The sequence below is a fragment of the Oncorhynchus kisutch genome, linkage group LG8 (genome assembly GCF_002021735.2).
Source record: "Oncorhynchus kisutch isolate 150728-3 linkage group LG8, Okis_V2, whole genome shotgun sequence".
NCBI classification, from domain to species: domain Eukaryota; kingdom Metazoa; phylum Chordata; class Actinopteri; order Salmoniformes; family Salmonidae; genus Oncorhynchus; species Oncorhynchus kisutch.
Genome location: NC_034181.2, coordinates 38,651,534 through 38,939,891, shown reverse-complemented (window position 1 = coordinate 38,939,891; position 288,358 = coordinate 38,651,534). Strand labels below are relative to the sequence as shown.

At 42.0% G+C, this 288,358-nt stretch overlaps 1 protein-coding gene across 2 annotated transcripts; it reads left to right on the top strand.

Moving 5' to 3' along the window:
- Nucleotides 1-63,630: 63,630 nt before the first annotated feature.
- On the top strand, nucleotides 63,631-275,213 carry trpm3 (transient receptor potential cation channel, subfamily M, member 3). Of its 2 annotated transcripts, none has more exons than XM_031830291.1 (25): nucleotides 63,631-63,926; nucleotides 168,299-168,378; nucleotides 173,690-173,891; nucleotides 174,338-174,551; nucleotides 175,607-175,731; nucleotides 176,191-176,362; nucleotides 196,883-197,057; nucleotides 198,972-199,095; nucleotides 208,413-208,485; nucleotides 209,864-209,964; nucleotides 210,128-210,262; nucleotides 210,626-210,676; nucleotides 216,355-216,495; nucleotides 221,692-221,721; nucleotides 229,328-229,620; nucleotides 236,293-236,521; nucleotides 237,995-238,159; nucleotides 248,230-248,370; nucleotides 249,901-250,029; nucleotides 250,410-250,661; nucleotides 252,555-252,729; nucleotides 257,486-257,636; nucleotides 258,753-258,946; nucleotides 267,052-267,184; nucleotides 268,305-275,213. In XM_031830291.1, the coding sequence occupies exons 1-25, from the start codon at nucleotides 63,834-63,836 to the stop codon at nucleotides 269,845-269,847; spliced, it is 5,121 nt and encodes a 1,706-aa protein (XP_031686151.1). In that variant the 5' UTR covers nucleotides 63,631-63,833; the 3' UTR covers nucleotides 269,848-275,213. The 2 variants fall into 2 exon arrangements, with proteins under 2 accessions (XP_031686151.1, XP_031686153.1); XM_031830293.1 differs by having other exon boundaries at nucleotides 237,995-238,195.
- The last annotated feature ends 13,145 nt before the right edge of the window (nucleotides 275,214-288,358 follow it).

The following is a 288,358-nucleotide window of genomic DNA, read 5'->3' as shown; positions in this document are numbered from 1 at the left end:
GTCTTCTGTGATGTATATAACATGTAATATTGAGATGCAAACTCAAAATGCACTACATTTCAACTCTATAGCTGTCTTCTTTTGTTTAAGCCCTTAACCATGTGTGTGAGGTGTATACTTTTGTTTCCAAGTAGACTTGTTTAAGAAACACTGTTACCCTGATTTAGCCCACTGCAGGAAAAGGTTAAACAGCAACAACCGCCACTGGAGCCCGCCCTCCCCAATTAAGGTGCCACCAACCTGCTGTGGCACACACAATCTCTGAGTTCAGAATGATTTACTGTGTCATCAGCTTGCTGTAATTTGTGATCTTGTCAAACAGAGACGGACTCTTACAAGGTAATGCTGAGGAATGAGTGAGGATAGTGTCTGCTGGCTCCTCACAACAGGGTGCCATGTATGTCTCACATCAACTAGTGCACTGTGACAGCGAGTTAGCTTCCAGTTCAGTGCTCTAGTTCATCGACTGAAACTCTTCCTTCTATTGTGAAGTACATCAGAGGAACTTTCGAAAGTTACTTCAGAGAAATGGCATAACCAATAGATGCAGGGGAGAGGGAGAGAAATCTATACCTCAATACCATCTTGTTGGACAAAGAGAAGGGGTTTCTCGATATGTGGTGTTTTGGAAGCATTTGAAACAGGGGTGTTGCATGATTGCCTTTAGTTTCACCTTTAAACTTGAAATTAATGATGACTCTGCCGCTAAAAGTCCTTGACTTCGAACTTCAATATTTACTTAGCACACACACACACACACAGAAGAAAGTCCAGAATTTTTTCTACCCTTTCAGGACATTTGTGTGAATTGTTATCCTTGTGTAAATGAATGTCCTGGTACTGAAGACAACTCTCTGACACACACACACACACACACACACACACACACACACACACACACACACACATACACACACACACACACACACACACTTTATTTCTGTGAAATTTCGGGACTTTTTGGGAGTGTAAAAACGTTTGACCATGAAAAATTATATTTTCACCTAACTCCTAACCCTAAACCTACCTATTGCATTTTTCTCTCTTCCTAAACTCTACCTGATAGGGATGAGGAGATTTGACAATGATAGTTATCATTCTACACATGACCTGTTTTTTTTCCTGGATTTCGAGGAGGATAGTGGGAGAGGGAGGGATAGGATAAAATCAAGTGAGGGATAGAGCAAGTGGGGGTAATAGTCAGACAAGGTGAGTAGCCACAAGAATGAAGAAAGGTGAAAGGGAATAAAATAGGCAGCATGAGAAAAGGCCCACGTTAATGAAATAGATAAAGCCACTTAACACAATGCATTAGTTTGTCAAACAGAACATGCCTCTGAATGAATTAAACAGGTATGAGCATGTAGTAATCTCCATCTCCCTTCCTCAGTGGAATACCAGAGCATTTGGGTGAGGGGCAGAGCATTAATTGTTTGGTTATAAGACACTTTAAGCCAAGGAAGGGAGATAACGCTTAGGGGCAAAGGACGGATAATATAACAAAAGAGGGAAGACCTAGGAAAAAGAAATTGGGAAAGAGGAAGTCGATATGAGAATGTTATAAAAATACATACAATTGTTGGGCCTACTTCAATTGGAAGGGACTGTTGACTCCCAAATCAAAGTTTCTCCAATCTTCAAGACATTCCAGATCATCTTTTGTGTGGATTTGGCACAGTCCTGATTTGTATTCGGTTCTATTTTTTTTTCAATCCTTTTGGGGCTGAGGCATATATCTGGATCTGTACAACTAATCTCATGTGACATGGATTTGTCATGACATTAGACTACTTTTGAGGTATGCAAATGTTTGACTGACTTTTATTTTGGTGTGAACTGTCACTTTAAGTAGAAATGAATCATAGCAACAACAAAAAATCATCACTTCTAAACATTGGACTGACTGAATGATGGCACTGGAACACTCGATTGGTGTATACTTTTTTTAATGATCATGTACTGCAAACGTCCACCTGTCTGACCTGTCCCTTTCCATTCAAACAAGTGGACGAGTTAGTATTGTCGTATTGGCTCCTGTCCGCTTCCTTTCCCCTATTCCTCATTTCCATATCTCTACTTTTCCCTCTTTTTTCCCCTCTCCCCTTACCTCCTATCTGTCTTCATCCCTGTTTCATGCTCTCTCTCTCTTTCCCATCTCCTGTCCCTCCTTCTCGCTTCCTCCCTCATGCTCTTTCTCTCTCTCTTGTTCTCTCTCTCTTTTTCTATATGTGGGCGTGCCTCATGAATACTGAGGTCAGAAGACCAGAGAGAAGAGTGGTTGCGTGGACAACCTCTTCCACCAGACCTCCATTACCTCTTTGTCAGCCCAAGTGTCAGAGATATAACCTCTTGAGCTGTCAATAAAGCCGGAAAGGGATAGCCAAGTATACGTAATGGAATCAACGATACAATAAAGTCCATTCAGTGTCATCATCAAGTCAAGTTAGGTTTAGATCAGTTTCAGGTCAAGTGAGGTTATTTATTTGTATTTATTTTAATTGTATTAGGATCCCCCCAATCAGCTGTTGCAAAAGCAGCAGTTACTCTTTCTTCCTGGGGTCCAGACAAAACACAAATACAAATTATAATAGGCAACAGCTCAAGGACAGAACTACTGTACCTAAATGTAAACTAATAATATAGAAACAAGGTCAAGTGAGGTAGGCTTCATTGTAAAAGTTCACAAACATGATTGGAATGGCCATAAACTCATGTGCACAAATGTATGCCCATTCATTCGTTCTCCTTAGAATGCAATCACGATGCCAGACATTTTGTAATGGTACAGAAGTTTTGCAGTTGTCTAATAAATTGTATATGATCTGGTTCTTTTTTGTGTGTGTGTGTCTGTGTCAATTTAGGTTTTACTCAAATGCTATGTTTAGTTTAGAACATAAAATGGTTAACCTCTAATGCTAGTGGCTCGGATAATCCCCTGTGATGCACAGCGGCATTTAGACAGATTATGAGATTCCATAGACTGACAGTTCACACTTTCCCAATCTGCAATTTCAACAGTCTGACTCTTTGTTTTGTAATCAGAGGGAGCCTCTGTGAATTAATCAAATATAAACACTCATATCAAGACATACAGAGTTTAGGTAGTGCAACTGTAGTCACTGTAAATTGATTCTGCCAACTTGAGTCGTCAACATGAGGGACTTGAGATATGGAAGGGGGTAGTATAGCGCAAATCCTGATTGGGACTATTACCTGAATTTACTTCAATGTCATTATTTGTAATGACCATCAGAATATGAAATACCGTGGCTTTAAAGGCTACTGTAATTACTCTCTCCTCTCCATTGGAAAACTCAGAGGAAAAATTGCCTTCTGAGTTAAATAAGCATGAATGAGTCGTGCTGTGGAGTAAAGTTTTCGTTTCAGAGCCAGAACTTTTTACCCACATTTTTCAAATAAAAGTTCTGATTGTTGACTTGAGTGTGGTCTGTCTACTGAATACTAGTCTTTTCTCGCTCTCTATCATTGTGTCTTTAGGCACATTCACACTGCACCTTAGCCCAGGGCCAAGTGCCTGGGGCTAAGCGAGTGTTCACACTTGCACATTCTAAAGTGGGCTAACGCCAACCTTAGCCCAGGGCTAGCTGGCTCTGCTACCAACTTTTCGGGATTAAACCCGAGAAACAACGGGGCCAAAAGAGCCCGTGTGAAACGGAGTTAAGAAGACACCTTGACTTTTAAATTGAGATGTTGTGTCACTAGCCAACACACAATACCCCATAATGTCAAAGTGGAATAATGTTTTTAGAAATGTTTACAAATGAATAAAAAATGATAAACTGAATTGTCTTCAGTCAGTAAGTATTCAACCCCTTTTTGATTGCAAGCCTAAATAAGTTTAGGAGTAAAAATGTGCTTAACAAGTCACATAAATTGTATAGACTCAATCTGTGCAAAAAATGTGACCGACCGGCTTGATTCTGTCTTATGTAGAAACTTTTGAAATGTTTTTTTAAACATTTGGATAAAAGTAGAGACTCAGAGCTAGAAAATTGTATATCATGTACTACAGTTGAGGAACAATGGGAAAGTAATTATGCTTTGACAGTTAATAAACTTGTGAGAAAATGAATAGTTTGGTACACCTACTGGAGTGCTTGTTTGTCTACACCCATTCAGCATCGTTCACACCCTCTTAAAACCTCTTAGGGATCCCTTAACGCGCCAATCCCGTTAGCGGGATAGATTTGACAACATGTGAAATGTTGAGCACCAAATATAAGTGTAATACATCAAAATAAAGATTAACTTCTTGTTAATCCAGCCACTGTGTCAGATTTCAAAAAGGCTTAATGGCGAAAGCACACCATGCGATTATCTGAGGACAGCGCCCCGTATACAAACACTTGAAAATAATTTTAAAACCAGGCAGGTGCGACACAAAAGTCAGAAATAAAGATATTATAAATGCCTTACCTTTGAAGATCTTCTTCTTTTTGCAATCCCAAATGTCTCAGTGACACAATGAATGGTCGTTTTGATTGATAAATTCCTTCTTTATATCCCCAGAATGTCCATTAATTTGGTGTGTTTGATTCAGAAATACACCGGTTCCAACTCGCCCAACATGACTACAAAGTATCTAATAAGTTACCTGTAAACTTGGTCCAAACATTTCAAACAACGTTCCTAATCCAACCTCAGGTATCTTAAAATGTAAATAATCGATAACATTTAAGATGGGATCATCTGTTTCCAATACCGAAGAAAAATAACACGGAGCGCGCTCCTGTTCATGCGCACCAAAATACCAGAGACCTTCAGAGTGACACGTACAAAGAACAGCACTACTTCTTCATTTCTCAAAAGAAAAACATCGACCAATTTCTAAAGACAGGTGACATCTAGTGGAAGCCATAGGAACTGCAATCTGGGCCCTAATAAATCAGGGTTCCCATAGAAAAGAATGGGAAAACACAATGACCTCAAAAATGTTTCCCTAGATGGATTGTGCTCGGGGTTTCGCCTGCCAAATTAGTTCTGTTATACTCATAGACATTATTCTAACAGTTTTAGAGTGTTTTCTATCCAAATCTTCTAATTATATGCATATCCTAGCTTCTGGGCCTGAGTAACAGGCAGTTTACTTTGGGCACGCTTTTCATCCGGACGTGAAAATACTGCCCCCTATCCCTAATCAAGCCCCACACAATTCTTTATGGGTTCACATTTGAGGCAATGTACTAAACAACCAAAGATTTCAAGACTAAAGGCGGGTTTATACTACGTCTAACGACAGTTGTCGCAGTGACATCATGAACATTCTATTGTTGTCCGTCATCAAACTTGTCATTGTCGTTATGAAAAAGTATAAACACAAAAACTACAGGCTACATGACATCAGCAGCCGGGGGGTCCAAAATAGCATAACTGGTGTATTTTAACTCTAATAAACCCACCCGTTTGAAAAATGTATTTAGTATATGTCAATCTAGCAAACCAGGCAAATAAAATAAACTTTCTAAACAATGTTTTGTTTTGTTTCTAGCTTGTTAGCTAGATAGCTAATGTTAAGTTAGCAGGCTAGTCAGTTCAAATAATGACCATATCATATTGCTGACAACGTCTTCACTTTAGCTCATTTGTCTTCATTATTATATTAAAATGGCAAGCCAATTACAGAAAATAGCTTACGGTTGTGAGTTCGATGAAATAAAAGCAGGACATTCTACTGGAGAATTTTAGAACTTGGATACTCTCTTGTTGGCCTTATATCCTAATTTGACTTTGGTGCAGGTCATGTTTTTCACATTATCGTCTCTGGTAAACACATACTATATTTATTTGTGTATTTGTCACATGCACAGAATACAGAAGGTGTAGTAAAATATATTTGCATAGGGGAGTCTTTTGTTTAGACATAGTTAGTTAGCTAGCTAGCTAAACAATGAACCATAATCCTAATTTATAACGTTACCACCCTGCATGAATCTGCAGGTAGCTATAACAAGCAATGTAAATGGCTCTGAGATATGAACAATATTACTACACAGATCATACACATAACATTAGCTAGCAACCAGCCAGCTAAAAGTACGCTTTAACTTGAAATGAAAATGACTTTATGAGTAGATTAGAAGTATAATATCTGAAAATGTAGCTAGCTAGACCATCTTATCCATTTACATGGATGGATGTTTCTCCCTCACTTCACAAATGCCAGGGATACAGCCTTCTGTGTGTTCTCTTTTTGACCCTCTGCATATTTGCAATCAAATGGCAGAATTTTCTCCATCTCCTTAGCTATCATACTCTAATTCCACCGGGCATTCCAGTGATTTCAAAACTCGGTCCTCCAGAAAGTGGAGAGCAAAAAGTTTGAGTTCAAATGGCTCTCCTGTGAAGTAGTGAATTTCAAACACAGATTTAACCACAAAGACTAGGGAGGTTTTCCAATGCCTTGCAAAGAAGGACACCTATTGGTAGATGGGTAAAACATAAAAAAAGGCAGTCACTGAATATTCCTTTGAGCATGGTGAAGTTATTCATTACACTTTGGATGGTGTATCAATACACCCAATCACTACAAAGATGTGTTGGCTGCATCATGTTATGGGTATTGTTGTCATCGGCAAGGACTATGGGGTTAAAAAAAGGAATAGAGCTAAGCAAAGGCTAAATCCTAGAGGAAAGCCTGGTTTAGTCTGCCTTCCAACAGACATTGGGATACACATTTACCTTTCAGCAGGACAATAACCTAAAACACCAAAGGCCAAATATACACTGGAGTTGCTTATGCCAAGACGACATTGAATGTTCCTCAGTGACCTAGTTATAGTTTTGACTAAAATTGTCTTGAAAATCTACAGCAAGACTTGAAAATGTCTGTCTAGCAATGATCAACAACCAACTTGACAGAGATTGAATAATTATTTAAAGAAAAATGTGCAAATATTGTACAATCCAGGTGTGCAAAGCTCTTAGACTTAACCTAAACGACTCACAGCTGTAATCACTGCTAAAAGGTGATTCTTAGACGTATTGACTCAGGGGTGTGAATACATGTGTAAATGAGCTATTTATGCATTTAATTTTCAATACATTTGCAAACATTTCAAAAAAAAAAATACTAAAAAACTTTCACTATGGGGTGTTATGTGTATTTTTTTAATATGTTTTTAATTCTGGCTGTAACACAACAAAAAAGGGTAAAGGGTATGAATACTTCCTGGAGGCAGGGTATGCCATGATGCCTGTAAAGCATTCTGCTCATTATTTTGAGTAAATACATTCATACTATTTAATCCTTTCATCTGAGGACAAAAAAATATATATTTTAAATTCGGAAAAACTTTAGTTGCTTGCTATGCCTAACAAAAATGGTTGCTAAGCAGGCTGGCTGACATCTTCTCACTTAGACAACTAAAGCTACAAACTCTTCAACTGGAAGGGCATCAAATGCTAAATTTTCCTCTGTTTTCATAACTTTTCAATTGACATTTATTTGGATATATCCATGATAAAATGATTGTTGTCTGATTTCGCCTGGATCAGAAAAGGCGATGTCTCGTTCGCTCACAGGGTTCTGTACAAGGGCGAGATTGAATTTAAAAAGTGCAACATTGTTTCTGAGGTCCGACATGCAGACAGCAAGGTTTATAAAAACCATCACTGAAGGAAATCAAATCCTAGGCTAAGAAGCAAAAGGAAAGTGTTAATAAACGTGTTATTGCACATTGAGATAGAATGTTGGTCGCATGTTGTGTTTGTCCTTTAGCCCAGGGCTTTGGAAGACAAGTGTGAATCTTTAGCCAAGGGCTAAAACTTAGCCCAGGGTTAACAAATGATTGTGTGAACACAGGCTAAGCTAGCCCAGGACCAGTCTATCCTGGGACTAAGATACCCAGGGTTAAGAACAATGTAGTGTGAAAAGGCCTTTTAAGTATATGAAGTCAAGTTTCGAAAGAATTGAAGAGATCAACATGGTCAGAGTTTTTCAGAGAAGGGCTATTTTTAAACCGCTTTTTAAAACAACAGATTTTTTTTGAACCGCCATATAGAAAACTGGCGAGGGAAAACTGCCAAATGTTCGACAGCTGATGATTCACTGCTAGTTTCTTTAGACACAGATGCTTGTAAATGGTCAGAGTTTTTCAGAGAAGGGCTATTTTTAAACCGCTTTTTAAAACCACAGATTCTTTTTGAACCGCCATATAGAAAACTGCCGAGGGAAAACTGCCAAATGTTCGACAGCTGATGATTCACTGCTAGTTTCTTTAGACACAGATGCTTGTAAATGCAGTAATGTATATGGCAACTCTAACTTCTGTTTATATCTATTGTTGTCTTTCAGAGGATCATGACGAGGAAAGCCCACAACAGAAGAGTTCTGACACCACTGTGCGCAGAGATGAAGGTAGGAACACACTTTTCTTATGGGCCATCTCTGGCTTGAGGTATGACTTTATGTCACATCCACCTTAGCAGGCAAGGTCAGGTCTTTACATGATGAAGATCGGGTTTAGGTATGGCAACCAGATCTGGTGTATTACTACCATACACCATAAATCCAAGTTGTAGCTGGGCCAAGTGGTAAGCGGTTACTTTGTAGATGTGGTCTGGATTTGGACCATAATCATTTGGATGTCAGGGAGGATCTGGTTATAAGTCGCATTGTGATACATTATTAACACGTACAAGTTGTGTTGAATGTCTTTGACTACATTAAACCAAAACAGGATCATTTCTTATAATTGGTCATTTATTGGCACCTGCAGATTCCCAAGGAGTACAAGGTATAGTATTTGCAGCCTCAAAGCCACAAAGTTATAAACACAAGGTGTTTATTATTCCGGAGGTTAAATGACCCGCTACAGTCTGAGAGGAGATGCAGAATGTGTTTTGGATTGCACGTTTTGGAGATACCAAGAAGGAACATACTGTACATTAATAGTTTAAGACATACTTGCAAATTCGTGGGGAAAGTTATCAGTTTAGACATTACAGATTTAGATGGTGTGTGTGACATGACTGCTGCTTGTTCTTTCCTGTTTCAGGTTCCCGAGTCATCTAGTTGTTGATTTTGGTCGCAAAGGCGGACCTGTGTGATAGTAGCGTAGCACTTTACATAACATGATGCGTTAAAGTAGTTGCAAAGATACCCCTTAATTTCAGTCAAATTCTGTGCTGTAATGTAAAGTGCACACGAAGGACAATACTGTACGTCATTGGATTGTTAATGGATATCGTAAATGTTATGTCGTTTCATGTTGCTGACGACATGAATAGATGCTTGTTATTAAGTGAATCCACAATACTCAATATGTCCCCCAAAATAATGATATCAGTGTTTTATTGAAAAGCATTAAAGACATTTTCAGAAGTTTTTTGTTAAGCTGCCAGCAAATAGTTACTCATGATAGGCTACATGTTTCTTCTTCTCTCAGAATCTCATTTAGATTTCATGCTGAGGAAGTAATCATGGCCCTGGAAACAGTATCTTAATAATCAGGGAGCCAATGTATTCTGGGGGGAAGAAATATACTCATTAATGGAATGAGATAAATGCAATCTAAATGGAATCTACAGTTGCTTCAATGCAAGACAGAAGAGACGAGATTTCCATTGACTGAGACTTTGTTGAGATGTTGATAAAGAATTACAGACTCAAAACAATTCATAACAACTCAAACCTTTCTTATCCTAAAGTAAGTACACATTTCTTTTAGATTTACAGATTCACAGTACAGTGGTCTCCTGAAGCCTTTGAAGAGAAGATGAAAGTTCCTCTAGTCGACAGGTGTGTGGTATGACACATTATGAGTCACTTAGTTCTGAGGATATTTCCTGTACATGCATGATGGATACCAAGGCAGTATAGTGATATGATGCACATATTTCCTTATTCCAAAATATATCTTACTTGCTGTATTCCTCTTAGAGTAGCGGTATGATGAGTACACAGTGTGTGTGTTGGTGTGTGTTCTTCAGTGGTGGGTTAATGTGAAGCATTGATGTAAGATAAAAGTTTTCTTGGCAGAAACCATGGCAACTACATGGCCTTGAGTGGGCGGATCCTAAACGGGGGCACATCGGAGTGATAAGGGGAGAGGGCCGCATGGGAACACAGGGGAAGGGTTGAGAGGAGGGATGGGAGGGGGGGGGGGGGGGGGGTGGACGGTGGACGGTGGATTTCATCAAATGTGTAACCCAGGAAAACCTAGCATTCATGAAGCACAAAATAAATTGTGCGTGTGTAGAAGTCGCTATGACCATTGTGTATGCAATGGCTGTTTGGTTGTTAGCCAATGTCAACGCTCTCTCGCTCTCTCTCTCTTTAAAGTTGATTCAATTAAATTCAAACTGCTTTATTGGTATGACATAGTGACATAAGTTCATATTTGTATTGCCAAAGCCAAATGTTGAACAATTTAAGACATGGCATATGGGGTTATAGTGAGATTGGAGAGTGCTCACAAAAATCAGAAAAGCGATTAAATTAATCACCGACCTTTGATGATCTTCATCAGATGACACACATAGGACTGCAGAGTGCTCACAAAAACCAGAAAAGCGATTAAATTAATCACTGACCTTTGATGATCTTCATCAGATGACACTCATAGGACTTCATGTTACACAATACATGTATGTTTTGTTCGATAAAGTTCATATTTAAATCCAAAAATCTCAGTTTACATTGGCGCGTTATGTTCAGTAGTTCCAAAACATCCAATGATTTTGCAGAGAGACACATCAATTTACAGAAATACTCATAATAAACATTGTGTAACAAGTGTTATGCATGGAATTTTAGATCCACTTCTCCTTCATACAACCGCTGTGTCAGATTTTTTAAAAACCTGGAATTTTTTTCTCAGGTTTTTGCCAGCCATATGAGTTCTGTTATACTCACAGACATCATTCAAAGAGTTTTAGAAACTTCAGCGTGTTTTCCATCCAAATCTACTAATTATATGCATATTCTAGCTTTTAGGCATGAGTAGCAGGCAGTTTACTCTGGGCACCTTTTTATCCAAGCTACTCAATACTGCCCCCCAGTCCCAAAGAAGTTTTAAGGAATGCCTTCGGGGGGGAATTGGTATTACCGAAAATAAATACAAAAACTTTGGCAGCAATGCCATTCTAAAGAGGTTTATTCTACCTGTAAGATTATGGGAAGTTTATTCCATTTAATGAAATCTGTTTTCATATGGTTGAGTAATGGAATAAAGTTATCTTTATATACTTGTTGTTTGTAGTCACTTATTAAGCATCCTAAGTATTTTTTCTTCAATTGATATTTTCTTCAAGTTAATTTTATATTCTGAGATTTGAGTATTTGGAAAATATTTTTTAAAAAGGGGCATTGAGTTTTCAATATTAGTCAGGTATATATGGAGATCATCTGCATATAAGTTTAGTTTTAGTTTTTTATGTCAATTATTATATACAATTCTTGCCACCAACAGAATGCTATACATATGGCGCATGCAACAATCTCATCTCTGTAGATTTTGCTGTGAAGAGACAGAATCAATAATATAAATTGTTCTGGTCACAGGTCACAACTTGCACTTCAAATTAACCTAACAAATAGCAGTGTTGGGCGATTTGGAAAGCCATAGTCAGTCAATAAATAATAGAATAATTACTCGTAGGAAAGGTTTTCATCTTAGCTCACAATCTGTGGATACTATACAATTAGGAAGGTAAAAAAATGTATGTAAAACATCACAGCACAATTGAAAAATATATGGCACATGGAAACCAAACGAATGTGGTCTATGATGATTGGTGGGATGGGCTGAGAGTGGCTGAGGGTTTGTGATTAAAGAGCTTATGTTTGGTAAAGTATTCTTGTTATGTGACTGCTTTATATAGAAGTACCATGTATGCAAACTGTGTATGTAAAATGTGTATGCAAAATATGTATGTAAAATGTAGCAGAAAAGCTGTAAAAAAACAAAAATATATTTGTCCTTCGAAGAGGGGTGGTGGTGTAGGGGTTCATAAAAATAAAACGTTTAGTTTGTATTCATGTTTACCAATTGTGATACCTGTTACGTTTAGGTCCTGACTAATTATTTCTCCAAGCGGTTCAATTGCCAGTGCAAACAGGAAGGAGGAGGGGGGACATCCCTGTCTTGTGCCCCTTTCTAAAGCTATTTCAACTGATAATGTATTTGTGTATATTTTAGCTTTAGGACATTTATACAACATTTTATTAAATGTATTATTTCAGCTGAAAAGTTGAAAGCTTCCAAAGTTTTGAACAGAAAAGGCCTTTCAAGATGATCGAAGGCCTTTTCAGCATCACCAGCCATTATTGACCAAACTATATATATCTTTTTTTTGGATGTTGTATTCAACTAAAACATGTTCTTGTATTTGTTTGTAAGTGTCTATTTATATGTATGTTTGATTGATATGCATCAAGTCCAGTAAAGACTTTGACATTCTATTGATTAAAAGCTTTGTTATTATGTTATTGTCACAATTTATGAACCTTATGGGTCTATAATCAGCAGGGCTCTCCAGATATTCCTGGTTGTAACAAAAATAAATAACTGTTTGATACTCGGAACTAGGAAGTACTGAATTGAGTGAATTGTGTTGTAATTTGTTAAAGTAGGGGGCTACTTTGTCCCAAAATGTTGAATAGAATTCTATGGGGAAGCCATCCAATCCTGGGGTTTTTCTCAGTGCACATGTTTTAACAGTATCTAATACTTCTTTTTGGATGATCTCTGTTTTTAGAGATATGTTTTTGTCTGCTGATAATTGCTTCAGATTTGTTGAGTCTAAGAAGGCTATAGGATCTTGTTTCACCGAGTCGTGGCAGAATGACGACATGAATAACATACAGCTGGCGGGTTTTAAGCTTTTTCAACAGGATAGAACAGCGGCCTCTGGTAAGACAAGGGGTCGCAAATGTATATTTGAAAATCGCAAATGTATATTTGTAAAAAAACAGCTGGTGCACAAAATCTAAGGAAGTCTCAATGTTTTGCTTGCCTCAGGTAGAGTATCTCATAATAAGCTGTAGACCACACTGTTACCAATATAGTTTATCTATATTCTTCGTCGCTGTCTATTTACCACCACAAACCGATGCTGGCACTAAGACTGCACTCAATGAGCTGTATACAGCCAAAAGCAAACAGGAAAAAGGCGGCTGGTGCCCGGGGACTTTAACTTCATATGGCTGCAGGGGCAGTATTGAGTAGCTTGGATGAAAAGGTGCCCATTGTAAACAGCCAGCTCCTCAGTCTCAGTTGCTAATATATGCATATTATTATTAGTATTGGATAGAAAACACTCTAACGTTTCCAAAACTGTCAAAATATTGTCTGTGAGTATAACAGAACTGATATTGCAGGCGAAACCCTGAGGAAAATCTAAACAGGAAGTGGAACTCCATGCTCCATGTTCCATAGCCTCCCTTTGCTGGATTTAAAGGGATATGAACCAGATTCCTTTTCCTATCGCTTCCTCAAGGTGTCAACAGTCTTCAGACATAGTTTCAGGTTTTTCATTTTGAAAAATTAGCCAGAATGATAACATCGCGTCAAGTGGTCGCGTGAGTTTTGCTTGCGCAACAGAATTCGGACAGCCATTTCCTTTCCCTCTCCTACTGTGAAAGACATTTGCGGTTGAGATATTATCGATTATATATTTTAAAAACAACCTGAGGATTGATTATAAAAAACATTTGACATGTTTCTGTGGACATAATGGAAACTATTTGGAATTTTCGTCTGCGTTGTCGTGATCGCTCTTTCCTGTGGATTTCTGAACATAATGCGACAAACAAACAGAGATATTTTGAATATAAAAATCATCTTTAAGGAACAAACAGAACATTTGTTGTGTAACTGGGAGTCTCGTGAGTGAAAACATCTGAAGATCATCAAAGGTAAACTATTAACCTGTTGCGTGTAGCCTCAAGCTCATTACCATAACGCAACGTTAACTATTCATGAAAATCGCAAATGAAATGAAATAAATATATTTGCTCTCAAGCTTAGCCTTTTGTTAACAACACTGTCATCTCAGATTTTCAAAATATGCTTTTGAACCATAGCTAAACAAGCGTTTGTGTAAGAGTATTGATAGCCTAGCATAGGATTAAGCCTAGCATTCAGCATGCAACATTTTCACAAAAACAAGAAAAGCATTCAAATAAAATCATTTACCTTTGAAGAACTTCAGATGTTTTCAATGAGAAGACTCTCAGTTAGATAGCAAATGTTCAGTTTTTCCAAAAAGATTATTTGTGTAGGACAAATCGCTCCGTTTTGTTCATCACATTGGCTACGAAAAAAACCTGCATCCAGGAGTTTAATTATCCCCGCAAGCTCATTAGCATAACACAACGTTAACTATTCATGAAAATCGCAAATGAAATGAAATAAATATATTAGCTCTCAAGCTTAGCCTTTTGTTAACAACACTGTCATCTCAGATTTTCAAAATATGCTTTTGAACCATAGCTAAACAAGCATTTGTGTAAGAGTATTGATAGCCTAGCATAGCATTTAACCTTAGCATTCAGCATGCAACGTTTTCACAAAAACAAGAAAAGCATTCAAATTAAATCATTTACCTTTGAAGAACTTCAGATGTTTTCAATGAGGAGACTCTCAGTTAGATAGCAAATGTTCAGTTTTTCCAAAAGGATTATTTGTGTAGGACAAATCGCTCCGTTTTGTTCATCACGTTTGGGTAAGAAAAAACCCGAAAATTAAATCATTACAACGCAAACTTTTTTCCAAATTAACTCCATAATATCGACAGAAACATGGCAAACGTTTTTTAGAATCAATCCTCAAGGTGTTTTTCACATATCTATCGATGATAAATCATTCGTGGCAGTTTGGTTTCTCCTCTGAAGAAAATGGAACGCGCATGGACCTGAAGATTACGCAATAATTTTGACGGAGGACACCGGGCGGACACCTGGTAAATGTCGTCTCTTATGGTCAATCTTCCAATGATATGCCTACAAATACGTCACAATGCTGCAGACACCTTGGGGAAACGACAGAAAGTGCAGGCTCATTCCTGGCGCATTCACAGCCATATAAGGAGACATTGGAACACAGGTCATTAAAAATCTGGACCATTTCCTGTATGAAATGTCATCTTGGTTTCACCTGTAGCATTAGTTCTAGTTCTCACAGATAATATCTTTGCAGTTTTGGAAAAGTCAGAGTTTTTTCTTTCCAAAGCTGTCAATTACATGCATAGTCGAGCATCGTTTCGTGACAAAATACAGTGCCTTGCGAAAGTATTCGGCCCCCTTGAACTTTGCGACCTTTTGCCACATTTCAGGCTTCAAACATAAATATATAAAACTGTATTTTTTTGTGAAGAATCAACAACAAGTGGGACACAATCATGAAGTGGAATGACATTTATTGGATATTTCAAACTTTTTTAACAAATCAAAAACTGAAAAATTGGGCGTGCAAAATTATTTATACCCAACACTGATCTCTATTTCTCCAGACCTTTGTCCCTGACCTGTTTGGAGAGCTCCTTGGTCTTCATGGTGCTGCCTGCTTGGTGGTGCCCCTTTCTTAGTGGTGTTGCAGATTCTGGGGCCTTTCAGAACAGGTGTATATATACTGATATCATGTGAGACTTAGATTGCACACAGGTGGACTTTATTTAACTAATTATGTAACTTCTGAAGGTTCCTGCTTAAGTTCGGAAATTTTATTTTCTGGGCCTTTTTAAGATATTGTTTTTTTCTCTTTAATTTAAATGTCTAAATCTGATTTAACTTTTGCCGAGTTTGAGATCCCCCCCTAATGTACACCTTAAATGCAATTTTATATCGGGGGTTTGCTTTTCTTTGTCCTCTATGTATACATTTGTAAGGTTAAAGGTTTAACATTTTTCTTTGACGTATTTAATACATTTTGTGTCCAGAAGACGATTTCTATTCATTCTCCAAACTCTGTCGATAAGTGTATTTTCTGTTGGTATAATTAAACATGGTACCGGAGAATGATCCGATACCACTATATCGTAATTTTTTATTTATCCAGTAAATTCAGTGCATTTAAAAAAAAAAGTAGTCTTTTGTAGTTGGGAATCTCCAGGTGTCCTGTAAATAATTTGTGGAGATAAAAATGTTCAGCCTCTATGGAGGCTCCCTAAATTTGCCTTTTAAGGTCTGTCGATCTTATCTAATGTATAATTGTGACCATCCGACTCAAATCGGTGTAGCGCTTGAAATTGTGTTCACTAAAAGTAGTATGGTGTACAGGATAACATGGTCAGGTCAGATTTTACATTTACGCAGCATCAGCATGGACGAAGTGATAACTCAATTCGTCCAGGCCCAACAAGCACAGCAAGCGGTTGACAAACCCGTGTCTATGGGTCCGGAGTCGGAGTAAGAGGGGGAGCCAGAACCCGACCCCCTAGGTGAACAACCAGAGGAGAAGCCCATCCTTCCCCTCATCGTTTTCGAGGGACCAGCCGAGACACCCGCTATGGGCCAACTGAGGGGACCGTTTGGGACTGCCCAGTGGGAGGATCCAAACTTGAAAGCCACAGCAGCCCAAGTCATAGCGATGGATGGCCAGTTACTTCCGGTGATGAGTGACTGGCGATACTCCCATTTCCAAATCAAGAATAGCCTTTTGTATCAGGTGTTTCAACTTCGAGAGGTACTGTTGCTGCTCTGATGGTACGTGGGAACCATTCTTCAGCTGGCCCACACCCATCTGTAGGGGGCACACATGGGAATGGAGATGACCTGGGAATGGATCGCCGTCCGGTTCCACTGGCCTGGGATGAGGAGGGCCGTAGAAGACTATTGTCGCAGCTGCCAGGAGTGTCAAATCACTGCCCCAAAAGCACATTTCCAAAACCTGCTGGTCCCCCTACCAATCATCTGGGTGCCCTTTGAACGCATCGCCGTGGACATAGTTGGATCCCTGGTAAAAATGGCACAAGGATGCCAGTACATCCTGGTAATAGTAGATTATGCCACCAGATGGCCCGAGGCCATTCACCTACCAGCAGCTGTCTTCAAGGGAATCACCCAGGAGCTGTTCTACCACTTTAGCAGGGCGGTCATCCTGAACGAGATCCTGCCTGACCAAGGTACCGAGTTCATGTCCCGCCTAATGAAAGATTTGTGTGCTCTCCTGCAGATCAAGCAGATCCGGATTTCTGTCTTTCACCTGCAGACGAATAGACGTGCTGGTCTTAATCCCCACTGCCGAAAGTAAGTTCCTGGCAACATGGCACGGGCCGTACGAGGTGATAGAGAAGATAGAGAAGCTGGCCCAGCTTGTCGATCAGAATATGGCGGTGTTCTTCAGGGAAACGGGATCAGACATATGAGGGTGGTGGGCCTTCAGTGGGAAGATCGTAGTATAAATACATAGTTGTTGTATAAATTACATATAGTGTATGTGAGCTGATCAGACATTTAACAAAAAACATAACATAAAGCAAATTAGGTCTTTGTACTATGCCTTTTTAAGGCTTTTTAGCCCCAACTCCTCTCCTAATTTAAGATTTAAAAAAGGCTGTGGATTCATACATTGTACATACATTTGAAAAAAGACTACCAATTAAGTACTGTGGTTGATTTGTATGACCTAATAATGAAAGTGGCTGGTGGGGGTCTACCTGGGGTCAGTGGGCCCTCGAAGAGAATGAAATGTGATGACTGTAAATATAATTAATCCAATTTCTTCTCTCTCTCCCAAGCCAAATCCATCACTCTGCACCACACCCTCCCTGTTCTTCCCCCTTTACCCCACCCAAGCCAAGCGTATCCCCACCTCCCATCTATACTCCCTCTTGTCCGCCCAAGCCAAGCTTGTCCCACCCTTGCCCCTCCAAGCTAAGCTTATCACCAACTCCCCTCCTTGCCCTCCCTTACCCACCCAGACCCAGTTTATCCCAACCTCTGTCATTTCCCTTCTCCCTTCTTCTTAAACACATTCACACCCCTCTATACATCTACTTACTCATCCATTCACCTTCATTCACACACAACAAATACCCTATGCCTCCGCACACCCATTCTCTCCCACCCTCATACACATATTCATATTCACCCTCCTTCACGCTCCCATTCATATGCACAGACACATACCCACACATACATATAACAATTCTTGACAGACATGCTATATTTCCTCTTGTCTGTAGATTTTTCAGTGTCCATGTATGTCATTGACATTGGCTAATTCTATCATTACTTCCTAGAGAAGAACAGTTACCTGGGGACAATAGAGTCTAGATTGTATTAGGGGGGAGGGAAGGAATATGGTCTCAACTTATGATAAGCTGGTCTTGGGCATCATTGTATGAAGCCTAGTGTGATTATCTGTTTTTTCCACTTCTGCCTCTCCTCAGGGCACTGGGCTCTCTTTCAGCCTGTTCAGGGCTTCATCGGCGCTTGTGAATGTAGCCCTTTCCTGCAGCTGAATGACCAAAAGCGCCTTTTAGTGGCCTCATAGGTGGAATATTGTTAATCTTTTTCATTATTTATCAGCATGATAAAAAAAAAATGCAGAAGATCCGGTGTTTCTATGTCAAACGGTTTGTTATATTTCATTCTTCTGTGATGTATATAAAGTGTAATATTAGGATGCAAACTCAAAATGTAATATATTTCAACTGTATATCTGACATGGTACAGGTGTCTTATTTTTTTAAAGCACATAACTATGTATGTGAGGTGTATACTTTTGTTTCAAAATACAGTTTTTAAAGAATACCAAGAAGCACTCTAAGTGACCCTAATTTGGCCCACTGCAGTTCAAACTATGTTCTCTGATTTCTACATATAATTACAGTTTTGACAGTACAAAATGGAGCTACTATCTCCCCATTTGTCCTATCGGTATGCGCATGTGCCTCTGGCTAATTAGATGAATTAAATCAAAAGGTTGGATAAAGAAATAAACAAGAGACTGTCTGTCTAGTAGGCCCTCAGTCTCAGTTGCAGGTGTGGTGGCTGGTAACACTATTATCGACCTCTGCCCTCTGTCTCTCCTCTGTAGGGTGTGGGCAGACTGTTCCAAAGTCTTGGTAGTGATGGGCATGCTGTTCCAAAGTCTTGGTAGTGATGGGCAGACTGTTCCAGGCTGGCAGAGGACGATAGGTAGACAGACAGACAGGCTGGCAGAGAGAGCTAGGTAGACAGACAGACAGACAGGCTGGCAGAGAGAGATAGGTAGACAGCCATGCAGGCAGGCAGGCAGGCAGGCAGAGAGAGATAGGTAGAGATAGGTAGACAGACAGGCAGACAGGCTGGCAGAGAGAGATAGGTAGACAGACAGGCTGGCAGAGAGAGATAGGTAGACAGACAGACAGGCTGGCAGAGAGAGATAGGTAGACAGACAGGCAAATCAAATCAAATCAAATCCAATCAAATTTTATTTGTCACATACACATGGTTAGCAGATGTTAATGCGAGTGTAGCGAAATGCTTGTGCTTCTAGTTCCGACAATGCAGTAATAACGAACAAGTAATCTAACTAACAATTCCAAAAAAACTACTGTCTTATACACAGTGTAAGGGGATAAAGAATATGTACATAAGGATATATGAATGAGTGATGGTACAGAGCAGCATAGGCAAGATACAGTAGATGATATCGAGTACAGTATAACATATGAGATGAGTATGTAAACAAAGTGGCATAGTTAAAGTGGCTAGTGATACATGTATTACATAAGGATGCAGTCGATGATATAGAGTACAGTATATACGTATGCATATGAGATTAATAATGTAGGGTAAGTAACATTATATAAGGTAGCATTGTTTAAAGTGGCTAGTGATATATTTACATCATTTCCCATCAATTCCCATTATTAAAGTGGCTGGAGTTGAGTCAGTGTCATTGACAGTGTGTTGGCAGCAGCCACTCAATGTTAGTGGTGGCTGTTTAAGGCAGGCTGGCAGAGGGCGATAGGTAGACAGACAGACAGGCTGGCAGAGAGAGATAGGTAGACAGACAGGCTGGCAGAGAGAGATAGGTAGACAGACAGACAGGCTGGCAGAGAGAGATAGGTAGACAGCCATGCAGGCAGGCAGGCAGGCAGAGAGAGATAGGTAGAGATAGGTAGACAGACAGGCAGACAGGCTGGCAGAGAGAGATAGGTAGACAGACAGACAGGCTGGCAGAGAGAGATAGGTAGACAGACAGGCAGGCTGGCAGAGGGCGATAGTTAGACAGACAGGCTGGCTGGCAGAGAGAGAGGTAGACAGACAGACAGACAGACAGACAGGCTGGCAGAGAGAGATAGGTAGACAGACAGACAAGACAGACAGACAGACAGACAGACAGGCTGGCTGGCAGAGAGAGAGGTAGACAGACAGACAGGCTGGCTGGCAGAGAGAGCTAGGTAGACAGACAGACAGACAGTCTGGCTGGCAGAGAGAGAGGTAGACAGACAGACAGTCTGGCTGGCAGAGAGAGAGATAGGTAGACAGACAGACAGACAGGCTGGCAGAGAGAGATAGGTAGACAGACAGACAGACAGGCTGGCAGAGAGAGATAGGTAGACAGACAGGCAGGCTGGCAGAGAGAGATAGGTAGACAGACAGACACAGACAGACAGGCTGGCAGAGAGAGATAGGTAGACAGACAGGCAGGCAGAGAGAGATAGGTAGACAGACAGACAGACAGGCTGGCAGAGAGAGATAGGTAGACAGACAGGCAGGCTGGCAGAGAGAGATAGGTAGAGATAGGTAGACAGACAGGCAGGCTGGCAGAGAGAGATAGGTAGAGATAGGTAGACAGACAGGCAGAGACGGACAGATAGAGCCATTACATGGGTTTACACGTCTGTCTGCACTGGATTCTCCTGTCATGAGTTTGCTTTAATCTATTTGTACTGCAGTTAAAGGAGTAGCAGCTTTAGGCTCTCACTGTCCCCTGCGCTTTTGAATAGTTTTTGATGAATAGAGTATAGAAAGTAGGAAATGGAGATGGGGAGGAAAGTCATTTTGACAAACAAAAATGCGATAGAGCTTCAGCTCAGCTGAAAAACAAGGCAGTAAAGGAGAGGGGAGCTAGTAAGGACTGTGGAGCGAAGGAGGGAGGGGGAGTGTGTAAATGGGAGAACATGGAGGGGAGGGGGTGCCGCGTTCAGAGCAAGAGATTGACTTAATGAAAACAACATTTGTCTTTCTGCCTCTCTATCACAAGAATCAGTGCAGTGCTCCATTCAACAGGAGGAGCCACGCGCCGACAGAAGCCTCACCATTTTAGAAAGCTGTCTCTATCCCTGCCTCTCTCTCCCACTCTTTCCCTCCATTCTCTCTGTCTCTACCTCCCCGGTAGGAGAAACAGCAACAACAACAGAGGTAGCAGCATCACATGCAACAGTGGGCAGACAGCGTCCTTTGTCATTCCTCAAGAGAAGAGAAGAAGGAGTTGAGAAGATAACAGAAGGGAGATGACCTGACACCTGTAGCAGGTTGCAGAGCTGTGTGCGCTGAGTAGCTAACTGTCTCAGACTCTCTCATAGCTATTGTGGCCGTAGCTTCTTCTGGGCTTTGGTTGCTCTTTCTCTGGCTTTTACATGGCTTCTAAGAAGAAATTGGGTGATATTCGCAGAGAGGGCATTCGCAGGGACCGTGCGTGCTCCACGCGGGAGAAGTCGTCAGAGGGACCGGGACGTCCCACCACCAGAGGGCGTTTCTCTGAGTCCTGGAAGAGGCTTAGCTCCAGGGGGGGCTCCACCAAGAGGGGTGCGCTCAACTCCCAGCAGCCACCGGTAAGACTTGGAGAGGACTTACTGAGCCCTCCCCCCCTCCAGGCTCGAACAATACCACGGGCCCTGAGAGTGGAGGTGGTTAGGCCTAGGTTGGGGGAAAGTAGGGGATAGTGAATTTGGTTGTATGGGTACAGGTGGAGGAGGGGCCAGTTTGAGAAGTCATACAGCGGTGAGGCAGGTTTGTTGAGGAGATTAGAAAGTGAGAAGTGGCAAAGGTGGTATTGGGAATAATAGAGAAGACACTTTTAGTAGAGTACATTCTGGTTTTGGAAGTATTCATGAGATGGTTCCAAGCGTAGAAGAATGGGAACTTGTTTTGGGAGACTGGAATATGGAAAGAGGAGATGAGTGTATTTTTGGGAATGCTGAGTAGCCCATGAGCTGGTTAGTTTGGAGTTGCTATAGAGTTGGGCCTGGTTCAGAGAAAGAGAGCAACTTGTGACGAGGATATGGGTTAACCCCACCACGCTTCTTTTCCTCCTGTGGTATCTTCTCCAAGGCTTCAGAGTGTGTGCTTAAAGTTTCAGAAGTGTTTGGCCAGGCATGTATGACTGAAGAGAGTTTCTCCACGGTGGGTCTGGGAGCAGTCAGCCACCACTCTGGATTGATCTGGTTCGGGGCCAATCCTCCGTTCTATTTTCGAAATGTAGAACTTTATTGATGTTTCTGGATTGAGGTCAACAAGAAGAATGCTAGGGACTATGAAAACCCATCAGACATCTGACAACAGTATGATCCTAAATGCAGAGCATTTATGGAGAGATCAGGGGCTGTTGCTCTCGTTTTGATCCTGGGTCTAGCAACGGTCATCAAAATTGTTAAAAGGTTTTAAAAACTATTTTAATAAATGCAACAGCTGGACAATGAATGAAGATACTCAGACTTTTAAAATCAATTAGATATTAACTGAAGTATAGCACATAAAACATTGTACTGACACAGACAAGTAATGAATGGAGTTCAGGCATTTAGGTGGAAATTCAGGTATTACATTTATTGTATAATTGAACTTTTTTTCTTAATGCACTCGTATACCTTTTCTTAGTAGAAAATAAAGAAAACGATACGTGTATTTGCATCCGTGAATAAAATAACATAAAGGGTTGGAACAAGGCAGCAACCACCAACAGCTTGCTCTGTCACTATGTGGACCTGCAGTCACCCGCAAGTTGTCACATTCTCTTGCATAATTCAACTGTTGTGTCAAGAGAAGGACAACCGTGTAATTGAACAATTTTAAATAAAAATGCTTGGCTCTAGATTAGACCTATCTATACATACTTTACATCGTAACTTTTTTCAATACACAAAAAAAATCAACACCCACAAACGGAAAACCAATGTGGTCCATTGAGCCTATTTCAGCCACGACTGGAGTGTGTTTGACAGGTCATTCCAAACGTTTCCGTGGTCATTACGTTAACGGGAACAACCTAATGGCACAAGCAAGAGTGGGAAAGAGTCACCAGAGTAAAATGAAAGCAATCAAGCATGATTTAAGTGACTAAGTGGATTTTGCACATCTCAAACACAGGAAATAGATATACTCACGTGGGGCGGGGCATGTGTGTTGCTATTGAATTAGGTCCATCCTGTCCATGTAATCTTATTCATTATGACCTAGAAGTAAAAACTAGATCCTAGATCAGCACTCCTGCTCTGAGACATTTTATGACTAATGTCCTAGAACTACAGCTAATAATACAATACCATGTCCAAAGAAATGACACATGCTGAAACAATAACTGCTGTTTTACCAGCAACGATTGCGATGAGTTGAGTCAGTGTACACAGAAGCTTAGAAAGACGAGAATAGGAGAGGTGACAATAGAACGTGTATGTGAGAGATAATACTGTAGGTGCATTAGCCCCATAGGGATTTGTTGGCTGAGAGTGTGATGAGTGAGGATCTCAAAGCTTCGATGCTCCAGCTAGGTGACCCTTCATCATTATGATCTATTATGATCATGAGTGTCTGAGTGATTCTGTGTGTGAATGTGTGTGCTTCCGTGTATGTTTGTGGTGCGTGTGTGTCTGCCATCTCATTGAGAATTCCCTGCAGGCTATACAGCCATCTGGTGTGGCGCGGTTGCCTTCCGCTCAGCACATTTAGGTCAAAACTATACCCTCTCAACTTTCTACGTAAAAACACTAGCGGGTGCTCATTATTGTTTTGTTTTTGTGTATGTGGGTTCGTGCATTTATATCGGTGGGATGTGTTGTAGTGGTGTAACTGTTAGTGATCATAATGTCTGATTCCTTGTCAGCAGCACATTCATTTTCTCTGATGGTGCTTGACTAAAATGAGCATAATTTAATCTCACAGTGGGATTATGTTAATTGTGGTGGTGGATGAAAATAATCCCCCACACACACAACACCCCCGACAACCCCATCCCTTCATCATTCCCACATTGCTGATACCAAGTCACAACCAATACCAGAAGGACAACCGACTCTGCAGTACATCACCAATCAGGTGGCCAGACGGAAGCCACTCCTCAGGAAAAGGCACATAACAGCCCACTTGGAGTATGCCAAAAAGCACCTAAAGGAACCAAGATTGAACTCTTTGACCTGAATGCCAAGCGTCATGTCTGGTGGAAACCAAGCACCGCTTATCACCTGGCCAATACCATCACTACGGTGAAGCACGGTGGTGGCAGCATCATGCTGTTGGGATGTTTTTCAGTGGCAGGGAATGGGAGACTAGTCAGGATCGAGGGAAAGATGAACAGAGCAAAGTACAGAGAGATCCTTGATGAAAACCTGCTCCAGAGCACTCAGGACCTTTGACTGCAGCAACGACCCTAAGCCCACAGCCAAGACAACACAGGAGTGGCTTCCTGACAAGTTTCTGCATGTCCTTGAGCGGCCCAGCCAGAGCCCGGACTTGAACCCAATCTAACATCTCTAGAAAAACCTGATAATAGCTGTGCAGCGACGTTCCTCATCCAACCTGACAGAGCTTGAGAGGATCTGCAGAGAAGAATGGGAGAAACTTCCCAAATACAGGTGTGCCAAGCTTTTAGCATCATACCAAAGTAGACTCAAGGCTGTAATCACAGCCAAAGGTGCTTCAACAGATTAAAGGATCTGAATACTTATGTAAATGTGATTTTTCTGTTAATTAAAAAAAATGTTTTTGCTAAAATAAATAAAATGTGTTTTTGCTTTGTCATTATGGGTTGTATGTAGATTGATGAGTGGGAAAAAAACACATTTAATCAATTTTAGAATAAGTCTGTAATGTTACAAATTGTGGAAAAAGTCAAGTGGTCTGAATACTTTCTGAATGCACTGTATCACTATCGTCAACAGACGTTTTGATGGGATTTTTGTATTATGTTCACTTGATTTTCAGGGGGCACGACAATTTTTGGCTAAGGGTTAACAAGGGAGTAAAACAATGTTATATTTTAGATTATGATGGGGTTAAGATTAACAAAATTTGAGGTATTCAGAATCATAAGTGCATAAGTGCTTCATATAGCACTCATTTGCATTATCAAAACTGTCAAATAGGGCCTTTTAAGAAACTGTATGAGACAGATTTGAATTCAGTAGTATTTCACTGTGGACTAAGATTAGCCCATTTGTAAATCATTAGCCTCAAGGAACGCTTCTCTCTAATTAAAGGGAAAATGGCTAGTTCGATGCATGAAACTGAGAGAGCCATCTAAGAGACAGATCACTGGGTGCCTAAAGACACCGATCCCCAACCATCCTCTGACTACAAATGAGGCAAAGCAACAACAACAAAAAACACAATTTATATTGGGTCAAACTGAACGAAATGATTTTTTTATGAAATACACAGCTTTCTTTGAACAAGCTTTTTCCCCAGATATGATGATAGGTGGCTCTTTCAAAAATGTATGCACTGAGCACAGCACTGCACCACTAGGATTGGAACACAGATACTGTATGTTCTAATTAACATCTTCCTCGCTTACACCACACATGCTTTTAGAACATGGTGCTGGAATGGTAGTGCTTGGATTGGAAGGTGGGGGGTTGTCCATGGACACCCTTGGCAACAGTAACTTGGAAACAGAAGAAGTTATTTATCCATGAGGGTTTGTTTTAGCATTAATGCTTGTTGGTAAGTTTTATCTGGTGGGAGAACTTGCTGAGAAGACATCATGCCTTATTGGAGTGAAGGAAGTCAGAATGTGTTGAATAAATCCATAATTACGGTAATGATATGGGGCATGGTTCTGAATGGAGCTCACTCTGAGGGGTTGGATACACTTTTAAAAAAAGGGTTCCAAAATAGTTATTTGGCTGTCCCTATAGAATAACCCTTTTTGGTTCCAGGTATAACCTTTTTAGTTCCAGGTTGAACCCTTTTGGGTACCATGTAGAACCCTCTGTAGAAAGGGTTCTACATGAACCCAAAAGGAAAGTTCTACATGGAACCCAAAAGGGTTCTACCTAGGGCTGTTAGTGACCAAGGACATCAACCACCCTGCTATCATCCAGATGGCGAGGTCAGTACAGGTGCATCAAAGCTGGGACCGAGAGACTGAAAAACAGCTTCTATCTCATGGCCATCAGGCTGTTAAGCAGCCATCACTAGCACATTAGAGGCTGCTGCCTATAGGCATAGACTAGAAATCACTGGCCACTTTAAGAAATGGAACACTAGTCACTTTAATAATGTTTACATATCAGGCATTACTCATTTCATATGTATATACTGTTTTCTAAACTATTCTACTGTATCTTAGTCCGTTCCACTCTGACATCACTCTTCCATATGCATACAGTCTTAATGAATTCCTACTTAGATTTGTGTGTATTGGGTATATGTTGTGTAATTTGCTAGATATTACTTGTTAGATATTACTGCACTGTCGGAGCTAGAAGCACAAGCATTTCACTACACCCGAAATAATGTCTGCTAATCAAGTGATGTGACCAATAAAATTTGATTTGATTTGTATTACTGCTTCACCGGCAGTCACGGTAATTAGGCTTCTCCAAACTTCTACCAAACTTGCTAAATGCCTGCTACTCAGCACTCTACTGTCCCTCTAATCAATATTAAATCAAGAATAGTCTGATGAGTGACAATATTGGCCTATCACTTGTGAATGATATATTATCACTTGTGAATGATGCCCAGTTTGAGTGCAGTAAGGCAAGAAATAGTACATGCCTTTTTCAAATCATAGTTGCAAACCTAATGTAGCCTAGCCCATATGTTTTGATCTGGTTTGTATCACAACTAAAGTGGCCAAATTAACTTCTTAAAATTAAGCACATTAACCACTTTACAATGGGTGTAGAGCCTACAGTGCCTTGCGAAAGTATTCGGCCCCCTTGAACTTTGCGACCTTTTGCCACATTTCAGGCTTCAAACATAAAGATATAAAACTGTATTTTTTTGTGAAGAATCAACAACAAGTGGGACACAATCATGAAGTGGAACGACATTTATTGGATATTTCAAACTTTTTTAACAAATCAAAAACTGAAAAATTGGGCGTGCAAAATTATTCAGCCCCTTTACTTTCAGTGCAGCAAACTCTCTCCAGAAGTTCAGTGAGGATCTCTGAATGATCCAATGTTGACCTAAATGACTAATGATGATAAATACAATCCACCTGTGTGTAATCATGTCTCCGTATAAATGCACCTGCACTGTGATAGTCTCAGAGGTCCGTTAAAAGCGCAGAGAGCATCATGAAGAACAAGGAACACACCAGGCAGGTCCGAGATACTGTTGTGAAGAAGTTTAAAGCCGGATTTGGATACAAAAAGATTTCCCAAGCTTTAAACATCCCAAGGAGCACTGTGCAAGCGAAGAATATTGAAATGGAAGGAGTATCAGACCACTGCAAATCTACCAAGACCTGGCCGTCCCTCTAAACTTTCAGCTCATACAAGGAGAAGACTGATCAGAGATGCAGCCAAGAGGCCCATGATCACTCTGGATGAACTGCAGAGATCTACAGCTGAGGTGGGAGACTCTGTCCATAGGACAACAATCAGTCGTATATTGCACAAATCTGGCCTTTATGGAAGAGTGGCAAGAAGAAAGCCATTTCTTAAAGATATCCATAAAAAGTGTAGTTTAAAGTTTGCCACAAGCCACCTGGGAGACACACCAAACATGTGGAAGAAGGTGCTCTGGTCAGATGAAACCAAAATTAAACTTTTTGGCAACAATGGAAAACGTTATGTTTGGCGTAAAAGCAACACAGCTCATCACCCTGAACACACTATCCCCACTGTCAAACATGGTGGTGGCAGCATCATGGTTTGGGCCTGCTTTTCTTCAGCAGGGACAGGGAAGATGGTTAAAATTGATGGGAAGATGGATGGAGCCAAATACAGGACCATTCTGGAAGAAAACCTGATGGAGTCTGCAAAAGACCTGAGACTGGGATGGAGTTTTGTCTTCCAACAAGACAATGATCCAAAACATAAAGCAAAATCTACAATGGAATGGTTCAAAAATAAACATATCCAGGTGTTAGAATGGCCAAGTCAAAGTCCAGACCTGAATCCAATCGAGAATCTGTGGAAAGAACTGAAAACTGCTGTTCACAAATGCTCTCCATCCAACCTCACTGAGCTCGAGCTGTTTTGCAAGGAGGAATGGGAAAACATTTCAGTCTCTCGATGTGCAAAACTGATAGAGACATACCCCAAGCGACTTACAGCTGTAATCGCAGCAAAAGGTGGCGCTACAAAGTATTAACTTAAGGGGGCTGAATAATTTTGCACGCCCAATTTTTCAGTTTTTGATTTGTTAAAAAAGTTTGAAATATCCAATAAATGTCGTTCCACTTAATGATTGTGTCCCACTTGTTGTTGATTCTTCACAAAAAATACAGTTTTATATCTTTATGTTTGAAGCCTGAAATGTGGCAAAAGGTCGCAAAGTTCAAGGGGGCCGAATACTTTCGCAAGGCACTGTATCTGGAATACATATGCAGCGCGTGAATTTCAAATTTGGGGAAGACAATTTTCACCATTAAAATGCACTTTTATAATAAAAGCATTACATGCATTATGGCATTTGAGGTCACTTTTGAGAATGGTATTTTACAGCTAATTGATTGCTTATAGCCTACTGCTGTGTGTGCATTGCGGCACTTATAATGTAATAGTTTATAAACATTTTAAGTTAAACGTTCTGATCTGTTGTGTCAGCTTCATTGCTTAAAACAGTTTTTTTATGTTAATGTTTGTAATATTTGGGATCTATCCTATCCCACAAGTGTCTCAGACTATGTTTGGAATATTTATTTCTCACACAGAATAGAATAGTTTGGGCCTCCCGAGTGGCGCAGCAGTCTGAGGCACTGCATCACAATGCTCGATGTGTCACTACAAATCCGGGTTTGATCCCGGGCTGTGTCGCAGCCGGCCGCGACCTGGAGACCCATGAGGCGGCACACAATTGGCTCAGCGTCGTCTGGGTTAGGGGAGGGTTTGGCCGGCAGGGATGTCTTTGTGCCATCGCGCACTAGAGACTCCTGTTGGATATCATGAAATTGGGGAGAAAAGGGTTAAAAAAAATTGAATACAATAGGTCAACTTTTGTACGATGGGGGATAGTAGATTGACATAAGGTGGTGCTTTTGCGGTTCGTTAGGCCTACTCATCTTGTTGGCTGACGAAAAATATATGTGGACAAATCTTCCAATATCTTCAATATGCACCTCGTAATTGGATAAGGGCATCCCGAGTGGCACAGTGGTCTAAGGCACTGCATGGCAGTGCTATCTGTGCCACTAGTGATTCTGGGTTCTAGTCCAGGCTCTGTCGCAGCCAGCCGAGACCGGGAGACCAATGGGGCAGCGCACAATTGGCCCAGCGTCGTCCGGGTTAGGGGAGGGTTTGGCCAGCAGGGATGTCCTTGTCCTATCGCGCACTAGCAACTCCTGTGGCGGGCCGGGTGCAGTACACACTGACACGGTCGCCAGGTGCATGGTGTTTCCTCTGACACATTGGTGTGGCTGGCTTCCGGGTTAAGTGGGAATTGTGTCAAGAAGCAGTGCTGCCTGGTTTGGGTTGTGTTTCGGAAGACACACGGCTCTTGACCTTCGCATCTCCTGAGTCCGTATGGGAGTTGCAGTGAGGTCTCTTATGACCTGAAATAACTTTGGAACATCACAAAAGCGATTACTCAACGCAGACTGGAAGAAACTGTTTCCATTAACGAGTCGGACGAGAAGGATATCCAGCGTTCACTGGAACAAGCTCAGATCCACGCCTTTTGCGTGAAGAAAAGACGGACGCTGGGGACGAGATCGGGGATCCTTCTGAGTAGCCGGAGGTGAGCCAGTGAATGCCCAATGCCTTCCATTCTCCTTGCTAATATGCAATCATTACAAAATAAAATTGATGACCTACTATTAAGATTATCCTACCAACAAGACATTAAAAACTCTAACATCTTGTGGCTGAACAAAGAAACGGACAATATACTGTAGAGCTGGCATGATTTTCCATGTACCGGCAGAACAGAGACGCTACCTCTGGTATGACGAAGGGTGGGGGTGTGTGTCTTTTTGTCAATAACAGCTGGTGCGCGATGTCTAATATTAAAGAAGTCTCGAGGTATTGCTCGCCTGAGGTAGAGTACCTTATGATAAGCAGTCGACCACACTATCTACCAAGAGAGTTCTCATCTGTATTATTTGTAGCCGTCTATTTACCACCACAAAGTGAAGCTGGCACTAAGACCGCTCTCAACCAACTCTATAAGGACATAATCAAAGACGAAAATGCTCACTCAGAAGCGGCGTTGCTAGTGGCTGGGGACTTTAATGCAGGCAAACTTAAATCAGTTTAACCAAATTTTTACCAGAGTTTCACATGTGCAACCAGGGAAAAACAATCTTAGGCCACCTTTACTCCACACACAGGGACGCGCACAAAGCTCTCCCCCGCCCTTCTTGGCAAATCTGACCACAATTCTATCCTCCTGATTCCTGCCTACAAGAAAAAACTAAAGCAGGAAGTACCATTGACTCTCTCATTATGGAAGTGGTCAGATGACACGGATGCTACAATACAGGACTGTGTTGCTAGCACAGACTGGAATATGTTCCGCGATTAATCCAATGGCATTGAGGAATACACCACCATCGGCTTCATCAATAAGTGGATTGATGACGTTGTCCCCACAGTGACTGTACGTACATAACCCCACCAGAAGCCATGGATTACAGGCAACATCTGCATCGAGCTAAAGGCTAGAGCTGCCGCTTTCAAGGAGCGGAAGACTAATCCGGACACTTATAAGAAATCCCACTATGCCCTCAGACAAACCATCAAACAAGCAAAGCGTCAATACAGGATTAAGATTGAATCCTACTACACCTGCTCTGACGCTCGTCGGCTGTAGCAGGGCTTGAAAACTATTACGGACTACAAAGGGAAACCCAGACACAAGCTGTCCTGTGACGCGAGCTTACCAGATGAGCTAAATACATTTTATGCTTGCTTCGAGGCAAGCAACGCTGAAGCATGCACGAGAGCACCAACTGTTCTGGACCAGACATATTACCAGGACGTACACTCAAAGCATGCGCGGACCAACTGTCTTCACTGACATTTTCAACCTCTCCCTGACCGAGTATGTAATACCTACATGTTTCAAGCAGACTAGCATAGTCCCTGTGCCGAAGGAAGCAAAAGTAACCTGCCTAAATGATTACCGCCCCGTGGCACTCACGTCGTTAGCCATGAAATGCTTTGAAAGACTGGTCATGGCTCACATCAACAGTATCCTCCTGGATACTCTAGACCCACTCACCGCCCCAACAGATCCACAGATGACGCAATCTCAATCACACTCCACACCACCCTTTCTCACCTGGACAAAAGGAACACCTATGTGAGAATGCTGTTCATTGACTACAGCTCAGTGTTCAATAACATAGTGCCCAGGAAGCTCATCACTAAGATAAGGACACTAAACACCTCCCTCTGTACCTGGATCCTGAACTTCCTGACGGGCCGCCCCCAGGTGGTGAGAGTAGGCAACAACAAGTCTGCCACGCTGATCCTTAACACTGGGGCCTCTCAGGGGTGTGTACTTAGTCCCCTCCTGTATTCCCTGTTCACTCACGACTGCGTGGCCAAACACGACTCCAACACCATCATTAAGTTAGCTGACGACACAACAGTGGTAGGCCTGTTGATCACTGACAACGATGAGACGGCCTATAGAGAGGAGGTCAGAGAACTGGCAGCGAGGTGCCAGGACAACAACCTCTCCCTCAATGTGAGCAAGACAAAGGAGCTCATCGTGAACTACAGGAAAAGGCGGGCCGAACAGGCCCCCATTAAAGTCAACAGGGCTGGAGCGGGTCGAGAGTTTCAAGTTCCTTGGTGTCCACATCACCAACGAACTATCATGGTCCAAACATACCTAGAGAGTCATGAAGAGGGCATGACAAAACCTTTTCCCCCTCAGGAGACTGAAAAGATTTGGCATGGGCCCCCAGATCCTCAAAAGGTTCTAGAGCTGCACCATCGAGAGCATCCTGACCGGTTGCATCACCACCTGATATGGCAACTGCTCAGCAGTAAGGCGCTACAGGGGGTAGTAGGAACGGCCCAGTACATCACTGGGGCCAAGCTTCCTGTCATCCATGACCTATATAATAGCTGGTGTCAGAGGAAACCCCATACAATTGTCAGAGACTCCAGTCACCCAAGTTATAGACTGTTGTCTCTGCTACCGCACGGAAAGCAGTACTGGAGTGCCAAGTCTAGGACCAAAAGGCTCCTCAACTGCTTCTACCCCCAAGCCATTAGACTGCTGAACAATTCATAAAAATCGCCACCGGACAATTTACATTGATCCCCCCCCCCCTTGTACACTGCTGCTACTCGCTGTTTGTTTGTTACCTATGCATAATCACTTCACCCCACCTACATGTACAGATCACCTCAACTAACCTGTACCCCTGCACACTGACCTGGTAACGGTGCCCCCAGTATATAGCCCCGTTATTGTTATTCTTATTGTGTTACTTTTTATTATGACTTTTTATTTGATCCTACTTGGTAAATATTTTCTTCTACTTGAACTGCGCTGTTGGATAAGGGCTTGTAAGTAAGCATTTCACGGTGAAGTCTACACTTGTTGTATTCGGCGCGTGTGGCAAATAAAGCCTGATTTGAGTATGCTATTCTGTTCTTCTGAAATATACTACATTTTCTTCATTTCATGTTTCTTTGGACCTGTCTAAAATAAATAATGGACTTGTTGTGATGGTGTAGGCTATATTACATGGATTTATTAGACTTTTTAAAAATGTAGTAGTTCCAAAGGTCTGCATCAGTGGCTTGTAGGCTATGCGTGGAAGCCAGGAGATGCCAAATGAGTTTATGTTAATTAACGGTCATTCACTGTGATACTGGCAGTTATTTGCTTGACAATCACCGGCTGACATAATTTCATGACTGCCACAGGGCTAGTTCCACCTCGAAATAAAAAGGGTTCTTGAGAGTGGACAGCCAAAGAACCCTTTAAGGTTATGGATAGCATTTATTTTTGAAGAGAGTGGTGTAGGCATGAGGAGTTGACAAGTGATATGGCTTACTTCTGTTGTCATAACATCCACTGCTCAACCCACCCACTACCGTTCTACGTATTGAGCTGATAACAACTACCAGGGTGTTTTGTTCCAACAGTTGTGTTTGTTGGACTATTTTTGTCCATGTATTTGTCCTTTATTTATCCAGGTGACTGGGGCAACATTACAGTCAATCAAGGTGTGAGTAATATACCTTGTATGTACCTCCACTGTGTGTCCGTGTCGTGGGAGTTTTAAGTGAGCGGTAAAAATGGAAAGGCCATTGTGAACATCTCCAGGGACCGGTTGCACCAGTTGGGCATAACAAAGTTGGTCTTAAATGTTAGGTGGGCTGTAGCTACATCCCACTTTGGGATCAGAATTAACACCTGTTGCGTCAACCCAAAAAAAAGCTAGGCCCAGCGTAAGCAATGCATGTTCATGAGATCTGATGCTTCATAATGGTGTTTTCTAGGCAGCGGCCGTTACCAGGCTGTTATTTTCCTTGTGGCAGAGGCATTTCACTTCGCCAATCACTTGGCAAAGCCCACCACTATTCATGTTTGTTTTAATAACCACAACTGGATGGATCAATCGTCACATTCTGACCATCGTTCGTATGTGTTTTCCTTGTTTTAGTGTTGGTCAGGACGTGAGCTGGGTGGGCATTCTATGTTGTGTGTCTGGATTGTCTATTTATATGTTTGGCCTGATATGGTTCTCAATCAGAGGCAGGTGTTAGTCATTGTCTCTGATTGGGAACCATATTTAGGTAGCCTGGGTTTCACTGTGTGTTTGTGGGTGATTGTTCCTGTCTTTGTGTTTGCACCAGATAGGACTGTTTTAGGTTTTCTCACGCTTGTTGTTTTTGTTAGTTATCTCATGTGTAGTGTCTTTATAAATTAAAGAACATGAATAACCACGACGCTGCATTTTGGTCCGCCTCTCTTTCACCAGAAGAAAACCGTTACAGAGTCACCCACCACAACAGGACCAAGCGGCGTGGTAACGGGCAACAGCAGGAGAGGCAGCAATGTCTGGACCATACTACTTGGGAGGAAATAGACAGGTGGGCGGTCGACCCAGGAGGAGTGCCGGAACCTGCCTGGGATTCGCTGGAGCAGTGCGAAGAGGGGTATAGAAGAATGGAGTTGGCGAAGCTAGCACGGCAGAGTGGATGGAAGCCCGAGAGTCAGCCCCAAAAATTTATTGGGGGGGGGGGCACAGGGGGAGTGTGGCAGAGTCAGGAGTCAGACCTGAGCCAACTCCCCCCATTTATCGTGAGGAGCCAAGGAGGAGCTCAGAACCAGAGCTGGTGTTGGAGGTGAGCGAAGCAGAGACTGTGAAGGAGTTAATGGGGAAATTGGAGGAGAGAGATGTGAGGGAGTTGCTGTGTTGGTGCATGAGACACGGAATTCGCTCGACGGAGCGTGTCCGGGATTTGATGACACCTGGGTCAGCTCTCCATACTCGTCCTGAGGTGCGTGCTAGTTGTCTGGTGATGACTGTGCCAGCCTCACGCACCAGGCCTCCTGTGCATCTCCCTAGCCTTGCACGTCCTGTGCCATCTCAGCACTACAGTGCTCCTAGCAGTGCTAACCGTGGCGAGCGTGGTGCTGGTCAGGCACCGTGTTATGCGGTGGTTCCCAGTACGCGTGCTTAGCCCGGTGCGCTACATCCCAGCTTCCCACATCTGCCGGGCTAGGGTGAAGATCCAGCCAGGGAGGTTAGTGCCAGCCCTGCTCTCAAGATCTCCAGTACGCCTTCACGGTCCGCTGCCACCTCCACACACCAGCCCTCCGGTGGCAGCTCCCCGCACCAGGCTTCCTGTGCGTGTCCTCGGCCCAGTACCACCAGTGCCAGCACCATGCATCAGGCCTACAGTGCGTCCCGCCTGTCCAGCGCTGCCGGAGCCTTCCTCCTCTCCAGCGCAGCCGGAGTCTCCCGCCAGTCTGCCCAGCGCCGCCAGTGCCGCCAGTCTGCCCAGTGCCGCCAGTCTGCCCAGCGCAGCCAGTCTGCCCAGCGCCGCCAGTGCCGCCAGTCTGCCCAGCGCTGCCAGTGTGCCCAGCGCCACCAGTGCCGCCAGTCTGCCCAGCGCCGCCAGTCTGCCCAGCGCCGCCAGTGCCTCCAGTCTGCCCAGTGCCGCAAGTGCCGCCAGTCTGCCAGGATCAGTTAGATCCGCCAGTCAGCCAGGATCCGACAGTCTGCCAGGATCCGCCAGGATCTGCCAGAACTGCCAGTCAGCCAGGATCCGCCAGTCAGCCAGGGTCTGCCAGGATCCGCCATTCAGCCAGGATCTGCCAGTCAGCCAGGATCTGCCGGAACCAACAGCCAGCCAGGATCTGCTAGATCCATCAACCTGCCTGAGCTTCCCCTCAGTCCCGAGCTTCCCCTCAGTCCCGAGCTTCCCCTCAGTACCGAGCTACCCCTCATTCCTGAGCTACCTCAGTCCGGAGCTGCCCCTCAGTCCAGTGGGGCCCGTTGTTAGGTTTCCTAGGCCAAGGTTAGCGGCGAGGGTCGCCACTCAAGGGACGCTAAGGAGGTGGACTAAGACAATTATGGAGTGGGGTCCACGTCCAGCGCCAGAGCCGCCACCGCGGACAGATGCCCACCCAGACCCTCCCCTATAGGTTTAGGTTGTGCGTTCGGAGTCCGCACCTTGGGGGGGGGGGGGTTCTGTCACGTTCTGACCATCGTTCGTATGTGTTTTCGTTGTTTTAGTGTTGGTCAGGACGTGAGCTGGGTGGGCATTCTATGTTGTGTGTCTGGTTTGTCTATTTCTATGTTTGGCCTGATATGGTTCTCAATCAGAGGCAGGTGTTAGTCATTGTCTCTGATTGGGAACCATATTTAGGTAGCCTGTTTTGTGTTGGGTTTTGTGGGTGATTGTTCCTGTCTCTGTGTTTTGCACCAGATAGGGCTGTTTTTGGATTTCCACATTTATTGTTTTTGTTAGTTTTATTCATGTCTAGTGTCTTTATTAAAAAGCATGAATAACCACCACGCTGCATTTTGGTCCGCCTCTCTTTCACCAGAAGAAAACCATTACATCAATAAATAATTGCTGTGAGAATGAATGACGATAATATTGGAATAAAGTAGGCTAATGCCATTGAAGGCATGCATCAAGTTGTTGCTTACTGAAACTCCCAAAGTCATCCAACCGTTTAAAATCATTTAAAGCAATAATTTAAAGAAATGTGTGGTCAACCTTAATTTAAGCACAGTTTTGATGGGCTTGGGGATTCGTCTTGAAAAATCAATCACTGTCAGATTTTTGTTTTCACTGAATCGCCATTTGGATATTTGATTACAATTAGACTGGGAAAATGTTAGCTATATAGTGCTGATGATGATAATCTTTAGTCTGTCTAGTTTGCTCATGTATTAGCACTGATCAGAACATTTTGCTACATGTTATGTAGCCTAGTATAACAAGTGGATTATTTTGCTCTTTAGTAGCCTAGTATATATCCCAACCAAAAGCCCTCGACTTGTCTGATAATCAATCAATGATGATTCTGAGTGGAAGGGATCAACTGAAATCACTCCACCTGAAATCTCACAGGACTGTGGGATTAAACCACCTCGTCTCCAGAGGCCCATCCACTCTACAGCTTCAGGATCATAAAGGATTAGAACACACACACACACACACTCCTGGATTTGTCATTCATGTCTCTGGATTAATGAATGCAATGCAAAAAGTATATTTTAATATATTACCAGTATACTAAAGTACATTTAAATATACTACATATTCAAATAATATACTTCAAATATGAGATGTTCTTTTCTAGTATATCTTAAGCATACTATAAATATACTATCATCACACTTCAATGCACTTATTAAAAGTGTACTTTCAATATTTTAATATACTATAAATATACTATCATAAACTGCCAATACACTTCTTAAAAGTGTACTTTAAATTAATTGTTTTTTATTCTTTATGTATACTATAAATATACTATCATCAACCTTCAATACATTTATTAAACATGTACTTTAAATGCATTGTTTTACATTTTTTTGTTCACTATTATTATGCTTAAACACACTCATTAAAAGTGTACTTCAATGTCATGCTTTAATTGTAATTTAGTATATTCATTCAAAATACACTTGGAGTTGTTTTTTGGTTGAAGCAACTATATTATTATATGAAACTCTGCTTGTGATTGATCAAGCACACTATAAGTATAATTTCAGTGTCAATAAGGTGTTTAAAAGTACTTTCTGAAATCCACATAAGGGAACATCCACACCTGAGGAACATGCTTCCTGAGAGTATACTCAAGAAAATATACTTAAAATATACTTTTTTGAAAGAATGCTTAACTTAAATGTGATGAGTCCAAATGTGAGATTTTTGGTTCCAACCATCATGTCTTTGTGAGACGCAGAGTAGGTGAATGAATGATCTCCGCATGTGTGGTTCCCACCGTGAAGCATGGAAGAGGAGGTGTGATGGTGCTTTGCTGGTGACACCGTCTGTGATTTATTTAGAATTCAAGGCACACTTAACCAGCATGGCTACCACAGCCAGGATTTAACAGGATTTCCTGTTAATGGGACTATCATTTGTTTTTCAACAGGACAATGACCCAATACACCTCCAGGCTGAGTAAGGGATATTTGACAAAGAACCTAAAATATAAAAAATATTTTGATTTGTTTAACACTTTTTTTGGTTCTACATGATTCCATTCGTTTTATTTCATAGTTTCGATGTCTTCACTATTATTCTACAATGTGGAAAATAGTACAAATAAAGAAAAACCCTGGAATGAGTAGGTGTGTCCAAACTTTTGACTGGTACTATATTTCACCTATTTTGAACATTCTGTCATAAAGAGCACATGTTCAACTTCATAAAAATGTAATATAAATTGTCAAAAGGACGCAAAACTTTTCATGGAAAGACCCAGGGATGTCCTGTCTTAGGTAATGTTCAATAGGGAACACAGCAGCAAAATGTTTCAAAACATTGTGCAACAGATCCCCAAAAATTGGACGAGTTCAGATTGTACCTCAAGCCCTTTCAGTCCGTTGTGCCAAATGAACACAACCCCGGTGTGCTAGAAACACACCTGCCGCACGCTCTGCTTCAGGCTGCTGGCTGCATGTAGCGAAGCACGTCCAGGTGCGATGGCCGGGAAGTACATGCTGTCATAAAGGCGATTACCTTAGCTACCTGCCTCAGGGTTCACTTTTATTACACCCATTCCTATTAAATGCTAAATACACTGTCGCCCTGACAACGCCGTGGTCTCGACGACTAATGCAGAATTTATGTCAGGCGAGCGTGGCATTTTGTTTTTATCCAGAGTGCGGTAGGCTAGCGATATTGATGGGGCACAGGGATGAGAGTGGGAGTGATGACAGAGAAAATAGATCCATTTGCTCTGTCCCAGGGGTTTTATCATGGTAACCATTCGTTTCACCTGACTGGCTGAGTTCATCCAGATCAGTGGGCAGGAGCTGCCCCGGAGGCAGCAAGGCCTAAACTAAACATTAAAAAGCAATCATCCCACCAGGCAGAATCAGACTGAGCCAAGGTGAACCAGACTTGACCAGCTTGACCCTATGGAGTTTGGGTTGAAAAAGCATTCAATACCAGATTTCGTAAAGTGCTTGTCAAAATTCCATTGTCACAGAAGGCTCAGCCAAAATATCTGTGGTCTAAATCCTTTCACCAAGTAAGCTATTATAAGAATATTTTGAAGATAAATACACAACGCAGAGGACAAGAGGACTAAAAACTAGCGAATTGTAAATAGGAGTTGGGTTTCAGTTCAACATCTTGTTAGAATCTGTGGAATGTCACTCCTGAACTCAGAGCGACGTGTGCTACGTGTGCCACGTGTGCCCAGTCGGGAGCAGGATACTGGTTATTTGGCCATTGGCCAAGTTGTACTGCAAAGACTTCTGATTGGTCAACCCCAGGCTAGGGTGGGGGGTTATAAATGGCATCCTGTTCCTTTGTTCGGTGGGGAAAAGCTGAGGACAGGGGAGACTGGACATCTAACATATACCACCCAGCATAACATCTTGATTTGTCCTCTCTGAATAAACTGTGTTTATTTGTGTTTGTGTTACTGATGAATAACATAAATTGATAACACATTGATTTGACAGGATAGAGGAAAACTATGTAAGGTTTAACCAATCTTTTACCAGGCATGTAAGAGTTGCCAGAAAGAATTTGACTTCAAATTATACAGTAGTTGTTATGCATTATTACAGTAGCCACTCACTTTGCATTACTGTAGCTTTAGTGTTAAAGAGCCACTCTATGCCACTGTAACTTCAGTGTTATACTGAATGACTTTTCATGACTGGATCCTTGATGTAGAGCTATATCTGGACATAGTTTGTCGACTCCAGGGATTAAATCATCCTTAGCTGAAAAGCTAATCTGCCATTTATGGATCTATTCCCTGTGTTTTTATGAGTTCCATTTGGTGACAGGGGATATAGCTTAGCACTGGTGTAACGGATGTGAAACGGCTAGCTTAGTTAGCGGTGGTGCGCGCTAAATAGCGTTTCAATCGGTGAAGTCACTTGCTCTGAGACCTTGAAGTAGTAGTTCCCCTTGCTCTGCAAGGGCCGCGGCTTTTGTGGAGCGATGGGTAACGATGCCTCGTGGGTGACTGTTGTTGACGTGTGCAGAGGGTCCCTGGTTCGCGCCCGGGTCTTGGCTAGAGGACGGTCTAAAGTTATACTGTTACACTGGCACTGCCAGATGGGCACATCACTGATCCACCTCCCTGGGGAAAGGAATGGTGACATCCTGACGCAAGGTACTAGCCACCTGCTTCCGTCTCCTCCACCACACCTCACTGCTGAATGTTGCAGTCCCCCCCCACACACACACATGGGCTATTTAAAACAAAGGCCCTATATCCAGCAAACTGTCAAAACAGTTAAATATCTGTCACGCCCTGACCTTAGAGAGCTTTTTATGTCTCTATGTTGGTTTGGTCAGGGTGTGATTTGGGTGGGCATTCTATGTTCTATTTTCTATGGTTTTGTATTTCTTTGTTTTGGCCGGGTATGGTTCTCAATCAGGGACAGCTGTCATTCGTTGTCTCTGATTGGGAATCATACTTAGGTAGCCTTTTTCCCTTTGTTATTTGTGGGAAATTTACTTTGTTAGTGGCACTATAGCCCTCTTAAGCTTCACGGTCGTTTCTACTTGTGGGTAGAAGCTGTTCAGGGTCCTGTTGGCTCCAGACTTGGTGCATCGGTAACACTTGCCCTGGAGGTAGCAGAGAGAACAGTCTATGACTTGGGTCTTTGACAATTTTTAGGGCCTTCCTTTGACACTGCCTGGTATAGAGGCCCTGGAAGGCATGGAGCTCGGCCTCAGTGATGGACTGGGCTGTGCGCATTCTCCTCTGTAACACCTTGTAGTCGGATGGCAAGCAGTGATGCAGCCAGTTAAGATGCTCTCAATGGTGCAGCTGTAGATGTTTTTGAGGATCTGAGGGCCCATGCCAAATCTTTTCAGCCTCCTGAGAGGGAAGAGGCTATGTCGTGCCTTCGTCATGACTGTTGGTGTGTGTGGTCCATAATAATACAGCCCAGTTGATGTGAATGGGCGCATGCTCAGCCCTCCGTTTCCTGTAGTCCACCATCAGCTCCTTTGTCTTGCTGACTTTGAGGGAGAGGTTGTTGTCCTGGCACTACACTGCCAGGTCACTTACCTCCTCCCTATAGGCCAGGGATGGACTATAGGGAGGAGTCCATCCTTGGCGGTGACCATCGGATCAATCCCTCCTCCTTCTGGAAGGTTCTCCCATCTCCACAGAGGAACCCTGGAGCTCTGTCAGAGTGACCATCGGGTTCTTGGTCACCTCCTTGGCCAAGCCCCTTCTCCTCCGATTGCTCAGTTTGGCTGGGCGGCCAGCTCAAGGAAGAGTCTTGGTGGTTCCAAACTTCTTCAATTTAAGAATGATGGAGGCTACTGTGTTATTGGGGACCTTCAATGTATTGGTACCCTTCCCCAGATCTGTGCCTCGACACAATTCTGTCTCGGAGCTTTATGAACAATTCCTTCGACCTCATGGCTTGGTTTTTGCTCTAACATGCACTGTCAACTGTGGGACATTTATATAAACAGGTGTGTACCTTTCCAAATCATGTTCAATCAAGTTGTAGAAACATGTCAAGGATGATCAATGGAAACAGGGTGCACCTGAGCTCAATTTCGAGTCTCATAGCAAAGGGTCTGAATACTTATGTAAAATAGGTATTTCTGTTTTTATTTTATTTTATTATTTGCAAAAAAAATATCTGTTTTTGCTTTGCATTATGGGGTATTGTGTAGATTTATTTAATCATTTTTATTTAATAATTTTTCTCTCTGCATTGTTGTGCAGTTAGTTTACACCTGCATATGATAAAACATATGATAAATAAAATTTGATTTGATTTCACACACACACACACACACACACGCACACACACACGCACATGCACTCGCGCACACATGCTTTTCTCATGGTTCTATTTAGAGTAATGTTCTCACATTGTTCTGAGAACGTTAAGAAACAACTTTCTTCTTTGGGAATTTCAGTACTTCAGCATTACGTTTACTACAGGTTCTCATGATTCTATTTAAAGTTTTTTTTTTTAATGTTCAGAGAATGTTAAGAAAAACACCACAAAAATGTTGTAACATTCTAAGAATCCATTCCGTTCTCAGCATCAACAAAACTCTCTCTATCCTCTCTCTGTTAAGTGTGTTCAGGTATGCTGGCTGAGCCCACTAATTGGCCACACCTGATCTTAATCATGCTTGTTTCTTCTGAAATGGTGTCTGTTTGACTAGACAAATAATGTGTGCATACATTGCACATTATGGTATCACGCTGAATATGCTTGACAGGGAGAGATTCTCAACCTCTTCAAAACAGATTTAGTGTCGCCTTCTGCCAGTGAATTGTGTTATGATGATATAATACAGTATGTGTATACCCAGTAATTAAATTGTATTGACTATTCCAAAACGCTTCCTATGCAGAAGCACATGCCTCCCAGGCGGTAGTTCGGTTAGACCCTCTTCAGTGATTGAGATTCCACATAACTATGATTGCATGTGGATGTCATGAAATAGGTCAGAAAATAAACATCTAAGCACTTTATAAAGGCACTAGCGGCACTCAGTGCCATTTAATATGAGGGAGGACGATTTTTTTTTCTTCTAATGAGCATGGCCTAATTTCTATAACAGCATATTGGATGACTGTCATTTATATTCCATTCAACCAGTTCAATGTAACATTGACAGATTTAGATTACTACATGATACTGTTATTTCCCCTATACCCATCATGAGGTTGCTACAACCTAGCCTATGAATGAAAGTTTACAAAGTAGGTGCACACAGGTCGAGAGGTGACAGAGAGTTACACATGGACAGACAATGACATATTCAATACCACCTTGCACATTCTTGCCTGCAACTAGATGTTCTAGGGTGTAATCATTCCAACAGTTGCAAACAATAGTTTCTATTGGATAAGTACAGGTATGTTGATCCTCATTTAGTTCAGCTTGCTTATATTTTTCAGAAACATTTTGCAACAGAATCGGAGGAATGAATACATCCCTGATCACAGGTAAACACAGTTCACTTTCTTAGCAGCCACATTGTACTCCTTCTTGCTTCTATGCACTCCCCTCCTCTGACCTTTTCCCTTCGCTTGTGGACTTCAATGCACAACACATCAGCTGCAAGTGACCAGGCAAAAAAAAACTTGCCAACCCATATCATAACCGCTGCACACAGCCTACATTGTTGTCACCATATTAGCTAAAGTAACTTCATAGTCAACATAGCTAATAGAAATAACACGTTAGTATACCCGCTACAAACATGCAGTAACATTACAGTGTACAGTCAGTAAGCAGATCAAAAATAAGTTTATCAGTTACAACGGCGGGCCCCGGTGGCAATAAATTTGTAAAACCAAAAGCTTACCTTGACGAGTAAGAGTTACAGTGTTGTGTTGGATAGTCATAGCCAGCTAGCTAACATAGCTTCCCTGTTTATTAGTTTACTTCAATTGGGGGATCGGCAGTAGGGTTTGCTGGGAATAATAATAAAGGTATATTCTTGAAAAAGTATGTCTGTCTATATAGGTATGTGTATGTATATATGTGTATATATATATATATATATATATATGCATGCGTGTATGGATATATATATATTTACCAAAATATTATGGGGGATTGGCAATGATGCAGACAATTACATTGGAAGCAACATTCTTTCCGCAATATTAAGCTGATCCACCCTCTAAAAAAAAATATATATATATATATATATATTTTTTTTTTAAACATAGCTTCCCTCTGTTTGAGCTGGGTGTTTGAGTAGGCTAAACTAGCTTCGAGCAATGGCGAAATATAGCTCTCTCTCTTGCTTCTCCTTAATTTTTTAAGAAATTAATTTGTTCAAAACTGTTCAACTATTGTCTTTCTCTCTCTTTGAGTCAACTATTCACCACATTTATGCACTGCAGTGCTAGCTAGCTGTAGCTCGCAATACTAGATTCATTCTCGCTAGCTGTCCTCCGGCTACACCATAGTGTTACCCTCAGAGTGTTGTTGAGGCTACTGTAGACCTTCATTGCAAAACATTGGGTTTTAATCAATTATTAACTCGAATGAACTTATCCTCTGCAGCAGAGGTAACTCTGGGTCTCCCCTTCCTGTGCCGGTCCTCACGAGAGCCAGTTTCATCATAGCGCTTGATTCTTTTGCAACTGCACTTGAAGAAACTTTCAAAGTTCTTGACATTTACCGCATTGACTGACCTTCATGTCTTAAGTAATGATGCACTGTTGTTTCTCTTTGCTTATTTGAGCTGTTCTTGCCATAATATGGACTTGGTGTTTTAGAAAATAGGGCTATCTTCTGTATACCACCCCTACCTTGTCACAATACAACTGATTGGCTCAAACGCATTAAGAAGTAAATAAATTCCACAAATGAACTTTTAACAAGGCACACCTGTTAATTGAAATGCATTCCAGGTGACTACCTCATGAAACTGGTTGAGAGAATGCCAAGAGTGTGCAAAGCTGTCATCAGTTCAAAGTGGCTACTTTGAATAATTTAAAATATAAAATATATTCTGATTTGTTTAACAGTTTTTGGGTCACTATATGATTCCATATACGTTATTTCATAGTTTTAGTGTCTTCACTATTATTCTACAATGTAGAAAATAGTAAAATAAAGAAAAACCCTTGAATAAGTAGTTGTGTCCAAATGTTTGACTGATACTTTACATCGCATATGTCATAATGTCATTTATTCCATATTGGAGACTCAATTAAAAGGACCGTTTTAAATATGTCACTGGGCAAAAAGGGTCCATATCAGGATATGTTTACATGACAAATTTTTGATATTCTACAGAACACATTCCATTTCGAATGCATATTTTGAGTTTTGTGCATGTGCACCATATCCTGACAAATTCTGAATCCAAATGTCATGATGTTGGAATTACTCTGAATATCATACATGGACATACATTTCCTATGGCCAGATAAGGACTCATTTAATATCCTGAGATATGGAACATCCTATTTTCTCTCTTCATGTTGACAAATACCAACTGTATACATTGCAAATATGTGTTATAGATATGCATATACAGTGCCTTGCGAAAGTATTCGACCCCCTTGAACTTTCAAGGGGGCCGAATACTTCAAGGGGGCCGAATACTTTCGCAAGGCACTGTAGATATGCTTCTCTTGACATACTTTTTGATATGCTGAAAATAAGGATGATTTCAGATGCATTTCTGAGGTTTCAGCACATGCCCAATAATTTAAGAAACATGAAATCCATATTTTTCTGTAATGCACTAATCATTTTTGGAATCCCTCCAGATATCATACATGGTGTGGCCAGGTATTGACTCATTAGATATCCTGAGATCTGGGTGCCACACATGAGTGTGTAAATGATGTCTGGTCGAACTGATAACTGGAGAAACTAAGAACTGAGTAGCTGTTCAGAAAATACCTTTAAAAAGTTTTCGCCATAGTGAGTAGCTAATTTGATTAGTTTAATTTATCCTCAGTAACTAGAATCAAGAGCATTAGCTAATTTGGCCAGCAGTCAGTAGGGCTGTAAAAGATAACTGGTAGCCTAGCTAGCTAACATTTAACAGAATTGCCTTCAAGGATTATTTTTTGCTCCCCCCCCCTCCAATGTGACAGCTAACGTTTAAAAAATGTTTAGGTATATTTTTCTATTACTGGTTAATATAAACTAGCCAGCTAACCAACTAACCAACCAGCTAGCTAGCTAACTAGAAACTTGTCTAGCTAGCTAGCTTGTTCCAGCTAGTTTTCTTGTCATGAATGAAGCAGGTAGGGAAGCTTCCTTGTGGTATGGTTATGTTAAATAACAATATTTTCTTGCAATGTTGACATCATTTGATTTCTGCATTGACAGTTTAGAGTGGATCACAGACCAACACTACCATCACGTTGGGTCTGGACTGCGATGGACAGCCGCTGACGACCCAATCCGCACCCATACAACTCTTATTAAAATATATCAAATACATTTTTAACAAAGATTGGCCTACTTAGCATCTTTACAGAAAACAGGTGTTGTGATTGGCACTCTACATTTTCTATGCTGCATGTTTTAAAACAGAAATAGCAGAGATGTGCTTTGGAAACAGCAACTTGGATTAAATATGACGATGTTTGCCTTACCGATCTTTGTTTAGCCTACAACTGAATTTGGTACAAATGTATGCTCAGATATGTCACCTTCGAGTGAAGTAGCGCGTGAACAGGTAAAATAATTTGGGCGCTGGACATTTAGTGAGTTGGATTTAGCCCATTTTCGATCAGATATACGAGGATGAATATTACATATCATGTAAGGATATCTATTGAAATGATTTTTCTTGTTATATACAGATACATAAATTATCAGGTAATGATACATTTCTGAAACTACAGTTGAAGTCAGAAGTTTACATACACTTAGGTTGTTTATCAACCACTCCACAAATTTCTTGTAAACAAACTATAGTTTTGACAAGTCGGTTAGGACATCTACTGTGTGCATGACACAAGTAATTTTTCCAACAATTGTTTACAGGCAGAGTATTTCACTTATAATTCACTGTATCACAATCCCAGTGGGTCAGAAGTTTACATAGTTGACTGTGCCTTTAAGCAGCTTGGAAATGTCCAGAAAATGATGTCATGGCTTTAGAAGCTTCTGACAGGCCAATTGACACAATTTGAGTCCATTGGAGGTGTACCTGTGGATGTATTTCAAGACCTACCTTCAAACTCAGTGCCTCTTTGCTTGAAATCAAGGGAAAATCAAAATAAATCTGCCAAGACCTCAGAAAAACATTGTAGACCTCCACAAGTCTGGTTCATCTTTGGGAGCAATTTCCAAAAGCCTGAAGGTGCCACGTTCATCTGTACAAACAATAGTACGCAAGTATAAACACCATGGGACAACGCAGCTGTAATACCGCTCAGGAAGGAGACATGTTCTGTTTCCTAGAGATGAACAATCCCAGAACAACAGCAAAGGACCTTGTGAAGATGCTGGAGGAAACAGGTACACAATTATCTATATCCACAGTAAAAATGAATCCTATATCGACATAATCTGAAAGGCGGCTCAGCAAGGAAGAAGCCACTGCTCCAAAACCGCCATAAAAAAGCCAGACTACGGTTTGCAACTGCACATGGGGACAAAGATCATACTTTTGGAGAAATGTCCTCTGGTCTGATGAAACAAAAATAGAACTGTTTGGAGGAAAAAAGTGAAGGCTTGCAACCCGAAGAACACCATCCCATGGCAGCATCATGTTGTGGGAGTGCTTTGCTGCAGGAGGGATTGGTGCACTTCACAAAATACATGGCATCATGAGGAAGGACAATTATGTGGATATATTGAAGCAACATCTAAAGACATCAGTCAGGAAGTTAAAGCTTGGTCGCAAATGGGTCTTCCAAATGGACAATGACCCCAAGCATACTTCCAAAGTTGTGGCAAAATGGCTTAAGGACAACAAAGTCAAGGTATTGGAGTGGCCATCCCAAAGCCCTGACCTCAACCCTATAGAAAATGTGTGGGCAGAACTGAAAAAGCATGTGCGAGCAAGGAGGCCTACAAACCTGACTCAGTTACACCAGCTCTGTCAGGAGGAGTGGGCCAACTTTCACCCAACATATTGTGGGAAGCTTGTGGAAGGCTACCCGAAACGTTTGACCCAAGTTAAACTATTTAAAGGCAATGCTACCAAATACTAATTGAGTGTATGCAAACTTTTGACCCACTGGGAATGTGATGAAAGAAAGAAATAAAATAAAAGCTGTAATAATTACCTCTACTATTATTTTGACATTTCACATTCTTAAAATAAAGTGGTGATCCTAACTGACCTAAGACAGGGAATGGATTAAATGTCGGGAATTGTGAATAACTGTGTTTAAATGTATTTGGCTAAGGTGTATGTGAATTTCTGACTTCAACTGTATGTCGATTAGTTCATACCTAAGTATAAAGGCTTAGATACACTACCGTTCAAAAGTTTGGGGTCACTTAGAAATGTCCTTGTTTTGAAAGAAAAGCAATTTTTTTGTCCATTAAAATAACATCAAATTGATCAGAAATACAGTGTAGACATTGTTAATGTTGTAAATGACTATTGTGGCTGGAATTGACTGATTTGTTAAATTTAATATCGACATAGGCTTACAGAAGCCCATTATCAGTAACCATCACTCCTATGTTCCAATGGTACGTTGTGTTAGCTAATCCACTTTTATCATTTTAAAAGGCTAATTGATTATTAGAAAACCCTTTTGCAATTACGTTAGCACAGCTGACTAAAGTAGCAATAAAACTGGTCTTCTTTAGACTAGTTGAGTATCTGGAGCATCAGCATTTGTGGGTTTGATTACAGGCTCAAAATTGCCAGAAACAAATAACTTCCTTCTGAAACTCGTCAGTCTATTCTTGTTCTGAGAAATTAAGGCTATTCAATACGAGAAATTGCCAAGAAACTGAAGATCTCATACAACGCTGTGTACTACTCCCTTCACAGAACAGCACAAACTGGCTCTAACCAGAATAGAAAGAGGAGTAGGAGGCCCCGGTGCACAACTGAGCATGAGGACAAGTACATTAGAGTACTTCATAGTACCCGCAAAACACCCGTCTCAACATCAACAGTGAAGAGGTGACTCTGGGATGCTGGCCTTCTTGGCAGAGTTCCTCTGTCCAGTGTCTGTGTTATTTTGCCCATCTTAATCCTTTCTTCTTATTGGCCAGTCTGAGATATGTATTTTTCTTTGCAACTCTGCAGTTTCAACTATTTTTCTTTGCCTATATATGCATTAACCGACCGGCATAGGCAAGATGCAATACATAGTATCAAATAAAATACAGTATATACATATGGGATGAGTAATGCAAGATATGTAAACATCAATATTAAAGTGGAATTAATAAAGTGACTAGTGATCCATTGTTAGAGTGACCAATGATTTCAAGTATGTACTGTATGTAGGCAGCAGACTCTCTGTGTTAGTGATGGCTGTTTAACAGTCTGATGGCCTTGAGATAGAAGCTATTTTTCAGTCTCCCGGTCCCAGTTTTGATGTATTCAGACCATTTATTCAGTACATTGTAGAAGCACATTTGGCAGTGATTACAGCCTCATTTCTTGGCACACCTGTATTTTTTGAGAGTTTCTCCCATTCTTCTCTGCAGATCCTCTCAAGCTCTATAAGGTTGGATGGGGAGCGTCGCAGCACAGCTATTTTCAGGCCTCTCCAGAGATGTTCAAGTCCGAGCTCTGACTGGGCAACTTGAGGACATTCAGAGACTTGTCCTGAAGCCACTCCTGTGTTGTCTTGGGTGTGTGTTTAGGGTCGTTGTCCTGTTGGAAGGTGAACCTTCGCCCCAGTCTGAGGTCCTGAGCGCTCTGTAGCAGGTTTTCATCAAGAATCTCTCTGTACTCTACTCTGTTCATCTTTCCCTCGATCCTGACTAGTCTCCCAGCCTCTGCTGCTGAAAAACAATAAATGATGCTGCCACTACCATGCTTCACTGTAGGGACGGTGCCATGTTTCCTCTAGGCATGACGCCTTGCATTCAGGCCAAAGAGTTAAATCTTGGTTTCATCAGACCAGAGAATCTCGTTTCTCATGGTCTGAGAGTCCTTTAGGTGCCTTTTGGCAAAACTACAAGCGGGCTGTCATGTGCTTTTTACTGGGGAGTGACTTCAATCTGGCCACTCTACCATAAAGGCCTGATTGGTGGAGTGCTGCATAGATGGTTGTCCTTCTGGAAGGTTCTCCTATCTCCACAGAGAAACTCTGGACCTCTGTCAGAGTGACCATTGAGTTCTTGGTCACCTCCCTGACCAAGGCCCTTCTCCACTGATTGCTCAGTTTGGCCAGGCGGACAGCTCTATGTAGAGTCTTGGTGTTTCCAATTTTCTTCCATTTAAGAATGATGGAGGGCACTGTGTTCTTGGCGACCTTCAATGTTGCATAAATGTTTTGGTACCCTTCCCCAGATCTGTGCCACCACACAATCCTGTCTCGGAGCTCTACAGACAACTCCTTTGACCTCATGTGGGACCTTATAGAGACAAGTGTGAGCCTTTCCACATCATCTCCAATCAACTGATTTGATTGGAGGTGGAGTCCACAGGTGGAGTCCAATCAAGTTGTCAAAACATCTCAAGGATGATCAATGGAAACAGGATGCACCTCAGCTCAATTTCGAGTCTCATCGCAAAGGGTCTGAATACTCATGTAAATAGGGTATATTTCTGTTTTTGTTTTTTATACATTTGCAAAAATGTCTAAAACCTGTTTTTGCTTTGTCATAATGGGGTATTGTGTGTAGATTGATGAGGGAAACATGTTATTTAATCCATTTTAGAATAAGGCTGTTATGAAACAAAATTTGGAAAAATGATGGATATTATATCAAAATTTGCGCTTCGACCAACATTTTTCATATAATTCATTTTACCGACACAGAAACATCCCACCTTGTCTAGCGTATTTCGTTTTGTCGACATTTGTAAAGTTTACTGAGAGTTTTTTTGGTCCCTGGCAATTTTATTATTCCTTGCTTGCTGCTAGCTAGCCAGCCAACTAGCTATGGCTACACAGTCACAACCTCTGCAGCCAGAATAACTGCAAAGTTTATTCTGTTGCGTTTGTTTAAGCTGTTTATCTTGTTTATACCACAGTTGCCGAAGACAACAATACTATAAGCAAACATTTAACTGTAGAAATACATTTGTTTCATTTTTTTATTTTGAATTATATTAGAAAATTCATACTCTCTCATCTTTTGGTTTCTAGAGACACGACCCAGTCATTCGTTCGATTAGTTCGTTCTTTGTCTTCCATTACAATGCTCGCTGGCAATGTTCATATCCTATGCTTGGCTACACTGTGTAGCTATGGCTACACTGTTACGACCTTTGCAGCCAGAATAACAGCAAAGTAACTGTTTTCTATTGACATTCGTTTGGATACATCCATAATAATGAGCTGATAATGCCCAATTTTGCCTGGCATAGCTAGAAAAGTTTGCCTTCTTGTCAGGACACTCGACACTGCTCATTACAAGGAGATCGCATTGCAAATCAAACAATAGGCTAGAAGCTAGCTAAATAGTTTGTTGCTAGAATACCTGCCAATATGACAAGCGAATTAAAACATACCAGTTGCTGAAAACAACTTTTAAATATATTTTATGTCCATAACATAGATATTGATGTAATTATACAACATTAGTCCATTGAGTTTGCTGACAAAGTATTTGAAACAGTCCCTTAATTGAGTATTTAATATGCGATAAATGCCATTATCGCGTATGCGATATAAATAGGCTTGGAGGGGTGCATTTTCAACATGTTAATTGGTAGAACTATTTGGTTGTCATTTTCTCATGTTAAGCATTACATTTCACGAAGCTATACACGGTGTCGCAAGGCTGCCATTGAGACTTCTGGCTGGCATCAACAATGTAATTAAAGTTGGAAATTCAAACATAGCAGATTCTAAAATCTATTTTTCGATACAACAGCATACTAATCAGCAACTAGTATATTTATATATATTTATACAGTACCAGTCAAAAGTTTGGACATGAAATAACACATATGGAATAATGTAGTAACCAAAAAAAGTGTTAAACAAATCAAAATATATTTTATGTTTGATATTCTTCAAAGTATCCACCCTTTGCCTTGATGACAGCTTGGCAAACGCTTGGCATTCTATCAACCACCTTCATGAGGTAGTCACCTGGAATGAATTTCAATTAACAGGTGTGCCTTGTAAAAAGTTTATTTGTGGAATTTATTTCCTTCTTAATGCGTTTGAGCCAATCAGTTGTGTTGTGACAAGGTAGGGCTGGTATACAGAAGATAGCCCTATTTGATAAAAGACCAAGTCCATATTATGGCAAGAACAGCTCAAATAAGCAACAAGAAATGACAGTCCATCATACTTTAAGACATGAAGGTCAGTCAATCCAGAAAATGTCAAGAACTTTGAAAGTTTCTTCAAGTGCAGTCGCAAAAACCATCAAGCTCTATGATGAAACTCGCTCTCATGAGGACCGCTATAGGAAAGGAAGACCCAGAGTTACATCTGCTGCAGAGGATAAGTTCATTAGAGTTATCAGCCTCAGATTGCAGCCCACATAAATGCTTCACAGAGTTCAAATAACAGACACATCTCAACATCAACTGTTCAGAGGAGACTGCGTGAATCAGGCCTTCATGGTCAAATTGCTGCAAAGAAAACACTACTAAAGGACACCAATAAGAAGAAGAGATTTGCTTGGGCCAAGAAACACAAGCAATGGACATTAGACAGGTGGAAATCCGTCCTTTGGTCAAAATCAAATCAAATTTTATTTGTCACATACACATGGTTAGCAGATGTTAATGCGAGTGGAGCGAAATGCTTGTGCTTCTAGATCCGACAATGCAGTAATAACCTAAGAGTAATCTAACCTAACAATTTCCTGAAGTCCATGATCATCTCCTTTGTTTTGTTGACGTTGAGTGTGAGGTTAGTTTCCTGACACCACACTCCGAGGGCCCTCACCTCCTCCCTGTAGGCCGTCTCGTCGTTGTTGGTAATCACTGTAGTGTCGTCTGCAAACTTGATGATTGAGTTGGAGGCGTGCATGGCCACGCAGTCGTGGGTGAACAGTGAGTACAGGAGAGGGCTCAGAACGCACCCTTGTGGGGCCCCAGTGTTGATCTATGGTGTTAAATGCTGAGCTGTAGTCGTTGAACAGCATTATCTTTTTATTTTTTTAAAATTTTACCCCCTTTTTCTCCCCAATTTCGTGGTATCCAATTGTTAGTAGCTACTATCTTGTCTCATCACTACAACTCCCATATGGGCTCGGGAGAGAGGTTGAAAGTCATGCGTCCTCCGATACACAACCCAACCAAGCCGCACTGCTTCTTAACACAGCGCGCATCCAACCCGGAAGCCAGCTGCATCAATGTGTCGGAGGAAACACTGTGCACCTGGCAACCTTGGTTAGCGTGCACTGCGCCCGGCCCGCCACAGGAGTCGCTGGTGCGCGATGAGACAAGGATATCCCTACTGGCCAAACCCTCCCTAACCTGGACGACGCTATGCCAATTGTGCGACGCCCCACGGACCTCCAGGTCGCGGACGGTTACGACAGACTTAACCAGCATGATTACCACAGTATTCTGCAGTGATACGCCATCCCATCTGGTTTGCGCTTAGTGGGACTCTCATTTGTTTTTCAACAGGACAATGACCCAAAACACACCTCCAGGGTTTGTATGGGCTATTTGACTAAGGAGAGTGATGGAGTGCTGCATCAGATGACCTAGCCTCTACAATCACCCAACCTCAACCCAATTGAGATGGTTTGGGATGAGTTGGACCGCAGAGTGAAGAAAAAGCAGCCAACAAGTGCACAGCATATGTGGGAACTCCTTCAAGACTGTTGGAAAAGCATTAGACTCTCACGGACAAGTATGTTAACAAGCCTAATTAGAACTCAGTGGACAATACCAGGCACTAAACCAGACTGTTGGGAAAATAACATTGTCATTGATGGTGCTCTTTTCTACACATAAGACCATACAAAATGATAAACTTTCTTTCTGATACATTTCAGTCACTTCAAACCATACTTCCTTCATATTGAAATACTTTTCACAAGTACTGTCAGACTGATTTGTAATAGACTGTCATAGCCCCAATTAAAAAAGTTAACATTGGATGTTTATTACATCACCTTTTTTACATGGTGGGGTCGCAAAATCTTTTGATATCAAAACATGGTCACAGGCAAAAAAGGTTTGGGAAGCCCTACAGTAAAGGTTGATTCAGTCCAAACATCAACAGGAGTCGTGTTATCAAAGATCACTGAGCCTTGTTGTGCCAACCCTGCTGTTTGAGGAATGAGGCCTGCCAACAATCACTATAGCCATGCTTTGATGAGTTCCTTGATAGACATTTACTGTGGGAGATGGCTACTGGCAAGGAATGACAAGTCTAACAATCATTCATTTCAGGAACAGAGAGGAGGGAAAGTGGTGATCTCTGGAGGTAGAGTAGGGGATTAAATTAGATGGGGAGTGGTGAACATGTCATGATGACCTTCAAATATATTTTCCCTCACTTGTTTGATGTGGATGCTGTCTCAGGCTTAAGTGCAACGTTTTTATTCTTACCGATATTTAGAGGAGGGAAAATGGTAATGGCCTGTTGCCATGGTGACCAGGTTCTCATTTAACACTTGCCAGAAGATACCGACCCTACTGTTACGCTTGTTTACACTGAGCTGCACTGGGGCCGGAAGGTCGGAAAACGTACCTCAATGCAGGGTTGGAATATGCCACTATACTCCAAATGTGACCTCTATCCTCACTGCTCCATCGAGAAGATTGAAATACTGCTCCTTTTCCCAGAAAACTGCCCTTTTTGTCCTTATGCTAGCAACAGTAGCTACAGCAAGCCATTTTGGAATGGCACATGGTGTTGAACAACAAAGGAGCTAATTGGCTGATACTGCCATTGCATAATGGTTGCTAGCTAGCACGAGGACAAAATGGGCAGTTTTCCAGGAAAACAAGCATTATTTCAATCTTCTCAATAGAGCAGTGTGGATAATGGTCAAATTTGGAGTACTTTGCATATCCCATTCCTGCATTGAGGTATTTTTTCTGACCCATATCTCGCGCCGGCTCCACAGTGTCTTAATGTTCCAACCCCAGTGCAGCTCAGTGTAAACAAGTATAACTTTAGGGTCAATATCTTCTGGCAAATTTAACACACCACTGGCAATGACCATTATCTGTATGTTTTTGAGTAAGTATGTTTGTCTTTGAGTTTATTTGTGTTCATGTCATTGAATGCATGCGTGAGAGAAAGTCAAAGAGAGATTGTGGGAGATTAAGGACAGTTTAGATTGATGGTTGTGTAACTGCGTTCTTCCTTTGTTGAGAGAGAGTCGGACCGAAATGCAGCGTGGTGGTTACTCATGTTCTTTAATTAAGAAAAAGTGACGATACATGAAATAACTTAAATAAATACAAAAAACAACAAACGGAACGTGAAACCTAATTACAGCCTATCTGGTGAACACAACACAGAGACAGGAACAATCACCCACGAAAACAAAGCGAACTCAGGCTACCTAAATACGGTTCCCAATCAGAGGCAACGAGAAGCACCTGACTCCTGATTGAGAACCGCCTCAGGCAGCCAAGCCTATACAACACCCCTAATCAGCCGCGATCCCAAATACTACAAACCCCAATACGAAAATACAATAACATAAACCCCTGTCACACCCTGGCCTGACCAAATATATAACGAAAACACAAAAATTCAATGACCAAGGTGTGACAGGTTGGTCTGCATGCTTGTGATGATTATATGAATGGCAGTGGGATTCCCACTCTCTCTTTTCTATGCTAAGGCAGCACTGGAAACATAAGTGGGAAGATGGTGTGGATGCAGGAATTGAACCCCGGTCTTTGGGGTTGTAATATATGCGCTTGGAGCCAGTCCTGTTGCCACTCAACCACAGGCTCTTGCTGATTTTTATGGCTTTGTGATAGTAGGATGTGTGATAGGAGCTCTGCCCTGGGGGCTAATCACACCATCTCCAGATGGAGAAAGCCCAGCCCAGCATAGGTCTTCCTGCCTCAGGGTGAGAGATGCGGGTTCTGGGATGTGGAGGAAGGGGGGCTTGGAGGGCTGAAAGAGAGGGGTGATGCTAGCGTATTAAGCTATGTTCACACAGCACCTCCAGGAATAGAGCAGCTCAGAGTGCAGAGACAGTCTGTCCCCTAACTCTGTTTGGTTCACAGAGAAGATGCAGATTTTTAATTCGTGTAATTAGGTATTTGAGGGATGTATTAGCACAATCTCTTCCTAGTGAGTGACAGGTGGAAAATGTTTTCATATTCATGCCTGTCACTTTGCAAATAGGGCTTGTCAGGTTGGGTCTAACTGTGCAGGGATGTTCCAGAGCAGAGATACAGTACAAGACTATAACACACAAACACACACAGTGGCGGTTCTAGCTTGTATGGCTCCCTGGGCGAACCCAAAAGCACCATTCTGCACTAACTGTAATTTTTATTCAGACATTTGGAACACACATAAATAATCATAACATTTAAAACTACATAAATATAAAAATATATACAGAAATAAGACTCATAAATATTAAAAAGAAGTAACAAAGAGAAATAGAAACAAATGTGTGTTGATTTGGCACTCGAGCATCAATACATTACCCATTCCACAACTCTGTCAACCAAGAGTTAAGACGAAACCAATTCACCTTGGTGGTGTGCAGATGGGTTTTATATTATTCTTAACTATTTCGCACAAACCAGAAAAAAAATGCAACAATATGTCTGTGAAACTATATATTCCCAGTATTATGAATGAATTGTGGTTTATTTGGTAGCATTTCGTAGTGTGTCTGATTTTACTAATTGCATTAGTACTGTACAAAGTTAGAGGGGTGCTATTTGATAAATTCTTCCGCTCCCCCTAGCTCTGGCTTCCAGTGGGGAGAACTGAGGTCAACCTACCCCCGCCCCCTCTCCATCTCGTACTTCTGAGTGGGAGACCTTCCCAGGCCTGCCTAGCTCACAAACTAGAATCAGGGTGCCCACTCCGACAAGGTTAATTGACTCACATTCTCACACGGTAACATGATATCATTGACGTGACGTACTAATGAGCGATAGAAAACCGATCACGCAAATGTCACCATTACGCTAGTTATTTTGTGCGGGCGCCCCATGCTGCACTGGCAAGATGCCACCTATAACTAAATCCGCCACTGCACACACACACACACACACACACACACACACACACACACACACACACAGGGATACCATGCTGCATAAATCTGCTGTGTTACCATTTACCCCTCACACACATCTTTAATGGGTTTGTCAGATGATGTGCTGGATACTGAACGGGTTATATTCTCCTAGACAAAAGTAGACCTAGAATTTAGTATGACTATGAAGAATGTTTGGGGAATGGGGTTAGAAATAGCACTGAAAGGTGAACATTAGGCTAGCCTCTGTTTCACTCCCGGAGAAGGCAGAACGTGTTGAAAGCGGGTTGCAGCAGAGAACTAAAATGGTTTGTCTAAATCAGGCCATTTCGATTTGATGGTGGGCTCCAGACCAGTGATCACGTTAGGAGAATGTGGCGCCAAACATCTGGCCGAAAAAAAAATCATTTACCGGACATTTGAGAAATGTGCCGTATCCATATGCATTTTGTGCGTAAACCTGATTAGGGCGTCCACGCATGATGCTCAGAATGACATACATCGCATCTAGAACATGGTAATTCATATTAACAACACATGCAAGTCGGAGTTGCAACGATGTGTGGTCCTTCTTACCTAATTCAGATGTCCACTTTGAACACGTTAGAATAACTGTCCACATGAACTTTTCCTCAGACAACAAGACGAGTAATGAACAGCAAAATCACTATCCTATGTCAATCTACTATACTATAAACTTTTAGGATACCTTTTCTATTATCAGCTTGTCGACAAATAAATAGCCTATTCCAAACAGACTCTGGGACAGTTGTTAAACGATAGATCCCAAATTCATACAACCACTAGAACTAGGCTACATAAAAAAAAGGTTAAAAGGCAATGAGTCTGACGCAACAGATCAGAACGCTTAAAATGTTGATAAACTATTACTTATTTACATTATAAGTGCAGCAATATGCACATGGCAGAAGGCTACGCGCAAATGTTCGTTCCATAAAACAATTAAACGGGAAAGCACCATTGTCAAAAAGGCACTGCATATGGGAGCGGTATCATGTGACAGAGACGAAAATATCCATTAGAAATTTAGAAAGAGAGGAGATCTAATAGGCTACTTTGAAGGTAAGCCATGCCTCATAATATGTATTAAAACATTCAAGTTTCAAACAATTAAGTATGTTTTCAAAATGCATACTGCCTCCAGCTCATTGCAAAGTGGTGTGTGACGCGCTGATGAAGCCTGCCTTACGTTGCCGTTTGATGTCGCGTTCAAAACAACTGGGATCTCGAAAATCTTAGACTTCAAGTGCGTTCATGACAACTGGGAAAAAACCAGCTCCGACGGTGAAAACTTGGTTTGAACGGTCAACGAACTCAGAATTCCAATTTATGAACGCAGGCTTTCTTTTAGAGCTCAAATTTTTCGACATGAAGATAACTGAAGTCGTATTTGTCAGTTCCCAGTTGTCGTGAAAGCAGCTCTTGCGCTGTCTGTCAGATTTTCCACTGTTTGTGTGAGATGAACCAGACAATAGGCTTACATTTTCCAATGGGATTTTTGAAATCTGTTCCTGGACAATTGGCCAGTGCCAATTTAATTGATCAGCTTTTTTTTAATGGACAATAGCAAGCTATTACGTGCTAATTGAAAAATCTGTCGCAGACATCACACAATATACAACAAATTTTTGGATTAGCCATTGCATTCAGATATTTTGTACAGATTTGCTATCAAATGTCTGATCTTGTACAAAGACCAATTTCCATCCCTACCCTTTTCACCTTAGAGGGACAGTAAAAAAGTGATACAGGTGACTGGCATTCATTGTGATGTTTGCACTTGCACTGCTCAATACTAAAACACTTCAGTCATTCACTGTAAATTGCCTCACTGATTTCCTCCCTAAGCCATACTCAAGATTCCTTTAGGGAAAATAATCAGATGGTCAGATGGTAAAATCCGGCCTGTCCGGTCTTGTTCGCTCTGTCTTTTTAATGTCTTCTGAGTGCAGTGATAATTGGATTGTCGATTGGGCTTCGCCCTTCTTACTTACATGAAGCAGAAAACAGAATACAACATATTGCGCTCCATAGTAGTGGACAAATGGTATGTTGGACTGAGGCCCTCTGGTGGCAAACGTGTGTGCTCAAATTGGATTTAGACAAGCCTGTGGGAGAATGTGTTGCTGACACAACCCACTTATCCCATGGGAAACCTTCTGACAGCAACATCTTCCTCCGGAAGTCAATTTGTTCTCTGGAGCTCAGGGATGAGGATTGTGAAGTGATCACTGAAAAACTTCTCAAAACATAATTATAATGAAGTAGTGGGGCTGGAGCTGGAACTAGTGATCTGCATTAGAGGGTTGCCATCTAGTGCTTGTACAGGGGCAGTGCAGGACAGTGACTCCAGTCTGCTGTGTGTGAGGTGAACGCCAACAGGACTGCCGAGCCAAGAGCTGGAGAAGCAACAGGATCACAATCAGGAATGAAGGAGTGATCAAGGGGAGGGAGAAGAGGAAAGGGAGGATGAGAGAGAGAGAGTCGGACGCTTCTCTGTTGGTGGTTCCATTGCCGTGCAGCACACAGACACACACACCCGAAAACACACGAGGTGCATTCAGTTCGCTTGAACATTTGCTGCGTTGAAGAAAGGTTTGTACTGAACGACACGTTTCCCCAAAACGTTCTTGTACATTCTTGAACAGACCTTGAGGTTCGTTTGCTCCCATTTGGTTGGTGTGGTGAGGTGTGGCTTGAAGTAATGAGTGACATATTTAAAGGCCAGTGGCCATGCTGACAGCATTCCCCAACCCAACCCCTACCTGCTTTTCAACTGGTTGTTCACTACAGCACTGAACGCAGCTATGGACACACACGGACATCGACACTGTGTATATAACACTGTGATGTTGGATCATAGAGGTCTGTCATTCAATATCCAAACTAGATTTGATTTGACATCTGAGAGATTGGCTAAGGTGACTTACTCTGGCTGACAGCAGAGTAACTCGAAGTCCTTCAGAGTCTGGAAAGGCTGTTTTGATGTTGTCTGCACGATGTGTTGATAATGAGTGGGCTGGACCTTTACTGGTTGGTTCTCCTCTGTGTCTTTGTCACTCAAACACCCACAGGCACAGCCACACACAGCCCCTGAACGCAGCTCCCTTCCATTACAACTGTTGCATTTTCAAATCCAAACAACGAGAGGTCTCAATCCGATAGGAAAAAAAACCTTTGCGTGAACCAATCAATGTGTCCACTCAGTTTCTGAGCAAATACGGCATTAAAAACAGCCTCTTTTCCAGACCAGTGAGTCACAGCTCTTCCTCGCTGTATTGTCACTTTGGTCACGTCAGCCAGGATAGAGATGACTGGGGTTAGAGTATGTCAGAGTGTTGGCCTCAAAGGACAATTCCACCATTTTATAACCCATTATTATGCTGTTAGTATACATGCACTATTGTAAGATTTGATACACATTTTGATGTTTTATCATTTTTGTTAGTCATACCGCACGATTCCTCGGTTTTGTCATTGTTTAAGCTTCTGCCTTGCCCCTGACTACAGTATACTACAATCCCCAAGGTGCATTTCACCTCCCAGGATCCAATGCTCCACCCAGTCTGCAGTTAGCTTAGATGGCTAGCAAGCCCAGACGAAGCTTATGTCACAACCCAAAAGTAATGTAAAATACACTCATAACTTATAATCATATTATGATGCTTGCATGAATATATGTTCATGCCATTGTCAACAATCAACTGCAATACACAACAAATATACAATTTAGATGCTAACCATAAATTACTGTATGTGATGGTTAGCTAGCATGCCAACTGCTAAATATAATTTTATAGGTTTTTGAGTCTATTACAAATATTTACAGGTGTTATTAGACCAAGACAACCAGAGCAACATATAGCAGTGAGTTCCAATATGATCAGAAAACTACTTAAGGGAGTAGATCGCTGAAAATGACTGCCCATAATGAATTTTTATTAGTCATATCAGGGATCCTCCTTGAAAATGTCATACATTTCCCGATTGTGCTCATCAATTAACAGTCAATAGACATGAAATCATAAAATTATACTAAACTGTGTAGGACATCACTAAATACTTCATAATAACAACCCAAATGTTAAAAGTGGCAGAGTTGACCTTTAACATTTTCTCTTGTTAGAATGAATGTTGAATTCAGTTCAGTCATTGTCTTTGTTCAGTTTTTTTTTTTTTTTACGTGTTTGTGGCTGCCGTGAACTTGTGGGCACACAGTACTGAGTGTGTGGTGTGTTATTGTACTGGTGTAACTGGGGAGTGTTCTTGTGTGTGTGTGGTGTGTGTTTGTACTGGTGGAACCCAGGAGTGAATCTGAGCCGGTACAGAGAACCAGTAAAATAGATAGTGGCGGTACGCCATACCGGTAAAAGATTAGCCGATCACAATAATAGCACCCCCTGGTTTGCTCACCGTTTGAAGTTCAGATGGGAACAGAAATAGTTGGAATAGTAACTGAAGTCTGGACACTGACTGAAGGCCTCATATGTAGCCTATTATAATATTTACTCCTGCAGAATTAAGTGTTTCTTGCAGTAAAATGACAGGCCAAATTATTTTTTTAAGGGGTTAGATCAGCTATGAAATTAGCAGATATAATTTAAGTCTATCAAATATAGACATCAATCAAGTTGACACAGCTCTTTCGCTTAGAGTTGATCAGTCTATTGATTGTGGCCTTTGGAATGTTGTCCCACTTCTCTTCAATGGCTGTGCAAAGTTGCTGGATATTGGCAGGAACTGGAGCACGTCAATCAAGAGCATCCCAAATATGCTCATGTCTGGTGAGTATTGCAGGTCATGGAAGAACCGGGACATTTTTACCATCCAGGAATTGTGTACAGATCCTTGCGATATGGGGCCATGCATTATCATGCTGAAACATGAGGTGATGGCAGCGGATGATTGGCACGATAATGGGCTTCAGGATCTCGTCACAATATCTCTGATATCTCTCGTCACGATCATGCTGTTTAATCAGTTTCTTGATATGCCACACCTGCCAGGTGTATGGTTTATCTTGGCAAGTTTTAACCCTCCAAACTCATGTTCGTTATATAAGTATGCCCATTGAACTTTATCTGGTTTGCCATTCCAAATAAAATGAAATTTCTTGCATGGTTTGAAAAATGATTCTCCTGGAGTCAGTAGAACCATGAACAATTATGATTTGTTTCAGCATCTTTAGCGAATGCAAATGTATGCTTAGGGACTGTCTTATGTACTCTAAACGTGCAATTTCTTTCACCGACATAAAAGTTGACAGTATTTCATTTTCAACCACAGAAAATAGTCTGATGCATCCAAGACTTAACTGAAATACAATCTATCAGAAACATGTTGGATTGTTGTCACACATTTTCATTTCCTTAAAACCGGTCAAAATGATTTTGTATGGAAAATCCCTGGGTCTCTAAATGTCCTCGCTCCAGGAGAGAAGCAGACATTAAAAGAGTATTGTAACTTCAAATTGTTGATGATACATTCATTCTATAGATTTACGTCTTTATTCTGGGGAACAAGGCTTTATTTATTATTCTAAAGCATTAATTAATGACAGAAGAGAAACTTTGTGTAGCCTAACATATAGCCTACCAAATGTTGTAAATTATAATCAGAAAAATATCTAAATGATGAGTAAAAACATATTTTTTTCCACACCCACTGTCAATAAAAAAATTTTTTTATTGAATGACTGCTTATTGAATCGGTCTGTACCAGTCTGAACTTGTGAAGTTTGCCACTGAGGAGATCATCACATTAGCATCACATTTTTTTATGAAGGCTTGTATGATTGGCTTATGAGAGTTTTCCCAGCTTGTCCCTGTGGGCAAGGTATTGTTGTGGTTATGTTGGTGTAAATCAATAGCATTCACTAGGGAGGGGCTATTAAAGTCTTCTCCAACGTGAAGAGGATGTTGATTAAAGAATCCCTTTGAGCCGTGGTGGAGAAGGTTAGAGAGGAATCAATACCAGAGCAAGGTAAGAGAGTTCTCTAAGTCTTCTCAGAGATAGAAAGCGATAGATCGAGAGAGAGCGGTCTACAATATGGACATTTTTCCTTAGTATTTGCTACAACCTATTTTTAGGAGGATTCAATTTGACTTTTAAAAAAGTGCTTGCTTTAGTCATTCTGATGATTTTATCAAGATAGATGATTACTGATGTATTCAGTATTGAAATTATACTGATTTGAATGTTCTATTTTTTTCCTATATTCTATTCAACTCCATTCCAAATGAAGGGAGGTGTATCTGTGACACTCACTCCTCTCGCTGTATCTTTCTTACACGCCATACCTCTCTCCATCAATCCCCCCTCTCTCTTGCTTGCTATCCTCGCTCTCCTTTCTCTTCTCTAATCTCCTTTTCTCTCTCTCCTTCTCTTTCTGCTTGTGCTCAAGCTCTGCTCTCCCTTTTACGCTCTCTTTACCTCATTTATTTATTTTCTCTCAGCCTATTTTCTCTCAGCCTTGTCCATTCTCTTTCTTTCTCTCTCTCTTTTTCTCCCCCTATCACTCTCTCTCTCTCTCTCTCTCTCTCTCTCTCTCTCTCTCTCTCTTTTCGTCTTGGAGACGGTGCTGTGCAGCTCCCTGTCACTCTGCTCGGTTTACGTGCTATGCTCTGAGCTGCCGTGCTGTGCTGCGCTCCTCCTCTCCTTCTTGCTTCTCTCGACTCTCTTTCTCCGTCACCTTCTGTTTGTTCTTTACTCTGTTCTGCTCTGCTAGTTTGGAACGTATGCACCGGGTCGACTGGGATACTGGGATACTGGGATACTGGGATACTGGGATACTGCATGTGGAGAGAGGGCTGGATGCTTCAGGTGCTCGGAACTCGGCCGTCGGACCCCGTGGATCTGTGGGGTGGGAAGGGAGGGGAGGGGTGGGGGAGAGAGAGAGAGAGGGGAGGAAGGGCACCCAGGTGAAGGAAGGGCTGACCTGCCGTGGAACAAGGATGAAGGTGGTGGTCTGGTGTTGTGGGTCATGCTCTGCCGGGATCTGAGTTGTTCTTTTTGGCTGGAGACCCCGTTGCTTTGCCCCCTCGGAGGGGCTCTTTTCCTGGAAAAGCTGGGAAAAGCCAGGCGGGAGGAGCGGGAACCATGAACCAGCAGCTGGATCCTCCGCGGCCAATCAACTGGACCATCAGGAAACTGTGCGCCGCAGCCTTCCTACCATCCGTACGCCTGCTCAAGGTATGGGTACCAGAGGGGACTGGGGAGTGGAGGAGGAGAAGTGGAGTAGGAGAGAAGGTTGTGTAGGAGGAGAGGGACGATTAATGTAGGGGGTGAGGGGGGGGGGCAGGTGGGGGAGTTTGAGATTGACATAAGAGGGTGGTTAAGAAAAACCTAAAAGTACATTTACACAGGAATATGCTTCTCCCAGATCTGTTTATTCTGTCTTACCTACTCCTATTTGGTTATTGGCAAGACAACTCAAACAGACCAGGCGGGGACCAAAGTGTCACAGGAGGAGGTTACAAGGAAGAATAGCCATTATACTGTGTACAATGACTGTTTGGTGAAGATATCTGAGCAATTAGGTTCAAATAGTGTTATATCCAATCTACACTGCCCTGTTTTCTGTTTGGCATTTTTTGCTACAGTGTTAGGAGCTAGTAACACAAGCATTTTTCTGCACCCGCTATATCTTCCAAACTGTGTACACGACCAATAAACTTTGATTTGATTTGTTTGATTTGATTAGATATGTGATTCATTCTTGATGTGCCTTCCTCGAGGTTTTGCTTAGCTGGGTGAAAGTGACCCCGCTGTAACAAATGTTCTCTGGTGGTGGGTGCCGTTTATGATTAGGGAGGACGATTATTATTTTAAGAAATTATGATCATGGCGTTATTTCTATTACAGCATAATAGAGCTCAATATAATGAAATCACCTGCACACACAGTTCACTTTCACAGCATCATCACATCTACTGCTCTCCTCCTCTGATATCTTCACTTCGCTTGTGGACTTCAGTGCACAACACAACTGTCTGGGACCAGGCGAAAAAACCTATAACTATAACTAACCAATGATGTACTGTATATAACGCCTGGATGACTGACATGGGGCGTTGTATTGAAGCCACCTCCCAGCCATCTTGGTACTCATCCTCCATTGTAAAAACTGATTTTGGAAGCTATATAAATGCATTTATTGGTGTGTACATTCATTTTTGACACATTTATTCTGCATACTTTTCAATTATATTGTGTTAGCTAAAATTAAGTATATTGTTTGAAAATACTAATGTTACTGTCCACACTAAAACAAAAAAGTACATAAATACATGTACTTTTGTCAGTTAAACATTGAATTGAAATACTGTAGAATTCAATTCATTCCTATGGAGGACTGCTCCTACTGGGGAGTACCAATATGGCTGAATGCTCCTACTGGGGAGTACCAATATGGCTGAATGCTCCTACTGGGGAGTACCAATATGGCTGAATGCTCCTACTGGGGAGTACCAATATGGCTGAATGCTCCTACTGGGGAGTACCAATATGGCTGAATGCTCCTACTGGGGAGTACCAATATGGCTGAATGCTCCTACTGGGGAGTACCAATATGGCTGAATGCTCCTACTGGGGAGTACCAATATGGCTTACCGGTGGCTTCAAAGCCTCTCAATAGCCAAAACATAGCATCAGCAAACCAGAGTTTATAAACATCATTGGAACTAACCCACAGTCCAATCCATGTGTATAGCAGTTTAATAGTTACCCGGTGGCAATAATTTAATTTAACCGAAAGCTTACCTTGACTTGCATCAAAGCTGGGACCGAGAGACTGAAAAACAGCTTCTATCTCAAGGCCATCAGACTGTTAAACAGCCATAACTAACATTGAGTGGCTGCTGCCAACATACTGACTCATCTCTAGCCACTTTAATCATAAAACATTGGATGTAATAAATGCATCACTAGTCACTATAAACAATGCCACTTTATGTTTACATACCCTACATTACTCATCTCATATGTATATACTGTACTCTATACCATCTACTGCATCTTGCCTATGCCGTTTGGCCATCGCTCATCCATATATTTTTATGTTTATGATTCTCTGATCCTTTGATTGGATGGACAACATGTTAGTTCATGCTGCAAGAGCTCTGATAGGTTGGAGGACATCCTACGAAAGTTGTCGTAATTACTGTGCAAGTCTATGGAAGGGGTTGAGAATCATGAGCCTTCTAGGTTTTGTATTGAAGTCAATATACACCGAGGAGGAAGGAAGCTAGCTGTCCTCCGGCTACCCTACAGAGTGCTGTTGAGGCTACTGTAAACCTTCATTGCAAAACAATGTGTTTTTAATGTTTCACTATTTTTATAGTGAATGGTTCTCCTCTTCCTCCTCCTCTGAGGAGCCTCCACTGGTTTGGTTGTGTGCCTGTGTTCTCTGTATTTGCACATTGTATGAGAGGGAGTGATAAATGAGATTAACATATGAGGCAAATTTTTGGCTTTCACAAGATATTTATAGACCTGGTTATAAACTGTCTTTATTCATTGGCTAGTGTGAACATGTTAAAGGCTGTTTATAACCATGCGTTTTGATACACATTATTATAGAGCTCTTGTCTGTGTTCTCCCCAGTCTTCTTTTGATCTCTCAGCATCAAAGTCTCACAGCAAGTACTGTATCTCTATGATGTTAAACCAGGCCAGTTGAATGTGTGTGTGTGTGTGTGTGGACGTGTTTGTATTTGCATGTGTATAGCTCAGTCAGATGAATCCTATTGTAATCACTGATGGGGTCTGTGTGCATGAGTGTATAAGTCATTAACAGAGAGATGGGAAACGTGTGTGCATTGATGTGAGTGGCTTTCTAATCACTGATGGGTCTAGATAGTGTGTCTGGTCCATCTCAGGAGATGTCAGAATGGCAGTGTAAGTTCAGCCTAATAAGCCTATCGTTATCATGTGTGCACATTTATGCACCTCAAGCCCTTTCCCAGTCTCCCGTAGATTTGACCTAATTACCTGGCTACCATGTAAAGCATGGTCTAGTGTGTGTGTGTGTGTGTGTGTTTGCGTTCGTGTGGCTGTTAGGCAAAAGGTACAATCACTGAAAGCACACCCATATTCGCATTTGCTCGACATACTGAAATAAATACATCTTACCGTATTACTCCACTCCTTTTTACGAGACCAAAAATAACATTTGGTGTGTCATTGAACTGCGAGAAATACTTAATTCTGCAGGAGTTAATTTCATATAAGGTTACATGAGAGATGTTACAGGCCTGTCAGTGTTCATATTTCAGTTAGAATTCCATTTAACCCATCTAAAGTTCAAAGGTATGGTTTTAGCCCTTTCATTTCAGCGCTCTCATTTGATGGCAAAGTAAACATGTTATAATGTGACGTATTAGTATCTCACAATATCAGGATATTTCACCATAAACAAGTCATTCACAACAATATTCAAATTAGGCATAGTAAGAGAGACATTAGTCTTTCACAGTGTCAAATATTTAAGTAATATCCATACATACAGTAATGGCAGTGTAGTAGAATACATGGAATACTTGTACAGTTGTGCAATAAGAGGCAACAGAGTCATCTTGTGACAAGAGCATGGAGAGAGTAGATACTTTATTGTCAATCGGTTAGAACAGAAATGTGTCTTCTGCTTTGCCCAACATCCTGCAGTGCAGCAACACCTGGTGGAGAGCAATTGTGCCTTAGTCAAGGACACAATGTCAGGAGACGGTACACGGAGACGGTACATCCAGCTACCAGTTCAGTTCCATATCCATTTTTGTTACATCCTGGGCATGAACCATTGTAGCCATGGCACCGCACTCATTCATTGCTCCTGTAGTAGCCTAGTGCTGTAGTAGCCTAGCCCTGTAGTAGCCTAGCCCTGTAGTAGCCTAGCTTAGCAGTGTTTCCTGATCCTGGTCCTAGGGACCCAATGGGGGGCACATTTTTGGTTTTGCCTTAGCACTACACATCTGATTCAAAACAAAGCTTGATACGTTGATCATTCGAATCAGCTGTGTAGTGTTCAGACAAAAATAAGATTTTGCACCCCTTTAGTTTCCCACGACCAGGATTGAGAAACAGAGGCTGGAGAGGCAGACCAGCAGCTGGAAGGTTGCTGGTTTAAGCCCCGGGCCGTGCAACACAGACATGGGAATGCAACTGAACTGGCAGCTGCAGGGCTGTTGGTCATTGATCCCATGTACCATCTCCTGCCTTTGTACCCTTGAGCAAGGCACCTAACCCCCTACAATTGCTCTCCATCAGGGGGCTCTGCACTGCTACTCAACCTGTGTCAACGTGTGTGTGTTTGTTGGTGTTGGGAAAGGGAGAATACACATTTTCCATTCTAACCAATGGATTCTAAAGTTGTATTAAATTCCTCTTTGGAGTCATCCATGTCTTTATCCAGCATATTGTCCATCTAGACAGGGATAGACAGCCCCGACAACACAAACTGGCTCCCCATGTAGTCTACTCCATCGAGCATTATTGACGGAAAAAAGGACAACACATTAGACTCCTCTCCACAGGCATTTGTTGAAGTATATTAGCACAATATTGATTGGAGACATTTTACTTTGATTATAACCCACCCCAGTGGGAATACGACGTGATAAAGACATATTTTACTGGTTGAAATCTGGTCAGGGTGTCTTATAACCAGGTCACAACCAGATTTAGTCGTCTTCTTCCTGACGTCTTTTTGGTTTCGTGAAAAATACATCTTATTTTGGTTGATATCTGTTTTTTGGTTGAAATCTGATTGAACTACTGATCAGTTATCTAAATGCTACTAAATTAATAGACTCCAATCTATATAAACATGTGCATAGTGTTTGTGGGCCATGCGCCCATTGCATATAAGACACTAGAACCATTACCATTATACACATTTGAGTAATGTTCTTTTTTTAGCAGGGACTTGGGGGTGACTTGGGGGACTCAGCATGGACTCGGACTCTGGGGGCTTCATGTGGGCCATGCTTTTCAGAGACAGGCATAATCATATTTCTCTGGGCTCTGGCTAATGGTACTCGGGCATAATCAACTTCAGCCTATCCGGCCTGATATTTTTTTTTTCAGGAGTAGGGCCATTTGAGGTTTTTATTTTCACAGGCATTCCCATGATAGTACGAACTGGCGGCAGGTTCCAGAATCTCCAGCGTAGCGACCGGGGGAGGTAAGCGGGGTTCTCGGGACACTGGGGTAGGCTGTGAAGAAAAGCTGCTGATAGCGGGGTTGCTGAGAGTCTGGGGGATTACTGGTGTAGCCCGCTGCCTAGGAGGGAATCTGCGGAATTTCTCCAGCAATGTATCAAAGTCCTCGTGTCTTCCAATGGGGGCTCCTTGCTGGGAGTCTTGAGAAAAGGAAGACTTGAGAAAAAGGAAGACGGGAAAGCATGCTGGTAAGACCTGACAAGACTAACTGGCAACAGACAAAGAGTGAACACAGGTACAAATGCACTGGGGATAATGGGGAAGATGTGCGACACCTGTAGGGGTGCTTGCTCAGTGCATTGCTTGAGCATTCCATATAGCACATGAGACAACTACACCACCACACAACAATACCACCACTTGGAAACAACAAAAGCCTCTCAATTTAAAAGATTTGACTGCTAAGTTTTCTTAATTAGGCGATGGTTTGTTAGGAGAGAGAAGGAGAGAGAGAGAGAGAGCAGTGGTCTAAGGCTGTGCCACTGGAGATCCTGGTTCGAGTCCAGACTGTCACAGCTGGCCCTGACCGGGTGACCCGTGGGGCGGTGAACAATTGGCCCAGCATCGTCTGGGTTAGGGGATGTGGCGGGCCAGGCGCATGCACGCTGACATGGTTGCCAGGTGTACAGTGTTTCCTCTGACACATCGGTGTGGCTGGCTTCCAGGTTAAATGTGCATTGTGTCTAGAAGCAGTGTGGGCGGCTTGGTTGGGTCGTGTTTCGGGGTACGCACGGCTCCCGTCCCTCGCCTCTCCTGAGTCCGTACGGGACTTGCAGCAATGAGACAAGACTGTAACTACCATTTGAATACCACGAAATTGGGAAGAAAAAGGGGTCAAAAAAGATACAAAAAAAAAGGTGTGTATGTGTTCGAGAGAGAAGGGGGAGAGAGAGATTATGATCACAATAACTTATAGAAAAGATTATCATCATGTCAACACTGTCATTCTACCTGTGAGTGTGTGTGAAAGAGTGAGCGATACTTTTTCCAGTCGGCAATAAGCTGGAGTCAGGTGGTCATTACCAGCTTATGATGAGGTCTTAACTATGACCAGTAGGCTACATACAGTGGTGTAAAGTAAAATTACTTTAAACTACCACTTAAGTAGATTTTTGGGGTATCTGTACTTTACTATATATATTTATGACAACTTTTACGTTGCTACATTACTATATACAGTGGGTAGAACAAGTATTTGATACACTGCCGATTTTGCAGGTGTTCCTACTTACAAAGCATGTAGAGGTCTACACTTCAACTGTGAGAGACGGAATCTAAAACAAAAATCCAGACAATCACATTGTATGATTTTTAAGTAATTCATTTGCATTTTATTGCATGACATAAGTATTTGATACATCAGAAAAGCAGAACTTAATATTTCCTACAAAAACTTTGTTTGCAATTACAGAGATCATACGTTTCCTGTAGTTATTGACCAAGTTTGCACACACTGCAGCAGGGATTTTGGCCCACTCCTCCATACAGACCTTCTCCAGATCCTTCAGGTTTCGGGGCTGTCGCTGGGCAATAAGGACTTTCAGCTCCCTCCAAAGATTTTCTATTGGGTTCAGGTCTGGAGACTGGCTAGGCCACTCCAGGACCTTGAGATGCTTCTTACGGAGCCACTCCTTAGTTGCCCTGGCTGTGTGTTTCGGGTCGTTGTCATGCTGGAAGACCCAGCCACGACCCATCTTCAATGTTCTTACTGAGGGAAGGAGGTTGTTGGCCAAGATCTCGCGATACACGGCCCCATCCATCCTCCCCTCAATAAGGTGCAGTCGTCCTGTCCCCTTTGCAGAAAAGCATCCCCAAAGAATGATGTTCTGGGCTGATCCCTAGTTCTGGGCTGATCCCTCACCTTCCTCATGATCATTGATGCCCCACGAGGTGAGATCTTGCATGGAGCCCCAGACCGAGGGTGATTGACTGTCATCTTGAACTTCTTCCACTTTCTAATAATTGCGCCAACAGTTGTTGCCTTCTCACCAAGCTTCTTGCCTATTGTCCTGTAGCCCATCCCAGCCTTGTGCAAGTCTACAATTTTATCCCTGATGTCCTTACACAGCTTTCTAGTCTTGTCCATTGTGGAGAGGTTGGAGTCTGTTTGATTGAGTGTGTGGACAGCTGTCTTTTATACAGGTAACGAGTTCAAACAGGTGCAGTTAATAGGTAATGAGTGGAGAGCAGGAGGGCTTCTTAAAGAAAAACTAACTGGTCTGTGAGAGCCGGAATTCTTACTGGTTGGTAGGTGATCAAATACTTATGTCATGCAATAAAATGCAAATGAATTACTTAAAAATCATACAATGTGATTTTCTGGATTTTTGTTTTAGATTCCGTCTCTCAAAGTTTAAGTGTATCTATGATAAACATTACAGACCTCTTCATGCTTTGTAAGTAGGAAAACCTGCAAAATCAGCAGTGTATCAAATACTTGTTCTCCACACTGTATGTAGTATAAAAAAAAAATTGCTATTCATATTTGAAAATATATTTACTCTTTTCCCTCAAACTTTCCCTCAAACACAAACTTCCTTCTTTCATTCCTTCATTCCCTCCCTTCCTCACTCACTCACTCAATCACGCACACCTGCACGCTCACACACACTCACTCACTCACTCACTCACCATACAAGGTCAAATGGGGAGTGCCAGGGCACACTGGACCTACCTAAAGGATTTGGTGTCAAATTAGCTCTGGAGGCAACAACAGAACATAATGGAAAATAAAATGAATGTGCAAACCCCCCTGAAATAGAGAAGGGGCTATAGATGTTGCATTAGATTGATAAATTCTGTATTTGTTTTGTAGGCTGCCACCACCGCCATCCTGGTTAAGCAAAGCTTGCATAGCATCACCTCTCCTGTGCTTGAAGGAGAACTGGTCACAGACTCCTCTGTCTAAATTGTTTTTAACACACATCACGTTGCATCTCAAACTAAATAAAGTTAGCTCTGAGGTGCTCTCGCAAACTTTACATGACATTATGATCTACTATTATGGATAGCCTACAAAATTGTACTCTGTAACGGATAGATTTGAAACAGTACTTAATAACAATACTTCATTCTAAACATACTTAAGTAAAAGTAAAATTACTCACTTTCAGTACTAGGAAAAGCTACTCAATTATAGTAATGAGAGTATTTGTGTGTGTGTGTGTTTGTGTGTCTCAGCCACCAGATCTCAACCCAATTTACAGTGCCTTCAGAAAGTATTCATACCCTTGACTCATTCCAGCATTTTGTTGTGTTATAGCTTGAATTTTTTCTCTCACTCATCTATAACAATACCCAATAATGACAAAGTGAAAACATGCTTTAATAAATGTTTGCAAATTTAATGAACATGAAATTCAGAAATACAATATCTTATTTACATAAATATTCACACCCCTGAGTCAATACATGTTAGAATCACATTTGACAGCGATTACAGCTGTAAGTCTTTCTGGGCAAGTCTCGAAGTGCTTCGCATGCCTGGATTGTACAATATTTGCACAGTATTATTTTTAAAATTCTTCAAGCTCTGTCAAATTGATTGTGATCATTGCTAGAGAGCCATTTTCAAGTCTTGCCATAGATTATCAAGCCGATTTATGTCAAAACTTTATATAGGCCACTCAGGAACATTCAATGTCGTATTGGTAAGCAACACCAGTTCATATTTGGCCTTATGTTTTAGCTTATTGTCCTGCTGAAATTCCCTTGGTATCTTCTAACCAGCCTCCTTGCCCACATTGATTTAAAGGCAATTCAGAATAATGATAATGATGGGCCTCCCAAGTGGCGCAGTGGTCTAAGGCAGTGCATCTCATTGCTAAAGGTATCACTGCAGACCCTGGTTCGATTCCAGGCTGTATCACACCTGGCCATGATTGGGTGTCCCATGGTGCACAATTGGCCCAGCGTCGTCCGGGTTTGGCTGGGGTGGGACGTCATTGTAAATAAGAAATTGTTCTTAATTGACTTGCCTGGTTAAATATATATATTTTTTAAACGGATGTCTGTCAGGGTGGGTGTGAACAGTGAAAATAAAGATGAGATTTAGAGATAGCCAAAAGTGTTGGATGCTCATGGGTCCAGTGTGCGATGGTAATTCAATAAGTCTGTGCCATGATTAATTCCGATCCTAACTGGTAATTAATCAAGTTCTCTGACGTTTTCAACCAGTAATTAAATCCCCCATTAAAAGAGTTTTCCCTTCGACCTTCAACCTTTTACTGCAATGGGCTAAATCAGAGTCACAGTATACACCTCACACTGTTATGGGCTTTAAAAAAAGAAGACACCTGTACCATGTCAGATGTTGAACTGTATTACATTTTGAGTTTGCATCACAATATTACACTTTATATACATCACAGAAGAGTGAAATATAACAAAACCGTTTGAAATAGAAACACCAGATTTTTGCCGGGTTTTTGAAATAATGTTCATTAATTATGAAATTCTAAAAAAGGTGACCGACAGCCTCGATTCGGTCTTATGTAGCAAAATTTGAAATGGTGTTTTTTTTTACATTGGATAAAAGTAGAGACACAGAGCTAGAATATGGTATGTCATACACTGTAGTTGAGGAACAATGGGAAAGTAATTCTGCTTTGAAAGTTGATAATCCCATAACCCCACTTTTGAGAAAATGGCCCTTGAATGTTCTGGTACAACTGCTGGAGAGCTGTTCTTTGTCTACACCCATTCAGAATCGTTCACACCCTCTTAAGCCTTTGCCCCATCCATCTCTTTAAGGAATCATATGTGAGGACATGTGGTAAACACACGCTATAAGAAAATCAAAGTTATTTGTAACATGCACAGGATATAGAAAACAGTGAAGTGGTTACTTGCATTGTAGCAATATCAACAACAGAAAGTGTCCAGATCAAAATATTGAATCAATATCTTATCATTATTAGATGACCCTTATTGATGGGTCACGTGAAGGAAATGATATAACACCCCACATCTAGCTAAGTGGATGGGTAAATATTGTCTAGACATGAAATACAATATCAAATCAAATCAAATTGAATTTGTCACATACACCAAATACAACAGGTGTAGACCTTACAGTGAAATGCTTACTTACAAGCCCTTAACCAACAATGCAGTTTTAAGAAAATACCCCCCAAAAAGTAAGAGATAAGAATAACAAATGATTAAAGAGCAGCAGTAAATAACAATAGCCTAGCTGGGGGCAATGCAAATAGTCTCGGTAGCCATTTGATTAGCTATTCAAGAGTCTTATGGCTTGGGGGTAAAAGCTAATTAGGAGCCTCTTGGACCTAGACTCGGCGCTCCGATACCGCTTTCCGTGCGGTAGCAGAGAGAACAGTCTATGGCTAGGGTGCCTGGAGTCTTTGCCAATTTTTAGGGCCTTCCTCTGACCCTACCTGGTGTAGAGGTCCTGGATGGCAGGAAGCTTGGCCCCAGTGATGTACTGGGCCGTACGCACTACCCTCTGTAGTGCCTTGCGGTCGGAGGCCGAGCAATTGCCGTACCAGGCAGGCAGTGATGCAACCAGTCAGAATGCTCTCGATGGTGCAGCTGTAAAACCTTTTGAGGATCTGAGGACCCATGCCAAATATTTTCAGTCTCCTGAGGGGGAATAGGTTTTGTCATGCCCTCTTCATGACTGTCTTGGTGTGCTTGGACCATGTTAGTTTGTTGGTGATGTGGACGCCAATGAACTTGAAGCACTCAACCTGTCAAAGTACAGCCCCGTCGATGAGAATGGGGGCAAGCTCGGTCCTTTTCCTGTAGTCCACAATCATATCCTTTGTCTTGATCACATTGGTTGTTGTCCTTGCACCACACGTTCAGGTCTCTGGCCTCCTTATAGGCTGTCTCATCATTGTCGGTGATCAGGCCTGTCACTGTTGTGTAACCAGCAAACTTAATGATGGTGTTGGTGTCGTGCCAGGCTGTGCACTCATGAGTGAACAGGGAGTACCAAGGGGGCCCTCAGGGGTGTGTGCTTAGTCCCCTCCTGTACTCCCTGTTCACCAACGACTGCGTGGCTGTGCACGACTCCAACACCATCATTAAGTTTGCCGACGACATGACAGTGGTAGTCCTGATCACAGACGACAATGATACAGCCTATAGGTAGGAGGTCAGAGACCTGACAGTGAGGTGCCATTACAACAGCATCTCCCTCAACGCCAGCAATACAAAGGTCTGATCGTGGACTATCGTAGGCCCTAGCACGCCCCCATTCACATCGACGGGGCTGTAGTGGGGCGGGTCAAGAGCTTCAAGTTCCTTGCTGTCCACATCACTAAGGATCTAATTACAGTATTTAGTCAGCCACCAATTTATGCAAGTTCTCCCACTTAAAAAGATGAGAGAGGCCTGTAATTTTCATCACAGGTACACTTCAACTATGACAGACAAAATTAGAGAAAGAAATTCCAGAAAATCACATTGTATGATTTTAATGAATTTATTTGCAAATTATGGTGGAAAATAAGTATTTGGTCAATAACAAAAGTTTATCGGCCCTCGCTGTCCTCTTTCAATCTCACCACACGGATATTACTACGTCTACTCTGGTTCTCCATCTGATCTACCTTGTTTTTGAGGTAGGCATGGTCCTTTTGCAGTTGTATCAACACCTGGTCATGTCTAGCGATGGTATCTTCAACTGTGCTAATGCGCAACTCTGCCTCAGTCATTCTCAAAAGGAGATGATTCATGGAGGATTTCAGGTCGTCAATGGAAGAATGGAGTTCAGCCGATTTCTTATAAATTTTCAGAGAAAGACCTCTGTTACCATCCTGAATTTCCCAGAGGAGAGTAGCCAGCATGTTGGCAGGCTCGCAAGAGGCTGCTGAGAGCAACAGTCTGGAACTGTCATCTGAGTTATGAGGGCTAATTCTAATCTTGCTAGCTGTAGCGTTATCGTTATCTTGGGAATCAACGACGTTTTGGTCGTCCTTCTTGCCTCTCGGTCGGAGGTCCATGGCTCTTTGGGAAGGTAAGTACTTGACAATTTAAAGTTATTTAGGTAAAAATAGAATAACTTTGAAGAGCTCGGTTTGTCAACGTCTGCTCAGCTCCGCGGCATCACGTGCTCCCACCACATTGTAGGATTTTTAATGAATTTATTTGCAAATTATGGTGGAAAATAAGTATTTGGTCAATAACAAAAGTGTATCTCGATACTTTGTTATATACCCTTTGTTGGCGATGACAGAGGTCAAACATTTTCTGTAAGCCTTCACAAGATTTTCACACACTGTTGCTGGTATTTTGGCCCGTTCCTTCATGCAGATCTCCTCTAGAGCAGTGATGTTTTGGGGCTGTTGCTGGGCAACACAGACTTTCAACTCCCTCCAAAGATTTTCTATGGGGTTTAGATCTGGAGACTGGCTAGGCCACTTCAGGACCTTGAAATGCTTCTTACGAAGCCACTCCTTCGTTGCCCGGGCGGTGTGTTTGGGATCATTGTCATGCTGAAAGACCCAGCCACGTTTCATCTTCAATGCCCTTGCTGATGGAAGGAGGTTTTCACTCAAAATCTCACGATACATGGCCCCATTCATTCTTTCCTTTACACGGATAAGTCGTCCTGGTCCCTTTGCAGAAAAACAGCCCCAAAGCATGATGTTTCCACCCCATGCTTCACAGTAGGTATGGTGTTCTTTGGATGCAACTCAGCATTCCTTGTCCTCCAAACACAACGAGTTGAGTTTTTACCAAAAAGTTCATCTGACCATATGACATTAACCCCAATCTTCTTCTGGATCATCCAAATGCTCTCTAGCAAAATTCAGACGGACCTGGACATGTACTGGCTTAAGCAGGGGGACACGGCTGGCACTGCAGGATTTGAGTCCCTGGCGGCGTAGTGTGTTACTGATGGTAGGCTTTGTTACTTTGGTCCCAGCTCTCTGCAGGTCATTCACTAGGTCCCCCCGTGTGGTTCTGGGATTTTTGCTCACCGTTCTTGTGATCATTTTGACCCCACGTGGTGAGATCTTGCGTGGAGCCCCAGATCGAGGGAGATTATCAGTGGTCTTGTATGTCTTCCATTTCCTAATAATTGCTCCCACAGTTGATTTCTTCAAACCAAGCTGCTTACCTTTTGCAGATTCAGTCTTCCCAGCCTGGTGCAGGTCTACAATTTTGTTTCTGGTGTCCTTTGACAGCTCTTTGGTCTTGGCCATAGTGGAGTTTGGAGTGTGACTGTTTGAGGTTGTGGACAGGAGTCTTTTATACTGATAACAAGTTCAAACAGGTGCCATTAATACAGGTAACGAGTGGAGGACAGAGGAGCCTCTTAAAGAAGAAGTTACAGGTCTGTGAGAGCCAGAAATCTTGCTTGTTTGTAGGTGACCAAAAACTTATTTTCCACCATAATTTGCAAATAAATTCATTAAAAATCCTACAATGTGATTTTCTGGATTTTTTTCTCTAATTTTGTCTGTCATGGTTGAAGTGTACCTATGATGAAAATTACAGGCCTCTCTCATCTATTTAAGTGGGAGAACTTGCACAATTGGTGGCTGACTAAATACTTTTTTGCCCCACTATATGTGTGCGTGTGTATCCATCTTTGGCTTGGTTGATCACTGGCCCATGGTCCCAGAAGTAATCGCCTCCTGTCCTGACTCTCTTATGCACTCTACACACACATTCATTCCGGCTTCCATGTATTTCAGAATGAGTTGAGCTGGCTGCTTGATGACAGTAAAAGGTTTTTGGTTAGGTGCACTTAACATTATTAAATCAGTCTGATCAATTATTATAAGTGCTACCTTCTTCCTGTGTGCTTAGAGTGTGGAGTGAGACACTTCCATCTGGGTGTAAGTAGTTGTGAATGTATGCCTCTGTGTGTGTGTGTGTGTGTGTGTGTGTGTGTGTGTGTGTGTGTGTGTGTGTGTGTGTGTGTGTGTGTGTGTGTGTGTGTGTGTGTGTGTGTGCGCATGAGAGAGACAGTGATAGATGCATGTGTGAGGTTGCACGTGTGTATGTGTAGTGTATCTGTGTCAATATGGGTATGTAACTTCCTTTGGTGTGTGTGTGTGTGCGTGTGTGTCTTCTAAGGTGTGTTTATTCTTGAGTATTTAAATGTTGTTGGTATTCTACATGCCTGTTAGTTTGTGCGTTCCTTGTGGGGTAATTGATAGATGTCCAATTGACCAAAGGTGAATCAATACATACATTTCTCAATACACTTCTGTTTGATGATGTATCTATGTTTATGGGGTATATTACACTCAAGGCTGTTAGAGTAATGAAGATGTAAATTAAGAGAAGTAAGTAGGATACGTAGGTACATTTCCACTTGTTCAGACTTTTGGCTTGTACCAAACGGGTTTGGTTATAAAACACCAAGAGTGAAGCCAAGCTGTATTGTGAATCTAGTCCCAGATTAAGACTATAATGTGGTCTAATGAGATGAAGCCATTAACTGCTTTGTAAGGAGTATTACCATTGTAGAATGTGCCCATACATTTCAATATACACTGCTCAAAAAAATAAAGGGAACACTTAAGCAACACAATGTAAACCTAAGTCAATCACACTTCTGTGAAATCAAACTGTCCACTTAGGAAGCAACACTGATAGACAATACATTTCACATGCTGTTGTGCAAATGGAATATACAACAGGTGGAAATTATAGGCAATTAGCAAGACACCCCCAATAAAGGAGTGGTTCTACAGGTGGTAACCACAGACCACTTCTCAGTTCCTATGCTTCCTGGCTGATGTTTTGGTCACTTTTGAATGCTGGCGGTGCTTTCACTCTAGTGGTAGCATGAGACGGAGTCTACAACCCACACAAGTGTCTCAGGTAGTGCAGCTCATCCATGATGGCACATCAATGCGAGCTGTGGCAAGAAGGTTAGCTGTGTCTGTCAGCGTAGTGTCCAGAGCATGGAGGCGCTACCAGGAGACAGGCCAGTACATCAGGAGACGTGGAGGAGGCCATAGGAGGGCAACAACCCAGCAGCAGGACCGCTTTTGTGCAAGGAGGAGCAGGAGGAGCTCTGCCAGAGCCCTGCAAAATGACCTCCAGCAGACCATTGTGTCTGCGCAAACAGAAACAGACCCCATGAGGGTGGTATGAGGGCCCGACGTCCACAGGTGGGAGTTGTGCTTACAGCCCAACACCGTGCAGGACGTTTGGCATTTGACAGAGAACATCAAGATTGGCAAATTCGTCACTGGTGCCCTGTGCTCTTCACAGATGAAATCAGGTTCACACTGAGCACATGTGACAGACGTGACAGTCTGGAGACGCCGTGGAGAACATTCTACTGCCTGCAACATCCTCCAGCATGACCGGTTTGGCGGTGGGTCAGTCATGGTGTGGGGTGGCATTTCTTTGGGGGGCCGCACAGCCCTCCATGTGCTCGCCAGAGGTAGCCTGACTGCCTTTAGGTACCGAGATGAGATCCTCAGACCCCTTGTGAGACCATATGCTGGTGCGGTTGGCCCTGGGTTCCTCCTAATGCAAGACAATGCTAGACCTCATGTGGCTGGAGTGTGTCAGCAGTTCCTGCAAGAGGAAGGCATTGATGCTATGGACTGGCCCGCCTGTTCCCCAGACCTGAATCCAATTGAGCACATCTGGGACATCATGTCTCGCTCCATCCACCAGCGCCACGTTGCACCACAGACTGTCCAGGAGTTGGCGGATGCTTTAGTCCTGGGAGGAGATCCCTCAGGAGACCATCTGCCACCTCATCAGGAGCATGCCCAGGCATTGTAGGGAGGTCAGACAGGCACGTGGAGGCCACACGCACTACTGAGCCTCATTTTGACTTATTTTAAGGACATTACATCAAAGTTGGATCAGCCTGTAGTGTGGTTTTCCACTTTAATTTTGAGTGTGACTCCAAATCCAGACCTCCATGGGTTGATACATTTGATTTCCATTGATAATTCTTGTGTGATTTTGTTGTCAGCACATTCAACTATGTAAAGAAAAAAGTATTTCATTCATTCAGATCTAGTATGTGTTATTTTAGTGTTCCCTTTATTTTTTTAAGCAGTGTATTTACCATCACCTAAAATGTACACTACATGACTAAAGGGACACCTTCTTGTTGAATATATCATTCTAAAATCATGGGCATTAATATGGAGTTGGTCCCCCCTCTGCTACTAAAACAGTCTCCACTCTTCTGGGAAGGCCTCCACTAGATGTTGGAACATTGGAGCATTAGTGAGGTTGGGCACTGATGTTGGGCGATTAGGCATGGCTCACAGTCCAATTCATCCCTAAGGTGTTCGATGGGGTTGTGGAGGTCAAGGCTCTGTGCAGGTCAGTCAAGTTCTTCCACACCAACCTCGATAAACCATTTCTGTATGGACCTTGATTTGTGCACGGGGGCATTGTCATGCTGAACAGGAAAGGGCCTTCCCCAAACTGTTGCCACAAAGTTGGAAGGGCAGAATCATCTAGCATGTCATTGTATGCTGTTGCATTAAGATTCCCCTTTGCTGGAACTAACGTGCCTAGCGCGAACCGTGAAAACAGCCCCAGTCCATTATTCCTCCTCCACCAGACTTTACAGTTGGCACTATGCATTCAGGCAGATAGCGTTCTCCAAACCCAGATTTGTCTGTCGGACTGCCAGATGGGAAAGCGTGATTCATCACTCCAGGGAATGCATTTCCACTGCTCCAGAGTCCAATGGCGGTGAGCTTTACACCACTCCAGCCAACAGTTGGCATTGCATATGGTGAGCTAAGGCTTGTATGCATGCGGCTGCTCGGCCATGGACACCAATTTAATGAAGCTCCCGAAAAAAAGTTATTTTGCTGACGTTGCTTCCAGAGGTCTTTTGGAACTTGATAGTGAGTGTTGCAACTGAGGACAGCACTTGGTAGTCCCATTCTGTGAGCTTGTGTGGCCTACCACTTCGCGACTGAGCCATTGTTGCTCTTAGATCTTTCTGCTTCACTATAACAACACTTACAGTTGACCGGGGCAGCTCTAGGAGGGCAGAATTTTGATGAACTGACTTGTTGGAAAGGTGGCATCCTATGGCGTTGCCACATTGAAAGTCACTGAGCTCTTCAGTATGGCTAATCTACTGCCAATGTTTTTCTATGGAGATTACATGGCTGTGTGCTCGATTTTATACACCTGTCAGCAACGGTGTGGCTGAAATAGCCGAATCCACTCATTTGAAGGGGTGCTCCATACTTTTGTATATATAGTGTACTTCAAATACATGTACATACATGTGCATCTTTGCTAAAATGCATGTAAATGCATGACAATTTTCCCTGAAATGCATGACTATGCATAGCCTACATGGTTGCCAAAGTGGTTCCTAATTTGGCTTCTTCAATTACTCTTTACCTATTGATCAATAAAAATATATTTTAAAAAGCCCTAGGCTGTTTTTATTGAGTTGAACAAAAACTATACACCGTACAACACTCCACAATATGTCAAAGGGTAGGTATAGGTCTTGTGCTTCCAATGAGTTAGTGGTGTTATGGTGTGTTTGTAAACCAAATGGGAAGTGGGAATTTTACAACTGGTAATTACTAGTTAAATCAAACACGAATCTCCTTGTGAAAGGGGGAATGGAAGCTTGGGCCAAATGTTTACTTTCAGCACTCTGGACAGCATACAGTATGGTAGTGGTAGCCTTTAGGTGGAATGATGAGACAACGATGAGACAGCCTATAGGGAGGTCAGAGACCTGGTCGTGTGATGCAACTGCTCGCACTACAGAGGGTAATGCATACGGCCCAGTACATCACTGTGGCCAAGCTTTCTGCCATCCAGGACCTCTATATCAGGCGGTGTCGGAGGAAGGCCCTAAAAATTGTGAAAGACTCCAGCCACCCTAGTCATAGACTGTTCTCTCTGCTACCGCACAGCAATCGGTACCGGAGCGCCAAGTCGTGGTCCAAACGGCTTCTTAACAGCTTCTACCCCCAAGCCATAAGACTCCTGAACAGCTAATCAAAGGGCTACTCAGACCACTCTTTTACGATGCTGCTACTCTCTGTTTGTAATCTATGCATAGTCACTTTAACTCTACCTACATGTACAAATTACCTCAATTACCTCAGCTAACCGGTGCCCCCGCACATTGACTCTGTACCAGTACCCCCTGTATATAGCCTAGCTTGTTAATTTTAGCGCTGCTGTTTAATTATGTTACTTTTATTTTCTATTTTCTATTTTTTACTTAACACTTATTTATTAGTTTTTTCTTAACTTCTTAAAGCATTGTTGGTTAAGGGCTTGTAAGTAAGCATTTCACTGTAAGGTTGTACCTGTTGTATTCGGCGTATGTGACAAATGCAATTTGATCGATTTGATTGACGGAATAGCCCGGGTACTCTACGACAGTCTGGCCTGATGGAATCAATGTTAATGATGGAGTGTTCTTTGATAAGCTCAGTATGAAACAGTTAAGTTAATGTCATTATCTGACTGGACTCAAATTAAAAGGCTTGGAAACAAAAAGGGAAATGCTGGCTTCGCTTCTTGACGCAGTTTAACACTGTGGCTCAACTGTGGGGGTAAGAGCTCGACTCCACGTAGAGAGCATCATGCATCTATCATTTTAGGTGCCAGAAAGTTTTTTTTCAGTGACGTGACTCTCTCTCTCTCTGACATTAAACCAGCAAGACACGCTAATAACATCACCATTGACATTCAGTACCAGTCAAAAGTTTTGACATACCTACTCATGACCCAATACACCTCCAGGTGGTGTAAGAACTATTTGACCAAGAAGGAGAGTGATAACCTGGCCTCCACATTCACCTGACATCAACCCAATTGAGATGATTTTGGATGAGTTGGACGGCAGATTGAAGGAAAAGCAGACAATGCGTGTTTAGCATATGTGGGAACTCCTTCAAGTCCGTTGGAAAAGCATTCCAGGTGAAAATGGTTGAGAGAATGCCAAGAGTGTGCAAAGCTGTCATCAAAGCAAAGGGTGGCTACTTTGAAGAATCTCAAATATAACATTTGTTTAACACTTTTTTGGTTACTACGTGATTCCATATGTGTTATTTCACAGTTCTGATAACTTCACTATTATTCTACAATGTAGAAAATAGTAAAATAAAGAAAAACCCTTGAATGAGTAGGTCTGTCCAAACTTTTGACTGGTATTGTAGGTCTTTGTGACATATGTCTTTGTACCTGTACATATCTAGCACATTCGGTCCATTCTGATTGCTAATGATATGAGAATGTTTCACCATGGCATCTATGCAGATCTTCTATACGGTTTCTGTCCTCACTAGTATATTCAGGTTAGACCTTTTCGGACATTTTGACATAGACAAGTGTCAAACACTGAATTAGAATTCTATTGATATCTAGAAATCTAAATTTACGGTGTCCAGTCTCCCTGAGTCATGTGCATCTTTTCATAGATTATTTCAGTTGTCATTGCTCAACTCAGACAGTGTTTTGGTCTCTATAACGCTTCGGAGAGATTGTTTTTCATCCGTTTTTCTCTTAATGAAACTCTTTTTGGGGATCCAATACCATGGCTTTGTTTGGTCCCAAGCTTGTAGAATACCTGAATCACTTGCTCTGAATAGGAGTTGGGTTTTTGGTTTGGCTTTTGGTTTTCCATTTTACTGCCGCTCTCTGTTTTTCTGACTCTCTCTCTAAAATGTGTTTAATCTCTCTTTCTCACCACTCCAGCAAAGCATATTATCTTTGTAGTGATGGTTTCTCTCATTAGCATTGAGTGGTGGCATCTTAAATCACTGGAGAGCAGTGTGCTGCTTCCATATATTTCCCAAAGCCAACACACACTCCCAGTACACAAGAACACACACACACGCGCACACAAACTCTGAAGTCAGTTATCTGCTTTGTTCTGTAGAGAGTATTGTTTTGTTGTTTTTGTGTACTTATGTTTAGCGTAGCTCTCTGGAGCCAGGAGATAATAACCCAGTAATATAAGTGGATCAGTCCCTCAAAATGGACTTAATGGTTAAATGTCTGTCCCCGTTGGAGACGGCATACCTAATACAGCCAGTCTGGATTTTGTTAACGCTCATGTGCACACACGCACACGTTTGTTTTACTGTCCTTGATTCCCATTCAAAATAAGTTGTACCCTAACCCTAAACGTAACCCTAAAGCTAACCTTAACCCCTAACCCTTATTGTAACCCTAACCCTAATTGTAACCATAACCCTACACCTAACCCCTAAGCCTAAAATAGCATTTTTCTTTGTGGGGACAAGAGAAATGTTCCCACTGGTCTTAATTTTCTTTGTTTTACTATCCTAATGTGGTCCCCACAAGGATGATTCAACCAACCAACCAAACACACACACACACACACACACACACACACACACACACACACACACACACACACACACACACACACACACACACACACACACACACACACACACACACACACACACACACACACACACACACACACACACACACACACACTCTCTCTCTAACTGCAGAGCTCGGCTGACCTTTGAAACTGTGCTGCAGTATTAAGCCATCCTCCTCCTCTCCTCCTTAATAGCTGCTGTTAAATAGGCTTGATACCCGTGTCAGAGCGGCTATCTCAGGGATTAGGGATCAGGGATCTCAGTTTATTTTCTCTTGCTCCTGTGTGGGGAAAGGGTGCTTACATACCCCAGATGAACCAATAGGACAAACCATTTGGGAGTTCTGACAACAATAAGGTTAACAACACATGTTCACATCCATGTGTGTGTTGTGTGTGTGTGTGTGTGGGGGGGGGGGGGGGGGAATACAGAAATTGTACAGGAGATGGCTTGCTAAATTACATTTTTATTACGGATATGCTGCGGTTATAGGTACGAGGCGGAACCTTGAGTGTACAATTGCTTTTCTACAACGGGCTACCAATTGAATAAAAAACGTTATTTTGATAAGTGTATTCAAATCAAATCAAATTTATTTATATAGCCCTTCGTACATCAGCTGATATCTCAAAGTGCTGTACAGAAACCCAGCCTAAAACCCCAAACAGCAAGCAATGCAGGTGGAGAAGCACGGTGGCTAGGAAAAACTCCCTAGAAAGGCCAATACCTAGAAAGAAACCTAGAGAGGAACCAGGCTATGTGGGGTGGCCAGTCCTCTTCTGGCTGTGCCGGGTGGAGATTATAACAGAACATGGTCAAGATGTTCAATGTTCATAAATGACCAGCATGGTCGAATAATAATAAGGCAGAACAGTTGAAACTAGAGCAGCAGCACAGTCAGGTGGAAGTTGAAACTGGAGCAGCAGCATGGCCAGGTAGACTGGGGACAGCAAGGAGTCATCATGTCAGGTAGTCCTGGGGCATGGTCCTAGGGCTCAGGTCAGTTGAAACTGGAACAGCAGCATGGCCAGGTGGACTGGGGACAGCAAGGAGTCATCATGTCAGGTAGTCCTGGGGCATGGTCCTAGGGCTCAGGTCCTCCGAGAGAGAGAAAGAAAGAGAGAAGGAGAGAATTAGAGAACGCACACTTAGATTCACACAGGACACCGAATAGGACAGGAGAAGTACTCCAGATATAACAAACTGACCCCAGCCCCCCGACACATAAACTACTGCAGCATAAATACTGGAGGCTGAGACAGGAGGGGTCAGCAGACACTGTGGCCCCATCCGAGGACACCCCCGGACAGGGCCAAACAGGAAGGATATAACCCCACCCACTTTGCCAAAGCACAGCCCCCACACCACTAGAGGGATATCTTCAACCACCAACTTACCATCCTGAGACAAGGCTGAGTATAGCCCACAAAGATCTCCGCCACGGCACAACCCAAGGGGGGGGGGGGGCGCCAACCCAGACAGGATGACCACAACAGTGAATCAACCCACTCAGGTGACGCACCCCCTCCAGGGACAGCATGAGAGAGCCCCAGCAAGCCAGTGACTCAGCCCCTGTAATAGGGTTAGAGGCAGAGAATCCCAGTGGAAAGAGGGGAACCGGCCAGGCAGAGACAGCAAGGGCGGTTCGTTGCTCCAGAGCCTTTCCGTTCACCTTCCCACTCCTGGGCCAGACTACACTCAATCATATGACCCACTGAAGAGATGAGTCTTCAGTAAAGACTTAAAGGTTGAGACCGAGTTTGCGTCTCTGACATGGGTAGGCAGACCGTTCCATAAAAATGGAGCTCTATAGGAGAAAGCCCTGCCTCCAGCTGTTTGCTTAGAAATTCTAGGGACAATTAGGAGGCCTGCGTCTTGTGACCGTAGCGTACGTATAGGTATGTACGGCAGGACCAAATCAGAGAGATAGGTAGGAGCAAGCCCATGTAATGCTTTGTAGGTTAGCAGTAAAACCTTGAAATCAGCCCTTGCTTTGACAGGAAGCCAGTGTAGAGAGGCTAGCACTGGAGTAATATGATCAAATTTTTTGGTTCTAGTCAGGATTCTAGCAGCCGTATTTAGCACTAACTGAAGTTTATTTAGTGCTTTATCCGGGTAGCCGGAAAATAGAGCATTGCAGTAGTCTAACCTAGAAGTGACAAAAGCATGGATTAATTTTTCTGCATCATTTTTGGACAGAAAGTTTCAGATTTTTGCAATGTTACGTAGATGGAAAAAAGCTGTCCTCGAAATGGTCTTGATATGTTCTTCAAAAGAGAGATCAGGGTCCAGAGTAACGCCGAGGTCCTTCACAGTTTTATTTGAGACGACTGTACAACCATTAAGATTAATTGTCAGATTCAACAGAAGATCTCTTTGTTTCTTGGGACCTAGAACAAGCATCTCTGTTTTGTCCGAGTTTAATAGTAGAAAGTTTGCAGCCATCCACTTCCTTATGTCTGAAACACATGCTTCTAGCGAGGGCAATTTTGGGGCTTCACCATGTTTCATTGAAATGTACAGCTGTGTGTCATCCGCATAGCAGTGAAAGTTTACATTATGTTTTCGAATTACATCCCCAAGAGGTAAAATATATAGTGAAAACAATAGTGGTCCTAAAACGGAACCTTGAGGAACACCGAAATTTACAGTTGATTTGTCAGAGGACAAACCATTCACAGAGACAAACTGATATCTTTCCGACAGATAAGATCTAAACCAGGCCAGAACATGTCCGTGTAGACCAATTTGGGTTTCCAATCTCTCCAAAAGAATGTGGTGATCGATGGTATCAAAAGCAGCACTAAGGTCTAGGAGCACGAGGACAGATGCAGAGCCTCGGTCCGATGCCATTAAAATGTCATTTACCACCTTCACAAGTGCCGTCTCAGTGCTATGATGGGGTCTAAAACCAGACTGAAGCATTTCGTATACATTGTTTGTCTTCAGGAAGGCAGTGAGTTGCTGCGCAACAGCCTTCTCAAATTTTTTTGAGAGGAATGGAAGATTCGATATAGGCCGATAGTTTTTTATATTTTCTGGGTCAAGGTTTGGCTTTTTCAAGAGAGGCTTTATTACTGCCACTTTTAGTGAGTTTGGTACACATCCAGTGGATAGAGAGCCGTTTATTATGTTCAACATAGGAGGGCCAAGCACAGGAAGCAGCTCTTTCAGTAGTTTAGTTGGAATAGGGTCCAGTATGCAGCTTGAAGGTTTAGAGGCCATGATTATTTTCATCATTGTGTCAAGAGATATAGTACTAAAACACTTGAGCGTCTCTCTTGATCCTAGGTCCTGGCAGAGTTGTGCAGACTCAGGACAACTGAGGTTTGGAGGAATACGCAGGTTTAAAGAGGAGTCCGTAATTTGCTTTCTAATAATCATAATCTTTTCCTCAAAGAAGTTCATGAATTTATCACTGCTAAAGTGAAAGTCATCCTCTCTTGGGGAATGCTGCTTTTTAGTTAGCTTTGCGACAGTATTAAAAAGGAATTTCGGATTGTTCTTATTTTCCTCAATTAAGTTAGAAAAATAGGATGATCGAGCAGCAGTAAGGGCTCTACGGTACTGCACGGTACCGTCCTTCCAAGCTAGTCGGAAGACTTCCAGTTTGGTGTGGCGCCATTTCCGTTCCAATTTTCTGGAAGCTTGCTTCAGAGCTCGGGTATTTTCTGTGTACCAGGGAGCTAGTTTCTTATGAGACATTTTTTTTGTTTTTAGGGGTGCAACTGCATCTAGGGTATTGCGCAAGGTTAGATTGAGATCCTCAGTTAGGTGGTTAACTGATTTTTGTCCTCTGGCGTCCTTGGGTAGGCAGAGGGAGTCTGGAAGGGCATCAAGGAATCTTTGTGTTGTCTGTGAATTTATAGCACGACTTTTGATGTTCCTTGGTTGGGGTCTAAGCAGATTATTTGTTGCAATTGCAAACGTAATAAAATGGTGGTCCGATAGTCCAGGATTATGAGGAAAAACATTAAGATCCACCACATTTATTCCATGGGACAAAACTAGGTCCAGCGTATGACTGTGACAGTGAGTGGGTCCAGAGACATGTTGGACAAAACCCACTGAGTCGATGATGGCTCTGAAAGCCTTTTGGAGTGGGTCTGTGGACTTTTCCATGTGAATATTAAAGTCACCAAAGATTAGAATATTATCTGCTATGACTACAAGGTCCGATAGGAATTCAGGGAACTCAGTGAGAAACGCTGTATATGGCCCAGGAGGCCTGTAAACAGTAGCTATAAAAAGTGATTGAGTAGGCTGCATAGATTTCATGACTAGAAGCTCAAAAGACGAAAATGTCATTTTTTTTTGTGTAAATTGAAATTTGCTATCGTAAATGTTAGCAACACCTCCGCCTTTGCGGGATGCACGGGGGATATGGTCACTAGTGTAGCCAGGAGGTGAGGCCTCATTTAAAACAGTAAATTCATCAGGCTTAAGCCATGTTTCAGTCATCAAGATTATGATCAGTGATTAGTTCATTGACTATAATTGCCTTTGAAGTAAGGGATCTAACATTAAGTAGCCCTATTTTGAGATGTGAGGTATCATGATCTCTTTCAGTAATGACAGGAATGGAGGTGGTCTTTATCCTAGTGAGATTGCTAAGGCGAACACCGCCATGTTTAGTTTTGCCCAACCTAGGTCGAGGCACAGACACGGTCTCAATGGTGATAGCTGAGCTGACTACACTGACTGTGCTAATGGCAGACTCCACTATGCTGGCAGGCTGGCTAACAGCCTGCTGCCTGGCCTGCACCCTATTTCATTGTGGAGCTAGAGGAGTTAGAGCCCTGTCTATGTTGGTAGATAAGATGAGAGCACCCCTCCAGCTAGGATGGAGTCCGTCACTCCTCAGCAGGTCAGGCTTGGTCCTGTTTGTGGGTGAGTCCCAGAAAGAGGGCCAATTATCTACAAATTCTAACTTTTGGGAGGGGCAGAAAACAGTTTTCAACCAGCGATTGAGTTGTGAGACTCTGCTGTAGAGCTCATCACTCCCCCTAACTGGGAGGGGGCCAGAGACAATTACTCGATGCCGACATAGGCTACTACAGTACATTCCAAAAACTTTCAGACCCTTCACTTTTTCCACATTTTGTTGTGTTGCAGCCTTATTCTAAAATGGATTTTTCCTCATCAATCTACACACAATAGCCCATAATGACAAAGCGAAAACAGGTTTTTAGAATTATTTTGCAAATTTACACTACCGTTCAAAGGTTTTTCCACAAGTCCTCAACTGGCAGCTTCATTAAATAGTACCCGCAAAACACCAGTCTCAACGTCAACAGTGAAGAGGTGACTCCAGGATGCTGGACTTCTGGGCAGAGTTGTAAAGAAAAAGACATATCTCAAACTGGCCAACAAAAATAAAATATTAAGATAGGCAAAAGAACACAGACACTGGATTGGAACTCTGCCTAGAAGGCCAGCATCCCAGAGTCACCTCTTCACTGTTGACGTTGAGACTGGTGTTTTGCGGGTACTATTTAATGAAGCTTCCAGTTGAGGATTTGTGAGGCGTCTGTTTCTCAAACTAGGCACTCTAATGTACTTGTCCTCTTGCTCAGTTGTGCACCAGGGCCTCCCACTCCTCTTTCTATTCTGGTTAGTGTTGTTCTGTGAAGGGAGTAGTACACAGCGTTTTATGAGAGCTTCAGTTTCTTGGCAATTTCTAAGTGTCCCCAAACTTTAACGGTATTGTATGTAAAATCGAAAACATATCTTATTTAAGTATTCAGACCCTTTGCTTTGAGACTTGAAATTGAGCTGGACATGATTTGGAAAGGCACACACCTGTCTATATAAGGTTCCATATGAGGTCGAAGGAATTATCCGTAGACCTACAAGACAGGGTTGTGTAGAGGCACAGATCTGGGGAAGGATATGAAGACATTTCTGCAGCATTGAAGGTTCCCAAGAACACAGTGGCCGCCATCATTCTTAAATGAAAGGAGTTTGGAACTACCAAGACTGGGAAAACAGTCCGGGAAAACCGTCCGGGAAAAGTCCGGGAAAACTGAGCAATCAGGGGAAAAGGGCCTTGGTCAGGGAGGTGACCAAGAACCTGATGGTTACTCTAAAAGAGCTCCAGAGGTCCTCTGTGGAGATGGGATAACCTTCCAGAAGGACAACCATCTCTGCAGCACTCCACCAATCAGGCCTTTATGGTAGAGTGGCCAGACGGATGCCACTCCTCAGTAAAATCTAACATCTCTGGAGAGACCTAAAAATAGCTGTGCAGTGATGCTCCCCATCCAACCTGACAGAGCTTGAGAGTATCTACACAGAATAATGGGTAAAACATTATATTGGTTAGGTTGACAGAGATTCGACCCTGTCGCAAAGTATTTTTGTTCTATATCTATGGACGCGACCCAGTCGTTCGTTCTAAATGTTCCATTGCCATGCTGGCTGGAAAGGCTCTTATCCATTGCTTGCTACATGCTTTTTACAGTGGTGATCAAGTTAATGAATTGGCTGGCTGGGCGATGAGACAGTGGAATACGCAGGATTTCTCAGATAGAACAGAAAAATATATATACATTTTTGCATCCTAGGTTTACCCGTGCTAAACTGTTTTTTTTTTACCATGGCCTAGAACGCGTCTCAACCAATCACAATGCTTATTTCTACCAACCCATTGTAGAAAATAAGATTTTGAATGGAAATTAAATGTAGGTCCCCACGAGGATAGAAGAACATAACGTATGTGTGAAAGAATGATGTGCACTTCATGTTTGTGTGCTTGCATTAATATATTTGTATGGGATTTTTAAACACAGGTAGATAAATGGGTGATTTTCTATGTGTGTGAGTGAGCGGTGAGCGAGAGAGAGACAGATTGCATGGAAAAGTTAATGGGATTGTGTGTGTCTCTGAGTTATAGGCCATGCATTCAAAAATGGGTTTTCCTTCTCTCTCTTTCGCTCTGTTTTCTCTTGACTCTGCAGAACCATGGACATGTTCACGTCTTCTCCATCTGACCCAGAGCCTCGAGCAGTCTTGATAATAGTTGCTCTAAGGGGTAGGGGTTCTTTGTGTGACGGGCCTGTTTGGAATCGCTGTAAGATGATGCTAGAGTTTGATGAATACCACTCAAGAGGTCTGCTCCATCTCAGGTTGAGACAAAGAGTGAGGAGGGCAGAACAACAGATTGTTACCTGTGGTTGAGGTCTCAGGGATTTGATCTAGCAACTGTTCGGTTAATGGCCCAACGCTCTAACCACTAGGCTACCTGCCGCCCCTAAATATATAGGCCACCATGACAAGACAATTAGATTCCTGTGGAGGAACCTTTGTGAATGTCTGAGTGTGCTCTGTGCCTGTAAGCGTGTGCACATACTGTAGATTACACAGTCTGTTCTGGCGTACGCTCTCATTGGCATGCTTGTGCAATGTGCACACTTCAGTGTGTGTGTGTGTGTACAGTGTGTGTTTGTGTGTGGTGTTTGTTACCTACATAGAATTAGGAATTAGAATAGTAATTTAATAGGATCTCTGGTTACATATGTGTTGTTGCGAGACTTTGCATGACACATATGACTGTGACATTAGGGTTCTGTGCAAGAGTGCAGAGGCAGCACATCAATAGGATTATAGCCTCGTGTGTAAAGGCAGAGATTAGTAAGTGGCTCCTCCATGAGAGGGCCATTCTTTCTGCCAGTCCTTGGCTATTTCTCAGAAAGATATATAACTCTTATTGCGATAGTGGTTATAATAATTATGTTCTAATATCCATAGACATACTGCTTAGAATGCATGTCCAATGATATTGCATTATATAGGGATGGGCATGGTTAATTGAATATCCGGATATCCAAACGGACATTAGTATACAATGACTTGAGTGTTTTTTTGTCCGATTTTAACAATGAACAATCTTGGTGATATTTTTCCCGATAATGTACATTACTTTTGATCAAATCAAAGTTTATTGGTTGCGTACACAGATTTGCAGATGTTATCAGAGGTGCAGCGAAATGCTTGTGTGTTCTAGCTCCAACAGTGCCGTAATAACTAGCAATAAAAAATAAACAATATATGATACACAGAAAAAAATATAAAATAAATTATATAGGATGAGCCATGACTAGAATACAGTATATACATATATAGTGGATGAAACAGTATGTAAACAGTATTAAAGTGACCAGTGTTCAGTGACTCTATGTACATAGGGCAGCGGTCTCTAAGGCGCAGGGTAAAGTACTGGGTGGTAGCAGGCTAGAACAGTGACTCAGGTTCAGGGCAGGGTACAGGACGGAGGCCTGCTAGTGTTGACTGTTTAATTAACAGTCAGATGTCCTGGAGATAGAAGCTGTTTCTCGGTCCCAGCTTCGACGCACCTGTACTATATCTGCTTCTAGACGGTAGTGGGGTGAACAGGCAGTGGCTCGGGTGGCTGAGGTCCTTGATGATCTTCTTGGCCTTCCTGTGACACCGGGTGCTGTAGATGTCCATGGAGGGCAGGCAGTGTACCACCTGTGATGTGTTGGGCTGACCTCATCACCCTCGCTGGGGAGTCCTGCGGTTGCAGACAGTGCAATTGCCATATCAGGCATTGATACAGCCCGACAGGAGGCTCTCAATGGAGCATCTGTAGAGGTTTGTGAGGGTCTTAGAAGCCAAGGAGAATTTCTTCAGTATGAGGTTGAAGAGGAGTTGTTGTGCCTTCTTCACCACGATGTCTGTGTGAAGGAACCATTTCATGTTGTCAGTGATGTACACGCTGAGGAACTTGAAACTTTTACCCTCTCCACTTTGGCCACGTTGATGTAGATGGGGGTGTACTCTCTCTGCTGTCTCCTTTATTCCACACTCAGCTCCTTTGTTTTGTTGACGTTGAAGGAGAGGTTATTTTCCTGGCACAACTCTGCCAGGGCCCTCACCTCCTCCCTGTAGATTGTCTCATCATTGTTGGTAGTAAGGCCTACCACTGTTGTGTTGTCAGAAAACTTGATGATTGAGTTGTAGTCATCTGTGGCCATGCAGTCACGGGTGAACAGGGAGTACAGGAGGGGGCTGAGCATGCACCCCTGTGGGGCCCCTGTGTTGAGGATCAGCGTGGTAGAGGTGTTGTTGTCTACCTTCACCACTTAGGGTCGGCCTGTCAGGAAGTCCAAGGATGGGTTCAGACCCAGGGCCCTAAGCTTAGTGATGAGCTTGGAGGGCACTTTGGTGTTGAAGGCTGAGGGCGGGGGAGGGCCTTGTGGCCATCCCGGAAAGGAGACTAGCAATGATCCAGGATCCGTGTTGCACATGTAGCGCAGGAGCTATGTGGATAGAAATTTGGTAGGATTTTCCTCAGATTTATTTTATAGTCCCCAGCTACAATAACTGTGACCGACCACAGCAATTCGGTCTTAAGTACCAACATTTGAAATTGTGTTTTTTACAATGGATAAAATACTCAGAGCTAGAAAATGTTATATAATACACTGCAGTTGAGGAACAATGTGAAAGTAATTCTGCTTTAAAAGTTTATGAACTTATAACCCAACTTTTGAGAAAATAATCTGTGAGTGTTTTGGTACAGCTACTGGAGAGCCCCTCTTTGTCTACACCCATTCGGCATCGTTCACACCCTCTTAAGCCTTAGCCCCACCCATCTCTTTAAGGATTCACATGAGGCCATGTGCTAAACAGAGAGAATAGTGTAGTAAACAACCAAAGATTTCAAGACTAGAAGTGGTAAAAGTAGTAGCCTACAATAAGGAAAAACTACAGGTAAAAATGCACTTAATCTAGTCCTTGGCCTATATCCTAATCTGACTTTGGGGCATGTTGTTCTTCACATTACCATCTCTGGTAAACACACACTATCCACATAAAATCTATGTTTATTTGTCACATGCACATTGTAATGGGTGCGTGTTCGTGGCAGGGAAGTCAGGTGCAGGAGAACGAAGTTGTTTAATAAAAGCTGATAAAACTCCAAAAACCAAAATGTACAAAATAACAAAATTGGGTACAAAACCCGTCGCACACCAACATAATACATGCACAATCACATACAATAAAACAATCTCCGACAAGGACATGAGGGGAAACAGTGGGTTAAATACACAACATGTAATTGATGGGATTGGAACCAGGTGTGAAGGAAGACAAGACAAAACCAATGGAAAATGAAAAATGGATCAGTGATGGCTAGAAGGCCGGTGACGTCGACCACCGAACACCACCCGAACAAGGAGAGGGACCGACTTCGGCGGAAGTTGTGACACACATGATACAGAAGGTGTCAATGGTACAGTGAAATGGTTACTTGCATAGCAAAATCAAAAACAGAAAATGCACAGATAAAATATTTTATAATTATTAATTGACGCTTACCCGACACACTTGTCTAAATTGATGGGTCATGTGAAGGAAATTATATAACCACCCCACAGCCACATCTAGCTAAGTGGATGGGTTAATATTGTCTAGACATGTACACACGTTTATGAAATACAATAGATGGCCGTAAAAACCCTCAGATACACCTGGCTAGCTTGATGGATCATGTAATCATCTGGCGAAATGGAGTCAAGCTAAACAATGAACCAGAATAATCCCAACTCATACTACTGCCAATGCAAACATATTCATAGCTGTAGTATGAATCTGCAAATAACATTACTACACAGATCATGCACGTAATGCCAGATAGTGAGCAAAACACTTTAACTTGCAGTGAAAACGGCTTTCTGATTAAATGTATCCTATCTGAAAATGGAACTAGACTCTTACCCCCGTATACACGGATGAACGCTTCAAGGCAGACTGGAACCATTTAACATTTAACGTTTTGTTATTAGCTACATCTTGTTTGGCCAGTGTTGTGTCAAGTCACTCCGGTTCACACTGACCGTGTTGTGTTCAGAAAGCAGCCCATCACAACTGATCTGTCAATAGCACCTGCTAAATTCAGGGCATCAATGTTGTTGAGAAAAGGTAGAAAGGTAGAAAGGTCTATCAACACTTACTGAGCATGCTCACATTATAGACAGAAGCTCGCTCCATGGCAGACCAATCCAATCTCATCTCCTGGCATGTCCAGCCCACTCATTATCCCAGCCAATCATGGCTAGTTCCTGTCTTTTTCCGTTGCTAAACCAACTAGGCTTGTAATTTAACAATTGTATTCATATTTACGGATGTAATACAAGTTTGTTATTAAGGCACATGAATGTTCACATTTTCCAGAAAGGCATTCTGCCCAAATAAGTATTTAGATAAAAAAATGACTGCTTATGTTCAATAGCCTCTCCTGTGAAGTAGTGACGTCCGACATTTGCCTAGTTCTCTGAAATGAGTCACATATGGCCTCAGGATATGTGGTTTCCTGTTTACACATAGTCCAGTATAATCCCTTGAGAGTTGTCGCGGTGGGTGGGTGTATACAAGGCAGTGACAATGATCTTTGGCGGTAATGATCTTTGGCGGTAATGCGGTCGGAATTCTATGGTATTCCAAATCGGGAGAACAAAAGGACTTAAGATCCTGTACGTTACCACAATCACACCATTAGTTGTTATGAAACAAACCCCTCAACCTTTCTTTTTCCTGGAGAGTTCTTTCTTCCTGTCCACACGATAGACGGAGAACGCAGCTGGCTGAATTGACGGGGACAATATTTCCAGAGAGAGCCATGATTCCGTAAAACACATTATGTTACCATCGCTGATGTCTCTCTGGAAGGATAGAGCTTGTCTACTTTATTGTCCAGGGACTGAACATTAGTGAGTAATATAATAGGAAGCGGTGGGCTCTACTGCTGCCTCAGGAAGTACAATCAAAAGATCCAGGGAAGTCAAATTTCTGTTTGAATTTCTGGTGAGAGACGGCCGATCTAATATCCAAACGTTATTTCCGGCTGTCGGAAATAATACAAGAAACTTGCTGAGTAAATAACACCAAAATAAAGTTGTCTAGGGGCTAGAGACAGGGCGGCCGTGTCTGTCGGCGCCATCTTGACCAAAGCCCTATTACACCCTATTCCCTACAAGGATATACAGTGCCTTCAGAAAGTATACCCCTTGACTTATTCCGAATGTTGTTGTGTTGCAGCGTGAATTCAAAATGTATTCAGTTGATATTTTTTCACTCACCCATCTACAGACAATTCCCCATAATCCCAAATTGAAAACAGGTTTCTGGAAGTTTTTGCAAATTTCTTGAAAATGAAATACAGAAATATCTAAGTATTCACATCCTTGAGTCAATACATGTTAGAGTTACATTTGTCAGCGATTACAGCTGTGAGTCTTTCTGGGTAAGTCTCTAAGAGCTTTGCACACCTGGATGTACAATATTTGCACATTATTCTAAAAAAAAATATTCAAGCTCTCATAGATTTTCAAGACGTTTTAAGTCAAAACTGTAACTATGTCACTCATGAACATTGAATGTCATCTTGCTAAGCAACTCCAGTGTATATTTGGCCTTGTGTTTGAGGTTATTGTCCTGCTGAAAGGTGAATTTGTCTCCCAGTGTCTGTTGGAAAGCTGACTGAAATAGGTTTTCCTCTAGTATTTTGCCTGTGCTTATCTCTAATCCGTTTATTTTTATCCTGAAAAACTCTGTTGTCCTTGCCAATGACAAGCATTTATTTGGCTATTTGTTTTGCAGTATTACTTTAGTGCAGTGGTCACCAACCTGTCGAACCCAATCAACTGGTCGTTTCTAGTCATTTCTAATTGATCACCAAACATTTCTGGAAAACACCCAACCATAAAGCCTTGTGTTCCGATTTAGTTTTTTTCATTTCGTGCTGTTGGAGTTAGGTGCACTTGATTCAGCAGCGCTAGCGCCAGGAAGGCAAAGTGTTTGATAGCATTCCATTGACTCCAACCATTGTTATGAGCCGTCCTCCCTTCAGCAGCCTCCACTGCTATAGACTTACCCCTGGCCAATCAGATCACCGTGTCTGCAAAGTTTCCTCGAGCCATAGACTGTAAAAAGAAGCCTCAAATGCACAGCAAAGTTGATACTGTGAGATTTCAAAACGTTTAAAACCACGACTAGCGAGAGGGTCAAGGAATACGTCAAAGAGCTGCTGTTTTTATGAGTAAGGTCACGTTTGTTGTTATTCAGCACTGTGAACACGTTGATCATAAAATGCCATGAAATGTTATTTCTCCCTACTTCCACTCATGCTACTAATAGCACTGCAGCTGTAATGAATGTGTATAGCAAATTGTTCCGATAACCTTGTGTTATTATTATGTTATTATTAGAGGCTTTTTTAATAATGAGGAATATTTCACTTTCTCTGGTCATAGGAGTAGAGTAACACCATGAATTGGTGCATGAAGCAGAAATAATGCAGTGCGACTTCAGTTTCGCCATCAGCTGAAAGACTATGTCCCCTTTTCTCAGCGGAGGGAGGGAAGGCAGTGGGATGGTGAGTCTGTGAGAGGCATCTTCACCACTGTTCCCTGCCTCCCCTCAGACTGACCATCAGATGCAGCCCATCAGTCCAGTAAAAAAATATATTTAAAAAATAATGATTATGCTCAGCTGTGTCTCATGTAATACAACAAATCGTCTCTTACCAGTGTGATCATATAACACATTTTTCAAAATATAATTTCTAAATGGTTTGAGAAGAACAACATTGTCAGGACAATATAAGTATAGCCAATATGCGGTCATAATGTATTGGGCCTATATCCTAAATGCACAAACATCATTGCTGCAAAAACTGTTTTTGATTGGTTATTGTTGCATAGGCTTATGTTTTTTAAGTCATGTTTAAAAAAAATCTGAGGGGTAGATCTCGGCTTGCATTTTTACTAAGAAAGTGATCTTGACTCAGAAAAGTTTGGTGACCACTGCTTTAGTGTCTTATTGCAAACAGGATGCATGTTTCTGAATATTTTTTCTTTTCATTCTGTCAATTAGGTTAGTATTGTGGAGACACTACAATGTTGTTGATCTGTCCTCAGTTTACTCCTATCACAGACAATACACTCTGTAACTGTTTTAATGTCACCCTTGGCATAATGGTGAAATCCCTGGGCAGTTTCCTTCCTCTCCGGCAAGTTGTGTAGAAAGGATTGTCTACATATACTGAGCAGCTCATGTTATAGACAGAAGCCTGCTACATGGCAGACCAATTCGAACTCATCTCTCGGCATGTCCAGCACATACATTATCTCAGCCAATCATGGCTAGCGGGAACGTTCCTGACTTTTTCTGTGCCTAATCCATCTAGGCACGTAATTTTACATTTTTGTTCTTATTTACAGATTGCATACACATTTATTATTAAGGCACATGAATTGCACATGGTCCAGAGGGTATTTTGATTAAAAAATACATGTTTAAGTTTAAATGCCTCTCATGTGAAGTAGTGACGAGCAATATATGACTCGTTTCCTGAAACGAGTTACATATCTGTATTCCCAGTCATTATAAATCTATAGATTAGTGCCTAATGAATTAAATTTTCTATAACCTAGTAAAATCTTTGAAATTGTTGCATGTTGAAAGTGTTTTTGTTAAGAGAGAGATGTGATTTGAGAAGCTATAAGATATTTGTTTTACCTAATTTTGCACAGTGAGCAGTCACCGCCCCGAAGTGAGGTCAGAGAGTGTCAGCCTTCCGGAACTGCACCTTTCGAGCAAAATATATAAATTATGGGTTAAGAGAAAAAAAACACACCAGACCAGAAAAACATGAAGTGGCAGCTGCACGTTTGAACCTCAACATGAGGTTGAGACGATAAACTCAACTCCCGGACAATCACTAGTACGGCTGATTAGCTGTCCTAAGTAAAGTATCTTCGAAAGCGAATTTAAGTAGGACCATCATGTTACTCTACTCAAACCATCGATACGGCTGGCTAGCCTATCTTCAAAGAAGCATCTTCAAGAGCAAATGGAAGTAAAATAAACTCTGTAGTTCTGTTCAGGACTACACGACAAGTCACTGGATACTGGACAACTACAAAAAAGGACAAAAGTAGAAGAGTTGTTGGAACCATTTCAAACAATCAGAGCATGCCACGAAAAGGCCCAAACCCCTTTCCAACCCTCACTATAGGCTAGCTAGCTAGCAAGCAACATGTTGCTAAGTAGCTAAAATATATATAGAAAGGTATATGGACACCCCTTCAAATGAATGGATTCAGCTATTTCAGCCACACCCATTACTGACAGGTGGAGAAAATCGAGCACACAGCCATGCATTATCCATAGACAAACATAGGTAGTAGAATGGCCGTACTTAAGAGCTCAGTGACTTTCAACGTGGCACCGTCATAGGATGTGTCACGGATCCCCTCGGTACTGCTGCTCATTCTGTTCACCAATTCCGGAGGTCTACGTCATCGGCTTTCTACGCTTCACTGAACGGGATTCATTATCATCAACCCGGGACTGTCTTGTCTGATTACACACACCTGGTTCCCATTTCCCCTGATTAGTATGTTATATCTGTGCCTTCTGTTCCCTCTGTCGGTTATTGTTCCCATGTCCGTTGGTCGTGTGAGTACCTTTGCGTTGGTGCAGCTGTTATGCGGCGTGCTTTATATACTGTGTATTACAGGTATCATCCCATGTTGTTCAACAAGGTTTACCCTCGCTCTTTTGTTTGGGCACAGCCCAGTATTTTTGTATGCGTGTTTGTTTTGGGTGTATTAAAAAACTCTATTGTGTATTCCTGTGCCTGTCTCCAAATCCTTTATACCAGCGTGACAGGATGCCACCTTTCCAATAAGTCAGTTCATCAAATGTTTTGCGAAGTGGTAGGCCTCACAAGCTCATAGAATGGGACCGCCGAGTGCTGAAAATGGTTTGTCTTCGGTTGCAACACTCACTATCGAGTTCCAAACGGCCTCTAGAAGCAACGTCAGCACAACGTCAGCACATCACACCATCGAACCCCATTTGGAATGCCAAAAGCGAGCCAGACCTAATCAACCAACATCAGTGTTCTCATGGCAGAATAGAAGCCCCCGCAGCAATGTTCCAACATCTAGTGGAAAGCCTTCCCAGAAGAGTGGAAGCTGTTAGAGCAGCAAAGGGGGGACCAACTCCATATTAATGCCCATGATTTTGGAATGAGATGTTCGACGAGCAGGTGTCCATATACTTTTGGTCGTGTAGCCCAGAATATTTAACAATAACTAGCGTTAGCAGTTAAATTTGACTAATACATACAATTGACCTAATGTGGAGAGTTTGTGTTGCAACCTTACAGATCAATATCTTTGGTTTTGTACCACTGATTTTGTCACACGCGCTGGGGTGCTTAGTTCATGGAATACAGAGTTAATTTTCAAACTCTCAAATGACACAGAACATTTTGTGCGGTCTCTCTGTAAAAGTTGCTGGCCACACACCAATACACGGATTTGACAGTCAAACTATTCCCTTAAGTAGCAGCCAATCATTGTCACTGTTGATGTCCTATGCCGTGTCTTAAGTCGTTGAAGTTAATTAACAGAACATTTGTTTTTTTCCCTTTTCCGTGATGGCAGCTTTGCACAATCTTGGCATTCTCTCAACCAGCTTCATGAGTTAGTCACCTGAAATGCATGTCATTAACACAACCAGTCATGATGTATTCATCTTATTGTCAAACAAATCACCTGCACATGTTCGTCCACTCCAAAATAATTCCAGCATCCAAACAGTGCACTCTGCACTCGACCCATTTAATGAATGGAAAGAGACAAAACACCAAAAAGTGTAATGACATTTGGTTATTGGGTCTACACTCTATGTCTACACTTTTGTACCCTGAAAGAATTGATGCATCTTGCTGACAAAATTACCTTTTTCGTAGAAAGAAAAGTTGGGACACCTGAAAAGGGGTTGAGATAAGTGCAGCCACATGGGATGTTTTTTAATTTATTTTTTATTTTTTACTGTGACACAGAGTTGGGGGTGTTTGTTTAATTTGGAAGTTATTTTAATATTTACCACTAGCATTTTAAACAAATAGGAGAATGTTTAAATTTACTGCTTTGAAACTTGTAAACTCACTTTTTAGAAAATGGCCATTGAAGGGTTTGGTAAACCTACTGGAGAGCTCTTCTTAGTCTACATCCATTCTGCATTGTTCACACCCTCTTAAGCCTTAGCCCCACCCATCTCTTTAAAGATTCACATGTGAGGACATGTACTAAACAACCAAGATGTAAAGACTGGTTTAGAATACGTCTATCGACAGTTGTATCAGTGACAAAATGAACATTCTATTGTCGTCCGTCATCAAACTTGTCATTGTCATTATGAAAAAGTATAAACACAAAAACTACAGGCTGCATGACATCAGCAGCCTGGTGGTCCAACATAGCATAACTATTGTATTTTAACTCTAATAAACCCACCCGTTTAAAAAATGAATTTAGTATATGTCAATCTGGCACACTAGGCAACTAAAAGCAACTCCCTAAACAAGATTTTGGTTAGTTTATAGCTTGTTAGCTGGCTAGCCAGGTCAGATAATAACCATATCATATAGCTGACAACTTATTCACTTTAGCTCATTTGTCTTCATTATTACAGGAAAATGAATTCACAACTAGCCAATTACAAAAACTAGCTTATGGTTTGTCTCGTTGGCCTAACATTATATCCTAATTTGACTTTGGTGCAGGTCTTGTTCTTCACATTAATGTCTCTGGTAAACACACACTCAAGTTTATTTGTCACATGCAGAGGATACAGATGGTGTAGTGAAATGGTTACTTGCATAGTGTAGTCTCTTGTTTATACATATAGCTAGCTAGCTAAACAATGAACCATAATCCCAACTCATATCATTACTACCCTGCATGAATCTGCTGGTAGCTAACCAACCACGTTCAATGTCAGCTAGCTAGATAACATTAGGATATAACTAGCGATGCAAATTTCGCTGAGAAACGAATACTTTTACTACACAGATCATACACGTAACGTCAGCTAGCGAGCCAACCAGCTAACATTAGCTAGATAGCTAACAGTGTGCTTTAACTTGAAATAGAAACAACTTTCTGACAAAATTAGAAACATTTCATGTCTGAAAATGTAACTAGCTAGACTATACATGGATGGACACTTCTCCCTCTGTCACGGATACCATGGTTGAAGTTTGAAGATGTAATCCGGAGACACACTGTAAAAAATGATTTGTGGAATCTACTCAAAATACTGTAGGCAACACAATTACAGGTACTAATTTTGAGTAGATATTTTCACTTGTTTTTATGAGTAGATAAGCTCGAGTAAGTTGTTTAGCTGTGTTCAAATACATTGAGTAAAGATTATATTAAGTTGATTGAACTCAAATATGTCCATGAAACTTATTAACTGAATGATTAATCCTATTATACAGTGCATTCCGAAAGTATTCAGACCCCTTGACTTTTTCCACATTTTGCTACATTACAGCCTTATTCTAAAATTGATCATTTTATTATTTTTTATCCATCTACACACAATACTACAATGACAAAGCAAAAACAGGTTTTTAGAAATCTCTGCAAAAAAAATGAAATATCATATTTACATAACGATTCAGACCTTTTTCTCAGGACTTTGTTGAAGCAACTTTGGCAGTGATTACAGCTTTGAGTCTTTTGAGTCTTCTGATTACAGCTTTGAGTTATGTAGCTACAAGCTTGTTACACCTGTATTTGGGGAGTTTCTCCCATTCTTCTCTGCAGATCCTCAAGCTCTGTCAACTTGGATGGGGAGGGTTGCTGCACAGCTATTTTCAGTTCTCTCCAAAGATGTTAAATCGGGTTCAAGTCCGGCCTCTGGCTGGGCCACTCAAGGACATTCAGAGACTTGTCCCAAAGCCACTCCTGTGTTGTCTTGAATGTGCTTAGGGACGTTGTCCTTCTGGAAGATTCTCCCATCTCCACAGAGGAACTTTGGCGCTCTGTCAGAGTGACCATCGGGTTCTTGGTCACCTTCCTGACAAAAGGCCCTTCTTCCATGATTGCTCAGTTTGGCCGAGCGGCCAGCTCTATGAAGAATCCGGGTGGTTCCAAACTTTTCCATTTTAGAATGATAGAGGCCACTGTTCTTGGGGACCTTCAATGCTGCAGAATTTGTTTTGGTACCTTTCGCCAACTCTGTGCCTCGAAATGTTTTTGTCTTGGCGCTTTACGGACAATTCCTTTGACCTCATGCCTTGGTTTTTGCTCTGACACGCACTGTTAACTGCGGGACCTTATATTGACAGGTGTGTGCTTTTCCAAATCATGTCCAATCAATTGAATACTTTTTATTTTTTAATACGTTTGCAAACATTTCTAAACCTGTTTTTGCTTTGCCATTATGTGTAGATTGATGAGGACATTTTTTTATTTAATATATTTTAGAATAAGGTTGTAACATAACAAAATGTGGAAAAAGGGAAGGAGTCTGAATAATTTCCCATTGCACTGTATACTTATTGATTATATTATATTTTGACTTAGACCAACTCAGAAAGGTTCACATTTTTACTTTGGATGTACTCGATCAGATCAAGGTATCAGGACACCAGGAATCCTTGAAAACCATTGTTTAAACATCAACGGCTTGCAAAACAGCTCTAATTAAACTGTACAGAAATGATTCTCAAATTATTAGTTGTCAAATTACAGAATTGCAATCAACTTTGCAGGTACGTTCTAATTGCTGCAGGTAGGCAAAACCGTAGAATTAGGAACAAGAACATTAACACTAGCTAGTATAGGATCTCTGTGGGCAGAACCATCTGGGATAGAACAGAGCTTCAACTCCATAGACTTCATAAGAACCAAAATACTCTCATGGAAACCATTGATAACTAAACTCAGCAAAAAAAGAAATTGGCTGTCTTTCAAAGATAATTAGTAAATAAATCCAAATAACAGATCTACATTGTAAAGGGTTTAAACACTGTTTCCTATGCTTGTTCAATGAACAATAAAGAATTATTGCACCTGTGCAATTATGCACCTGTGCAATTATGCATGCATAATTATGCACCAATTATGAACCTGTGCACCTATGCAATTATGCACCTGTGGAACAGTCGTTAAGACACTAACAGCTTACAGACGGTAGGCAATTAAGGTCACAGTTATGAAAATTTAGGACACTAAAGAGGCCTTTCTACTGACTCTGTAAAACCCCAAAAGAAAGATGCCCAGGGTTCCTGCTCATCTGTGTTAACGTGCCTTAGGCATGCTGCAAGGAGGCATGAGGACTGCGGATGTGGCCAGGGCAATAAATTGCAATGTCTGTACTGTGAGACGCCTAAGACAGCACTACGGGGAGACAGGACGGAGAGCTGATCATCCTCACAGTGGCAGAACACCTGCACAGGATCGGTACATCCAAACAGCACACCTGAAGCACAGGGACAGGATGGCAACAACAACTGCCCGAGTTACACCAGGAACGCACAATCCCTCCATCAGTGCTCAGACTGTCCGCAATAATCTGAGTGAGGCTAGACTGAGGGCTTGTAGGCCTGTTGTAAGGTGGATCCTCGCCAGACATCGCCGGGAACAACGTCACCTATGGGCACAAACCCACCGTCGCTGGACCAGACAGGACTGGCAAAAAGTGCTCTTCTCTGACGAGTCACGGTTTTGTCTCACCAGGGTTGATGGTCGGATTCGCATTTATCGTTGAAGAAATGAGCGTTACACCGAGGCCTGTACTCTGGAGCGGGATCGATTTGGAGGTGGAGGGTCCGTCCTGGTCTGGGGCGGTGTGTCACAGCATCATCGGACTGAGCTTGTTGTAATTGCAGGAAATCTCAATGCTGTACGTTACAGGGAAGACATCCTCCTCCCTCATGTGGTATCCTGCAGGCTCATCCTAACATGACCCTCCAGCATGACCATGCCATCAGCCATACTGCTCGTTCTGTGCATGATATCCTGCAAGACAGGAATGTCAATGTTCTGCCATGGCCAGCGAAGAGCCTGGATCTCAATCCCATTGAGCACATCTGGGACCTGTTGGATTGGAGGGCTAGGGCCATTCCCCCCAGAAATGTCTGGGAACGTGCAGGTGCCTTGGTGGAAGAGTGGGGTAACATCTCACAGCAAGAACTGGCAAATCTGGTGCAGTCCATGAGGAGGAGATGCACTGCAGTACCTAATGCAGCTGGTGGCCACACCAGATACTGACTGTTACTTTTGATTTTGACCCACCCTTTGTTCAGGGACACATGATTCATTTTCTGTTAGTCATATGACTGTGGAATTTGTTAAGTTGTCTCAGTTGTTGAATCTTGTTATGTTCATGCAAATATTTACACATGTTCAGTTTTCTGAAAATAAACGCAGTTGACAGTGAGAGGACGTTTCTTTTTTTACTGAGTTTATAATAATGGGGTCTCATGGAGTCTCAAATAGCTTGTTTGCACTGTGGGATATTTGTCAAACTAAAATGTTGGCTACAATGCAAAAAAAAGAAAGAGATTACAACTCCAATAATCATGTAATCTGAACATCTTTACTAGTTTTTCCCATAACATTTCCCACTTCACAAACACTGCCGATGGATGCCACCTATATTACCTTTGTCATATATAAATGGTCAAATTTTGAGTTTTTTGCAGGTAGACTATCAGTGATGCAGGTAGCATTGTGATGTCATAACAACCATACTGTGCAGACAGACCTAGGTAGAATTTTCTAAATACCTGTGGTAAAATGGTTTTACCTTGATGAAATCTCCAAATTGTAAAACTGATTAAAATGTCAGTATTTCAAACATCAACCATATGGGAACAAAATGTACATTTATGTTTTACAATGACATCCTTAATTAAAAACACATTTTGTAGCTTTGTGTACAAAACACAACTTAAATACCGTGACAGTGAATCTTTAACTTACACCTTGAGGACACCTACACATTCTGACCAGCTCATGTTATAGACATAAGCGTGCTACATGGCAGACCAATCAGAACTAATCTCTTGGCATGTCTAGACCATCTGTTATCTCAGCCAATCATGGCTAGCGGGATGGTTATTGTCGTTTTTTTTGTGGCTAAACCAACTTGGCTCGTAATATATCAATTGTATTCATATTTACAGATGGCATACAAGTTTGTTATTAAGGCACATGAAAGTTCACACGTTCCAGAAGGCATAACTGCCCAAAACCTTTTTAAATACATTATTTTATTCACTTTCCTTCTGAGGCGAGAATTGTATACGCCTAGTTTCCTTAAACGAGTCACATATATGCACATATATATTTTTTCTTTGTGTATTTGCTGAATACATTTATCCAATAGAAATATATGCTAATATATTGGTTAAATGTATTCAGCAAATATACAAAGAAATGTAAAAATGTATTTTTTTTATACATTCCAATACATATTTTTTCCTATATGGGGGACACCCATACACAAACCATCGCTCTTCCTTCTCACTTTCTCGCATCTGGATTTATTTGCATGTTTGTGTTTCAGCTTCTCCCCTTGGAATGTAATGGATTGATAGGAGGGGGGTGTGGGATGGGAAAAAAGCAATTAAACTTCCAGATGAATTATCACGGCACATAAATGTATGAGCATGGGATGGAGTCAAGTCCCAGGATTAATTATGTGCTGGCATTGCCATGAGACAAGTAATTTCTGCACCAGCGAGACACGTGCGGCTATTCTACATGGTAATGTCTGCGCCTGTATTCTGTGTTGTTACACTATTACGTGTGAAGGTCATATTTCATCTAGGTTCATGTATAGCAGCAATTTACATAATTTCTCTGGGCCATAACTGCTAACACAGTCATCTGATAGAATTACAGGGATCTCACTCTTTCACCCCTTCTCCCCCAACTGTCTTTCTCTCTTTCTCTCCCCCTCTGTCACTACATTCAGACACTTTTCACAAGTGAATGCGTAGATTGCCATTGGGTATCATGGGTAAAATTCCCAGTGCCTACAATGCATCTGCTACTGTGGAGCCCGAAATGGTAGAAATTAGGACAGTGTTATTTTTTTCTTCTTCTGTTAAGTGGTGAGCCAATCAGCGCAATGCAGGCAATTCAATAGGATTGCTCTTAGTACTGGATTTCTCCTTGAATATAGTTACATTCTAGAAATATTGTGAAAGAAATGGTAAATGTTGCACCTGCCTATTGTAGCAAGCTACATAGATGATGTAGGATGATATGTTATGTTTGGAAGTTACTGATGTGATGTGTATAACAACTTTGTTGATTATAGCCCTCATAAATCAATGCAGGTAATGTCAGTAGTTGTCTCCCGCTTTGACTTGTGGAATCAGAAAGTAAAATGATGTGTGATCATGGTACCCCCCCCCCCCTCTCTTGCTCCCTCTCTACATGGGCAGCCTTTCCCTCTAATCCTGTAACTGAGACACTTCCTCATTTCCATTCATTCTTAGTCTATCATCCTGGGAGCCAAGTTCTTGAGAGAGATGGAGGGAGAGTGGGATCCAAGTCAAAGAGGGAGGAAAATAGAGCGAAATGATATGGGAGGAAAAGTGGTACCAGAACGAACAAACTTAGAACCCAGAATCAAATCTCACGTGCACTGTCCAGCTACTCAATTTGGCTTTCAGGGCTGAGATTTTCAAATCTGTACGGAACAGCGTTAGCAGAACAGTAGGCTTACCACCCACTCTAAAAGTCTCTGCCAAAGCCCGTCCCGCAGCCACCTACCATTCCAATGTTTTCGATGCTGACCATTATCAGTGCCACCTCTGCAAAATCAGGATTTGTCAAAAGAATCAGTGACACTAAACCACTGCACAAGAATAATTCACCCCCCATCACAGACTCTGCACGAGGTGTACAGACTTTCACATTTATATTAACAGTCTGTCACAAGAGACCACAGAAAGAGATTAAAAAGACACTGGTGAGGGAGGGAGTACAGAAGAAGGGCAGCGGAGGACAACGAACAAAAGAGAGAAATGCAGGTCAAAAGACCTAATAGGAAATGGAGAGATGGAAGGAGAAGTAAAGAGAGAAAAGGTTAGGGGGGGTGATAGAAGAGGTTTGCCCCCAATGATCCTGTGCCAGCTCTCCCTTGCCTTATCTGTCTTGTCCAGACATGGAATACACGCATGTACCCACAATGCAGTGTGGTTCTTACCTATCAGCCTGGAAAGAGGCCCTAACCCCATCCCATCAGCGAGACGGGGTTGCCTGCCAAGGCACGGGGTTCTCCAGCTCCGGTTCCAAAGGTCTAAGAGCTTTACATGCCCTACAGACACACGGCTTGATTCAGATCTGTGTTGCATCACAATTTGTGCCATTCTCAGTCATTCAGAAATAGAACTTACTGTGTTACACTTCTATAGGCCACGGGCAAGGGCCACTGATAAGAAGGCTATGCTGCAGTGCACGTAGATCAGCACCACTTGTTTGTGTAATGTCCGTTACATTAAAATACTTTAAATGTTTGGGTACATACTGTACAGTTTGTGCTAACAGGCGGGTTACGTTATAGGCGTCGTCTTTGCATTGTCTGAGGTTACGATGTGTAACAGAACTACTGATGCAGATTAACCCCTGGGTTGATGAGTTTTAGAAGCCACTCCCCAGTTCCAAGGAGCCAGTCACTGGTGTACTTTCGCCCACCACAGGCGTGAAAATAGGCTTAAAGGTATATTTTAAACGGTTTGATTTGTGTTCAGGAGAGGGAGGGAGGGGACAGAGACAGAGAGTTATGGAGAGTGTGTTATGGTAAGCCACTTCAATTTGTAGGTTGATGTACATTGGGATGAATCTTGTCATGGAGGCAGAGCTATTTCCTTTAGATGGGCCAGTTGAAAAGTCAAATTAGCCATATATTGTACAGATGAGATTTTTTTTTTGTCTTCATCAAATAAGCAACTACTTACAGTTATTATTATTATTTATTTATTACAAACATCCCAATAGGGATCAAAACATTGTCCACATGTTTCACATTGGGAACTTAGAGCTGGCGACATTGTTTAATTTATTATGCCCCGGACTAAAACAGCATCGTGAACATGTAAAAATGCTTACATATATATCACGTGTCAGGTATGACCCAGATGCAGACAGTGTCGAAGAAACAAAAATGTATTTCTTAAACAGGGGCAGGCAAACAAAAGGTTGAAGGCAGGCAGGGGTCAATTATCCAGAGAGGATGCAAAGGGTCCAGAACGGCAGGCAGTCTCAGCGTCAGGGCAGACAGGGGTCAATAATCCAGTAAGGTACAAAACGGCAGGCAGTCTCAGGGTCAGGGCAGGCAGGGGTCAATAATCCAGAGAGGATGCAAAGGGTCCAGAACGGCAGGCAGTCTCAGGGTCAGGGCAGACAGGGGTCAATAATCCAGAGAGGATGCAAAGGGTCCAGAACGGCAGGCAGTCTCAGGGTCAGGGCAGGCAGGGGTCAATAATCCAGAGAGGATGCAAAGGGTCCAGAACGGCAGGCAGTCTCAGGGTCAGGGCAGGCAGGGGTCAATAATCCAGAGAGGATGCAAAGGGTCCAGAACGGCAGGCAGTCTCAGGGTCAGGGCAGACAGGGGTCAATAATCCAGTAAGGTACAAAACGGCAGGCAGTCTCAGGGTCAGGGCAGGCAGGGGTCAATAATCCAGAGAGGATGCAAAGGGTCCAGAACGGCAGGCAGTGTCAGGGTCAGGGCAAGCAAGGGGTCAATAATCCAGAGAGGATGCAAAGGGTCCAGAACGGCAGGCAGTCTCAGGGTCAGGGCAGGCAGGGGTCAATAATCCAGAGAGGATGCAAAGGGTCCAGAACGGCAGGCAGTGTCAAGATCAGGGCAAGCAGGGGTCAATAATCCAGAGAGGATGCAAAAGGTCCAGAACGGCAGGCAGTCTCAGGGTCAGGGCAGACAGGGGTCAATAATCCAGAGAGGTGGGGTACGGTACAAAACGGCAGGCAGTCTCAGGGTCCTGGCAGGCAGAACGGTCAAAACCGGGAAAGACTAGAAGACAGGAGTAAGAAACAGGCAGGAGCAGGGAAACAAAAGCTGGTAGGTTTCACAAAAAAATCGAACTGGCAACAGACAAACAGAGAACACAGGTATAAATACACAGAGGATAATGGGGAAGATGGGCGACCCCTGGAAGGGGGTGGAGACAAGCACAAAGACAGGTGAAACAGATCAAGGTGTGACAATATAAGCATTTTACTATGTCACTTAAGCAGAAAAAATGTACATCGGATCATTTAACATGTGGTTATAGGGAGGCTATTGCACTAGCTTAGCTGTGCTTTAGAACAAATCTACTAGATTGGTGGCTTCCAAACTGAGGGTCCACGGAGGTAATGCAGGGGGTCGGTGGCCAGATATCTTTTTTTCTTCTATATTGCTAGCAACAACATAAGGGGTCTGTGGAACACGTTTAGAGGGTACTATACAATACAATGTAATATTATTAATCTACAATATAGGCTACCTTTAGATGCACAACAGGAGGAGGCTAACATGGATCCACAGTCTTCCAATCAATGATATATTTTTCAACTCAATACTTCTTATATTATATTATATTCCCTAGACATGTTGTTTTGGAAATAAATGCCCTCTAATTTAAGCTTGAAAACTGTGAAATGTTATTTCTGTCCCATGGCAAAATGTGTAGAATTGCAGGAAATTAACTAGAAAACTGCTACATTTTCTCTCCGATGTGAAGAGGGGGGCGTCCATGCGCTGCAGCAGTCATAGTAAAACTCCTTGTATGCTATTTCTATGGCATTCTAAAGTCGGATTTGTGTTCTGATTTTGAGGGGTCCCTGATGAATTGGCCATTTGGGGACACTGTTGGACAGTATAAACTGTTTATGCAAGCTCATTGGCTTATAACTGCCATATTTTTGGAGCTAGAGTCTTGGAAAATATTGCATCGAAAGATGTCCGTCTTTAGATGCTATTTACCAAAGTTAGTCGATTGGGTCAGCGGTCCTGGAAAATAAGTTTGAAGTAGGTCAATCATAACAAATTGTCCAAAATACATCAAAAGCATACAGCATGATCTGTTTGATTTTGAGTTCTGATATTTGGCAAGTGTGATAAGTACAGAGGTCGCTCATTTTAGGACGATGTGTCCAATTTGGCCTGATGGTGGCACTGTAGGGCTACAGCTTGAACCCTACCATGGCTGCTTGCAGCTACATTAAAATATTGATATTTTGTATCTACTGTTAAAAGGCTGGCATCTGTGGGATAGCTATGTGTCCTCTTTCATCATCATCATATTCAGAGTTTGGAACAAACATTATTTTCAATCATTTAGTTCTGAACAGAAGCATTCTTCTTTTCATTCCGCGCCAATGTTCCGACCTGCAAAATAAGGTTAGAACATTTTTTTTTTATATAGTCCCGTTCTGTTCCTTTTTAAAGCTCTTCAATCCATTTTTTTGTACATTTAGCTCGGCATTAAAATACTTCACGAGTCAGTGTGGATAGAGCAGCTTGTTATGGAACGGTCAAGCTACAGTTGTTTACATGCACGATGGACAGACAAGTGTAAGGAGTGAGATGCGACTGAAATTTTGTGGGTGGGGAGAGAGCGAGAGAGGGTGGAGGAAGGGGCTTGGCTTAAAGAACTGGTCATCTCGTTATGACATGTATTACCTCAATTACAGTAGCTATGCCCACAGAATTAAATCTTGGGAGGAATGGCTTTCATGGAGTAACTTTGAATGTCTTTGTACTTCCGAGAGTTGGCTTAACATGTTTGACTGTGCAGAGAGACACCAGAATTAAAAACATGTCTTACCTTTCTGTAGTTAATAAATCCAATGTCAAATGTCATAAGTATATTATTTTTAAATAGCATTGAAAAAGTGTAATTAAAATTATCTCCCTAATTTCTGAATCACACTTATGCTTCAGAGGGGGAGAGTCTGATAGCCTACACAAGCACACACATTCACAAAGATTTTCAGCTGGCAGGCAATCGATAGAGGGAGGGCTTGGCATAGGCACTTTGTTGCATTTTTGTGGGACTGAAACAAATGCCTGGAACGTAAAATAAAGTTTCTAACCAGTTCCCATGATTTTAAAATAATGGATCTGTTAAGGAAAAGTATATATAGACCTTTCTGCCGAGGGAGTGGCCTTTTCTTCCTGGGGACCAAAAAGGAAACACAACAATTAAAATACATAATATACATACTGTACATAACACTACATACAGTACCAGTTAAAAGTTTGGACACACCTACTCATGCAAGGGTTTTTCTACATTGTACTATTTTCTACATTGTAGAATAAAAGTGAAGACATCAAAACTAGGAAATAACACATAAGGAGTCATTTAGTAACCCAAAAAATGTTAAACAAATCAAAATATATTTTAGATTCTTCAAAGTAGCCACCCTTTACCTTGATGATAGCGTTGCACACTCGTGGCCTTCTCTCAACCAGCTTCATGTGGAATGCTTTTCCAATAATCTTGAAGGAGTTCACACATATGCTTGAGTACTTGTTGGCTGCTTTTTCTTTTTCCTATATTGCACTTGTGATTTCATGAATATAAATATTTATAGTAATATTTATTGTATGTAGCGCTATGCTATTCAGCGGTTGTTGATGACAATTATCCCGTTAACGGGATTGCAGCCATAACAAGTTAAGAATGCCTTGCATTCTAAATAATTCACTGACAGTGTCACTACAAAGTACCCCACACCTTCACACCTCCTCCTCCATGCTTCACGGTGGGAACCACACATGTGGACATCTGTTTACCTACTCTGCTTCTCCGAAAGCCATGGTGAAAATTGCAAATTTGGACTCATCAGATCAAAGGACAGATTTCCACCGGTCTAATGCCCATTGCTCGTGTTTCTTGGCCCAAGCAAGTCTCTTCTTCTTACTGGTCTCCTTTAGTAGTGGTTTCTTTGAAGCAATTCAACCATGAAGGCCCAATTCACACAGTCTCCTCTGAACAGTTGATGTTGACATGTCTCTGTTACTTAAACTCTATGAAGTATTTATTTGGGCTGCAATCTGAGGTGCAGTTAATTCTAATGAACTTAGCCTCTGCAGCAGAGGTAACTCTGGGTCTTCCTTTTTTGTGGTGGTCCTCATGAGAGCCAGATTCATCATAGCGCTTGATGGTTTTTGCGACTGCACTTGAAGAAACTTTCAAAGTTCTTGAAATGTTCCGTATTGACTGAACTTCATGTCTTAAAGTAATGGACTGTCATTTCTCTTTGCTTATTTGAGCTGTTCTTGCTATAATATGGACTTGGTATTTGAGCAAATAGGGCTATCTTCTGTATACCACCCCTACCTTGTCACAACACAACTGATGTGCTCAAACGCATTAACAAGGAAATACATTTCACAAATACATTTAACAAGGCACAACTGTTAATTGAAATGCATTCCAAGTGACTACCTCATGAAGCTGGTTGAGAGAATGCCAAGAGTATGCAAAGCTGTCATCAAAGCAAAGGGTGTCTACTTTGAAGAATCTCAAATATAATATGGATTTTGATTTGTTAAAACACTTTTTTCGTTACTACAATATTCCATATGTGTTATTTCATAATTTTGATGTCTTCTCTATTATCCTACAATGTAGAAAATAGCAAAAACACAAAGAAAACCCCTTTAAAATAGTATAAATAAAATAAAAACTTGAATGTGTAGGTGTGTCCAAACCTGTAACGTCCGTTGTCCTGGTCTGAGGACTAGTAGGAGAGATCGGACCAATATGCAGCGTCGTACGTGTCCATGTTAATATTTATTAATTCGAGTACACTAAACAAAATAACAATGGCGAATGTAACGAAACAGTTCTGTAAGGTGACATACACTAAACAGAAAACAACTACCCACAAATCAAGTGGGAAAAACAGGCTACCTAAATATGGTTCTCAATCAGAGACAACGATTGACAGCTGCCTCTGATTGAGAACCATACCAGGCCAAACACATAGAAAACCAAAACTAGAACAACACATAGAATGCCCACCCCAACTCACGCCCTGGCCAACCTAAACAAAAAACATAACAAAGGAACTAAGGTCAGGACGTGAGAAAACCTTTGACTGGCACTGTATATATATTACAATTTAGCCATTCAGCAGACGCTCCCATCCAGAGCGGCCCACAGCTAATGCATTGATCTTAATATAGCTAGGCGTTATAACCATATATCACAGTCGTAACACAACCATGTATCACATACATAATACAATGCAAAATACAGTACAGAATGTATAAAAATGTCCTGTGTGTCTCTTCACAGTCCCAATCATGCCATTAGATTTTCTTGTGCACCGGGGCCTCCCACTCTACGGACAATTCCTTTGACCCCATGGCTTGGTTTTTGTTCTGACATGCACTGTCAACTGTGGCACGCTGCTACGCTGTGTTTGACACATTTTTTCTCCATTTTTTCCGGTGCCTCAGAGCAACCTGGATAACCCCACCCAAATTAAACACTGCAAAGGCTGCATTGAAATCTAACTGTGATTTGGTAAGGTTGGACCCAGGTGCAGAGAAGAGACCAGATGAGGAATCAGTGGTTAGGGATAAAGAGGATTCTTTACTGAGAAACGGTAGCCGCAGGATCACAGTACACTTGAAAAAACAACAAACACTAAGTCTCGAAAACTCACCCAGGAAACGAACGCACACGGTAAACAATTCAAGCTTCTGCACAGGACCACAGAAAACACACCTCTTTTAACCGGGACACAGTCATATAATAATAAGAAACACTTGAGTCAGATAAAAGTCTCTAGAGCTGTCTCTGCCGCCCTCTGGTGCCAGGAGGGACCATGCCACTAACAGTACAACTCCCGCAATCTTCTTATTATCAATTTTATTCAATCAATCATCAAGTAATTTGTGTCAGTGCAGTACATGTTGAGTGCCCTTATCTATAAGAATGCTGAAAGGCAGTTGTTAATTTATTTACAGAGAAATAGCATTGAATTTGGTCAAACACCATTTTTTTCTAACAGTGTGCTATGAGCTGGCAGCAAGCTGATGGGTCTGCTGATAGAACCAGTAAAGGCCACTTTAACATTGTTGCGTAGCAGAATGACTTTGGCTTCCCTCCAGGCCTGAGGACAAAGACTTTCCTCTAGGCTCAGATTAAAGATATGACAGATAGGAGTGGCTAAAGAGTCAGCTAACATCCTCAGTAGCTTTCCATCTAAGGTGTCAATGCCAGGAGGTATGTCATTATTGAGTGATAACAAAACATTATCCACCTATCCCACACTACCTTTTTACAAAATTCAAACTTACAATGCTTTTCTGTCATTATAGTTTTTTATGCATGTATGATGCACTGTTCGTTGTTGGCATTCCCTGCCTAAATTGGCCACTTTGCCAATGAAGCAATCATTAAAATAATTGGTGACCTCAAATGGTTTTGTAATGAATAAGCCATCTGATTCGATGAAAGATGGAGTTGAATTTGTCTTTCCACCCATCATTTCTTTTAAAGTAGTATTTTTCATTATTATCTTGACTTCATAATACAATTTCTTCTTATTTTTGTTTGTGTGTGTAATTGCAGGCATGTGTCTATTTGTGTCTGTACGGATGCAAGTGTATATGGGTGTGTAGGAGTGTTGTGTGGCCTCACTAGTTGGCCGGAGTGATGACGATGGTGCTGTCTGCTTAAACCTGGCTGGGCTGACAGTTAATTTTCGGGGACATAGCATTGGTGTCACACCACTAATCTTGGCATATCAAGTCGCCCAGTGATACACAACACACATGGGAGGAGGGAATGGGAACGGAGTGTCAATAAACGGATGGCCTCTCTTCATCTTCCTCATCCCTGTCCTAAAGCCTTAAAGGGGAAATCTGGGATTCGTACACTTTGTCGTTTGAATCCCAGATTGCCGCTTTAAAGCAGATCTTTGCAATATACTTATGATTCCAATTAACATTAGCGGCAAATACAGTAGGGGAGGAACAGCCAACATTGTTTTGTGATTATTCCACCACTGTTCAGTTATTCCACCACTGTTCAGTTATTCCACCACTGTTCAGTTATTCCAACACAGTTCCACAGCTGTATTACATAACTGTTACATAACTGATTTATTAACCTCTTTCACTGTTAATCTATTCACTCACCTTTCCCGTCTCTGTAACACTTTAGATACCTTTCAGAACATCCATTATTAATGCTAATAAATGCTTTATAATCACTTACAAATGCACATCTTTTATTAATGGTAATCGGTATAATAAAGAGTTATCCTCATCTGTCCAGAGCTAGGATTCAATGTGTTACATACATTCATAATGTTTCTCCCTGCCACGTCCGTTGATTGGATGAGACCAAGGCGCAGCGTGAGATGAATACATCTTCTTATTTAATCAAACGAAGAACACTCAAACAAACGTACAAAACAACAACGTGAACGTGAAGCTATATATGAAAAGTGAAGACACAGGCAACTAACACATAGACAATCACCCACGAATTACCCAAGGAATATGGCTGTGACGTTCTTCATCGGGAGAAAGAGAGGAGGACCAAAGCGCAGAGTGGTAAGTGTTCATGATGATGTTTAATTAAAACTCAGAACACTATACAATAAATGACAACGTGAATTTACAAAACTGAAAAAGTACCGTGTGGCCCAAACAATCACACGGAAACAAACACCCACAAACATGCTCCCCACGGCGCCCTCAAGCGCCAGGAGGGGGGAGTGTGGGAGCAGACGTGACAGTACCGCCCCCCCCCTTGCCCTCAAGGACAAGGGGGGGGGGGGGGGGGTAAGAGCGGTAGCAGACGTGACAGTAATACACTGATGATTAACACAAAACAAGCAAAGTTGCATATGAATTGGACATCTTCAGTTCAACAACAAAATGTACTGTACACCAGGGTTACATCGATAAAGCAACCTACTCAAAGTTGCAATAGGTGACAGTATGGAACCACATACCAAAATTAAGTTGATACATAAGCCATCTGTAAATCACATGGTTTGTAGTACATAATGTAATTGACATCAAATACCTTACACAGTCCACTTTGTCTCAATATGACTTTAAATGAATGGAAATGGTCATCAAAAGCGTTTCAAGGGTTGAGCCACCCAATAGAACTTGCTAATCTTTCACAGCAATGTGCTTGGTTTTGTAAAACAATGGCACGTTGATGATTACTTCAACACACACTGTATGATCAAGCCAAGGCAAAAGTAAGCACCTTAGTGCTTTAACCATTTAACTTGTTATGGCTGGGGGCAGTATTGAGTAGCTTGGATGAATAAGGTGCCCAGAGGTGCCCAAAGTAAACTGCCTGCTACTCAGGCCCAGTTGCTAATACATGGATATTATTAGTCGATTTGGAGAGAAAACACTCTGAAGTTTCTAAAACTGTTTGAATGATGTCTGTGAGTATAACAGAACTCATATGGCAGGCAAAAACCTGAGAAAAAATCCAACCAGGAAGTGGTAAATCTGAGGTTGGAAGTTTTTCAAGTCATTCCCTATTGAAGATACAGTGGGATATTGGTCATGTTGCACTTCCCAATGCTTCCAAGTAACAGAAAAAACACAGCCATTTTTCCAGCCAAAGAGAGGAGTCACAAAAATCAAAAATAGAGATAGAATGAATCATTAACCTTTGATGATCTTCATCAGATGACACTCATAGAACTTCATGTTACACAATACATGTATGTTTTGTTCGATAAAGTTCATATTTATGTAAAAAATCTCAGTATACATTCGCGCATTATGTTCAGTAGTTCCAAAAACATCCAGTGATTTTGCAGAGAGCCACATCAATTTACAGAAATACTCATTATAAATGATGATGAAAATATAAGTGTTATACATGGAACTTTAGATACACTTCTCCTTAAACATTTTCTGCAACGTCTCAAAAATTGGAACATAAGTAAACTTGTCAGTTACGTCTACATGATCATAGCTTCCAGTTGTTTTGTTTCTCCAATTATCAAATCTAACACCAAGCACTTTCTACACTAGGTTAACCTGTTTCCCATTTCTGTGCAAAATACTTTTTTCTGTGTTTCTGTGTCCTGTAAATATTTACATTTCATAGCTGCACAGGAGGTTGTTGGCACTTTAATTTTGGAGGACGGGAATGGTATCAAGTACACCAAACACATGGTTTCTATGTGTTTTGATGCCATTCATTCGCTCCATTCCAGCCATTATTATTAGCTGTCCTCCCCTCAACAGCCTCCACTGCAGAGCTGTCTCTTTAGCTTGACCGTGTATCTCAATAACTGCTTCTTCCATGGAAGTAACAAAACTATTTACAGTTGTCTGACCTACACCCACAGCTTGCAGTTGTGCAATAGCTGACGCACACAAATCAAGGGTGTTCTTGTTGGATATTGGCAAGACATAAGACGTTATTGGCATGACATCAAAACCACTTGGCTGACTTAACATTTGCATTCACATCCATTTCAGTGTTTAATAGAACATCATCTTGTCCTTTGTGTACCATGTTTAAATGTTTTCTTGAGCCTGAAAAAGTACCAAATACAAGACAACAACCTGTTTGACCACATTTCAGCTTAAGTGTTTTACCAGGCAAAGTTCATGAATCCACTTGAGATGCTACACAAGCAAGTTGGTGCTCTCATGACTAGCATGACAAACACAAATCATATTTGAACTCCATATTTCTGCATTAGTGTAGGAAATTAGCTCTGAAACACGTGGACTCTCTTTAACCTTCCCAATATCTATCTTGTACACAGTTTTCTGTAAGAAGGTGTACATACTGTGCAGCATCAGACTATAAGAAGTCCCAAACACAAAGTGTGTCTTGAATTGCTCATCAAAGGCACCAAGAGCGCTTGTAGAGTTGCATGGCAGAGCTTGCTAGTCCAGGATGATGAACTAACTATGGATACTGCTACTTTGGTCCAGACAGCAAGGAGGTACGGTTGACTGCTTTGGGCAATGGCATCAAGGTGTTCCTGGATACTGGTACCTGCCGGAAGACAAAAACAAATAAATAAACAATACCATTATTCTCAGCCCACTCAAGTGACGCATGGATGAGCACCAGTGAGCCAGTGACTCAGCCCCTGTAATAGGGTTAGAGGCAGAGAGTCCCATTGGAGAGAGGGGAACCAGCCAGGTAGAGGCAGCAAGGGCAGTTCGTGACTTTTCGTTCTCCTTCACACCACTCGGCCAGACTACACTCAATCATAGGACGCACTGAAGAGATGAGTCTTCAATAAGACTGAAAGGTCGAGACTGAGTCTGCGTCTCTCACATGGATAGGCAGACCATTCCATAAAAATTGAGCTCTATAGGAGAAAGCCCTGCCTCCAGCCAGCTGTTTGCTTAGAAATTCTAGGGTCAGTAAGGAGGCCTGCATCTTGTGACCGTACCTTACGTGACAAAAGCATGGATACATTTTTCTGCATCATTTTTGGACAGGAAGTTTCTGATTTCTGCAATGTTATGATGATGAAAAAAAGCTGTCCTTGAAATATTCTTGATATGTTAGTCAAAAGAATCCTAGAGTGTCAGCTAAAGACTTACAGAAATCTCTGGGACATGCTAACATCTCTGTTGACGAGTCTACGATACGTAAAACATTAAACAAGAACGGTGTTCATGGGAGGACACCATGGAAGAATCCATTGCTGTCCAAAAAGAACATTGCTGCACATCTGAGGTTCGCAAAAGAGAACCTGGATGTTCCACGGCACTACTGGAAAAATATTCTATGGACAGGTGAAACTAAAGTTGAGTTGTTTGGAAGGAACACACAACACTATGTGTGGAGAAAAAAAGGCACAGCACACAAACATCAAAACCTCATCCCCACTGTAAAGTATGGTAGAGGGAGTATCATGGTTTGGGGCTGCTTTGCTACCTCAGGGCCTGGACAGCTGTAAGGAGGTCTGTGTGTAACTGGTGTATAGGAGTCAGGCGCAGGACAGCAGATATGAGTAAATAAACGTATTTTACTCAACATATAATAAATGCAATACAAAAACAGAGCCCACAATAACAGACCTTCCTACATAGAAACAATCACTCACAAACAAACATGGGGGAACAGAGGGTTAAATAATTGGGGGATGAAACCAGGTGTGTAAGACAAAGACAAAACAAATGGAAAATGAAAAGTGGATTGGCGATGGCTAGAAGGCCGGTGACATCGACTGCCGAACACCGCCCGAACAAGGAGAGGGACCGACTTCGGCGGAAGACAGCTTGCAAGACAGCTTGCTATCATCTGCGGAAAAGTTTATCAAGACATTTTGCAGGAGAATGTAAGGCTATCTGTCCGCCAATTGAAGCTCAACAGAAGTTGGGTGATCCAACAGGACAACGACAAAAAACACAGTAGTAAATCAACAACAGAATGTCTCCAACAGAAGAAAATACACCGTCTAAAGTGGCCCAGTAATGACCTCAACCCGATTGAGATGCTGTGGCATGACATCAAAAGAGCAGTTCACACCAGACATCCCAGGAATATTGCTGAACTGATACAGTTTTGTAAAGAGGAATGGTCCAAAATTCCTCCTGACCGTTGGTCTGCTCTGACGTGCTGGTCTGATCTGCAACCACAGAAAACGTTAGTTTGAGATTATTGCTACAAAAAGGAGGGTCAACCAGTTATTAAATCCAATTGTTCACATACTTTCTCCACCCTGCACTATGAATGTTTACACCGTGTGTTCAATAAAGACATGCAAATGTATAATTGTTTGTGTGTTATTAGTTTAAGTAAATTGTGTTTGTCTATTGTTGTGATGTAGATGAAGATCAGATGAAATTCTGGGACAAATCTTTGCAGAAGTCCAGGTAATTCCAAATGGTTCACATACTTTTTCTTGCCACTGTAAGTATTTAGACCCTTTGCTATGAAATTTTGCTCGAAATTGAGCTCAGGTACAAACTGTTTCCATTCGTCATCCTTGAGATATTGCAACAACTTGATTCGAGTCCACCTGTGGTAAATTCAATTGATCGAACATGATTTGGAAAGGCACACACCAATCAGGTCTTTATGGTGGAGTGGCCAGACGGAAGCCACTCCTTAGTTAAATGCACATGAAGGCCCACTTGGAGTTTGCTAAAAAGGCACCTAAAGACTCTCAGACCATGGTTAACAAGATTATCTGTTCTGATGAAACCAAGATTGAACAATTTGGCCTGGATGCCCAGTGACAACGCAGGAGTGGATTCGGGAAGTCTCTGAATATCCTTAGCCCAGCCTGAGCCCGGACTAGATTCCAATCTAACATCCCTGGAGAGAGCTGAAAATGGCTATGCTGCAACGATCCCCATCCAACCTGACAGAGCATGAGAGGATCTGCAGAGAAGAATGCGAGAAACTCCCCAAATACAGGTGTAACATGCTTGTAATGTCATACCCAAGAAGACTCGAGGCTGTAATCGCTGCCAAAGTTGCTTTAGCAAAGTACTGAGTAAAGGCTCTGAATACTTATTGAAATTTGATATATACAGTTGAAGATGGAAGTTTACATACACTTAGGTTGAAATGATTAAAACTCATTTTTCAACCACTCCACAAATTTCTTGTTAATTGACGCTACCCATCCCTTTAGCGGGATAATTGTCATCAACAACCTCTGAATTGCGTAGCGCCCCAGTCAAATAATATTACAAAAAATATTTATATTCATGAAATCACAAGTGCAATATAGCAAAACACATCTTAGCCTTTTGTTAATCCACCTGTCGTGTCGATCGCTCGACAAAACATTCTGAACACCTAGCATCAAGTAGCTTGGTCACGAAAATCAGAAAAGCAATCAAATTAATTGTTTACCTTTGATGATCTTCGGATGTTTTCACTCACGAGACTCCCAGTTACACAATAAATGTTCCTTTTGTTCCATAAAGATTATTTTTTATATCCAAAATACCTCAGTTTGTTTGGCGCATTATGTTCAGAAATCCACAGGAAAGAGCGGTCATGACACAACGCAGACAAATTCCAAATAGTATCCGTAATGTCCACAGAAACATGTCAAACGTTTTTTATAATCAATCTTCAGGTTGTTTTTAAAATATATAATCGATAATATATCAACCGCAACGGTCTTTTCCAATAGAAGAGGGAAAGGCAATGGCTGTCCAAACTCTGTTGCGCCAAGCAAAATGCTGCTGGCACCCGGCCATACAATGACAATGATCTTTCTCGCTCATTTTTCAAAATAAAAGCCTGACACTATGTCTAAAGACTGTTGACACCTTGAGGAAGCGATAGGAAAATGAATCTGGTTGATATCCCTTTAAATGGAGCAAAGGCAGGCTATGGAACATGTAGTTTTCAAAATAGAATCCACATCCTGGTTTGATTTTCCTCAGAGTGTCGCCTGCAATATCAGTTATGTTATACTCACAGACAATATTTTGACAGTTTTGGAAACTTTAGAGTATTTCCTATCTTAATCTGTCAATTATATGCATATTCTAGCATCTGGTCCTGAGAAATAGGCCGTTTACGTTATTTTTCCAAACATAAAAATAGTGCCCCCTAGCTTCAAGAGGTTTTAACAAACTATAGTTTTGGCAAGTTGGTTAGGACATCTACTTTGTGCATGACACAAGTCATTTTCCCAACAATTGTTACAGACAGATTATTTCACTTATAATTCACTGTATCACAATGCTAGTTGGTCAGAAGTTTACAAACACTAAGTTGACTACAAACACTAAACAGCTTGGAAAATTCCAGGAAGTGATGTCATGGCTTTAGAAGCTTCTGACAGCCTAATTGACATCATTTTAGTCAATTGGAGGTGTACCTGTGGATGTATTTCAAGGCCTTCCTTCAAACTCAGTGCCTCTTTGATTGACATCATGGGGAAATGAAAAGAAATCAGCCAATACCTCAGAAAAAATATTGTAGACCTCCACACGTCTGGTTCATCCTTGGGAGCAATTTCAAAATGCCTGAAGGTACCAAGTTCATCTGTACAAACAACACTATGTAAGTATAAACACCATGGGACCACGCAGCCGTCATACCGCTCAGGAAGGAGATGCATTCTGTCTCCTAAAGATGAACGTACTTTGGTGTGAAAACTGCAAATCAATCCCAGAACAACAGGAAAGGACCTTGTGAAGATGCTGGAGGAAACAGGTACACAAGTACCTATATCCACAGTAAAACAAGTCCTATATCGACATAACCTGAAAGGCCGCTCAGCAAGGAAGAAGCCACTGCTCCAAAACACCATAAAAAAGCCAGACTACAGTTTGCAACTGCACATGGGGACAATGATGATACTTTTTGGAGAAATGTCCTCTGGTCTGATAAAACAAAAATAGAACTGTTTGGCCATTTTGACCATCGTTATGTTTGGAGGAAAAAGGGGAGGCTTGCAAGCCGAAGAACACAATCCCAACTGTGAAGCATGGGGTTGGCAGCATCATGTTGTGGGGGTTCTTTGCAGCAGGAGGGACTGGCGCACTTCACAAAATAGATGGCATCATGAGGTAGGACAAGGATGTGGATATATTGAAAAAAACATCTCACGACACAAGTTAAAAAGCTTGGTAGCAAATGGGTCTTCCAAATGGACATTGACCCCAAGCATACTTCCCAAGTTGTGGCAAATGGCTTAAGGACAATAAAGTCAAGGTATTGGAGTGGCCATCACAATGCCCTGACCTCAATCCTATTGAAAATGTGTGGGCAGAACTGAAAAAGCGTGTGTGAGCCAGGAAGCCTACAAACCTGACTCAGTTACACCAGCTCTGTCAGGAGGAATGAGCCAAAATTCACACAACATATTTTGGGAAGGTTGTGGAAGGCTACCCGCAACTTTTGACCCAAGATAAACAATTTAAAGGCAATGCTACCAAATACTTATCGAGTGTATGTAAACTTCTGACCAACTGGGAATGTGATGAAAGATATTAAATCTGAAATAAATCATCCTCTCTACTATTTTTCTGACATTTCACATTCTTAAAATAAAGTGGTGATCATAACTGGCCTAAGACAGGGAATTTTTACTAAGAGTAAATGTCAGGAATTGTGAAAAACTGAGTTTAAATATATTTGGCTAAGATGTATGTAAAGTTCCGACTTATGGGATATTATGTGTAGTTTGATGAGAAAAAACAACTATTGAATCCATTTTACAATAAGGCTGTAACGTAATAAAACATGAAAAAAGTAAAAGGGTCTGAATACTTTCCGAATGCACTGTAGCTGAAAACTCCCTTGGTAAATAGTTTGGTCGACAACTTATCAGGAGATATTCTGACCTGACACACTGTGTGCCTTTCAGGCCCCTTCTCTACAACTACCACATATCTACAGTACTAAATCCATGTGTATGTATAGTGCGTATGTTATCGCATGTATGTGTGTGTGTGTGCATGTGTCTGTGCCAATGTTTGTGTTGCTTCACAGTCCCCGCTGTTCCATAAGGTGTTTTTTTAAATCTGTTTTTAAAAAATCTAATTTTACTGCTTGTGTCAGTTACCTGATGCGGAATAGAGTTCCATGTCGTCATGGCTCTATGTAGTACTGTGTGCTTCCCTTAGTCTGTTCTGGACATGGGGACTGTGAAGAGACCTCTTGTGGCATGTCTTGTGGGGTATGCATGGGAGTTCGAGCTGTGTGCCAGTAGTTCAGACAGACAGCTCTGTGCATTCAACATGTCAATACCTCTCATAAATAAAAGTAGCGATGAAGTCAATCTCTCCACTTTCAGACAGGTGAGATTGACATGCATATTATTCATGTTAGCTTTCTGTGTACATCCAAGGGCCAGCTGTGCTGCCCTGTTCTGAGCCAGTTGCAATTTTCACAAGTCCTTTTTTATGGTGCATGACCATACGACTGAACAGTAGCCAAGGTGCGACAAAACTAGAGCCTGTAGGACCTGCCTTGTTGATAGCGTTGTTAAGAAGGCAGAGCATCGCTTTATTATAGACAGACTTCTCCCCATCTTAGCTACTACTGCATCAATATGTTTTGACCATGACAGTTTACAATCTAGTTTTTCTCCAAGCAGTTTATTCATCTCAACTTGCTCAATTTCCACATTATTTATTACAAGATTTAGTTGACGTTTAAGGTTTACTGAGTGTTTTGTTCCACATTGCAATGCTTTAAGTTTTAGAAATATTTACGGCCAACTTATTCCTTGCCAACTTATTACGGCCTGGTCCGGGGTGAACAGTATGTCCTTCCAAATATCTTCATCCAAAACGAGGTTAGTGATCGTTGTTCTGATGTCCGAAGCTCTTTTCAGTCATAGGAAATGATGGCAGAAACATTATGTACAAAAAAAGATAAGACCAACGCAAAATAAACGCAAAATAACTGAATTCGTCAGGAGCCTGTAAAATGTCAACTATCCATTGCAGCGTCATTCTTCAATCTTGTCTCTGCTTAGGCAACACACGATTCCTGTTGTCGTGCCAATTATGCTGTTTTATTCCAAGGGGAGAGAGCGACAGTCAAATAACAGATGAAGGGACCCATAGAATTAATCAGATACATGGAATGAATGGGTGGTTCGATACAGATGAGAGAGGACACAAAATCACCGTCAACATTTCCTTCATAAAAAATTAGACAAATATCAAGTTATAAAACCCATTTAGAAAACGCTAGGGAACAAAACTGGAACAGCACTCCGAACATTGCCACAGGTATTGGGCTAAGCCAGTCGTACATAAACACAGTCATCTTCTCAATTTTCATGTTTGCTAATACCTGTTTATGCTGTAACCTACAGTAACAAGTCATCTGGACAAGTTGGAAGCACAGCAACATTTCCCCTACACGACTCATCAAAGCTTGATCTATTCTGAAATATGCAGTGAAATCCTACATCTGAAATGTAGCAGATGATTCATACTGATAGCTTCTAGATTTAATGTACAGTATGTACATATTCTGAAATATGCAGTGAAATCCTACATCTGAAATGTAGCAGATAATTCATACTGATAGCTTCTAGATTTAATGTACAGTATGTACAGCATACTGTACTGATGGCAAACTGCAGGTAGAGTGGTAATATCTCCCGGATGGATGATGACGGCTCTGACAGGGATGTGTTGAGGTGTTCTCTTTTCGCCTTAAGTCCTTCCCACACATGCCACACTACTCGATCTGACCAAGTTAATATCTTGATATCAACCTGGCCAGATTGTACGATTTGCTTCAGTTCTTTTCCTCACATTCTGTGATTGGCTTGTGATGCTACGTCAGCTGACGTAGGCTACTTCAACTGCTACGTAGGCTACGCCAACTGCAATGTAGGCTACGCCAACTGCAATGTTGGCTACGTCAACTGGGCATATCAAGCATTGATGTTGTTGAAAGAACAACATCATGCTGTTGCTGTGTTCCTATTGGTCAGTCACCGGGATCAGCTCGTAACACTACACGATAAAGGCTCAAAGTTTCGGACACTGTCAGAACTTTGTCAGAGCCTACGACCGCACCTTGTGGTACTACGTTTGCAGACCTTGTCACATTGAATGAGCCAAGAAGTCCAGCAATTGTTTACGACCCAAGAATTTGCCCATGACGTGGACATTTTGTCTGGGACAACACAAATGTGAAGTCTGAGCAAGCCTTTTACTCAACAAAGGTCATTCCCACCCCTGTGATGTCATCTGTCTTTCACTCCATATCTCTCTTCTGATGTACAGTGGTGAGAACAAGTATTTGATAACCTGCCGATTTTGCAGGTTTTCCTACTTACAAAGCATGTAGAGGTCTGTAATTTTCTATCATAGGTACACTTCAACTGTGAGATACGGAATCTAAAACAAATATCCAGTAAATCACATTGTATGATTTTTAAGTTATTTATTTATTTTATTTTATTGCATGACATAAGTATTTGATCACCTACCAACCAGTAAGAATTCCGGTGTTCACAGACCTGTGATAAAATTGTAGACCTGCACAAGGCTGGGATGGGCTACAGGACAATAGGGAAGCAGCTTGGTGAGAAGGCAACAACTGTTGGCGCCATTATTAGAAAATGGAAGAAGTTCAAGATGACGGTCAATCACCCTCGGTCTGGGGCTCCATGCAAGATCTCACCTCGTGGGGCATCAATGATCATGAGGAAGGTGAGGGATCAGCCCAGAACTACACGGCAGGACCTGGTCAATGACCTGAAGAGAGCTGGGACCACAGTCTCTCCCTCTCTTATCTCATTTTCTCTCTTCCCTGCCTGTGCTGTAAAAGTCTTTAAGTTTGAGTTGTGTGAAAGTATTGAAGGGACATTTCTTTTAATGAGGTTTATCTGTGTTCATCCTAACCAGCAGCCTTGTCTATAGACATGGGTTCATCCTAATTTAACTAATGGGAGGGTGTAGGACCACAGCAGCATCTCCAGCACACAAGAGGAAAACCACCCACAGAGAAATAGAATAGAGCCAGCCACCCTCAAATACAAAGAGAGAGCCAGCAGTGCACTGCGATGAAAAAAACTGGTATTGTCAACAGAAAAAAAGACTGAAACTTTTTAATGCAGCATACTGTATGTTATTGTGCATTGTAGGAAAATGTTGTGGGCGTGGACAGAATTGTTGTATTTCAAATTGTTCTGTAATTCCACCCCACAGAATACAGAACCTTACTGAATTTTTGGAGCATCAAAAACCTTTTGCCCACTAGTGGGTGAATGGGATTGTTGTTTCTGGTTAATTAACATACGTTGCTTTGTAAGAGAATATATTTGTTGCACCCATGAGTGAGATTGATGTACCAATTTAACTCCTATGTGGTTATAGTGCCCCATCTATTTAAAATGTTATGTTATGTTGTTATGGCCTCCAGAGGTGCAAGTCATATAAAACACAAAATATTTATTAATATTCTGAAATGTTTGTAACCATTTTACCTAGCAGCCAACCTGCTTCCACCAATCTCTTGTAATTATACTAAAATAGTGTGAAATACAAACCCGTCCCCTCAACAAATTACACGAATCCATTTATTAATAAATACATTAATTAATGATTATTATTATTGATTCATTCCGATTACGATAGCACTTTTTTACAGTATAAAACAGCCAATTTTACAATATTGTTCTGTTTGTCATTACACAGTACTTGCTTTGATACTGTATTTATATTAAACTAAGTGTAGTGTAATATATAAAATACAGCATTTTACTTGCCACTAAGCTGCCTGCAAGCTACTGTCAAATTCATGGCAACCCCTTTACTGTGTGTGTGTGTGTGTGTGTGTGTGTGTGTGTGTGTGTGTGTGTGTGTGTGTGTGTGTGCGTGCGTGCGTGCGTGTGCGTGCGTGCGTGTGTGTGTGTGTGTGCGTGCGTGAGAGAGAAAGAACAGGCACCTCGCAAACGGAGAGTGAGCCAGAAGAGCTGCAAAACAATGTTATCTTCTCACGCCTTGATCAGCGTGACAAAGACAAAAGTTAATCTTTAGAAATTACGAGGCAAGCTCTGATGCTGTCGGAAAGTTGGGACACCATAAAAAAAAGTTTACTTTATTTAAATGACACTCTCTCTATACCTAGAAAGCATGTTGTTAAAGTGTGTGTACAAGTGCGTGTGAGTGTGTCATGATGACACAATCTCTGATTGTCACAGACCTAAATGGCATCTGCTCTTGAATATGGATATCATCAGACATCCCCTCCCCCTCTGTGTTTGTGTGACTTCCTGATCTACCTATTTCAGCAGGATATCCATGGAAACCACAAGTTGTACTGCATGTCCTAAAATAAAATATTGATATTCGCTACATTGGAAGCTTTTCCATAGTGGAGTGGAGTCTGGTAGGACAGAGAGTGACAGAACAGCAGATCATGTCCTAGCACAACAGGGAGATACAGTACATGTCAGGATGGTTCTAAGCACGGACACGTCACAGACAGACCGGGCGTGATCGGAGCCCACTCTATATGGTAGTTCCATGGGGAGATCACACACATTACTGTCCCCACATATCCTCTACAATCACCTAAAGCCATGTCCCTAATCAGGTGTTGGGTCATTGTCCTGTTGAAAAACAGCGTGAAGCAGATGGGGTGGCTTATCGCTGCAGAATGCTGTGGTAGCCGTGCTGGTTAAGTGTGTCTTGAATTCTAAATACATTGCTGACAGTGTCACCAGCAAAGAACCCCCACACCATCACGCCTCCTCCGCCATGTTTCACAGTGGGAACTACACATGCAGAGATCATCCGTTCACCTACTCCGCGTCTCACAAAGACACGGCGGTTGGAACCAAAAATCTAAAGTTTGGACTCATCAGACCAAAGGACAGATTTCCACCTGTCTAATGTCCATTGCTCGTGTTTCTTGGCCCAAGCAAGTCTCTTATTCTTATTGGTGTCCTTTAGTAGTGTTTGTTTTGCAGCTATTCGACCATGAAGGCCTGAACAGTTGATGTTGAGATGTGTCTGTTACTTAAACTCTGTAAAGCATTTATTTGGGTTGCAAATTCTGAGGCTGGCAACCCTAATTAACTTATCCTCATCAGCAGAGGTAACTCTGGGCCTTCCTTTCCTGTGGTGGTCTTCAAGACAGCCAGTTTCATCATAGCTCTTCATGGTTTTTACGACTGCACTTAAAGAAACTTTCAAAGTTCTCGAAGTTGTCTTAAAGTAATGATAGACTGTACATTTTCTTTGCTTATTTGAGCCGTTCTTACCATAAATTGGACTTGATATTTTACCAAATAGGGCTATCTTCATCCAACAAAAAGAAAACAGAAAAGAAGTGGGCCTCCACCCCATTCCAGCAACCCCACCTGGCCAACTTGTCTCCATCCATATCTGGACTGCATTCGGAAATATTCAGACCCCTTGACCGCATTTTGTTACATAACAGTCTTATTTTAAAATTGATTAAATTGTAGTTTTTTTTCTCATCAATCAAAAAACTGAAAAAATACATAACATAAGTATTCAGACCCTTTACAGTAATTTGGCAGTGATTACAGCCTCAAGTCTCCTTGGGTATGACGGAAGAAGCTTGTCACACCTGTATTTGGGGAGTTTCTCCCATTCTTCTCTGCAGATCCTCTCAAGCTCTGCCAGGTTGGATAGGGAGTGTCGCTGCACAGCTATTTTCAGGTCTCTCCAGAGATGTTCGATTGCTTTCAAGTCCGGGCACTGGCTGGGCCACTCAAGGACATTCGGAGACTTATCCCAAAGCCACTCCTGTGTTGTCTTTGCTGTGTGCTCACGGTCGTTGTCCTTTTGCAAGGGGAACCTTCACCCCAGTCTGAGGTCCTGAAAGCTCTGGAGCAGACTTTCATCAAGGATATCTCTTTACTTTGCTTCGTTCATCTTTCCCTTGACCCTGACTAGTCTCCCAGTCCCTGCCGCTGAAAAACATCCCCACAGCATAATGTTGCCACCCCCGTGCTTCACCGTAGGGATGGTGCCAGGCTTCCTCCGTACGTGATGCTTGACATTCAGGCCTAAGAGTTAAATCTTGGTTTCATCAGACCGGAGAATCTTGTTTCTCATGGTCGGACAGTCCCTTAGGTTCCTTTTGGTAAACTTCAAGCGGGTTGTCATGTGTATTTACTGAGGAGTGGCTTCAGTCAGGTTCTTGGTCACCTCTCTGACCAAGGTCCTTCTTCCCCAATTGCTCAGTTTGGCTGGGCGGCCAGCTCTAGGAAGAGTATTGGTGGTTCCAAACTTCTTACATTCAATTTAAGATTGATGGAATCTACTGTGTTCTTGGGGACCTTCAACACTGCAGAAATGTTTTGGTTCCCTTCCCAGATTTGTGCCTCGACATATTCCTGTCTCAGAGCTCTACGGACAATTCCTTCAACTTCATGGTATGATTGTTGCTCTGACGAGCACTGTAAACTGTGGGACCTTATATAGACAGGTGTGTGCCTGTCCAATCAATTGAATTTACCACAGGTGGACTCCAATCAAGTTGTAGCAACATCTCAAGGATGATCAATGGAAACAGAATGCACCTGAACTCAATTTCGAGTCTCATAGCAAAGGGTGTGCATTCTTCTGCAAATATTTCCAAAGATCTGTTTTTGCTTTGTCATTATGGGGCATTGTGTGTTGATTGATGAAGAAAAACATGAATTGAATCCATTTGAGAATAAGGCTTAATGTACCAAAATGTGGAAAAAGTCAATGGGTCTGAATACTTATCGAATTTCCTGAATGTGTTGATTTTTTAAAATGGTTTTTTTTAATACTGTATTTGTTGGACTTTAGCTGAAGGGCAACAGCCCTAAGACGTTTTAACATGAGATCCTCTCTAATCTTTACAGGGATGTGGTTCTGTACATAAATGGCAACACATCCACCTCTGGCATTTCTGTATTTTCTTTAGATGTTATAAACATGTATTGCTACCACTGTATCATCAAATATATTATCTAAGTGAGTTTCAGAGATTGTCAGAATATGAATGTCATCTGTTAAAATGATTGATTTCATGAACCTTGTTTCTTAAGCTACATGTGTTAACGTGGGCTATTTGAAGCACTTTTCTGGGATGATTGATTGTTTTCATTGCTTTACAGGGAAGCTTAGCGGAAGTACACATGCTCATGTTATTTATGTTAGTGCAGGGTGAGCTGCACACAGTAGACGTCCTACTAGGACACACAGGCTCAGTGCTAACAGTATAACTCTGGTTCATAGGCACATGATTACTCTGTACAATAGCTGTAGGATCATTAGAGACATTCAGGGCAGTTACAGGGACATAAATTAGGTTACTTACATTGTGTCTTCCAATGCCCCTGGGATAATGTACATTTGCTGGAGAACTATGACAACTCAGCAACACAAATGGTAGGGATTAACTGAGCTTGGGTCATTGATAAGTCATTGTCTCAACACGGCCTTATAATGCTGTGAAGGGATCCAGGAACTCAAATGATTTGGGGGGGATCTCATCCTCCTTGTAAAGAAGGTATCAAAATTGTCAATAATTGTTACACCCGCATAGCTGCACAAGTCTTGTAGGCAGTTATGGAGGGCTGAAAGTCTGCTGAAACGTCCAATACCACAATTTAGGGAGAGCATAGGGCCAGACATTATGGGGCGGTTGTTGGTGTCAAGTAGAGACCCAATCAGTTCTTTAAAATCCATCTTCAGATCTTCTGAGCTGCCCTTCATAACGTGCTTAAATCCCACGTGAACTATGATAGACTAAATTTCCTGATGCTGGTTGAAAATGTTTGGCAGCAGCTTATTGATGTCTTGTACTCGTGCTCCTGGACAGCACACCATTTCTTGCTCCAGGAACCGAGCCATTTCTACCACTCACACAATTCGTTGAACCTTTCACGGGCTCACGAGAAGCAGGATCGAGTACGTCTGCTGCTCCCGGAGATAGGTCCAGACCTCCCACAGCAGGCAGTGCCCCATTAGATCCAGAGAGAGGGAAAGAAGCCAGGCTTTATGACGAAGCCGCTGCTGGAGTCAGTGAAGTTGGAGTCAGCGCAGCCGTCTCAGACACAGGAAATCCCAGCGATGAAGGCGCAGGTAGATCAAGCTATTCCTTATGTCAATCTGCTCCGACCCTCTCGCATTCACTCCCGCTTAGCAGCATGCCGCTGCCTTCGGTTTTCACGACTTGTGACATGGGACCAGTGATGATTGGATCAATCTTCTTGCTGTTTTCCATCTTCTCCACTACTAGTTAGAGGAGGAGAAGCAGATGGAGGCAACTTCCTTGGCAGGCAAGTTCCAGGTAGCTCAGGCCATTTGGATAGGGACAGATGACAAGGCGGGGAAACATCCATCAGGCCTGAGCGGCGTCCTGCCACAGGAGTTTCCATTTCTGATGTGGAAAAAGAAACATTGCAGGTGTTTCCGATTGGACATTTCAGCCACAATATTTTGCTAAAGTCTGTGCATGTGCACATGTGTCTGCTCCTGACATGTACTGCCTTCATTCCCAGCTATGCCTGAGGGGGTTTGGGAGGGAGGATAAGGGCTGAGCTTCATAGTTTTCATTATTCATAGTAACACAACACAGAGCAGGAGAGGAAAGTTGGGAAGATGGGAGGAGACAGAGGAGAAGAGTTGATAGAGGAGAAGAGAAGAGAGGATGGTGGGTGACGAGGGGTTAGTGTGTTATATAAAATGAGAGCACCCCACCAGATCAGGGACCTGGTCTAGAGAGACACCCCGAGGGCTGGGGCTCAGCCAGTACAGAACCTCTCTCTCTCGCTCTCTCGCTCTAGCAGAAGGCTCAGATGGTTAGTCTTGTCACTGACCACTCCACCAGTCTAGAGAGATTTACATTTTGCTTCCTTTCAGACTGGGCCCAAAAATAAATTGTCCCTGGCATTTCTAACACGCCAGACCATTTTGTTCCCACACCAGCTATTTTTTTCCTCAAGGCCCCAACATCTGCCTATGTTTTCCCTTGAGGCGACCATTATTAGCCAGATAATGATCATATTTCACAAAAAAAAAAAAAAGTTAGACAAAGAACTGGGCTAAAAACGGACCAGCCTATCTAGCATTTCAGGCAAATGCCAGATGGGCTGGTCTGTTTTTAGCCCAGTGGCCCATCCACCCCTGCTTCCCTTTTTCCCTCTTCCTCCCACCCTAATGCATCTGGTCACCATAGCCCTCTATATTTTGCCTATAAGCTTTGAATGTCTCTCAAAGCCCTGACACACACACTACGATCGGCCATCACCTGCTGTCCCTGCAGTTTCAGGGACCACCTAGTGTGTGGTTGAGAGAGGTGGCCACCTTCCCCATTCAACATGTAGGCAAATATGTTGTAGGAAACAACTTTGCCATCATGATCATGTCGTAAAATTGTCTTTAGACATATGGCAATGTTGTCATTAGCTAGTAAAATGAGTGAAAAATAGCCAGAAATGCTAACGTTAGCTAGCTAAAATATGGCGGTCTTCCCTCAATCTGAGCTAGCTAGCTAATGTTATGCTGCATCAAAAATCAATCTTGCGACATCACTATACAATGACTAAAGGTTTTCCTACTAATTATTTGCCTCTTTTTGAAATGTAATTTTATTTCCAAGCCACTGTAATGCACTTTGGATGAAGTCTTCATCAGCGCCAATTGACAATGTATTAAGTAAAATGCTCAGTCCGGCATCAGTCCTAATACGGATGTTCAAAACAATATTGTGACGAAATGTGCAACCCATGAATTAGGATTGAAATGTGAACTAAACTGGTTTAATGTCAAGGGGAAAAGTTAATAGAATTATGAATGTTGCAGAGTAGCTATCAACTTCTAAAATGTGATGTGGTATTATATTTCACAGTGAAAGGCTACTGGGGTTGACAGTGTGATTTCTTGAAGGCTACCTGGTCTGGTCCCTGTGGCAATTCCAATGGGGAGCGTCTTTGATGGAATTGGACTTGGATCCACTGTGGTGTGTGATGTTCTTTAGCTGTCTGTCTACCCAGGGTCTCTAACACAATGATGTGGACATTTCTTTAAATCAGGAATGACTAAACCAAGCACATAACTAAACCAAGCACGGCAATCTATCGAACAAGGCAGATTAGGGGATTTGCAAACCATGCAGCCAAACTGATTGAACTAGTTCTGACAAGAGCAGAATGACACTAAATTCAACACTCAATATTTTGCCTTTGATGTGATTAGAACACCAGAGTGGTTGAGACTTGCATTATTGTGTTGGGGTGTGAGAGTGTTCAGGGGACTCTCAGGCAATTTGTATGCATGTGGGACTGTGTGTGCGTGTGGGTGTGTGTATGTATGTAAGTGCGGGATATCATTGATGGTGTGCCAGAAGATGAGATCTGTCACTGTCAGCTGTTCCTGCTGTGCCACAAGGTGGCAGGTAGCCTACCAATTAAGAGCATTAGGCCAGTAACCAAAAGGTTGCTTTTTCGAATCCCGAGCCGGCAAGGTTGAAAAGTCTGCCATTCTGCCCTTGAGCAATGCAGTTAAACACCCCATCAACACATGCTCCCCAGCCCCCTGAATCAGAGGGGTTGGGTTTAAATGCAGAAGACAGATTTCAGTTGTGCAACTGACTAGGCATCCCCTTTCGAAGATTTTTTTTTAAACCCGTATTTAACTAGGCAAGTCAGTTAAGAACAAATTCTTATTTACAATGATAGCCTTGGAACTGTGGGTTAACCGCCTTGTTCAGGGGCAGAACAACAGATTTTTACCTTGTCAGCTCAGGGACTCGATCTAGCAAACTTTGGTTACTGGCCCAACACTCTACCCACTAGTCTACCTGCCATCCAACATAGAGTAATACACCTTTTAATGAATATACGTACATGCTTGTGTATACTTACATGCTTGTGTGTGTGCCAGAGGTGTACCAGAGGAAGCTATAGGAGAACGGCCTCATTGTAAAGACTGAAATGGAATGAATGAAACGGAGTCAAACGTGGTCTCCATACCGTTCCATCAATTCCATTCCAGCCATTACAATGAGCCCGTCATCCTATAGTTCCTTCCACTAGCCTCCTCTGGTGTGAACGTGCGTGTGTGTGTGTGTGTGTGTGTGTATGTGCTTTTGTGTGTGTATGGCAAATTGATTTAAGCCTAGCTGTTTATCTCTGCTTTTGCTCGGTAACTACAAATTCAAGTTTGATTATGTCCACGGAATTGAAACCGCACTTTCACTTTTGTCCCCAAAATGAGACGTGGGATGGGGAATGTTCTATGTTTTTCCTGCGAGAGACCCAGAAATAGAGCTTTTGTTCCAGAAGAAAAACATGCATTTCTGATTCACTCTATTTTGTCTCTGAAATGGTTTTCTAAACCCTAACCCTAAACCCTAACGCTATAACCCTAACCCTATACTCTAGAAATGGCAATGAGTATACATTATAAATCACCTAATTCTGATTATTTTATTGAGCTCAAATGGATCGTAAAGGGCTTTTTTGATAAAGGCTACTCTAGTGAGATTCATCTGAAAAATGTGGTGGTCCAAGTTTGATTTTCCTGTAGATCCTAAAGAAGATTCGATTCTGTCCCAGTGAGATTTGTGACGGCTGTTCTGCCCCAAGGCTACGGTTAATGGCGTCAGATGCGAATCGCTGTGTGTCCTCGGCTAAAAGTGTGCTATGTGAATCACCACAATTTTTACCTTATCTACACCAATAGAATCATCATAAGAGAGAAAGTGAGAGACAGAGAGCGAGAGAGACAGAGAGCGAGAGAGACAGAGAGCGAGAGAGACAGAGAGCGAGAGACAGAGAGCGAGAGAGACAGAGAGACAGAGAGAGAGGCAGAGAGGCAGAGAGAGACAGAGAGAGAGGCAGAGAGACAGAGAGAGAGGCAGAGAGACAGAGAGACAGAGAGAGAGCAAGGTGAAATGGAAAAGGGAGGGGAAGTATGTATTATGCCATGACTCTTTTTATTATTAAGACTGTATCCCCCCATTCCTCCACCCACTGAGTCGGACCGCATAAGAAGCAATTTCACAGCTCTCAGAGTCGTGCCACCTCAACACCTGAAACGAAATTGCACACTGTTCTAAAAAGCCATCATAGCATAGGACAGCACAGCACAGCAGAGCACACAGAAAGCCATATAACAGACTGGAGACATATCTGCACACAACTGTAAAGTATACATGGTGCAGCAGAGCCCAGTCGCTAGCATAGTATCTCTGGTTGTATGGATGTGTGGTGTGTAATGCAGTGAACCATAGTGAACAATGAAATTGTAAATCCATCAATGGAGAAAAGAGTGGTGGCAAGGCTAATGTTCACAGAGCAACTGTAGTTTTGCAACAGAAGACGAAAATGTGTGTTTCTTATTGGTAGTCCCTACCTGTTTCAGTCTGTTTTCTTCCGTTCGGTGCCAAATGAACACAACCCAAGTAGAGATATCTGTTAAGTCATGCTGCAAGGACATTGATTACTTTATTAGTTTAACCTCTACGGGATCGGTGACCCCCCCAGTTGAGCTAATGTGCACTAATGTGATTAGCATGAGGTTATAGGTATCAAGACATATGCATATTTGATATTGGCATAAAGCTTAAATTATTATTAATCTAACTGCACTGTCCAATTTACAGTATCTATTACAGTGAAATAATACCATGCTATTGTTTGAGGAGAGTGAACAGTTATGAACGTGTATCAATGTATCAATATACCATTTAGGCATATTTGGGCAAACTTGATACAACATTATGAACAGAAATGCAATGGTTAATTGAATCAGTCTAAAACTTTTCACATACACTACTGCCATCCAGTGGCCAAAATCTAAATTACACCTAAACTGGAATAATAACTTGTCCTTTCTCTTGCATTTCAAAGATGATGGAACAAAAACAAACAAAAAATCGTATGTATTATCTTTTATCAGATCTGATGTGCTATATTCTCCTACATTAGTTTCACATTTCCACAAAGTGGTTACAATGTTTATCGCACTGATTGAGTTAAGAAAGGTGGGGGTGTGGCTATATACGTAAAAACTAAATTCCCTGTAAGTGTGGCAAAGTCTGAAACTATTTCTAAACAGTTGGAATTGAGGTTTGAGGTTTCAAAGGGTCTCTCTATAACTGTGATTGGCTGTTCTAAACCCCCCTCTGCTCTCGGTGATGCATTTTCTTCTTTGACTCACCTTATGTCTAAACTTCTTTACAGTGAGATGATCTTGATTGGTGATCTCAATTGGTGTTGGTTAAAGGTGTTGGTTAAAGCTGATGGAATCTGATGATTTAAAAATGTTTTGTAATTCTATGAATCTTACCCAGTTGATTATCTCACACACTCGCCCAAATCTTAAATGCCCAGATAAATCTATCCTGATTCATTTGATATTGACAAATGTTCCACATAAATATTCTGCGGTTGGTGTTTTTTGTAATGATTTAAGTGACCATTATGCTGTTGTTGCTGTTAGAAATACTGAAGTTCCTAAAACAAACCCACGTTTTATTCGTAAGAGAAACGTTAGGAGTTTTAATGAGCAGGCTTTCTTTCATGATTTGTTTTATTTTGACTGGAGCAAGATTGAGCTTATTCCTGATGTGGAAACTGCCTGGAAATTCTTTCATGATGTTTTTTTTTTCAAATAGTTAACAGACATGCCCCATTCCACAGGTTCAGGATTAAAGGGCGGGATAATCCATGGTTTTCTTCTGAGCTGTCTTGTATTATTCACGACCGTAATCTAGCCTGGGCTAAAGCAAGGAAATCATGTTCTGATGCTGATTGGCTACGAAACAATTTTCTTCTCAGGAAGGCCAAGTCTGAATATTTTATGTCTGTTACCACTGATAACCTGAATTACCCTAGAACGTTTTGGAAGGCTATTAAGTCTATGTCTGGTAACAGTAATGTTAATGAATTACCGTCATGTGTTTTGAAGGACTCTGTTGCTGTATATGACAAAACTGAAATGCTGAATTGTTTCAATGAGCACTTTGTATCATCTTGTAGGCTGTTTGATTCAGTGTCCTCTGTCTCTGTACAACCCTGTGTGGATGAACCAGTGAGAGCTGGTCACACTTTTAGCTTTTTGCCATTCTCAATGCAGGTGGTACATAAATCCCTGAAATCCTTAGATCAGAGAAAGCCTGCAGGTCCTGATCTTTTGGATCGCTGCTTTTTAAATCTGGCAGCTGATTTCATAGCTGAACCACTTACACACCTGTTCAATCTAACCCTGGAATGTAATGAAATTCCAAAGATCTGGAAATCAGCATTTGTCCTACCACTTTTAAAAGGGAGAGATCCAACTCTTTTAAATAATTATAGGCCAATCTCAAAGCTTTCACACCTGGTGAAAATACTTGAATCCCTTGTGAGTGAACGGCTAAAAGAGTTTTATTTACTAACTCTATTTTATCAATGTACCTGTCGGGCTTCAGGAAGAAGAATAGCACAATTACAGCAGCCATGAAGGTTTTAAATTATATCACTGAAGCCCTTGACAAAAAACAGCACTGTGTCTCACTTTTTATTGATCTCTCTAAGGCTTTTGATACAGTTGATCATGCTATACTAAGGCAGAGATTGTCGAGTGTAGGTCTTTCAGAGCATGCAGTTGCATGGTTTGCTAACTATCTGTCTGATAGAACTCAGTGCACTCAATTTGATGGGCTTATGTCTGTTAAATTGTTTGTCTTTAATGGTGTGCCCCAAGGCTCTGTACTTGGTCCTCTCTTATTCACTATTTATATAAATGATTTAGACAAAAATGTCCAAAATGGCAACTTCATTTTTATGCTGATGATACTGTTATTTACTATTGTACCTCGTCTCTTACAAAAGCTTTCCAGAACTTGCAAACTGTTTTTTATACTGTTCAACATACCTTCCGTAAATTGAAGCTTGTCCTCAATACTGACAAAACTAAACTAATGGTGTTTTCTAAAGCAAGAAATAGATCTCTGAACCTTTCACCTATCACTACCTGTCAGGGCAAGGAGATTGAGGTTGTAACCTCATAAAAATATCTTGGAATTTTAATTGATGACATCCTCTCTTTTAAATTGCATATTCAACAACTTACAAAATAATTTAAGCTGGAATTTATTATTTGAGGAATAAGGCCTGTTTTTCTTTTGAAGCCAGAAGGAGGCTAGTAATCATCTACATTTATGCCTTTACTAGACTATGTGGATATTTTAGATATGAATGCTTCCGCTCAGTGTTTGAGATCAATTGACACCCTTTACATGGCACTTTGAGATTTATTTTAAACTGCAAAACCCTAACGCACCACTGCACTTTATATACCAGGGTTGGCTGGCCTTCTCTAGTCACTCGTAGGCTCAGTCACTGGTATACTTTTATTTACAAAGCCATTTTGGGTTTGCTACCTTTTTATTTGGGCATGTTTATTGTTCAGAAATGTGGTGGGTACTCTCTTCGTTCGCTGGACTTTATCCTGCTAACTGTTCCAAATGTCCGAACTGAATTTGGTTAAAGGGCTTTTATGTACTCTGCGCCATCATCTTGGAACGCCTTACAAAATACTTTTAAACTGGAAGTACTTGTCCCGATTGGCATTTTTAAATCACTGATGAATGATCTTGAGACTGATTCCCTGACCTGTCAATGATTTTAAATGGCTGTTTTTGATTTTGTTAACTTATATGGTTTTTACTAGATTACTTGTAGCTTTTCATGTTGTTTGTCAGTAATTTTTGTAATGACTTGGTGCTGCCTATCGTGGCCAGGACACTCTTGAAAAAAAAGATTTTACATCTCAATGAGCCCTTCCTGGTTAAATAAAGGTTAAATAAATAAAATATCCTTGCTTCAGGTCCTGACTTACAGGCCGTTAGATTTGGGTATGTCATGTTAGGCGAAAATGTAAAAAAATGGTACGATCCTTATTATTGTTGTCGAGGCCATATGCAGATGCAGGAGTGTGGGTGTGTATGCTCATGTGTTATGTTTGATGTGTACTTTTATCTTGTATGTAGGAATCCACATTGATTCCCTGCATTTCAGTTCAAGCACACACACACACCAGGAGGGCTGTTTCCATGGTTATTTCCACGTATTACCAGGATATGGATATTCAGTATCTTTTTATCCTTTGCTCTCTTAACCAACCTTTCCCGCCCCCAAGTTGTTTCACAAGTAGGGTTACTTGCACTGACTGTTCAAGGCCCTGTCACTCTCCCTGTCTCTCATTTCCTCTTACATTCACTCAATCAGCACTCGTTTACACTTTCTCTCACTCTGTACATTGTCTCTTTCTGGCATTCCTTTATTTCTCTCTCTCTCTCTCTCTCTCTCTCTCTCTCTCTCTCTCTCTCTCTCTCTCTCTCTCTCTCTCTCTCTCTCTCTCTCTCTCTCTCTCTCTCTCTCTCTCTCTCTCTCTCTCTCTCTCTCTCTCTCTCTCTCTCTCTCTCTCTCTCTCTCTCTCTCTCTCTCTCTCTCTCTCTCTCTCTCCTCTCTCTCTCTCTCTGTCTCTGTCTCTCTCTGTCTCTCTCTCTGTCTCTCTCTCTGTCTCTCTCTCTCCTCTGTGAAGGGTCAGGGTTATCCCCTCCCATGTTCTCAGACAGAATGGCCTTGCCACTCCTAATTAGTGGTCGCTTGGGCAAGCGCCTAGCACGGCTTAGTGAAGGCCTATGGGAAAGAGAGCTGCTTATTCTACCCTCAGGAGATGGATTGAAAACGACGAGCCTAAAAAAAGCACTCTATCACACACACATGTAAACACACACACATATACACACACACATACACACCACGTATTTACTCATCTTATCTTTCCATTTGATGTGGCATGGTGCATTCATTGTAAGGTGATTTTAAGGGGCTGGCTAATCACACCTTGTTCCCAAGGATTAATGTGTGTTTGTTGTGGTTGGCAAACAGCCTATAGTCAGGGTTTTAGTAAATGCCTTCCCCTCGTCACTGAAAGAGGGGCTTTGTGGCCTGTTCGGATTGCACACATTTGTTTATGACTAGCCAATAAAGTCTGTCTGTAACTCGACATACACACAGGGGCTGACACAATGAACACAGCTCTCACTCATGCTTATGCTGTTAGCTAGCCCCGTGACAGTTCAAGAGCACCCATCCTCCTCTCCTCTATCCAACGCTCCCTGATTTTCTACAGTATCTCCAACTTCATACAACTTCATATCATCTCCTCTTTTCTCTTCGCCTCAGCAAATTAGAGAATCAGTTTCTGATATCTCATATGATGACACTTTACAGTACAACATAACCTTTCCTGTGTATGTGTGGGTTTCCATTGTATGATTTAAATACTGAACAAAAATATAAACGCAACATGTAAAGTGTTCGTCCCATTTTTCATGAGCTAAAATAAAAATAAAAATAAAAAATCCATACGCACAAAAAGCTTATTTCTCAAAAATTTGTTTACACCTCTATTAGTGAGCATTTTTCCTTTGCTAATGTAATCCATCCAGCTGACAGGTGTGGCATATAAAGAAGCTGATTAAACAGCATGATCATTACACAGGTAAACCTAGTGCTGGGGATAATAAAAGGCCACATTAAAATGTGCAGTTTTGTCACACAACACAATGCCACAGATGTCCCAAGTTAAGGAAGTGTGCAATTGTCATGCTGACTGCAGGAATGTCCACTAGAGCTGTTGCCAGAGAATGTAATGTTAATTTCTCTACCGTAAGCCGCCTCCAGTGTTGTTTTAAGAGAATTTGGCAGTGCGTCCTACTGGCCTCACAACCACAGACCACGTATAACCACGCCAGCCCAGGACCTCCACATCCATTCTTCACCTGCAGGATCTTTTGAGGAGTATTTCTGTCTGTAATAAAGCCCTTTTGTGGGGGAAAACTCATTATGATTGGCTGGGCCTGGCTCCCCCCTGCCCAGTCGTGAAACCCATGGATTAGGGCCTAATGAATTCATTTCAATAGACTAATTTCCTTATATGAACTGCAACTCAGTAAAATCTTTGACATTTTTGCATGTTGCATTTATATTTTTGTTCAGTATATACATACCTTGATAAACTTTAGGTGATAGCCCATTAGGTTGCGCAAATGTTCTCATAAGACAAACACTATGCAATAGTGGCTATGATTTTAGGTTGTTTAAAACATTCACCAGATGTTACAAGAACGTTCCCAGAACACATTTAGTCTGTTCTTTAAAGGTTCCCAGAATGCTTTACAAGATATAGGTTACTAAAACACAAAAAACAGAACAATTCGGAAAGTATTCAGACCCCTTCACTTTTTCCACATTGTTTTACATTACAGGCTTATTCTAAAATGGAAAAAAAGTCCTTATCAATCCACACACAATACCCCATAATGACAAAGCGAAAGCAGATTTTTTTTTGAATGTTGGCAAAAGTATTTAAAATAAAAACAGAAATACCTTATTTACATAAGTATTCAGATCCTTTGCTATGAGACTCAAAATTGAGCTCAGGTGCTTCCTGTTTCAATTGATCCTCCTTGAGATGTTTCTACAACTTGATTGGAGTCCACCTGTGGTAAATTCAACTGATTGGACAAAGGTACACACCTGTCTATATAAGGTACCACAGTTGACAGTGCATGTCAGAATGAAAACCAACCATGAGGTTGAAGGAATTGCCCATAGAGCTCCATGACAGGATTGTGTCGAGCCACAGATCTGGGGAAGGGTTCCAAAACATTTCTGCAGCATTGAAGGTCCCTAAGAACACAGTGGCATCCATCATTCTTAAATGCAAGAAGTTTGGAACCACCAAGACTCTTCCTAGAGCATGCCACCCAGCCAAGCTGAGCAATCGGGGGAGAAGGGCCCAATGGTCACTCTGACAGAGCTCCAGAGTTCCTCTGTGGAGATTGGAGAACTTTTCAGAAGGACAAACATCTCTGCAGCACTCCACCAATCAGGCCTTTATGGTACAGTGGCCAGACGGAAGCCATTCCTCAGTAAAAGGCTCATGAAAGCCCGCTTGGAGTTTGCGAAAAGGCACCTTAAGGAGTCCTATGAGAAAGAAGATGCTCTGGTCTGATGAAACCAAGATGAAACTCTTTGGCCTGAATGCCAAGTGTCACGTCTGGAGGAAACCAGCCACCGCTCATCACCTGAGCAATACCATCCCTACGGTGAAGCATGGTGGTGGCAAGATCATGCTGTGGGGATGTTTTCCAGTGGCAGGGACTGGGAGACTAGTCAGGATCAAGGGAAAGATGAACAAAGCAAAGTTAAGAGAGATCCTTGATGAAATCCTGCTCCAGAAGGCTCATGACCTCAGACTGGGGTGAAGGTTCACCTTCCAACAGGAAAATGACCCTAAGCACACAGCCAAGAAAACGCAGTGGCAAGTCTCTGAATGTCCTTGAGTGGTCAAGACAGAGCCTGGACTTGAACCAGGTCAAACATCTCTGGAGAGACCTGAAAATAGCTGTGCAGCGACACTCCCCATCCAACCTGGCAGAGCTTGAGAGGATGTGCAGAGAAGAATGGGAGAAACTCCCCAAAATATAGGTGTGCCAAGCTTGTTTCGTCATACCCAAAAAGACTCAAGGCTGTAATTGCTGCCAAAGGTGCTTCAACGAAGTAATGAGTAAAGGGTCTGAATACTTATGCAAATACACTGCAAAAAAAATAAAGGGAACACTTAAACAACACAATGTAACTCTAAGTCAATCACACTTCTGTGAAATCAAACTGTCCACCAGGAAGCCAGGAAGCAACACTGATTGACAATAAATTTCACATGCTGTTGTGCAAATGGAATAGACAACAGGTGGAAATTATAGGCAATTAGCAAGACACCCCCAATAAAGGAGTAGTTCTGCAGGTGATAACCACAGACCACTTCTCAGTTCCTATGCTTCCTGGCTGATGTTTTGGTCACTTTTGAATGCTGGCGGTGCTTTCACTCTAGTGGTAGCATGAGACGGAGTCTACAACCCACACAAGTGGCTCTAGTAGTGCAGCTCATCCAGGATGGGACATCAATGCGAGCTGTGGCAAGAAGGTTTGCTGTGTCTGTCAGCGTAGTGTCCAGAGCATGGAGGCGCTACCAGGAGACAGGCCAGTACATCAGGAGACGTGGAGGAGGCCGTAGGAGGGCAACAACCCAGCAGCAGGACCGCTACCTCCACCTTTGTGCAAGGAGGAGCAGGAGGAGCACTGCCAGAGCCCTGCAAAATGACCTCCAGCAGGCCACAAATGTGCATGTGTCTGCTCAAACGGTCAGAAACAGACTCCATGAGGGTGGTATGAGGGCCCGACGTCCACAGGTGGGGGTTGTGCTTACAGCCCAACACCATGCAGGACGTTTGGCATTTGCCAGAGAACACCAAGATTGGCAAATTCGCCACCCTGTGCTCTTCAACGATGAGAGCACCAAGTGTGAAATAATTTTTTTAAATAAAAAATGTGTTATTTTAGTGTTCCCTTTATTTTTTGAGCAGTGTATGATTATCATATACTCATTATAGGGTATTGTGTGTAGATTGAGGGATATTTTTTTTACATCCATTTTAGAATAAGGCTGTAGCATAACACAATTTGGAAAAAGTGAAGGGGTCTGATTACTCTCCGAATGCAATGTATGTTCAGCTGTGATGACAGTCAAACAATGTTTAACTTTAATTGCGCAGGACATTCCCTTAATGTTTTAAGAATGAAATAAGTCTGTTTTTATGACTTTCATATCATATTTGTTTAACAAAATTGTCAACTGACGTTTATGTAATATACATTTTATCTTGTCTTGGAGGTCATTTCAAGAACATTTATACAATCTTATACTTAAATTTGACCTAATATAATTATCAACATTCTCAGCAGGGGCGGCAGGGTAGCCTAGTGGTTAGAGCGTTGGACTAGTAACCGGAAGGTTGCCAGTTCAAACCCCCGAGCTGACAGAATCTGTTGTTCTTCCCCTGAACAGGCAGCTAACCCACTGTTCCTAGTCATTGAAAATAAGAATTTGTTCTTAACTGACTTGCCTAGTTAAATAAAGGTCAAATTAAAAATTAAAATGAAAGCAGATTAGAAAACATTCCCATTATGTTTCTCTTCAGCTTTATTGGCAATTTACATTTGAGGACTATTGGTGGTGGTATAGAGACACATGGCATTTTATTTTAATTCACAGGACAATTGAACAGCGTTTAATCATACAAAGACGGACCATATTTTTTATGCTTCATGCGTTGACAATCTGCACATATGGGGTTTGAACCTGCAGTGTTTGTTTCCAAGGTCTTATATCCTTTGCGCCACCAAGTAAGCATGCTTGCGTCTCTTTTTATCTGTTGGTATAAAGCAATGGCGGTATGGTCAATCAGGAATTCTATGCCTCCTTTTTAATCTTCTTAGACATAATTAACTCAGCGAACTACTGGTAACTGGGTTAGCCATCACTTCGCCCATCCTCTTTATATGCTGGGTACTTCTGGACCCATATTTACAAGGTATCCAAGACTATGAGTGCTGATCTAGGATCATTTTTATTTTCAGATCATGAAAAATAAGCCAGGTTGTAGGAACAGTCTGGTGTAGTGTAAAAAATATGGTTGTGTTTGTATGATAATCAGTAGTGAAAGTGAGTGTTTTGCATGCATTATTGTGATAATGCAGGGTGTTGAAAGATGCCAAAGCAAACAACCAAAAGGCCACCAAGAAACACAACAAAATCTAGAAAGGTGTTTGCATGGAGAGAGTCTCCTACATGAATGTGGAAGAGGTCTATTTATCCTGGGACACACCGGGCCCAGGTGTTTCCCATGTAGCTGACGACCCTCCCAACTCTGCCCACCGGGATCCTAATAAGGAAAACAAGAGTAAAGAGAGAATGCGGCAGACAGAGTGGGAGGGTCGTCATAACATGCTGTTCAAATGTCCTAAATGAAAGTGCCATGTGTCTCTAATATCACCTACAATAGAGTCCTCAAATGCGAATTGACATTAAATCTAGGGAGAAACATAATGGAGAGGTTCTATTATCATCACCATGAATGGACAGTTTTCATGTTATGAGAACATTCGTCACGACCTAAAAAAAAATCTGGGAACTTTCACAAAAACGGTTTTGGTTTGCTGGGAAAAACATGACTTGTACATTGTGTTGTTACGCATTACTTGTACATTGTGTTGTTACGTTACCTGGAAACCTGGAAATGATAACTTTTATGGAATGTTCTGTAGTTATTGTTAAAGATGTTGTGCACAACATCTTTGGTCAATTAGCAGTTACTCTTATCCAGAGTAACTTAATCCTTCCTCAGACTTTGGTTTGGCTGGCGCCTAGCTCAACTTGGCTAGGCGAACCGAACGAGTGGGCTCGCATACTCCCTTAAAAGACCTTCACTTGATAAACAAGAAAAAAGAGGCAATAGTACTGTTTGTCCATCTTGAGACGCCGTAGCTAGTACACAATTCTTCAAAATTGTCAGAATTACTCTGTAATTAATTTTGACGTTTTTGATCTTAGTAGTGCAATTTTACATCTAACGAAGTTGTTTGGTTCAGTGTCTCTCAATTGAATTAATTTTTTATTAAATGTTTCTAGTTGAATAACAACAAACAGTTAATTGAAGAATCCCTACTGTTGACCAATCACCGACAAAAGAGGCGTAGTGTTACGCTCGTCAATGGAAGGATCGGACCAAGGTGCAGCGTGGTAGGCGTACATTTTAATTTATTAAATGAACAGCGAAAAAACAACAAATACAAAACGTAACGTCTAGTAGGGCTAAACAGCACAGTACCAAAAACAAGATCCCACAAACTACAGGTAGAAAAAGGCTGCCTAAGTATGATCCACAATCAGAGACAACGATAGACTACTGCCTCTGATTGGGAACCATACCCGGCCAACAAAGAAATAGAAAACAGAGATTTGCCCACCCTAGTCACACCCTGACCTAACCAAATAGAGAATTAAAAGGATCTCTAAGGTCAGGGCGTGACACGTAGTGGCTACCGACTTTGGCTACCGATTTCGGCTTGCCTTGAGAAAAAATGTAGTTTACATGAACAGCCGAAAATGCCCTTGCCGAAGACCAAAATTAACAAAAACATCACAAAATGTTGTAATAAATCCACAAACTGTTCTGCACTGTTTGGGATGGGAAGCATGAGGACACTGTTACAGTCAGCGCATTCAACTAAGGTAGATAAACAACAACATATCACAGTCATAGCATGTAAAATGTTTTTGTAACCGTTACTGAGAATGTTATTGCTGTTCGGGCCGATTACTTACAAATCTATTTCTGTATTTAAAAAAAAAAATACATGTATTTTTATGAAATACATTTCATGTATTTATTTGATATATTGATCTTTATGGTATTTTGTATTTTGTGATTCTTGCCCATCACTGTGTGTTTGTGCGCATCACTTTGTCTGTGTGTTTGTGTGTTCAATGACTGGAGGGCATGGTTTTCTGTCATAATCACGCATGTACTGTACAGTACAGTGCCTTCAGATAGTATTTATACCCCTTAAATTCTTCAATATGTGTGACCGATTGCCTCGAAAGTTGAAAAACGTGTCAAATTACTTTTGAGAAAATGGCCCTTGACTACTTTGGTAAACCTACCGGAGAGCTCTTCTTTGACTACACCCATTCAGCATCGTTCACACCCTTTTTATTCATTCGTAAAAATGTTCAACAAACATACCTCCACTTTGACATTATGGGGTCTTGTGTGTAGGGCAGTGACAAAGAAAACAGTTCATTTAATCCATTGTGAATTCAGCCTGTAACACAAAAAGGTCAAAGGGTGTGAATACTTTCTGAAGGCCCTGGACGTGGTCTCATGCTTACTATGAGTGTGGGAGAATGTTAATATGTATGGTATAGAGAATAGTCCCAAGGTAAAGCAGAGTTCATGGCCCTTCATGTGTACAGCTAATGTCGTACAAATTGAATGAGCTGGAGCACTTATCTGAAGTGGCCACCTCCTCTCTAGAGGCCATAGTTCCTGGAAAGGTCTGGGTGAAGTACATATAGTAGCTCAGCTCATGACATATTGATGATAGGCATCAATATAGCAGAGAGTCTGCTGGAGGTTTGGATTGGCAGTATGTTACTCACTGAACAGCTGATATGGGAAATATGTTTGCAACCCACTCCTCTATTCCATCCACTTGCTGAGTAACCAGCTCGCATGCTTTAAATGCAATGACCTTGACCAGTGTGCCTATGAAGGAAAAACGGTGTGTCAGATCCAAGAGGATCTGAAAAGTTTTGCAAGGCACTGTAAGTGTCTGTTATGTTCTAATGAGTGTGTGTACATGTGGGGCTTGAACCATCATGAGGTATTTCAGATCATCTCTTGGAAATGTTCCCATTTAAAACAGCTTCCAGGTGTTATTGTCCACCTCTCCCCACTCTGCGTAAAAGCATTCAGGTCACAGCAAAATCAACTGGTTGGAAGATAACAGTTTGGTGTTTTGTTTTGGGGGTAAAAGGACCTTGAATTATCATCCGTTGAGGCACATTGGATCCATTAGAAATGGAACTTCAACATGACAAACACATCCTGCCGACGCTCAGTCCATTAAAAGAAAACCAACGGAGTTCTTAATCTGTTTGGGCGTCCCGTTTCTAAGTTCACGAACACTCATTCTCCGCGGAATACGGAATACAGAGTAGCTTTTGTTTTGATGTTGGCATCCATTTTATTTCATATTGGCATCCTTTTTGTGGCATATTGGAGTTGGAGTTTGGAGAATAGGCGAGGCTTTGTTAGAATTGTTTTATCATGTCCTTGTAATATGTTTTCCCTTTGTGTTGTATCATTGGCTGCTCTCTCCACTCCCAATTACAGTATTGACATGGAAGCTGGTGATGCTGGACACACTATGGATGAAACTGAGGAACTGAACTCATTCTATAGGACCATTAGGCGAGTGTGTCTGCAGGATTTCTCAGCTCTCGTTGGCTATTTGAAAGTCATTGCTCGTTAGATTAGTAATGACTAGCCTTCCTGACCTCCCAAGAGACATATCACATTCTGACTATGGATTTTTACTGTCACAAATGTTGTCTAATATTCCCAGTGGAAGTTCTGTCAAAAAAGATCAGTTTACCACATTGAATCCTCAAAACGGAGAACATTTTGACTGGATTTTGTCCATTATGTACCTGGCTACACTCCCATACTCATACTCATGGGTTGCGACAAGTCTAGATTTTCTCAGATGGCCACTGTAATTTGATGCTGCCCTATATTAAACAAAGTGTTTAGATAAAGTATTTAAGTGATTTCTCTGTTTATTTAACTTGATGGGGTCAAGATGTTACCTTTTTTTTGCCAATTCAACAGTTACGTCAGAATGCTACGCTGATAAGTATAATACACATAGGCCAATGTGTATGGCTAACACAGGATACGTTGCAAAATTAGCATTTACTTCCCCCAGCCATTTCTTCGGATGGAAAGTTGCTCAGAGGGCAGGACTTTTGGGGGTAGCTGGCGAGGTCAAGCTGTTACACCGCTCTTTTGAAGTGCTGGTTTATATCCTGTCTGTGCTTGGTCTGCTAATCCAGGGATTATACAGCTTTAAAAGTAATATGGACAGGTTTTAATTAGCCTGAACCGGGGGAAACCGGTGAAATTACACTCTAATAATACTCTAATCTGCACTAAATTAAAATCATACTCAAACAAACCCACGTACACAGACAATTGAGGGAAATGCACAAACCACACATGCATAAACTAAACACACATATGAACACAAAATTGTAATATGGCCTTCTGTGTAACTTCCTGCTTACACAAAAAAACAAAGAGCCACACAAATTCAAACACATGCACATGAACACACAAACACAAACACACTTGCACTACTTTTCAAAAGTTTGGGGTCACTTAAAAATGTCTTTGTTTTTGAAAGAAAAGCAAATTTTTTTCATCCATTAAAAAAACTTCAAATTGGTCAGAAATACAGTGTAGACTTTGTTAATGTTGTAAATGATGATTGCAGCTGGAAACATCAGATTTGTTTAATGGAATATCTACAGAGGCCCATTACAGAGGCCCATTATCAGCAACCATCACTCCTGTGTTCCAATGGCACGTTGTGTTAGCTAATCCAAGTTAATCATTTTAAGCTAATTGTTCATTAGAAAACTCCTTTGCAATTATGTTAGCACAGCTGAAAACTGTTGTACTGATTGAAGAATAAATAAAACTGGCCTTCTTTAGACTAGTTGAGTATCTGGAGAATCAGCATTTGTGAGTTTGATTACAGGCTCAAAATGACCAGAAACAAAGATCTTTCTTCTGAAACTTGTCAGTCGATTCTTGTTCTGAGAAATTAAGGCTTTTCAATGTGAGAATTTGCCAAGAAACTGAAGACTTCACAGAACAGTGCAATCTGGCTTTAACCAGAATAGAAAGAGGAGTGGGAGGCCCCGGTGCACAACAGAGCAAGAGGACAAGTACATTAGAGTGTCTAGTTTGAGAAACAGGCGCCTCCCTAGTCCTCAACTGGCAGATTCATTAAATAGTACCCAAAAAACACCAGTTTCAACGTCAACAGTGAAGAGGCGACTACGGGGTGCTGGCCTTCTAGGCAGAGTTGCAAAGAAATAGCCATATCTCAGACTGGCCAATAAAAATAAAATATTAAGATGGGCAAAATAACACGGACACTGGACAGAGGGAGATTGGAAAAAAGTGTTAAGGACAGACTAATCTAAATTTGAGGTGCTCGGATCACAAAGAAGAAGATTCGTGAGGCGCAGAAAAAATGTAAAGATGCTGGAGGAGTGCTTGACCCATTTGTAAACCATGGTGGAGGCAATGTGATGGTCTGGGGTGTTTTGATGGTGGTAAAGTCTGAGATTTATTCAGGGTAAAAGGAATCTTGAAGAAGGAAGGCTATCACTCCATTTTGCAACCCCACGCCCTGTGGACAGCGAATAATTGGAGCCAATTTCCTCCTACAACAGGACAATGACCCAAAGCACAGCTCCAAACTATGCAATAACTATTTAGGGAAGAAGCAGTCAGCTTGTATTCTGTCTATAATGGAGTGGCCAGCACAGTCACCAAATCTCAACCTATTGAGCTGTTGTGGGAGCAGCTTGACCGTATGGTACGATAGAAGTGCCCATCAAGCCAATCCAACTTGTGGGAGGTTGCTTCAGGAAGCATGGGGTGAAATCTCTTCAGATTACCTCAACAAATTGACAACTAGATTGCCAAAGGTCTGCAAGGCTGTAATTTCTGCAAATGGAGGATTCTTTGACGAAAGCAAAGTTTGAAGAACACAATTATTATTGAAATTAAAAATCATGATTTATAACCTTGTCAACATCTTGTCTATATTTGCTATTCATTTTGCAACTCATTTCATGTATGTTTTCATGGAAAACAAGGGCCTTTCTAAGCGACCCCAATCTTTTGAACCAGAGTGTATATGGAGGTAAGAGGAAAGAGAGATAATGTTATAATAATCTGCATTAAATCCAAGAAGGTCCCCATTAGGCCATCTCAGCAGTTCTTGGAGGTGTCAGGATTGTTATGTGCTGCTCACTCCTACCAATGGCTGTGGAGACAGGAAGCAGACAGGTGAGCACTAATAGAGAGGACTCACTGCAATGAATATTTGAGTGACGTGATGCCCTGGCTAATATGGCCTCTTGCCAATCAGATCTCCCTAGTGGGCAATCTCCTTGACAGAAAGCTGCCCACTGCTACAACAGTGAGAACTGGGAAGAAGGCCCATTCAGGCATTCATGGTGGAGAGAATACTTGTAGTGTTGTTACAGTAAATAAACATCTGCAGATGTGTTGTTGTCACAAATGTACTGTATATGTGACTGTATTTGACTGTATTTGTGTGTGTGTGTGTGTGTGTGTGTGTGTGTGTGTGTGTATATGTGTGTGTATGTGTGTGTGGAATGATGGAAATGAGTGTGTGTGCGGAATGATGGAAAGTTTTCTCTATCTGATACAGTAATGAGGGATTTGTTACTTTTGGGGCATCTGATTGGATAGACCAGGGGGGTGAGAGAAAGGAGTTTGTCAAGGCTGTGGAGTTTCAGCAGTGGGTCTTCCTGATCAGGCTAATCCCCCTATAGTTCCACAAGCACACATACATACACCAGAGGAGGCCGGTGGGAGGAGCTATAGGAGGACGGGCTTATTGTAATGGCTGGAATGAAATTAATGGAACGGTATCAAACAAATAGAAAGTACATGTTTAACTCGTTCCATTTATTCCATCCCAGCCATTACAATGAGTATGTCCTCCTGTCGCTCCTCCCACCAGCCTCCTCTGACACACACACATTCCAGTGGGATCACAGGGCCAGAGTGGCTCTGGTCTAGCCTTAAAGCCTTTAGACCGTGGGTTGGACTGGACAGGACTGGTGTCAGGGTCCAGCGAGAGTGTGAGGTTTAGAGAGATAGAGATGCCTTCAGCACTGGTCCTGTTTTTCACAGAACGCTCCCAGCAATGCAGCACTGCAACACACTCAGGTAAGTGACTAAGGTGTCTGATTCAGGAGTACTGTTTTTGATCTACAGTACCTTATTCTAACTCAACAGAGTCCCCAGTGACGGTTCTGAGGTGTAAACCTACTGGTTTCTAATAATACATAAGTACTTCTTATTGAATTTTCATTGTCCTCCAAGAGAGGCTAAAAAGGCCTCTCTCTAGCAGCTAATGTAGTCTCATATAACAGCACAAAAATAACACATTCTCTGTGCAGAGGCATGATAGGAGAAACTGTTGTGAATTCTCACAGGTACTGGTTTTTATTGAAGGACATTTTGATGTAGCCTAGACATAACAACCACAAGAGAAGGACAATAATTGGTACCACTTAAAACAGAAGGTTTTAGATGGTCTTTAATCCACTGTCATTTCTCTTTATTCCATTAACTTTTCTATATTCAGTTTACGTAAATTCATTGCTGTATTTTGTATTCGTTAGGAAATGAAATGTTATTTTTGTCAAGAGATTGTTTCATTTGAGGTATTACTTTCCTTTATAAAATCCTCATGTCCATTTACTGTTCTCCATGGCCTCTAGTGGCCTTCATTTGAATAATTGATGTACCTTTCTACGAACATAATATATACAATAGTATGTGAGCTTCAAATACTAACTGCTGTGGACACAGGAGAGAACATGAAAGATTTGTTAAAATATTTTTTATATTTCACTTACTGTTCTGACCATCACTCATATTTAAATAATCTATAGGTGTAATAGTTTAATTTGATCACACCAAAAAATGTATGACCTGTTGCTGCAGGATTATTTTCCTGCTGTGAAATACTGGTCAAATTATGATAATACTTATTCCCAAAACAGTATGCTAAAGTGCATCTTCCTCGGTCATAAGTAGGGTTGCAAAATTCCTGGACCTTTCAATAAATTCCCTTGTTTTCCAGAAATCCTGGTTGGAGGATTCCAGATTTCCATCTTATTCCCTCTTGATTCCCAGGAATCCAGGAAAACCAGGGAATTTATTGAAAGTTCCAGGAATTTTGTAACCCTAGTCATGTGTCGCCTAACTGGGACAGTCAATTAAAAATGAGATGCTCATCCAAAAAGCGTGTATTTTCGTCCAGACCATCATGAAAGAAGCACAATGAAAATGGGTTAATTGGAATCTTCCACTGTTTGCATTTGTCTAAAATAAAGGAAAAGTAATTGAAAAGACAAAAGAAAATTCCAAAGGCATTTTGCTCTTTATTTCATGCACAACGTGATAATTTTTTTTTAAGTGCAATTGATACAAGTAGCTAAGCATCTAATCCTTTGGCTCACTGATCCTGCAAGAGGTCCAATTAGTAAAACCAGGAGCATCTTCCAAAATCAGTTTGACAGCAATTAAGTTAAAGAGAATGTCTTCACACAGTAACAAAACATAATTTCAGTTCTATTTTCAGAGTTGAAATATGATTCTCATTTATTTTTTGTATTTTTTTATAAAGTTAAGTCAAAACTCAAATACGACCAGCGAGATGGAGACAGAGAAAGCCTGGGGGTAAAGATAATGTTCCATTTACTGTACAGTGTGTACAGATCTAGACCACACACACAGGGATAGAGATTAAAGGAAAAGAGCACAAAGAAAATGGAGGGTAGTACAGGGGTCTTGTGGTCTCTGTGTCCATTTGTATCCCAGTTATGGTTTTCTGTTGTTTTTGTGTTTTCCCTGTTGTGTGGTTTTCTGATCTTATCTTATGTTGTGTTCCTTCGCTCCCACCGTGCTTTTACCGAGAACATGAAAACATCGCCAGTCTCATGCCATCGCTGTTACACCTACTCCCGTCGGAAACGGGAGGGATCTACTTTGTTCGCAGCAGTGTATGAGCACATTGGCTCCAAACTGTCGGAGGGGGGGGGGATGCTCGCTGAGTCAGGTTGACCCGTCTAAAGTAGCCCCCCTGCCCCTCCCCTTCCCGTGGCTTGACTTGTTCAGAGTAATGGTTAATCGTGGGAAGTCTGGTGTCAGGGTAAGTGTGCCTGTGTGGAGTTCGGCCTGCCAGGCGGTCGGGAGGTTGGAAGTCGTGCCGGCAAGGATTTTGGCATGCCGTGGGGTGACAGGGCCAGTCAGGCGGAGAGACAGTGTGTTGTTCTTTTTCCGACGGAGGGGAAAGCCCTGTACAAGCAGAGTGGGTTGGGAATAAGGGGGATGGGATTTCTCCTAGAATAAAAGCCGGAGAAAAAAAATATTTTGCTGTGTGGTGTTCCTGCCATAGCTGCTGTGGGTTAAAGGGAGGCTCGGTTCCCATCCTGCTGTGTCTTTTAGCTGTCCCATCCCGGAGTTGGGAGGTGCCGTGTTCCCAGACACCCCTACTGTCATGCTCAGTCCGCAAAACCTCTTGCAAACTAACATATGGGGTCCACGCAAACAACAACGTCATCTATCAAATTAACAATAACTACCTTATACACGCAAATGTAAGGGATGAATAAGAATATGTACATATAAATATATAGATGAGCGATGGCCGTGCGACATAGGTAATATGCAGTAGATGGTATAGAGCAGTATATACATATGAGATGAGTAATGTAGGATATGTAAACATTATTCAAGTGGCGTTATTTAAATTGACTAATGATAGGCAAGATGCAGTAGATGGTATAGAACAGTATAAATATATGAGATGAGTAATGTAGGATATGTAAATATTATTAAAGTGGAGTTATTTAAAGTGACTAGTGATACCTTTATTAAGCCCATTTATTCAAGTGGCCAGAGATTTGAGTCTGCAGGTTGACAGCAGCCTCTCTATGTTTAACAGTCTGATGGCCTTGAGACAGAAGCTGTTTTTCAGTCTCTCGGTCCCAGCTTTGATGCACCTGTCCTGACCTTGCCTTCTGGTGGTTGTTGTCCTTGATGATCTTTTTGGCCTTCCTATTGTAACAGTATAACTTTAGTCCGTCCCCTCGCCCCTACCCGGGCTCGAACCAGGGACCCTCTGCACCAACAGACAACTGACACCCACGAAGCATCCTTACCCATCGCTCCTCAGAGTGAGTGACGTCACCGATTGAAACGCTATTAGCGCGCACCACCGCTAACTAGCTAGCCATTTCACATCGGTTACACTGTGACATCGGGTGCTGTAGGTGTCCTGAAGGGCAGGTAGATTGCCCCCAGGGATCAATCAAATGTATTTATAAAGCCCTTCTTACATCAGCTGATGTCACAAAGTACTGTACAGAAACCCAGCCTAAAACCCCAAACAGCAAGCGATGCAGGTGTAGAGGCATGGTGGCTAGAAAAAACTCCCTAGAAAGGCAGGAACATAGGAAGAAACCGAGAGAGGAACAGGCTATGAGGGGTGGCCAGTCCTCTTCTGGCTGTGCCGGGTGGAGATTATAACAGAACATGGCCAAGATGTTCAAATGTTCATAGATGACCAGCAGGGTAAAATAATAATAATCACAGTGGTTTGAAGAGGGAGCAACAGGTCAGCACCTCAGGAGTAAATGTCAGTTATAGCCGATCGTTCAGAGTATCTCTACCGCTCCTGCTGTGTTACGAACCGGCTCAAAGTCCGTAACAAAAAGGGAGACAACGTGGAGATAAAGAATAACAAAACATATTTATTAACTGAAGTAAAGTAAATACAATGGTGTGTGTAATCAGTAGTGTAAGTGAGTGGTTGCGTGTATACATGTTATAATGAGGGGTTTTGAACGGTGCAAACGCAAACGAACAAAACAGCCACAAAAATGCCTAAACCAAAATTTGTCTGTCTGCATGGAGAGAGTCTCCCCAATGATGGATTGAGTCCTCCCCCCATAAAACCGAGGACCAACAAGGAACCCAGAACACCATACCAGTCACACAAATTTACCTGGCACAGTTGGTGTGCTTTTCTCCATTTTTGCTCAGTGCACTGGCGCACAACGGTATATGGACCTTGAAACTTGGCTTGAAAAGGAGAACCAACAATTGGTGACGAGGCTCAGTTCGCCGATCAAATATGCCCTTCATCCTCTCCTGTCTCTTTAGCCATTTCACCAGCGGCGTACAGGCGTCGCCGGAAATCAACACACATAAGATAACAGGGACTGAGGGGGCTCGGGAGACTTCCAGTCATTCTGGAGAACAGATAGAAGTCCATGCACCCTATGTCCAAACACAAGGTCATTTGGACTGAAACCCGTATTCTCCTGTGAAAGCTCCCTAGCGTCTAACAGTAACCAAGGCAACCCCTCCTCCTAATTCTCATCCATCTCAGTACAATAAGCTCTCAACAAAGACTTAAGTGTTTGATGGAAACGTTCCAGTGCTCCTTGACTTTGCACATGATAGGCGCTAGACAAATTGTTTTTAATATGGAGCTGTTGGAGAACCTGACCAAACAGATTAGAGGTGAAATTAGATCATTGATCACTCTGAATGACCTTAGGGATTCCAATTAGTGAGATAAACTGAATCAAATATTTTAGCACAGACTTAGTCGTGATAGACCGGAGAGGATAGGCAGCAGAACATCTAGTGGTTATACACATCACAGTGAAAAGGTAGCTACTACCCTTTTTTAGAACGAGTCAAAGGACCAACACAGTCAATAACCAGATACTCAAAAGGTTGGCTGAGTACAGGAATAGGAAACAGTGGTACCGGCTTAATAGCTTGATTAGGTTTACCAGTTAATTGACAGGTGTGACAAGTTTTGATGAACTCAGAAACATCTCTCTTTAACCTAGGCCAAAAGAAATGCCTTAATATGCAGTTGTAGGTTTTCCAGCAACATCATTGTGGGATGTTGTCAACACCAACTCATGAAGCTTAACAGGTACAACAACCTGACTAATCACCTCCCCCAAAAAACAACTACCATGAGACACCCACTTTCTCATCAGGACATCCTCTTGGATAAAATAGCCATGGGCGACATCGCCCAACTGTTCCACCGCCACAATTTGGTCACTCAACTCTTCTAATGTGGGGTCAGCCCGTTGCTCCTTGATTAGACCAGAGCGGGGTACAGATAACGGGATAACAGGGAAAGTAGTGACATATTTCTTTGTGGTATTCTCGTTAGCCGGCGCAGTGACAAGGTCGCCACGGCTCATAGAACGTGTCACTGCACACGCAGAGAACGCCTCTGGGAAACTCTGCGCACTCTCATCGGGTATCCCTACAAATGACGGCTTAGTGGAAACCACTAGATATGGAAACATGACAGGCCATACATGCTCACCAGCCAAGTTATTCCCAAGGATAACGTCGATACCCTCAATAGGCAATGAAGGACGCTCCCCCACAACAACCTCTCCTTTCACCAGTTCACAATCCAACATCAGTTTATGCAATGGAACTGACAGTGTGTTCAAACGTATTCCCCTAATTAGAAAACTGTTTCCTGAATCAGTCTCAGCAGAGAAGGGTAACACAGACTCCAACACAAACGATTCAGAGGCACCTGTGTCTCTCAGGATCTTCACTGGCACTAGGTCCTTACTTCTTAAAACTTGTTATGGCTGCAATCCGGCTAACGGGATCATTATGACAACTACCAGTGAAAATAGAGGGCGCCAAATTCAAACCACAGAAATCTCATTAATTACAATTCCTAAAACATACATGTGTCTTATATCATTTTAAAAGTAATCTTGTTGTTAATCCCACCAAAGTGTCCGATTTCAAATATGCTTTTCAGCAAAAGCACTACAAACTATTATGTTAGGTCTCCACCAAACCACAATAAGCACAGCCATTTTCCAGTGAAATATAGCATTCACAAAAAGAAGAAATAGAGATAAGATTAATCACTAAACTTGAATTATCTTCCTCAGATGACACTCATAGGACTTCATACATGAATGTTTTGTTTGATAAAGTTCATATTTATATATAAAAAAATCTGAGTGTCACTAATCTAGATTCACTAGTTCCAGAAACATCAAGTGATTTTGCATAGCCACATCTTTTCAACAGAAATACTCATCATAAATGTAGATGATAATACAAGTTATACACATGGAATTATAGATATACCTCTCCTTAATGCAACCGCTGTGCCAGATTTCAAAAAAAGTTTACGGAAAAAAACAACAGTAGTCAAATTAGCCGCCATGTTGGAGTCAACAGAAACCAGAAAATACATGATACATGTTTCCTTACCTTTGATGAACTTCATCCGAATGCAGTCCTATGAATTCCAGGTCCACAATAAATGCTTGAATTGTTTCGAAAATGTCCGTTATTTATGTCCAATTAGCAACTTTGGTTAGTCACAAAGTGCGTCCACTATAACGTGACAAAATGTCAAAAAGTTCCTTTTAACAGTCAGTAGAAACATGTCAAACGATGTACTGAATCAATCTTTAGAATGTTGTTTACATATATCTTGAATAACATTCCAACCAGAGAATTAGAATGACTTCAGATGACCGGTGGAACGCAGGTCCTTCCCCTGTGAACGCGCATGGTGAAAGCATGGTCAACTCGTGGCAGTGGTGACTATTTCCTGTCTCATTCGACCCCCCTTCACATTAAAGTCATCAGACAAAGTTCTATTGACTGTTGACACCTAGTGGAAGGCGTAGGAAGTGAAAACTCATCCATATCTCACTGTAATTTCAATGAGAGCTTGGTTGAAAATCTGCCACCCCCAGAAAAAATCCAAACAGGAAGTGGAATTTCTCAGGTTTTTGCCTGCAATATGAGTTATGTTATACTCACAGACATAATCCAAACCGTTTTAGAAACTTCAGAGTGTTTTCTATCCAATACTAATAATAATATGCATATATTAGCAACTGAGACTGAGGAGCTGGCTGTTTACAATGGACACCTTTTCATCCAAGCTACTCAATACTGCCCCTGCAGCCATAAAAAGTTAACATCGACACAAAACCCTCTGTAAGGAAAGGTAAATAGTCTGGGTCAATATGGACTTTCACATGTCCCTGGGCATGAGACAGTGTGTCAGGAGTGAACTGATGTGGAACAGCCGCAGCTAACGCCGTAGGCTTAGATTTAACGTAAGCACAAGTACTGAATTTACCCCTAGCCCTGAGAACCGGACATTTGTTTTTCCAATGACCCGAACCTTGACAGTAATGACACTCTTGACCAAAGTCAATATGAACTTTATCAAACAAAACATTCATGTATGAAGTCCTATGAGTGTCATCTGAGGAAGATAATTCAAGTTTAGTGATTAATCTTATCTCTATTTCTTCTTTTTGTGAATGCTATATTTCACTGGAAAATGGCTGTGCTTATTGTGGTTTGGTGGAGACCTAACATAATAGTTTGTAGTGCTTTACCACAGGAGTCAGGCTCAACGCTAGTTGAATGAAACTCTGCCTGTGAACAAGAGTATCTCCGTGAGCGAGGCCCAAATCTCTCCGAACGCCCCCATTCACTCCGAATACGGGGCTCTGCAAAAACACTTTTGTGAGTCAAAACATACTCGTGTCCTCCAAAACCACAGCTTCAGCGACAGTCTTTACTTTTCGTTCGTTAATGTACATGGCTATATGATCAGGCATTGTGTCCTTAAATTTCTTTAGCATAATCAGATCACACAGCCCTTGAAAAGTCATAACTGCAGAGGCGGAACACCAGCAATTAAACTGTGAAGATAACTCTCGCGCAAACTCAACATGAGTCTGTTTATTATCCCTTTTTAAAGTTCTAAATCGTTGGCGGTAAGCATCAGGGACCATTTCGTAAATCTGTAACACAACCATTTTAAACTTATCATGTTTGACACTAAGAGCTGAATATGCTTCCTGCGCTTTACCAGTCAACACACACTGCAACATTAAAGTGCGGTGAGACTTAGGCCAACTCCTAGCGTCAGCAACACGCTCAAACAATGAAAAGAATGTCTCAGAGTCCTTCTCATTAAATTTAGGCAACAACCGTAAGTTCCCAACAATATCAAATGTGTCCGGGGTACGACCAAAAGAGGAACGACCCCGAGGTAAATCTGGGTCACCTTCCCAGAGCAAACACTCCCCTGAGAGCTTTCCTTCCCTAACCAGCTCTAGCCGCTCTTGTTGCAGCTTGATTTTAGCAAGCTCCATATCTTGTTTAAATGCCAATTCCTTTTCATACTTTACACGATCATGTTCTAACAGAAGCACTTCTTTCTGCTGTTCAAAAAAAAGACTACTAGGACTAACTGATGGAGCGGCCATTGTAACATTACGGGGAGACGGCGAGTCCTCGGCAGAGGCTGCCCCAGTGGTGATTTCAAGAATACCACTCTCCATCAGATTGGCCTTCAATATGAACCTAATAGAATTTTTGGGGCGTTTATCACTAATTTCAACCTTGTAGTGTTCAGCAATCTTCAATAGCTGTTCTGTAGTACATAATTCCAACAGTTCCTCTGATGGAAAGCGAATGAACTTGTCTACATTAGACGCCATAGTCAGAAGTAAATACAAAAAAAAATCTCTCGCTCTTTCCCTCTGCTGAACACACCAGACCAGACCACAAGATAAGTGACAATCACACTGGGCACCACAGAAGAGAGAGATGAGATATATATATATATATGGAGCTACCCCAAAACCTACAGTAACTCAACCCTAGTCTTTGTGCAGATTTGCAGTGGGTAATTACGCACTGCAGCCCGCTGGCAAGGAAATAAACCACCCAGCACGCTGGCAGATTCCCCTAAGCCACGGATGTGCCCCGAGACAACTGCTCAATCCACACACACCACACAAAAATAAACAAAATAACCAGGCCCAACGTATTCCAAAATGAAACATGTCGCTAAGCCTAACAGGTGAAAAAGGCTATAGCTCCAGGTAGTAAGTGTCACTACCCTACCCAAATCTCCCACTGAAGTACTCAGCCGACTGTACTCACCTCCTCGGACCATGTCCCAACAGCGAGTAGAGCAAGAGTCTCCAGCCTGGGCAGTGGCCTGGAAACTAACCAATATACTCTCCTCAACGCAGCACAGAACCAACTATCCACTACAGTGGCAAGTTTACCAAACAAACAAAGGCAACCAGTACTGGTTACCAAACATTACAACTCAAACAAGCTGTAACAAAAGATGCAAACAAAGCACCTACAGAATTCTCAAACATTAACGCCACATTTTCTCCCAAACACAATAAACATACTAGTAAGCCCAACGACACTAGTATTAGTCCTTCATAATGCTATGCGCCAAAATGTCTAGGAACCAACCTTATGATCCTGGACGAGCCCCCACTTGTCACAAACTGGCTCAAAGCCCGTAACAAAAAGGGAGACAATGTGGAGATAAATAATAACAAAATATATTTATTAACTGAAGTAAAGTATATACAATTAACAATGGTGTGTGTACTCAGTAGTGTAAGTGAGTGGTTGCGTGTATACATGTGATAATGAGGGGTGTTGAAAGGTGCCAACGCAAACAAACAAAACAGCCACAAAAATGCCTAAAACAAAATATGTTTGTGTCTGCATGGGAAGAGTCTACCCAATGAATGGGGAAGAGGTGCATTTATTCTGGGACACACCAGAGCCCAGGTGTGTCCCATTTCTCTGATGACCCTCCAGGCTCCGCCCAGGCATCCTATTAAGGCATCCTATTAAGGAAAACAAGAGCGAAGAGAAAGAATTCGGCAGACAGAGTAGGAGGGTCGTCACATGCTGTCTCTAAAGAGTTGAAAACAGCAGGTCTGGCACAAGGAGGTACGTTCGGTGAACAGCTCAGGCTTCCATAGCCACAGGCAGAACAGTTGAAACTGGAGCAGCAGCATGACCAGGTAGACTGGGGACAGCAAGGAGTCATCAGGGCAGGTAGCCCTGAGGCATGGTCCTAAGGCTCAGGTTCTCTGAGAGAGGGAGAGAGAGAGAAAAAGAGAGAGAGAACTTGAAACTTTCCACCTTCTCCACTACTGTCCCATCGATGTTTTATTTATTTATTTATTTTTATTTCACCTTTATTTAACCAGGTAGGCTAGTTGAAAACAAGTTTTCATTTGCAACTGCGACCTGGCCAAGATAAAGCATAGCAGTGTGAACAGACAACACAGAGTTACACATGGAGTAAACAATTAACAAGTCAATAAAAGAGAGTCTATATACATTGTGTGCAAAAGGCATGAGGAGGTAGGCGAATAATTACAATTTTGCAGATTAACACTGGAGTGATAAATGATCAGATGGTCATGTACAGGTAGAGTGTGCAAAAGAGCAGAAAAGTAAATAAATATAAACAGTATGGGGATGAGGTAGGTAAAATTGGGTGGGCTATTTACCGATAGACTATGTACAGCTGCAGCGATCGGTTAGCTGCTCAGATAGCAGATGTTTGAAGTTGGTGAGGGAGATATGGAGGGGGAGGGGGGGGGGGGTGCTCCCTCTGCGGTTTCCTGAAGTCCATGATCATCTCCTTTGTTTTGCTGACGTTGAGTGAGAGGTTATTTTCCTGACACCACACTCCGAGGGCCCTCAACTCCTCCCTGTAGGCTGTCTCGTCATTGTTGGTAATCAAGCCTGTAGTGTTGTCTGCAAACATGATGATTGAGTTGGAAGCGTGCATGGCCACGCAGTCATGGGTGAACAGGGAGTACAGGGGAGGACTGAGAACGCACCTTTTTGGGGCCGCAGTGTTGAGGATCAGCAGGGTGGAGATGTTGTTTCCTACCTTCACCACCTGGGGGTGTCCCGTCAGAAATACCAGGACCCAGTTTCACAAGGCAGGGTCGAGACCCAGGCTCTCGATTAATGACGAATTTGGAGAGTACTATGGTATTAAATGCTAAGCTGTAGTCAATGAACAGCATTCTTACATAGGTATTCCTCTTGTCCAGATGGGATAGGGCAGTGGGCAGTGTGATGGCGATTGCATCGTCAGTGGACCTATTGGAGCGGTAAGCAAATTGGAGTGGGTCTAGGGTATCAGGTAGGGTGGAGGTGATATGCTCCTTGACTAGTCTCTCAAAGCACTTCATGATGACAGAAGTGAGTGCAACGGGGTGATAGTCATTTAGTTCCGTTACCTTAGCTTTCTTTGGAACAGGAACAATGGTGGCCATCTTGAAGCATGTGGGGACAACAGACTGGGATAGGAATTTATTGAATATGTCCGTAAACACACCAGCCAGCTGGTCTGCTCATGCTCTGAGGACGCGTCTAGGGATGCCGTCTGGGCCGGCAGCCTTGCGAGGGTTAACAAGTTTAAATGTTTTACTCACGTTGGCCACAGAGAAGGAGAGTGCACAGGCTTTGGTAGCGGGCTGTGTCAGTGGCACTGTATTGTGTATTGTGTATTTGTTGGTCATTTGATTTGATTTGATTTGTTCTCAAAGCGCGCAAAGAAGTTGTTTAATTTGTCTGGGAGCAAGACTTCGATGTCCGAAACGGGGCATGTTTTCTTTTTGTAATCCGTGATTGACTGTAGACCCTGCCACATACGTCTCATTTTTGAGCCTTTGAATTGCGACTCTACTTTGTCTCTATACTGACGCTTTGCTTTTTTGATTGCATGCGGAGGGAATAGCTGCACTGTTTGTATTCGGTTTTGCACGAATGCTGCCATCAATCCACAGTTTCTGATTAGAAAATGTTTTAATAGTCAAAATGGGTACAACATCTCCGATGCACTTGTTAATAAACTCGCTCACCGAGTGAGCGTATGTGTCAATGATGTTTTCTGAGGCTATCCGGAACATATCCCAGTCCACGTGATCGAAGCAATCCTGAAGCGTGAAATCCGATTGGTCAGACCAGCGTTGGACAGACCGGAGCACGGGCATTTCCTGTTTTGGTTTCCGTCTATAGGCTGGGAGCAACAAAATGGAGTCATGGTCAGATTTGCTGAAGGCAGAGCGGGGGAGGGCTTTGTATGCATCACGGAAGTTAGAGTAGCAATGATTCAGAATGCTAGCAGCCTGTGTCGCACATTCAATATGCTGATAGAATTTAGGAAGTCTCGTTCTCAGGTTAGCTTTGTTAGAATCCCCATCTACAATAAATGCAGCCTCCGGATGTATGGTTTCTAGTTTACATAGAGTTCAGTGAAGTGAACTTTCAGGGACGACGAGGTATCTGCTTGGGGGGGATATAGACGGCTGTGACTATAATAGAAGAGAATTCTCTTGAAAGATAATTCACATATCTATTCGATAATATATCCGTCGGGACAATTGGTTTCTCATAAGAAGCGATTGGAAAAATGGCTACTTGTGTACTTTATGCTAGATTTTCTGCGGGAGCCATCATGTGACCACTTGCTAAATGTGGTCCCTTACGGCTATTCTTCAACATAAATGTGTAAAAAAGACGTCACAATGCTGTAGACACCTTGGGGAACATGTAGAAAGCTCATTCGTAGCTCATTCACAGCCATATAAGGAGTCATTGGCATGAGGCGGTTTTAAAAAATGCGGCACTTCCTGATTGGATTTTTATCTGGGTTTCGCCTGTAACATCAGTTCTGTTGCACTCACAGACAATATCTTTGCAATTTTGTTGGAAAGTTTTCTATCCAAAGCTGTCAATTATATGCATAGTCGAGTATCTTGTCGTTTAAAACGGGATTTTTTTAAATCCAAAAATGAAAATACTGTCCCCTAGTTATAAAAGGTTAATGCCTAATTGCAAACAGGATATATGTTTTGGAATATTTTTATTCTGTACAGGCTTCCTTTTTTTCCACTCTGTCATTTAGGTTAGTATTGTGGAGTAACAACAATTTTGTTGATCCATTCTCAGTTTTATCCTTTCACAGCCATTAAACTGGCCTCATGGCCTCATGGTGAAATTCCTGAGCGGTTTCCTTCCTCTCCGGCAAGTTAGGAAGAACGCCTGTATCTTTGTAGTGACTGTGTGTATTGATACACCATCCAAAGTTGAATTAATAACTATGCTTTTTTTATGTTTTACACATCTAACAATCGGTGCCCTTCTTTACGAGGCATTGAAAAATCTCCCTGGTCTTTGTGGTTGAATCTGTGTTTGAAATTCACTGCTCGACTGAGGGACTTTACAGATAATTGTAGGTGTGGGGCACAGAGATGATGTAGTCAATAGGGTTCCCCAGTAAACAGCCGGCGCAACAGCACACCATAATTGCTAATTAGCAAGTTATTTGGCTTGCTAGCACAAAATGACAAGTTTGTGTTTCTTGACCCAATCAAAAAACTGAACAAATTAGATATATACGGTACACACATTGTTCTTGCCAGCACAGTCACCAGATCTCAACCCTATTGAGCTGTTGTGGGAACAGCTTGATCGTATGGTACGTAAGAAGTGCTCATCAAGCCAATCCAACTTGTGGGAGGTGCTTCATGAAGCATGGAGTGAAATCTCTTCAGATTACACCCCCACCAATGATCAAGGACTTCAGCTGCAGCACAAATTTGTGCAATATCATCAGACAAAATGACAGTGAATGACAAACAAATAAACAGACAAACAGGGAATGTTTAATGACCAACAAATACACGATACTTAGATCAAAGAATCAACACTTTATTTAATAAAATACAAAGAATACATATGTAAATGGTTATTGTATTTACTACAAAACAAGATTTGATTGAATAGCTAAATGTGTAGTGTGTAATATAAATAATAAGCAAAAGCATAATGTCAGGGCTGGGCTGGAACGGAAACCTGCACACCAAGTAACTAGATCTCTAGGAGCAAGGTTGGCCATGCATATTCTAGGTCTATCCGTTGTTACTTTTAACATAATTTTTGTGGTCCTACAACCAATTCTAAGAGTAAACCAATAGCATTTATAACCCATTGGAGATATACTCTTCAGTCTCTCCAGGACCTGGGACTTTCTGTGGGACCTTCATCTGCAGAAATTAGACCAGGACTTGCTTCATTATTCTCAAGTGATATAATATTTCATATTTCGTTGCAATAGTGTTTTTCTATTTTCATAGATCTCTCTTTGGGTCTGAAAATCTAATCATTAGCTATCTAGCTTAGCTAGCTACTAGCTAACGTTAGCTGGCTAACATTGTTGTTTTTAGCAGATCAAGCTAACGCTTGTGTAATAAATAAATAAATCATATTGGAATGCTGTCTATCCTATTTACATGTAGCTACCTAGCTGACGTTACCTAGAATAGATGGTTAACTTGATAAACAATTTACCCGTGTGCTACACAACCCTTACTATCCACAACGTTACTATCCATGCAGGCAATGCACCCCTTTGTGATGCTTCTTTGGTAAATATATAAACTTACATTTTCAAAAATAGATTAGTCCCCAGACATAAAGACCATCCCACCCACGAATACTATGGTAATTTTGGCCTTGAGAAACAACTAGACGAAGTTAGCTAGCTAGCTGTTTACAGCCGCAACGCAACAGCTGTTGTTTACAAACTCATCAGAAGTTCTTTGGGGTTCCAGTGTTCACTTCCGTTACTCCTCAAAAAGCTGTTTAAAAAGGTATATTGTCAGTGACGGATCCCAGTCCAGTGCTGTTGTTGTAGCTCTCTCCCTCAGACACCTGCAGTAGACATGACAGCAGCATCCCACCGACACACACGTTTCTTTCCATTGGCTGTCAGTTATGCTATAATACCATGGAAATTAGGAAATGTTCCATATTTATGGATTCCACAGGAGCAGGATGAAGAACTGCTCATATCTAATACATTCAAACCGAATTTACTGCCTGGGTGCACAGACCATCCGCTTACTCTCTACACTTTATCTCAATGGGGAAATGCCTGTGTCGATAAACTATATAAAATCTTTGTATTTGAGTGTGTGTTAGTTTGCATGGATGAGTTTGTGTGAGTTAAAATACAAGTGCATGTAAGTGTAAGCTTGCGTTCTGCTCTACTGCGGTGTGTGTGCGTGCGCGCACATACTTGATAGTCATTTCCAACTCTTGGTTTTAAGACATCAAATATGCACCTTAAATAGTCGATAGCAGATAGGAGACCTGTGGCTATGTGGTTTATATGTACGCACTTCAAATTCTGCAAGAGCTAGATACCTGGTCCTTGAAGAGAATGTGTCTGTGTAAGACTAACTAAATCCCCTAGGTATTGTGAAGCTTAATATGGTGATCCTCCCTCCCACTCTAATGAAGTGCTTTGTCACTTGGTAGAGACATGCCTCTCCTCCTCCCAGGTAATGAGTTGGGCTCAGACTGGGCTCAGACTCGCACTGAGGGTTTAGCTTGGTACTAGCTGCTTGCATGCCTCTTGATGTGGCACCTGTAATGCTCTAGCCTCACTCGCTCACATTCAGAATCCTGTTGTTTGAGTTTGAGGGACGAAGTGACTGAGCGTCTTCTCTTCTCTCTACAGGCACAGAAATCGTGGATAGAAAGAGCCTTCAGCAAGAGAGAATGTGTTCATATCATAGTGAGCGCCAAAGACCCCCATAGGTAAGTGGGTTTTAGAATACAATTTTGTCATTCAATGTAAAAGGGAAATTATATTATTTACATCCTCCCAGGCACCATACATGGCACAGTTGATCAGCGGCGGCCACTGATTGACAGAATACCTGGGGCGCGAGATGGTTGTTGTCTACAACGCAGCATGACAGAAATATGTCATGTTTTCAAACTAATGGTATCTTCTTTGAGAAGACATATAAAGTGATCTGTGTATTTGAACAACAGCATAAATACACCTATTTCACTATTGCATAATAAAACCGAATGACCACTATTGCAATGCAATAATCGAAAACACATTTTCTAACTGGGGATAGCTAGCTAACATAAAGTTGCAAAGCATGATGTGCTAGCCAGTTAATAAACATATTTCTGTGTTAGTTAGATATGAGTTTAAAAGACTTGATATTTTCTAACTATCTAGCAAGCTACTGTACCAGCTAGCTAGCTATAGCTAGCTAGCTGCTTATCAACGGTAGATAACTGGTTAATTTGACCAAAATAAATCGACAAACTATTTTTCTATATTTCTCAAAAATACTGTAGCTGGTTAATTAATTTGTTCATGCTTTGTCATACACCCGGTTTTATTCTGTTTTTGTCCACACAATCTGTCACCCTGCCACCTACACTAGAATCTGACAAACTAAATCAGGGAGAAACTACAAAATTGGCCATGTTTTTTTCCCTACCAGATCCATGATGAGGAAGGTCTTGCTAGTGTATCCCTCTATCCTTCCACTATTGTTAGTTGTAGTTGTCCGGTTTATCAAGTACCAGGCTCCTATGACTGTTAAGATGATTTATTTACAAGTTAATTACAAATTGACTTTTTGCTTTAGTGCCATCTAATAGAGCAGATCTAGCCATGTCTAGGTTCCCATCTTCAACCTAGAGTCACTTGCAGAAGTAAGCCATCTGGCGCGAGAGACTGATTGGGACGAGACCCAGCCCCAGAAGTTCTGACTGAACGCACATTTGAGTGCCGCAAGGAAGGTCCATTTCTTTGTGTTATTATAAATTATGCCATATGCAGTTCTCCCTTATGGCAACACAATCCAAGTAATGCTTGAACGGAGGCGGAACTGCCTCTGCTGGCAGTCACTGAGGGGCAGAGTAGTAAATAACTGAACAGCTTGTTTGGAACAATACATTTTTCAAACTTTTATGAGCATTTAAAACAACGACAGTCCATCATTACTTTAAGACATGAAGGTCAGTCAATCTGGAAAATGTCAAGATCTTTGAAAGTTTCCTTAAGTGCAGTCACAAAAATCATCAAGCACTAATTGAAATGCATTCCAGGTCTTCATGAATCTGGTTGAGAGAATGCCAAGAGTATAGCAAAACGGTTATAAAAGGCAAAGGGTCGCTACTTCAAAGTATCTCAAATATTAAATACATTTTGATTTGTTTAACACTTTTTTGGATACTACATGATTCTATATATGTTATTTTCTAATTTTGATGTCTTCACTCTTAGTCTACAATGTATAAAATAGTAAAAATAAAGAAAACCATTGAATGAGTATATATATATATATATATATATATATATATATATATATATATATATATATACTGTATACAGTGCATTCGGAAATTGAGACATTTTCCACATTTTGTTACGTTCTACAATTCTTACATCATTTTTTTCTCTTATCAATCTACACACAATACCCCATAACGACAAAGCAAAAAACGTTTTTTATAAATGTTTGCATTTTATTACAAAAAAAAAGAAAGAAATAGCGCTCCGAGACATTATTGTATCAAGACACAGATCTGGAGAAGGGTACCAAAAATATTCTGCAACGTTGAAGGTCCCCAAGAACAGAGTGGTCTCTGTCATTCTTAAATGGAAGAAGTTTGGAACCACCAAGACTCTTCCTAGAGCTGGCCACCTGGCCAAATTGAGCAAGTGGGAGAGAAGTGCCTTGGTCAGGGAGGTGACTGAGAACCCGATGGCCACTCGGACAGAGCTCCAGAGTTCCCCTGTGGACATGGGAGAAACTTCCAGAGGTACAACCATCTCTACAGCACTCCACCGATCAGGCCTTTATGGTATGGTGGCCAGACAGAAGTCACTCCTCAGTAAAAGGCACATGACAGCCTGCTTGGAGTTTTTCAAAAGGCACCTAAAGACTCTCAGACCATGAGAAACAAGATTGTCTGGTCTGATGAAACCAAGATGAAACTATTTGGCCTGAATGCCAAGCGTCACTTCTGGACTAAACCTGGCACCTTTCCTATGGTGAAGCATGGAGGAGGCTGTTCTTCAGAGGCAGGGACTGGGATACTAGTCAGGATCGAGGGAAAGATGAACAGAGCAAAGTACAGAGAGATACTTGATGAAAACCTGCTCCAGAGAACTCAGGACCTCAGACTGGGGCGAAGGTTCCCCTTCCAACAGAAAAACAACCCTAAGCACACGACCAAGACAGTGCAGGAGTGGCTTCGGGACAAGTATCTGAATGTCCTTGAGTCCAAAAGCTTCCCACAATAAGTTGGGGGAATTTTGGCCCATTCCTACTGACAAAGTTGGTGTAACTGAGTCAGGTTTGTAGGCCTCCTTGCTCGCACACACTTTTTCAGTTCTGCCCACAAATGTTCTATAGGACTGAGGTCGGGGCTTTGTGATTGCCACTCCAATACCTTGACTTTGTTGTCCTTAAGCCATTTTGCCACAACTTTGGAAGTATGCTTGGGGTCATTGTCCATTTGGAAGATCCAATTGCGACCAAGCTTTAACTTCCTGACTGATGTCTTGAGATGTTGTTTCAATATATCCACATAATTGGTGTGGCATTTTCCATGCCATCTATTTTGTGAAGTGCACCAGTCCCTCCTACAACATGATGCTGCCACCCCCGTGCTTCACGGTTGGGATGGTGTTCTTCGGCTTGTAAGCCTCCACCCTTTTTACTCCAAACATAACAATGGTCATTATGGCCAAACAGCTCTATTTTTGTTTCATCAGACCAGAGGACATTTCTCCAAAAAAAGTACTTTTTTTGTCCCCATGTGCAGTTGCAAACCGTAGTCTGGCTTTTTTATGGTGATTTTGGAGCAGTGGCTTCTTCCTTGTTGAGCGGCCTTTCAGGTTATGTCGATATAGGACTCGTTTTATTGTGGATATAGATACTTTTGTACCCGTTTCCTCCAGCATCTTCACAAGGTCCTTTGCTGTTGTTCTGGGTTTGATTTGCACTTTTCACACCGAAGTACGTTCATCTCTAGGAGACAGAACGTGTCTCCTTCCTGAGCGGTATGACGGCTAACCTGTGGTTCCATGGTGTTTATACTTGCATACTATTGTTTGTACAGATGAACGTGGTACCTTAAGCCGTTTGGAAATTGCTCCCAAGGATGAACCAGACTTGTGGAGGTCTACACATCTTTTGGGCTGATTACTTTTGATTTTCCCATGATGTCAAGCACAGGTACAGGTACACCTCCAATTGGCTCAAATGATGTCAATTAGCCTATCAGAAGCTTCTAAAGCCATGACATCATTTTCTGGAATTTCCCAAGCTGTTTTAAAGGCACAGTCAACTTAGTGTTTGTAAACTTCTGACCCACTGGAATTGTAATACAGTGAATTATAAGTGAAATAATCTGTCTGTCAACATTTGTTGGAAAAATGACTTGTGTCCTGCACAAAGTAGATGTCCTAACCGACTTGCCAAAACTATAATTTTTTAACAAGAAATTTGTGGAGTAGTTGAAAAACGAGTTTTAATGACTCCAACCTAAGTGTATGTAAACTTCTGACTTCAACTGTGTATGTATATATACATATGTGTGTGTGTGTGTGTGTGTGTGTGTGTGTGTGTGTGTGTGTGTGTGTATATACATACATACATACATACATACATACATACATACATACATACATACATACACAGTTGAAGTCAGAAGTTTACATATACTTAGGTTGGAGTCATATATATATATATATATATATATACACACTACCATTCAAAAGTTTGGGGTCACTTAGACATTTTCTTGTTTTTGAAAGAAAAACAAAAATAAATCCATTAAAATAATATCAAATTTGTCAGAAATACGGTGTAGATGATGGCAGCATCTGCTTTTCTTTTTTCTATGTCTATTTTTTATTAAATCCTCACCCTGTACTTGCTTCCTGTCTCCCAGCTTCTGTCATCTCAAGACCGTTACAAAGGGTTATTCAAATGTTCTGCTTTGGGAACAGTTGAAGAACCCTTTTAGGTTCTAAATAGCACATTTTTTTCGAAGTGTATGTGATAATGTCAGTCGAATGAAGGAGAGGTGTATCTCTAAAGGATGTAATTAAAAGTTTCAATGACTCTGCCATATGTTCTGCCTAAGTGGGCATTCAGAACAACCATAATACACATATCATAAAATGTTGTGAATCACCAAAATCACTATTTCTAGGGAGTTACATCACACTGAAATAAAGCTTGCAATTTGCAGAATATAGCACAGAAAAAAATGATGTTTCCCCATCCCCCTTCCCCTTCCCCTCTCTATCGCTGTCAAATGGTATTATGGAAATGTAGACTACTGCTATCGCTCCAGGTGACAGATGGAGAGGAAACTGCCTGACTCGAGCACAACCCACACATCACACTAGAAGCTACTGTTTGTAAGCTCTTTAGGAAAAATGTTGGTGCTCCAGGATCAAATTGTTACTTTTACATCTGTAAAAAACGAGTCGACGGCGTGCAGGTGGATAGAAATGTTTTTATTTTTATCTCAGGCCGGCGCTTACATCATCTCAGAATAAAGTTTCCAGTTGTCTGCTTTCAGAGGCTCCTGTCTGGACCTGTCACATTTCAACTCCATTTATGTCCTGTGCATATGACCATTGACTTATGTCTAATGGCTATATTACATGGTTTAACAGATTTGTAGGAAGGAGAGAGAGTCAGCTGCATGGGGTTTGTGTGGACAGCCTTTGAAATCTGTTCTCTCACAGTAGATGCAAGGGAACTTTACCCACATGTCAATACCTCCTCCCCAGCTCTAGTGCACATCTAGGGTCTGTTCAGAAGGATGCAACACGTTCAGAGAGAAATGTATTATGTAGAACAAACCTGAATGTCTGATATGTAGAATACGGGAATCATGTCAGCTCTATTCATGACATTTCGATCGGCAATGCTCTTTGTTTCACTTCACCTCTTGAGTTTAATGAGGAGAGTGAGGAGGAAGACGAGGAGGCTGGGAAGGAAGATGAAGAGGAGAGTGAGGAACAGGAAGCCAGCCCCTGCTCTGACTACCTGTCCACCTTTTCCCTCCTCAGGTGCTTCTGCGGCCGTCTGATTGGTCAGCACGTTGGCCTGCCCCCCGGCATCTCCTCCAGTCAGAACGATAAGGCGGAGCGTCTGGTTAAGAATGACAGCCTATCGGAGAAATGGTCTATCAGCAAACACACCCAGCTCAGCCCCACCGACGCCTTCGGAACCATCGAGTTCCAGGGAGGGGGCCACTCTAACAAAGCCATGGTGACCGCTTTATACATGGGATTGAATGATATAACATTGCTTGACATAGACATAGGATTGATAGATAAATAAGGACATACTCACATTAGCATTATCTGTAGACAGATAGGGCCTATCTACATGACTGCAGACAGATATCTTGATGAGAGTTAAAATAATCCGATTCCAATGAGCTTATTAAATGTATGTACTCAAATGTTTTGAACAGCTTTATTGTGCCCTCTCATTTTAATCTATATTTTACATTGATTCAATACCAACAAAACGATACCTATTGGGTGTTGATTATATTATATCAGGCATTTCTTTATTTTCTGTTTCACAAATATTTGTCTTACGTACAAGAAAATGCAATGTGATGGGAAAAAATTCAAGACAAAAAAAGTGAGAAGACATACATTAACATCAAACATACACATGTATTTCATTTGTGTGTTCATTTGCAGTATGTGCGTGTGTCCTATGACACCAAACCAGAACTCCTGCTGCACCTTATGACTAAGGAGTGGCAGCTGGACCTTCCCAAGCTGCTCATCTCAGTGCATGGGGGCCTGCAGAACTTTGAGCTGCAGCCCAAACTCAAACAGGTCTTTGGCAAGGGCCTCATCAAGGCTGCCATGACAACGGGAGCCTGGATCTTCACTGGCGGGGTCAACACAGGTGGGCTGGGTGGGTGGAGGAATAAACCAGGCCCACTTAGCGGGCTAATAACAACCACGTGCTGTGTCGTTGTTACCCATTAACCCTATGCTTCTGTTTGTCGCTGCTCTTGTTTTGTGTTAATCGTTTTTTTTAAACTCAGCTTAACCCTAATGCTTACCCTAATCTTAACTGTAGCTGCAACATTACATTTGGGTGTAATCTTGCTGGCGGGTGGTCACCTCATAGGGTTCAAACCCCCGAGCTGACAAGGTACAAATCTGTCGTTCTGCCCCTGAACAGGCAGTTAACCCACTGTTCCTAGGCCGACATTGAAAATACGAATTTATTCTTAACTGACTTGCCTAGTTAAATAAAGGTAAAATAAAATAAATATGGGAAAGGTTATCAACAGAAAGAGAAGAGAGACAGGTGTGACAGAAATGAGAGAGAGGTGCAGAGATTGGAGAAAAAGAGAAAGAATGGGGGAAGACAGATGGTGAGAAACTGAAGAAATAGAATAGAAACAGAGAAGGAAAGAAAAAGACGGGAGGGTGACAAATGTACGGAGAGGACACAGGGCACAGAAATAAGTGAATAGTGAGTGTCAGGCAGAAGGTTGAAATGAGATAATAATAATTGATTGGATTTATATAGCACTTTTCTACCAAGTGAGGGACCCATAGCGCTTTACATACATAGTAGGGGGAAACTCACCTCATCCGGCACCTACCTGGGTGATGCACGGTGACCCTCCAGGCATGACTGGGGGGAGATAGAGGGGAAGAGAGTTTGAGAAAAGGGGGGGGGGGCTGATATATACAGTACCTGTCTGTCGCTCTGGGTGCTGTGTTAATGTCTGACTTTATATTTTAGTAGTGGGTGTGTCATTTATTTAAGATCAGTCTATGTATCAATAATGACAGAATGCCTCTCTTTCTTAATCTCTCTGTCTAAAACACATACACATAAAACTCTCCCTCACATGTACAATCTATTATCTCTCTCATGTCACACACATATACACTCTCTCTCTCTCCCCCTCTCTCTGTCACATATTACAAACATACACTCAGGGGTGATCCGGCATGTGGGTGATGCGCTGAAGGACCATGCCTCTAAATCCCGGGGGAAGATCTGCACTATCGGCATTGCCCCCTGGGGCATTGTGGAGAACCAGGAGGACCTGGTGGGAAAAGATGTAAGTTACTGTGTGTGTGTGTGTGTGTGTGTGTGAGTGCTTGCAAGCGTGTGTGCATGTGTGAGTGCATTCATACATCTGTGCCCATACTGTATTTGTGTGTGTGTGTGTGTGTGTGTGTGTGTGTGGACGTGCTATTTCTAGGGGGTTTCGGGTTATGGTTAGAATTACATTAGTGGTTAGGGTTAGGAGCTAGGATCAGGGTTAGGGTTAAGGTTAGGTTTTTGGGTTAAGGTTAGGGTTAGGGTTAGGGTTAAGGGTTAGGGAAAATAGGATTTTGAATGGGACTGAATTGAGATTAGCTGTACAAGACTGTGTGTGCGCGTGTGCATGTGTGTATGGGTGTTTCGGTCTCAAGCAGTTGACCAGAGGCTACATATTGTCTTTGACAGTTTATTTTCTAAACATGCTGAGTAAGCGGAACGTGTTGATGATGAATACTTTGTCGTGGTCCAACAGGTGGTCCGACCGTATCAGACCATGTCCAACCCGCTGAGCAAGCTGACTGTGCTCAACAGCCTGCACTCCCATTTCATCCTGGCCGATAATGGGACAACAGGGAAGTACGGTGCAGAGGTCAGACTGCGTAGACAGCTCGAGAAACACATCTCCTTGCAGAAAATCAACACACGTGAGTGGAGTCGGCCCCTGTCAATCACAGCAAGAGCCAAAAAAAGATACCTGCACAGTGCACACTGTATAAATGATGACCTCCCAACGTTACTGTATTCACCTATGGGAGAGTGTTTTAATTAAATATTGTGCAAGTATTTTCAGTTATTTTAATATTCCCTAAGTAATTTACACTGCATCTGTTAAATCTGCTGGATGTTGGTACTCTACTACGACCCAATGACAGGCTCGTTCATGTAGACAACCTGGTCAATATTTCATATTCATGATGGTATTCTGTCAGATTTAGCCTGATGTAATTCTCTTCAAAAGGCTTTGAAACTGGCCCTCTCTATCTTGGAGATTTCTTATCCACAACCAAGTATTTAATCACCTGACACAGGTCATCATCGCCTCAACTGAAGCCAGTAATCCTCCCTTTCCACTTCTTCTAGTGTGTGTGTGTGTGTGTGTGTGTGTGTGTGTGTGTGTGTGTGTGTGTGTGTGTGTGTGTGTGTGTGTGTGTGTGTTTGAGAGAGCTAGAAAACCTCAGCAAACAGTCAAAATAGTTCTGCCATGTGTTTCACTGATTCAGAGCTTGTATGTACGTGCATGTACACAACACAGCCACTGCTGGTGTTGAGAGTACAATTAACTTTTTCAAATGATCTCTTAGTGATGGATAAAGTTACATATCGGGACATTATTTTTAACAATATCTCTCAATATTATTTTTGAGCTAGTCGGCTGTACCTGCGCAAAAAAACGAAATCATTTTTCCTTCTCTTGTTCTCCGTCTTTAACAAAAAGAAAATGGTGAGCCAATATGTTTTCAGCACTTTTATTTCCATGACCGATGACTCGTTTTCTCATGGCTCTCTCTAATTCCTCTGAGCAGACATATGGTAAGTAATATGTTTGGAACATCGTCGCAATAAAATTGCAGTATCGAAAAAGAATTGCAATATATATCGTATTGGCACCTCAGTATTGTGATAATATCAAATAGTGGCATCCATGGTAATTCTCAGCCCTAATATGTCTATTTGTTAGTGTATCCTCCACAACGGCATTATTTCTGAAGAAGGATTGTGAGCTTATCTATGTGAGGCCCTTGTCACATCACATTATTCTACTTGAATTTCCAATGTTTTATGGAGCCTGAGCACCACGTTTATTTGCATAAATATAAAATGCACACACCTCGTTGCCGCCACTCTTAAAATAGACTTCTCAATCATTTGAAATGGAGCAAATCCAGAAATGAACCTGCTTCTGAAAACTGTATTTTTCATCAGTTATTTTTAACCAAATTCCTGCTATGATTGATTGCACCTGTCGGCTGGTTTTATCAACAAATCCCTGTTTTCAGGGACACAAATGCTTCATTTGTAAATGATGTCTGAGTGTTGGAGTGTGCCCCTGGCTATCCGTAATAAAAAAAAAAAAGAAAATCGTGCCGCCTGGTTTGCTTAATATAAGGAATTTGAAATTACTTAACAATTACATGTAACAATTACATTTACTTTTGATAGTTAAGTATATTTAAAACCCAATATTTTAAGACTTTTATTCAAGTACTATTTTTCTGTGTGACTTTCACCTCTACTTGAATAATTTTGTATTAAGGTATCTTTAATTTTACTCAAGTATGACAACTGGGTACTTTTTCCACCACTGCTTGGACTAACAACATGACTTTGACAATTAGAGTGTCACTGCTCAAAACATCATTTAACTTATACCACAGTTGAACGTCCTTGTCGCACAGACATGAAAAAAGCTAGTCTCTGCGACTGTCACAAACTAGCTAACAACGAACAAAAACATTGTTTTTAGAAAGCTGCCTTTATTTGCCTGGCTTGCTAGGTTGACATTTACTGAATACATTTTTAAACGGATAAGTTTATTGGTGTAAAAATAGAGAAGGTATGCTATTTGAAGAAACCGGGCTGATGTCATGCAGAGGCTGTCGTTTTATGTTTATATTTTTCAAAACGACAACAACAAGTTTGATGTCGGACGACAATAGAATGTTCATGATGTCGCAGCGACAATTGTTTACAGACATGTTGCTAGACGGACTGTAGACCAGACTTTTCTCCTATCTTTATGTACATATCTACCTCATATACCTCGTACCCCTGTACATTGATCTGGTACGGGTACTCCCTGTCTATAGCTTCATTCTTGTGTATTGCTTCATTCTTGTGTAGTGCTGGGGGAGTTTGGTTATGAAATAACTAAATTGTCCGACATCGGTTCAATTACTTGAATTCCAATTAGTATTGTTTTTTTTGTTATCCAAACAGGCTATTTCTCTAGAGAGAAATCAAATAATTGATGAGAGAAATCAAGTCAAGAACGATGTGGGATGCTTGGTTGAAGGGAGTTGTAGTTTTCATTAAACAAATGTTCAACCTAGTTCAGCGCAGGAACTTGGTAATTAATTACAGTGACCATAATCCATTGTGCATTTTTTTCTGTCTCGGACCGAGATGGATACACTTTTACGCCTGCTATGTTTGGTTATATACACAAAGACAGCATAGACCGCATGAGAGAGGAATGTACACAATACAACTACGAGAGAGAGGGATAGAGAGTTCGTGAAAGTATGCCTTATCTACTTTGAAGAGTTGACCAAGGCAGCAAAAGCAGCTGTGGTGTGTAGTCATGGATGCCACAGGAAGCCAGGCTTCCCCAAAAAATGTATCAATACATAAAAATACAATCATTTATCTTTTGTCTCTCTGTGTTTCATAATTTTCCTTAAATTGGTAAGAGACTGAATGTATCTCACAGGAGAAAGCATCCGAGCAAGCGAAACAGCACACCCCTGTCTCTATACGTGTAGGCCATCTATCTATCTGATGCTGTCTGGTCCATAGCATTTTAGGCAAGGAAGCCAGCGAGCATCTGGCCCCCTTCACAAAACAATAAATACAGTGCCTTGCGAAAGTATTCGGCCCCCTTGAACCACATTTCAGGCTTCAAACATAAAGATATAAAACTGTATTTTTGTGTGAAGAATCAACAACAAGTGGGACACAATCATGAAGTGGAACGACATTTATTGGATATTTCAAACTTTTTTAACAAATCAAAAACTGAAAAATTGGGCGTGCAAAATTATTCAGCCCCTTTACTTTCAGTGCAGCAAACTCTCTCCAGAAGTTCAGTGAGGATCTCTGAATGATCCAATGTTGACCTAAATGACTAATGATGATAAATACAATCCACCTGTGTGTAATCAAGTCTCCGTATAAATGCACCTGCACTGTGATAGTCTCAGAGGTCCGTTAAAAGCGCAGAGAGCATCATGAAGAACAAGGAACACACCAGGCAGGTCCGAGATACTGTTGTGAAGAAGTTTAAAGCCGGATTTGGATACAAAAAGATTTCCCAAGCTTTAAACATCCCAAGGAGCACTGTGCAAGCGATAATATTGAAATGGAAGGAGTATCAGACCACTGCAAATCTACCAAGACCTGGCCGTCCCTCTAAACTTTCAGCTCATACAAGGAGAAGACTGATCAGAGATGCAGCCAAGAGGCCCATGATCACTCTGGATGAACTGCAGAGATCTACAGCTGAGGTGGGAGACTCTGTCCATAGGACAACAATCAGTCGTATATTGCACAAATCTGGCCTTTATGGAAGAGTGGCAAGAAGAAAGCTATTTCTTAAAGATATCCATAAAAAGTGTTGTTTAAAGTTTGCCACAAGCCACCTGGGAGACACACCAAACATGTGGAAGAAGGTGCTCTGGTCAGATGAAACCAAAATTGAACTTTTTGGCAACAATGCAAAGCGTTATGTTTGGCGTAAAAGCAACACAGCTCATCACCCTGAACACACCATCCCCACTGTCAAACATGGTGGTGGCAGCATCATGGTTTGGGCCTGCTTTTCTTCAGCAGGGACAGGGAAGATGGTTAAAATTAATGGGAAGATGGATGGAGCCAAATACAGGACCATTCTGGAAGAAAACCTGATGGAGTCTGCAAAAGACCTGAGACTGGGACGGAGATTTGTCTTCCAACAAGACAATGATCCAAAACATAAAACAAAATCTACAATGGAATGGTTCAAAAATAAACATATCCAGGTGTTAGAATGGCCAAGTCAAAGTCCAGACCTGAATCCAATCCAGAATCTGTGGAAAGAACTGAAAACTGCTGTTCACAAATGCTCTCCATCCAACCTCACTGAGCTCGAGCTGTTTTGCAAGGAGGAATGGGAAAAAATGTCAGTCTCTCTATGTGCAAAACTGATAGAGACATACCCCAAGCGACTTACAGCTGTAATCGCAGCAAAAGGTGGTGCTACAAAGTATTAACTTAAGGGGGCTGAATAATTTTGCACGCCCAATTTTTCAGTTTTTGATTTGTTAAAAAAGTTAGAAATATCCAATAAATATCGTTCCACTTCATGATTGTGTCCCACTTGTGGTTGATTCTTCACAAAAAAATACAGTTTTATATCTTTGTTTGAAGCCTGAAATGTGGCAAAAGGTCGCAAAGTTCAAGGTGGCCGAATACTTTCGCAAGGCACTGTAATAAATAATCAGTGTTGAGCTAAACTGAGCGAGATGGTGCACCAAAAAAGAAGTGTAAAGGGAAGCCAGTGATGGATTTGGCGTCACTCCTAGAAAATCCCATTGAGAGCATAAGTCATTGACAGAAAAACTTGAACTGTTGTATCTCGTTGTGTCCTCCCGGTGGCTAGCTAGCCAGCGAGCTAAAATTGTCCCTTTCCTAAATTATACATGGGTGGAGATAAGGATTTCGACTTGTGGTTTTATTAAATTCTCCATACTGGCCAATGATTACAGTATAACGGCGGTTATGATCCAACCATTAATTCATACATTGTTGTGCCCCTGCATTGAGAGGATGGAAGTTCAATATGTAGCTAGATGTAGTAGGCTGATGTTAACTAGCTTAACGTTGCCCATGATTGGAATTTAGGTTAACGGGGAAGCATTTTAGTCAGGTAGCCTAGGGCATCAAATAATGTGTGTACCATAAGACAGAGTGATAGACTGTTTCAAAAACATGAAAGAGAGGAGGATGCCATTGGCGTTTCTCTTCAAGTAGGGTAAGTCAACATGTTTTTCTGCTTGCACATGTTTTTCTGCACACACACACAAACACACACACACACACACACACACATACACACACACACACACACACACGCACACAGAAATCAGAACCATGGACAGCCACATCATATTTAGCCTACGTTGATTGGACTAAATGGTTTTTGGTATCTTTTAGTTGTCACTGTCTCAGACTAAGCAGAGGTGATTTGATGATGTTGAAATGGTGCTGGAATAGTGGAGGCAACTCCTGTTTTCTTTGTAACTTGTGGTAACTCTCTGTGGTTCTAAATCAAAAGTTGTTTAGTGGTGTTTAATGTTGGAAACAGTAACTTGCTTGACCATGCTGTAGGTCATGGAACTAACTGTCTGTTACTGGACATGCAATATGCTTTGTGGACTTCACTGGACAAAGCTATGGATAAATGTTTTCTGCCACTGTGTCTTCTTATTGTCTCGGCCTTTAGGCCTACAGTCGTGGCCAAAAGTTTTGAGAATGACACAAATATTACGTTTGCGGCTTCAGTGTCTTTAGATATTATTGTCAGATGTTACTATGGAATACTGAAGTATAATTACAAGCATTTCATAAGTGTCAAAGGATTTTATTGACAATTACATGAAGTTGATGCAAAGAGTCAATATTTGCAGTGTTGACCCTTCTTTTTCAAGACCTCTGCAATCCGCTCTGGCATGCTGTCAATTAACTTATGGGCCACATCCTGACTGATGGCAGCCCATTCTTGCATAATCAATGCTTGGAGTTTGTCAGAATTTGTGGGGTTTTGTTTGTCCACCCGCCTCTTGAGTATTGACCACAAGCTCTCAATGGGATTAAGGTCTGGGAGTTTCCTGGCCATGGAAATATTGATGTTTTGTTCCCAAAGCCACTTAGTTATCACTTTTCCTTATGGCAAGGTGCTCCATCATGCCGGAAAAAGCATTGTTCATCACCAAACTGTTCCTGGATGGATGGGAGAAGTTGCTCTCGGAGGATGTGTTGGTACCATTCTTTATTCATGGCTGTGTTCTTAGGCAAAATTGTGAGTGAGCCCACTCCCTTGGCTGAGAAGCAACCCCACACATGAATGGTCTCAGGATATTTTACTGTTGGCATGACACAGGACTGATGGTGGCACTCACTTTGTCTTCTCCGGCCAAGCTTTTTTCCGGATGCCCCAAACAATCGGAAAGGGGATTCAAAGAAAATTACTTTACCCCAGTCCTCAGCAGTCCAATCCCTGTACCTTTTGCAGAATATCAGTCTGTCCCTGATGTTTTTCCTGGAGAGAAGTGGCTTCTTTGCCTCCCTTCTTGACACCAGGCCATCCTCCAAAAGTCTTCGCCTCACTGTGCATGCAGATGCACTCACACCTACCTGCTGCCTTTCCTGATTAACTTCTCTGGGATATGTGGGACTCTAGTCCCACCTCGCCAACAGCCAGTGAAATTGCAGGACACCAAATTCAAAACAACAGAAATCTCATACTTAAAATTCCTCAAAGATACAAGTATTATACACCATTTTAAAGATACACTTCTGGTTAACTTCTCTAGGGTAGGAATTCGGAATTTTGGAATTTTGGATGAAAAGCATGCCCAAATTAAACGGCCTGCTACTCGGGCCCAGACGATATGATATGCATATAACTGGTAGAGTTGGATAGAAAACACTCTAACGTTTCCAAAACTGTTAAAATATTGTCTGTGAGTATAACAGACCTGATTTGGCAGGCGAAAACCTGAGAGAAATCCATTCAGGAAGTATTTTATTTTGTTGGTTTTGTAGTTTTCTATTCAATGCCATTACAGTGTCCATTGACTTAGGACTCACTTTGCAGTTCCTATGCCTTCCACTAGATGTCAACAGTCTTTAGAAATTGTTTCAGGCTTGTATTCTTATAAATTAGGGAGTAAGACCAGTCTGAATGAGTGGACCCTGATGTGTCACAGAGCTTTTTCATGCGCAATCCTGAGAGTGTGCATTTCTTGTTTACCTTTTATATTGACAACGTTATTGTCCGGTTGAAATATTATAGATAATTTAGGCTAAAAACAACCTGAGGATTGAATATAAACATCTTTTGACATGTTTCTATGAACTTTACGGATACAATTAGGATTTTTTTTGTCTGCCTGTTTTGACTGCATTTGAGCCGGTGGATTACTGAAGAAAACACGTGACCAAAACTGAGGTTTTTGGATATAAAAGAGACTTTATCGAACAAAAGGAACATTTATTGAATAAATGAAGGTCTTCTGAGTGCAACCATATGAAGATCATCAAAGCTAAGGGATTAATTTTATCTTTATTTCTGAGTTTTCTAACTCTACTACTTGGCTGGTTACTGTTTGTAATAATTTGTCAACTGGATTATCTTCTCAAATAATCGTAAGGTATGCTTTCGCCGTAAATCTGACACGTGGATTCACAAGAAGTTCATCTTTAAACCTATGTAAAATATGTTTTGTTTTCTGAATTTTTATAATGAGTATTTCTGTATTTGAATTTGGCGCTCTGCAATCTCACCGGATGTTGGCCAGATGGGACGCTAGTGTCCCACATACCCTAGAGAGGTTAATCCAGCCCGTGTATCTGATTTCAAAAAGGCTTTACGGCGAAAGCACACCTTGCGATTATGTTAGGTCAGCGCCTAGCCACAGAAAAACATAGACATTTTTCAAAGAAGGAGAGGTGACACAAAAGACAGAAATAACGTTAAAATGAATCACTAACCTTTGATGATCTTCACCGGATGGCACTCCCAGGACTCCATGTTAGACAATAAATGTGTGTTTTGTTCGATAAAATTCATCTTTATGTCCAAAAACCTCATTTGAAATAGGTGTGTTATGTTCAGAAATGCATTGTCTCAAACAAACATCCGGTGAAAATGCAGAGAGCCACATCAAATTACAGAAATACTCATCATAAACATTGATAAAAGATACAAGTGTTAAACACACAATTAAAGATAAACTTCTCCTTAATGCAACCGCTGTGTCAGATTTAAAAAAAAAATTATGGTAAAAGCACACCATGCAATTATGTTAGGTCAGAAAAACATACAGCCATTTTCCAACCAAGGAGATGTGTCACAAAAAAAAAAGAAATAGCGTTATAAATATTCACTTACCTTTGATGATCTTCATCGGAATACAGTCCCAGGAATCCCAGGTCCACAATAAATGTTTGTTTTGTTCGATAAAGTCCATAATTTATGTCCAAATACCTCCTTTTTGTTTGCGCGTTTAGTACAGTAATCCAAATGCACAATGCGCGAGCACTTAGTTCAAACGAAAAGTCAAAAAAGTTATATTACAGTTCGTAGAAACATGTCAAACGATGTATAGAATCAATCTTTAGGATGTTTTTATCATCAATTTTCAATAATATTCCAACAGGACAATTCCTTTGTCTCGCGTGTGTGATTTAGCTCATGGCATTCTGCCAGACCTCTTAGTCAAACAGCTCTTATTCGCTCCCCCTTCACAGTAGAAGCATGAAACAAGGTTCTAAAGACTGTTAACATCTAGTGGAAGCCTTAAGAAGTGCAATATGACCCCATAGACACTGTATATTGGATAGGCAAAGACTTGAAAACCTACAAACCTCAGATTACCTACTTCCTGGTGGATTTCTTCTCAGGTTTTTGCCTGTCATATCAGTTCTGTTATACTCACAGACATCATTCAAACAGTTTTATAAACTTCAGAGTGTTTTCTATCCAAATATACTAATTATATGCATATTCTAGCTTTTGGGCCTGAGTAGCAGGCAGTTTACTCTGGGCATCTTATTCATCCAAGCTACTCAATACTGCCCTCCAGTCCCAACGAAGTTAAGCTCTGTACTGGTGGTGCCCCTTAACCCGCTGCTGAATCAACTTTAGGAGATGGTCCTGGCGCTTGCTGTACTTTCTTGGGCACCCTGAAGCCTTCTTCACAACAATTGAACCGCTCTCCTTGCAGTTCTTGATGATCCAATAAATGGTTGACTTAGGTGAAATCATACTGGCAGCAATATCCTTGCCTGTGAAGCCCTTTTTGTGCTAAGAAATGATGACGGCACATGTTTCCTTGCAGGTAACCATGGTTGACAGAGGAAGAACAATGATTCCAAGCACCACCCTCCTTTTGAAGTTTCCAGTATGTTTTTCGTACTCAATCAGCATGACAGAGTGATCTCCAGCCTTGTCCTCCTCAACACTCACACCTGTGTTAATGAGAGAATCACTGACATGATGTCAGCAGGTCCATTTGTGGTAGGGCTGAAATGCAGTGGAAATGTTTTTGGAGGATTCAGTTCATTTGCATGGCAAAGAGGGACTTTGCAATTCATTTCAATTCATCTGATCACTCTTCATAACATTCTGGAGTATATGCAAATTGCCATCATACAAACTGAGGCAGCAAACTTTGTGAAATTAATAGTTGTGTCATTCTCAAAACTTTTGGCCACGACTGTATATTTCATGGTCGCAAGGCATATGAATTTACAGGTTATAGAGTAAACAACACTGAATGTTTTGTACACTCAGTGTATGGCAGTCACTGCTCTGGTTTTTATCCTGTCAAACAGAAAAGGCCATGACTCTAGCCCAGAGACTGAGATGGCACCCACCAATGGCGACTGTGAAGTCAACAGGAAGCAGGTAGAGACTTGCAGCCTTTGTCCATCCTGTCATGTGACTTATGGGCTTCCCTTTGTCATCCTATGCCTGGGCTCATATAAAAGGGGCTGGGGAGGCAAAGGGACGCCCATTCGTCAAAACAGCATCTCAACTGGACATTCATAGCGTAATTAACAGCATCCTAACATACAAACCATCCCCAACCAACTCACCATCCCAAAACCAAGCAGTATACTATCCACAAACCATTCCCAACCATCCATGAATTAACAGCATCCAAACAGACCATTCCCAAAATAGACCTTGATTTCGGGCTTTACGACGCTCGTTCGAAGCCTGCATGCATTTAATTCATTAAGTTGGAAAAGCCGACAGCCAGAGCATTGAGTCACACTGTTGGTTTACTGCTCATTGACAGTACCAGGCTCCTATTATTAGGGCACAATTAACGAAACATAATGAGTGTTTCTTATTACCTCCCCATTTCAGATTGTTGGCTTTCATTTTGTGCTTAATGAATACCACCCAAGGCTTTAGATGGCGCACCATTCCTTTATTTGATTACCTGTCCACAGTCAAGAAACAAACACATACATTTTTCTCTCAGCAGGGTCCCCTGGGATATGTCACACCACAAGGTTTCTCAGACAAAAGAGGATACTGAAACAAGAGTAAAACATAATTTTAGTTTGAATAGCCACATATCGGAATGAAAGGAACACAGAGATAGATTTCAATGATCTACCCCCGAGCTCTCCCCCTCCATCAATGGCAAATCTGAACATAATTATATCCTCCTGATTCCTGCTTACAACCAAAAAGTAAAGCAGGATGTACCAGTGACTAGCGAAAATACGAAAGTGGTTAGATGACACGGATGCTACGCTACAGGACTGTTTTGCTAGCACAGACGGGAATATGTTCCGGGATTCATCCAATGGAATTGAGGATTATACCACCTCAGTCATCGGCTTCATCAATAATTGCATAGACGACGTCGTCCCCACAGTGACCGCAGTGACGTGTTGAGCGTGAAAAACCCAGCAAGGTTTCAGTTCTTGACACAAACCGATGCGCCTGGCACCTACTACCATACCCCGTTCAAAGGCACTTCAATCTTTTGTCTGGCACATTCACCCTCTGAATAGCGCATACACACAATCCATGTCTCAATTGACACAAGGCTTAAAAACCTGTTTCCTCCTCTTGATCTACACTGATTGAAGTGGATTTAACAAGTGACATCAATAAGGGATCATAGCTTTAAACCTGGATGCACCTGGTCAGTCTGTCATGGAAAGAGCAGGTGTCCTTAATGTTTTGTATTCTCGGTGTATATGCGTCAGCCTACTAATTATACAATTGTAAAATAGGCCCTATTATTATATATATATCGCTAGCCTATAATTGTAACTTTGTAGGCCACATGTCCTGCACCAGCATTGCATTCTCTCCCAGCTTCATGGTTTGAACGAGATTTGTAATTCTAGTCCATATGACACAGTATAATACAGTACAGAACAGTAATACAGTCCACACTCAAAAATATTATTTCATCTTCATGCTCTCATTCTCAAACTGAACAGGACATCAGTAGGCTTAGTTCCACACGCACAGATATGACTTTATATATTTCTTTTTAACAAATTGACTCGCCTTCTGAAGTGCCACCGTACACGGCACAGTCATTTGTTAGGCAGCACAAAAGGTTTTACATCAGCAAGAGCAGGGAAGGTCGTGTCCATTGCAGTGTGTAATGCAGTGTAGCTTAGTTTTTTTATACATACACCATCCCAGTAGCACAAAGACTATTGGAAATATAACTGTCCCTGTTTTTCTCTGAGCATGCTCTTCGAATAGGCTAGGCTTACGACCTAAAGTATGGGCTATGGATCATTTTATTGAGACCACACAAGGCGCACTTGATATTGCGTTCCCAGCAGAGACTCGGGGAGGAGGGACATCATCAGGAACACATGAGATACCATAATAAGCAACTAATTCTCAAGCCCTAAGCAATATGACATTTAATTGATCACAAATTGCATGACCATCCCCTGGACAAAGAAAACAAATACTAAACGCTCCCCCTGACTGAAATGTAAAAAGCATGACCCTCCACAATTTTACTCTGGGTAACTATTCTGTAATTTTCGATCTCTCCCTTATTAATCTCAATGGCAGTGTGTTACACAATACCTGTCATAATTCTGCTCGTGAAAACGTAAGAGTGTAAGATTTCTTGTACCACACTGTAGTAAACTTGGTGAAGGAACGTTATTTCAGATGAGTTATATCGATTAACATTGTCATGGATATTAGTAATTCTTTACATTGTGTTTCTCTTGCATGCAGACCCAAGCATCCCACCGCAATGCCGACGCGTTTTGAACAACTAACCTCTTTTAAGCGTTGTGTGTTTGAGATACAGACTGTTTGATTCTTGGATTGGATTTATACATTTCTTCTGCAACCATTAGTCTGTGTGATTAACAGGGGCTGAGCTACAGCTGTGTTTGTGAGACCAGGGAGGATCCCAAAAACAGTTATTCTCACAAAAACAACAAAAAAGTCTGTAAAGTCAGAACGGTTTGAGCTACAACCTATTATTATGAACCATCTATGAAAAGCTAGACTCTCACGGACACGTACATTCAATGAGGCTCACAAGCCACACAATAGTTATTAGAAAGTAAGAGATTCTTCTACATAGAAGATCATAGGAAATCCCAGGACGTGTTTATAATATTGTAATAAGCTCACATAGTTGCTGTCACGAACTCAACACACCACACATTTGTCACTGACTAGTTGGATGTTCATTTCACACCAAGCAAACAATTTATCTACTCTTCTGTAGCATACTTATTCATACATTGTTTATTTATTAACATGTGTCGATAGAACTGTTCATGTCAAAGTATTTCTACTAGTAGCCCTGGTTGTCCTGAAAATAAAAATGGTAAAACACTTCAATGTGAGGCTAAATATAGTATGAGGGCAGAGCATGCAGATTAATGAAAGTGGGGAATTTCAGGTTTTTCACTGTGGGAGGCCTGGGACCAATGGAGATAAGTCAAGGAAGAAATTGGCTCCTAGTAGATCTAATGACTAAAACGTTCTCCTCACGTCTCTTCTGTAGCTTAAACTAAAACAGTGCTTATTTTTCAGTGAATACTCCCTCCCACTGCATATTACATGAGGCTGTTGCCTCGTGTACTATTGTGAATGAATATCAAAGGGACAGCTCAGCTCAAGCTGAGGGTAAACAGAATAAATGGTTAGAGACAGGGCTTTGGGTGAAGTGCTGTTTTTAGTGGCTGTGGCCAGTACATTCACATTCCAGATTAGATACGGTACATGCTTCTCTCCTCCTGACACTGTCGAGCAGCAGCAAGAGATGCAAATATCCCTGACCAGCTTCCTCTAAAAACAACTGCTCCGGGTCAACAAGTATCCTCCCACCTCCTTAGCAGTTGTCCTTCTTCCTCTTGTCTTCTTACAGTATGTGCTCCTTGGTCTTTCTTACTGATAAAGTATGGATTATTGTTTTCAACATTGTGTTACACAACATACTAGGTAAGAGAGATCCCTCAGCCTTCAACACCATAGTGCTCATCACTCGAGGCCCTGGGTCTGAACCCCGCCCTGTGCAACTGGGTCCTGGACTTCCTGACGGGCCGACCCCAGGTGGTGAGGGTAGGAAACAACACCTCCGCCACACTGATCCTCAACACGGGGACCCCACAAGGGTGCGTTCTCAGCCCTCTCCCTGTTCACACATGACTGCGTAGCCACTCACGTCTCCAACTCAATCATCAAGTTTGCTGATGACATAACAGTTGTAGGCCTAATTACCAACAACGACGAGACAACATATAGGGAGTTCCTTGGTGTGCACATCATTGACAACCAGAAACGGTCCATTCACACAGAAGGCTGAAGAAGGCTGAAGAAATTTGGCTTGTCCCATAAGACCCTTCTATAGATGCACCATTGAGAGCATCCTGCCGGACTGTATCACCGCCTGGTATGGAAATTGCACCGTCCACAACGGTAGGGCTCTCCAGAGGGTGATGCGATCAGCCCAACGCATCACCGGTGGCACACTGCCTGCCCTCCAGGACATCTACAGCACCTAGTGTCACAGGAAGGCCAAAAATATCATCAAGGACCAGCTTCTATCTCCACAACATCAGATTAAACCCTCACCACTAGCCAGCCTCCGCCCAGTACCCTGCCCTGAACCTTAGTCACTGTTACTAGCCAGCTACCACCCGGTACTCTGTCACTTAATAATGTTTACACACTGTTTTGTCCATTTCATATGTATATACTGTATTCTAGTCAAGGCTCATATAACTATATATAACATCTGCTGTACTCACCATTTCTATTCATATGCTGTCCCAACTGTCTATACACACAATTATATACATTTTGGGGATTTGTGTGTATTGTTTTGTATTGTTAGGTTTTGTATTGTATGTGGATCTAGAAATATAAGCATTTCGCTGCTGTGTCAACATCAGCAACATATTTGTACGCAACCAATACAAATGTATTTGATTTGATTCGTATGACCATAGGAATAGCCGCTAGATCATCTAGCCATTGTCATCCACCCCCCTGTCCTCTAGTCCACTCATCATCTCTTATTTATGCGCTTGTCATCTCCCATTGTCCCCCTTTAAACAACTCATCCTCACATAGCCTTGTTCCTATTTGTCCAAGGCCAGGCGACTATAGGAAGCCTTGATGAACAGTGTGCTTTCTCTGTTCACACCAGACTCCCGCCTGACTCCCGTCTCTCCACATAACCAGCCAGATAATAGAGTGAGACTGCAGATGGAAGCACAACTCTCCAGTCTCTGGTGATGGCCACAGTTCTCTGTTGTTTGCAATCATGCACTAGTCTCAGAGAGAGAAAGGGAATGAAAGAGGAAGTGGAAAGCGAGGCGAGGTGATTCCTTTGAGAGTACTCTTCTGAATAGGAGGATGAGAATATACAAGAGGATGGAGAGAGAGGAGAGACATTTGTCATGCTGTGTGAATTTTCTCTTCATGTATCCTTCACTTACTCCCGCATCAGCTCTAAGGTGTGTGTAGGGGGGGGGGGGGGATCTGTTCCTCAAAGTCACACCGTTTTTACTCACAGTAATATGTAAAGGATGAGAAATGGCCCCTACTGAAATTGGATTCTAATCAGATGCCCTAACCTCACCTGGGATCCACAGTACAGATAATGAGTTTTTAGAAGAGAGTGGCCGTAGATGAAGAGATGATTGGAGTGGTTAGGACAGTGGACTCAAACACAATTCCCGGAGGGCCTGGATATGCAGGTATGCTCTAAACCAGCACTAACACAACCAATTCGACTAATCAACCAATCATGATCTTCAATAGACACCTTCCTTGATTAGTTGAATGTGGTATGCTAATGCTGGGACGGAGTAAAAACATACACACTGGCCAGGTAGATAATTGTATTTGAGACCACGGGGTTAGGAAGAGGTGAGTGAAATACCCATCACCTTTCATCTGTCATGGTGGAAGTGCAGTGCCTGTTGAAGCGGCGACTGAGGTGTGGCTATAAGCAGATGGCTAACGGTGTGAAGAGCGAGAGAGATGGCTCACTGTCAGTATTGTCATCTCTGAGACTGCCAGGGAAATCAGCAGGGAAGCCAGGGAAAGGGAATCATACCAGGGACAGGTGATCCACGGAATCAGGAGTGTCTCTGTCACCATGTGCACTGACCAAAACCAGGGGTTTACAGGGGACATTTCCCAGTAGAACAGACATAATAAACAGACGGGACTCTGTCAGGATCTGGACCCAGAACAGGTTCAATACAGACCGTGGGTCCTGACTTAAAAAAAAAATGAAAGTAAAGTTTTTGTTTTTTGTATAGGGGCTTTCAAATTATTGACAGTTGTAACAATAGAATACACAAGGTGCAATTTCGAAATTCTGTAGTGCATGTGCAGTTTTCCTCTTTTTATGTCATTCACTGACAGACCTTAGAGAGCTATTTATGACCTGAAATGTCCAGTTGATCAACTACTAGTCCATGTTAGCTAGATAGGTAAGTTAGGCTAACCAGCTATCTAAATCTTGTAGTTATCATACCAGAATATGGACCCAGGGGCCTCGACCCCAGTGACATGGCCAAATGTGTTTTGCAGGAAATAAGCTTTAAAATGGCAACATTTTCTCTCTGCCAACGAGGGGTGTGAACAGGTTGAATAGTTTGGGGTCGCATGGGTTGCTAGGTAGGGTTTCAGGCTGGATATCTGTATAGCACATTGTGACAACTGGTGTTGTAAAATGGCCATATACAGTCGTGGCCAAAAGTTTTGAGAATGACACAAATACTAATTTTCACAAAGCCTGCTGCCTCAGTGTCTTTAGATATTTTTGGCAGATGTTACTATGGAATACTGATGTATAATTACAACCATTTCATAAATTACATGAAGTTGATGCAAAGAGTCAATATTTGCAGTGTTGAACCTTCTTTCTCAAGACCTCTGCAATCCACCCTGGCATGCTGTCAATTAACTTCTGGGCCACATCCTGACTGATGGCAGCCCATTCTTGCATAATCAATGCTTGGAGTTTGTCAGAATTTGTGGGGTTTTGTTTGTTTGTCCACCCAGCTCTTGAGGATTGAGCACAAGTTCTCAATGGGATTAAGGTCTGGGGAGTTTCCTGGCCATGGACCCAAAATATTGATGTTTTGTTCCCAAAGCCACTTAGTTATCACTTTGCCCTATGTCAAGGTGCTCCATCATGCTGTCAAAAATCATTGTTCATTGATGCTTTACTGTTGGCATGGCACAGGACTGATGGTAGCACTCACTTTGTCTAAAAGCTTTTTTCCGGATGCCCCAAATAATCTGAGAAAATGACTTTACCCCAGTCCTCAGCAGTCCAATCCCTGTACCTTTTGCAGAATATCAGTCTGTCCCTGATGTTTTTCCTGGAGAGAAGTGGCTTCTTTGCCTCCCTTCTTGACACCAAGCCATCCTCCAAAAGTCTTCACCTCACTGTGCATGCAGATGCACTCACACCTGGCTGCTGACATTCCTGAGCAAGCTCTGTATTGGTGGGGCCCCGATCCCGCAGTTGAATCAACTTTAGGATACGGTCCTGGCGCTTGCTGGACTTTCTTGGGCGCCCTGAAGCCTTCTTCACAACATTCAAACTGCTCTCCTTGAAGTTCTTGATGATCCGATAAATGGCTGATTTAAGTGCAATCTTACTGGCAGCAATATCCTTGCCTGTGAAGCCCTTTTTGTGCAAAGCAATGATGACGGCACGTGTTTCCTTGCAGGTAACCATGGTTGACAGAGGAAGAACAATGATTCCAAGCACCACCTTCCTTTTGAAGTTTCCAGTCTGTTATTCGAACTCAATCAGCATGACAGAGTGATCTCCAGCCTTGTCCTCGTCAACACTCACACCTGTGTTAACGAGAGAATCACTGACATGTCAGCTGGTCCTTTTGTGGCAGGGCTGAAATGCAGTGGAAATGTTTTGGGGGGATTCAGTTCATTTGCATGGCAAAGAGGGACTTTGCAATTCATTGCAATTCATCTGATCACTCTTCATAACATTCTGGAGTGTATGCAAATTGACATCATACAAACTGAGGCAGCAGACTTTGTGAAAATGTATATTTGTGTCATTCTCTAAACTTTTGGCCATTACTGTACAGTAAAATACATTTGATTCAATTTGGGGGTTTGACAAAATCCAACCTTTCCCATCTAGCACATTTGTATGACCAGACCTACTCAAATAGTGGTTGAGTAGGCCTACCCCTGCAGTAAACAATATCCCACAATCCGGTGGTCTAGTGGTTAGTGCCACCACTTCCAGCACACAGTCATACCTGTGCTGGCATGGGTTCAAATCTCTTCCATTTCACACTCACACCTTTCTTTCCATGCTATCCCCCTGAAAAGGTAAATTCCCACAATCTAACTTAATTCTCTTGGTCTTAGTGAGCATGACTCGTTTTGGGTCACAAATCCTTCCACGACGCAGCACAGCTCAAATAGAATTGGATGGATTCTATCCAGAAGAGAACAGAAGAACAGACCAGTCAAAGCGTGACGGAGACATAAGTAATGGAAATGGAGCAGCAGCTCTGTAGAACCCGGACCTTTATGTCCATCTCTAACCTTCTCTTCTCTACATTTCACATCTTAATACATTCATGGCTCCAATTTGCCAGTCCTCTCTGAAGAAATAGGTGCTAGCAAATGCAGTCGGGATGATGAGGGTAGGCCGAGACGTGTGAAAACGACCCACATAGAGAAACCTCCTCCAGCCATGCTAATGTTTCTCTGGGTGAGTCAATGGAACCATAATGAGGTCCTTTTAAGCGTGTCACATGTGTTCCCCTCACAACCCCTCCCTACCGGGCTAAAGATAGATGTTGGAGGATGGTGAGGCTCGCTCTAACGGCCTTTTTTCTCTCCTCCTCCCCTCTTCCGTGCTGTCGCTCTCTTTCTTTCTCTTAATATTTTTGAGCAGGGGCCGTGGACGTCAGAGGGAGAGGTAGAGAGAAAGAGGGGGGGGGGGGGGGGGAGTAGATACAGAGGGGTGGTTGGGTGTGTGGAGCTGCCAGCGGAGATAGAAAGAGAGATGGAGCGAGAGCATTCAAAGAGAGAAAAGGATTGATCTGTTCCAGTTACGAGCTCCTAGCACAAGTAAAGCCTCCACTAATCTAACACAGAAAACTCAAAATTGATGATGTCTCTTATATAAACGGGATGGTAGTGAACATGTTAGTGATGGGGTAATGGTATCTGTTAAAGAATCTGTTTGATATTGGGCTTGTAAATGCCCTGATTTCATTTCAGCAACATGACTGTTAGATGTTGTGGAAACGTTATCAGAGGAGGTACTGACACAGTGTGTGCTGACAAAACAAATGACTTGTCTCACAAAGCCTAACGTTCTACTCCCTAGACTCCAGAGTAATCTCCTCCCCACACAACTATGAGAGATTGGTTATCTTTTTTAGAAACTTTTGAATATTTTCCATTTTGGAGAGCTCTTTTCACAGCTCTTCTATCCTACCCAAACAAAGAGCACAAAGATAACTGTCCATCTGTTTCTAAATGGCTCTGTGATGTAAGTTAAGAAGGAATACTGATGTCCCTACTCTACCTGAGAGACCATAGATATTCATATAATAACAATATAGCATGGTCATTTATCAGACCGCTTTTATTCCAAGCCACTTGCAGAACTGCTAGCATTGACACTTAAACAAATATTCTGTAGATGTGGCCCAAGTGGGAATGGAAACCCACCACCCAGCACCTTGTTGCCAACACCTTGCTCTAACCCTCAGACATATCAACTAGCTTTAGTAGGAGACATACTGTAAGACAGTGCAGTCTGTACCTGCTCTTTCATCCAGAGTTCGAGTGGTGTGGTGTGTTGTGGTGTATGCAGGCACCGCTCTCTCGCTCTCTCTCTCTCTCTCTAGCCAATTAGCAACGACCCAGCTGCGCTCTCCCTTCCTCATCTGGTGTCTTGTCAATTGGAGCCTAATCCCTTCAGGTGCGAGTGGTGTCCCTCAAACCGCAGTAGCCATCATCGCTTGCTCATGACACATGAAGAGGTAAAGAGTAAGAGAAGAAGTCAATTAAAACCGTTATGAATAGACGAGCCTACTTGTTCTCCTGCGCCTGATGTACAGTGTGGTGATGTTCTTACCTTTAAAGTATGCTAGGCCCTAAAATAGCTCCCTCTTTATGTAACTTTGCCTGTAGCGAGCAAGACACAATGATGGCACGTGTGTGAGCGGGCCCTGAGTCAGTGGCCCACCTATCCACAGTGAAATTATGCAGGCAAGGATGGGAGGGAGGATCCAGCAGGGACATGGCTTTTGAATTTGAGTGAAAAAACTGACTGGCGGCAGCTAAATGAGAGACAGAGAGTGTGACAGAAAGAGAGAGAGAGAGAGCGAGAAGCTCAGAGAGAACTGGGCGTCCTTGTGGGGGTTTGGTACTGTAGGGCTTATGTGCATCCTTTCTCTTTCCAAGCCCGTTCTCCCAGCCTGTGTAAGCTCCAGAACCCACCTGTTAATTACCTCTAATGAGTCTTAAAGGGATAGTTCAGGATTTTGGCAATGAAACCCTTTATCTACTTCCCCGGAGTCAGATGAACTTCCGGATACTATTTGTATGTCTCTGCGTCCAGAATGAAGGAAGGTAGAGGTAGTTTCTCGGGCCAAAGCTAACTAGCTTAGCTCAGGAGACTGTCTTTGCGCTAACACTAGTTAGGACTTCATTGCCAAAATCCCGAAATATCCCTTTAATAGCTTCTGATTAGCCAATTTGAGTCCGTCCCTCTGTGCAGCAGGAGTGTACTCGCTCCAGGGCATCTATGCGGCTCAAGCGCGGCTCCGTGCTTCCGCTAGATGCTCAGAAATATCCATAGAAATAGGAAACTCTCTCTGAATGCTGCTGCCAGACTTGTGGCACAAATTCATCTTTAAGCAGCATTTCTATTTTAGTTGAGAGGTGAGATGTCGGGGCACTTGTTGAATTGTGGCACGCAACACGGCCCCCATTTAAATGTTGTCAGTCACACCTCCCTCGTGGCTGTCTGTCAGGGTACTCCTGTGGGATTTAATGAGTGCTTTTTGTTTGCACCTTTTTTTTCTCTGTTTTCTGATTTCTTTCCTGTCTGGTTTTCCTTCCTTCTTCCACCACTATCTCTCTCTCTTTCTCTTTTGCTCCCTCCCCCCTTCCTCCCTTTCTCTCTCTGTAGGTATTGGTCAGGGAGTGCCAGTGGTGGCTCTGATAGTGGAGGGGGGTCCTAATGTGATCTCCATCGTGTTAGAGTACCTAAGGGACACGCCACCTGTGCCCGTGGTGGTGTGTGATGGGAGCGGGCGTGCTTCGGACATCCTGGCATTTGGACACAAGTACTCTGAGGAGGGAGGGTACGTGTCACATATCACATACACAGATTTGCTACAGTATTGCGGGTGCATTAATTAAAACTTCTTAAGGCGATGGGTTCCCCTACAGGAACTCCACCGTTCAGCTGAAAAGGTGGCGCAGGGAATGCAAAAATATTCTTTAGAAATATTTAACCTCCACACATGAACAAGTCCAATACCTCAAATGAAAGATAAACACCTTGTTCATCTACCCAGCGTGTCAGATTTTTTAAATGTTTTACGGCGAAAACACAACATATATTTATGTTAGACTACCACCAAACCAAAGAAAAAACGTAGCCATTTTTTCCAACAAAAGATCAAAATCACAAAAGCAGGATAAAAAAAAATATCCATCTCTAACCTCTTGAAAATCTTCATCAGATGACAGTCATATGACATGTTACACAGTACATTTATGTTTTGTTCGATAATATGCATTTTATATCCATAAATCTCGGTTTACATTGACGCCATGTTCAGAACATCCTCCAAAATATCCGGAGGAATTATAGAAAGCTACGCCAGATAACAGAAATAATCATCATAAACTTTGACTAAAGATACATGTTCTACATATAATTAAAGATACACTGGTTCTTAATGCAACCGCTGTGTCACTTTTTTTTTACGTTACGGAAAAAGCCTAACATTGCAATAATCTGAGACGGCGCTCAGACGTAACAATATTTCTCCGCCATGTTGGAATCAACAGAAATACAACATAAATATTCCCTTACCTTTGATGATCTTTCATCAGAATGTAGTGCAAGGAGTCCTAGTTCAACAATACATCATTTTGTTTCATAATGTTCAATTCTAGTGTCCAAGTAGCAGCATTTGCTACCACTTTCAGCTCAAATGCCCAAAAAATGACTTCTGGTCCAGGATAACTTTGCATCAAAACTTCCAAATGACATATTACAGGTCGAAGAAACTGGTCAAACTAAGTGCAGAATCAATCTTCAGGATGTTATAATCATATATATCCAATAGCATTCCAACCGGATCATTAGTTTTCATCTGGGGCTGATTGGAACAGCCGAAGCACTCAAAGGCAAACGCGCCTCAACAAAATGGCATCCTTTTGCGACACCAAATACTTTCCTTCCCATTAGGTCAAAGTTCACAGCAAATGCTCCATTACACTTTCTACTGAATGAGGACATCTAGTGGAAGACGTAGGAAGTGTTTCCAGATCCATAACTTGTTGGGAAGGGAGGGGGCGATGACGTCAAAGTTGCCCCAACTTTCAGGATTTCAAAACTTGTTTGGAAGATTGCCTGCCCTGTGAGTTCTGTTATACTCACAGACATAATTCAAACGGTTTTAGAAACTTCAGAGTGTTTTCTATCCAATATTAATAATAATATGCATATATTAGCAATTTAGGACAGATTTTGATGCAGTTCACTATGGGCACGCAATTCATCCAAAGTGGAAATACTGCCCCCTATCTCTAGGTGCATTAGTAGTGTGTCCCAAATACAGTCCTAATAAATACTTAGGATAAACGTTAAATGGATCATTTGGCAATGAGGCCCTTTATGAACTCGTGGATACCAATTTTATGTCTGTGTCCAGTATGAAGGAAGTTAGAGGTAGTGTTGCGAGCCAATGCTAACTAGCGTTAGGGCAATGGCTGTAGTTAGCGCAACTACCTATAATGTCCTTCATACTGGACACAGAAACATAAAAATGGTATCCCCGAGTTCATCTGACTCTGGGTAAGTAGATAAAGGGCATCATTGCCAAAATCCTGAGGTATGCCTTTAATACTTCAACTTAAATGTAAGTTTCTCGTCCAGGTCTCTTTTACCCTTATCGGCCACAATTCATCATCTCTCCTTTCTCCCTTCTGCTCTTCCTCCCTCTATCCCTCTCCTCTTTCTCCTTTTCGCTCATTTTTACCAGGATCATAAATGAGTCTCTGAGGGACCAGTTGCTGGTGACCATCCAGAAGACCTTCACGTACAGCCGGACCCAGGCCCAGCACCTCTTCATCATCCTCATGGAATGCATGAAGAAGAAGGAGCTGGTGAGTGTTCAGGCTCGCTCACTCATCACCTTGGAAACATCCCCTACCCTAACTCCCCATGCCTCTACTGCCAGGCTTTAGGTTTTCTCTCCAACCCCAGTTGTAACTAACCTGACTCAGCTTATCAACCAGCTAATTAATAGAATCAGGTGTGCTAGATTAGAGTAGGAGTGAAAACCTACAGGACGGTAGCTCTCCAGGAACAGGGTTGGAGAGCCCTGATCAACTGTACAAAGTCTCAAGCACCAGTGTGATGGGGATTAGGGAGAAAAACATAGATGTCAATGTAAAGATAAAAAAAGAGAATAATGAGACTGTGGCCCTGTCCAGAAACAACCCCTTTAGCCCTTACCCCCTAGACACTAGTGGAGATCTGAGAGGATGTGATAGGTTTAAGCAATATTATAGCAGCTCCACCTCCACGTCTAATAGGCTAGTGGAATTTCTGCCATATTGCTTACATCTGCATCTAGGGGATTGGGGCTGTGACAGGGCTGTGTATTTAAAGGCCCTCTGATGTCATCCAGGACCTACTGGTTCGGCTTTAGGCTGCTTTCTCTCCTGTCCATCTGTCATATCCATTTGAAACATACCCCACAAGCTGTGTTTAGTGAACTGTCACTCACATAATTAACCTTCCCTAATTAACCTTCCCTAGCTCAGGCGGTGACAAGGTCTCTTCAGATCAGTGTTTCTTGCAGAGAGAAGCTGCATGCTTATTATAGTGATCATCCTCAATGTGTAGTACACTGTCCCACTACAAACACAATGATACATATTATCACTGCACTATGCCTGGCACAAAGTCACATTTCACAGGGCAAGAAACAAGCACTATGGTAAGTGGATAATGAAGGTAATCACATGGTAATCAGTGAGTTTTGAGTTCCAGACAGACGGTATTAGTCACACACACACACACACACACACACACACACACACACACACACACACACACACACACACACACACACACACACACACACACACACACACACACACACACACTGCATTCCAAACCATGATATATTATCGTCATACATACTGTGCCTGAGATGAAAATAACACTCACTGTGTCTGTACTCATTAAACACCTGAGCCTCCATTAGCCTGCATGCACAAAACAAACACATGCCTTTGCTTTACAATATTCTAATTTAACAGTTGGTTACACAAGCACATGCATCATGTAATTTGCATGGAAAGTTGGCCTCAATATGCAAATGCACACTCTGTTATATAAAGGTTTTAAAATACACACTTTGTTTATAATACACACATTCAAATCTCAGTTGCACAATATGCTTGGAAAGTGGATTTCATCACAATCGTTAAAATATGAACACAACCGGAGACACCATGTCAAATCGGGGATATGTTTTTTTTTTACACAATAACATTATGGTAGCTAGCAAAACAGTGTAGGGGCAGTTGCTAAGTTAAATAACTGCAAACATTTTTGTCTAGCTAACTAACTTGGCTAACTGTGGGGTGTACCAATTCACGCATTTACAGTTGCTACTGCACTACACTTTGCAAGCATAAGGTGTCTCCAGTAATGTTTACATTTGTCTCCACTTTCCAACCATATTGACACATGTTAGCTGCTATTGTTGACATGTTATTCATGGTTGCACATACTTTTACTATGAGCAACTGAACCACATGTATTGGAAGGGTCCCTCCTCTCCCTACGTAATTTATTGTTTTGCAATTGTATATCTATTGAAATTAAACAATATATACACTTTGTTGAATGTTTTGCGTCAATTTTTGTGCGTTCATTTTGTCTCTCCTTTGTTCCTTTGTCAGGTGCCCCAACAAATGTGCCTTGTAATGTGATGATTTATGTAGGTGTGGTTGTTTTCTCCTTTTCATTGTGCATCCTATTTTCTCTTCCATGTTTTCTTCCCCCTTATATGGACACACACATAGCGAGAGAAATGCACATTCCCACATAGTGTGTGTGAGAGAGAGAGAGAGAGAGATGCTCATCACAGATGTTGGGTGTGTAAGTGGATTGATCTGAGCTCTGTGAGGTTTCCACGCTCAAGCAGATGGAACTCCAGGACACCCAGTCGCGTGGAGTCTCTAGAGCAGCTGTGGAGCCAAGAATATCTGATAGGCAAAATAGTAAATCTCTTCCTCAACTACTGCCACCACTATCTACCACTACTTTACTACAGTACAGTATGTCATCTATGGGATGGATCATACTGAGGAAGAGTGGTTGGTTTGTGCTGCCACCTTGGTCTAGTTTGGCTGAGGCTAATGCGGGCTAATGCTAATGCCAAGCACGGTAGTGTGGCGTTGAGTAGATAAAGCAATGCCGTAAGATTTCTGATGACGTGGGACTAATGTGTTTGGATGATGGAATATGACTGAGAATCCTTTGGGCTTGTAGCCTATATGTCACCATGACATTCAAATCTGCGCGGTTTCACACAGCATGTGCGGTGCTCTTTCGTGTAGTCAGTGTTTCGATGAAGATTTCTATTAGTAGCCATCTCCATAGCGGGTCATGTGTAAGGAATGTGTACTGAACACTGAACTTTTGACTACATTTTATACATTCCACATTTTGTTGTGTTACAGCTTGAATTCAAAATGTATGAAAAAATATATAATTCCCACCCAATTACACACAATACACCATAACGGTAAAGTGAGAAGTATTAGACATTTTTGAAAATGTATTGAGAATGAAATGCAGAAATGTATTCACACCCCTGAATCGATACATGTTAGAATCACCTTTGGCATCGATTACAGCTGTCATTCTTTCTGGGTAAGTCTGTATGAACTTTGCACACCTGGATTGTACAATATTTGCACAATATTATTTTTAAAGCTCTGTCAAGTTGGCTGTTGATCATTGCTAGACAGCCATGTTCAAGTCTTGCCAATAGATTTTCAATCCGATTTAAAATGTAACAAGGCAACTGAGGAATATTGAATGTCTTGGTAAGCAACTCCAGTGTATAATATTTGGCCTTGTGTTTTAGTTTATTATCCTGCTGAAAGGTGAATTGTCTCCCAGTATCTGTTGGAAACAGGTTTACTGTTAGGATTTTGCCTGTACTTAGCTCTATTCTATTTTTACTTCTACTTTTGATACTTAAGTATATTTAAAACCAAATACTTTTAGACTTTTACTCAAGTAGTATTTTACTGGTTGACTTTGACGTTTACTTAACTTTCTATTAAGGCATCTATACTTTTACTGAATTATGACAATGGGGTACTTTTTCCACCACTGACGAGCAACATGATGAAACAGCATCCATTCTCACTTAAAAGTGGTGCTTCCCACTAGTGACTAGTATGTCTCTTCTCTCCTCTGCCCTCTCCTCGACATGTGATGGTGTGACAGGCGGATGTCTATGGTGTGTCATCAATCATTGACGAGTGACACGTGTCAATCAATAGGCATGAAAGTGTCAGTCATCTACAGAATGAGATATTCCCTTCACACAGACTGTAGACCAATTGGTATTAGAGGCTACAGCATATCTGTGTGCAAGAGAAAAACATATATGGAGGTATATGTCTAACCAACGAACACATACATCACGATTAAATATAGACATGTTATACCAACAGTAAGCACTCTGTAGGATACAAATTGAGAAGAGGAGGGGTGTATTTCTTACCCCTGCATAAGGACAGAAAACTAAGCCTCTTGTGATCAAATTATACCCCTAGCTGTGGCAACATGGTGCTCCCTCCCTAACACATGTCTCCGCAGAGGGTCACCTTGGGGGCTATGGTGGGTGGAGGAGGAGGAGGAACGGTAGGAGGAAGAGGAGAGGAAAGGAAAAGAGAAGTTGACGAGGTGGAGGCCACGCAGAGTAGCTTAAGCTGCACATAATAATCATCCCTGCTCCATCAGTCATCGTTACTGTCATTCACATATAGGAAGCAGTGATCTGGTGGGTTCCACTGGAGGCTGCTGAGGGGAGGACGGCTCAATATTGTCCGGAACGGAGCAAATGGAATTTGATACCATTCCACTCCAGCCATTGCCAAGAACCCGTCCTCCCTAATTAAGGTGCCACCAACCTCCTGTGGTGGATTCACACACTAACACGCATGCATGCACACACACAACACTTACTCATCTGTGTGTTCTTGTCAGTGAGTTCCCACCTGTGTAGATCAAGTGAGGATTAGGGCTGTTTTAGTTCAAGTGTACTGGTGTGATTTGTGCACTAAGTATGTGGAACTATGGTCACACACACAGACAGTCCTAAAGCCACCACAGGAACACACACCTGGTCATGTAACCCTCACTTAAGTAATCTATCCCTGACCACACACTGGCCTTCTTTATCTCTCTCTTTCTCTTTCTCTCTCTCTCTCTCTCACACACACACACACACACACACACACACACACACACACACACACACACACACACACACACACACACACACACACACACATACATACATACATACACACACACACACACACACACACACACACACACACACACACACACACACACACACACACACACACACACACACACACACACACACACACACACACACACACACATAAACACACACACAACCATACAGACAACATGCATACCCACGTGAACACACACAATAATTACCCTGTCCTCAAACAGGCAATGAAGATGGATCGAAACCATCACATCCCATTTACTCTCCAATTTCACCTGGAGGGAGGCCTTTCAATTACTCCTACACACACACACACACACACACACACACACACACGCACACACACGCACACACACACACACACACACACACACACACACACGCACACATACCACGTACTCTCTGACAGTTATATTTATATCATCCTCATGTACACTACTGTTCAAAAGTTTGGGGTCACTTAGACGTTTCCTTGTTTTTGACAGAAAAGCTATTTTTTTGTCCATTAAAATATCATCAAATTAATCTGAAATACAGTGTAGACATTGTTAATGTTGCAAATGACTATTGTAGCTGGAAACGGCTGATTTTTTATGGAATATCTACATAGGCGTACAGCAACCATCACTCCTGTGTTCCAATGGCACGTTGCATTAGCTAATCCAAGTTTATCATTTTAAATGGCTAATTGATCATTCAAAAACCTTTTTGCAATTATGTTAGCACATTTGAAAACTGTTGTCCTGATTAAAGAAGCAATATAACTGGCCTTCTTTAGACTAGTTGAGTATCTGGAGCATCAGCATTTGTGGGTTTGATTACAGGCTCAAAATATCCAGAATCAAAGACCTTTCTTCTGAGACTCATCAGTCTATTCTTATTCTGAGAAATGAAGGCTATTCCATGGGAAGAATTGCCAAGAAACTGAAGATCTCGTACAACGAGGTGTACTACTCCCTTCACAGGACAGCGCAAAATGCTTCCAACCAGAATAGAAAGAGGAGTGGGAGGCCCCGTTGCACAACAGAGCAAGAGGACAAGTACATTAGAGTGTCTAGTTTGAGAAACAGACGCCTCACAAGTCCTCAACTGGCAGCTTCATGAAATAGTACTCGCAAAACACCTGTCTCAACGTCAACAGTGAAGAGGCGACTCCAGGATGCTGTCCTTCTTGGCAGAGTTGCAAAGAAAAATACATATCTCAGACTGGCCAATACAAAGAAAAGATGGGCAAAAGAACACAGACACTGGACAGAGGAAGATTGGAAAAGAAGTGTTATGGACAGACTAATCTAAGTTTGAGGTCACAAAGAAGAACATTCGTGAGACGCATTTTTTTTTTAAAGATGCTGAATGAGTGCTTCACGCCATCTGTCAAGCATGGTGGAGGCAGTGTGATGGTCTGGGGGTGCTTTGGTGGTGGTAAAGTGGAAGATGTGTACAGGTTAAAAAGGATCTTGAAGAAGGAAGGCTATCACTCCATTTTGCAACTCCATGCCATACCCTGTGGACGGCGTTTAATTGGAGGCAATTTCCTCGTACAACAGGACAATGACCCAAAGCACAGCTCCAAACAATGCAAGACCTATTTAGGGAAGAAGCAGTCAGCTGGTATTCTGTCTATAATGGAGTGGCCAGCACAGTCAACGGATCTCAACCCTATTGAGCTTTTGTGGGAACAGCTTTACCGTATGGTAGGTAAAAAGTGCCCTTCAAGCCAATCCAACTTGTGGGAGGTGCTTCTGGAAGCATGTGGTGAAATCTCTTCAGATTACCTCAACAAATTGACAACTAGAATTCCAAAGGTCTGCAAGGCTGTAGTTGCTGCAAATGGAGGATTCTTTGACGAAAGCAAAGTTTGAAGGACACAATTATTATTTCAATTAAAAATCATTATTTATGGGGCCTCCCGGGTGGTGCAGTGGTTAAGGGCGCTGTACTGCAGCGCCAGCTGTGCCATCAGAGACTCTGGGTTTGCTGCCAGGCTCTGTTGTAACCGGGCCGCGACTGGGAGGTCGTGGGGCAACGCACAATTGGCCTAGCGTCGTCCGGGTTAGGGTGGGCTTGGCCGGCAGGGATGTCCTTGTCTCATCGCGCACCAGCGACTCCTGTGGCGGACCGGGCGCAGTGTACGCTAACCAAGGTTGCCAGGTGCACGGTGTTTCCTCCGACACATTGGTGCGGCTGGCTTCTGGGTTGGATGCGGGCTGTGTTAAGAAGCAGTGCGGCTTGGTTGAGTTGTGTATCGGAGGACACATGACTTTCAACATTCGTCTCTCCCGAGCCCATACGGGAGTTGTAGCGATGAGACAAGATAGTAGCTACTAAAAACAATTGGATACCACGAAATTGGGGAGAAAAAGGGGTAACATTTAAAAAAAGAAAATAATAATAATAATCATTATTTATAACCTTGTCAACGTCTTGACTATATTTCCTATTCATTTTGCAACTAATTTCATGTATATTTTCATGGAAAACAAGGACGTTTCTAAGTGACCCCAAACTTTTGAACGGTAGTGTATATATGCAGATACTAACATTATTCATCATGTGAGGTGAAATGGGTATATTTTGGGAGATGAGCACTCATTCTGTTTGATTTGATGAAGAGCCGGTTTGGATCAAAACGGTGTCAATAAAGCAAGTAATTGGGAGAAGAAACAGTGTGAGAGCCTTCCTGTTCTTCACAAGTATTCTTTCTTAGCCCAGCACCGATGTTTTTAAGGATGTGCGTATGACAACAAACTTTGTTACATTCATTGTTCACACGTTAAACACAATCAGGAATGCTCATACACATGCTCATAGAGACACACAGTACTGGAGGTAACTCTTACACATACATACGCTCATTTCTCTCTCTGCAGGACCCCATTCCAAGGGGGCAATGTGTGTCATCTCTCAGTAGTGGAAAAATAATGAACAAGCAAGCGTACAGACAAATTCTCTCTCCCCTTTGGTGTCTGAAGGGCTTTTAGAAAAAGGGAAAGAGAGAGAGACGGAGAGAGCTACTCTATTGATTCATAACCTGAGGGGAGGCACGAGTTAAAGACAGCTGAAATCAAGGTGCACCACCAAATTGAGCCATTTAGAAGGGAAGATGGGTTTGGAGATGTGATGGCGGGAGGAGGGGTTGAGGGAGGAGGATGGAGGGAGGGAGGGATTACAGGAATAGATTCATGACCCTGTGGCTGGGATCCTCAGCACGCTCCAGCGTTCCAAACACGCAGCTCATACGTGGAGCTGCAAGGTGCCCTTCACACACATGCCGTCATGCGACAAAATCTGGCAGAACTGCCGCATTCCCTCTCTTTTACCCTCCCCCTGATTTCCCTTCCTTCATCCTTCCCGCTATCTTACCTCCTCTCTCCCTCTGATTTGCTCTGTACCCCTTCCTTCATCCTTCCCGCTATCTTACCTCCTCACTCCCTCTGATTTGCTCTGTACCCCTTCCTTCATCCTTCCCGCTATCTTACCTCCTCACTCCCTCTGATTTGCTCTGTACCCCTTCCTTCATCCTTCCCGCTATCTTACCTCCTCACTCCCTCTGATTTGCTCTGTACCCCTTCCTTCATCCTTCCCGCTATCTTACCTCCTCCTCCTCACTCCCTCTGATTTGCTCTGTACCCCTTCCTTCATCCTTCCCGCTATCTTACCTCCTCCTCCTCTCTCCCTCTGATTTGCTCTGTACCCCTTCCTTCATCCTTCCCGCTATCTTACCTCCTCCTCCTCTCTCCCTCTGATTTGCTCTGTACCCCTTCCTTCATCCTTCCCGCTATCTTACCTCCTCACTCCCTCTGATTTGCTCTGTACCCCTTCCTTCATCCTTCCCGCTATCTTACCTCCTCCTCCTCTCTCCCTCTGATTTGCTCTGTACCCCTTCCTTCATCCTTCCCGCTATCTTACCTCCTCCTCCTCTCTCCCTCTGATTTGCTCTGTACCCCTTCCTTCATCCTTCCCGCTATCTTACCTCCTCACTCCCTCTGATTTGCTCTGTACCCCTTCCTTCATCCTTCCCGCTATCTTACCTCCTCCTCCTCTCTCCCTCTGATTTGCTCTGTACCCCTTCCTTCATCCTTCCCGCTATCTTACCTCCTCCTCCTCTCTCCCTCTGATTTGCTCTGTACCCCTTCCTTCATCCTTCCCGCTATCTTACCTCCTCCTCCTCTCTCCCTCTGATTTGCTCTGTACCCCTTCCTTCATCCTTCCCGCTATCTTACCTCCTCCTCCTCTCTCCCTCTGATTTGCTCTGTACCCCTTCCTTCATCCTTCCCGCTATCTTACCTCCTCCTCCTCTCTCCCTCTGATTTGCTCTGTACCCCTTCCTTCATCCTTCCCGCTATCTTACCTCCTCCTCCTCTCTCCTTCTGATTTGCTCTGTACCCCTTCCTTCATCCTTCCCGCTATCTTACCTCCTCCTCCTCTCTCCCTCTGATTTGCTCTGTACCCCTTCCTTCATCCTTCCCGCTATCTTACCTCCTCTCTCGCTCTCTCTCTCTCTCCTTCTCTCTCTCTCTCTCTCTCTCTTGCTCTCCCGCTCGCTCTCTCTCTCTCTCTCTCTCTCTCCTTCTTTTCTACTGGGACTACACTGCATACGAGCTACTTCACAGTTTTCGTTTCCGTTTCCAAAGTGTGTCAACTAGGAGAATATATGATACTGTATATTGCAGTTTCCTCTGCTCGGAGCATCAAAAGCACTGGGCTATGATGTGACTGGTTTACTCACAGTGTTAATCATCTCTATCAGTAAAAAACATTTACTTCATTTATTTATTCACAAAGCAAGAAAGAAAGAAATTCCCAGTGAGTAATGATGTATAGATCACATACAGATTATGTAAATGTCTCCCTCTCTCTCTTCCTTATTGTTTCTTTCTTTTCTCTCTCTGTATGTTTCAGATAACCGTTTTTCGGATGGGGTCTGAGGGACACCAGGACATTGACCTGGCCATTCTCACTGCTCTTCTAAAAGGTCATTGACACACATATTTAAAGAGGCTCCTTAAGTCAGACAGTGGGCTTCAGAAGGTTATAGCACACAATCCTCCAACTGAGCCAATCCGTTCAACTCTAGCACAGTTAAGACTCTCCCTCTCCTCCTCCCCTGTTTCACTGCTCTATCTCTCTCTCCATCCCTCTCGTAATCCATAGTTTCGACTTGTTGTTTAGTGCATGGTATTGATCAGGAGCGTAGGATCCAACGCTGCTGGTTCCGAGGCCTTCGGAGCAGATCCTTTGGGCCTGTTTTCAAATATATACCAGGTGATTGACTCACTCTGAGTTCCTAAGTGGAACGCTGTATCTGAGGGCCGTCATAATTCATGTTTGGCAGCATGTCAGGGAGATGCATGTTTCTAGCATGTTTACACTCTCTATGCATCCTTCTCCCCCACACTCATTATTTTTTTTGCATTTCATCTCCTCCTGTTCATATCTCTCTGTCCATCTCCCTCTCTATTTCTGTGATTGGCCTCTGTATCTGGCATGATGGACTGTCACAAGCTTGGCCAGTATAAAGTGCAGACATTTATTATGCAAACTGTGTGTTTTCAGAGAGGAAGAGGTAGAGAGAGAGAGAGAGAGATTGTGTGCAAGAGACTGACACACTGAAAGAAATAGGGAGAGATCGAGAGAGAGACAAAGAGAGACAGAGAAAAAGAGAGTGAGAGAGAAAGAAAGAAAGATAGAGGGTCATCGATGCGGGATAAGGTCCATAAACTCCAGTGACGACAGAGCTGCGGAGAGCAAAGTATTATTTAAAACCAGTGGTAAACGCGAGCAGTCCCTTTTAATACCGACTTCTCTATTAAACTCCTATTACACCACTCTGCATCTCGTTACCACGCTCAGTAAAAGCTCCCATTATTAAGCCTGTGAAATATCTCTGCTGAGTAGGACCGCCAGTCATCATAAAAGGTGTGTCGCCTCAAACTTGCCTCCCTTCAGCATTTAAGTTTTCAAACTACCGGTTAAAGTGCTTTTCACAAAAGAATTTATCACATCACCGACAGCTTGACAAATATATTTTCTCAAAAAGAAAGCAAGAGGTAGGTGTCGGAGGCCAAGAACAACTGCCTTGGGCTTTCCTTTAAGAAGAACCGCACAAATACAGCAATCTCCTTTGTTGCTTGCTAAACAGTGATGTTTTGCCCACCCACAGAGAAAAAAGTAAATACAACCTTCCAAAGCTAGCAGGAGAAGTGATTTGAGATTGCAGTCGGCGACTGCTGACGGAATTATCTACAAATCACCATGCACCACAAATAACTATTCGTTATTATTTGTTGATCGTCTGAGCAAAATTGATGCTCTCGAACATGGTTTATTGTCCCCTCTGTTCCTTCTCCTAGGTGCCAACGCATCGGCTCCTGACCAGCTCAGCCTGGCCCTGGCGTGGAACCGAGTGGACATTGCCCGCAGCCAGATCTTCATCTATGGACAGCAGTGGCCTGTAAGACCCAGCCTATCACTTCTCACTCCCTTGTTTACAGTATAGACTACAGACAGCCCTGTCCAAGTGAAAGTGTGAAATCTATGCCGTAATCCAGCCATATGCTGTTTCTTGATGGTTAAGCCTGAGTTGACTGACTGTGCCTTCCCTGTTTGTATGGTAGGTGGGTTCTCTGGAGCAGTCTATGTTGGATGCCCTGGTGCTGGACAGAGTGGACTTCGTAAAGCTGCTGATCGAGAACGGAGTGAGCATGCATCGCTTCCTCACCCTCTCCAGACTGGAGGAGCTCTACAACACGGTACTTCAGCTCCACCATGGCTGACAGCTCTGAACTCTGACCTCTCACTGACTCCATGTCACATGGAATGTATCAAACAGTCATAACATTGTTGCAACAACTGCCATAACCCCTGGTATTTGTGGAACAAAAATTGTTATAAGCTATTATACTCCCTCCTGGTGTTCCTCTGTAAGGTATGCATTCCTAAAGCCTTTATAGCGGCTACATAAGACAATATAACCTCCTTCATATGTGTTCATTATGAACAACGGCATACGGTGTGGTACTTGATTCAAATGAACCATTTGTCGTAGCTCTGCAGCTTGCTGCAGGCCGGGGCGTGACTCACGGACTGAACTGTGCTTGTGTTTGTTTTGTCAGAGGCATGGACCATCCAACACACTACACCACCTGGTCAGAGATGTCAAAAAGGTACAGTTACGCGTGTGTGACCGCGTAGGCGTTGGTGTGAGAGTTAGCCTGTGTGCGAACGCAAGGGCAGCACTTTTTCTATTGGTCTAGACTTTGTGTTGCTTTTGTTTTGCGGATTGTGTTTAGCTCTGTAGATCGCTATTGTTGCTAGCGGCGCATCTAGGAGCCGGATTTTCTCCTTCCTCAGCTGGGGTGACAGCCGCGGCTGCCTAGAGATGTCTCCGTCTTTTGTCTCTCTCTACCCCTCCCATTACTCTTTCTTTTGCTCTGTACACACTCACTCCATTTGAGTCCAACGCGGTATTATGTACCCATATGCACCACAAGATTGGTCAAACGTATTGTAGTCCTGCAGATCTGACGTTAAACCAGGGAAGGCCCACCTCTAATTAGGGTTGTCACAGTTAACTTAGGCCCAATTACTCAAAATGAGCTGCCATTATGTATTGCTATATGTGTAACTTACGCCAAATTGAGCATCTCTTCGAGTATTGAGTGTGTACGACATCATCATGTCATTTATTATAGAGCCTTTTGAGTGCATATGAGGCGTTCATTTCTCCACTACTCTCTGTCTCTGTGTCTGTCTTGCTTGTCCCTTTAGCCCTCTAATACTGATTCCATCCTATAATACACCAAAGGCACTAACTTTATTAGCTTTAATGAACAAGCTATTATGCCCTTAAATGTGGGTATATTCAAATGTTATACATGCTTTTGAATTGTAAGACTTATAAAACTTACGGCCTACACAGTATATGCTTATAAATGTGTATAATGTTTACAAATAACAGAATGTTTAGTTATTAATAGTTTATAAATCGTTCATTAATAAGTTATTATAAAATTTGTGACAGTGTTACCCCAAAGCCTTTAGATAATAATCTGACCGGACTACGGTACCTATGTAACAATACAATTGTACGTGTCCTTAATTCAAGATTATGACCTCTAGTGAGAGCTCATAGAAAGGTCAGCAGCATCAGTATTCAGATCAGATTAATCGAAGCATAATGGATTGCAGTAACATGTGCTACAATGGGAGAGCTGTAGAGGTTACGGTGAGTCATGGTGTAACCATCCACGATCTAAACTTTCCCAAAGTCCTTAGCTCTGTACGCAGGGTGAGAAGGGTTCCGGTACTTCAGGGGATTGGACTAATCAATATCATGCACACACACACACACACACACACACACACGTGCACACGCACACTAGTGATGCTCAGGCCGCAGCCCCCGCGGGTTATATCTGTGAGGCGGGCAGGTTAAAGGTCATGAAATATTGTGTGGATGAAGGGCAAGTGGTTGGCGGTTGAATAAAGATAAAACAATGGGTTAAAATACATAAATCTGTCATTCTTTTGCAATTCATTTCTACAGGCTACATTGAGGTTTTTCTTTCAGCATTTGTATATGGTGTCAGTGCGTAGCCTAAGCCTAAGCTTTTGGGTCTAACTGAAGTGTGCCAAATACACAGCAATTACCAAATGCCTTTGGGACCTTGGGCAGAAAAAGTTCACGTCGATCCACTGAGACAAAAAGAGTAATGAAGGACAATGACATTTTATTTTATTTTATTTGACAATGTCCGGGTTAAATTCAATAAGAGAAAAGCTGTGAAATGGAGAGTTAAAATAAATAGAAGGGAGGGACATAATGGTAGTCTAATGTTATAGAAGAGAGGACCAGAACAGTAGTCTAATGTTATAGGAGGGAGGACCAGAACAGTAGTCTAATGTTATAGAAGAGAGGACCAGAACAGTAGTCTAATGTTATAGGAGGGAGGGACAGAACAGTCATCTAATGTTATAGAAGGGAGGGACAGAACAGTAGTCTAATGTTATAGAAGAGATGGACTGAACAGTAGTCTAATGTTATAGAAGTCTAATGTTATAGAAGAGATGGACAGAACAGTAGTCTAATGTTATAGAAGACAGGACCAGAACAGTAGTCTAATGTTATAGAAGAGATGGACTGAACAGTAGTCTAATGTTATAGAAGTCTCATGTTATAGAAGAGATGGACAGAACAGCAGTCTAATGTTATAGAAGGGAGGGACAGAAGAATAGCCTAATGTTATAGAAGGGAGGACCAGAACAGTAGTCTAATGTTATAGGAGGGAGGAACAGATTAGTAGTCTCATGTTATAGAAGAGATGGACAGAACCGTAGTATAATGTTATAGAAGACAGGCCAGAACAGTAGTCTAATGTTATAGAAGAGATGGACAGAACAGTAGTCTAATATTATAGAAGAGATGGACAGAACAGTAGTCTAATGTTATAGAAGAGATGGACAGAACAGTAGTGTAATGTTATTTAAGGGAAGGACAAAACAGTAGTCTAATGTTATAGAAGGGAGGACCAGAACAGTAGTGTAATGTTATAGAATGGAGGACTAGAACAGTAGTGTAATGTTATTTAAGAGAAGGACAAAACAGTAGTCTAATGTTATGGAAGGGAGGACCAGAACAGTAGTGTAATGTTATAGAAGGGAGGACCAGAACAGTAGTCTAATGTTATAGAATGGAGGACCAGAACAGTAGTGTAATGTTATTTAAGGCAGGGACAGAACAGTAGTCTAATGTTATAGAAGGGAGGACCAGAACAGTAGTGTAATGTTATTTAAGGCAGGGACAGAACAGTAGTCTAATGTTATAGAAGGGAGGACCAGAACAGTAGTCTAATGTTATTGAAGGGAGGACCAGAACAGTAATGTAATGTTTGGTAAAGATTTGGTGAAGTGGTAAAAGAGGATGATAGCAGTGCTTGCTGTGGTATGTGTGATGATTGTGAAGTGCTATAGAAAATCAACAGTCACAAGACAGGGACTTCGAAACGGCACGTCAAGGGAATTGTACTGTTCAAAAGGGTTTAAAGTAGCCTCACTGAAATCTGGCAACCGATTGTAGGTCTATAACCTCTCACATACCCTAACATCATTTTTAATCCTGCAGAATTAAGCATTTATTGCATAAAAATGTTACTCTTGAACAAGTTCTTAAAGCATCTTAAGGGAATGAATGGTTAAGGATCGTCTCTAAAAGTGCTATATTCATCATCATCATAAAAGCTGATAGTGTTTCAAACACATAAAATATGCATCCAAGCTGAACTGAAATATGATCAAAAACATGTTGGGTTGTTTTAACAGCTTCATATTTCCTTAAAACCAGTCAAATTGGAAATTTTGCACCGAAAATCTTTCCCTTTTTTAAATGTTTGCATTTCCTCCCTGGGCTGTAAACACCTTTGCTGTACAAGAGAAGCAGAGATGAAAGAGGAAAAAGGAAACAAATTGTACCGACGTCAACTACATTGAAGCATTCCTTCTATCGATTTGTGACTTTACTCTGGTGAGCAAGGGTTTATTTAGTTTTTCAGGGTACACAAGTAATGACAGAAGAGAAGCTACATTTATACAAATGATCATATTCCACTTTGTCACATATAGTCAGGCGGTTGCGGATGGGTTATTACGGATGGGTTATCACTAACTCACACCAATTAACTGATATTGGAATATACACTACCGTTCCAAAGTTTGGGTTCACTTAGAAATGTCCTTGTTTTTGAAAGAAAAGCAAAAAAAAATGTGTCTATTAAAATAACATCAAATTGATCAGAAACACAGTGTAGACATTGTTAATGTTGGAAATGACTATTGTAGCTGGAACCGCAGATTTTTAAAGTGTACAGAGGCCCATTATCAGCAACCATCACTCCTGTGTTCCAATGGCACGTTATGTTAGCTAATCTAAATGTATAATTTTAAAAGGCTAATTGATCATGAAAAAACTTTTTTTGCAATTATGATGCACTGCTGAAAACTGTTGTCCCTGATTAAAGAAGCAATAAAACTGGCCTTCTTTAGGCAAGTTGAGTATCTGGAGCATCAGCATTTGTGGGTTCGATTACAGGCTCAGAATGGCCAGAAACAAAGCACTTTCTTCTGAAACTCGTCAGTCTATTCTTGTTCTGAGAAATTAAGTCTAATATTTAACCGTAGTGCATGGCTCTTTAGGCTTTTGCCAAATATCTGTGTTTTCCTCTCTTCCTCTTGTCCTGCTGTGTGAAGGTATGGTACTAGTGAATGTATGGTATTGGTGTGCAGTAGTAGGATACATTGCCTCAACCAGAGTGGCCCAAACGTATACTGTTCTCCTTTTCTCTTTCTGGAGGAAAGCTTAGACTGTCATTGGCTACATCATGATTCCCAACCCTTCTGTTGAAGTGTGCAATTGCCCATCATGGATTTAAAAGCATTGAATTGTCAGTGTAAGCATCAGATGAAGGGACGCCATTGTTAAGTCCATGAGCAGGAGTGTGCTAATGCACACTTCGGGTGAAGAGTGAAGAATCGGGTTTCAGGCATTTTTATTGATGCTTGTTATTGGCTTTAGTGTGTAACTTGCCCCTGAACTCTAACCTCTGGAGCCCCTGGTGCTAGAATGAGACAACCAGAAGTTAATTGTGATAAAAACTAGTTGGGTTCAGCCTTTCGTACCTAGCATCATGAAAGCAAGTTGTTACAGTAATTGTTACATATTTTTTAAATAAAGGTTAATCAGTTACTTGCCATATACATACAATTTCCCAATGCAATCAATTGAAGATAAAGGAGAAAGGCACTATAGGTTTGATCAGAATGATTATGCTGTTTGAGAGCGTTTTCCTATGTTAGAGAGCACATTTACTAATCGTGATGCTTCCAGCTGCAGCCCCGCATTAGCCTGTAACTTAAACTAGCTGTGACTAAGCTTTGACTGAGCTTTGGCTGGATAATTGTGAGGCTTTACTGGGATAACAGAAACCAAATGGAGCGCTTTTTGACAAGGGGATACAGGGAGCGTTCCACTAAAAGTGACCAGGGGATGAGATGGTATCAAATCATCCGTCGATGTATGATCATTGTCCCAGCCCATCCTCCCAATGTATCCCTCCCCCAGCCCCCACTGGATCAGAGAGCTCTGATTTCTATCTGAAGGTGGATGATGAAGGTCCATTTCTATCAAAAAACGCTCTCTCATTTGTAATCCTGTTATCCTCATCTTCAGACATCTGTCCGTCTTTCTCTTCCAGCACTGAACCCCTGATACGATCTGGCCATACGTTACAAATGCAAAAGAGCACAGAGTGATCAGGCAAATTAAGTAAGCATTGATCAGATTTCTACATTTTTCAATTTCCTCAAGATTTGCAATTTTCCATCTTCTCCTTAACATTTCCCCTATTTTCGTGGTCTCCCTCTTCTTTCCCCTCTTCCTCCTCCTTCCTTTACTCCTCTACCCCTCTTCTCTCAGAGTACAGTATACTGATGTCTATCTCAGTGCTGTTGAACTAAGTTAAATTAAACTAAGCTCAGATTAGTTCATTTAAACTAGGTTATAAACTCTGTGATCTTATCGGGGGTCTGTGTCTCCCATCTCTCCTTGGCCTTGTGCTGTATACTCACTGACCTTGTGTGTTTTTTCTAAGCAAGAATATCCCGTGTTCAGTTGGATCTACTTCAAGGTGAATCAACTAATCACGTATTATTATTAACACAAAACAAGTGTGTAGATGTGTGAAGTGAAGTGTGTCTGATTTGTGTGTGTTGTTTGCCCTTCCTTTCACCGTCGTATGCTCAGCTGCCATGGGGGTGTGCGGTTTTGTCTGACCAATCTCTTGGTCCCCAGGGTAACCTGCCACCAGACTACCGCATTAGTCTCATTGACATCGGATTGGTCATTGAGTACTTGATGGGCGGAGCTTACAGATGCAACTACACCAGGAAGAGGTTTAGAACTCTGTATCATAACCTCTTTGGACCCAAAAGAGTGAGTGGTGGACCAGCTTTACAGTTTCCCATTCTGCTAATGATGCATGTGCATGTGTCTGCATGTCTACTTGTCTCTGTGGGATCAATTGAATCGAACATTCATTGTGTTACGGTATTTACGCTTTAGTTCCTTTTCCCATGGTCAAATTAACTCCCAGACGGGTCTTGGGTACTATAAACAAACCTACTATTAGTAATCTGGTAAACTCACCTCAGGTATGCTTTCAGTGAAAGCCAACCTGCGCCTCACTTTTGCAGTGATGTAAATGTGGTACTTACGTAACCTTTTTTTGTGTGATCAAGGGACGATGCTGTAAATTAATATACATAAATATGCATATCCCTCTACGTCTAAATCTGCACTAGGGATACGGTCTCCTTTTCTCCCTCTGCCTGCAAACTCTCCCAAACTAGCAATAGAATGCAGAGATCATTGCCAAACTGCACTGCACTATATTGCTTGGAACAACGCTTGTGAAATAGATGGGTTGGTTGTTAAGCAAAAAAACTGAGGTGTGGGCAACTATGGGGCAAAACAGACAAGGTTGGCTTAGGTTGTTTACCACATTTAAACTACAGTCTGTCTTCAATGTTTATTGAAAACATAAATAAAGTTGCACAATGAGCATTTGTTTCCTCTCAAATACATTGTTACAGTTGGTAGTTAGCTAGCTTTTGAATTTGAGCCATATCAGCATAGATGTGCCATCAGTCAAAATACTTAAAAACCAGACATGGTATCAGGATAAAACTAATTGAAACAAGCTACTTTAGATTTCCCACATGGCACTTTCTTGTCATTGTTGCTAGCTATCTGGCCATCCAGTATCATAAAAAGACAGGGTCTTCTGCCCCATGAAGCGTGCACATAGTTTTTGTGACATTCTCAACTAAACCGTCTATAGAGATTTTTGTTGTTGTTGATTTTTCAGTTTCAAGGCCTCCTTCAAGACAAGGCTCCTTGAAGAACAGACTAAATGTCAACTATAGAAAATCGCTATTCTAGGACTATTGTGTAGAGCAATGTCTAGTCCATCAACATCAGCCAATGACTATGCAGTGTGTATGCATGTGTGCATGAGGTTGAAAAGAGAGAAAAAGTGAAGGATAGAGCAAGAGAGACAGAGGATTCAAGACAAAGAGGTAGACATCTAAATGAGCTGTGATCTGTTTTAAAACGATTTGGGCACACTGACAGTGTCATCTTAGATGAAAAAGCAGTGTGAATACAGGAACAAACACACACACAAACACACAATGTGGTAGGAAAAATCCTGAAATAGGTGCAGATATCAACATCCCCACAGGAGACCTGAGTTATTTTTACCAGCAGTTGGGGAAGCAGGTCACATGATGGCTCATTAATGCATAATTTGTACACAGCCTGCTTTAAAACGAAGTGCCTGCTGCTGCATAGAGCTCCATTTAGCCAGCCACCCCCTTACACAGACAAACACACAGAGATTAAATATATCAGGTTACAGTAACAGGTTACTATCTAAAGACAACAGGTTACTGTTTATCTATAACAGATTGCTGTTGATCTAGAACTGGTTACTGTCTGGTCTCGAACAGGTTACTGTTGGTCTCGAACAGGTTACTGATGGTCTAGAACAGGTTACTGTCTGGTCTTGAACAGGTTACTGATGGTCTAGAACAGGTTACTGTCTGGTCTCGAATAGGTTACTGTTGGTCTAGAACAGGTTACTGTCTGGTCTCGAACAGGTTACTGTCTGGTCTAGAACAGGTTACTGTCTGGTCTCGAACAGGTTACTGTCTGGGCTCGAACAGGTTACTGTCTGGTCTCGAACAGGTTACTGTTGGTCTAGAACAGGACAGTTATGCTGTTTAATTGTGTTGGACCATACAGTGCATTCAGAAATTATACAGACTCCTTGCCATTTTCCACATTCTGTTACATTACAGCCGTATTCTAAAATGTATTACATTGTTTTAATCCCCCTCATCAACCTACACACATTGCCCATTAATGAAAAAGCAAAAATAGGTTTTTATAAATGTTTGCAAATGTAATACAAATAGAAAACTGAAATATGAGTGTTCAGACCCTTAACTTTGTGGAAGTATCTTTGGCAGTGATTACAGCCTTGAGTTTCCTTAGGTATGACGCTACAAGCTTGGCACGCCTGTATTTGGGGAGTTTCTCCCATTCTTCTCTGCAAATCATCTCAAGCTCTGTCTGGTTGGATGGGGAGCGTCGCTGCACAGCTATTTTCAGGTCTCTCCAGAGTTGTTAGATCTGGTTCAAGTCCGGGCTCCAGAGTGGAACTCTTTGGTCTTGGCCATAGTGGAGTTTGGAGTGTGACTGTTTGAGGTTGTGGACAGGTGTCTTTTATACTGACAACAAGTTCAAACAGGTGCCATTAATACAGATAACGAGTGGAGGACAGAGGAGCCTCTTAAAGAAGAAGTTACAGGTCTGTGAGAGCCAGAAATCTTGCTTGTTTGTAGGTGACCAAATACTTATTTTCCACCATAATTTGCAAATAAATTCATTAAAAATCCTACAATGTGATTTTCTGGATTTTTTTCCCATTTTGTCTGTCATAGTTGAAGTGTACCTATGATGACAATTACAGGCCTCTCTCGTCGTTTTAAGTGGGAGAACTTGCACAATTGGTGGCTGACTAAATACTTTTTTGCCCCACTGTATTCTAAGTCAGAACCGTCCAGAGTAGTGATGCTGAACAGGCGGGCAGGTGTGGGCAGCAATCGGTTGAAGAGCATGCATTTAGTTGTACTTGCATTTAAGAGCAGTTGGAGGCCACAGAAGGAGAGTTGTAATGGCATTGAAGCTCGTCTGGAGGTTAATTAACACAGTGTCCAAAGATGGGCCAGAAGTATACAGAATGGTGTTGTCTGTGTAGAGGTGGATCAGAGAATCACCAGCAGCAAGAGCGACATCATTGATGTATACAGAGAAAAGAGTCGGCCCCAGGTTTGAACCCTGTAGCACCCGCATAGAGACTGCCAGAGGTCCGGGCAACAGGCCCTCCAATTTGACACATTGAACTCTGTCTGAGAAGTAGTTGGTGAACCAGGCGAGGCAGTCATTTGAGAAACCAGTCGAAAGCCTTGGCCAGGTCGATGAATACAGCTGTACATTATTATCTCTTATTGATGGCGGTTATGATATCGTTTAGGATCTTGAGTGTGGCTGAAGTGCACCCATGACCAGCTCGGAAACCAGATTGCATAGCGGAGAAGGTACGGTGGGATTCTAAATGGTCGGTGATCTGTTTGTTACCTTGGCTTTCGAAGACCGAAGAAAGGCAGGGTAGGATAGATATAGGTCTGTAGCAGTTTGGGTCTAGAGTGTCTCCCCTTTGAAGAGGGGGATGACCGCGGCAACTTTCCAATCTTTGGGGATATCAGACGATACGAAAGAGAGGTTGAACATGCTAGTAATAGGGGTTGTAACAATTTCGGGGGATAATTTTAGAAAGAGAGGGTCCAGATTGTCTAGCTCGGCTGATTTGTAGGGGTCCAGATTTTGCAGCTCTTTCAGAACATCAGGGCAAGTTGTTGTGGGGGGTTCAGGGCTGTTGACCGGGGTAGGGGTAGGTGGAAGGCATGGCCAGCCGTAGAAAATTGCTTGTTTAAATTTTCAATTATCGTGGATTTATCGGTTGTGACAGTGTTTCCTAGCCTCAGTGCAGTGGGCAGCTGGGAGGAGGTGCTCTTATTCTCCATGGACTTTACAGTGTCCCAGAACTTTTGGGAGTTTGTGCTACAGGATGCACATTTCTGTTTGAAAAAGCAAGCCTTTACTTTCCTAACTGCCTGTGTATATTGGTTCCTTACTTTCCTGAAAAGTTGCATATTGCAGTGGCTATTCGATGCTAATGCAGTACACCACTGGATGTTTTTGTGTTTTTGTGCAGAGCTATATCTGTTCCTGGTTCTACATTTTTGAATAGAGCATGCTTATTTAAGATGGTGAGGAAAGAATAACCAGTCATCCTCTACTGATGGAATGAGGTCAATATCCTTCCAGGATACCCGGGCCAGGTCGATTAGAAAGGCCTGCTTGCTGAAGTGTTTTTGGGAGCGTTTGACAGTGATGAGGGGTGGTCGTTTGACCGCAGACCCATTACGGACGCAGGCAATGAGGCAGGGATCGCTGAGATCCTGGTTGAAGACAGCAGAGGTGTAATTGGAGGGCAGATTAGTTAGGATGATATCTATGCTGTGTTTATGGGCACCCTCATAGATGTGTAGATTGTGTGTAGATTGATGAGGAAAAACATGTTTTGAATCTATTTTAGAATAAGGCTGTAACATAACAAAATGTAGAAAAAGGGAGGTGGTCTGAATACTTTCTGAATGCACTGTATGCATTTCCAGACTGGTCTCAAAAAGGTAACATAGTAAAAAGAAATCCGGGACACTCAAATTAGTATGATATGTTACGTTTGGTATTGTTACATAAGATAGAAGGTTAAGGCAAAAATGAAGGAAGTGTTGTTGGTCAAGGTGGATGGGTGGGCATATAATGCAACCGTCTAGTAACCCCAAGGCCGCTTGTTCAAATCTCATTACAGACAATGTTAGCATTTTTACTAATTAGCAAATACTTAGCATGTTAGCTAACCCTTCCTCTAACCCTAACCTGAACCCTTTTATCTAACCTTTACCCTAAGCCTAAACCTAACCTTGACCCCTAACCCTAACCCTTATCCTAGCTAACGTTAGCCAGCTAGCTAAAGTTAGCATTAGCCACCTAGCAACCCCTAGCTAACGTTAGCAACAACAAATTGGAATTCGTAACATATCATATGTTTTGCAAAATTGTAGCATATTGTACGTTTGCAAATTCAAAAGACATACAAATTCCAATTCGTAACATGTTGTACAAATTGCAATTCTTAACCTATCATAGAAATTGTAATTCATAACATTACATACAAAATGTATGATGGAGATCCACAAATGAATACATACCAAACACAACGTAACATATCATCCTACATAGAGTATTTCACTTTTAAGTGTAATATGAAGTGCTCTGAGACCAGAATGGCATTTCTCTCTGTATTTGAACACTTGGCCTTGTGAGTGTGTGTAAGTGGGTCTGTCTGTGTTCCTTTATGTATGTGCATATTTTTTTATGTGACGAATTCCCCTTGACGGTGTTGATTTCTCAATGACCATGTTTTTGTTACCTTTCCAGCCCAAAGCCCTGAAACTGCTGGGGATGGAGGTGAGTCTGGGTTACAACATGGTTATTATTTGGTTACAGTTTGGTGTATTCCCCTGGTTTGCATAATGAGTGCCTGGTAACCCTTCATTTTACAGCACAGTATTTACTAGGTAATAACTAGGTAAATAACTAGTAACAAAAAGTAAATACATGTTAATAATTTAGTCCCAAATGTAATTACCTGGAACCAAGTAAGTAAGTACTACATGCTTAATTAGTGTAAAACTGTAAAACGAAGCTGTCTGTTTCCAGGTAGATACAACGTAGTTACTTGTGAAATACCACCACATTGGATGACTCCATCTCATGAAGACAACAGCAAATATGTCTGTGATCTTACCCTGTTGTTTCATGGGACCACCTTCACACTTACAGGGTAGGTACAAAGTAAGGGCTTTAAAATGAAGCTGTTGCTAATACCATGTAAGTACCCCATACTTACAGGTCAACAAATGATTTAGTCAAATGATTGTGTAGACATAGTGTACTAAGTCATTTTCCTGAAGTTACTAGGTATTTACAGTGCCTTCAAAGTATTCACACCCTGTGACTTTTTCCACATTTGTTGTGTTACAGCCTGAATTTAAACTGGAGACCTTGTCAAAGTGGAATTGTGTTTTTCAAAAGGTTTACAAAAAAATAAAAAATATTTTTTTTTAATGAAAAGCTGCAATATTTTGATTCAACCTCTTTTTCTATGGAAAGCTTAAATAACTTCAGGAGTAAAAATCTGCTTAATAAGTCACATAATATGTTGCCTGGACTCACTCTGTGTGCAATAATAGTGTTTAACGTCATTTTTTGAATGACTACCTCATCTCTTTACTCCACACATACAATTATCTGTAAAGTCCCTCAGTCGAGCTGTGAATTTGAAACACAGATTAAACAACAAAGATCAGGGAGGTTTTCACAATGCCTTGCTAAGAAGGGCACCTAATAGTAGATGGGTAAAAAAAGCAGACATTGAATATCTTCTTATGGGCAGGACGGTAGCATCCCACCTGGCCAACATCCGTTGCAATTGCAGAGCTCGAAATTCAAAAATAGCTAATTCAAATATTTAACATTCTTGAAAATATGTGTGTTATACATCAAAATAAAGCTTAACTTGCTAATCCAGCCACTGTGTCAGATTTCAAAAAGGCTTTATGGCGAAAGCAAATTATCTGAGGACAGCTCCCCGCATACAAACACATGAAAATCTGATTTCAACCAGGCAGGTGCGTCACAAAAGTCAGAAATAGCGATATAATTAATGCCTTACCTTTGAAGATTTTCTTCTGTTGGCACTCCAAAATGTCCCAGAAACATCACAAATGGTCCTTTTGTTTGATAATGTCCTTTATGTCCCAAAAATGTCCATTTATTTGGCACGTTTGATTCAGAAATACACCGGTTTCAACTCGCCCAACATGCCTACAAATTATTTAATAAGTTACCCTTAAACTGTGTTCCTAATCCAACCTCAGGTACCTTAAAACGTAAACAATCGATCAAATTTAAGACAGAATAAACTGTTTCTAATACCGGATAAAAACAACGTGAAGCACGCTCCAGTTCACGTGCACCAAAACAGTAGAGTCCACCTGGAGTGACACTTACAATGAACAGCCCTACTTCTTCATTTCTCAAAAGAAAAACATTGAACAATTTCTAAAGACTGTTGACATCTAGTGGAAGCCATAGGAACTGCAACCAGGTTCCTAATAATAAGGGTGTCCCATGGATACCAATTGGAAAATCCTATGCCCTCAAAAAAAATCCTCTGGATGGTTTGTCCTCGGGGTTTTGACTGCCATATCAGTTCTGTTATACTCACAGACATTATTTTAACAGTTTCTGAAACTGTAGAGTATTTTCAATCTAAATCTACCAATTATTTGCATATCCTAGCTTGTGGGCCTGAGTAACAGGGAGTTTACTTTGGGCACGCTTTTCATCCGGAGGTGAAAATACTGCCCCCTACCCAAGAGAGGATATCCCTTTGAGCATGATGAAGTTATTAATTACATGCTGGATGGGGTATCAATATACCCAGTCACTACAAAAATACATGCGTCCTCCCTACCTAATTTGACAGACAGGAATGAAACTGCTCAGGGATTTCACCATGAGGCCAATGGTGTTACATAAACAGTTGCAGAGTCTGATGGCTGTGATAGGAGAAAATTGAGGATGGATCAACAACATTGTAGTTACTCCACTATACTAACCTAAATGACAGAGTGAAAAGAAGGAAGCCTGTACAGAATAACAATGTTCCAAAACATGCATCTTGTTTGCAATAAGAAACTAAAGTAAAAGTTGAAGAAATGTGGCAAAGAAATTAACTTTGCATCCTGAATACAAAGATTTATGTTTGGGGCAAACCCAACACAACACATCACATAACACTCTTCATATTTTCAAGCATGGTGATGGCTGCATCATGTTATGGGTATGCTTGTCATCAGCAAGGAATAGGGCATTTATTAGGATAAAAATAAATGGAATAGGTCTAAACACAGGTAAAATCCTAAAGGAAACCTTCAGTCTGCTTTCTAACAGACACTTGGAGACAAATGACCCTTTCAGCAGGACAATAACATAAAACACAAGGCCAAATATACACTGGAGTTGCTTACCAAGATGACATTGAGTGTTCCCGAGTGGCCTTGTTACAATTTTGACTTACATCGGCTTGAAAATCAATGATCAACAACCAACTTGACAGCTTGAAGAAGAATTTTTTTAAATGTTGATTGATTGGACAATCAAGGTATGCAAAGCTCTTAGGGAATATCCCAAAATACTCACTGCTGTAATCGCTGCCAAAGATGATTCTAACATCTATTAACTCAGGGGTGTGAATACTTATGTAAAGGAGATATTTCTGTATTTCATTCTCAATAAATTAGCAAAAATGTCTAAAAACATATCGGGAATTGTGGGCAAATGGGTGAGGAAAAAAAATATTAAATCCATTTTGAATTCAGGCTGTAACACAACAAATGTGGAATAAGTCAAGGCGTATGAATACTTTCTGAAGGCACTGTGTGTTGTAACAGGGCTGTAAAATAAAGTGGTGTCTGTTTCCAGGTAGATCCCACGAAGATGACAGCAAATCTGTCTGTGATCTTACCCTTTTTTTTTACATGATACCATCTTCACTCTTACAGCGTAGGTACGGTGTAAGAAGGCCATAAAATGAAGCTGTTCATATTACCATGTGCATACCAAATACTTTCAAGTTAACTACAGTGCAATTTAAAAATGCGAACATTTCACGATGAAGATAAACACACATCTCAGAGTGAAGCTTATTCATTGAGAATCAACCAGAGGTAAGTAGAAGCACATTGTATTAGAACAGAGGTTTGGAAAGTGTGAGGTGCGCCTCCCCAGGGGGACGCCAGAGAGTTTCAGGGGAGGCGTGAAAGGAAAGCCAAGTCTAACCGTCTTCGGGTCTCTAATAATGAACAAATATTAGGCCTGTTTCTTGCTACAATGGCAGGGAAACACGAGTATACACAAACTATGCATAAATAAAACATTTACACAAGCATATTATCTCCTAACAAGACAGTATCTAAACACTCAAAAGAGCTAGATACAATCTGTACAAAAACAAGCTAAGTTAGAAAATTAAGCTAGCTAGCATACTAACACACAATGCAATAACAATAGTGATTCGTTAGCTTAAATTAACTAGCGTGCCAGCAGAGTGTCGGAGCTAGAATAAACATATAAAAACATAATTCCGATATAAATCACTGCATGTACTTAACTCTCCAGTTTTTGAATTTGGTTTTCAAAGTAAAAGTTTGCAGTAAAACGCTATATATTTGATACGAAATCAACATAATTTTTTGTCTTGCATATAGTGCACAATGTTGCATTAGTATGCACAATTATACTTACATTGTGAGAAAATATCAACAAAAATGTGTATATGTTTTAAAAATGTTTCTACTGTGATGTTTCTACTGTGACCAATTTTCAAAATTATGTTACCCGGAATTGACTCGTTAGTGTTGCTATGAATACACTAAGCTAGCTACTTTTCAATGTCACCAGAGACGTGGACAAAAAAAGCACATTTTTAGGGCGGAGACATCATTATATCCAAATCTCTTGTGTCACCAATGATGTACAAACTCACCACAATCCATAGCCATCCTTCTTTTGATAAAAGGTGGCATCAGCTGTTGATTATCATACCGGAATTAAAAGATTGCTATTTATGAACGTATTAGCCTTCCATTCAAATGAATGGTGTTTAGCCGGCAGTTTGGTTTCTACATAGATATAAATGCAGTTCACTTTTGTTGTGGTGCTAACTTGTATGGTTATATGATTGTACATTAATACAAATGTGTTTCTACTGATTGTTGATTTTCATTAATTGAACTTGAAATGTTCCCACTTTTATTTTGCACGGCAGTAAACTTGAAGGTATTTGATATTTACATAGTAATATGAACAGCTTCATTTTACAGCCCTCTTATTCCGTACCATGTAAGTGTGAAGCTAGTATCACGTAACAACAGGGTAATATCACAGACAGATTTGCTGTGGTCTTTGTGGGATCTATCTGGAATCTACCTGGAAACAGACCCCACTTCATTTTAAAGCCATTACAACATACTTACCTAGTAACTCCAAGAAGATGATGTGGTACATTATGGGCTCCCCAGTGACGCAGCGATCTAAGGCACTGCATCTCAGTGCTAGAGGTGTCACTTCGATTCCAGGCTGTATCACAACCGGCTGTGATTGGGAGTCCCATAGGGCGGCGCACAATTGGCCCAGCCTAGTCCGGGTTTAGGCTTTGCCGGGGTAGGCTGTTATTCTAAATAATAATTTGTTCTTAACTGACTTGCCTAGTTAACTAAAGGTTAAAAAACATGTCTACACAATAATTTGACTAAATCCTAAAGAGTGTTAGTTGACCTGCAAGTATCTGGTATTTACATGTTATTAGCAACGGTTTAATTTTACATCCCTCTTACCGTGTACCTACCCTTCAAGTGTGGAGGTGGTACCATGAAACAACACTTTTCACTTTTCATAAAATAATTATGTTAATTAAACTCTATTATTGCTCACAGAGTGAGTCCATACAACTTATTATGTGTCTTATTAAGTACATTTTTACTCCTGAACTTATTTAGGCTTGCCATCACAAAGAGGTTAAATAATAATTGACTCAAGATATTTCAGATTTTCAATTTTAATTAATTTGTACACATTTCAAAAAATATTATTCCACTTTGACAATATGGGGTATTGTGTATAGGTCAGTTATTACATTTTAAATTCAGAGTGTAACACAACAAACTGTGGAAAAAGTCAAGGGGTGCGAATACTTTCTGAAGGCACTGTACATACCTAGTAACTATAGGAAAATTACTTGGTACATTATGTCTACACAATAATTTGACTAAATCATTAAGAGCATCAATGACCTGCAAGTATCTGTTGTTTGCATGGTATTAGCAATGGCTTCATTTTAAAGCCTTCTTACCTTGTATCTACCCTGTAAGTGAAACAACATGGTAAGATCACAGACATATTTACTGTTGTCTTCATGAGATGGAGTCATCCAATGTGGTGGTATTTCACAAGTAACTACATTGTATCTACTTGGAAACAGACACCGCCCTTTTAATACAAACATTTATGGTAACTGAAGGCAAAGTCCTTAGAAACAAAGTGACTTGAAGGTATAAATGTGGTAAGTGCAAGGTAATAAATAAATATACAGTGGGGAGAACAAGTATTTGATACACTGCTGATTTTGCAGGTTTCCCTACTTACAAAGTATGTAGAGGTCTGTAATTTTGATCATAGGAACACTTCAACTGTGAGAGACAGAATCTAAAACAAAAATCCAGAAAATCAAATTTTTAAGGAATTAATTTGCATTTTATTGCATGACATAAGTATTTGATCACCTACCAACTGGTAAGAATTCCGGCTCTCACAGACCTGTTAGTTTTTCTTTAAGAATCCCTCCTGTTCTCCACTCATTACCTGTATTAACTGCACCTGTTTGAACTCGTTAGCTGTATAAAAGACACCTGTCCACACACTCAATCAAACAGACTCCAACCTCTCCACAATGGCCAAGACCAGAGAGCTGTGTAAGGACATCAGGGATACATTTGTAGACCTGCATAAGGCTGGGATGGGCTACAGGACAATAGGCAAGCAGCTTGGTGAGAAGGTAACAACTGTTGGTGCAATTATTAGAAAATGGAAGAAGTTCAAGATGACGGTCAATCACCCTCAGTCTGTGGCTCCATGCAAGATCTCACCTCGTGGGGCATCAATGATCATGAGGAAGGTGAGGGATCAGCCCAGAACTACACGGCAGGACCTGGTCAATGACCTGAAGAGATCTGGGACCACAGTCTCAAAGAAAACCATTAGTAACACACTACACCGTCATGGATTAAAATCCTGCAGTGCACGCAAGGTCCCCATGCTCAAGCCAGCGCATGTCCAGGCCCGTCTGAAGTTTGCCAATGACCCTCTGGATGATCCAGAGGAGGAATGGGAGAAGGTCATGTGGTCTGATGAGACAAAAATATAGCTTTTTAGTCTAAACTCCACTCGCCATTTTTGGAGGAAGAAGAAGGATGAGTACAACCCCAAGAATACCAACCCAACCGGCTTCCGTCTGGCCTCACTACCATAAAGGCCTGATTGGTTTAGTGTTGCAGAGATGGTTGTCCTTCTGGAAGGTTCTCCCATCTCCACAGAGGAACTCTGGATCTCTGTCAGAGTGACCATCGGGTTCTTGGTCACCTCCCTGACCAAGGCTCTTCTCCCCTGATTGCTCATTTTGGCCAGGCGGCCAGCTCTAGGAAGAGTCTTGATGGGTCCAATCTTCTTCCATTTAAGAATGATGGAGGCCATAGTGTTCTTGGGGACTTTCAATGCTGAATAAATGTGTTGGTACCCTTCCCCAGATCTTTGCCTTGACACAATCCTGTCTCAGAGCTCTACGGATATGTCCTTTGACCTAATGGCTTGATTTTTGCTCTGACATGCACTGTCAACTGTGGGACCTTATATAGGCAGGCGTGTACCTTTCCAAATGATCTCCAATCAATTGAATTTAACACAGGTGGACTCCAATCAAGTTGTGGATACAACTCAAGGATGATCAATGGAAACAGGATTCACCTGAGCTACAGTTTAAGTCGGATGTTTACATACACCTTAGCCAAATACATTTAAACTCAGTTTTTCACAATTCCTGACATTTAATCCTAGTAAAAATTCCCTGTCTCAGGTCAGTTAGGATCACCACTTTATTTTAAGAACGTGAAATGTCAGAATAATAGTAGAGAGAAGGATTTATTTCAGATTGTATTTCTTTCATCACATTCCCAGACATTAAACACCAAGGCCTTTTCACAGTTCTCAACTCTCAGTACTTTCATGCCATGGTACTTCATCCATCTCTCCAAGGCCTTAGCCAGTGTGAATTATATTACATGATCACACTCTCTCTAAATGTATGTTTGTCTCCCTCGATGGGCAAAGGCTGAGCATCACATCCAAAAACCCATGAATCCATGTCTCTGCTCTCGTCTTGTGCGGCCTGAGGCAGGATGACATGCCGATCCGGAGGAGTCGCCAGAAGACTACACGTAAGCGGGAGGAGGAGGTGGACATTGACCTGGACGACCCTGAGATCAACCATTTCCCCTTCCCCTTCCACGAGCTGATGGTGTGGGCCGTGCTGATGAAGAGACAGAAGATGGCGCTGTTCTTCTGGCAGCACGGGGAGGAGGCCATGGCCAAAGCCCTGGTGGCCTGTAAGCTGTGCAAGGCCATGGCCCACGAGGCCTCCGAGAACGACATGGTGGACGACATCTCACAGGAGCTGAACCACAACTCCAGGTACTATAGACCACAAGACACATACACATAGAGCTGAAAAGAAACACACACATGTAATCAGTCAAGCAATCACACATAATCGTTTGTAGAGTTTGCCACACATAGACACATCTGCATACCCACAACTGAACATACCCACATGCACAAGCACACACACACACACACACACACACACACACACACACACACACACACACACACACACACACACACACACACACATCCATACAGCTGTCATAGAAATTCTTACAAAGGGACACTCAAAGTCATTCATAAATTAATCATTGTTTATTTGTCAGGACGCTGTAGAGGTTCCAACCAACTCAATGCACCATAGTGCACATGTCAATCAGGAGCTCTGCCTGGGCAGTCCCAGCAGATGTTTTTACACAAACAAGTTATATTTGCATGATGTAGCATAATTACCTAATCATTACCATTTTGTTTCATTCATATGACCGACCAATACTGGTTCATAACATGTGACAGACCAATACCTCACAAGCTTCTTATCTCTAAGCTGAGACATTGAAACTGATGAATCCTTCATTCCTTCATACTTTCAAAAGAAAGTCTGGGTGTACTGCCAAATTGCAGCTGCTGATAGTCAGGAACCAATATACTCAGTTAGTTAGGAAAGCTAAGGCTAGCTTTTTCAAACAGAAATTTGCTTCCTATAGCACTAATTCCAAAAAGTTTTGGGACTGTAACGGCTTTCTTCCGTCGAAGGAGAGGAGGACCAAAATGCAGCGTGGTTAGAGTTCATGATTTTTAATAAGAAAACTAAACATGAACACAAATACAAAATAACAAATGTGGCAAAACCGAAACAGTCCTATCTGGTGCAGAGAACACAAAGACAGGAAACAATCACCCACCAACCACAACACAAAACAAGCTACCTAAATATGGTTCCCAATCAGAGACAATGACTAACACCTGCCTCTGATTGAGAACCATATCAGGCCAAACATAGAAATAGACAAACTAGACACACGACATAGAATGCCCACCCAGCTCACGTCCTGACCAACACTAAAACAAGGAAAACACACAAGAACTATGGTCAGAACGTGACAGGGACACTGTAAAGTCCATGTAGAATAGGAGCACCTCCTCCCAGCTGCCCACTGCACTGAGGATAGGAAACATTGTCACCACCGATAAATCTACGATAATCAATCATTTCAATAAGCATTTTTCCATGGCTGACCATGCTTTTCACCTGGCAACCTCTCCCTAAATCTGGATCCCTACAAATCAGCTGGGCTAGACAATCTGAACCCTCTCTTTCTAAAATGATCTGCCGATTACTAGCCTAGTCAACTTATCTTTCGTATCGTCTGAGATCCCCAAAGATTGGAAAGCTGCTGCGGTCATCACCCTCTTCAAAGGGGGAGATACCTTAGGCCCAAACTGTTATAGACCTATGTCCATCCTGCCCTGCCTTTCTAAAATCTTCGAAAGCCAAGTAAATAAACAGATCACCGACCATTTCGAATCACATAGTAACCTTCTCCACTGTGCAATCTGGTTTCCAGCTGGTCATGGGTACACCTCAGCCACGCTCAAGGTCCTAAACTATATCATAACCGCCATCGATAAAAGACAGTACTGTGCAGCCTTCTTTATTGACCTGGCCAAGCTTTCAACTCTGTCAATCACCACATTATTATCGGCAGACTCAATAGCCTTGGCTTCTCAAATGAGTGCATCGCCTGGTTCACCAACTACTTCTCAGATAGAGTTCAGTGTGTCAAATCAGAGGGCCTGTGTCCGGACCTCTGGCAGTCTCTATGGGGGTGCCACAGGGGTGCCACAACATGATGCTGCCACCCCCGTGCTTCACGGTTGGGATGTGTTCTTCGGCTTGCAAGCCTCCCCTTTTTTCCTCCAAACATAACGATGGTCATTATGGCCAAACAGTTCAGACCAGAGGACATTTATCCCAAAATTGTGCAGTTGTAAACGGTAGTCTGGTTTTTTCATGGTGGTTTTGGAGCAATGGATTCTTCCTTGCTGAGCGGCCTTTCAGGTTATGTCGATATAGGAGACGCATTCTGTTTTACTGTGGATATAGATACTTTTGTACCTGTTTCCTCCAGCATCTTCACAAGGTCCTTTGCTGTTGTTCTGGGGTTGATTTGCACTTTTCACACCACAGTTCATCTCTAGGAGACAGAATGCGTCTCCTTCCTGAGCGGTATGATGGCTGCGTGGTCCCATGGTGTTTATACTTGCGTACTATTGTTTGTACAGATGAACATGGTACCATCAGGCATTTGAAATTGCTCCCAAGGATTAACCAGACTTGTGGATATCTAGAATTTCTTGGCTTGGCTGATTTCTTTTGATTTTCCCATGATTTCAATCAAAGAGGCACTGAGTTTGAAGGTAGGCCTTGAAATACATCCACAGGTACACCTCCAATTGAATCAAATTATGTCAATTAGCCTATCAGAAGCTTCTAAAGCCATGACATAATTTTCTGGAATTTTCCAAGCTGTTTAAAGGCACAGTCAACATAATGTATGTAAACTTCTGACCCACTGGAATTGTGATACAGTGTATGATAAGTGAAATAATCTATCTGTAATCAATTGTTGAAAAAATGACTCACCGACTTGCCAAAACTATAGTTTGTTAACAAGACATTTGTGGAGTGGTTTAAAAACAAGTTTTAATGACTCCAACCTAAGTGTATGTAAACTTCCGACTTCAACTGTATATCTCCCTCTCTAACTTTAAGCATCAGCTGTCAGAGCAACTTACCGATCACTGTACCTGTACACAGCCAATCTGTAAATAGCACACCCGACTACCTCGTCCCCATATTATTACTTACCCTCTTGCTCTTTCGCACCCCAATATCTCTACTTGCACATCATCATCTGCACATATATCACTCCAGTATTAATGCTAAATTGTAATTATTTTCACCTCTATGGCCTATTTATTGCCTACCTCCTTACTCTTCTACCTTTGCACACACTGTACATATATCTATTTTTATTTTCTTTTGTGTTATTGTACGTTTGTTTATTTGTAACTCTGTGTTGTTGTTTTTGTCGCACCGCTTTGCTTTATCTTGGCCAGGTCGCAGTTGTAAATGAGAACTTGTTCTCAACTGGCCTACCTGGTTAAATAAAGGTGAAATAAACATTTTTTAAAAATGAGGTGATCAGGCCTCACCAGGAAGTCAGAACAGAGGTCAGAGGTCAGTCAGCCCAATTAAGTGAGTGCTTGTTTTCCTGCACATCAGACATTATTTAAAGATATTTCAAACATTTCAAACATGTTGTGTATTAGGTTTACATTGGGGTTTTCAGTACATTTCTTCTAATCAAGAGAATTTACATGTGTGCAACCAAGACTCTGACAATAGAAACGATCATCTGAGTACAGCATCCTTTCTAACCCGTGAAAAAACACCACAAACACACTTCTAAATCAAACAGAATATGAACCACTAATAAATATTCATTAACAAGTGGGTTGTGTGTGAGTACTGGCATGTGTGTGTGGCAAAATTTGTAGGGTAAAAGACAAACAAAATGGCCAGGCCTTGCTTAATTTGGGAGGTCCCTTAATAGCTGGATCAGGGCACTTTTAACTGTTCTCCCAAGGCATTGCCTCATGAAGCCTTTCAAAGGGAGAATCATTGATCAACTTGAAAAACAATCCTTGGTAGCGGACATTCCATCAGTCCTGGAAGAAAGAAAATAAACTATGTTACATTTTAATCCGCCCTAAAATGTTGTGATCATTAATTGAGTTTACTGCATCTTGGGTGGGAAGTCTCAATAAATCATTGTGTATACAGAATTATACTTCAGACACATTTTTACTTCAGACATATCAGATGATACGGTAAAGCTGAGTTGGGCACCTTCTAAAGTAAACACTTCTCTTGTAATCTTAAACTTTTTGACCTGTTGCATTGACATACAATTATGTACAAACTGTCCCTAATTTTCCCACTGTGTTTCTCACAGCCTGTTTGATTTCAGTGTGTATACCTTCAAAAAGCTACTCTATATTATTATTCCCAATCTCTATCTCACTTTCTGCTTCAATATTTATTAAATGTGAATTATTTTGAGATTCTGTGTAATGCTTTGGAGGGATCAATATATATCAACTTGTTGACACTGTCTCAGTCCCCAGTAGATGGCATGCTCTGTCCATAATAAGTCTCTACCTAACACTTTAAACTTGAGTAGATGAATACAGAAAATCATTGGTTCTATTTAACAAGGTATGGGCTTATTTCATAATGCATTACCAGGCTGGAGGAAATCTTCTACTTTTCTCTTTATAGTTTTATTGGTTATGGGAAAGTCAAGTCGCATATAACGCTTTAACCTTATCATACCTCAAATGGCCCATAAACGGACCATTCTGAACATTCCTCAGAATACTTTTTTCACCACTCACGTACGTCTACGTGTGGGTGTGCAGGTTGTATATTATTATTATTTTTCTATTCTTACTTCATCAGATCGTCATAGTATTATACACAATAGTACCCTGCTTCTACATCTTTATGTACATTTGTATTGGTTGTATATACGTATATATATTTATACAGGTTCATTTACATTGACTTACTGAAATCAGTTGCCGTCAATTGTTCGCAGATGATGTGTCTCCTCCTGGGAGGCTCATAGCAAGGGTCTGGTCTGCTTGGGTCCTCGTCCTCTTTTGGTCAGATCGGAATGTGAGGGACATTAAATGCTTCATAAAATGCGCTTCATAAAATGTGACACCAGTTTTCCTCACAGACCCCCACTGGAAAGCTCCTCAGGCAGAATCCATAATCCAGTTCGTGACACAAAATTGCCATGGAAATTCTTACAAAGGGACACTCAAAGTCAATCTTAAATGAATCATTGTTTATTTGTCAGGACGCTGTAGAGGTTCCAACCAACTCAATGCACCATAGTACACATGTCAATCAAGAGCTCTGTCTGGGCAGTCCCAGCAGTTGTCTTATATATGGCTATACACAGACAAGTTACATTTGCATGATTTAGCATAATTCATTAATAATTTCTGTTTTGTTTCATTCATGTGACTGACCAATACTGGTTCACAACATGTGACAGACCAATATCTCACGAGGCTTCTTATCTCTAAGCTGAGACCTTGAAACTGAGATATCTTTCGTTCATTCTCAAAACAAGGTCTGGGGGTACTGTGAAATTGCAGCTGCTGATAGTGAGGATTTGTTCAGCCACTTGCATGAACACAGAAATTGGTTTATAGAACAGCACATAGATAGAACACAGAAAATAGTTATAAGAAAAGCACAAACATTAAAATTCCATAACATACCCATATAAGTGTTCTGAGAGAGATGCTAACAGAGCGTGCGCAGTCTGTTTTCTAGGCTGTGCCTCTTATGGAAAGTTTTCTTCTGAATGATTAAAGTTGAGCAGGGAGTCTGCAATGGAGCAGCATCCACACTCCTCCTCACATCGTGACCTGCTTTAGATAACACACAGATCTCATAGGACCGTCATAGATAAATGCAACTAATAATACCAACACACATACTCTAGCTAATGACACACATGTAGTTTAGCTAATGGCATGTGTGTGGGATGAAAGTATGTGTGTGTGTGTGTTCTTGCTCAATTAAAAATACTGTTATGGAAATGTTGGAAGTTGGTAATAGGAAAGAACTCCCAGGTGCCACACACACACACACATACTGCCATACTCCTCAAAGCCCTGACACCACTCTTTCTGCCAAGTGCAAACCCATTTGGTTTGTATTTTCCGCAGAGATTTTGACCAGCTTGCTGTTGAAGTCTTATCTTAATCCTTTGACTAGTGTGTGTACATAAAGTGTGTGTGTGTGTGTGTGTGTGTGTGTGTGTGTGTGTGTGTGTGTGTGTGTGTGTGTGTGTGTGTGTGTGTGTGTGTGTGCGTGCGTGCGTGCGTGCGTGTGTGTTTGTATATGTGCGTTTCCATGTGTGTAGCAAAACTTTCCATGATATAAGAGGCACAGCCTAGAAAACAGACTGCGAACGCTCTGTTAGCATCTCTCTCAGAACACTTATATGGGTGTGTTATGGAATTTTAATGTTTGTGCTTTAATGTTGGTGCTGTATGATACAACAGGTTACCAAAATATTCAAATCATACCATGGCTATAATTTAACATAATTGCCACTAGAAATATGTTCATTTGCTGGTAGAAATGTGTTCAACATCCACTGAAGTAAATAAAGTTGAAACAAAATAAAGGACAAATGTATTTTAAAAAGCAGCTAGCAGGTTTACTAGATAGCTACAGTAGTTGCTGTGGTATCCAAACAAACAGACTTGCTAGTTTAGCTAATCAAACCATCAGTCCTAGCTTACTATAAAAAATAAAATAAACAATCAACAATACCAATACTGTTTTCAATTCGACTTTCACATTCAAAAGCAGCTCAAACAAATCTTGTAAAAATAAACTATAGCCATTGAATTCTACCGTGCAAATATACTGTGCGTTATAGGGAAATAATGCACGCTCTAGAATGCCCTTCAAGCCAATCAGAAAGGGGTATTTCGCAATGCCATGGTATAACAGTTAATTATGTTTATATGTCAAACTGCAATGTAGCGTAGTTCGTCTCAAACATTCACTGTGTGACATCCTATGTGTGTGTGTTTCAGAGAGTTTGGACAGTTGGCTGTGGAGCTGCTGGACCAGTCATACAAGCAGGACGAGCAGATGGCCATGAAGTTGCTGACCTATGAGCTGAAGAACTGGAGTAATGCCACCTGCCTGCAGCTGGCCGTGGCCGCCAAGCACCGTGACTTCATCGCCCACACCTGCAGCCAGATGCTGCTCACTGACATGTGGATGGGACGCCTGCGCATGCGCAAGAACTCTGGGCTGAAGGTCAGAAGGGCCAGGGGTCACACGGTGCATTGTCTAAATGGGGTTTCAGAGGTTGACCATCTGACTGATTGACTGACAGACATACTTATGGAAGTAGATTTGATTGTAGACTACTGTAGATTTTAATTGAAGGTGAAGCATTACTATACCCAGCTGGAAAAACGTGTTGCAATTACCCTGTTTGACCCACTGGGCATAATGGCTAATGATATCCCATATTTGAGCTGTCGCTTGACCATTCCTAACACTGTTCATCTTGATTTACTCACCTACAGTTACACTGTAAAGGTTTGTGCTATTACTCAGCCCAGGCAAGTAGGTTAGCCAATGAGTTGGCTGAGGTTTGACAGCATACAGCTGCTTAGGTCATGAAAGGGCACAGTCATTTCTTATTTTGAGTAGCTGTGCATGGGGCCGCTGGTTGGTTGTGTGTAGGAAGGATCAAGGATGAATCCAGGTGCAGTATAGAGCTGGTTGGTAAACAGACACATTCATGACCTATAAAGCACCACCACACACACCTCCCTGTCTGGGTTGTATTCACTAGGCACCAGACGGAAGAAAACAGACTGAAACAGGAAGGCAATACCTGAACTTGTCCAATGAGAAACGCTTGTTTTCGTATTTTGTTGCAAAATGTTTTTCTACGGTGTGCACTAATGGATTCGACTCTGGCCTTCTGCCGCAGACCTGAAACAGATATCTCCCTCTACAGTTTAACGACACTTCCCTTTACATTCCACTCCCTAATACCCCTCTCTCACGCCCCTCATCCCCCTCTCTCACGCCCCTCATCCCCCTCTCTCACGCCCCTCATCCCCCTCTCTCACGCCCCTCATCCCCCTTTTGTCTGACTTTAATGTAGTGGAGGTGTTAACAGCTTGATTATATCCTTTATCCCCTGGCTGTGAGTTCTTCTCATTTCTCTGCTACTCTAACCATCTCTAGCTGTCTGGACTAATGCCTCTTTAATTGATTCTCAGATAAGCTCCCTCGTCTCCACTGCATCAAACACGCAAACTATCTCACTGCACGTCAGCCATAGCATTATGCAATTTCACAGTGACGAGCTCCAAAATAATATGGACATGTGGGATACGAATGGTGGTGTCTGCGTGTATGTGTGTATTTGGGAGTGTGTGTGGCGTGGATGTGTGTGTGCTCACCTGTGTCTTTATACATCCACTGGTTCAACAAGACATTTGAGCAACTTTTAATATCAAAGTTGCAAGATGTGAGGGATTTACCATAGTATGGGTATTACCATGGGTATTCATAACATTTGTTTTGGGAAGAATGGAAAGGAACAAGTTTGTCACTTGATCGGCGAAAACACTGACATGCAGTGGACCCACGCAATATGACCATAACTCTCCCAACGTCGTGCCACGTGACAACTTTTGAAGCAGCGCCACTGTATCTGTTTGTGTGTATTTCCCCTCCATGTGTCTAACTCCACCCCCCCCTGCCCAGGTGATCTTGGGCCTGCTGCTGCCTCCGTCCATCCTGAGTCTGGAGTTTAAGAACAAGGATGAGATGTCGTACATGCCTCAGGACCAGGACACCTACCTGCAGGAGAAGGAGGAGGAAGAGCCCGAGCCCGCCAAAGAAAAGGAGGAAGAGGACATGGAGTTCACAGTAAGATCCTACTGTGAGACGCAGTACAACTCCGTGGTGAGAGCACCCACCTCAGCCCTGCCTTCAGACTATACACACGCAGGCTGCGTCTGAAATGGAAGCCTATTAGTATTCCCTACTATATAGGGAATAGGGGGCCATTTCGAACACACCCTTAGCCAGCTCCTGCCCCTCAACTAAACAAAATTCGAAGCACAGTTGCCCCTGCCCAGCTTTTCATGGTCAGATATATTTTCAACCCCCCCCCCCCCCCCCCACCACCCCCAGATCTGTGGTAAGGGGCGACTTCTTTGTCCAGCTTAAAGTACACACACTTTAGTCTCTCTCTCTCTCTAGTTTTTCTCAATTGCTAAAACACAATTTCTGAAACCTTGCTCCAAACCTCATCTTCAAGCACTATTTACATAACCTCTGACTCCTCTCGCAAAATGAAACATTCGCCTCAAAACAGTTTTACCTGTGTTCAGAATCAAACACTGCTCTCAAATCATAAACAAGGTGATCAAAATGATATACACTCTCAAGCAGTCAGTAAACAATACACCTGAAAAATAGAAAACACATTCTCAGGGAGAAGTTCTTTTTTAATCAACAAAAAAAAATAATATTTTTCCGTCATTGTCTTTTGATGAACGAAAACATGTTCTATCATAGTAGCTCAAAATTGATCAGAAATTACGACTCTGCTTTGCTCTTTGCAATTTTGTTTTTTGTTCTTCCTCCTCCTTGTACCCCTATTTTTTACAGTACTGTACCCTGCAGCAATCAGTACTGTTAATAATTGGAAAGCACAATGTTCAGGGCCATACAATTTGTCCATTGTACAGTATACAGCCTACAATGCATTGTACTACAGTATACAATACTAAAAGGGACAAAAATCAAAGGAGTAAACATGTGATCAATGTGCTTCTTCTTGTCATTGGGCTGGGTCAGGCCAGAGCACTTTGTCAACATCACAAGCAATATTGTCCCTCCTGAGGCAACGGGGGAAGAAGCCTCTTGTGTGCCGTATCCAGCCCTGACATGATTCCTCACCTATATCACCACAGGCTAAATCCATGGCTTGCAGCAGATTTACTCTGATGTAGGGTTGTCTATCATACACTTTACATCTCCAAGAGGAGAAAAACTCCTCAATCGGATTCAGGAAAGGCGAGTATGGAGGGAGGTACAAGTTCATAAACTGCCCATTGATGTTAAACCATTCCCTTACCTGAGCAGCTCGGTGGAAACTGACATTGTCCCACACTATCACATAGGTGGGAATGGGATTCTCATTTAGCTCTTGACCTTGCTGCTCTTGAACCTGCTGCTCAAATAAAATATCTCTTAGATTGGCAATACATCTTAGAAGGTGCTGGGTGTTACATGGCCCGAGTGTAACATGGTGATGTAGAACACCATGGTTGCTGATAGCAGCACAGATTGTGACATTGCCACCTCGTTGACCAGGGACTTCAACAATGGCCCACTGTCCAATCATGTTTTGGCCTCTCCTTCTCCTCTTTGTTAGATTGAAGCCTGCTTCATCAACAAAGATTAACTCATGGGGTCTGTCCAAGGATTCCAAGTCAAATATTGTCTGTGTAGAAATACAACATACTGTATGTCGGATTTTGTAAGTCGTACAGAGACAGTGCTATACTGTAGAGTACAATTAGGCTTCTGATTCACATACATTGTATGTACTGAAGAGTAATTTCATTCACATAGTATGTGTTAGTACTGTAGACAATCTGGATTACAGTAAATGTTTCTGAATGTACACTTACTTGCACATACTGAGCTCACAGTTCTTTCACCCTTGGTGAGTTTTGCTCAAAAGGTACTCTGTATACTTGTTTCCTTCGCATCCTGTTACGATGGAGGACACGGTCAATTGTGGAAATGCTCACACTGTCGAATCCCTGGAAGTGTGTGTTGTCTTGTATCACTCGTTCCTGAGTCGTATTGCATTATCTTGAAGGACCAACTATAACGGCCTCTTGCTCCTGAGTGAATATAGCTGTCCTTCCACCTGCATGTGGCAGCCTTGCAATTCTACAAAAAGTAGTTGTGCAGTTACAAAACATATTCATGCAGTACAATACATACAGTGATTAACTTTACAAAGGTCTATTGAAACAGCTGCATATAGTGTAGTACAGTAAATTTACAATTACAAAAATACAGTAGTATCCTGTACCTGTTCTCTTCTCTGAATGTCCTTACTATGGTGGACACAGAAAATCGGCTCAAATGGGTTTGCACTCTAAGTCCCGCTTCCCTCATTGTCAGTCCATGGACAAGAACATAACTATAACTATAACTGTTGGTCTATAACTGTTGCTCGAATTTCATCAGATATTTCCACTCTTTGTCTTCCTCTTCGTCCTCCTCTTCCTCTTTCTTGCCCTCCTCGTCGCCCACCTCGCATACACACTCGTCCTCTCACATTGTTTCTTCTATCCATTCTCAGACTTTCTCCTTCCCAACTTCAACAACCTGTTTGCTCTCTGAACTGGCTTATATTGGTTGTGTCGCATCATTTGAAACAGGTTAAATCAATTATGAGTGGTTGTGTTCAATCAATGACATATGTTCTCTATTTGCATTTGATTGTTGCCACTTGTGTTTACCAGTATGGATGACATGTGCATTCGAGTGCAGAATGTGTTTTGAGAATGAGAATGTGTTTAGAGTTTTGCTGAAAAGTCTAAGTGATACCTACAAATTGTGTTTTACCATGTGAAATGGTTTAAGGTATTGACAACAGACTGCATAATTAGCTAAATGAGTCCAGGCAACTGAGAACTTTGTTCAGCCAATGGGTTTTAGTGTTTCAGAAATTGAGAAAAACTGTAACAAACACACTCCATTATTATTGTCCCTACACACTGATCCAAGCCTAGTCCCTACCCTATTACGGCCAACCAGAGGGGCAGTAAGAACAGCTCTGCCCTGCCCCCAAACCTACCTGTTGTCCCGCTTCTCATTTCCTGTGGTCGCAGCCGAAGACGTGGTTGTGGAGTTGTAACGTCTCAGTCTGTTTTGCCGGCCTAGGCTCGTTGTGTATGTCTCTCTCTCTCTCTCTCTGTGTCCCTCTCCCTTTCCCCCTCTCTTTTGCTTTCCCTCCCTCTCTGTCTCTCTTTCCCTTCCCCCCTTCTCTCTCTCTCCCTGTTCCTTTCACTCTCTTTGTCTTTTCCCCTCTCTCGCTCCCCTATCTCGCTCCCTCTCTCCCATTCCTAGCCAAGGTCTTACTAGAGGTACAGTACCATATGCGACTGCTGCCCCTCATTTTCACCAGTGGCGCTGGCAACCGCGCATCAACTTGCATGCTGCTAAGAGAGAGTGTCGCTCATCTGATTTACGGCAGCAGCTTTAAGCTGCTCAGGTTACTAACTGTGCCTGCCTGCCTGGCCTGCGCTGATGCACAGTCTGTGGGTGTGTCTGAAATGGCACCCTATCCCCTGTGTAGTGCACCGCTTTTGACCAGGGCCTGGTTTCGCAAAAGCATCTTAAGGCTAAGTTCATTGCTCAAACCTTCGTAGGAGCATCGTTAAATCTCAGAGCTGTTTCCCAAAACCATCGTTGGTGACGTTGCACTTGAAAACGTTCGTAATCGAACGCCTTCCTCAGACCACTCGTAGAACGGCGAAGTGCGTCGTTAGATGCCTTTTTGCCCTCCCCACGTTTCTATACACAGAAGATCTCTGCTAAACATAGAATCACACGGTTTATCCGCCTCTCTGTGACTGCAATAACTTCTGAACTAAGTTGACTACAAATAAGAAGATGCTTCAAATTAAAACTGAGGTCACCAAGGTGGCATAGCAGTTCAGACGTCTTTTGTCCTCGTCTTGTCGTGTCCTGTATATATATATATTTACAACTTTTTTTTAAATTTTATTTTCCATCAACTCATCTTCAAAACACTCTCCTGCAACCCGCCTCACCAATTTATATTTATAAAAAAGTATTATTTACCTCAAATCTGTAATCCTCCAAGAAGCTAGCCAGAAGCTCCAAGAAGCTAGCCTGAAACTAGTCAGAAGCTAGCCAGAAGCTAGCCTGAAACTAGCCAGAAGCTAGCCAGAAACTCCAAGAAGCTAGCCTGAAACTAGCCAGAAGCTAATTTACTGGCAAATCGTTAGTATTCAGCTAACCACGGTTTGTGGTCATCAGCTATCCTTTAGCTCGAAAATCTATCGCCAGTTCTGTACGGCGCAGCGCGGCTCGGAACGGAACATACCGGACCAATTTTTCTCTCATGTCCCTGGATTTCGACTGCTCTCTGGACATTCATACCCGGATCTCACAGCTAGCTAGCTGCTATCCGTGTGACTATCGGCCTTCGTCGATTCCGGAGCAAACATCAATTATTCCGGAGCTAGCCAGCTCCGTCAATCACTCCTGGGCTGCAGTCACCTATCCGGACCCGTTTTACTGCATACGCGGAGCCCCACCGGGCCTTCACAACTGGACTGCCGACGTTATCTACCCGAAGGAGTTATCCGGCTGGCTCCTCCGTCGCGACGTTACCTGAACGCCCATCTGCGGCCTGCTAACCGTTAGCTGTCTTACCGGCTGCTATCTGAATAGACAATCGGACAATTTATTTATTTTTATTATTATTATGTTTTCTTCTTGGGCCTCTATAACTATATCTATTGTTTTTATTTTTGTTGTTGTTGTGTGATTCGGATGAATCCCCTCTACCACACGGAACCACACTAATCTACTGACGGAACGCAAGAGGTGGCTAACAACAGACCTCCATCCTATGCTAGCTTGCTACCGATGGCCTGGCTAGCTGTCTAAATCACCGTGATCCCCAACCAACCTCTCCACTCACTGGACCCTTTTGATCACTTGACTAAGCATGCCTCTCCTTAATGTCAATATGTCTTGTCCATTGCTGTTCTGGTTAGTGTTTATTGGCTTATTTCACTGTAGAGCCTCTAGTCCTGCTCACTATACCTTATCCAACCTATTAGTTCCACCACCCACACATGCAATGACATCTCCTGGTTTCAATGATGTTTCTAGAGACAATATCTCTCTCTTCATCACTCAATATCTAGGTTTACCTCCACTGTATTCACATCCTACCATACCTTTGTCTGTACATTATACCTTGATGCTATTTTATCGCCCACAGAAACCTCCTTTTACTCTATGTTCCAGACGTTCTAGACGAACAATTCTCATAGCTTTTAGCCGTACCCTTATTCTACTCCTCCTATGTTCCTCTGGCGATGTAGAGGTGAATCCAGGCCCTGCAGTGCCTAGCTCCACTCCTATTCCCCAGGCGCTCTCTTTTGACGACTTCTGTAACCGTAATAGCCTTGGTTTCATGCATGTTAACATTAGAAGCCTCCTCCCTAAGTTTGTTCTATTCACTGCTTTAGCACACTCTGCCAACCCGGATGTTCTAGCTGTGTCTGAATCCTGGCTTAGGAAGACCACCAAAAATTCAGAAATTTTAATTCCAAACTACAACATTTTCAGACAAGATAGAACTGCCAAAGTGGGCGGTGTTGCAATCTACCTCAAAGATAGCCTGCAGAGTTCTGTCCTACTATCCAGGTCTGTACCCAAACAATTTGAACTTCTACTTTTAAAAATCCACCTCTCTAAAAACAAGTCTCTCACCGTTGCCGCCTGCTATAGACCACCCTCTGCCCCCAGCTGTGCTCTGGACACCATATGTGAACTGATTGCCCCCCATCTATCTTCAGAGTTCGTGCTGCTAGGCGACCTAAACTGGAACATGCTTAACACCCCAGCCATCCTAAAATCTAAACTTGATGCCCTCAATCTCACACAAATTATCAATGAACCTACCAGGTACCTCCCCAAAGCCTTAAACACGGGCACCCTCATAGATATCATCCTAACCAACTTGCCCTCTAAATACACCTCTGCTGTCTTCAACCAAGATCTCAGCGATCACTGCCTCATTGCCTGCATCCGTAATGGGTCAGCGGTCAAACGACCTCCACTCATCACTGTAAAACGCTCCCTGAAACACTTCTGCGAGCAGGCCTTTCTAATCGACCTGGCTGGGGTATCCTGGAAGGATATTGATCTCATCCCGTCAGTAGAGGATGCCTGGATATTTTTTTTAAATGCCTTCCTAACCATCTTAAATAAACATGCCCCATTCAAGAAATTTAGAACCAGGAACAGATATAGCCCTTGGTTCTCCCCAGACCTGACTGCCCTTAACCAACACAAAAACATCCTATGGCGTTCTGCATCAGCATCGAACAGCCCCCGTGATATGCAGCTGTTCAGGGAAGCTAGAAACCATTATACACAGGCAGTTAGAAAAGCCAAGGCTAGCTTTTTCAAGCAGAAATTTGCTTCCTGCAACACTAACTCAAAAAAGTTCTGGGACACTGTAAAGTCCATGGAGAATAAGAAAACCTCCTCCCAGCTGCCCACTGCACTGAAGATAGGAAACACTGTCACCACTGATAAATCCACCATAATTGAGAATTTCAATAAGCATTTTTCTACGGCTTGGCCATGCTTTCCACCTGGCTACTCATACCCCGGACAACTGCACTGCACCCCCAACAGCAACTCGCCCAACCTTCCCCATTTCTCCTTCTCCCAAATCCATTCAGCTGATGTTCTGAAAGAGCTGCAAAATCTGGACCCCTACAAATCAGCCGGGCTAGACAATCTGGACCCTTTCTTTCTAAAATTATCTGCAGAAATTGTTGCCACCCCTATTACTAGCCTGTTCAACCTCTCTTTCGTGTCGTCTGAGATTCCCAAAGATTGGAAAGCAGCTGCGGTCATCCCCCTCTTCAAAGGGGGGGATACTCTTGACCCAAACTTCTACAGACCTATATCTATCCTACCGTGCCTTTCTAAGGTCTTCGAAAGCCAAGTCAACAAACAGATTACTGACCATTTCGAATCTCACCATACCTTCTCTGCTATGCAATCTGGTTTCAGAGCTGGTCATGGGTGCACCTCAGCCACGCTCAAGGTCCTAAACGATATCTTAACCGCCATCGATAAGAAACATTACTGTGCAGCCGTATTCATTGATCTGGCCAAGGCTTTCGACTCTGTCAATCACCACATCCTCATCGGCAGACTCGACAGCCTTGGTTTCTCAAATGATTGCCTCGCCTGGTTCACCAACTACTTCTCTGATAGAGTTCAGTGTGTCAAATCGGAGGGTCTGCTGTCCGGACCTCTGGCAGTCTCTATGGGGGTGCCACAGGGTTCAATTCTTGGACCGACTCTCTTCTCTGTATACATCAATGAGGTCGCTCTTGCTGCTGGTGAGTCTCTGATCCACCTCTACGCAGACGACACCATTCTGTATACTTCCGGCCCTTCTTTGGACACTGTGTTAACAACCCTCCAGGCAAGCTTCAATGCCATACAACTCTCCTTCCGTGGCCTCCAATTGCTCTTAAATACAAGTAAAACTAAATGCATGCTCTTCAACCGATCGCTACCTGCACCTACCCGCCTGTCCAACATCACTACTCTGGACGGCTCTGACTTAGAATACGTGGACAACTACAAATACTTAGGTGTCTGGTTAGACTGTAAACTCTCCTTCCAGACCCATATCAAACATCTCCAATCCAAAGTTAAATCTAGAATTGGCTTCCTATTTCGCAACAAAACATCCTTCACTCATGCTGCCAAACATACCCTTGTAAAACTGACCATCCTACCAATCCTCGACTTTGGCGATGTCATTTACAAAATAGCCTCCAATACCCTACTCAACAAATTGGATGCAGTTTATCACAGTGCAATCCGTTTTGTCACCAAAGCCCCATATACTACCCACCATTGCGACCTGTACGCTCTCGTTGGCTGGCCCTCGCTTCATACTCGTCGCCAAACCCACTGGCTCCATGTCATCTACAAGACCCTGCTAGGTAAAGTCCCCCCTTATCTCAGCTCGCTGGTCACCATAGCATCTCCCACCTGTGGCACACGCTCCAGCAGGTATATCTCTCTAGTCACCCCCAGAACCAATTCTTTCTTTGGCCGCCTCTCCTTCCAGTTCTCTGCTGCCAATGACTGGAACGAACTACAAAAATCTCTGAAACTGGAAACACTTATCTCCCTCCCTAGCTTTAAGCACCAACTGTCAGAGCAGCTCACAGATTACTGCACCTGTACATAGCCCACCTATAATTTAGCCCAAACAACTACCTCTTTCCCAACTGTATTTAATTGTATTTATTTATTTATTTTGCTCCTTTGCACCCCATTATTTTTATTTCTATTTTGCACATTCTTCCATTGCAAAACTACCATTCCAGTGTTTTACTTGCTATATTGTATTTACTTTGCCACCATGGCCTTTTTGCCTTTACCTCCCTTCCCACCTCATTTGCTCACATTGTATATAGACTTGTTTATACTGTATTATTGACTGTATGTCTGTTTTACTCCATGTGTAACTCTGTGTCGTTGTATCTGTCGAACTGCTTTGCTTTATCTTGGCCAGGTCGCAATTGTAAATGAGAACTTGTTCTCAACTTGCCTACCTGGTTAAATAAAGGTAAAATAAAGAAATAAAATAAAAATAGGTGCATTCAAATATAAATAGCCTAGGTTATAGGCCTATTTCAATCATATTGAAATACTGTTAATCGTTTGAGTTCCATTTTGTTACTTGTATGATGAAGTCTGTAATTGGTCTTAATACATGTTATGATGTGTAGCCTAACGTGCACAACGATGTGCCAAATGTGGATTTAGTGAATTATTATAGGGTAAGCAATAAGCCGCCTAATATTTGCAGCCGTAGGTAATAATATCTGGCTAGGAGCTGATTCGTCATCAGTATTGTGCAATAATTCTAATGTTAAGGTAAGATTTGAATGGAGAAAGCTGATCAAAGAGCAGCGTAGCCGTTCTTTTCAGGCCCATCAGTTTTGACACATGCCTCAGCGAAGCACTTACCAAACGTTCACTCTGCGTGGTGTTTTGGGCCGTTGTTGGAAAGATGCATTGTTAAAACACTCGCAAGGCTAAGTTCCATCGCTATCGGAAAACCGTGCCCAGGGCCCAAAGTAATACACTATATAGGGGATAGTGTTCCACTTCAGACACAGCCTGACTGTTTGAACACCCTCGCTTGATACAGAACTGGCAATTGGTGACTCGGTCCATCTAAATAGACATTGTGGTACATATTGTCATCTGCATTTAGTCAGCCAGCCGGCGCAAAATCTCATTGGGAACAGGAGTTTATGAGAATGCTGATGAGAGAGTTCTTCGACACCCCAAAAATAAACTCTGCCAAAGGATTACATCTGTCATGAGCTCTTCCGCTTGCCCTTGTGATCTGCTGGTTTCTGAATGTTCAAATGCAGCCCAGAACCGAACTATGACTCAGACAGGTTCATACAAATACATGCTATGCTACATACATCGGTATTGTATTGCAAGTCATCCTCAGATGCCTCCAAAAACACACTGTAATCCCTGACACTCCCAACCCAGATGCAGTTTAAATATGCATGTTGGCATGGCATTGTGATTTTCACATGCATCTGGCTCTTTCATCGCGAGGTGTATCTCCGTTTTCCCAAAACATGCAATACAAGACAATAAAATACAACTTGCTGACTCCTCAGCGGTGTGTTGTGGTATGGGCATCCATGATCATAACCTCTGGGATTTGACACTCCCTGTCATGGATGACAAACTATGTTACTGTGAGTCCTAGAAATGGACGTCAGACATCTTTTGTCCTCCTTGCTGTCCTCTCTCTTCTTTGCTTTCTCTCTCTCTCTTTCTCTCTCTCTCACTCTCTTTTTCTCTCTCTTTCTCTCTACTGTCCGTCACTGTCGTCTGAGACTCGATCCGTAAGTGTTTGTCTCCGTCATGTGTCATCATCCTCACCAGCACTCAATGTCCCTAACATGCAACATTCGGAATGAGTTTGCCTGTGCTTGCTTATGCTCATTCAACTAACGTGTACTGTAGGAACAGCTCTAATGCTTTTTCATTTGTTTCTTCTCTCTCTCCTGTATCTTTGTATCTCTCTCCATCTCTTTCTTTCTGTCTCTCTGGGTGGGATGCCCCAGGCCATGCTGGGTAAGGTAAGCACGGAGGCGTCTCGTAAGAAGGGTGTGGGGGAGGTCCAGAATAGACACCGGCTCATCCCCATGGGCCGGAAGATCTACGAGTTCTACAACGCCCCCATCGTCAAGTTCTGGTTTCACACAGTGAGTCTGCTGTCAGGGTGTGTTGCTACCTAGAACCATAGGGTTTTCTGAATTAAAAAGATTTCATGTAGAACCTTACCCCTTCACAATTAACCCTTTTGAGAACCCAGTGGATAGATGCAGTGTGTGACCCAGGGCTTGCTTCTGTGTCTGTGTGCATTGTCTGCGTGCATCGTATCTACAGGCTGGACATTTTAATTTGGCAATATCGATGTCTTCATCTTTCATGCTGCCTCTTTCAATCTGCCGATCCAATGAAAACATCACAATCACTTCCTAGCAGGCAGGGTTATCTCGTATTCATGGAGGTAAAAAATAAACTCTTAATGGAAAGCCGTTCTCTCCCTCTCTATCGCCGTGCCGGTCAGAAAAATCCCATGTAAAATGTATGGATTCATTTTAGCGACAGATGCTCGGTCTTGTCACGCTGTATTGTACTTTTTAGCTCCCTGCTGTGGGATCCAGTTCAGTCAGCAACATTACAACCCTGCGTCCTACTTCTGGCTTGCCTCTGAAACTACACAGGGACACGCTACACAGGGACATTGCCCTGTGTAGGGTGCTGTGTTTCGGATGGATTGTTAAACGGGTGTTCTGACTTTCTGTGATCACTAAAGATCCCATGGCACTTATTTTAACAGTAGGGGTGTTAACCCTGGTGTCCTGGCTAAATTCCCAATCTGGCCCTCATACCATCATGGCCACCTAATCATCCCCAGTTTTCTATTGCCTCATTCATCGACCCTCCTCTCCCCTGTAACTATCCCCCTGGTTGTTGCTGTAAATATGAATGTCTTCTCAGTCAACTTACCTGCTAAAACAAATTCTGTAGTAAGTTTTTGAGACTGGAAAGGGTCCACTAACTAGACTAGTTTGTAAAGCAGGCTCCATGAGGTCACTACATTACATGCCTCACCTCTGGATTGTCTTGAGACTCTAAAGGTTATACCATTATGTACAGTGATGGGTACTAAGAAATCTTCTGCCTATACCGCAGTGCAACCTAACTTTCCTTGCTAAAACAATTTGATTGCCTTTTAAGACTACTCAAAGGGGCAATCAGCAGCTGCCACATCCATTTTTAGAATTGATCAATTAATGATACTGTATATACCCATTGATTCTCAAAGAATATCATTTATGAATGCCTTATGTGTTTAGTTCAACTGTCATACCATATCAGAACCCAAAATATAAGCTTGTTTTACTCCAATGTTTAGTAAACATTGTAAATGTAAATGCTTTACAAAAAAAAGCTTCAAAACATGCTTACCTATAATTTTGATATCTTGCATGGCCTTGCTTCCATTGCTATGTCTATGAATGTGAGAGTGGTTCCATTTCTCCAGTTCCATCGCTCAGCATTTTACCAAAAGTGGTGGGGAATCCGCTTTGTTATTATTTCGACTGCAGATTGCCCCATTAAGACCAACCTCCCAACAACCTACCTGTCATCTGTAAGACCCTCTGAATGCAGTGAAGACCCCCCACGTGCTCTGAGAGGCCCTGACACTGTGTGTTTGTCCCCAGATGGCCTATGTGGCGTATCTGATGCTGTTTAACTATATTGTGCTGGTGAAGATGGACCTGTGGCCCTCACCGCAGGAGTGGATTGTCATCGCTTACATCTTCACCAATGGCATCGAGAAGATGAGAGAGGTAGGGCAGGGCACACACATGCAGAGAGATGACTGAACTCATGGAGTTCTCAATACAGTCAAACATATGCACATTTGATTTATAACACAGATAAATGCTAGAGGGGGGGTTGCACATTTTGAAGTGTGTCAATCTAGTCAATTAACCACAGATTTTCCAATGGTCAAGATCAAATAAAATACATGAGCAAAAAACGATGTATATAAGCGTTCATTACTGTGTCCAAACCTTTACCCATTTATGTAGAACAGTCTTCAGGACGCTCTGTGACCTTTAATAAATGGGCTCACACTGCCCTCTTTTGGCGAGCACACTGAAATGCGTCTCCCTCTCTTTCCCTCTCTCTCCCTCCATTCCTCCCTCCATGTCTACCTCCCCAGATTCTGATGTCGGAGCCAGGGAAGCTGTTGCAGAAGGTGAAGGTGTGGCTCCAGGAGTACTGGAACATCACGGACCTCATGGCCATACTCATTTTCTCCGTGGGCATGGTTCTCCGTCTCCAGGAGCCGCCATTCATGAGCTACGGAAGGGTCATCTACTGCGTTAACATTATCTATTGGTACATCCGGCTGCTCGACATCTTTGGCGTCAACAAGTACCTGGGCCCATATGTCATGATGATCGGCAAGATGGTGAGAGGGCGGGATGTGCCACTGGCTGTGTCCCGATTCTCTGCACTTGCACACTCCGTGTCATGGATTTAAAAATGGTTGAAAGTCCATACAGTCATTGCTTACACCAGGCCAATCTACACACAATACCCCATAATGACAAAGCAAAAATAGTTTTCGAAATTTGTGCAAATTTTTTACAAATAAAAACATGAAATATGACAATTACATAAGTATTCAGACCCTTTACTCAGTGCTTTGTTGAAGCACCTTTGGCAGCGATTGCAGCCTTGAGTCTTCTTAGATATGACAATAAAAGTTTGGCACACCTGTATTTGGGGAGTTTCTCCCATTCTCCTCTGAAGATCCTCTCAAGCTCTGTCAGGTTGGATGGGGAGTGTTGCTGCACGGCTATTTTCAGATCTCTCCAGAGATGTTCGATCGGGTTCAAGTCCGGGCTCTGGCTGGGCCAGTGTCCCGAAGCCACTCCTGTATTGTCTTGGCTGTGTGCTTAGTGTCGTTGTTCTGTTGGAAGGTGAACCTTCACCCCAATCTGAGGTCCTGAGCACTCTGGAGCAGGTTTTCATCAAGGATCTCTCTGTACTTTGCTCCGTTCATCTTTGCCTTGATCCTGACTAGTCTCCCAGTCTCTGCTGCTGACATCCCCACAGCATGATGCTGCCACCACCATGCTTCACCTTAGGGATGGTGCCAGGTTTCCTCCAGATGTGACACTTGGCATTCAGGCCAGATAATCTTGTTTCTCATGATCTGAGAGTCTTTCGGTAACTTTTGGCAAACTCCAAGTGGGCTGTCATGAGGTTACTGAGGAATGGCTTCTGTGTGGCCACACTATCATAAAGGCCTGATTGGTGAAGTGCTGCAGAGATGGTTGTCCTTCTGGAAGGTTCTCCCATCTCCACATAGGAACTCTAGAGCTCTGTCAGAGTGACCATTGGGTACTTTGTCACCTCCACGACCAAGGCCCTTCTCCCCTGATTGCTCAGTTTTGCAGGGCGGCCAGCTCTAGGAAGAGGCCACTGTGTTCTTGGGGACCTTTAATCCCCAGATCTGTGCCTCAACACAATCCTGTCTCGGAGCTCTACAGACAATTCCTTCAACCTCATAGCTTGGTTTTTGCTCTGACATGCGCTGTCAACTGTGGGATCTTTCCAAATCATGTCCAATCAAATGAATTTACCACAGGTGGACTCCAATCAAGTTGTAGAAACATCTCAACGATGATCAATGAAAACAGGATGCACCTGAGCTCAATTTTGACTCTCATGATAAAGGGTCTGAATACTTATGTAAATCAGGTATTTCTGTTTTTTATTTTTAATATATTTGCAAACTTTTGTAAAAAAAAAAAAACATTTGTTGTTGCTTTGTCGTTATGGGGTTTTGTGTGTAGATTGCTTTTAGAATAAGGCTGTAACGTAACAAAATGTGGAAAAAGTCAATGGGTCTGAATACTTTCCGAAGAAACCGTATAGTGTAGCTATAAATATGAATGAGTTATATCAAGTTCCTTTTATAGGGAGTCGAAGTCCTGAGTATGTGTTCGGCACATTGTGTCCTGACAAAAGCCCTTAGCCTCAACTCTATTCTGTCTTTGCTCATGAATGATCAGAGAGTGTGTTATAACAGTGTCAAGAAGACTAGGTGAGGGGAAGAATCAAAGGACAGAGGTGTCTGTTAGCTTCCCATGTCTGAGAGAGCTGTTTGAGATTACAACATAACACACACATCACTTTGATATAGTAACAGAAAACCAGCACAGAAGTGGCTAAAAGTTGTTTTTCCTAATTAAGGAGTAGTCAGTCAGCTAACATTCTCCCTGTCTCCCTCTTCTCACCCTCTTTTTTTCTCCTTCCTCCCTCACTCCCACTCTTTTTTTTGTCTCCCTCTCAGATGATTGACATGATGTACTTTGTGATAATCATGCTGGTGGTGTTGATGAGTTTTGGGGTGGCTCGGCAGGCCATCCTGAACCCCAATGAGGACCCGTCCTGGATGCTGGCTCGGAACATATTCTTCATGCCCTACTGGATGATCTATGGAGAGGTGTTCGCCGACCAGATCGACCGTAAGCCCACATTGGGGGGGTGCACACACAAACCCACACACACGCACACTCATCAGACTAGCTGAAGTCATCCAGGTGCTGAAATGCCACTTGGAATCTCTCATGTCAGTCCCCAGTTTCAGGGGGAACTTTATTAGCTCAAAAAAATACATTGGTGACCTGGTTCGTTCTTATTCACACGGGTCATGCGAATGCAATATTGCAATATTTAAAAAATACCCATATTCAATTTTCGGACAAAACCTGAGGACAGATCACTAAAAGCTCACCTTATCTCATTGATAAGGTCAGGTGATGTGTAACAGCAGGTAACATTGCTAGTAATTTAGTGAAATAAGATATATGATTGCTCTCTGAATACACCATCAGTTTTGTAAGAGAGTGTGTGCGTGCATGTTTGAGAGTGTATAGAATGGAAGGACTAGCCCAAAGCGAAGAGATCTGAAATAATGCTGTCGTTCTTTGTTTCAGATGTGCATAGTAGGAAGCTAAAGCACAGGCTGAATTCAAAACTCTGGATGGTCGAAAATCAATTTCGAGCTCATGGAACCTGGCGTAATAATGGTCCATACCAACATTGCTGTGTTCAATCAGAATGCCAGTAAATCGATAATTAGACCCCTCCCCGTCCCCTCCCCTCCCTACACCATTCCAGCCTCACTGCCATGCCATCACTGAACCCTCGTCAAGGGGCTGCTATTTAGTCAGACATGCACATAGAGATGGATAGAGGGTGCACTTGCCACAAAGTCTGTTTTAGCATGGGCAGCACCATTGAAGGTTTTTGCCATTTGTATGTAGTGAACTGGGTGGGACTTCTTATGGGTTGAGGAGGGAACCCAGAATTCCATCTAGGTCAGTAGAAGGGATGAGCCAATGTATTACAGTACCAGTCAAAGGTTTTGACACACCGACTCATTAGAGGGTTTTTCTTAATTTTTTATATTTTCTACTTTGTAGAATAATAGTGAACACATCAAATCTATAAAATAACACATATGGAATCATGTAGGAACCAAAAAGTGTGAAATAAATCCAAATATATATTTTATATTTGAGATTCTTCAAAGTAGCCACCCTTTGCTTTGATGACAGCTTTGCACACTCATGGCATTCTCTCAACCAGCTTCATGAGGTAGTCACCTGGAATGCATTTCAGTTTACAGGTGTGCCTTATTAAAAGTTAATTTGTGGAATTTCTTTCCTTCTTTATGCATTTGAGCCAATCAGTTGTGTTGTGACATGGTAGGGGTGGTATACAGAAGATAGCCCTATTTGGTAAAATACCAAGTCCATATTATGGCAAGAACAGCTCAAACAAGCAAAGAGATACGACAGTCTATCATTAATTTAAGACATGAACGTGAGTCAATACGGAAAATAACAAGAACTTTGAAAGTTTCTTCAAGTGCAGTTGCAAAAATCTTCAAGCGCTATGATGAAACTGGCTCCCGTATAGACCGCCACAGGAAAGGAAGACCCAGAGATAGCTCTGCTGCAGAGGACAAGTTCATTAGAGTTACCAGCCTACCAGCCCAAATAAATGCTTCACAGAGTTCAAGTAACAGACACATCTCAACATCAACTGTTCAGAGGAGACTGCGTGAATTAGGACTTCATGGTCAAATTAAAGGACACCAACAAGAGGAAGAAACTTGCTTGGGCCAAGAAACACAAGCAATGGATAGATTTTTGGTTCCAACCGCCGTGTCTTTGTTAGACGCAGAGTAGGTGAAAGGATTGATCTCCTCATGTGTAGTTCCCATCGTGAAGCATTGAAGAGGAGGTGTGATGGTGCTTTGTTGATGACACTGTCATCAACTGTGATTTATTTGGAATTCAAGGCCCACTTAACTAGCATGGCTACCACAGCATTCTGGAGCGATACGCCATCCCATCTGGTTTGCGCTGTGTGGGACTATAATTTGTTTTTCAACAGGACAATGACTTAACACACCTCCAGGCTTTGTAATGGCTATTTGACCAAGGAGAGTGATGGTGTGTTGCATCAGATGACCTGGCCTCCACAATCACCTGACCTCAACCCAATTGAGATGGTTTTGGATTAGTTGGACCACAGAGTGAAGGAAAAGCAGACAACAAGTTCTCCTTTAAGACTGTTGGAAAAGCATTCCAGGTGAAGTTGGTTGAGAGAATGCCAAGAGTGTGCAAGGCTGTAATCAAGGCAAGGGTGGCTACTTTGAAGAATCTAAAATATATTTTGATTTGTTTAACACGGTCACTTGTGTAGAGAGGAATAGGCAGGAGGCAGTCGCAGGTTTAGAACTGCAGAATTGATTTAAGCACCATAGATCAAAGCTAAACCCAAACGCTGTTGTGCTTAAAGTATTTCTTCATAAACAAAAAGGCACAGGGCGAACCCAAAGTGCAAAATATAAAGTACTCAGGAAATAGTAGGAGAAATTCCTCTCAGGAAAACAAGTAACATTTACAATGACCGACAAAGACAAATGGCAGAGGGAGATTTGGGATTGGAACCAGGTGTGTGTAATGATGACGAGACAAGATCGGGGTTGATGAGTGAAGGGTGTTTGCCAGCAGTCGGTTCGGCAGTAGCTAGAAGGCCGGCGACGCCGAATGCCTGAGCTGGACAGGAGGGGGAGCCAAAGCGAAGGCTGGTGTGACAAACACTTTTTGGGTTACTACATGATTCCATATGTGTTATTTCATAGTTTTGATGTTGTCACTATTACTCTGCAATGTAGAAAATAGTAAAAACAAATAAAAACCCTTGATCGAGTAGGTGTGTCCAAACTTTTTGACTGGTACTGTAATACTCCTGAAAAAACACTCCAGCACTTACTTCAGGTGGCAGTAAATCACCAACCTTCACGTTGTGCCTTTTCAGATTATACACACTCCTGCATAGTAGGTGGAAGTATGCACCTTTTCAGTTTCTTTATGGATCGCCAATAAACTCATAGAATAAGAAGAGATGGCGATAGCCCTCAGTGGTGCTGCCAGTTAATGACCTCCGCCCATACGGTCACAGAATCAAATGCAAAGATAGAAGGTGTGTCCTCTTTTCCAACTCTATGGATAAGCATGCAGCACGACACGCTGACAGGTCAATAACTGTGTTTCATGGCAGTAGCATTCTTATTTGGTTTCATTTGGTTGATTTATTGATTTATTTTGATGACACTAAATCTCAAAGGAGACTGTCATTGCTCCTTTGACATTTTCATTATTTTGTTTTATTTTGGAAAAGTAAGTTTGCCAGGTAAACTCAGTCCTTCACTCATGTCATTTTTCGCAATCCCTCAACGCCAGCTCTGCTTTCACTAGAACAACAGGACTGCAACATCGACAAAATGTAATCTAGACACCCACACTCACAATAATGCCCTCTCATCCATACAGGTCAACATGATACGCAAATACTCATACAATAAATACAACCAAACACACACACACACACACACACACACACACACACACACACACACACACACACACCTCATTCAAAAGCGCAGTTACTTATACAGTACACACCTACAGAGTGTCAAAAGCACTCCTAAACACATACAGATGTAGGATCTTAATTTGCTCACTCTTTTGTTGCTGCACAGCAGGAAATGCAAACTTGGAGTGTATTCGATATTTAAAAAGTATTCTAAAGATTTTAATTTCCACTTAAAAATGTCAGACCTGATTTGCCATATAATATTTTTTTTATCATACTCCATAAACAAATGTCTATATAATAATATAATCCACACAATAATTTATATTTCCCTTTGCTGCAGTATTTTCTGCCCGGCTGTATCAAACTGGTTAGATCCTACATCTGTATGTACACAAGATCTAATATTATTCTGTATTCACACACACACACACACATCATAACCTTTCATCTACGGCAATCTGTTTTTTCACGTGGTTCAGTTGTCAGAGTTGTTAACCCAATTTCTTTGAGTGTAAAAATGCGAGCTAAAGAGAAAATTACTTCAGTTCTCTACCTTTGGGCTGCCTTGTGTGATCAATTGAAATCCAGAGATACGTATGAATATAATGATTATATAATGATTCATAGGCAAACAAACAAATGAGCATCCAAAGTGAAAGTGCTGAGTGTCCCCATTATAAGCCACAGCAACTGAACCATCACTGATGGAAAAAACATATGATGTATCTTAAATACATTTCAATTACTCTGTAGTATAATCATTATTCAGCTAGGATATGGCACACATATGTGACAATATATTTTAAACATCAATGCCATGTTTAAATATATTGGGAATGCAAGTTATTGCCATGAATATATTTGTTTCTATATTTTGAGATACACATTTCAGCACATAAGACCTTTCCATTCTAGAGCTCACTCCTTCCTATCCCCTCCAAAAATAATATGCATATATACAGTATATTATGCCTCTTGTTTGTTTGCAAAACTTGAAGTATTTGTTGGCCTGTTTATTTGTTGGTTTGTTTATTTTAGATGTTAACATAATGATTGTTTGTTCTGTATGATTGCCTGGGTTTGCTTGTATGTATTGTATGGTGACATATTCCTTTCATTTGATTGTGTCTTCATCTTTTATGTTGGCTTGCTTGTCCTGTTCTGTGTGTTTATTCGTTTTGACGCACAATTGGCACAAATGTTTGCCTTCATTTATAATGTTCCGTCATAGAAACTCTCTACAGGCTACCCATTTATTTTGTCAAAGTTTGTCTTTGTGACACCTTGAGCAACATCCTGAACCTGTGGTTGTGTCATTGTGCTTAGCTCCGTGTGGCCAGAATATCACCGCGGACGACGGGCATGTTGTGATTCTGCCGCCATGTAAGACGGGAGCCTGGATCGTTCCTGCCATCATGGCCTGCTACTTGCTGGTGGCCAACATCCTGCTGGTCAACCTACTCATAGCTGTCTTCAAGTATGTGCTCACTTTCTGTAGACATACTACACTCTCCTTATGCCCACTCGATTATACATACCAGGACCTTGTCCAGAAATGACCCCTTAGCTCCTACACCCCGTCCCCAAGACACTTGTGGAGATCTGAGAGGATTTGACAGGTTTAAATATATATTTGTTACATTTTTTACTTTGGTAATATATTTGCTTACACCTGCCAAATCCTTTCAGCTTGCCAAAATTCCTTGGAGGTAGGATCTCTGGGTGTTTTCTCTGGATGAAGACAAAAATGTGCATGGGATAGGTTTATTTTACTCTCCCTCACCCACATAATTTTTTCGGGGTCCTTGCACAACATACTCATATATCACCCGAGTTAGTTAGCTACGTAGGTCATTTCCATCTGTGTTCCTTGTTAGTTTTATATAGCCTAACAAGTGAGCGGTTAGGACTTTGATTAGTTATAAACAGTGCCTAAACTGTGCTGTCTTTTGAGTGCAGATGGTAGGCTTTCAAATATATAATATGACAGCTGTGTGTAACATGACAACTGCAGTTGCTTAAGTGCTGTTAAATTGCAGCCACTCGAGGCCCATGGCAGAGCATACTGTAGCATATACACACAATAAGATGTTTCATCTCTTATTGAGAGCCATTATAGTGATCATTTACTGTTATTGTGCCTTATTGCCATCTGTGTGAAATACTGTAGTAAGAACGATCCCCTCCGCATTTCATGACTTCTTGACCAAGAAATGCAAATGGAAGAAAAGTTCTAATGCAAATAGCGGTGGAGTGTAAGGAACATACTGTTTGTACATCTCTGTTTTACTGGCATTTTTGTTCAAATGTAAATGTAAGAAGGTTTTTGTGATCTTAATAGTAGTAGTAGTTGTTGTTGTAGTAGTAGTAGCAGGCAAAGTTGTAGTAGTGGCTGTAGTGGTACAAGTTATGGTGACTGTAGATAGGTAGGTGGATGGTTGAAAGAGGGGTTGAATGTTTCAAAACATGGCCTTTAATCCATCTTCATAGAAACGCATGCATAAAACATGTTGCAACAATGTTTGGTAAATAAACCAAGCTGTTGCATTCTTGGTTGGTTTGACATTTTGGTTGTTTCTGTCTGTTGTCATAGCAACACCTTCTTTGAGGTGAAGTCCATCTCCAACCAGGTGTGGAAGTTCCAGAGATACCAGCTCATCATGACCTTCTACGAGCGGCCCATCCTCCCCCCTCCCCTCATCATCTTCAGTCACATGACCATGGTCCTCAAGCACCTGTGCTGTCGCTGGCGGAAGCACGACGATGAAGAGAGAGATTATGGCCTTAGTGAGTACATGGGCTAGGCCCTTTTGAAATTGTACATTTACATTTGTGTCATGTAGCAGACACTCGCATCCAGAGCAACGTACAGTTAGTGCAGTCATCATAAAATAGCTAGGTGGGGCAACCACATATCTCAGGTTTTGGAAGATGGACAGGGACTCTGCTGTCCTAGCTTTAGGTGGAAGCTGGTTCCACTATTTGGGTGCCAGGACAGAGAAGAGCTTTGACTGGGCTGAGCAGGAGGGGTGGGAGTGGGAGGGCCAAGAAACCAGAGGTGGCAGAACGGAGTGCTCGGGTTGGGGTGTAGATTTTGAGCATAGCCTGAAGGTAGGGCGGGGCGGGGTGATATAGGAGAGCCCTGGAAAAGTTGAACTCCAGGCAATAGACTGAGTGAATAAGTGTTCTGGATAAGTGGCAGGGCTTTGATTGCACAAGTGGGGAACCCAATCAACAGCAAGTTGCCTGGATTAGGACATTCGCCACTTCCTGTGTGAGGTAGACTCATACTCTATGGATTTTGTTGAGCATGAACCTGCATGAGCGAGTCACTGCTTAGATGTTAGAGAATGACAGGGTGTTGTCCAGGGTCACGCCAAGGTTTGTTTCACTCTGGGAGGGGGACACAGCAGAGTTGCCAATCATGACGGAGATGTCTTGGAGCAGTCAGGCAGAGGAGCTCCATCTTGTTGAGGTTGAGCTTGAGGGGGTTGGCCGATATCAAAGCTGAGATATTTGCCAGGCACTTGGAGAAGCGTGTCGCCACCTGGGTGTCGCATAGCAATGATAGGGCTATATGACAGAGCCAAGTGGCTTGGTGTATAAAAAAGAGGGCCTAGAACTGAACCCTGGGGGACACCAGTAGTGAGAGTACGTCGTGCAGATACAGATCCTCTACACGTCACCTGGTAGGAGCGGCCTGCCAGGTAGGATGCAATTCAAGAGTGTGCAGAGCCAGAGACACCCTGCCCTAAGGAGGATCTGATGGTTCACGGTGTCAGGATGAGAACAGAGAAGAGACAGTCAGCTTTGGCAGTGTGGAGAGCCTCCGTGACACAGAGGAGAGCGGTCTCTGTTGAGTGACCCATATTTTGGCCTGACTGGTTAGGGAGAGATAGAGAGAGAGTTGGTCACACACAGCACACTTAAGTGTTTTGCAAAGAAAAGAAAGAAGGATTCAGGTCTGTAGTTTGACGTCAATGGGGTCGAGGGGATTGACTCTAGCCATTTTGAAGTCAGAAGGGATGCAGCCAGTGGTCAGTGATGAGTTGATGAAGGAAGTGAGGAATGGGAGAAGGTTTCCAGAGATAGTCTGGCGAAGGGAGGAGGGGATGGGGTCAAGTGGGCAGGCAGGTTGTCGGACGGCTGGGCCTCACTAGTTACATTATTTCATCTGGAGAGAGAGGGGTGAAAAAGGTCAAGGCGTAGGGTAGTTCTGAGTAGGACCAGTGGACTCAATAGACTGAGTGAATGAGGAGCGGATGCTGTAAACCTTCTTTTCAAAGTGGTTGGCAAAGTCATCTGCAGGGGCGGATTAAACAGGGAGGAGAAGGTGGAAAATAGTTTCCTAGGGTTAAAGGCAGAAGCTTGACCTTTACAGTGATAGAAAGTGGCTTTAGCAGTTGATACAGAGAAAGAGAATGTAGATTGGAGGGAGTGAAAGGATGATAGGTCTTCCCGGAAGTTTAGTTTTCCTCCATTTTTGCTCAGCTGCCCACAAACACGCAATGAGTCACTCAGCCATGGAGCAGCAAGGGAGGGCCGAGCCGACCATGAGGAAAGGGACAGTGCTAGTCATAGAATGCAGAAAGGGAGGGGAGTAGGGTTGAAGAGGCAGAATCAGGATACACAATGGAGAAGGATTTAGCAGAAAGGAGAGATGATTGGATAGAAGAGGAGAGAGTAATGGGAGAGAGAGAGCGAAGATGGCGACGGTGCATGACCATCTGGGTAGGGGATGATTGGGAAGGGGTGGAGGAGAAGGAGACAGAAAGGTAACAAAGTAGTGATCAGAGACCTGGAGGGTGTTGGCAGTGAGATTAGTAGGCGAACAGCCTTTCGTATAAATGAGGTCAAGCGTATTTCCTGCTTTGTGAGTGGGAGGGGATTGGGAAAGGGTGAGATGAAAAGAGGCAAGGGGGGGAAAGGTGGAAAGAAAGTAATCCAAGGCAGACGTCGGGAGGTTGAAGTCACCGAGTACGATGAGTGGTGCGCCATCATCAGGAAATGAGCTTATCTAGGTGTCAAGCTCATTGAGTACTTTAAGGGCAGCTGGTGGGCAATACACTAAAACCTTTCACTGTAAATTTACAGCATTTACTGGCACCAGAGTTGCCAGCTTAATAATGTAATTTTGCTTTACAGCAGAGATGAGGTAATATATTTTAGAGTAAGGAAAATAGTATTGTAAAATGTATTACAGCATCTCTACTGTAAAGCAAAATTACAGTATTAAGCTGGCAACTCTGGTGCCAGTATAATGCTGTACATTTACAGTGAAATTCTCCCTGAAATCTAAATATAAGAAAAACAATACCTAGTGAGATATACATGGCGCAGGCTCAATCAAGCTAGTCGTTTTCATCACTTTTTTATGTCATTCTCGCTGGCACCAAAAGTTTAAAAAGTGTTGATAGCGGGCAGAATGCGGTCAGACCATTAAATAATTGGCATATACATTATTCTTACAGAATTCCCACATGGGCCTATTTAATGACGGGCCTCCTGAGTGGCACAGTGGTCTAAGATGTGCCACTAGAGATCCTGGTTCGAGTCCAGGCTCTGTCGCAGCCGGCCACGAACGGGAGACCCATGGGGCGGCGCACAATTGGCCCAGCGTCGTCCAGGTTAGGGGAGGGTTTGGCTGGCAGGGATGTTCTTGTCCCATCGTGTACTAGCGACTCCTGTGGTGGGCTGGGCGCAATGCACGCTGACACAGTCGCCAGGTGTTTCCTCCAACACATTGGTGAGGCTAGCTTCCGGGTTAAGGGGGCATTGTGTCAAGAAGCAGCGCGGCTTGGCTGGGTTGTGTTTCGGAGGACACACAGCTCTTGAGCTTCAGTTCTCCTGAGTCCGCACGGGAGTTGCAGCGATGGGAAAAGACTGTAACTACCAATTGGATACCACGAAATTGGGAAAAAAGGGGTAAAAAACAGAAACTTGTTTTTAACTAGAACAGAAGAATTTATAACTGACTTTTTCCGATATAACAGCAGATCCCCTCTGTGTGGGGTACTTTTAAATGTGCCTTCAGAGGCCATGCAATTCAGTACTCATACTTAAAGCAAAAGCAATACAGGTCAAAAAGTTCACAAATAGAAGGACCAACAGTACAGATAGATAGCAATAAAAACTGTACCATAGAGGCACAGAATAAGTTCTAGGTAAAATGAAAGGAACTGGTGGAATATATTCAAGAAAGATCAAGTGTAATATGTTATAAAAAATAAAGCAAACTGGATGTAATATGGAGAACACTGCACCATTCTTTTTCATCTTAAACATAGAAATGCTACAAAGAATAATGTACTGAAACTTGTTACAAATGACAGTCACCCATGATTCGCCAAACGATCTTTTGAAAGAGGATTGTTTTTCTATTGATGATGTCAAATGAACAGCTGTACATAAAGACTTATGTGAAGGCCAAATGACAGAAGAGGAAGTTCTTGCAAATAAAGCCTTTAAGTCTGGGAATACTCTAGGGCTGGATGGCATACCAGTTGAGATACACTACCGTTCAAATGTTTGGGGTCACTTATTTCCATTAAAATAACATCACATTGATCAGAAATACAGTGTAGACATTGTTAATGTTGTAAATGACTATTGTAGCTACCATCACTCCACACACGGCAGGTGCATGCCTTTTGGGGATGTGTTTTCTCTGAGAGTGCCAGGGACTGCTTCACATTGCGTATTCGCACTGGCACGGGCTTGGGGGAGTTCTGATTTACTCCGCCACAAACACTCGAATAGGTTACAATCTCTCCCTAGCAGTAACGATACTGGTAAATGGTTTATCACCCCCACCTTCATAGTGAACTTGCCTCAGGGAGTAACTAACGGAACCCGTACCACTGGGTATTGTATTTTTTAAGGATCCCCATTAGCTGCTGCCAAGGTAGCGGCTACTCTTCCTGGGGTCCAGCAAATTTAAGGCAGTTATATACATTTAAAAATACTACATTTCATAACACTTTTCACAACACATTAAGTTCGTGCCCTCAGGCCCTCTGGCCACTACTCTACTACCACATACTGTATCTACAATACAAAATCAATACTATATCTACAATACAAAATCCATGTGTACATGTGTGTACATGTGTGTAGAGTGTGTGTGTTAGCATGTGTATGCGTGGGTCTGTGCCTGTGTGTGTCTCTCTTCACAGTCCGCACTGTTCCATAATGTGTATTTTTATCAGTTTTTTAAAATCAGATTCTAATGCTTGCATCAGTTACCTGATGTGGAATAGAGTTCTATGCAGCCATGGCTCTATGTACGACTGTACACCTACCATAGTCTGCTCTGGACTAGGGGATTGTGAAGAGACCTCTGGTGGCATGTCTTGTAGAGTATGCATGGGTGTCCGAGCTGTGTGCTAGTAGTTTAAACAGACAGCTCGGTGCATTCAACATGTCAATATTTCTTATAAAACCAAGTAGTGATGAAGTCAATCTCTCCTCTACTTTGACCCATTAGAGATTGACATGCATATTTTTTATGTTAGCTCTTTGTGTACAGTTAAGGGCCAGCCATGCTGCCCTGTTCTGAGCTAATTGCTATTTTACTATGTCCCACTTTGTGGCACCTGACCACAAGACTGGACAGTAGTCCAGGTGCGACAAAACTAGGGCCTGTAGGACCTGCCTTGTTGAAAGTGTTGTTAAGGCAGTGCAGCGCTATATTATGGACAGACTTCTTCCCATCTTAGCTACTGTTGCATCATCATGGGCCTAGTATAGTGCATGTTTCCCCAACTTGCTATATTACCATATTATTCATTACAAGATTAGGTTGAGGTTTAGGGTTTAGTGAATGATTTGTCCCAAATACAATGCTTGTAGCTTTGAAGTTAGGCCTAACTTATTTCTTGCCACCCATTCTGAAACTGACTACAGCTCATTGTTAAGTGTTGCAGTGATTTCACTCGCTGTAGTAGCTGACATGTATAGTGTTGAGTCATCAGCATACTGTATATACACTGGCTTTACTCAAAGTGGCAGGTCATTAGTAAAGATTTTGAAAAGTAAGGGGCATAGACAGCTGCCCTGGGGAATGATTTTAAGATGGATTATGTTGGAGAGGCTTCCATTAAAGAACACCCTTTGTGTTCTGTTAGACAGGTAACTCTTTATCCACAATAAAGCTGTAACACATATGTTTTTTCCAGTAGCAGACTATGATCGATAATGTCAAAAGCAGCTCCCATCAATTTCTCTCAGTCAATCATCATTCAATTGTGTAACTTCCGTGCATGTTGAACTGCCGTGCTGAAAGTCTGTTGTCAATTTGTTTACAATAAAATAGCATTGAATCTGCTCAAAACATGTTTTACAAAAGTTTACTAAGGGTTGGTAACAGGCTAATTGGTCATCTATTTGAGCCAGTAAAGGGGGTTTTACTATTTAGCGGAATTGCTTTTGCTTCCCTCCAGGCCTGAGGGCACACACTTTCTTGTAGGCTTAGATTGAAGATATGGCAAGTAAGAATGACAATATCATCCACTATTATCAGTAATTTTCTATCCAAGTAGTCAGACCAAGGTGGCTTGTCATTGCTCAAAGAATGTACAAAAAAATAGCCTCTTCCAAAGTCACGTTATGGAATTCAAAATGACAATGCTAGCCTTTCGTAATTTGGCCAGTTATACTGTACTTGGATGTGTAGGGTTGGTGTTTGTTGCTGGCAGGTCATGACTAAATTTGCTAATCTTGCCAATGGAAAGAAATCATTAAAGTAGTTAATGAGCCATCTTATTAAAATAATGATTGAGCTGAGTTTGCCTTTTTGGTGCTCAAAGCTTTTTACTAACATTCTTTATACGGTATCATTTATCTATATATTGTTACAGTAATTTTCTAAATGGGTTCATGCTTATGAGTAACTGGAATAAGCAATTTCATAAATGTGTCAAGTGCAGAGTCTGGTTGTTCCTCATTACATACGACAAACCAGACAAAGTGTAGGAATCACTAATAAACGTATTGTATGACCTCTTATACACTATAATAGGCCCAAACTTTGGAACTTTGGTTTTCCTAGATATGGCTACTATATTATGATCACTGTATCTGGTTGATTTGGATACTGCTTTGAAGCAGATTTCTGAAGCATTAGTAAAGATGTGATCAATACATGTGGATGATTTCATTCCTGTGTTGTTTGTAACTCCCATGGTAGTTTGACTGATAACCTGAATGAGATGACAGGCACTGGTTACAGTTCAATGCTTTTTTTGAGTGGACAGCTTGATGAAAGTCAGTCAATATTTAGGTCACCCAGAAAATATACCTCTCTGTTGATATCACATACATTATGAAGTACTTCACACATATTACCACTTGGTACCACTTGGTGGTCTATAGCAACTTTCCACAAGTAACAATATTTAACCTTTTCGCATGTGAGTTCCAAATATCTCGAAAGGTAGCCCAGAGTGAGTTTTGTGATATGCGTGATGTCAGAATGCGCTCATTGTTTCAACATGTGATTGTTACACAACAGGACAGTTAACACATTTTCCCTCACAAACCAAGACACTAATTATCTGTAGGCTATATTTCATCTTGTCAATTTGAAATGATTTTCTAACAAGTTTTATTTTCTAACAACAGTTTGAATTGAGGTGTGTTCCACCTCATTAATTCACATAGAAGTAGCCCATTTCACTGTTGCGGACAATTTATGTTTGCGGCTTTACTGAACAGGATGAACTAATCTCTTCAATGAGATTTTAAGCATCACCCCAGTGTTTCCCCTGATCAAGTATGCAGACATTTACGTAGTCTAACACAAACTTTTTTTCCCCTGGCACATTTTTTTGTCTGTCTCTTGCATTGCCTTCATTGTTGTTTTCTTTACAAATAATAACTTTGGACATGTGCTAATTCCAATCAAAGTAAGTGCCTTATTTTCTGTATATCGTGTTGTCATTTCTATTGTAGCACAACGTATGTATGTTTGGAGCATAATGCATTTACTGTTTTCAAGTACTGGTGACAAATCATGCATTCCGATTATTGCGCAGATAGTAATGGACACATATGATGTGTATAAAATAGTTTTTTGAAAGTTGTACTGATTATGATGAGCTAATGCTAAAATATTTATGTGTGGCGCCATGTTTGTTGGCGTTATACAATGCATTCTGGGTGTCACGTAAAAGTCTGTCAGAATTTAATTAAGATGTAGTAACAAAATGAGGTGAGGGATGGTTCACTTATCTTTCGAGTAAACCTCCGGAAGTGAATGAAGGAAAGTGAATGATCGTAGATGACAAACCCCCTTCAACATGCTGCAAACAGACCAAACTCATCTCCTCTACCTATCTTTGGTTGACCCCCAAAAAATATATACTTGGCGGCGCGCACAAACTACCCGTCGTCGGATTTCTTTCGATTTTTAGAAAGTGTTTTACTCAATTATTTGGATCAATGGTGAGCACACCGATGATGTGATTGAATTGAAAATAGTCCTTTCTATTAGCTAATTCATATTATGGTTTCTGTCAGCCCAGGAGTTAGCTAAATATGACATCTTCTGTTACCTCAATCTTTCCTCAGTTCGCACTAGGACTGTTGTAGCCTACATTTTCTGGTTTGGATGATTGTGTTATGCTGTCGCCACTTCTGTGAATGTCTGAAAATTGCATCCAAAAATAAACTGGACACTCAGACTTTAGGGGAACATTAAGAGTAACATTATTAAAACGTTATCTCTCCCTAGAATTGTTAGTTGCGTAGCTAGCAAAAAGACAGTACTAGACAACAGCAGATTAAGACAAAAACTATACCTCTAGCAATAGATTGATCCATCCTTCCTTGTTTCTGCTTATCCTTCCATTTCTGCTCATCCTTCCTTGCTTTTCATCATCCTTCCATCACAGAGCTCTTCATCACTGAAGACGAGCTGAAGAAAGTTCATGACTTTGAGGAGCAGTGCATTGAGGAGTACTTCCGTGAGAAAGATGACCGCTTCAACTCTTCGAATGACGAGAGGATCCGAGTGACGTCAGAGAGGTTGGACATGAGCGAACACAATCCTGTCATGCTTAAGTACAACACGTGATGTAGGCTCTTCCTTTTTGTCAGCAAATCACTTCCTCATCCTCATAGTGTAGGAAAAAAACATGAACAAAGGCTCCAAAAACACCCAAATACGTCCTTTTAGAAACTCCCAGTATAGTGATGCAGGTTTTTAGATGTTGTATACATAAAATTGTGTCATTACGAACTTTATCCACAATTTAATATTCAGTTTTGTGCAACTTGAGTAATTCCCCTATCCATCTGTTCCATTCTCCGTGTAGCCTGCTGCTACAGGTAACTGCCAAAATTAGAGAAACACCAACATAGAGTGTCTTAATAGGGTGTTGGGCCACCACGAGCCGCCAGAAAAGCTTCAATGCACCGTGGCACAGATTCTACAAGTGTCTGGAACTTCCTGTGTGGAAGCTCTGCATGCTTTCAATATACTTTGTGTCCCTAATTTATTCAAGTGTTTCCTTTATTTTCGCAGTTACCTGTAGAATGGACGACGAGGTATTGGTCGGGTCACAAAAAAATTGAATATAATGTTGCGGATAAATTTCGAAACGACACAATTTCATGAGTACAAAATCTAAAGACTTGCATCAGTGTACTGAGAGCTTTGCCGTTTCTAAAATGATGTATTTGGGTGTATTTTGAGCCTTTGTTCATGTTTTTTTTCCGTCCCCCATACTACACATGGAGAATGAGGAAGTGATTTGCTGGTTGGGGTAAGTTTCTCAAAAACTTGTGAATTCACAAAAAAACAGTGTCTGGACCCTTCATTATTCAACAGTGTCTGGACATGCCATTATTTGGTTCAAACATTTTTATTTGGTTAAAAAAAAAAAAACGTACTTTGCTGCCATTATTTCCAGTCATGGACAATATAATCACTTTCTCCCCCTCCTCTCTCTCACCCCCCTCTCTCTCACTCCCCCTTCTTTTTCTCCCCTTCCCCCCCCCCCTCTCTCTCTCTCTCTCTCTCTCTCTCTCTCTCTCTCTCTCTCCCCCCTCCTCTCTCTCTCTCCCCCTCCTCTCTCTCCATCTCCCTTCTCTCTCCGCTTTCTCTCTTCTCTCTTTCTCTCTCTCTCTTCTCTGTCTGTTGCAGAGTGGAGAATATGGCTATGCGTCTGGAGGAGGTGAATGAGAGAGAACATTTCATGAAGGCATCTCTACAGACCGTGGACATCCGTCTGGCCCAGATGGAGGAGCTGATTGGTCGGATTGCTGTGGCTCTGGAGCGAGTCACGGGAGTGGAGCAGGGAGAGGTCAACAAGGCCCGCTCTCGCACCTCCTCCGACTGCACAGACTCAGCCTACGTGCTGCGTCAGGGTGAGTGCCCAGATGCAGCATACTTTTTGCGCCAGAGCAGCTTCAACAGCCAAGAGGGGAACTCCTACCGACTCAATGAAGGTGCAGAGGGCTCCATGTCACCGCCCTCCCCCACCAGTCTGGCCATGCGCACACGCAGCCACTCTTTCTACGTGGGGGGAGGTCGTGAGCGAGCAGGAGCCGACCGGGCTCACCGTTTCCTCAAGGAGCACTCCTTCAGCCTGCAACGAGCCAATAGTTCACAGTCGGTGGCCTTGTGCTCTGCCCCCAAGGAGTCTAAGCCCCTCCCACTGGCCACGCTGTCCGTCTCCCAGCAGCACCGCCCCTCTTCCTGCGTAGACATCTTTGTGTCGGCATCCGAGGAGGAGGGGCCAGCCAAGGTCTTCTTCGACCCACTGAGGATGGCCCCTCCCCTCGGGCCTGACTCCTCGCTCCACTCTGAGATTATGGAGGCGGTGCTGTCGAGCGGGAGGGACTATGGTGGAGGTAGCGGGTTGGGCGACAGACACTCTGAGGGTGGGGCTGTGTACGAGGACAGCGTGGCTGCAGACCTGTCACTATGCTCTGCCAACCTGCTCCCAGATAACACTGTGCCGCTCTGGGAACTGGACCCCTCTCCTCCACCATCAGCGGGCCTGCTGGAGCGCTCCAAAAGCAGCCGCTACCTGTCCACTGGCGGCGGGGGCTACCTGGAAGAGCCTCAACTGGTCAAGTCTCACAGCCTCATGTTCACACCGCGAGGGTGCTATGGAGGCCTAGGGGCAGGAGTTCAGGTCAAAGCAGCTGAGTACACCAGCATCACCGACTGCATAGACACCAGGTGTGTCTCTGCCCCTTACTCCACCGACGACTGTTGCCACTCCCCTGGAGGCTCCACCTCATTCCCCTTTGACAAGCCCCCTGACATGAGCTCCTCCCACCCAGAGCGCGAGGCCGAGCTCAGCCACACAGAGTCAGAATCTGAAGACCTAGAGGAAATGGCCCCTGCCCCCGAGCCCCGTCGCACAGGGAGTGGCTTAGGAGGGGCGAGTGGAACCCCCTTCTGCTCGCCCTTCTCCAGGCTGGAACGAGCCAACAGCTGTTCCTCAGACGACTCCTCCCACCCATCCTTGGCACCTCCTCCCCACAGAAAAAGCCTGTCGGTCAGTGAGAGGATGGAGAGGGGTGCAGACCATGGGGTTCTGGGGGAACCCAGGAACCCCTTCCTGAGGAGCAAGTCTGCGGCGCGGCCTGACGCCAAGACAGACAGCCTCTCCATGAGGAAGCTGACCACCCCCTCTGCGTTCCGCAGCTTCAACAGCAGACACAACTACACGTGACAATTATGAAGGGAACAACAATGGGACAGGGCACATTCTGTTATACAGGACCATAGGGCTGGCTGGGGGGAAAGCAAGGTCTATGGGGAGGGAACCTACCAGTCTTAAACAAAGTGCTATGAAGCTAGGGTAGTTCTTACCTCCTCCTCAAGCTGACTCTCATTGCGTGTTTGGTAATGGAGGCTATGTACCGTGTCTGTCTACCATTTTTTTTGTCAAGTCAACACACTAATGCGTCACATGTCACAGAACACTAGTCTAGTCCACATAGAAAGTATAGAGAAAAAAAGTCTACTAATAACAGGTTAGTCAGAGTCTTTAGAAAATGATCAACTTGACCACCTGACAATATATGACTGTACGTCAGTATTGCCAAATTTCCTCAGGTTCTCCTTATTTTCTCTTTGCCCTTAAACCGCCCATACCCATGGATATGACTCTTTGCTTTTGTGCTTCCACCACAGACATAGCACTGCATTCTACTGTAACTGCATGCTACAACAGCAGCATAATTTGTAACCTAGTCTCCAGGGTAATTGTAAGTATCGCATATAAGCCTGAAATTTTGAAAAATAGTCATGGCTCCGAAATAAAAAAAACTTGTGGAGAGCTGAGGTGTTCAGAGAGAGGTGATTGATTTGAAATAAAGCCAATGGCTATGGGTCAGGACTTTTTCCTGATCGTTCTATTGGGTTAATGAAGGCCATGTTGGAAGCTTTGGTCCACCAGACCATCTGAACATTAGGGGGAAGGGTCAGGTGAATTAGATTACAGCAGTAGTGACTGTAGTAGAACACACATAGAGACCAGTCAAACGTTTTTTTTTATATTCTTTTTTATTGAACCTTTATTTAACTAGGCAAGTCAGTTAAGAACAAATTCTTATTTACAATGACAGCCTACTGGGCAACAGTGGGTTAACTGCCTTGTTCAGCGGCAGAACGGCAGCTTTTTACCTTGTCAGCTAGGGGATTCAATCCAGCAACCTTTCGGTTACTGGCCCAGCACTCTAACCACTAGGCTACCTGCCACCCCAAACTGGTGGTGCAGGTTGAATTTCTGGATATAATAGGGCTCTATTATGTATAATGTATGTCCCTGATTTAAAGTCCATGCACACTGACAGTCAGGTAGCATTGACCTAACAGAGTTCCAGGGCACTAAAATATATTACCTACATGACCTCAGTAACAAGGAGGATGGAATATTTAGTTAAATGTAGACTCATCGTAAGTGTCTATCTATTTACTTGCGTTGTCCAATCCCCAGTCAATCCCCAATCCCCAGTCACGTGTTTTTGTCACTGTGGCCTACAGTGTAGAGGAGTAAACACGCACACACACATAATCATACATGCACTCAAGGTGTATGGAATGGGTGAAGGAAATCCAAAACAATTCCTCTCATGTAACAGATTGTTTGATAGCACCAGCACCATCCCAATGTTATAAGTATTTCCCTTAGATCGCCTTTTCTCAGTAAAAAAAACTCAGAACTGGACACAAGAGGGAGCTGTGACCCTATTTGGAGAGTCCTTCATCCTAAGCAGTATGCCCACTATGAAATTGCAACACTTCAAAATCAAAACGATTAAAGTAGCCTTTTTAGCAACCAAACATCATACATGACATCATACATGACTGGTAATAATACCCATTCCTTTCATTTTTGTGGCAGCAGCATTCTGTTGCTTGGGTCTGACATCAGTCTCAAGTATCCAGACATTTTAATCTCCTGTTCGGTATGAATAGTGAGCTTCAAGATGAGAAGGCTGGAAAGCTAGACAGACACTAACATTCTTACCGTCCTTCTTACCTTTTTTTTGCAGTCATTCATGATTTCTTCTATTCAAATTGAAGCACCAGACTGACCAATGTAATCACCTAGAATGGTCAACTTAAACCGGCAGAAAATTGTCTGCAAAAATGTGTAGGACTACAGAATACTGTGTGTATGAGTAGGCTAGAAGAGAATGGTTAGATAACTGAATTCCACAAGATGGAGTTATTTGAAACATTTGCAAAAGAGTCAGCTCTTTGAATCGTATGCATTTTATGAGAGATAGAGACACCTTTCAAGTTAATATAAAAAAGAAATGACAGAGAACCAGTGTTTTTTTTTTAATCCCTTAATTTATTACAACGCATAATAATCTGACTGGTGTGGAATGCCTGTTACCACATGTTTGTAAAGATGGAACTATAGATGAGTAACATTTACATCACAGGTTCTCAAAAAATAAGATACATTTGTGTTTTATATTTGATCAGTATTAAATCACTTTAATTAAATTACATTGCAATTGTTTTGATTGCTTATATTGACCTATTTTATTTGCTTACAATGAATAATTGAATGGCTGTTTGAAATACGAACTGATTATTTATACCTTCTCAGTGCTATTTTGTCAAATTTAAAGTATGGAATTATTACAAGCTTTTAACATGTATAAAAGGTGTCACCTATAAGCACTGATGTATTATATGGTTTACTTAATATATCATGTGATTAATTACTATATTGTACATTGCAATCACAAGTATGGAATCATTTGTTTATATTGTATGTTCTTGAGCAGCTGTCAAAGAGAAAGAAAAATATATTTTTTAATGTAAGTTGGATATTTTAAAGCAATACTCCTCTAGAAGCGTTACCAAACTGAGGGTGCCTTTCAAGCATGGAGTGGCTATTTGAAATACACAGTAATTAAAACATTTACATGAAATCTGCACATTAATTTTGTTTGTAACTTTTCTCGCGAATCTAGTTACACAATTAGGACCCATGGTATTCTTTTCCTGAATTTCTTAACTGTGGGGATAATGCAGTCCAAGTGGTTACAGCGTTTAGTCACTGGATAAAAACATTGATTTCAATGTGCAAGACCTAGGAGACAGACCTAGGAGATAGACCTAGGAGATAGACCTAGGAGATAGACCTAGGAGACAGACCTAGGAGACAGACCTAGGAGATAGACCTAGGAGACAGACCTAGGAGATAGACCTAGGAGATAGACCTAGGAGATAGACCTAGGAGACAGACCTAGGAGACAGACCTAGGAGATAGACCTAGGAGATAGACCTAGGAGACAGACCTAGGAGATAGACCTAGGAGATAGACCTAGGAGATAGACCTAGGAGATAGACCTAGGAGATAAACCTAGGAGGTGACACTGGCACTCTTTGCCTTTTGATAGTTTTTTTTGGAGGGGGGAGGGGGGGGCTGGCTGCTCTCTGTGTATCTTCACTCTTGGTCTGAATGTTTCATTTGCCTTATCAATGTCCAATATTATTGAATGGGTATTTTCACACGTTTCCTAAACTGCTTCTTTGTTTTGTAAGGATGTAGATGTGCAAGTGACACTCAGCAGATGGAGGAAATGTTGTAAAGTAAGGAATATTCCAATCTCTCTTGAGCAGACAGGCCTCCGCTAATCACTGTGCGTATGCATTCAACCCAAATTCTCATGGGACCTTAGATCTATATTTTTTGTGTGTAAGGAAATGTAAAATGACCTCTCTCTTCAGTTGTGTTCCATGAAACCCGACCCTCCCGCCCCTTTTGTGGACACAGGAGTCAAAGTTAAAACCAACTAAAACCAACAATGAGCTTTAATACAATCACAAAGTGTGAAGAATATTCTGTTCAGCTTGTGCTTTTGTTCAAAACCAGTGTAAGAACATCCAACAACTTTCAGGTGCAAGGTGCATATAGTCATGAAAAGAAAACTGCACAATGTTGGATTCTCATGTTGTTAGTTGTTGGTTCGGTTTTGTTTCACAATACACGGGATAGTTCACTTTTCACTAAATGTTTCGTAAATAAATAAGCTAAAGTTTAAAAAAGTGAACAAACTGTTCAAAAGATGTCTGAACACCATTGAACACACTCGTTGAAGGAACATTGCATTGCAATAGAAGAGTGATAAGGTGAAGGTCTGGTTCCCCTTTGGGTTTTAGTCCAGGCACTGGTTTGGATCCTGGGTCCTTTAATTAACCTCAGTGAATGGGCTCTTAGCACTCACGGGGACAAAATAAGTATTTTTGTTTTCCTCATGGAAAGGGGGCATGCAAGGACAAACATGTCCATAGCACTTCTAAATCATGTGTAAATGCTCTGTAAATGTTTGCTCTGTTGTACAATACACTAATATATCAAATAAAAGGGAGATCTACAGTATGTACTGTACCAGTTAAAGGTTTGGACACACCTACTCATCCAAGGTTTTTTTGTACATTTTTACTATTTTCTACATTGTAGAACAATAGTGAAGACATCAAAACTATGAAATAACACGTATGGGACTAAAAAAGTGTTAAACGAATCTAAATAGATTTTAGATTTTAGATTCTTCAAGTAGCCAACCTTTGCCTTGATGACAGCTTTGCACACTCTTGGCATTCTCTCAACCAGCTTCACCTTGAAGGAGTTCCAACATATGCTGAGCATTTGTTGGCTGCCTTTCCTTCACTCTGCGCTCCAACTCATCTCAAACCATCTCAATTGGTTTGAGGTCGGATGATTGAGCTGTTCTTGCCAAAATATGGACTTGGTCTTATACCAAATATGGTTATCTTCTGTATACCAACCCTACCTTGCCACATCACAACTGATTGGCACAAACGCATTAAGGAAATAAATTCCACAAATTAACCTATAACACGGCACACCTGTTAATTGAAATGCATTAAGGGAGATTACCTCATGAAGCTAGTTGAGAGAATGTCAATAGTGTACATAGCTTTCATCAAGTGAAAGGGTGGCTACTTTGAAGTATCCAAAGTGTTAAATATATTTTGATTTGTATAACACTGTTTTTGGTTACTACTGTACATGATTCCATATGTAACCTGGAATGAGTAGGTATGTCCAAACGTTTGACTGGTACTGTATGTCTGAGGACACATATGACAGTAGCCTAATACCGAGAATTCTGCCAATGCGATCCAACGAAACCTAATGTACAGTATTTTCTCAATATTTTCCTATACTGTATCATACAGTTTTGTGAATGATAGATTGTGGTTATAATTCAAAGAGGTTTTCATTTCCCCTCAGTCTGTTGGAGAGTAGGCTACTTGTATCCTAAAGGGGCGTCCAAGCACATTTCTGCAATAATGCTGATATTGTAGTTTTACTTGAGGGGACTTATCTTCCGGCAGTCTCACTTTATGTAGTGTCCTTTAATGCATGCAGTTCTTCCACTGATTATGTACAGAAATACATTGTGAAATTTATATGAGAGAGAGAGATTTTAAATGACCTCACGGTAGTGATTATTTGGATGCAAATGCAAATCTGTATTCTTCAATATGAATAGGATCATGTCTGGCATGCATGATTAAATAAAGAAATTAATACATAAATATGGTGTCTCCATGGCAGGTTATTTTTCAATGTGTTATGAAAACTATGTATCGTGTTTACCAGGAACGCCGGTAATAATGTTATAACTAACTTGTGACTTTGTTGTTAAAGTGATAGTTCACCCAAATGACATATTGGTTTCCTTACTCTGTAAGCAGTCTACAGAAAAGGTATGAAAGGAATCAACGCATTGGTTTTATTTTCCTGGCACTGTTTTTAAATGCTAACATTTTAGTGTTTTAACTTTTGTGGCACAAATCCGAAGAAAGTCATGGTACCAACATTAACATTTTTCACACATCAAGCTCAAATCATCCGTATCTGAAATTGATTGGGTAGCTCAACTGATTGGGTAGCTCATGATTTGGTCATGACGTCAAAAAATGCTAATATAGGTACAATGACTTGCAATTTATTTGTGCCACAAATGCTAAAACGTTAGCATTTGGAAATAATGCAATGGGAAACAAAACCAAAGCATGGATGCTGTCATCCTTTTCCATAGACTGCTTACAAGGTACGGAAACCAATAAGTAATTTGGGTGAACCATCCCTTTAACATCAAAGAGAAACAATGCTTAGTCAATGGAGCACAATTCTCTGCAGTAGTCACCACATATTATCACCCAGTTGTTCCTAAAATCACAGTAGTAGCCCAGTCTTATATAGATGCTGACTGTGGGTTCTCTGAACGGACATCATTCACTGAATGGACCACATTCACAGTCATTGATACTTCAAAGTTAGACTCCCTCGTGACATTGTGTTGTTTTGAATGTAGGCTACCTGGGACTGCAGATATATGAAAACAAAGAGAATATGCCAAACTTTGAGGAAAGTGGTCAATAGGGGTTCAGCTGCATTATCTTTCTGAGCAGTCATCCCTCAGTGTAAGACCCACTCCACACTGCCCTTTCCCACCTGGACAAAAGGAACACCTATGTGAGAATGCCATTCATTGACTACAGCTCAGTGTTCAACACCATAGTGCCTTCATAGCTCATCACTAAGCTAACGATCCTGGGATTAAACACCTACCTCTGCAACTGGATCCTGGACTTCCTGATGGGCCGCAACAGTGGTAGGCCTGATCACCGACAATGATGAGACGGCCTGTAGGGAGGAGGTCAGAGACCTGATCGTGTGGTGCAAGGACAAAAACCTCTCCCTCAACGTGATCAAGACAAAGGAGATGATTGTGGACTACAGGAAAAGGAGGACCGACACGCTTCCATTCTCATCGATGGGGCTTAAGTGGAGCAGGTTGAGAGCTTCAAGTTCCTTAGCGTCCACATCACCAACAAACTAACATGGTCCAAGCACCAAGACAGTCGTGAAGAGGGCACGACAAACCTATTCCCCCTCAGGAGACTGAAAAGATTTGGCATGGGTCCTCATATGCGCAAAATGTTTTACAGCTGCACCATCGAGAGCATCCTGACGGGTTGCATCACCGCCTGGTATGTCAACTGCTCGGCCTCTGACCGCAAGGCACTACAGAGCGTAGTGTGTCCAGCCCAGTACATCACCGGGGCCAAGCTTCCTGCCATCCAGGACCTCTATACCAGGCGGTGTCCGAGGAAGGCCCTAAAAATTGTTAAAGACTCCAGCCAACCTACTCATAGACTGTTCTCCCTGCTACTGCACGGCAAGCGGTAGGATGGCTTTCACTTCAGCAGTGATAAATTCATTAACTTCTTAGAGGAAAAGATGATCATTAGAAAGCAAATTACAGACTCCTCTTTAAATCTGCGTATTCCTCCAAATCTCAGTTGTCCTGAGTCTGCACATCTCTGCCAGGACCTAGGATCAAGGGAGACACTCACTTGTTTTAGTACTATATCTCTTGACACAATGATGAAAGCAATCATGGCCACTAAACCTTCAAGCTGCATACTGGACCCTATTCCAACTAAACTACTGAAAGAGCTGCTTCCTGTGCTTGGCCCTCCTATGTTGAACATAATAAATGGCTCTCTATCCACCGGATGTGTACCAAACTCACTAAAAGTGGCAGTAATAAAGCCTTTCTTGAAAAAGCCAAACCTTGACCCAGAAAATATAAAAAACTATCAGCCTATATCGAATCTCCCATTCCTCTCCAAGATTTTAGAAAAAGCTGCTGCGCAGCAACTCACTGCCTTCCTGAAGACAGATAATAGATACGAAACGCATCAGTCTGGTTTTAGACCCCATCATAGCACTGAGACTGCACTTGTGAAGGTGGTAAATTACCTTTTAATGGCGTCAGACCAAGGCTCTGCATCTGTCCTCGTGCGCCTAGACCTTTGTGCTGCTTTTGATACCATCGATCACCACATTCTTCTGGAGAGATTGGAAACCCAAATTGGTCAACACGGACAAGTTCTGGCCTGGTTTAGATCTTATCTGTCGGAAAGATATGTTTGTATCTGTCGGAAAGATATGCCAACTGTAAATGTCAGTGTTCCTCAAGGTTCCGTTTTAGGACCACTGTTGTTTTCCCTATATATTTTACCTCTTGGTGATGTCATTCAGAAACATAATGTGAACTTTCACTGCTATGTGGATGACACACAGCTGTACATTTCGATGAAAGCCAGTATTTCAGACGTAAGGAAGTGGATGGCTGAAAATGTTCTACTTTTAAACAAAACAGATATGCTTGTTCGAGGTGCCAAGAAACAAATAGATCTTCTGTTGAATCTGACAATTAATCTTAATGGTTGTACAGTCATCTCAAATAAAACTGTGAAGGACCTTGGCGTTACTCTGGACCCTCTCTTTTGACGAACATATCAAGATTGTTTCAAGGACAGCTTTTTTCCCATCTACATAACATTGCAAAAATCTGAAACTTTCTGTCCAAAAATTATGCAGGAAAATGTATCCATGCTTTTGTCACTTCTAGGTTAGACTACTGCAATGCTCTACTTTCCTGCTACCCGGATAAAGCACTAAATAAACTTCAGTTAGTGCTAAACATGGCTGCTAGAATCTTGACTAGAACCCCAAAATGTTATCATATTACTCCAGTACTAGCCTCTCTACACTGGCTTGCTGTTAAGGCAAGGGCTAATCACAAGGTTTTACTGCTTCCATGGGCTTGCTCCTAGCTATCTTTCCGATTTGGTCCTGCCGTACATACCTACACGTACGCTACGGTCACAAGACGCAGGCCTCCTAACTGTCCCTAGAATTTCTAACCAAACAGCTGGAGGCAGGGCTTTCTCCTATAGAGCTCCATTTTTATGGAATGGTCTGCCTACCCATGTGAGAGACGCAGACTCGGTCTCTACCTTTAAGTCTTTATTGATGACTCATCTCTTCAGCAGGTCCTATGATTGAGTGTAGTCTGGCCCAAGAGTGTGAAGGTGAACGGAAAGGCAATGGAGCAAAGAACCGCCCTTGCTGTCTCTGCCTGGCCAGTTCCCCTCTCTCCACTGGGATTCTCTGCCTCTAACCCTATTACAGGGGCTGAGTCACTGGCTTACTGGGGCTCTTCCATGCTGTCCCTAGGAGGGGTGCGTCACTTGAGTGGGTTGAGTCACTGACGTGATCTTCCTGTCTGGGTTCACGCCCCCCTTGGGTTGTGCCGTGGCGGAGATCTTTGTGGGCTATACTCGGCCTTGTCTCAGGATGGTAAGTTGGTGGTTGAAGATATCCCTATAGTGGTGTGGTGGCTGTGCTTTGGCAAAGTGGGTGGGGTTATATCCTACCTGTTTGGCCCTGTCTGGGGGTATCGTCGGATGGGGCCACAGTGTCTCCCGACCCCTCCTGTCTCAGCCTCCAGTATTTATGCTGCAGTAGTTTATGTGTCGGGGGCTATTTCTCCTGTCTTATCCAGTGTCCTGTGTGAATTTAAGTATGCTCTCTCTAACTCTCTCTTTCTTTCTTTCTCTCTTTCTTCCTTTCTCTCTCTCGGGGGACCTGAGCCCTAAGACCATGCCTCAGGACTACCTGGCATGATGACTACTTGCTATCCCCAGTCCACCTGGCCGTGCTGCTGCTCCAGTGTCAACTGTTCTGCCTGTGGCTATGGAACACTGGCCTGTTCACCGGATGTGCTACCTGTCCCAGACCTGCTGTTTTCAACAGGAGGAGCTTCCTAGGTTCTGGCCTTTCTAGGGAGTTTTTCCTAGCCACCGTGCTTCTACACCTGCATTGCTTGCTGTTTGGGGTTTAGGTTGTTTCTGTACAGCACTTTGAAATGTCAGCTGATGTAAGAAGGGCTTTATAAATCAATTTGATTTGATTTGATGTGAACCGGTACCGGAGCGCCAAGTCTGGGTCCAAGAAGCTTCTAAACAGCTTCTACTCCCAAGCCATAAGACTCCTGAACAGCTAATCAAATGATCAAATAGCTACCCAGACTATTTGCATTTCCCCCCATGCTGCTGCTACTCTCTGTTATTATCTATGCAGAGCTACTTTAATAACTCTACCTGCATGTACATAATTTCCTCGACACCGGTGCCCCCAGCACATTAACACATTGACTCTGTACTGGTACCCCCTGTATATAGCCTCCACATTGACTCTGTACTGGTACCCCCTGTATATAGCCTCCACATTTACTCTGTACTGGTACCCCCTGTATATAGCCTCCACATTGACTCTGTACCGGTACCCCCTGTATATAGCCTCCAAATAGACTCTGTACTGGTACCCCCTGTATATAGCCTCCACATTGCCTCTGTACCGTAATACCCTGTATATAGCCTCCACATTGACTCTGTACCGTAATACCCTGTATGTAGCCTCCACATTGTCTCTGTACCGTAATACCCTGTATATAGCCTCCACATTGACTCTGTACCGTAATACCCTGTATATAGCCTCCACATTGACTCTGTGCTGGTACCCCCTGTATATCGCCCCGCTGTTGTTATCCACTGCTGCTCTTGAATTATTTGTTATTCTTATCTCTTTCTTTTTGGGGGATTTTCTTAAAACTGCATTGTTGGTTAATAAGAGCTTGTAAGTAAGCATTTCACTGTAAGGTCTACACCTGTTGTATTCGGTGCATGCGACAAATACAATTTGATTTGATTTATAAGGAGAAGTGGGGGTTTCAAAAGTTGCCACTCAAGATGTCGTTTGGGTAATCAGATATTAGAAATCACAGTTATGAAAAACAATATTTTGACAACTTTTACCTTTACTTCACTACATTCCTTAAGTAAATATTGAACTTTTTACTCCATACATTTTCCTTGATACCCAAAAGTACTCGTTACATTTTGAATGCTTTGCAGGACAGGAAAATGGTCCAATTCATGCACTTATCAACAGAACATCCCTGGTCATCCCTACTGCCTCTGATCTAGCGGACTCATTAAACACAGGCTTTGTTTACAAATTATGCCTGAATGTTGGAGTGTGCCCCTGGCTATCCTTAAATAAAAAATAAAAAAAATGGTGCCCCTGGTTTGCCTAATAAGGAATGTGAGTGTAAAGATTGTAATTATTTATAATTTTCCTTTTCCTTTTGATACTTAAGTATATTTTAGAAATTACATTTACTTTTGATACTTACGTATATTTAAACCAAAGATTATTACTTGAGTAGAATTTTAATGGGTGACTTTTACTTTTACTTGACTCGTTTTCTATTAAGGTACCTTTCCTTTTACTCAAGTATTACAATTGATTACTTTTTCCACTATTGCATGTATGTAACGTTACGTTTTTTGTAAATGCTAGCTAACGTTAGCTACCTTAACTTATATAAAATGCATGAATTCTACAATGTATTATTTATTATTGAATATTTGAAATAATAATAACTTAAATATCAAGTCATGGCAGTTCTAGTAGTTGCGGAATTCCAGTGCTTCTAGTGTTAGGTTAAATCAAATCAAATCCAACTTTATTTGTCACATGTGCAGAATAAAACAGGTGTAGACCTTACTGTGAAATGCTTACTTACAAGCCCTTAACCAACAGTGCAGTTTAAGAAGAGTTAAGAAAATGTTTGCCAAATAAACTAAAGTAAAAATATATATACAGTATATATATTAATAATAAAAAATAACACAATAACCTAACAATAACGAGACTATATACAGGGGGTACCGGTTCCGAGTCAGTGTGCGGGGGTACAGGTTAGTTGAGGTCATTTGTACATGTAGGATGGGGTGAAGTAACTATGCTTAGATAATAAAGAGTGAGTAGCAGCAGTGTACAAAACAAATGGGGGGAGGTCAATGTAATAGTCGGGTGGGCATTTGGTTAATTGTTCAGCAGTCTTATGGCTTGGGGGTACAAGCTGTTAAGGAACATTTTGGTCCTAGACTTGGCGATCTGGTACCGCTTGCCATGATGTAGCAGAGAAAACAGTATATGACTTGCGTGACAGGAGTCTTTTGACAATTTTATGGGCTTACCTCTGACACCGCATATTATATACTGTAGGTCCTGGATGGCAGGAAGCTTGGCCCCAGTGTTGTACTGGGCCGTACGCATTACCCTCTGTAGAGCCTTACGGTCAAATGCTTAGCAGTTGCCATATCAGGTGGTGATGCAACCTGTCAGGTTGCTCTCGATGGTGGAGAACTTTTTGAAGATCTGGGGACCCATGCCAAATCTTTTCAGTCTCCTGAGGGGAAAATGTTTTGGCGTGCCCACGACTGTCTTGGTGTGTTTGGGCCATGACAGTTTGTTGGTGATGTGGACACTACCGCCCCGTCAATGTTAATGGGGGCCTGTTCGGCCCACCTTTTCCTGTAGTCCACGATCAGCTCTTTTGTCTTGCTCACAATGAAGGGGAGGTTGTTGTCCTGGCACCACACTGCCAGTTCTCTGACCTCCTCCCTACAGGCCGTCTCATTGTTGTCGGTGATCAGACCTATCACTGTTGTGTTGTCAGCAAACTTAATGATGGTGTTGGAGTCGTGTTTGGCCACGCATTCGTGAGTGAACAGGGAGTACAGGAGGGGACTAAGTACACACTCCTGAGGGGCCCCAATGTTGAGGATCAGCGTGGCAGATGTGTTTTTGCCTACCCTTACCACCTGGGGTGGCCCGTCAGGAAGTCCAGGATCCAGTTGCAGAGGGAGGTGTTTAGTCCCAGGGTCCTTGGCTTAGTGATGAGCTTTGTGGGCACTATGGTGTTGAATGCTGAGCTGTAGTCAATGAACAGCATTCTCACATAGGTGTTCCTTTTGTCCAGGTGGGAAAGGGCAGTGTGGAGTGCGATTGAGATTGCGTCATCTGTGGATCTGTTGGGGCGGTATACGAATTGGAGTGGGTCTAGGGTATCCGGGAGTATGCTGTTGACTCCTTTCAACAAGACACTTCTCCTGAGAGATGCACTGCACTGAGAGATGACATATCAGTAGGTAAAAGTATAGAGACCCTGAGGGATGACTGGTCTAAGAGATGACAACTCAGCTGGACCCTATTAAATTCAAGCCCTTCTAGTGTTAAAAGACTCCATTCGAAATCCCTGCTTCTCCTTATATGGTTCCTTTTGAAACCCCCAATTATCCTTCTATGGTTTCTTTCAAAACGCCCACTCCTTTCGACACTCGCAGTTTTCTGCACTGAAAGAGTATATACAATATCACTAGGTGGTAGCAAAACGACAGATGACTGCTCTGAGAGTTGACATCACATCTGGACGCTATTTAAGTGGCCCACTTAGAACTGCTATGGCGGATGAGTTCATTCTGATTTCATGGAAGAGAACATTCTGTTCTACAGTCACACGTGGACACACGCTGCTGCACACACATCTGTCATAGTCAAGGTTGCCATGTCCACGATTTTCGTGAAATTGGGATACTTTGAAAACGATGTCGCAGGTGAAAATGTATTGGCCGCCATGTCATTTATCTTAAAAAATATATATTTCGCTGTGACCTGCTGCTGACTGTCAGGCAGTGTGGCAGGCTGTTACTGAGTGAGTGAGTTGTGGGGAGGACCGGAGGGGTGTGTGCAAGTTTGCCAGATATAGATCAAATTTTGAGAACAATGACTACTCAAAACGCACCCAAAAGGCCTGAAAACTAGACCCATTTTTTTTCACAGCAAGAGAGAAGTTGCCATATTTACAGTGGTGGAAAAAGTACCCAATTATCATACTTGAGTAAAAGTAAAGATACCTTAATAGAAAATTACTCAAGTAAAAGTGAAAGTCATCCAGTAAAATACTACATGAGTAAAAGTCTAAAAGTATTTCGTTTTAAATATGCTTAACTATAAAAAGTAAATGTAATTGCTCAAATATACTTAAGTATCAAAAGTAAAAGTATAAATTATTTCACATTCCTTATTATGCAAACCAGACGGCACAATATAATTTGCTTTTTAAATTTACGGATAGCCAGGGGCTCACTCCAACACTCAGACATGATTTACAAACGAAGCATTTGTGTTTAGTGAGTCTGCTAGATCAGAGACAGTACAGATGTTCAATTGAAAAGTGTGTGAATTGGACCATTCTCCTGTCCTTCTATGCATTCGATATTTAACGAGTACTTTTGGGTGTCAGGGAAAATATATGGAGTAAAAAAGTACATTATTTTCTTTAGGAATGTAGTGAAATAAAGTTGCAAAAAATATAAATAGTAAAGTACAGATACCACAACAATGTACTTAAGTAGTACTTTAAAATATTTGTATTTAGGTACTTTACACCACTGCATATTTATACAATTAACACCTTTTTCCATAATGTTATCGAGACAATTACGAAGGAATATCGTAGTAACTTGTAACAACATTGGAAGCAAAATTCGGTTTTCCTCAAAATAATAATTATTGCGTGCTATGACATGACGTAATAAAGGAGACAAGATCATTGGAGAAAGAGAAAAGATTATTTGCCCTTATTTAACTCGCCAGATCAATTTCCATCAATGGATGTCGATTTAACTCGTTTGACAGCTATGATTAACCAATAAAGGAGAAGGGAGTATGTTATTATGGCCAATATACCACGGCTAAGGTTCCCTACATGACGCAACATGGAGTGCCTGGATACAGCCATGGTATATTGGCCATATACCACAAATCTCTGGGGTGCCTTATTGCTATTATAAACTGGTTACCAACGTCATTAGAAAATATTTAAAGTATTTTTTTTGTCATACCGGTTGTATATGGTCTTATATACAGCTTGCAGGGCTCGAACCAGGTGTATAATTTTAAATAAATCCCCTTTAAGAATGTCCATAACTATAGATAAATTCGACAGGAGAGTTAGAGTGATGAATGTTGGACAGACGTTCTCGAAATCTCTGAGCAAGAAACACTTGGACAATCTTAAAAATAAAAAATAAACTAATGTTAGATTATTTTCTGGCAATTGTGCTATTTTGTGCCAGATGTTTAAGACTACAAGCCATTATAAATAGCCCATTTGCTAGATTGACTTGTCCTTTCAATAGGCATAGGCTACAGACAAAAATCTGGGTTTATGTTGCTAATTAAACTTGCCATTGTTTGCTTAAATTAAGGCAGGTAGCCTATAGCCCCTGATGGGCCTACATCTCATTTCAGATAGTCTACAGTAACCTGTAGGCAAGATGTAAACTGAACGATCTAGCAGCTTGCTTAGTTCAAATTAACAGACACATGTATTCAACATGAATAGCGAGGCGATTTCGAGGTAAGAAGTGCTTGTGTTTCCCAATAGCCTTCTAGAATAGAAACATAGGATAGAACATTTTCATTGATAAATTCATCTAATTTTATTTGCGGGTTGCTTTGGGGAAGTGCGCCTGGTCAACATGTTTTCCAAAACACGTTTGGAGCGGGCGTGGAAGGCTACTGTCGGTCCCATGCCAGTTGTACATATTCACACTTTGTAACGCCCATCTGACAATGTTTAGCCTACAACAGACACTGTAGCATAAATAACTGAATCCTGAATCATGTTTACTAGCCTACCCTTTAGAAATAGGATTAGGGTAGAATAGAATGGAATATACCACTAGCCTAATTAACACATTTGGCACGTGGATATTGCTGTCGGAATTAACATGCTATCCACACGGTTTCACGAGGACTCAAGCCGCTGGGTGAACTCGAAGAAAGGGGTTATGTTAACATTTGTCTGACTTCTCCTGCCTCTCCGGACTTCAGGGCTATGCATGCCTTAGTTGCAATTGGGTACGTCGTGATTGTCAAATTGAAAAGTAGGCTAGTATCTGCAACTCAAGTAGGGCAACATTGTTTCAAATTAGTGGCTTTCCTTGACCGTAAAATTACAAACCACATGACATGTTGTCTGAAACGTGAAAACACGCTGTCGCTAATTAAAAATACAATAGGCCTAATTATTATAACCCTGAGCTTTAACGGAAATTACTCCCAAAGTAAATGGTAAACTACAGTCGGGATTTGGGGCACTGTTCAATTGTCTTTTCAATTATTGATATTTCCCAATTGATTCTTGAATAATGTAACCCATAAATGCCCCACGAGTTTACTCCAGGATCGTGTTTATTCCATAAAGGCTACAGATGAATAAAACAAACCGCAATACTTTTAAAGTTTCGTTTTATATAGTTAGTAGCCTAGACACCAAAAGGGTGCTTATTTGTCCCATTTCATTAAACATATTCACAAAGACGGCACGTGTGAAACTAAAAACCCACATGGTTCCTGAAATGACCGCGATGTGAAGATAGCTCAGCTTCCTGACAAATCACAAGAAGAGTCGATTTATTAAAGCTGAATATACCAGCATCCGTGTAGAGAACTCATTTTTATCAGCAAAAGAAAAGGCTTCGGCAATGACGGAGGTTGATCTCGCTGCACAGTGTTTCTTTTTCCATCTCTAACCGGCCACCGGCGGACGGTTGTCCCGATGCCAAACCGACACAGGACATTTCGAAAGAGAACCAAGAAAACAGGACTTTGTTAACGGTGGCGATGATTTTGCTCGACTTGAACAAATGTAACCAGAACACACGCAGTGGAACATGTGGTGGGGGTAGTAGGTATCTGGGCCAAAGTGATGCCAACAGCCAGATGAATGTACACCGGTGTGGTCACAGGGTGAGCAGGGACAGCCGGGGTACTGCAAGGGCGCAACAGAACAAGAAGGCTGTGATTATGCACGTGTCCCCAGAGAATATACATTGTTGCCCATTCAGCAGCTGTGGGAAGATGTATAGCAAGTCATCCCACCTCAAAGCCCACCTGATACGTTTTGTAAAGGTTATGCTACATAGCGTTATCCCTGACAATAAAGAAAATACGTTTTAGGGTAAAATCGAAATTCCTTGTCAAATTGTCAAACACGGGAGTTACATTCTTAGATTCTTAACCTGGCTACTGTTTCATTCTGTAGGCGCACACTGGTGCAGGGATGATTGAGGACATAATTTTGACCAGTCAGTTTTTCAGAAGGATTGGATCTGTTTTTATGGCCTATTGCAACATCATAAGGCTCTCTCTCTCTCATAGTTTGGTCTTCATAAAGAATCTAGATAACCATCATGCGTATGCGCTGGAATAGACCTACTGGTATGTGTGTATTTCTGTTATTCAAAAAGCGGGGAACGTGCAGGTGGTGGTGCGGTTCTCTTTGACGCACACATTTAAACTTCTTCTAGGCTTATACTTATAGCCTACCATGTAAACCAACCTGGTCTCAGAGCATTTGGGGCGGCAGTTTTTTTTTTATAGATAGAATATAAATCATAGTGGGCACTTTGAATACAGTGTTGTTTGACACGACAGCGAATGAAAATGCCATGGATGAGTTATTGTGACATGGTGGGAACAAAAGTGATGTTTAGTGTTTCCTAGGGGACCCTATAATCTTTGGCTACATTAACTCTTTATTCATGTAGCCAACATATCCATGTTTCGCCTATTCCTCATTGATTTAGAAGATACTGTTGCAGAAACAACATTCTGATTTAGGTCTCCACCAGCACTGGTATCAGGCTGTATTAGCTAGCTACGTTTGCTCTGACTCAGTACTTTTATTAGCTAGTTAGCCAGCGATTAGCATTAGTGGCTAACACAATTTAGCTTCACTGGCGAAGAAAATACAAACTAGCTGTTTGCAGATGTAAGAAACACACACTAATATTTTTATTATAGAACGCTTGCGGATTTATATTAAGATCAAAGTGGAAACAACATTATCATTGTTGTCATCAACATTGTTGCATGTGCTACATTGACCATGCAGACGGATCAAAAGTGTCTCGTGGTCAAGCAACAACAAATGCGCTCCTTGAGTGACGGAGTGGGACTAGCAGCATGGAGACAGCGGAGAGGGATGACTCAAGTAGCAGAGTAAACTATGAAAATGGACTTTACACACGGTGTATCACATTTAACAAACCAAACATTCAAATACCGTTATAGAATGTAAAGTAAAAACCCAAACCGGTCCGTGCAAAAATAGCGGTATATAGTAAAACATGTAAGAAATTATTCTGGGGTGAAATTGGCAATAAAATAAACATATACATATGTTTGCAAGTCGAGCAGACCCGTGGTCTAGCGATAGTGCACCCAGTTTAGACACGTCACCCCTTTCCCCACCAAAGACCGGGGTTAATCCCACCTATCCGTATCCCGCTGTCATTTCAAAATAACCCCAAAATATCTTTACAAAATATTATTCAAGTCGTTTCACTGATTTGCCACTTTCATTTTACCCCAACAAATCTAAGAATAAATCCAATGAAATATGTTGCTCAAAATGTAATTATCTTTCACGAGGATAACCAGAGAGAGCAAATTGAGTGATTGAAGAAATTGGAAGTCTTTGGTTTTAATCACCTTGCATTTCATGTCTTACCATATGCCTCAAATTTTAGAGGATTGTGGGTAATTCAAAAATGTTTGACTTTAGGATTCTTTCACAATGTTGTATACAGTACAAGTCAAAAGTTTGGACACCTACTCATTCCAGGGTTTTTCTTTATTTTTACTATTTTCTACATTGTAGACATAAAAACTATGAAGTAAAACATATGGAATCATGTGTTAAACAAATCAAAATATATTTTATATTTCAGATTCTTCAAAGTAGCCACCCTTTGCCCTGATGACAGCTTTGCACACTCTTGGCATTCTCTCGAACAGCTTCATGAGGTTGTCAATTAGCAGGTGTGCCTTGTTAAATGTTAATTTGTGGAATTTTAACTTTCTTTCCTTCTTATTGCGCTTGAGCCAATCAGTTATGTTG

Coding starts and splice junctions, on each gene's coding strand:
- trpm3 (XM_031830293.1), top strand. CDS start 63,834: ATGAACCAGCAGCTGGATCCTCCGCGGCCAATCAACTGGACCATCAGG. Junction 174,552..175,606: donor CACTGGCGGGGTCAACACAG/GTGGGCTGGGTG, acceptor ACATACACTCAG/GGGTGATCCGGCATGTGGGT. Junction 199,096..208,412: donor GCATGAAGAAGAAGGAGCTG/GTGAGTGTTCAG, acceptor TGTATGTTTCAG/ATAACCGTTTTTCGGATGGG.